Here is a 247176-nt window from a genome sequence, read left to right on the forward strand (position 1 = left end):
GACTAGAGGGGGCCTTTGCTAAGTATGAAGTTTTACTGGCTCAAGGGGCCATAGTGATATGAGCGAGGAGGCAAGAGAAGACTTCTTTCGGAAAGACGAACTTAGGCGTCCTCAACTTTTCTGGTAGGAAAAGTTAAGAAAGCATTTGTAATCGCGAAAATTCGACCGAGGGCTACAGGTTCTGCGCCTCGTGGTCCCTGTGGGGCCCCTCGGACCTTGTACCCTTGGCGATCGTCAAGTAGCCAACGTGACCAGTCCGGCACTATATATAACCCAGGGTAAGTTTGGGTGAATTCGGACAGTTTTGATGTTTCTTTCTTTTACTACTATCCCGCTAAACGAAAAAATTCAATACTTCGTTATATTGTTTAATGATATGTTGGTATGCATGTATAACTGAAATAGTTTTCCTAGAATGCCATGTTAAAAAATAATTTTCTGAAAGTTGACAAAATCTTTGATTTGCAAATTTGGAAGGGTGAATCCGGACAGTAGGTTGGCGATTCCGTACACTAAACTTTGAAGGAAGATATATATGTAAGAGGTATATTTTAGCTTACTATCTTGCTACACTAACATTCTAACATGATAAATACAGAATATAAATACAAATACATGATAAATATAAACAAATTACTAACATAGCAATTTCTATACTAATTACTGTTGAAAGTGTAAGCTAAATGCACAGTAGTGTAACTACCACTATAGTGTTTAATCATTAAACATAGTAATCACATTTGTTCCCATTAGAACTACATTGTACTACTATTATTTGCTAGTCACAACTAGATTATTAGCAAAATGTATAATATGTGTGCACTGAGACTAGCATTTATTATTATTATTATTATTATTATTATTATTATTATTATTATTATTATTATTATTATTATTATTATTATTATTATTATTATTATTATTATTATTTTGCGTTAATGACGTCTGCCAGTTTCGTGAAGCACTATTCATAATTCAGACTCATCGTCCAGAGATAAAATACAGTTCCTTATCACCTGCCACTCATCTTTCACGAAACCAGGTCTTACAGTATAGGATACTCAGGAACCGTATTTGCTTGATGATGGTGCATAATAATTCTTCCCACAAAATCTACAGTTGTTTTCATCCATACCTTCGATTGTGTTTGAGAAGACAGTTTGAAACTAACTGCAATTCGTAACACTTAATCTTTTAGCAACACCTGGCATTTGGGATGTGGGTTTGGAAGAAGCAACAGCAGGAAAAGATATGAACTGTTTAACTGAGGACTCTGAAGGCGATTGAGACGCGTTTGGGGATGAGTCTGATGACACAAAAGAGAAATTGTTTCCAGCCACTGGCGAATCACGTTTATTCGACAAAAGAAATTCATGTTCCCGAACTTGTTGCAGATCAAATGAGAATATAGCCAGATGATGTAGTCATTCAGTAGTGTAGAATTTCTGAACATCTTATGATTAGTATTTTGTAATTTAGTTGTGTTGGTAGATCCTAAGATAATTTTATAACTTTTTCTGGTAATTCCTCGGAGTCCATTTATGGCAAAAATGAATAGACGCTAGATATAAGCAATAGGCCTCAAGTAGGGCCCAGAGTTGGCGTGGGTCAATGAAAACTTGACCCATGACCCACTGACCCACCACCCACCGTGACCCACTCCGACCCACAAATTTTATGCCTATTTCTCTCACAACATTATGGGTTGATTGCCCTATGCTGTAAGCGCTTCATATAATAAACATAAGCTTTAGCAATTATTATAGTAGAAAACAATGAATATATGAAGCCAAGCACTGTATTTTTTGTTTCTGATTTTTTTTTTCTTAAATGACATCGATCGTTTTCGATCACTTTTACAAACCAACTCACTACCAATTTTCCATATATAGAAAGTGCCCCCTTCCCATAAAGGATAATTTTAAAAAATGCTAGGACACATTCTGTTTATTTTCAATAGAGTTAATACACTGAATTTCAGCTCCGTAAGTTTAACGGCTTGCGAGATACTCATTTTTTTTCGCAAAAATTCGGATCCTCATTACCTCCTTAGGATATTATGCATTATAATGAAAGCAATATAACATCCCAGTTTGGATTAAGGCCTAACTATATACCAAAAGTCATTTCATTTGATTTTGCAATTTGACCGTGATGATCAGGCACACATAGTACATTCAATTTTTTATATAATAATTCATATATTGCAGTGATTCAAAAATGTATTTTTCCAGTAGTTAGCTCCTCTAAAAACTCACAGGTCTCAAAAGCCAAGTAGTAGTATAAGCCCTATTGCTATTATTACAATTACAAATATCAATATCCAAAAGTGTCTGAAGTTCTTTTTTCAGTTGGTTAGATATACTCACCTCAGGTAAGTATACAGAAACAAATGGAAAAGGAAGGGAAATAAGGGTCTTGAAAGTAAAACGGAGACAAATTTACCAGTCTTCAGAAGATACTGTCTACAATGCAGTGAGCAGAGTGGGTCGGTAAATCATACTGAGTCGGTGGGTCGCAGTGGTTCATGGTGGGTGGTAGATCGCAGTGGTCATGGTGGGTGGTGGGTCGCAGTGGGTCACGGTGGGTGTGGGTCACAAAGGGTCATATGCTGTTGACCCACGACCCACTGACCCACTCAGAAAACTTGACCCACTGACCCACTTCATCTCTGGTAGGGCCTCAGTAGACCTCTATTTCACACTCATAAATGTGAAAAGCAAGAGAGGGAAGAGTGTTCTGAATCCTCTTAGTTCATTAATCACATTGTCCGAATTCAGCTTAACGTAATAAACGTGTCCGAATTCACCCTTCCCTAAACGTCCGGATTCGCCCGTTTTGAGCACTGTAAACTTGTGCACGCGTTAAGTATGCACTCGCAAAATAATAGAATTATTCCAATATGCAACGAGGAAAATAGTGTCTTCGCTTTGATATACTGTATGTCTTACAGTATTATCGTAAGCTTAGGATGTCAGAATTCAACGACTGTCCGGAATCACCCAAACTTACTATATATATATATATATATATATATATATATATATATATATATATATATATATATATATATCAGAGTGTTTTAAGCAGTATCGCATCGCAGTTTGCAATGCAAAAACATGGAAATGCGATACAAATTGAAAAATATATCGCAAGTTGTGATAGATCATTTCGTCTTTCATTATACAACGGAAACTAAAATAAGGAGCAAGCTGGAAAAAAATATTACTCTTATTTCAAGAAAGTTTTCTTTGAAGGGTCTGTTCAGGTCCGTAGCTAGGGAGGGGCTAGAGGGGACACTGCTCCCCTAAACTTTTTTTGCGCCTTCTAAAAAGTTACGCTGAAGAGAATTTTCAATCTGAGTCAACACCAGTGAAATTCTTGCAATTATATTTACCAAATTAAATTCAGCTTTGCGAAGTCTACTCATTTCTGTGTAAAATTATTTCTTGCTAGACGCATCAAACATCTTCCATTGATTTTATTCATTTCAAGAATATCAAACCGTATCCTATTATTGCAACCATAACAAGCATCCAAGGATATCAGGTGCACTTCCAAACAACAGTATCATAGTCCACAACGTTAGTTGTGAATATAATTAAACTACAGTGTCTCGCTTATTTTGGAAGTAAGAAAATTGAGTGCAAACGTTGAATAATACATATACTTCTATTTTGTATTGATATAATCTAAAGTTGCAGTATTATGATTTTGTTCCAATGTTTAAAAACTAAATATTTCAATTTTAATTAATACGAAACAAAGTACCTCGCAAAGAGCTTGTATTAAGCACACAAGAAAGAAAAAAATTACGTTCGATTATACATATATAATAATATTCTCTTTTAAGATTTTTCTATTAGTAAATGCAAGTGTTTTGCATTTAGTATCTTTAACGCTGGTCTAGTGAACAGAGCGCGTGTGTTGGAACGTGATCTCGGGTTTGATACCAGTGGAATTGTTGAATTTCGAGAGCAATGTGGTGCTTCGTATACCATTTTAAACTGTAAGCTTCGCGTTTTTATAGCCTCGGTGTTGAAAAAAAAAATATGTTAAATTTTAACAAACAAAGAAACAAGTTGCCCTACTACAAAATGAAAATATGAAACAAAATAGTGTTTTCTTATATGGATAGAAACATAATAATCAGTTTTAATAAACATATAATTATGTCATTATACAACAAAAGTTAATTGAAGTGTTTCGTTGTAACAAAAAAAACTGTCAAAATATTTTGTTTTCTGGAAGAAAGCAAACGTAATTAATGGGACGTGTTCCAACTCTAACGTTCAGTTAATCAGTTTTTGTTTAGTGTAAATGCGACATACAATGACGTTGCTCACCTACATTTGCCATGGCACTATATCGTCCCAGGCACCTCAATTGTGCTTTTTAAACTTTTTGTATGTTAATGATCAATGTTCTTAATCTTGAATTTGTGTACTGTAATATTGTTAATATAGGAAATTGCGTATAAAAGAAGGTATAGCTGTTACAGATTTTGTAAATAATAAATAAATATTCAGTTTTATGATGTTTTTTGTCATTGCCCCGTCAATATTCATTTCTGCCTCCCCTATCCTTGTAATCCTATCCTTGTTTCTGAGTGTGCAATAAATATAAAAGTCCCTTGAAGAAAAGGCGCATTGACAGCAAAGAAAACAAGTGCAAACTATATTGGGCCTAGTCAATATTTGCTGTAACATGAATGGGTTGCATGTGGTTAGTAAAACGCAGAAGTGCGTTTTACTTTCTAGGTTTATTAGGCCTGTAATAAACTGACCAACTGCTTGGGATTTACGAAAATTCATTATTTTTATTGCTGCGTAACTATAGTTCATAATAATAATAATAATAATAATAATAATAATAATAATAATAATAATAATAATAATAATAATAATAATAAGGCCCGGATGTTGTTGACCTAAAATTTTCTAAAAAGTGACCTATAAAATGACACTAAAATTCCTGTAAAATGACCCTAAAATTCACAAAAGTTGACCTTAAAACTTGCAGTTTTTTTTAAACGTTTATTTCGTTAAAACATTGACATTTTTTTGAATATCTATCTAATTTTAATTAACATTTCTCACTCATTTTCAAAAGTTTTGTTTCAGTTAGTTGCAGTCAATTGATCATTTGCGTCTTTGGTTTAAAAAAAAGCAATAATATTAAAACTAAACTTTGACCAATTTAGTAAATAGCTAAGCATTTCATATTTGAGTTACAGATATATAGGCCTATATCTAGTTAGGCAACATATAAACATTTTATAAGGTGTGATACAACAAATTAACTCAGGAACTTTGTAATCGTCACAAAATTTAGCTCATGCCTTATTCAGCATTGCAGTAGATAACTGTAAACATTTTTACGATTTAATTGAATTAGCAGCCTTAATTATATACGGAGCAGCATCTGTTACAAAAAGAACATGGTCATGTTGGACACCTTCAGGCCAAAGTAGGGATATCGATTTATCGAAAAGTTTACATATTGTAAAATGGTTGACAGATTCCAACACATCACCAGTTAGCAAAATTATTTTGCTAGGTTCGTCGGCTTTCATTGCCCCAATAATAATATTGACTATATAGTGTTCCTCCACATCACTAGTCTGTCTATAGAAACAATTTTCTGAGTCCAGTTCCTCTCTTATTTTTCTTATTGTGTCCTCGTTACACTTTGGTATGCATTTTTTCCCTAAGATTCGTTTCGTCTGCAATGGAACGACCTGTATGACGTTCCAGGAAATTCCGCAATTTCACATTGTTGAGTTTCCAAAGAGGAATATTTGAAGACACAAAAACTTCACACAACTCTTTTGAAAACTGAGAATTTGCCTTTACTATTCGAAGCACTCTCCACAAGTAACAACTGCGAACACTTGGTTTTATGTTTGTTTTCAACTGCACGTAAATGTTTTTCGCTTCTGATATGCTTTAGTACAGTGTATCTTTTCTCTGCTCCCACTTTTCTTCACATACCTTGCAAAACAATATTGCACCGTCAGTACTAAAGGAATCCTCATCAAATTCAGAAGCTGTAGATGGTTTAGGCCTCGGCATTCTACATACTCAAAGCATCAATTAACTCTCGAGTTGAAACTAGGAAGCACACTTAAAGAATAAAAGTTCGCAAGTGTAAATTATATACACCAAAATAATGTATATAAACCTTGTTTAAAATCTTTGTCTTCTAATCTATTTTTAGTTATTCACGTAGTCATATCCTTTGTGGTAAACAACCTACAACCATCTGCTTTGGCCACTTACGAACCCCCAGCCCTCGTCAACCAGCTACAGCTTAGTGTTCATTAACTTGTTAGGAATGCAGTTTTTCCACTCCAACAATCAGAAAGCAGGAAAAAAGATCATTTAACATCGTGTTTTTAAATCCGTAAACAGTTTTCATTTTAAGATTTCCTTATGTAGAAGAAAAAGAATAAAAAGACCATAAGTGATCTAACAGTTCCCTTAAAATATTTAAAATTGACCTGAAATTTCAAAACGGCAAAAAGTGACCAAAAGTTGACCCTTAAAAAAATATATTTTTAGAACCAAGAGTTGATGGATAACGTTTTTATTTGAACTTGCCTTGTCCTATCCATAACAGAAAAAAGTTGACTTGTCAACAAGATCCGGCCCTGATAATAATAATAATAATAATAATAATAATAATAATAATAATAATAATAATAATAATAATAATAATAATAATAATAATAATAATAATAATAATAGATTTATAAAATAAATCCAATAAATACGTAAGTAATTCCATTTATAATGAATGGTATTATGAAATAATTTCGTGTTTATTTGATTTCTTCTATGAATCTATAATTACTCAGTAACGTACATAAAATACGTTACGAAATTCACAAATTGCGATATAAATTGAAATTTGAATGACGACTTTGCTACACGAAATGTAAATTGTAAAAAGTGCTTTTATATGTATAACTACATTGTTTATAAATTGATGATATTTTGGTCTACAATAACTAAGAAATGTAATAATGAGTAATAATGAGTAACGCAAGATTTTATTCAAACTATTAATGACTCTCTAATTGTAGATGTTAACCTTGTCTACACGACCAGAAGAGCAATGGTATTCACAGAGAAGGCATATATACTAATCTCATCTACAAACTTATCTGCACAACTCATGAACAGGATTCTCCAATTGATGCTTATCTTAACAACTTATGAACAATATTTTCCAATTGATCCTAATTTTTTCTATACAATTTATGAAGAAAATTATCCAATTGATCCTAATTTTTTCTAATTTTATCTATGCAACTTATGACGAAAAGTATCCAATTGATGCTAATTTTATCTACGCAACTTATGACGAAAAGTATCCAATTGATGCTAATTTTATCAACGCAACTTATGAGGAAGAGTACCCTATGCAATTGATGCTAATTTTATCTACGCAACTTATGAGGAGGAAGAGTACCCTATGCAATTGATGCTAACTTTATCTACGCAACTTATGAGGAGGAAGAGTACCCTATGCATGCAATTGATGCTAACTTTATCTACGCAACTTATGAGGAGGAAGAGTACCCTATGCATGCAATTGATGCTAACTTTATCTACGCAACTTATGAGGAGGAAGAGTACCCTATGCATGCAATTGATGCTAACTTTATCTACGCAACTTATGAGGAGGAAGAGTACCCTATGCATGCAATTGATGCTAACTTTATCTACGCAACTTATGAGGAGGAAGAGTACCCTATGCATGCAATTGATGCTAACTTTATCTACGCAACTTATGAGGAGGAAGAGTACCCTATGCATGCAATTGATGCTAACTTTATCTACGCAACTTATGAGGAGGAAGAGTACCCTATGCATGCAATTGATGCTAACTTTATCTACGTAACTTATGAGGAGGAAGAGTACCCTATGCATGCAATTGATGCTAACTTTATCTACGCAACTTATGAGGAGGAAGAGTACCCTATGCATGCAATTGATGCTAACTTTATCTACGCAACTTATGAGGAGGAAGAGTACCCTATGCATGCAATTGATGCTAACTTTATCTACGCAACTTATGAGGAGGAAGAGTACCCTATGCATGCAATTGATGCTAACTTTATCTACGCAACTTATGAGGAGGAAGAGTACCCTATGCAATTGATGCTAACTTTATCTACGCAACTTATGAGGAGGAAGAGTACCCTATGCAATTGATGCTAACTTTATCTACTCAACTTATGAGGAGGAAGAGTACCCTATGCAATTGATGCTAACTTTATCTACGCAACATATGAGGAGGAAGAGTACCCTATGCAATTGATGCTAACTTTATCTACGCAACATATGAGGAGGAAGAGCACCGTATGCAATTGATGCTAACTTTATCTACGCAACATATGAGGAGGAAGAGTACCGTATGCAATTGATGCTAACTTTATGTACGCAACATATGAGGAGGAAGAGTACCGTATGCAATTGATGCTAACTTTATGTACGCAACATATGACGAGGAAGAGTACCGTATGCAATTGATGCTAACTTTATCTACGCAACATATGAGGAGAAAGAGTACCGTGTGCAATTGATGCTAACTTTATCTACGCAAGAAATGAGTAAACTTTGTAACAACGGAAAATTTGCAAGAAATAATTAAAGTAGTATTCCTCTGTGCCATCTGTTATGCATTTCTTTGCTTGAGGTTTTGTGTTTTGTATTTACTTACTATGTTACGAGAGCAAATGTGAGTAAATCTGTTTTATTTGAATTCAATCAAAGCGTAATGACATACAGCTTGTAATGGTAAATCTGGCAAACAATATGATCATGAAATTGAATATTAAGAACGTAGGAATTACATCAAACTAATGTAAAACCTAAGGACTTTTATACATGGACTGAACTGAATCTAATTTATTGAATTTTTGCTGATTTAGATCTCCTTCGGAGTTGGTAAAATGAGGAAAGATCTTGAATGGATGAGGAAGGATTTCTTAAAATAGACAAACTTCAGAAGCTGAATGTACAGTATGTAATGGAATGTTGCTGAAATATGGATGAATTATTCTTTTCTTACAATTTTATGTTTTTTTTTTTTTTTTTTTTTTTGGTCAAGAAAATAATAATACTATTTTTTAAAATAAAAATTGTATGTTTTATAATGCTTGCTTTGATCTTTCTACTCTCTCTGTTTCTTTAGTTTATACGAGGTACAGTATTATAATTCAAAATAAGTTTTGTAGATGCCAAATTATTTTGATAGATGCCATATTTATTACAGAATTTCTACAGCATAGCTACATGGCCATTCGCTCTAAACTCCTCTACATACTTCCAGTTTGAAACAGGCGCCAAAGTCCTATTAATTTCCATCACAAAGAGTGCAGATCAAAAATACGTCAATTCATCAGTTACATGAGGATCTAGATATGCTATTTCTTTTTACTTTAGGTAATGCTGAAATAATCCATGACCGTCTGGAGACGATTTCAATAAACACCTTATCACATCCTAAATGACATTGGTAGCTAAGAGCCACTACGAAACAACCTACTGTATCCCAACTGCACATTAAAATAAAGCAAATTAAAATATAATCAAATACAACAGAACATTGAGAGTTTCGTCCTAAACAGAGCAATTTCTCAAAATTCAATATCGTCATTACACCTCAAATAACAGGGCAACTCTGGTCGCTGCCGGTTCACTAGTTCCTGGTACGACGTTATTTAATATATTTTAAAAGTAAGGTACATTTAGTTTCTATTTCTTAATGTTATAGTTTAATGTGATCTGTGTTTTTGGGAAATTCCATCGTTTAGAGATATTAAAAACGATTTAAATGGCACTCTTCATTTGCGACAGGCCATATTGAGGCCCAAGGGTAAAGCATAGGGATGCGCACGAGTCGAGTCGAGTCGAGATTTAAGCCTGTCTCGACTCGTCACGAGAAAATGTTGTCTCGACTCGAAAATATGTTTCTGTCTCGACTCGACATGTTCTGTCTCGACTCGACTCGAATTCGAGTCGAGACGTCTCGAAATTCGAGTCGATACAAAATATACGAGTTAAAATATACGCACACATCAGCCAGAACATTATGACTATCTACCTAATTGTCAGTATGTCCACCTTTGGCACGGATAACAAAGGCGACTCGTCTTGGCATGCACGCAATGATCCTTGGTAGGTCGCTGGAGAAAGTTGGACCAGATGTGCACACACAGGTCACCTAATTACCGTAAATTCCGGGGAGGGGATGAGGCGCTCTAACGTCACGTTCAATCACATCCCAGATGTGTTCGATTTGGTTCAGATCCGGCGAGTTGGAGGGCCAGCACATCACTTGGAACTCGCCCCTATGTTCCTCGAATCACTCCATTACTCCTGGCCTTGTGACATAGTGCATTATCTTGTCAAAAAATTCCACTACCGTTGGGAAACATGGTCGTCATGAAGGGCTGTACGTAGTCTGCAAGCAGTGTGCGATACACCTTGGCGTCATGGTGTCTTGCTCAAGCTCCACTAGACATACGGATGCTCACGTGAATGTTCCCCAGAACTTAATTAAGCTGCCGCCAGCTTGTCTCCGTCCCGCAGTACAGGTGTCAAGGAGTTATTCCCTTGCAACACGACGGATTCGTACCCTCCCATCGTCATGATGAAGAAGGTATCGGGTTTCATTAGACAATGCAGCGCTCTGCCACTGCGCCAAGGTCCAGTGGCGATGGTCACATGTTCATTTCAGTCGTAGTTGCCGATGTCGTTCTGTGAACATTCGCACATGGATGGGTCGTCGGTTGCGGAGGCCCATCGTTGGGAGTGTTCGGTGCACTGTGTGTTCAGACATTTTTGTACTTTGCCCAGCATCAAAGTCTGATATTTGTTCCGCCACAGTTCGCTGCCTGTCCTCTTTTACCAGTCTGCCCAGCCTACGACGTCCGACATCAGTAAGAAGGTGGGAGGCGCCCAATGATATTTGATAGTATTTCTTTACCTGTAAAAATTTGAACGGCCCGGTAAGTTTGTGTTGGGTAATTAACAAGCACAGAGCAGTACACACCACACGTTTAGGGAAACTGATAAATAAAGCATTTCTACATTTCATACAAGATATTTTGGTGCTTAAGAATGGTACTCTGATTTGAAAAGAGTTTCTTTAAGTTAACTGTCATGAAATAACAGACCAACTTTTCAGTCCAGAGTGAAGTCGCCTACTTAAGCCTTCATAAAACCATAACTTCAAACCTATTTTCTCTAACGCAGCTAAGTTGTGCTTTAATCATGAGAGAGCAGGACATGTGTTTTCTTACACCATACTCCCTCAACATCTTAAAGACAATTTCATTAATCAGAAAGCTGTCTGGCCTAAAGTCCTAAACATGGAATGGTCTATAAACAGACTCTCCATCAAAAAGGCTAATTCTGTTACTTATAGGATTGAGTCGGTTCAATATAAGAAAATTCCTCTCACCAGAGAAGTGAAGCGCCTTCAGCAGAATCTTCGTTTGAGATTAAGTTTCCACAAAAACAGTCGTCAAGTTCTCGCACCGAAAACTGAGTCCAGTATTCTTTAAGTTCGCACTCAGTTGAATGCAGTCAGACTGCGGTTAAAAAAAAACTATTTGAACCTCGTAAACAAGGACCCTCCTTGCTCAAGTTTCAAATAAGACTCTCACTCTAAAATCCCTACGACTATGGAAACCAGGTATTGCTAGCAATCTTAAATAAACGTGGAAATGTCAATATCCATAAACAGACACTGTCTCCCGTGAAAATGTTAGATGTTCCTGCTAAGAAACAGGGTGAATTGATTTAAATCAAGATTTAAATCATTTGATTTTTTAAAAATCGTTGATTTAAATCGAATTACGAAATAAATTAATTTAAAGTGAAAATAAGTAAAATCCCGTTTCTGTTCTGTTATTTCGATTATGAAAGTTAATAAGCATAATACAATGAGACTCAAATGTACAGTATAGTATGAAAACAAGTGTCATGCAGAGGATGATTAGGGAAAATCCCGTTTTGAACAGGTAACGGAGCAATCCTGCTTTATTCTTTTCGTAACATTGGGTTTGGGTTTTAAAATCGTTAAGTATTCCAACGGGGAAATCACCATTGACATTTAAGACGAAAAATCTTTTTCTTCTTTTGTGCGTATCTGTTTGTTTGTTCCTAGATAATAGGACGTATTTAGAGGGGTTCTATCCCTTCTCCAATTTTTATTTATTTTTGTTAATTTTATAACTTTAGGCGAAATTTATTTATTTCATGCCGCAAGCTAGTTCTCAGATTTTAAAAATAGGCTCCTGCCAAATATCAGTAGCTATTGAGAAAGAAAGTGTCATTTTGATAAACGTTGCGGTACTTTTTCCTTAATGCTTAACCTTTTAAATTATATCACCTAGTTTTAGGTGATAGGGTAGAATCTTAATTATTCGATTAAAAAAGTTCGTTTTCCTGGGATTTTTACTTCGTTTTCTTTAAGACTGGAGGCATTTTAGAATAGGTTACATATGTTTTCACGCCTTTCTGCGTTGAGGCGTAGTGTGTGATATCATAAATTTAAAAAGATTTTTTTGTTATGCATATTATTATTATTTGGCGGGTTATATTTTGCATTCAGAAGACTGAAATTTTGAACACTCCACAGATCTCTGCGTGGAAACAGCGAGGTCCAGAGGGCAAAAATGTTTAAGAAAGAGGGATATTTTTTAACAAAAATAGCTTTTTTCGTGATTTTTCCCGCCTCAGATGGAGACATATGAATGGTACCGTTTGAAAGGCTGTTCCATTCTGAAGAAAATGATGTACATACTATGCTTCTAGGATAAATAGGAATGTCTCAGAAAACTGTTACCTGAGATCTTGTTTTATACGGAAATCTGGGGTATTTGGGGAATATTGTTTTTCGCGGGCTTACTTTTGCACCTACAAGATTGAAATTTTGCACATTTATTCAGTGCACACCTCAGTATTTTTCATATTTGTTTCAGATCTCTGCCTTAAAACAGGGGGAGGGGTCCACAGAGGTAAATTTAAATAAAAAAAGTACATTTCTAACAGAAAATTCCTTTTTTCGTGATTTACCCGCCCCAGATACATCATGGAGACATATGAAGGGTACCGTTTGAAAATTTGTTTTATTCTGAAGAGAATAATGCACAAATCATGATCCTAGGAATGATAAATAGGGATGTCTGAGGAAATTTTTATATTACATCTGGGTCATCTGGGGCATTGTGGGAATGTTCTTAGCGCATTGTTAAATAGTTTCCTCACCCTTACTACTCAAGATAGAAGCTTGAACTTTTGTACACACATTTAGTACACCCCTTAGTATTTCCCAGTTGATTTTGAGATCTGTGCATTACCACAGGAAAGTCCAGAGGGGATCAAATTTTTTAAAAAATAAAAAATTCCGATTACTCTCAAAATGTCCCACTTCAGGGACATGATAGGGAAATATGAATGTTACCGTTTCAAAAGCTGTTCTATTCTAAAGAGAGTTATGTATGTACCATGATCCTAGGATAAATAGGGATGATGCTGTAGCTGCTTGACTGAAAGTCTATAATTTACCTTTAAAAAGAGCCATAATTTAAAAGGATTAAAAAACATTGTTTGGGATTGAATAGATTAACGATTGGGGATAATTCAAAATTCAATCCCAATACTTTCACTTAAATGGCGTAATTATCATTTAATACTAATTCCTAATGCTTTTTCTTCAGTTCGCGACTTGTATTATACGAGGAGAAAGATTTGATTTAAATAAAAAAAATCGAGATAAATAAAAAAAATCAACAAAAATGATTTTTTAAAAAAAGATCATGATTTTTCCCACCCTGCTAAGAAATAATATAAGAGTAATCTATTTCTCTATCTGGGGATTGATTTACCTAGCCTTAACTAGAAACAAGTCGAACTGACTCAAAATAGTTCTTAATTCCAGTCATACACTCAGAAATAACTTATTTCAACAGATATACTGCCTGCTTCAAAGCTTGTCATAGAGAATACTGCTCCAACTTGAGACTATATATCTGATATATAACAGAGAATCCATCTTTCTCGAAGCAAAACCTTTAAGTCAGGGTTGCTACACTTGAGACAATCAATTATGCCAAACACGCCCCTGAATTACGATAGATTTTTCTAAATCATACCAGATTTTTTACTTATCTTTCCACACTAATTTTAAAGACCAGCCACCACTTACTTTTATTAAGAGGAGCTAACTGTATTCATGTACTTGTATTAAAGAATTAACATGACTCTTACACAAACGATAAAAATGAATTAGTAAATGGCACATCATATGCATACATTCAATTTTAGTTTAAAGATATTTGAATGTGACTTAAATTTATATTTGTAAGTTTTTAGTTTATATCCGTATCAAACATCCAGTTTATGATGGATCTACTGCATAAAGTAAGATCCCAAAAAAGGTCATAGGAATTTGTACTATCCTTCAGTCGAACCAGGAACTGAAACATAAAGAGTGACATTTTCTTTTTAACGATACTTTATTAAGCTGAGTATTGTGAAAATTTATGTTAGTACCTTGGTAGAACTACTAACATTATACAAGCGCAATTCCACAACTTTATGTACACATTACAAAATATTGAACCCCCTTGTGTCCATATGGTTAGCGTACGCGTCTTTGTTGCGGGAGATCCAGGTTTGATTTCCGGTGGGAACTCCTGTGGTTCTGATCCTACGTTAATTTGTAAGTTCACGTCTCATATAGCCTCGATGCTAAAATGTAAACTAAACTCTAATCGAATACTAAATACAAGTATTTAAAGAAAAATGATGACGCACCAACATGACGTAAATTTGGCTATCAAATCCATCTTGTGTTTTCAGTTATTTTCCAGTAGTATTTTTTTCTAGACATCCTTTCAGAAGACAGTGATGCAAATTTCGTAACTGCGAATTCCTGTCCGAAGCCATGAAATTTTCCGATTAGACGCAAAACTTCCCACCCAATAAGATAGATACCGTAAATTTACAATATCTAGCAATAAATAAATTTGAAAAATATCGCTTTAGAGGTGCTATGACGTGCAGTTGAATTCTTTCTCGGTGTATGAAAGGCATTATATATAATTATGCATGATAAGATCACAAACAAAATTTTAAAATATTAGGTGCCCTTTCTTTTAAGAAACATTATATTTTATTTTATGGTGTGGAAGGGGATATTAAGTTCAGCAAGGATTTAAAAAATATTGGCCTTAACACGATTCTTGTGTTGCTGTGCACCGCATGTTTCTTGCCACAGAAAAAATGCAATACATCTTGCAATTCCTTTACATTAGCTTGATGTTTCAAGTCTTTTGTGTGTTTCTGAAGTTCACTTTTACCACAAAAGAGCTCAATGTTAACAGGTCTTACATAGATTTGGTTCGATTCTCAACACGGATTGCAACTACACGTTAAATTGTAGATCCGAAAGCTACTCTTTGTATAACCTCGCTTATTACCGCTCATCTTAATAATATATATAAGTTCACCGCAGGGGCGGATCCAGGACCAAATTCGGGGGGGGCGGTGGGTTGTCATAATGCTACTTTTAAGGGCTCCAAACTCTGGGATGGATATTATTTATATATAAAAAACAATAAAGTTTCCTCTTTTGGGGGAGCGATCGGGGCAATCGCCCCCCCCCCCTGGATCCGCGCCTGGTTCACCGAGAAGCAAATGTTGCATTTCTCCCTTTCATCCTAGCACGAAACAAAACTAAACACAGCTGTGACACTTAGGAGCTACTTCGAAAAGAAGTAAGCTATAATTATGTGGAAAACAACTTCATAGAGATGTGCTCCAAATGATAGAAGTATGAAGTATTGTTACCACGCGGTACCACGCGGAAAACTTAGTCTATTATAATATTTGCCTTCCTCTGTTCGCTCTTTCGTATCATGTGTATCGGATGGTTTTGATATTTCTTCTGATCATTAAAAGATAGCAATAATGCCTATGTGCGGGGAAAATACCCAAAAGCACCAGATAACTGTCTTTCCATTTGTTTTGGAAACAACAAATCCATTTCACGTGCGCGAGAGAAAATGAGCAGAGCGAGATCAGATGTTTAGTCACGGTCAGTTCGCTGCAGGAGTCCATGGTTAAACATTTGGCTCGCTATCTTTTAATATTGATGTGAAAACATACTCGCAAAACTTTACAAAGACTGCACTTGAAAGAAAATTTTAAGACACAGATAGTTCAATTTTCTCTTAACATTTTTCTTCAGCAAAAGAGTCGGTTCACTGTATTCGAATAAGGGAAGGGGAGAAAGGGCGAATTTATATTTTATAGAGAAGTAACATTGTAAGTAACATAAACAATACATACCGCTTCCGACACTGTACTGAAGCATTTCTTTCAGCGGTATATCACTAGATCTATCCTGACCCTCATCCCACTTCAAGTTGTAAAGTAAAAAGGGACAGAAATATCCAAGATAACTGCGTACTTGACTTTCAGTTCACAATAATAAACAACAAGTAAACAGTCAGTCTTTTGTAAGCTAAAGAAATCGGTGATGTTGAGAATGAATGAAATGGTGGAATGAAGTAAGTGGAAGGGAACTAAAGAACCACAAGAAAGTCCACACACACGGTGTTTCTATGCCACAAAGCGCACTTGGTACTAGCTGAGATCGAATTAGAGTCTTCACACAACAAGGGTGAAAGCTGTGCCACTGAGTCACAGCGGCCCCGGGGCTAGGTCGAGTCACCTTTACCTTTATAGTTTCTTAGTATTTAAAGTAATGAATGTTACGATTATGAAATAGATTTTCCTTAATGAGCTGCATAAAAACAAAAGCATACGAAAAGCTTTGAGTTTTACGTCCCACGGTTATGCCGGTTAGGCTAAAGGAGACGTTGATGATGAGTAATAAATGAAATGGTGGAATGAAGAAAGTGGGAGGAAACGGGAGATCCCCGAGAAAACCCACGCACACGATGTTTGTCCACCACAAAGTTCACTTGGCGGGGGCTGGGATCGAACCCGAGACCCCAAGCACCAGAGGTGAACGCTCTACCACTGAGCCACCGCGGCCCCAAAAGCATACGAAATGCATTAAACAATTAGTTTGATTTGATTGTGAACTTAATAGTTTCTGTAAATTTAAAACTGATTACAAAATGAACCCGTAATTTTATTAGGTGAATATAAAATATACTCCCAGCACCAAACAAAACTATTTGGAATTGTCATGAAAAGAAAGAAAGAAAAAGCAAATAGCCTTGCAAAAAGATTAGTAAGTAAGTGAAATACATTTCGGACGTTCCCGGATTCGATTACCGGTGGGAGCTCATGTTGTTCGGATTCCACGTTAATCAGTAGGTCCATGTCTTATATAGCCTCGCTGCTGAACGGGACGTTAAACTCAAAATCAACTCAATCAACTCAACATTTCAGACGTGAATTTCGGAAAATAAAAATTACTAAACCCATTTCTCCTTCAGCAGTGCGCAGAATCAATGTCTAGCGAATGAAGACCTCCATGATAACAGAGAGAAGTCGGTGTTAAGTCAATAACAAAAGAAAGCTAAATAAAAAAATGAAATGAAATCTTTAAGTTTTACGTCCCACGGTTATGCCGGTTAGGCTAAAGGAGACGGTGAAGATGAGAAATGAATGAAATGGTGGAATGAAGAAAGTGGGAGGAAACGGGAGAACCCCAAGAAAACCCACGAGCACGATGTTTGTCAACCACAAAGTCCACACGGCACGAGCTGAGATCGAACCAGGGACCCCAAGCACCGGAGGTGAACGCTCTACCACTGAGCCACCGTGCCCCCCCGAAAGCTAAATAAATTCATATTAAAAGTTATATCAGTGTATAAATACAGAAACGCACCAAAGCTCGAAAACTTAATACACTATTACTCCTATGTATCAAGCAATCGTTCAGCTGTCATTTGAGAAGATGGAAATCCCAGGTTCCTGAACAACTATGTTACTAGAGTAAAGTAAGGAGTGTATTTATCTTACAGTGAACTGCTTTGATGCCAAGTGGCCTAACTCCAAAATTGAAATTTTCCAGGAGTGAAAGTTGAAGTTCAATATCTCATGGACAATCCAAGTTTCTTTTATGTTGGGAACCAAAACCGTAACTACTGTATGTAGTTTATTGTTTTATGATTTAGTGTTTACAAAAATTATTTTAAAAATACCTATCTATAGAAGTGAAAGGTACCTATCTCTACTAGTTCTTGGCATCCAAGCAGTCCATTTATTGTAATATACCATGTAAAATAGTCTCGTATCATAATATGTGATATACAATAAATGTTACATTATATATTATGAATATTACGGAAGTTAGAGAAGAAATATTTGGAGAGCTTCGAAATGTGGTGTTGGAGGAAGATGGAGAAGATAAAATGGAGAGAGAGAGCAACAAACGGGGATGTTTTAAAACGGATAGGAGAGAAGAGGACACTTCTAGCCACCATTCTTCGTAGAAAGGCCAATTGGATTGGACACATCTTGCGAAGAAATTGTCTTCTTAACACCGCCATTGAAGGAAAGATGAAAAGGAAGCGAGGAATAGGAAGAAGAAGAACAGAGCTGATCCAAGATTTGAAAGATAGGAGAAAATATTGGGAATTAAAAGAGGAAACTGAAGATCGAGAAAAGTGGAAGAAACATTTCCAGGCCAAAATCTAAAATTGAGTAAAAAAAATCCTCATTAGTCCCAGGATCTGCCGAAAGGCAGAATAAATAATAATAATAATAATAATAATAATAATAATAATAATAATAATAATAATAATAATAATAATAATAATAATAATAATAATAATAATAATAAATTATTTTATTATTATTATTATTATTATTATTATTATTATTATTATTATTATTATTATTATTATTATTATTATATTTGAAGTACAATCAATATCACGACATTAGTTTTAATTAACTGAATTAAGCTGAAAATTAAATCTTGATCTCGAAAGATTAACTATTAAGCTTATGCCTTCTATAATTTTCTAGAGTAATAAATGCTGCAATTGGTTTCAAGGCTGTTTCTGAGTGAATACTTTCTTCAAAAAAATATTAAAAATTATAGAAAGATTTTCGAGACATTCGAGTCGAGTCCAGATTTTCACGAGCAGTCTCGACTCGACTCGTGTCTCGACTCGAAAAATCGAGTCGAGAAATAGGTTTGTCTCGACTCGTCTCGAATTTTACAACGTGTGTCTCGACTCGATTCTCGACTCGAATTCGAGTCGAGTCGAGTCGAGATTCGAGACATGTCTCGACTCGAGCGCATCCCTAGTAAAGCACTACCGGTATCTAGACCTGCTACAATTCAGCAGATACACAAGGTAATGTAGTCAGTTCAACACTCCAGTCATCTTTAGCTCCAGGTTTTCTTAAATACCTAGTTTACACAGTGAGGATGAATCTCTCTGCATTGAAACGAAAATAAAAATAACAAAATATTTCCTGCCCTTATCGGGGAACCGAACCCAGCCAGTAGGTAAATGTGTTATTTACCACGCCACTACGCCTCTTATTGTTTAAATGTAGCTGTAAAGCTCTGATATCATACTGAGCTATGGTGAACACAACATCTGTGATGTGTACGTTTTCTCAATAACAGGCTGTATATTCTTATTCAATGAATCCCTTATTTTATCCCAAAAGAAGGTATAATGATGCGCATATTAGTATTTGGTGTTATTTACCAAACTTTTTATAACCACCTATGGTCACATTAAATTTGCAGATTACGCAGGTATATCATCTTACTTCGTCAGATTGTATTATTAACTCTTGAAAAGAATGCATTATTACGAGTACGTATTTGAAATCGAACTTTTCTTTGGAAATAGTTGATTTTCTTCTTACTAGTATTTTAATTTGATATCCTGAGATGTTCAATTATGAGCCTTTGGCAGGGATTACTTGTACGATATTCTTCGTTCTGATGCTTGTAAACTGATCTTTAGATAGTTTGAGATAGATGTAAGAATTGTCAGAACTTCATTCTAAGCAAATTCTACTGAAAAAAAGAGAGAAAAGAAATATTATTTGTATAGGAGTAGCCAGAACTTTTCATACGGGTGTAAGCAAAGGTAATAATTAAAGCAAAACTTTTCATATGGGTGTGTACAAAAGTGATTAAAGCCAACACACTCGATCACTATAAAAGTCACACGTGTGCATTTTATTGAGTTTTATGCGTATTAAAAACCAGATAAAATATTATTTCAGTTGAAGCATTCCATTGTAACAAAATTTAAGAATAGATGATATAAAGGGGAAAAAATAACCAAACAATTTTATTAGGCCGTGCATAGGTACACCTGGAACTTCTTGTAGTGACAAATATGATTTTTTCGGGAAAGGAGAACGTGTCACAACTGTTATACAAGTTTTGTTTAATTGTGTGTCTTTTTATTTGATGAAATTACACTAGATTCTTCAGAATAGCAGATCTTGTAATATTCCCAAAATTTCTAATACAGAGTCTATCCTAAAGTGCAGGAGTATATTCACGAAAATAATTTAGATATGTATTTTAAAATTCTTCAAAATAAGATTCTTTTGCGTCAATACACCAATGTCAGCAACACTTCTCACTTCTCTTAGACCGGAATCTCTTTCAGCCACTGTATTGAAGCTGCTTACATTCTTTCCATCGTTCTATATGGTGTCTTTTCAGGCTCCTTTTCATCCGAAAAAAGAGAAAGAAGTCGGGCGAGGCAAGGTCTGGGATGTAGGGAGACTGAGGCAGCGTTGATATGTTGTGCTTCTCCAGAAACTATCGTAGTAACATGCGACTCAACGCACTTTCGTGGTGGAGAATCCTGGTATCAGTGGTCTGCCATCGGACGCCATGGACCGTTAGCTTTTCAGTTTCATACCAAACTTGATTACATACTTCTGTTAAATCGGCGATGCGTCTTAATTCCTGACGACACCAGAAAACAACTGCTCACTCCGGTCGCGACAGATGTTTTCAAAGACAACTGAGCCGGGTCACGTCGTACACTTGATATTCCCATCCTATGTCTCTACCAATGGAGACCACACTCCAGTGCTTCCCTTTCGACTAGAAATAATCAGTCCCGATATTCTTTGAACAGACCTTGGCATTGAATGAAACTATATGACGTTAATAAATATTGATTTTCAAATAATTTATTGTAAGTAGTACGTGTGTCACTGTTTGGATCATTTTGTCACTATAAGGATTATGTGTGTCTAGGAATACATCTGTAATTGACAGGAGTATGGTGTGTGAACGTTAGATGATGACTTAATTACAATAGATACAATCTTCTACTTAAAGGTGTGTCTTTTAACATTTACAGTACATAAATGAACAAACAAATCTGTTCCAACAGAACAAAAGTTACCAATTATTATTAATAACAAATTTTAATATTAAAAATACAGCATATATTTTAACGCTATAAAGGTTCATTTGTCTCGATTTTCTCGGAAAGACTGCGCATTTCCAAGTAAGTTGGTTAACCTCAATATCAAGGATCTTATAAAATAGAGGATCTGCCCTTACAACAAGATCTTGAAGCCATACGTCACAGTTTCGCCACCCCTACTCTGCCCACTCCGCCCAATAGGATCGCAATGTTTTGAGTCAAGAATCATGGCGGAAACGAAAGTAGCCAATCAGACGATGGCAGAAACGAGAGTAGCCAATCAGACATGCCGATGCTTGGTTGTTTTTGGGCTTCATCGATTTAATAGGATGAAGATACATATGGGCAGATCCTCTATTTACAACATCCTTGCTCAATATAGTCTATTGAGATGATCTCATACTTTTTCCATTTTATTAGTTAAACAAATTTTAAATTTAAGTATCAAAACTAGTTATGGCCCATATCTCATTAATTATATTAGGCAATGTCATTTCGCTAATGTCATAGTGGGATCATGGTGACTCAGTGGTAGAATGCTTACCTCTGGAGCAGGGGTACAACCCTTGACCGTACAAACAGGGGTACAAATCTCTGGTCAAGTTTGTGGTGGACAACATCGTGTCCGTGGGTTTTCTCGCAGCTTCCTCCCACATGCTCATTTCACCAAATATTCCATCATCATCATCATCCACTTGACTTAATCATCCATCTCCCTTAGCCTCACAGGCAAAACTGTGGAACGTTAAACTGAAAGATTTCATTTCATTTTTCTACTACAGTTAAAATCTTTATGAGCCTGAAGTTAAAGTACAATTTCATCTTAGGAAGTGGAGGCGTTATTGTATATTCATTTTTAACTTTACCACAGAAAATAGTTTTTTTTTTTTTTTTTTTTACGGTTTGCTTCGAAACTACGCATGAAAATTAACTTTATGCATATCATATTGTTGTTCTTTTCAAAAAGAAACCGAACTTTTAAAATAGCGTACCAACCGACAGACGGAGGGAATGCGCTGCGCCTACTGAGAGCATATATAGTGGAAGGTTTAGACAGCAAACTCCCATTTGCCTCGTTTCGCTATGACAGTTAGTTGCCGAGCTACAGCGGCTGAAGTGAGCACATGCACAAGCTGTTCGTCGGATTAATGATATAGTGACAATGAAAAAGCTTGGAAAAACAACGTGTGTGCGTGAGATTTTCCTCCAAACTTGATAAAACATTCCCAGAGACATTTCAATTGCGTTTCAGGATCTCCTCGTAAAAAAAATGAAATGAAATGAAATTTAAGTTTTACGTCCCACGGTTATGCCGGTTAGTCTAAAGGAGACGGTGATGATGAGAGATGGATGAAATGGTGGAATGAAGAAAGTGGGAGGAAACGAGAGAACCCTGAGAAAACCCACGAGCAAGGTGTTTGTCCACCACAAAGTCCACACGGCGCGAGCTGGAATCGAACCAAGGACCCCAAGCACCAGGGGTGAACGCTCTATCACTGAGCTACCGAGCCCCCCCCAAAAAAAAAACTCGGTCAAATATTTAGTTGATTTTGTTTTTTGATTGAAATACATTGTTCATAATGAATTTATATCACGTAGTCAGAAGGTAAACAAACAACTGTACCAGAATTTTTTTAGCGTATTGAAGGATGTTGTGAGCATGAAGAGGCCTGAATTGTGGGAAAACCAGACCTAGATGGCACATCTTGCTAATGCGCTTACTCAAGTTTCTTTCTTCACCCGCAGTTATCTGGCAAAACACCAGACTCCCGTTGTTACCCATCCACTCTGTTCTCCGAATCTAGCCATAGTAGACTTTTCCTGTTTTCCAAACTTAAATCGTTTTGGAAGGACATCGTTTCCGAACCATCGAGAAGATTCAGGACAATGCGATAAGAGAATTGCGCACGATCTTAGAAAGTGCGTTCTCGAAGTTCGAAAAATGGAAGAAGTGTTAGGAAGGACGTGTTGCAAGTAGAGAGATCCACTATGAGAGAGACCGTGCTTTAAATATTATACAATGTGCAATAAAAGTGCTATAACAAAAATTCGGTTTCTTTTTCAACACACTTCTAACTAATACTGTGAAATCTCTCTATAAGAGACGCAGATGAGACGTGGTAATTTCTCCGCAAATGAGAGATGTCAGTTAAAGAGAGGTTATACAAAGTTCGTTATTCATAGGTCATGAGGTAATTTTAATGTAGTATGCAACAAATATATTAGTTATAAATGGAAGTATAGATACACTCGAATTATTGTACTCAGTGTTTTAAATTACTGGGGGCAGAGTGATGGGAAATTCTCTTCTGTAAAGAAACAAAACTTTTGCTGGAGGATATGAAAATGAAATGAAATCCTTAAGTTTTACGTTCCACGGTTATAACGGTTAGGCTAAAGGAGACGGTGATTATGAGAAATGAATGAAATGGTGGGATGAAGAAAGTGGGAGGAAACAGTAGAACACCGAGAAAATCCACGAGCACGGTGTTTGTCCACCACAAAGTCCACACGGCGCGAGTTGAAATCGAACCAGGGACCCCAAGCACCATAGGTGAACGCTCTACCCTTTAGCCACCGCGCCCTTTTTGCTGGAGGATGTGTTTATATGTGCGTGCACTCCAGTAGAAAGTATAAACCCTCTGTGAATTTTCCTCTCTTCTTCAAATCATATTCCTTTAAAAAAAAAAAAAAAAAAAAAAAGTCCTTTAATTCGCTTAATGCTGTATTGAACGTGAAAGTAACACAATAGGAATATGCAAAATTATTATCATTATTATTAAATACTGAAGATATAAACAGAGTTAATCAGGCATTACAGTTTATGAATTTCTTGAGGAAAGCTTGCAATATTTGTATGCATTATAAGTCTGCAAACACTAGGAGTTAGGAGGTACATTTCTAAGTGTCCTCTCCGGGAATCAAACCCAGAACCGCTTTAACGGACACTAGCTTCTGATCTAAACTTGCTTCTGCCGCCTGGATTAGTTGGAGTTAATTAAAAGTATATATAATGTAATTGTGGTGAGTATTTTCTGTGCTAAATACATATGAGCCAAAAACAATTCCTGTCTGCTATGAACAGGTTACAAAAACGCCGGGATTAAAACAACACAGTCTGTATCCGTATCTGAATGTGTCCGTAGAAAGGATGGTCCTGTCCCATAATAATATGGACAGTTTTTACGGAACAAAAAAATCTGTCATTATTACGAAGGTGCCCGCCATTGAGAGTTTTCATTAAGGGAGGTTTTCTTGTAATTTCGGTATAGAAGAAAACGAAATCTATTTATAAAGCAGAACTCGTCTCAGTACGTGCGTAACAATTCTTAATAATATAGACAAGCAAAAAGGTATTGGTATCCAAGTTACAAAGCTAACAGATGCATCCAGCGTGCAGCGACTGTTTAGTAGCAACTTTAGTTCTTTCCATTTTATTGTTTCGAAATAAAATAAGTGAGTTTCGTGTCACAGTGTGAAACTACGGAAGACTACCAAACTATCCGAATTCAATACTAAAATTTCAAGTAGTAGGCAGGCCCGTATCCAGGGGGGTCTAGGGGAGCTGGCCCCCTAAATTTTCGCTGGCCCCTAAAATTTTCACGTTAGGCTTGCAAATGAACTATAATATGGTGATGAACTATAATATAGCTAGAGCGCCCCCCTAACTTCTGCCGCGCCCCCTATATTTTTGAGCTGGCTACCGGCCTGGTAGTAGGTACACTCATGTCCAAAATGATTGTTGCATATCTATAACTGTCTTCTTGTAAGAATATAATTTGATAATGATTTTGCAGAGTACTTTTAATGCTGATACTATGTGTATAATCGGGGAATGTATATCTATGGTAAATTTCATAGGAAAAGAATTATAAATATGAAAATTAGAATGAGTAAAACAAAATGTTGCTAAATGGAGAATAAAGTTTTATTTTCGTTTTATTGTTCTTATTTACTGCTTTTTTGACATGAAATTTGCCACATACATGTCTTTGCCGATTATACACATACTAACATTCTAAGAAATACCGGGTGAATTCGTTATCAAAATATATTCCTGCAACAAATATTTATACACATGCGACAATAAGTTTGGACATGAGTGTACATCTGTAACTACTGATTGCAATAGAGTAATAACATCAAATATACACACTGTGCTTTCGGACGTTGGATACATATCCAGAGATGGAGTGGATCAGTGGGTCAAATGGGTCAAGTTTTCTGAGTGGGTCAATGGGTCGTGGGTCAACAGCATGTGACCCACTCTGACCCACCACCCACCATGACCCACTGTGGCCCACCACCCACCATGACCCACTGCGACCCACCACCCACCATGACCCACTGCGACCCACCACCCACCATGACCCACTGTGACCCACCACCCACCGTGACCCACTGCGACCCACTACCCACCGTGACCCACTGCGACCCACCGACTCAGTATGATCTACCGACCCTCTCTGCTCACTGCATTGTAGACAGTATCTTCTGAAGACTGGTAAATTTGTCTCCGTTTTACTTTCAAGACCTTCATTTCCTTTCCTTTTCCACTTGTTTCTGTCTACTTACCTGAGGTGAATATATCTAACCAAGTGAAAAAAGAACTTCGGGCACTTTTGGATATTGATATTTTTAATAGTAATAATAGCAATAGGACTTACACTACTACTTGGCTTTCGAGACCTGTGGGCTTTTAGAGCTAACTACTAGAAAAAATACACTGTAATATATAAATTATTTATAAAAAAGTGAATGTAACTATGTGTGCCTGATCATCACGGTCAAATTGCGAAGTCAAATGAAATTACTTTTGGTATATAGTTAGGCCTTAATCCAAATTGGGATGTTATATTGCTTTTATTATAATGCATAATATCCTAAGGACTGTAAGGAGGTAGTGAGGATCCGAATTTTTGCGGGGAAAAAAATGAGTATCTCGCAAGCCGTTAAACTTACGAAGCTGAAATTCAGTGTATTAACTCTTTATTGAAAATAAACAGAATGTGTCCTAGCATTTTTTAAAATTCTCCTTTATGTGTGGGAGGGCACTTTCTATATATGGAAAATTGGTAGTGAGTTGGTTTGTAAAAATGATCGAAAACGATCGATGTTATTTCAGAAAAAAGAAAATCAGAAACAAAAAATACAGTGCTAGGCTTCATATATCCATTGCTTTCTGCTATAATAATTGCTGAAGCTTATGTTTATTATATGGAGCGCTCACAGCACAGGGCAATCAACCCATTTGTGAGAAAAATAGGCATAAAATTTGTACTGTAATCTTAATTACACGGAAATTTTAAGTTTGGATTGTACGCATAATTGTATGGAAAATTTTACACTTTTTTTCCCTTTACGTTGGTCTACATACTTTGATTTGGAACTTTGAAATTTCATCCTTTTTTCCACTGAAAAGTATTGATAATTCAACAAGGAAATAATTATACTATGATAATTTAATTGAAATTCATCGTAATTTGGCACATGGCAAACAGCAGTGTGGTAATTGAAGTTGAAGAAGGAGGGAAATTCCCATTCATCTCTGAATACTTTCCAGAAACCTCGTTCCCTTTCGCTTTCTAGATGGGGGAGGGAACTTGGTAATGGTATCAAACCTTCATGTGTAACTACAAAAATTAAATTTATAAACAAATAAGAAATCATTAGTTTATCAGGCTTTAATTGATAATTTATTCACAAGATTCCCTATCAAAGGCGTGGTAGATGAAGTTTCTGTTCGACATGGGTCGACATTGCCAACTGACATGGTCGATATGTAAAAGATGTTGTATGGTGATCAGTGGCGTATTTAGGGGGGTGGCTTCCGGGCTTAAGCCCCCCCCGAAATCTTTCTTAGTATAGTAAAGTAAATGAAATATATTGCAGAATTTTCACATTTCCAGGCAAAGCCCCCCCCCCAAAAGTTAGCAAAGCCCCTCCCGAAACAAAATCGTAAATACGCCACTGATGGTGATAGATGATACTTCTTGATGATACTTCAGTATTTCAAAACTGACCGAGAAAAATCGTTATCAGACTTAAGTCTAACAAGTAAATTGTCGATGAGAAGTTACAGAAATCGGGTAGAAGTATTATCAATTTCCACGACAGAGTGCGAACGGGGATTTCCCCTTATGAATTTACAGATGACTGATATTAGAAATAGACTAAGTGCTCAAACTAGGGATGGTACCGAGACCGAGACGGGCTTTTATATACCGAGACGAGACCGAGACCAAGACGGATTTTATATAACCGAGACGAGACCGAGACCGAGACAGGCCTCTATAAATCGAGACGAGACCGAGACGAGACTCAGGTCAGTCTCGAAAGTCTCGGTCTCGTCTCGAATATTGATAAAAATTAAAATTGTCTTCACTCAAAATTTCTTTCGTCGCAGTGTTAGGTAATATGGGAACAGTTGACTGATGTACAGTCCTGTATTTAGGGGGTGCCTATCAGGCTCAGGCCTCTCCCGAAATAAATTTGTGACTATATTTTCGCACTGCACGTACAGCACAAATGTTTCTTACCCGTTTCTCAAACCTCTCCCGAAACAAAATCCACTGCTGATGTAGCCTTCTCTGTCCGTCTGTCTGTCTGTCTGTCTCTCTCTCTCTCTCTCTCTCTCTCTCTATATATATATATATATATATATATATATATATATATATATATATATCAACAACGTTTGGGAGGTGATTCCTGACACCAAGATAAGACAAAAAGTATAGACCAACCTGGGTACACAAATGCTTACTTTTGGAATTATAGGCTGCCGGAAACATGAAAAAATGAACTTCAATGGTCCCTAGCTCCAATACTATAGGATCTACGGTAGTCGGATAAAGACTTTACTTAGGAACTATTATGTGACCTATCCAAAAATACATGTTTCAGAATCCTGCGGTACTCACGCAACAATTTTCATAGCTGGAGTTTGGCTAAGGGCATATAATTTTAAGTACTCGCCAACTACCTCTGTAAAAGCTGTTGCAGAAGTACCGCAAGATACTGATATATGGATATTTGGTTAGGGCACATACTAATTCTTAGTTGAAGTCTTGACCCGACTACGGTAGATCCCATAGTATTGGAGCTATGCAGTAGCATATCTAGAATGTTTTTCAAGGGGGCTAAAGAAGGGACCACGAAAATTTTGAGGGGGGCATCTTCAATGAATGGAAAAACTTGATTCATATACTCACAAAACTTGTAAGGTTCAATCACAAGCTAAAATGTACTGTATAATTTAAAAATCATTGAATATGCATATCTTATTCTATCCATTAGGCCTATCCTATCCAAAAGCACTATTAAAAAAAAAAAGCAGAAATACGATAACTACTTATTTTTTAGTAGTCGTTAAGAAAATCAAAGCGAACTAGGAAACAAGTATGTTTATCATATTTATACAGTAGAACATTACTTCTGAAAGTTGAATGGAAACTGTAAACAACAAGCTGTTTGCAGAACATGCCGCGACATCCTTTATGAGTAAACCTAGTGCTCGTGATTGCTGATGAACATGAGCAAGGGTTAGGTGACTACTCCACTTAGACGTGACGGCGGAGGTTGACTGCTATAATAGAATTGGACATAAGGCGAAGCTCAAGGTTATAGGCAGTAGTCATCTCAAATTTTACCAGCTCGAAAACATTCCTTCTTGCACACATCAGACCAGTTTGCCTGATGGAATGATGGAAGTGAATAAATATCACAAGTTCCAGATTTGTTTTAATACCGCATAATAATATAAATAGTTATTTATATTATTATGTAGATAAACTGTAATAATAATAATAATAATAATAATAATAATAATAATAATAATAATAATAATAATAATAATAATAATAATAATAATTAGTAGTAGTAGTAGTAGTAGTAGTAGTAGTAGTAGTAGTAGTAGTAGTAGTAGTAGTAGTAGTAGTAGTACCAAATTATTTAATGATTACTATGCATTTGTTCTATGTCACCATAGTCAATGAGAATTAACTACTTACTGTACGAATTGTAATAGTAATGTACGAACACTTCTTTCGTCCAACGCAAGTGTAATGGTTTACTAAAGTGTATGCTATTTGTAAGTAAGTGTCTCATATTTTAGTATAAATTTCAGCATTGAAGCGAATGAGAATGCCGACTGATTTTGCTTTTCTTTCTGGCTTTTTGTCGAAAACAAAAGAGATAACTACGTCAATCAGATACAGGGGTTAAAAGGTAGTTCAGGTGGTGAGATCAATGCATGCATCCCACAGATTTCGGTGAATTAGATCTTGCTGTACTATGAACATAAACTAGTAGAGCTATTTTACTCGAAACGCAGAGCAGTGGTTCAGTGGTAGAGCGTCCACCTTTAATCCGATCACAGCTCGCGTCAAGTGAACTTTGTGGTGGACAAACACCGCGTGCGTGAGTTTACTTTGGGTTCTCCCGTTTCCTCTCACTTTCTTCATTCCACCATTTCAATTATCTCTCGTCGTCACCGTCACCATTAGCCTAGTTGGCATATCCGTGGGACGTAAATCTTGATTTCATTTCATTTCGGAACGCAGACTATCGCAACATACGGTATTCTGCAGTTGGTAACTCTGTTGTGGAGAGATGTTTTGGTAGTAGTTTCACTTGTGGCTACGACTCACTTAGCGTTTGTAAACCTATAGCTATATCACTGTGTGGGGGGCACTAGGGGGCCAAGATTTTGAGCAAGGGGGCCTGGCCTCCCTGACCTTCCCTTGGCTCCGCCACTGGAGCTATGGAACATTAAAATTCATTTTTTTTTCATGTTTTTGGCAGCGTGTAACTCCGAAAGGAAGCATTTTGTCTTATCTTGGTGTCAGGATTCACCTCCCAATCGTCGGTGTTGTTTTATATATATATACAGGCGTCAATTGTAATACTGGGTGCAACACCCTTATTTCATGTGGCTACGTACTTCAGTAAGTGAGAGTATCAGTTACTCCTGTGAGAACAGTAAGCATCGCTCTCACTTACTGACTATGTCGCCATAGAAATGAGGGTGTTTCACCCAGTATTAAGACTGACACCACTGTCTTATAGTGTTCCCAACAAAAGGCATATTATCCTCGTTTTAGTTTAACGTCCCACGGTTATGCTAGGGCGGCTAAAGGAGACGTGGAGCTACTGATTATAGTGGAACCACTTTGGTCGTTCAACTGTACCCACACCGGGAATCGAACTTGGGACCACGCGAATTGTAGTTAAGCGTGCTGCTTATGGCTCTGCTGTAGTCAAGCGTGCTGTAGTCTGCTTACGTCTCTGCGTGACATAATTGAAATTCAATGGTTAATGAGAGTAAAACATAAATTAAATTAAATAAAAATAAATAAATATACTTCACATAAACTACTGCGAAGAGTAGTACGAAGAGTAAAACAAGATATTTGAAAAAGGAAACAAATTATTGCTTTGTCCTACTTAGATGAGTAACAATAACTCTATGGACCCCGAAAGCTGATTTCGTCGCCACCGAGGGTCGACATTTTCTCTAGCATACAAAGAGATAAATCTGCAGTATTCATGACAATTTATTTAAATTATAGCACTAAATTCTTCAATTTCTTACGTATTATCCTTTCCACATTTCTCAGAGTAAAAATTTTGTAAGCCTGACTGGGTTTTTCGACGCTCTTATGGGTGAGGACCCCGGGACACTGTCCCAGTTGCTCCTGCCTAGTTACGGCTATGCATAGTAATGCATTACGATCTTACGATCTCGTATAAGAAACAGAATGTACTTAAATTGAGACGCGAACTATGCGAAATATCGGACTTTGAATCTAACTTGTTTGTTGATTTCAACCCAAGACCACACATAACAAAGGTAGGTGTCTTAGCTCCCACCACAAGGTTCAGGAAGTCCGTGTTATAAAGTGTAAATTAAATACGTATATATGAAACGCTAATAAAGCATTTGATCAATTAGAAACAAAATATATTGTAGTAATAATTTGCCCTATTTGTTAAGATCATGAATGTTATATTCTGTTTTTAAAATGACAGTCAAAGCAGAATGTATTGGACAATAAATGAGGTATTGTAAAATTTCAATTTCGGTCCGATTTAATACTTTCGAGCTGCTATGTGTTGTGTTATCCGTTAGGAGGTATTGATCAATTCTGATTCAAAGGAAGGAAATAAACTACTGTATAGTTCTGGAGTTAATTTAATAGAGTTTAATTGTATAGGCAGTAGTGAGGCTATTTGAGACAAAGTCTATTGCTAGAAAGTGAAATATGGGTTACTATTAGGGTTTTATCCCAGATATGATATACCAACAGACATGGGAGGCGATTAGGGGGGCAAAGGGGGGCAGCTGCCCCCCACTTTTTTGAAATTACCCATTAATGTATATAGTTTCATTTGGAAATATAAAGTTTTGTATGTATTATTGGTTCATAGAATAAAAATGGTGGCATAAAATATTTGTCGTTCCATGAGTACGTATTGGTTGTCTTCCCGTGGAATTACGAAAGCTACAGGAATTGCGTTTGAACTGCTACTAAAAATGGACCAAAAATTAACCTATTGGAGCGCCACAATTCTTTAATTTCTTCTTGCAAGGGCTCGATATGTTAGTCAGCTGCTCTGGGACTAATTGAGATAACATTTCGCAAGAAAAGAAGTCCTTCACAAGTTATTCTTTAATTGCACAAAAATCGACAGTTCCTAAAATGTATTTTGTTCTTTCTAATAGTAATAAGGAATATTTTGATTTGATTTTTTTAGTTAAACATCCTGTTCGGCAGCGAAGTTATGTGAGACGTGGACTTAATTATCAACGTGGAGTCCGAACCACGTGAGCTCCCCCGGGGAATCGAGCCCGGGTCTCCCACGTCAAAGGCGTGTACGCTAACCGCTTAGCCACGAAGGAGCTCAGTAAGGAATATTAATTTTGCAGTATAATATAGGAGTTTAGGGGTGTACATATACAGTTTTATTTATACAATTCAATTTATTAAATTTAGCATAATTCTAGATTTTAGGATTATTTTGTATAACTGAAATGTGGAGTCACTAAGTATTGCTGAGTTTTGATATATTCCAAGAAAGTGAAAACTGTACTTAATGGCAGCGAACATATTTCGGGAAGGTGCAAAAGTATTTTTTTAAATGTTGTAGCATATGCTTGTAGTATTCACTGTCATTCTAAGAGTAATAAAATATATAATAGCATGTGTGGAATTAAAAATAAGTTGTTCATTAATTTCCAGTTTCAATATAACTTTTGCAAAACAAGCCCCATTATTCATTACTATGATTATTTGATTAATATTATCCTTTCTGTTTGTTTATTTTGCAAATTTATTAAATATGCCTCTAATCTGATCACACAATTTTCCACACAGATATTCATGAGCAAGGAATCAAATCTCTTCTTACACCTTCGTTGTTTAAGAGTACAAAGGGCTAGTGTCTACTTGCGTTTCTCTTTTCAATTTACTTAATAAAATATGAAATACGATATACGGTATTTTAACTGAAAAAGATAGTATCCTATTAGTTATATAACCTTTCGTCAAACAAAGTGTTACAAGTAACCAGGAAAACTAACATTGATATCAAATATTCAGATCAATTCTTGCCCCTCCCCCACACACACACACACTTTTAACGTCCAACCGCCACCACTGCCCACAGATGATTGAACCTGGAACACACGCATGGAAAGCATTAGCGCTAGCAAATTAGCTATGAAGAGGTACAGCATACCATAATAGTCAAGAATGAAAGCAAAAAATAAGAAGCGGAAACGACAGACTGTACGATAATAATACTTTCACAATTTTAATTTCACATTATTTATTTCGAGACTTTCGAGACTTTCGAGACGAGACCGAGATTTGGTCCTCGAGACCGAGACCGAGATCGAGACAAGCATCTATTGACCGAGACGAGACCGAGACCGAGACGGCGATTTTTGACTCGAGACGAGACCGAGACCGAGACCGCTATTTATCAACCGAGACGAGACCGAGACTGTACAAAGTCTCGTCTCGTCTCGTCTCGATACCATCCCTAGCTCAAACATTGTTTAACTTGTTGCACATCAATGTTAATGGCCCACCGCTAGACAAGCTCAAAGTAGACGAGCTATTTATTTCTTGGCTGAAGGATGGACATCATTCCACTTCGGATGATTTACCGCCAAAAAGTTACCAACAGGTAATAAATCTGATTTCAGATTTGTTTTAAGGTGGAAAATTACGAGTTATGGAAAATGTATACTTGTATTACTAATGGCTTATTTGTGTTATTCAACTTTGTACCTACTTTTTAGTAACTCTCTTCTTTGCTTTAGGTAAACTACTTTTGAATAAATATTCATAATAATTGCAATTATGCATATTTGTAACTTAAATTTAACGTGGTGTTTTAGTGATTACACAAATTACAATTATGAGCATACTTTATGGAGATGCTCTCACATAGGGCACCCGAGCACCTTTATACCCAATGAACAACTGATTTTTCAAGTCTTTTGTGAGAAAAATACTGTGAACTGAGAAACCATAACCTTTTCCATATTGCACAGGGGTATTTTCCTGCGAATAGAAGTTTCTTGTGGAATGCGTTCAGAGATTAACACTTGCAAGAATACTCTCTTAGTACAAGTATATTTTAGGCACACACTAATTTCCTCCCACCTTGAACTGTTTCAATTTCCTCACTGACAAACACTTTACCATATTATATCGTAAAGGTCAGATCCACCGTTATTGTAACAGAGTGGTGCTTGAGCGATTGACTAGAAATTCAAACTCCGATTAGTGACAATTTCACAGTCTTGTTTTATTACAAGTGTAAATTCTTTAGTCAGTTCAGAAGAGGCCGTGGATCGTGTTCAGAGTTGATGACGATGGATTTTGGTGAGTCAGAGTAGGTCAAAGTGGATGAGAGTGGGTCACGGTGAGTGGTGGGCCATGGTGGGTCACCGTGGGTGGTGGGTCATGGTGGGTCACAGTGGGTGGTGGGTCAGTTGGTCGTGGGTCATGGTGGGTGGTGGGTCAGTGGGTCGTGGGTCACGGTGGGTGGTGGGTCAGTGGGTCGTGGGTCAAGTTTTCATTGACCCATGCCAACTCTCTACATATCAAAAAGACATTACTCACTATCTAGTGTTGTAAAAGCCTGGAAAAAACCGGAAATTAAAAGAAAAACAGTTTTTTACCGTTTTTTCCGAGCTTGAAAAAAAACGGAAAATTTCAGAAAAATTGAAATTTTCTAACATTTTACTACATTATGTTTTTAAAATGAAAACTATTATATATTTGTTCGATTCCCGGCGGAAGCTCATGTGATTCGGATTCCACGTTAATCAGTAGGTCCACGTCTCATTTAGACTCGCTGCTGAACGGGACCTTAAACTCAAAACCAACTCAACTATTTTATATTTACTAGTTTACAATTAAGATCGTTAAGTACTTATGTTTCTTGTATTAGAATAGGGAAAATTTGTGGCAACAAATATATTGGCACCACTTATTTGAAGTTAGCACCGTGATAGAATGGAGCTATGGCTATAAAAATACTAAAATATATTTCTAGTTAAATTAATTAGGGTATGTTAAAATCAAATATATATTTTATGGAGATACATATCTTCTTTGTGTTACGTAAAATTTCCGGAAAATCTGAACCTATTAGAAAAAAATGTTTTGTTCGGAAATTTTGCCAAAACCCGGAAAATATAATAGAAAAACTATTTCTTCGCCTGATGCTAATCTTGTTTGCAGTAACGTGTCTGAAGCATGTATTTCGTTATCAGGAAAAATACTTAAAGCAACAGGTTTTAATTTTATATTGTAGTTTTCTGATTTCTGGTAAGAAAAAAATCCCTCTTTATTATTATTTGTATTCGAACAACTCAGAAAGACAGATGATCTTATTTTCATATACACTTATACACCACACAAGTTCGTAAATTTGAGCAGCTAGAAATTAAAGAATTTAACATGTATAATTTCCGTACGTTATTATTAAAGGCTAGCAGAATACCCGTTCTTCCCACGAAAAAAAATGCGTTTTATTTTGGACATAAAGGGCCCCAAGACTGTCACCGATGAACTTAGGGACCCCCAAAACTATGAATTTGACACTAGTATCAGTCATTTTCGATTACATTTACATGTCACTCTCTCCCTTTAGGAGTATTAATGAGGGCTGCATTTGGATTTAAACGGCATCGGAAGTGTTACTGTTCATTTCAGCGACCTCAAAAGCCATAGATTCGACACTAATATCGGTCATTTTCGATCATATTTATATATCTCCCCTCTCCATCGCCCACAAGTTACGGGGATGAATTCACCCACTTCCCCCTCCCTAAAGTTATTGCTTTGAATTTGGATTTAAATTGCATCGGAAATGTCACTGTTCATCTCAGCGTCACCGAAAACTATAGATTTGACACTATGTCGGTAATTTTCGATCATATATCTCCTCTCCCCCTTTCCCAAGTTGCCGAGCTGAATTTTAATTTAAGTGCTATGGGAAATCTCACTTTTCATCTCAGGAACCCCGAAAACTATGAGTTCGACACTACCCTCGGTAACTTTTAATATATATCCGCACTTCCTTTCTCCAAGTTGCACCTTCAAAATGAAATGGTAAAAACCATTCCAGGTCCGAACCTCATCTATGTTGAAAATGTTTATAGAGATCAATCTGATGGTTCAAGAGTTGTTAAGTTACAAATATAGTCATTTTCATTTATATATATATATATATATATATATATATATATATAGAGAGAGAGAGAGAGAGAGAGAGAGAGAGAGATTGATAGATAGATAGTATCAAAGGAAAACTGATGAATTTCATCAAAATTTACATTCAACATTCGGTATAACGTCTAAATATTTGAATATTAACCAAACATACTGCTTTTACTCCACGGTGTTTTAAAGAAAAACAAAATAAGGTAATAATAAAATAAAAATAACTCAAGATTTTTTTTTTTTTTTTTTTGTTTTGTTTTGTTTTGTTTTGTTTAAGTCGGATTAGTCCTCAACACGCAGGACTTGCAACATTGTTTTATATATTTCACGTTTGCTTATTACAAAGGCCACAAGTGGTTCGTATGTTTGCTCCTAGATGGCAGAAGCATACTGAAAATGATTACAGCATCGAGTTTGAGAACAAAACAGATGTCGCATTCCGTACTGGAAAAGAAGAAAGAGTAGTGAGTACTCATATCCAGAGCATTCTTTCCACCATGATCCAGAGTAAGAAGCATTGACGGGCACCACAATATAACAGGTGGAAATGATTACTTGTTTAATTTTTAATAGTCCAATGAATTATGCTTTACTATGTATTTTCTAGATTTTGCTTTCATTGCAAGTTGTCTCATATCAACATTGTAACTACAATCACAGAGAAAATAACTGTTATTTTCTCTGTGCAAAAAGATTACAAAGGACTAATATGACAAACATCCAATTGCCTTTTATTCACGGATCTATAGCTAACCTGGTTGCTATTAATAATGTTGCATTATTTGTGCATCTCAACGGAAGCTCTCCTAACTAAAGGACATGAAAGTTGAAATTATTTTCCCTTAGAAAAGAATACATGATTATGGAAGGTGTACGCGGTGCTCTCAAATTTAGTATTGCTTGCACTGATTAAAACAAACAAAATGAACAAAATAAACATGAAAACTGCTTTGAACTAACAATGCATGAATACATGGGCGTCTCTGGCGGGGGGGACGCGTCCCCCCCCCCCAATATTTTGAAGTGACACAATCTAAAATTCCACTGAGATACTAGCAGTTAGATCATTTCCTTTGATGTCCCCCCCAAATTTTACATGGCAGAGACGCCAATGCATGAATACAGTGGACAGATTGTTCGCAGCAAAAAGTCGCTATTATGCTGCCAATATGTCTTGAGCCGTGGCAAAAATGCGAACTAAAGCTCACACCCCGACACACCCACTCGTTGAGCCAATAAGGGTTCAGCAGCTGCTAAGCGAGAGAGCCTTAGCGAAAGAGAGTGGAATTCTTCAGCCGATTGCAGCGCCGGAAAAGGAAGACTAGGTGTCAAGTCAATGTGGTATATTTATAGTTTCGTCACTATTCTTCATTCAAAAATCATCAAAAAAGTCACCAGTCGAAAAAATAATAGATTATCTGTATCTTGTACGTTGTCTACCCCCGAGTTAATTTCTTTTTTTTTTTTTTTTCAGATTAATCGATTATCCCCTATCTTTCAAATAAAACGACAAATATTTAAAGTATGGGTATAATTCACCCATTTGTACTTTTACAAAAACTCTGAGAACAACGGTTTATGTCACATATAGGCTATACATGCCCGCTTATTTCTATATTAATTTATAATATTAATTATTGGGAAAGTGCAAAATTATCTTGATAGTACTACAACAGTTTTAACTTTCTTCATATACATAAATAATTTATATTTTCTCAAATTAAATGCTAAACTAAGTTAGTTTCAATTCTAGTGAATTCTTAAATTCACATAACGATCTCTTCGAAACATTTTCTGAACAAATGCTCTGCCATCTGCTGATAATATTTTTAAGTCACGAATCTCGTTTCATTAAACTCAATTTTTTCTTACCTTGAACAACTGTGGCAATTTAGATAGGATTTTTTTTTTCAGCAGAGGTCACTAACATTTCCAGAGGGATGTCAATGCTTGACACCCTTGGAGATACAGAGGGGGGGAAAAACTTGACACTTATATACACACACCATAACCTATTCAATACCACATCGAACAGCTGATTTATTTGGTACTTCGTTGTTTCAGGATTGTGGAAGACCTGAAGTCGAAACTTGGACCTAATTCTGAGTCAGATCTTCCCAGGATCTTCAAAATAGATACTGGTCGACTCCTTTTTTTTTTTTTTTTTTTTCCCACATTATTAACCGAGGGTTGGCGCACTCTAGCGGCTTAGATTATGCTTCCATAATCGCCCTTCTGCTCCTTTCCCCCGGAAAAGTAAAAGAAAACTAGTCTACAGTTTTTGTGTTGTAAGTTATAATGAGCAAAGTGTCGACAATAATAGATCCAGCTTTCAGTCGCAACTAGGTCTACACAAAATCTTAGTGTTAAATATACGTGTATCCGGCAGAATCACTCAAAAAGGTAAAAGCGTTATTATAATCTGTATGCACAAACGCCCACATGTGAAACTTCTATAGTTAATTTCTTCTGTATCTAGGCCTATATAAGGCAGGGATGAGGGAAACCAAATATGCCGTCATATGCTCAAGTCTACTCATTTTCGGCAATAACCCTACCCTCCACACTAACGATTGTAAACAATTGTTGAAAAAAAATGTAACTTGGGAATTTAAGAAAGGTTGGTGAAAGGACGTAAAGTAGTGATTCCGAACCTGAAGGCAGGGACGTACTGACCAGGCAGGTAACCGGAAAATTTCCCGGTGGGCCCTGGACAGTGATTTTTTTTTTTTTTTTTTTTTTTTTTAGTAAGGCCTCCACCCCGTATCGTAAGTAGCGGTACATGTACAAAAAGGCACACGTCACGTACTCCTCGCATATGGCAGTAACGGAACGGAGGACGATAACACGTCGAGTATCGGTTATATATATAGTAAGCTATCCCAGACCGATGTTACCATCCCATGATGTTGCGAAAACTACTTTTCACTTATTCGTAATTCAATCTTGAAATGTTCCCGGTGATGATTTTCCACTCTGCTTTATAATTTTGCTAATATTGAAGTATTCAGCTAAGTTGAAATCTCAAATACTGCCATAACTTGGAAGTAAATAATAAGTCCTTCCATGTTGGCTCTGGAATTATTACTTAAATGATTAATATTTTTTCTGACCAGAGTATGTGCTTCTTTATTAAAATTAAAATAATTCGTAACAGTTTCCAAAACGTAATGTAATCTTTCTCAGACGTTAGTATTGTATTGCAGATATGTGGATGACTGTTTAGGAAGATGTAAGGGCACAAGAAGACAACTAGAAAAGTTTGTAAAAAGCATTGAAAATGAAGAGAAAGGGATAAGCCTAGAAACAGAAGTAGAAAAAACATTAGAATAAATTACTTGGACATAAGAATAGAAAGAAAAGAAGGAAAATTGAATACAATATGATATAACAAAATATGTGCGACAGGGATTTACTGTCATAAAAGAAGTGACGTTGATAATAACACGAAAAAGAACTTCAGAAAAAATATGGAAAAGAGAATAGAAGAAATAGATAGTGAAGAACAGAAAAATGAAAACCTAGAAGTTTCACAATCTTCTAGAGAAAAATGGTTAAAACAAAAAGAATATAAAGAAAAGTAGATTCAAAGAGGACAGAAAAGAGACAAAGGAAGAGAAGAGAAAATGGAACGAGATAGATAGCATTGGAGAAAAGACAGATACTAAAAAACTTAGTTTAAAAAAGGAGGTGTGAACACATACAGAAAAGGAGGAAGTAAAATCCTAGAAGCGATTAAGAAAATGAGGAATGAGAAGAAGGACATAAAAGAAGAAAAAATGAAATGAAATGAAATCTTTAAGTTTTACGTCCCACGGGACATAAAAGAAGAAGATGAAGGAGTAGTGTATGAAGTGAAATGTATCATATATATTAGAGAAACAAAAAAATAGCTTAAGGAAAGAGTAAAACAACATAAGGATGACGTGGGACTTAAAAGAGAGAATAACGCGACACATAAACGTGTAAAAGAAACAGGACATGATATAGATTGGGAAGGAGTACAATCAGTGGCGTATTTACGATTTTGTTTCGGCGGGGCTTTGCTAACTTTAGTCCTGGAAATGTAAAAATTCTGCAAGATATTTCATTTACTTTAATATAGTGAATAAGCTCTCAGGGGGGGCTTAAGTCCGGAAGCACCCCTTAAATACTCCACTGGGTACAAAAGCTTAAAAAAAGAGAACAGAATATTAATAAGAAAATGGAAATAAGCGAGAAGGATTGAGTTCAAAAAGAGAAAGACTAATGAATTGGACAAATGAACTTCAAATTCATGAATTATGGGATAGGTTGTTAAAAAGAATTGAAGATTAAAAATTCACGGATAAGAAAAAAATACATTATGGAAAATAGAATGGAGAGGAAACGTCAAATTTAAGTGATATTTGGAAATAAGAAGGAAAGAAAGAGAAAAATGACAATAATAATAATTATATAACCATTTATAAATTATAAACATTTTAAAATGAAACGATAAATTATAACAATGTCTTGTTGTTACAGTACATACTACAAATTTAAAATTATAAAAAAGCAACACTTGAATATTATGATGTAACCCTTGCCAATTAACGTCTGAGGAAGATAGCGTTAAGTTATGGAAACTGCTGCGAATTATTAATTTTAATAAAGTACATATTCTGGTAAGAAAATATTAATTATTTAAATAATATGATTTTACAGCGCCGTTGTTTTCCGTATAGAAAATATACAGGGCCACATTAAGAATATTGGAGACCCTGGAGCGGGAAAATACAAGGGGCCGATGAAAGACTTTCATGACATGTTCAAAAGCGTCCATGTATTATATAGAAGTGACTCATGTCATGTTTTGTAAACTATTCTGGTGAAAATGTTTTCAGTAATTTTAGTTTTTGGGGCCTCTTGGTCACGGAGTCCTGGAGTAAAAAAAATGAAAAAACTCAACAGGAAAATATTTATATCTTCAGAGAAAAATCACAGTAGCAATCGCTATGTTGCAGGTAGTTTTTTTTAAAAAACGATATATTTTAAAACGCGTGTTAAGGGCATCAAAAGGGCACTTGTACAGATGCAAATTTAAGTGAGCTTTCTTTCCGTTCAGCCAAAAATACTTAAACGAATTAAATAAAATTCATTCATTTATACCTTACTTTAAAATGACCTATCTACATATGGATTTTCCTAAGGACTGTGTGCTTTAGTGTGAAATAAGTCCTTTGTGGATCCATAGTCTTAGTTTGTGCGAAATAAGTACAAAATAATCTACATTTGCTTTGAGTTGTGCGAACTTACAGAATTAGAATTTTGTGGGTCCTTTAGAATAATAAGAAGACAGATTGTTGATGAGCTTGGCAAGCAGAAATTTTCTGTGCAAATGGATAGCACACAAGATATCAGCACTTATGAACAAGTTAGTGTTGTTTTACGGTATGTCAAAGATGAAACAATGAGAGAGATTGCTGGTACTGGTACCACCGTCCGACTGCACTGGTGAAGGATTGGAAAAAACTGCTGCTAAGTGTTTTTAAAACTATGATGTTAACTTCAACAACATCATCGGACAATCCTTTGATGATGCAGCAAATATGAATGAAGAATACAGAATACTTCAGGAGCACAACGATAATTTTGTGTATGCCTGGTGTTATGCCCATGTTCTAAACCTTTGTGTGACTGATACTTCCATGAAAATACTGCAGGTAAAGAAGTTGTTTGAATCACTACACACTACGGCTGTATTCCTCTCGGATTCGTATAAAAGGATACATGTGTGAAAAGGAGCCTTGAAAGTGGATAGCAAATGTTCAGCAAAGTTACGACACCTGCAGAAAATTGGAGACACATGATGGTAGTCAGCAGAGGTTGCAATGAAGTGAGTATTTGGCAGCTATGATGACCCATCATCTGGATGCTTCCTTGTTCTTCACAGGGTGATTTGGACTCTACAAAATTCATCAAAGTTAGATTCCACAACCACATCGTCAGCAAATTCTCTCTTAAAAGCATGGTCCTAGTTTGACTCAGTCTTGTGTAAAGCATCTCGTTATCTGCAGACCCGTGACCTGGATTACGTAACAGCATGGCACATGGTTAAAAATGCTAGTAAAGAATTGCAGAATTTATCTTTCCAAAACATTCTACATGAAACATCTGTGTTCATTGAAGAGATAAATGCTTGTATTGATAATATCGGGGAAGAAAGTGAGACACTGAGTGATGTGAGGGTTGCATGCAAGTTCCAAGAGAAGAGGGTAAGACAAGAAGCGTTTGCCTGGAGTAAAGCAACAAGATGGAGGTCCAGAAAATCTAGAAGTTGAATATCGTGTAGACATATTTCGAGGTGTTATCGACCAGATCACCCAAAGCATAATCAATATATTCAGGGAAAATGAAGCTCTAATTCGTGATACCAATTGCCTAGATCCTACAAGGTTTCATGAAATTGTGCGTGATAGAATACCAGATGGAGCACTTCATAATGTGGCAATGTTAGCAGGAGTTGAGGAAGGAGATTAGAGAAAGGAATTGAAGTCATTTGCTGCCAACTTCAATGACTTAGAAAAATGTCTCAGCGAAGAATTTACAAATGAATTGGTTAGGTAGTCGGCTGATTATGAAGTCCATCTTATGTATACCTCAGAAGACATGGAATTAACTGAAGATAAATAAATCTGCATCTCGGAAAGTGATGCCAATTCTTCTGACCAATGTCCCAGTTCTATGAATTATTTCAGTGACCTTCCATTTTAGAAGTGCTCCGTAAGTAATATTTACAAAAAGTGCTTGATGTGGTGTTATCATATTTTGTTTAATTACAATCTTCACTGCTCTGCTTAAACAAATCTATTTTTGTTTGTGAATACCTGTTAACATTGTCATGAACACAAGCACCTTGTGAATTCTTTTTCAGTAAGCTTAAGTTCATTAAAACAAGAGTCAGCTCTTCAATATGACAAGAGTGGTAAGAGGCCATGGCACTTATGTTTATTGAAACTGACCTCCTTTACCGTGTTAATTCCGATGATGTAGTTTCTTATCTTGCAAGAAAGAAGAATAGTGGATACAGAAGACTGTTTTGTTTCTGATAAAGATGATCTGGGAACATTGCAACATTCCGGCGAACATTAAACATCAAATTTTAAAATGCGATTACTATGATGTCATAAATTAACAGAGTGTAAAAGAATCATACAATTATACAAAACCAACCACGAGTGAATTTTATGCACTACTATTTGGTCTAGGAATTAATTCGTGCGGTTGGTACGCACACATTGAAGCTGTAGTACAAACACAAAATACATAAATACCTTAAGAAAAATATTGTCCATCGCTAGCCACCACTTTCGCCCATCTGTCAGGCAATGTACGGATTCCGTGGCGAAAGAAGTCCTCATCCTTGGAAGCGATCCAGTCAGAGACCCATGTTTCGATATCTTCTGAAGAAGTAAACCGCTGTCCAATCAAATCGTTGTTCATGCAATCGAACAAGTAGTAGTCCGAAGGAGCAACGTCTGGTGAATACGGCGGGTGGGGTAAAACTTCCCATCCGACATTTTCTAAATAGGTTTTGACCGGTTTTGCGACATGTGGGCAAGCGTTATCATGTTGAACAATAAGTTTATCATGTCTGTTCTCCCATTCTGGTCGTGTTCTGGCCAGAGCTTGCTTCAAACGCATTAATTGTCGTCGATAACGTTCTCCATTCATAGTTTCACCCGGTTGCAGCAGCTCATAGTACACCACACCTTTCATATCCCACCATATGTACAGCATAACCTTTGCACAGTGAATATCTCGTTTTGGTTGTGATGGACCTGGTTCACCTGGTTTCACCCAGGCCTTTTTTCGTTTAGGGTTCTCGTAATGGATCCACTTCTCATCACCCGTAATAATTCGATGCAGAAACCCCTTTCTGCTCTGTCGTTGAAGCAGCAATTCGCAAATGGATTTTCGTCTTTGCCTCTGTCTCGTCTCTGTCTTTCAATTCATGTGGAACCCAATGTGACATCTTTTGAATCATTCCCATGGCTTTCAAGCGTTTGGAGACTGTTGTTTGATCAACGCCTAATGCTGCTGCAAGTTGTTCCTGCGTTTGACACGAATCCTGCTCGAGCAATGCTGTCAATTCTTCGTCTTGAAATTTTTTTGGCTGTCCAGCTCGCTCTTGGTCTGCCAAGCCGAAATCACCACTTCTAAACCGTGCAAACCACTTCTGACACGTTCGCTCAGCTAGAGCATGGTCACCATACACTTCCACCAATATACGATGACTTTCAGTCGCACTTTTCTGCATGTTAAAGTAATGCAGCAGGACACCCCGCAAAAACACTTTATCAGACACAAATGGCGCCATGTTCACTTAACTACAAACTGGTGTTGTTGACGCTTTAATCCACTGTCCTATACTACGAACGATACGCGATGACAGGGGTTTGCAACACATGTGTGGATACACGGAACTGTGGGACGCTCCGTTCGTTGCGCCATCTCTTGTCCACCCGCACGAATTAATTCCTAGACCAAATATTTGTTCCTCACATGTGATTCTATCCCCCAGCCGAAAGAAGATTTATATTGTGGATTTATAGCCACACAGCTCACATGTTATCAGGAAAACATGTAAACACAAGAGAACTATATATTAATATATTATTAATGAGACTAGATAGGCATTCGATGTATATTGCACAGAGATTTGCACAATTTAACATGCTTTGATATGGTAACATTAAGATTATGACAGTGATAAAAATGATTAAAAAAGTAATGTTTAATGTATTTCATCAACGTTATTATGTGAATGTATTATGTAAGTCAATTATTACTATAGTAAATAGATCTTTAAAAAGTGGATTAGATCATAGATGTGTACAAACAGCTGCTGTAAAGTAAATTATATAGAAATAAACATATTTAAAAAATAACTGAAAAAACATACATTTTAATGTCACTGATATAAAATTTTGTTTTAGGGTAATTAGTTATTTTAACATTTTGATACTCTGTAGACAGCAGTTTAATGGAGGTATCTTTTGTAAGGTTTGTGTGCAATTTCACCTCGCTTATGTGAAAGTTGTGTGAAAGTAGGAGGAGAGACATATCCTCTGCAAGGGTTCATACTAGGTGCATACTTTTAGGCTGTGTTGCTTTTGGGGATGACAGAATATCATTCGGTCTATCATCTTTACAAACCCAGAAATCTATTCTTGATACAGGACAATGGAGAAGTGTTGCATTTGTATAAATTGTTAATTACTTCTGATGCTTCATATATATGTTTGGATATGCACCAGTGGCGCCTATAAGAGGTTCATGACACAGATGCACCATTGTTATTTTACGGGGAGGTGTGAGGTAATGGAGCTTGGGTAGATGATTGTACAGTTAGAGGACAAGAATGGGGATTGGGCATTACGCGAGATCAGTCAGTATCAGAGGAGAAATTATTGCCTTAAAAGGTTTTAAATCTGCATTTTAAGACTTTTCAGCATACTTGATTCAAGTAACACTCACGGACTCTCTTTTATTGTCGGGGGAGAGGAGCAGTACGGCCCTGCGTGAAGGTGCCCCCTCCCCTCCCTGGGAGAGTGTAAAGATCGAGCAAGAGAGGCACAAGCTATGACAGAAATAACTTGTGAAATTATGAATAAAACAACTTGTAATAAGCATTTAAGTTACACTTTAGCTTTACCAAACTTCAAACTGCTACATGTTTCACATTTGGCTTTCCTATTCCTATTTAGAATTTCTTTTTTATTAGAAACTAAATAATTATGCATATTATTATTATTATTATTATTATTATTATTATTATTATTATTATTATTATTATTATTATTATTATTATTACTTTCAAATTTATCAGAAATGAGTACAAAATATTATTTCAGTGTATAAGACGGAATTCAAAAACTTATCAAGTAAAGGAAAAGAAGAAAAAGATTAGTGTGATGGTTGGTATTGCTTTTCCTTCACAAGTTTCTTGATCTTCGGTGATAAATTCGACAAAACACACCTTGAGATCAATTTTCAGTTTCAAATGGTTGCAATACTTTGATTTGATTGTGGTTAACGACAGAAATTCTGATTAACAGATGTGAGTTGGCGAGAACTAAGCAAGAACTTTTAAGGCTTCTTTTACTACTCTTGCATAACCAGACAGAAGACAAACCCAAAATTCTTTCAAAGATGTTAACTGAAACACTTCTCTAGCACCTGAATTGCACTTTAGTTCAATTGTTTCCTCCTGAATTTCATGTGTAAGTAAATCCACATCAATGGTGAAAGATTTTCTTGTTAGTATGAACTGCCAGTGTTCGTCACATAAATCAGGGAAAATATCGCTTGAATTCATCATAGACTCAGTCTAGGTGTGAGTTGATATTGTCTCTCCACACAGTTAAATCACTCTTTATGGTTAATAAGTTCATTTAATGGAGGGAAAGATGAGAAGTTGGGCGTAGAAGCATTCAGATGGCGCTTCCATTGTAGGATCTTTTCCATGAAAGCTTTTATTGCATCATAACAAGTTAGTATACTCATGCTTCTAACTTGGAGTTTGAGATTGAGATTATTTAATATTTAAAAACATCGGCACGATATAAAAGAGAAAGGATCAGTAAAAGAAGTATGAAGTTCATCTTTTCCTACACTTCGGAGAAATATGTTCACATCTGACTTAAATTTATACAGCCTGCTTAACATATTACTTTTCAAACAACGAACTTCGGTATGGAAAATGTTCAGCACTCAGGTTGCCACACAAAGCCTCAAAGAGACGAGTATTTAGGGCACTTGGCTTTTCAAACTTAACAACTTTAAGGCGGTTGGTACCTCTTCGCTGAGTCGAGTTTTCCCCTATCTAATAACATTGGAACTTTTTTCGTGTTTTTCTCAGCAAGTAATGAACAAATCCTTACAAAAAATTGCATGCAGTCAGGTCGATAATAAAGAATTCATTGTATGAGCTTATAACTTTACTAAAAGACACCGATTAAGTTATTCCTTGCCACCCTTTTCTCATGTTAAAATTTGCAACAGTGCGATCTATGTTTCTCCCTGTTTGTGTTAAGGCCAATCTACACCATAAAAGATCTTGTACAAGATCTTGTAGCTGTCATAAAAAAATCTTGAAACCCAATCTTTCTATTTACTGTCTACACATATCAACTTCTTGAAAGCAAGAAAGACATTTCCACCCATGCAGCACTGCGCTCTAGTGGACAAATAGTGAACCTTCTCATTACAGGGTTCTGCCTGGATGACAAATGGGTTTACCTGAATCACCTGAATGAAGTCTATCTATATATTGTATTTTTCTTCACATTTATGTGGCTTTCAGATATTCACTATTTTTAATTAAGAGTTCAAATACAGAATTACACACCTCCAATTTAAAAAAAAAATCCTTACATTTGACCTTTTTCTAAACAAAGAATCGCAAAATTTGAAATATTAAAGAAATTGGCCTTCATTCCCTCTTCAACATCGAAATTTTTGACAACGCTGCAGCATGTGTTCAGTTATTTATAACAAGGAGTTGATATGCCGAATTTCACGTCCCTTACTTAAGGGATTTCTAAAATACTCTCGGTAAAACATTTGAACACTTATTACCGCTTCCCCATTTGAGTTCGTATTTTAATTTAAAATCCTTTCTGATTCCTTGCTATCATATTAAAATGATTTTTCTTCCAAATATCACATTTTTTAGTATATTAGTATGACCTGGGCCAGTGGTGTAACTACAATGGAGCGAGTGGAACAGTTGCTCCAGGGCGCACAGTAAAAGGGTGCATGTGCGAACGGACTTTATGCAAAGAACGTTTGAAATCATTTCAAAAGGTACGCTATGACTATTAGCAATTGATTGGCAACAGCCGATACGGGAGGCGGATCCAGGAATTTTTGAGAGGGCGGGCAGGTTTGAAAAATAAACTTGAAACATTTTTCGATATTTGGTTCGCTAACTAAAAGTGTGGACTGCAGTGCTTCATAATTCGTATTTATCTCCACCCTTCTAGAGGCGGCACTGAGGAGTGGCGAACGCACCCAGAATCTTCCTTTTGAAAGAAGTTTTATATATATTTTTTTCCTAAAGCCTTTAAACAAGCGCTCCGTTAGGGACTAATTTATATATTTTACTCCTCATGGAATATGGATTTCTCTCAGGATTAGAAACCTGCTTGTGTTTGATTATTTTTGAACGTATATTTTAACATCAAAAGATGATATTATATTACGAACGTTTCTATTCTATCCATTAATTAAATCATATCTAAAAGTGAGACAAGTGTAATATCAGAGAAGGGGGATGGGATAACGAGTCAGTTGTTACGCCATGCCAGCTCTGTTGGCCCGTGTTTCACGATGCGAGCAGATGTTTTCACGATTCATCTTACAAATATCTCCCAAACCGTTACTCCCTGTTAAAAATCTTAGTGAACCTTCTTTGTAGAAGTAGTCTTAGAAATAAAATGAAAAACGAACAAACAAGCCAGACTGTACGATAACGAAGATATGAGTGATACCGTAAACGCTTCCAGAGGGAGAGGGTCTCGATTTTTACAAATATCCCCTAACCAGTTACTTCCAGCTATAAATTGTACTGAATCGTATTTGTACTACGTAATCTTAGGGGAAAAAAAAGAGTGAACGCGCTAGGGTATATAGTAACGAAGATATGAGTGATGCCATAAACGCTTCACAGGGGAGTTTAGGGGAATAGCGGGATAAGCATCGGGGAGAATTTAGGAGAATTTTGAGAAATTATACCTTTACATGTGTGCTAACGATTGGTAGATAATTCATCTTGCTACAAATTTGTTGACATTTTCCCTTCATTGACCGGGGCAATATATATATATATATATATATATATATATATATATATATATATATATATATATATATATATATATATATATATAACCGGGTCACGGATAATTCGCAACAGAAAATGAAAAGGGGTCAATTCCCACCAGGAAAGCAAAAGGAGATAGGTTATTCGTTAGCTTTCAATTCGGTTCCAATTAGCTTTTACTGTTTGCACTTGAAAGTAAAATACAAACCCATTAGAGGGGAATTTTAACTTGCTTTGAATATATAATGAAACTGCCAATAGTATCTTTACCGGTGTCTGTACTGTCAGAATGGACGGACAGATTTGAGTTCAATATTCAGCAACTTAAAGCAGATATAGTTTTCGGCAAATTTCAGAAAACTACTCAAATCAATCCATCAATTCCAAAGTTACAAGCAAAATAAATTTTACAGAAGAGAAAGAAATTTTGTCGCTGATTGTACATTCGTCATTGGTTTGATTCGTCGTGTTGGAACAATTCTAGTTCATAACATGCAAATTTAAATATCTATTACATTCAGAGTATTTTCCCACATTTTCTGTACTTCAATTATAAATGGTGCCAAAATTTCCGTTTGCTTCGTTTCTTGGTGCCAAAATTACCGGTGCCAAAACTACCGTGTCAAAACTACTGGTGCCAAAATTTCCGCCTTTCGTTAATCAGTAGGTCCCGTCTCATATAGCCTCGCTGCTGAAAGGTACATTAAACTCAAAATCAACTCAACTCAATAATAATAATAATAACATAATCCAGAAATGCTTTAGGGGTGGCTGCAAATCGGATGATTAATATATATCCTTCATATACATAAAACAAAACCTAATAGACGACTAATTAGCTTCCATGGGCACGTTTTACGTTACAGAAAGATCAGTATTATAAACGTAATTTGGAAGATTGTATAAATATAAAGAAGCAGGCAACAATGTAATCCTGATATCTTATGCGTTCATCACAGGGATGATACCGTATTGTAGTAATATACATAGAATATAGAAATAGTCTATAGTTGTTTTAAGACATTGGATAACTCCAGTATGTGACGTAAAATAAAGTGCGTTTTCAGCGAAAAACAATTCCGCATTTTTCGCCTGTGATCAGTACACCAAGATTAAAAAAAAAAAAAAAAAAAAAACTTGGACGAATATTATTTATTTTTTTCCCCCTCTGTGAATTTACAAACCCGAAATTCGGAAACAGTGTGTCCCAAATCCTCCCGATACGTTTCAAAAGTGCAACTATTTAATTTCACCAGTGCAGTGATTAAATCTCCATGGATTGGAAATTAAGATGTGTTTTGTGCTCCTGAAATTGACCTAAATTGCGTAATATTTCTCAATTAGTATAGGGGACCAAGGAGTGGTCCAAGGACCTATTATATCAGAATAACTTATAATGAAAGATATTTCTCCCTATGGTTGGGGATGAGAAGTCGAACCTAGAAATTTAAATGGAATTAATGTTTATGTAATTGAAATAAAAATATGGACTGAAAGTTTATTTGATGTGCATCGAGTGATGTACCCTAGAACGAATATGACATGTCTTCGACGTGAATATATATATATATGTTTAGGTAGAGACCACGGAAAATAAAAAAAAAATATATGGACACTTTGACTAGTGCAAGTGAGTCTCGCTAAATAAATTGATGTTAGTAATATGAGACAGGACTCAAAAGTTGAATAATTTGGCTTAAAAAGAACCAAAACTCATCGAAGATTTTCTCTAAAACATTTTTTTTAAATTACACGTTGTAGAATGGTCAACGAAAGATTTTTTTTATTTTTTCATTTATTTCACGAAAATTTAAGTATGTTGACATCCTATTGTCAATACTTGAAGTATCATTATGTTTTTTTTTATTCATTCTTCTTTTACTCTCAATGTATTTAAATTCGTTAATATCTATACATATAATGTAGTAATTCCATACTGTCGTATCTATGTGACTATTGATGACAAACATTTTTTTTTAACTTATGCAATTGTAACTTATCTGTATTCTGCTAAACTAATATTTTTTTAAATAGATGTAATAAACTGTTTTGTAAATTGTAGTTAGGTTAGTTTAATTTAAATATACAAATCCTATACGCTGTCCTGTATGAGTGTGTGTGTGGCTGGACATTAGATTTAGTTTGAATTGAAATATTTGTGTTTACCTATATGTAGACTTGCTCATTAATGGTAATCAGTGGCTGCAGTTTACTACTAATAAATACTAATGAAAACCGCTGATTCTATCTGAAATGGCTCTATGAGAGGAGCGAAGAGAACAAAAGAAGCCGGAACTAACCATTGTTTATTAATATTTTGGAATATCGAATCTCCAGAGACCAATTAAATATTTTTTTTTTCCTGCGACCAGTTTAACAGTACAATCGATCTCAGAATTTAAACCTCAAGTGTTGAATTAACATCGAACAGTTTTGAAATGATAATATAAACTTTCTCATTTATTTTCGGCGCTAGCCTGGGGTGATCCCCGAAAATGTGGTCATCCTGGTGCTAGGTCCGGTGTGTGTGAGTCGACATGTGGCTATCTCGACCATCGAACACCAAATCATTACCGAATAATCATTGAAATCAATTTCAATTCGACAACTTTTCAACTCCTTTTACCATATCCCCTAAATTAACCAATAACATATTTTCTCTTTCCTCCATCTTCTTACTCTCCCTCTTTTACCTTCTTCCATTTTCCTTTTCTTCTTCTTCTTCTTTTCCTTTCTCTCCTTCTTTCTCCTTTTAAAAATAAAAACTGAAAAAGGGGGTCGTGACTGGGAACTCAAGTTGAAATAAACACGGTCATACATTTATTACATTTTTATTTTCTCTTCGGAAGTCCGATAATAAGAATTCTTTTATTTTGATGAAATCTAGAATACTCTAAGTTAATAAGATAATGATATATCATCCCCACGAAGGATGAAAGGTTCCCACTCAAGACTTGACTTGACTTGGGTTTACACTCTATTTCCAAATACACTATGCAGTATCAGTACCATAGAAAGTTTTTTTTCTTTTTCAACCAAACTATAAAAAATCTCACTTTTATTCTGTGGGTTCGAGGAGCCTCCCTTGTTGGACCTACTTGAGACCAAAAAAAAAAAAAAAGCTTGGACTTCCAGGGTTAATCAAACTTGGAAAACAATTCAGTTGGTATTCGACTCTGGAAAATCGAAGTCCCGGATACTCGACGCAAGAACAAACAGCAATGAAAACCATAATGTCAGGTTCAGCAAATGTTAAAAGCACAGGAAAAATGGGCCGCTAATAGATTTACATATCACTATTTACAAATAGTAGGTTTTGCCAATATCAAAAGTTCAGAACAGAAAATAGCAAACAAAATATAACTATTTATAATGCAATAAGTGTTTTACATGTCCACTTTCTATTATTCATATCATTATAAGAAACAACAAGCAAAAATTTTTCAAACATTTAGTTCCAGTGTTATACGTTATGCACAAAGAATGGAGTCGTTTCTGCAAAATCTGAAACACTCTTCCAATTTTCTCTTATGGTGGTTGACCCACAGCATCTTGATGAAGCGCAGTTGAAACCGTTTCTTCAACTTGTTGAATTCCATGAATAAACTTCCAAATAGTTGGGTGGGACATTCCTACCAAATGATGAAACTTCTAGTTCCACGATTCACAAATATTATTTGTCCTAGTTGCTGTTCAGGGTGGCTTGGTGAACATTCCAAGTGTCTGGGGAATATAGAAGTGGCACATTACGTAAGCGAATATTCCCAGACCAAGCTTTAACACGGCAATACGCGCCGGACACGTAGTACTATCAAAATAGTCCAGAAGTTCCAGCTCTTCCTCTGAATTCTCTTGTATTAATTGATGCACATCTGCTATGAGAAGAAATGCCAATCCATTCGTTTTCTCGCAAAATAGACGAATATTTTCATTGCTCTTGTACCGTTCTGTGAGTCCAAGCTCTTGGACCTTCCTTCATGTTGACTGAGTCAGATGAAAAACCCAACGGTGTATACGACTTGAATTTCCAAAAGTTGCTTTTACAGCCGCATTTCCTCTATCTTGAAATCCATAACCACAGTTTCAGGGTCTGGATATTCACTAAATTCATTGCACTGATGCACCACCACACGAAACAGTTCTTCATATGAATTTTGTGTGTTGCAGTGCATTAAGGCGTAGGCCTACACCTAGTAAAGGAAGTCTTACCAAAAATAACATATACGTGATTTTTTTTAAGGAACCATTGAAAAAATGCCGTCCACCATCCATGTTTCACTTCTCAATAGCTCCATAAGGCTATATTTAAAGACGCTTATGCTTTGCCTCTATTTAGTTCAACAAAGGTGAAAAATAACCGTGACAAAATTTCCTATATGATAATATTTCTGTGAAAAAATTACTGGAAATTTAATCTCTTGTCTCAAATACGATATCTAAAATAGGGCTATGTAACTCATTATTTAATAATAGAGGAAGCAACTACAGTTTTAGAGGAAGCAACTACAGTTGCCCTGTACAAAAGCTCCAATTTAAGCAATACTTTACATGCAGTAACATAACTAGGTGGTTGCGTGTTAAAAGGACATTAGAAGAACTTAAAACACCAAAACGGCGTAATCGAATTTTCCGAAGAAATAAAATTAATTTCGATGATTTTTTCCAAACCAAACTTCGACTTTCCGCTGAATAAAGTCGAAGTCACTACTCCAAAAATGAAATGAAATGAAATCTCTAAGTTTTACGTCCCACGGTTATGCTGGCTAGGCTAAAAGAGGCAGTGATGAAGAGAAATGAATGAAATGGTGAAATGAAGAAAGTGTGAGGAAACGAGAGAATCCCGAGAAAAAACATGCACACGATATTTGTCCTCCAGAAAGCTCACGTGGCGCGAGTTGGGATCGAACCAAGAACACCATGCACCAGAGGTAAATGTTCTACCACTGAGCCATCGCTGCCTCTATTAATAAAATTGCAAACCTTTATTCATGTTATAAGTCTACAGCATACAGTATATATATACATTGTATTATTTATACCTTTTATAAAATATGAGATGTAAATAATGCCACGGACCTTCTAACGTCGTAAATATATTTCACGTGAATTACTTTTCTATATTGAAAGTATTTATGGCCAAAACCTATCAACACGATATTTTCAGATTTCGAACATCCAAAACTGGAACGTTACGCGCTTAAAAGTAGGTCAGATAAGCTAGTGAATCTGCATGCATAGTAAAATTAAGTGAAGTTGACTGATAGTAACTCCCCCTCCATCACATTTGGTGCCTCAACTCTCTGTGCTATTCGCCTATCTTCACAAAATTGATTCCCTCCCTTCACAGTGTTTCACGAAAAGCACTTGGACCGAATAGAGCGCTCAACTCTTATGCGTTTGGTCCATAGGTCAATTTCAGCCACTGTCAAGTGAGCTTTTGGTGGACAAACACTGTGTGCTTGGGATTCTCCTGTTGCATCCAACTTTATTCAACCATTATCACCTATCTCATCATCAACCATAAGTCACGTTAACATGTTACTAATATATTAAACTTAAAGCGAGTTATACTAAAGTAATCGGTAATTAAAGGAATATTTAATTGATGTTATAATAACTGTTGTACTTACTCAGGCTTTTGTTTCCTTCCTTTGTTCTTTTTAGTTGTAAACAAACCTCGTTCAGTAAATGACTCATCATCATCATCTTATTATTATTATTATTATTATTATTATTATTATTATTATTATTATTATTATTATTATTATTATTCACCAATTTAATGCCCGAGGCTACAAATATCGTTCGGTAGTTAGTAAATATATGAAGCTTATAATAAACTAATAAGAGCGTGTTGCGTAGTAAAGTATTAACAGCACGAAGTAGAAGATATAGAATGAGGGGTGTTACGACCTCCCATGCCATGATACGATATGCATAAACCGACTCGCAAGAAAACGACAGTTGTTCTTTGTTCAATGACGTCACTCATGATGAAAGAAACAACTGTCCATAGGCGGTCAGAATCTCACATACAGATGGATGTATGAAATATATAGCTGACGTATATAATATACGTATACATGTGTAATATACGGAAGTTTGTTAGATATCAGACACCCTGCAGCGACATGATATAATGTCTAAATGAGAAAAAGGCAGTAACTATGTAGTATATGGATAACGTATGCTCCGTACAGATTTCCGTACTAATCGTAAGGATTCCATATATTTGTACAACATACCGCTGTCCGAATAACGGATTTTTCTCAGTGTACACATAATTCTATACTATATGCAATAGTATCATATATACTTTGATTTTCATATTTATATTGTCAATGTAAATAGCAGCAATACAAAATATCAATATCAATATCAAAATACTTGTATGTTTTTTTGTAGTTTCAATCAAATCATAGGGTCAGATAATGGGGGATCAGGGCCGTCTTACGCATCCTTTTGCATTGTTTGCTTAATATATGGCCAAACATGTCTTGAGGCTGTGAACTGTGGAACCTTTTACGTACTGCGAGCAGTGGCGGTTTTAGCGGGTAGACACGGAGCTACCCAAAAATATATAAAACTGAAAATATATAAACACTAAAAGATAATAAAAAGTAAATATATTTTCACTTTTTCTATTAATGGTAAATAATTATTTAATAAACAGCATCAACAACTACTGTACAGGTAATTTCCTATTGTCATTAATCAATCGAATGTGCATATGTATCCATACGCGAGGAGCGGACCTACCCAAAATTAAAATCCTAAAGCCGCCCCTGACTGCGAGCTTTAGCATGTTGGAGGTGAACTTCTGGAAAACAATACAATTGAAATGACTTGATACTAGACCGAAGTAAGTTTGTTTTATCTTTGTTTCAGCTATAATGTCAAACGGTTTACTTGCAACTGAGTCAGTCAATTTTCAATTTCTATGCAGTTAGCTTTCTTTCTTTTTTTTTCTTTTTCTTTAATCACATTCATTTTTACTGATATAGATGTGAATAACGCTGCTAATAAGAGAATAGTATCTAGGTATTTTTCCAAGAAGAACAAGTAGAATAACATCTAAAATTTATGATAAAACTAAAAGAAAGAGTTATTCTTCTTACAGAATTATTGCGAAAAAATGAAATGAAATCTTTAAGTTTTACGTCCCACAATTATGCCGGTTAGGCTAAAGGAGACGGTGATGAGATATGAATGAAATGGTGGAATGAAAAAGTGGGAGGAAACGGGAGAACCCCGAGAAAACCCAGGAGCATGGTGTTTGTCCACCACAAAGTCCACACGGCGCGAGCTGGGATCGAACCAGATACCCCAAGCAACGGAGGTGAACGCTCTACCACTGAGCCACCGCAGCTTCTATCTACAATCAAAATATAGGCATAATTAGAATAATTGCAAAACCTAAAGATTTCTGCTCAAGTACAACCCTGAAAACTATGTACATCGGTTCAAATTTCCATTTAATCCATCATATATATATATATATATATATATATATATATATATATAATATTATTTGGTGACAATCAGTTTATCGGAAAAAACATTATTATTATTATTATGAAAAATAGTAATTGTGAAAGATAATAACTTCGATTAAAGCTGCTATGATTACCGAATTTAGCTTGCAGTACCATCCTGAATTCAGTATGCTATTTTCATATCTGTGAGGAAGCTAAATTATTTCGATGCCTACATTCATGGAACCGAGCTGTTAGCAAAAGAAGAGACACTTGTTTTCCCTGGCAGTCGTAAAAATGTGTATTTTGGCTCTTCCCCCTCCAGCCCAAAAGAAACCGTTGTTTCGGAAGCGGCGCAACTGGATTTTCTTTTATGTCAGCGGGAGGGCGATAGCAGGTAGCAAGCAAGACGGCCCAAAAAGTTGGACACTGTTGAACTTCTTGCAAGATGGAAAAAATGTTTTATGACCCTATCAAGACTATGTGTACACGGGGAAATATGGTAGGGTTTCAAGATTTTTTTTATGACAGCTACAAGATCTTGTACAAGATCTTTTATGGTGTAGATTGGCCTTTAGCAGCGTGCGGGAAATTTGGACTAGCCATTTAAAACAGGTTTTTAAACTCTGTCCATAGCACATCTGTAGAATGAAATTTTCCAGCCCTCTCGTCTTTTTCGAGGACAGATTTATGGCACTGAGAAGGAGTGGGCGCTCTTTATCTTCTTCGTTGAACCTATTTCTTTTAGTATATTCGTCCAGTTTCATTCAGAGTTTTTGTGGTTACTTTCAAACCTAGCAAGGTGCCCCGCATCTTACGTATTTCAGTCTTATACCTGATGATTGGTCATACAAATATAAATTAGCAGACGATTGTGGTACTGGATAAGTTTCCTGCATGGGTGCCGCGGTGGGTCAGTAGTACAGCGTTCACTTCTGGTACATGGCTCGCGCAGAGTGAACTTTGTGGTGGACAAACACCGTCTGCGTGAGTTTCCTCGAAGTTCTCCCGTTTCCCCCACTTTCTTCATTCCACCATTTCATTGATTACTTATCATCATCGTCTCCTTTAGCCTACCAGGCATAACTGTGGGACGTAAAACTTACAGATTTCATTTTATTTTCAAATTTCCTGTGTGAAATACAATAATAATAATAATAATAATAATAATAATAATAATAATAATAATAATAATAATAAATCCGTGGCAAAAAAGATTGTAATGAGCAGGGAATATCACTGCAGCTTTGACAGTAATAACTTAATTAAAATGTGTAGTCACCTCATCTGTTCCTCCTTGCCGATTTGTTTCCCTGACCGGAGACAGGCCGCGCTGTCGACATCAGTGGGATTTTCACATTCAAAACACAGCGCTCTTTGACTTTTGTAATCTCACGGAAACAGGTAAACCAGCAGAGATAGAATTTTGGAATAATTATATATGTATGTATGCAGTGGCGAATCCAGGATATGATCAAGGAAGGGGCTAAACCATAGTTTGCCGCTTCATCCAGTGTAAAGCAGGAATGAAGCCCATTTTATCCAGTGTATACCTGACCGTCAAGGGGGGCTATAGCCCTGTAACCCCCCTTGGATCCGCCATTGTATGTATGTATTTATTTTATTTGTATGTATTTGAAACTGTGAATAGTAGTATAGAATGTTTATGCTAAATAATAATCATTTTACTTTTACCACATACGAAGGAAATTTAGAAATAAACTATTTTGTTACACAAATATGTTCTTAGCGTGAATGCTGTCGAATTCTATTACTAGTGATGATAGTTTTCGGTATTAATTCAGTATCGTGAGCCAATTGGAAAACTGAAGAACTGACCACACATTACCCTTCTAACAGAGCACATTTGTAGGAGAAAGTAAAGTGTAGTATCAGGGATTCTTTTACTACACAAGAAAACATCTATACATTATGAAATATGTACTGTTAATGTAGATAAAAACGTCATTTTCTTATTATTACTTTTCGAAATATGAATAGGGACTTATTACGTGACAGGGAATAGGGACTTATTAGTGTTACCTGCTAACAATAACCATGTAACTTACGCACTCTAAATATGAAATATTTATTTTCCAGATGGTGAACGCGAAATTTCATCTATAGGTACAACACATATTATTAACAGAATAATTTTAATTTTATGCATTATTTTTTCATGCTTCGTTTTAAAATATAGGGCTTTATTTTGTTGAAGTACACCAATTTGTCAACGTCATACATATTAAACTAAAACATTACCATATAAATATAAAAATATGTGACGGAATACTTTTACATCAAGCTACAACATTATGTAAATGGGGTTATTAGAAAACTAAATAAACAAGAAGTATAATCAAAGTGCTAAATATCAGCGAAGCACTCTTCACAATTTAAATATCTAAGAGCATACTCCAAAATCCCTAGGCAAGCTTCTACGTTGAAAAATAAAAAAAGGTAAACAAAATTCACAAGGCCACCCTAAATATAAATACAGGAAAAGTTAAATAAAAAAAATGTTATTAATAAAATTTCTTCCCCTCCCCTCCAAAATTGTCTCAAATCAAATTCACATCTGGGATGGCTTTTATCATTTCATTTTGACGATGCAACTTAGTGGAGGGGAAGATATATAGATAGATATGTATATATAAAATAGATATACATAAGGGCGGATCCAAGGGGGGCTAAGGGGCTATAGCCCCCCCTTGACGCTCAGGTTTACACTGGATAAAATGGGTTTCAATTCTGCTTACACTGGATAAAACAGCAAATTATGGTTTAGCCCCTCTCTTGATCATATATCCTGGATCCGCCCACTGTATATATATATATATACAAATGATCAAAAATGACCGATATTAGTGCCGAATCCATAGTTTTTGATGTCACTGAGGTAAACAATGACACTTCCGATGGCGGTTAAATCCAAATTCAGCCCTTTATGTCCGAAATGACATGTATTCTCCCCGTGCGAAGAACGGGTATTCTGCAAATAATAATAATAATAATAATAATAATAATAATAATAATAATAATAATAATAATAATAATAATAATAATAATAATAATAATAATAATAATATTATGCGTAATTTTCAACGTATTTTATTTTTAGCAAAGAAATCCATAGCTGAAATGTAAAAGCTCGCAAAGAAGTGAAAAGAATGCACAATGTTTTTTCGCTTGCGTATGTAGAGTAGGCTTACGCTGCCAAACTGCTCCTGTTTATTTGCTTGGAATAAATATAACAAATAACGACACTGAAACTAAACAACAAGGACCACTGAAAAGAATTTCTTTTTTTAAAAAAAAAAAAAAAAAAAAAGTAAGAAGAAACAAAGGAAAACGGTTGAAACAGTTTGAGTGGGAAGAGTTTGTTCTGTTGAATAGATGCTGTTTTGTTATTTTATAGGACTGTATAAACGGTGGTAGTTGTATTGCCCGCTAGCGAGGTGAAAGTTCAGTAGCCGTGTTAAAGTGTCGAAGCTGCGAGTGATCAAAAATTACGGAAGTTAATAGCAAACTCGTGTACCGTGATGGAAGTATTGAAGGTATCATACATTTTAATATTGATTTGTTTATTTGTAATTAATATTTGCTATATATGTATAAAACATATATAAGATAGACCTAGTTGTGGTGTAAATAAGACGAAAATCAACACAGTTATCTCTGACAGTACAATTGGGGTGGTGTACATTTAGCTACGCTCAGAGGTGACTTTATTTAAATAGTTGTTATCAATACGGGTGGTGCACAACTTTTATTTGGTTTGGCCATGTAATATCCAATAGAGGTTCTTCAGAACAATATACGATACTCTTATTGCACGCAGGGGGGTTCGCGGGGGATGAATCCTAGGGTCAGACTCCCCAGAAATCCCGACTATTCTGATAAATTTAGTCTTATTGTAGGAGTAATTTTACAAATTTTGCACAATTTATTCTTATATTGAATTTCCCCACAAATATATTTCTTTGTCCGTCCCTGATGCATGGTATATGGTATCGTGAGAAGAATTAATTTAACTTCTGCAAACCCAATATAAAACTATAAATGGAAAATTATGAAAATCAGCTTTAAAGTTCATTTCAGAGTTTAGCGGTAAATTATATTGTAAAAATTTGGCTGATATTTAGTATCTCCCCCAATCTTGCACATAGAAGATTTACAGTTTGTTACTTACTTTACAAAATATAGCTGAGCTAGGGACAGCTAACGAAGGGAGTTAGAAGCCCCCAGGGCTCTTCTACTTCTACCTTGATTACAATTTAGACAAAAACAAGGTACTCGGTTTTGGAACCATGAAACGAGTTGGGGGAGATACTAAATGCCATCTGTAATTTTTTACGAGAATACGAACGGTAAATTTTACTTTCCGGGGAGAGTGTAGTGACAGTTAACAGTTTGTGGAGTTCTTTGTAGTGATTTGTTTCGATTTTCCTGTACATACAAGTCTCTCTTTCAGATTCCATTTGCTAGCCCAATTCAAATGCACTATATGTTCATAACATGTAATTCAGAACCAATGAGTCTACAAATAATTCAGGATGTAGATTTATGTATTTGCCTAATTTTAGTCATGCAATTTGCTTGTTATCACTGCAGCCCCGGGCCTCAAACGTCTCATATCATATAGGCTACATAGGATAGATTAAATATAAAGAAATGATTGTGAGGAATAAATAATAATAATGGCGTAAAAGTGGGAGTCCGGATTTAAACCTTCCTTTGAGCAAGATATTATGGAAAAATAAGGGGTGTACGGAGGTTGAGTGGTAAAGTGCGTGAGGTCCCTGGTTCGATCCAAGGCAAGATAAGTTTATGATGGACAACATCATGTACGTGGGTTTTCTCGGGGTGCTCCTGTTTCCTCCTACAATCTTGTTGCCCCGATTCTTCCATTATCTTTCACTTGCCTTAATTACCTACATCTCTTAGAGTAAAGGGCATAATCGTGGGACGCTAACCTGAAAGATTTCATTTTACTTTTATGGAAAAATAAATATTCTGTATATTAATATAAACAAAAATCACATCTATCGTGATTCTAAATGAAAACAAGTGTTTGAACTCCATTGACGAAATTCTGCATACGCCACTAGAGGGTAAGACTAGTGGGTTCTAATCTACCCCAATTTCGAAACGTACTAACTAAAATTCACATGAATTGAGTCAATATAATTTGATTTTTTAAAACACCTTACGTTTATGCACCGAGGCTAAGGGAGGCTATGATCAAGATAATTACCGATATTTAAGATTAATTCTTTCTATCATTATCACCTCTATACGTGAAGGATCAAATTAAGGGAGGTAAGTTTATACATCGTATACATAAAACAAATGTTCGTTTGGTTCATTGACTGGTGTTTAATATCGCTTTCAGCACTGACATAATGTTAGCATGGATCAAAACTTATTGATTAAAGTAGCAGTTGGTCCGCTATTCGGCATTGTATGCAAGACATGAATCCACCACTTGGAACTGAACCGATACCACGCTCACAGACAGCATAGTAGCTATATTCCTTTTTAGCTACTTACCCATAAAGAAATATTCACCCTCTGTTGCGAAATAAACATTTTACCATTCTTTCATACGTAGTCACCGAGTGACGTCACTGAGTTGCGTCACTGCTTGTGAAGTATTGTTTTAAATTGGCGTTTCCATACGAGGACACGGGAGTTGCCGTCACTGACCGCTGTATCCGGAGCAACTCTGTATCCGTCACTCGAGGAAGAGTATTGCTTTAAGAGTCTGTATCACTGCGAAATTAAAATACCGCTAATTTTGCAATAATTATGTGATAACTTCAAATAGATAAAAGATAATCGGAAAGTGGATCAAGATCTCCCTAGACGATGTTATTTTGCATGAGGTAACGTTATCACGAGTCACCTAATAGCTTTTTGTTTGATGTTATTTAGAAACGCGAAAATAAACGCCGATTTTCAAAATGGCGGGAAATCGAAAGCAGATAATTGAGTCGTGATAACAGTATCTCACGCAAAATAATACTGTCTAGGGAGATCTTGTTCCACTTTTCGATTCTATTTTATCTATTTGAAGATATCACATAATTACTGTAAAATTAGCAGTATTTTAATTTCGCAGTGATGAGGACTCTTAAGTTGCGGTTTTCGAACGGGGATATTGCAGTGACCGTCACCCCACAAGGTTGCTAGTGTATCTTGAAGTCAATGCATAACTTTATTTCGTTCTTGTATAAATTTTAATGAATTTTCATTTTTCACATGCTGTGAAGGAGGACTAGAATTTCTGCAAATTCACGATCTTATTTTTGTTTTAAATAAATAAAGTTACAGAGTATGATAAGTTTGATTTTTACAATACGCATTTGTGCAATAATGAAAGAAATTAGTTTTGAATTTTAGTGCGTAATATTTTGAATATTCAAAAACTAATTGTTGAAATTTATCTAGATTGATATTTCGACAATGTGTAGAGGAGCATATGCGCAGAAAGGATGCGGGGGAAGTGCAGTAACCATACTCACCCGCCTCTTTGCTACTGTCTACTACAAGCAGTGTTGCCGGACACGGTATGCGAAATTACACACACCTTCCATCCAAATTGCACAATTTTACACACAAACTGGAAAAAGCTGCACACAAAATTGCACAATACATAATTACGTATGTATATGTATGTCTGATGATCTTTACCTATACGTACATCGACCAGCTATTGTTCAAAGATTCAGAGTTTGATTTACTATTATACAGGGTGGTCCAAAATTAGGTATACAGTCCCGTACTGATCAACTCATTGCTTTTTATATAATTTCTTATTGTTATCCATCAGGTAGACTTAGTTTCTTTATTACTTGTTCTTACTGTACCCTAATTACTTTTGGGCCAACCTGTATTATTATTATTATTATTATTATTATTATTATTATTATTATTATTATTATTATTATTATTATTATAGCAAAACCGTCACATTCTTAACGCCCATTGTCACAGAAAGAGTGTTGAATCTTTGATTTAACTTCTCTTTTTTTTTTTTCAATTTTTGTTCTTCGTTCAATAAAAGATTTCCCATCACTCTCATTCACTCTGTTGTTCATCTGTTTGTAAAATGGCATTTTCCTGATTAGTGGTGAGAAGACAAAAAAAGACTTCTTACCCCCCTGCACTTCATGTTTTGGTCAACATCGAGGGTCAACATTCATCCACATTGCTTGGCTTGAACAAAGCGGCTTTGCTTGGGGATGCGGGCTAACGATCGTGACACCGGCTTCTGAAAAACGAGAAGTAAGGTACCAAAGAAACAAGATAGGTTTTATTGCTCCGCCCTGGAATCAGGCGTTGATACTCGTAGTTTCTGAAAAACAATTTTCAGAAAAAAACTGGAAATAATGAATATTTGAATGAAAGGAACTTCGCAAAAGTCATCAATGATAAAAATTTTGAATTGACCAAAGTGCACACAAAATGCACACAGATTGACATTACACACAAAATGCACACACAGGGCAAAATTGCACACATTTTGTGTAATTACACACACATTGGCAACGCTGACTACAAGTACAATTTTAATTCCATTTAGCTTCGACGACCAATGATTGAAGCCAAATGACTTGTTAAATCAATCAATTATAAGACTATTTAGCAAGTCTATTGGCTTTGAGGACTGTTTAACTTCTATTATTATTATTATTATTATTATTATTATTATTATTATTATTATTATTATTATTATTATTATTATTATTTATTATTATTATTATTACGTAGCGGGACTTATAATATTGTACTGTTGGTACGTCCGTCCGTTACTCCCACGATAACTCTTGGACAAATGCAAAATATTTATATTTTGTTTTTGCAATAGACATGTGGAGCGATTATGGTATCTCGTCCAAGTTCGTTAGTGGAGGCAATTGATCAACCGGACGTGCTAAAAATCAACCATTTCCGGTTTTAACGTTGCTATTATAGAGCGGAAGCCGTAATATATAGCGATAAAGAGTTTTCTCAAATCGATTAAGCGTTCCAAGAATAACTGAAATGTCCATCCTTAATACTGTATTAAAACCGGAAGTGGTAGAAATCCAGTACGACTTCCGGTTTTAATATTAATCTATATAGGGAAAAATCGATAAGAGAGCAAGTTAGATTTCCTTGGAATCGACTTAGCCTTCTAAGAATAGTTCGTATCTTCTATCTTAATAATTTATTCAAATCGTCAGTGGCAGAAATCAACCATTTCTGGTTTCAGTGTTGATCGCCATAGAGTAAAAACGGTAATAAATAGCGAGAAGCGTTTTGTAATCAATTTAGCATTCCAAGAATGTGTACTATCTATCCCCTCTTAACGCTTTATTCAAACCGAAAGTGTCCTAAATCTACTTCTGGTTTAAACGTTAATCTCTATAATGTAGAAACTGTAATAGGTAGGGAGAAGCGTTTTTCTGTAATCAATTATGACCCAAGTATAATATTTCATCTCGACTCTAATCTCTCTACTAAAACCATACGTGGTATAAATCTACTACCATTTTTTTGTTTCTATATTAATTTGAAAAGATATTGCGTGTCCTCTGTATTGCCTTTACAGAATTATTATTATTATTATTATTATTATTATTATTATTATTATTATTATTATTATTATTATTATTATTATTATTTGTTTCTGCGTGTTCGATGTATTTCTGTGTCCTGCCAACACCATTCATAATTTGGGTAATAAAACAGAAAACAAGAAACCTCGGTGTCTGCTGTCGCTTGCCTGGTTCATATTTCTTTTCACAAGCGGTGCCATTAAATAGCCCTACACATATCTCCTTCTGGAAACTTACTGCGCTTTCCGACAAAGGGTGATCACATCCATTGGTACTCTGAAAATGCATACGAAAATTGTTCGTCTCGAAAAGAGACCAAAATGTTTCTCTCTTCATCTCGAAAAAGAGACAAAAAATTGTAATGTGTCTCATCTCTTTAATTAAAAAATGTATTTCTCGCATTTTCGAGACGAGACAAGGCAACACAAATTGCTTATAAATTTTCCATTTCTTCTACGAAAAAGCAAATATACTCAAGAAAAGAGAGAAACCTCCGATCCACTGCATAGTGATTTTTTTTTTAATCTGGCATAATACACGCATTTGTACTTCTACAAACATGATAATTATTGAATCCTAGTGAAGCCATATTTATAAAATTATCGTTTTTAAAGAGGTATGGCATTGCACTTCGTTACAGAAAATCACATTGAACTGCAATACATCTATAACCGTAATTTCTTTCCGAAATGATTAGGGTCCTGGTTTCGATCTCAGTCCCCGCCAAGTGAACTTTGTGGTGGACAAATACCGTGTGCGTGGGCTTCCTCGGGGTTCTCCCGTTTCCTTCCACTTTCTTCATTCCACCATTTCATTCATTACTCATCATCACCGTCTCCTTTAGCCTAACCGTGGGACGTAAAACACAAAGATTTCATTTCATTTTTCTTTCCAAAATGATTAATTTTTACAAGAAAACAGCGTAATTGCTACAGATTTTTCTTTATGATGGAAAGGTTCTCTTTTGTTTTCATATAATTGTGATCAGTGGTGTCATTCAAATTATTTAACAAACAGCTCTGTGATTCTGTAAAATAATAATAATAATAATAATAATAATAATAATAATAATAATAAGTTAATCATATAGTCAAAATATCAATATTAAGTCAACATACTATAGTACTGATCACATGATAGGAATGGTTGTTAAATACTAATCTTAGAATCGGTTGTTGTAGAGGGTGGACCATTTATCTTGATACGCCCTTTTAAGTCCTGAGTTGTCCGTAAGTTTAGAACTTAAAAGGGCGTATCAAGATAAATGGTCCACCCTGTTTAACAACCGGTTCTATGGTTAGTATTAATAACCTTCCTTCATATGATCAGTATAGTAAGTTGACTAAGAATAGTAATAAAGTTACGCCCTGCCCCTTTCGTCCAGAATATTTAGATGCTTGACCAGTGGCGGATCTAGAAGAGAAAAACTGGGAGGGGGAGCGGCAGCCAGAACCAAGACTATGATAGATACATCATGAGTTTACTATAAACTTTTAAAGATATATAAATAAGACCTTTAATTTTTTTTTTCGTCATCCAAAGGACTGGAGGCCTAGGCCCCCTCCGGCCCCAGCTAGTTATATATCATTCTCAAGATGTTCCCTCTTCTCTAAGTAGGTTCTGTGTGAGTATGAAGTATACATTTTAATATCTGAAGTTGTATTTTTATATAATAGATTGAATTTGACCTTATCGTAATATTAATCATATCAAACATGTCACCTTGCTTGTAGCGTAAATTTTTAATCTCGACTTTTATATTGTTTTAAAAAGGAAGTTCAACTTATTAACAACAGGCTCTCACTCTCATAGGAGAGAGAACCCCTGTGAAAATTTAAAGTCTGTCTGGCAATCCTGATGCAACGCGTGACAAGTCACATCTTACTTTAGGAGCGGTCTGTTGAAATTCGATATTTTGCAACCGACAGTTATTTGGTATGGGTGCAGGCAGAGCAACTAAGTCCTGCACTTTTTTTTTTTCTAAGCCTTACCTCTCCCCATACCTTCTACTTTTCAGCGACGATAGAAAGTTCGTCATCGAGGGAAAATAAATAAATAAATAAATAAATTCGAGATTTCAATGAATTTACACGTTTCATATCAAAATTATTTTTCGATGCCTGTGCATCTTTTGACGGTCAAGTTCGCCCGTTCGTCTAGAAGTAATTATCTTCACTCGCTTAGAGCCTGCATCGTACAACGTATTCACAAATTTTAAAATTAAGGTCTTTATAATTTTCTCTAGGGACGTTTTTCGAATTTTCTTCCTGTCCCCAAAATTAAGGATAGTTTATTGAAAGGCAAAAATAGAAGATTACAACTCTCTCCAAAATAGCTCTAATGATTTTGTTTAAATCTTGTATATCAATATTTTATTAACAAACCAATACTGTGCTATGTCATTTTTTTCGGAAAAAATCCAGAAGGTATGGTTTTCTTTTAGAGATGAGATCTTGACGACTTTCTCAAAGCTGACTCAAGCAATTTTGTTCATATTTCATAAATAAATATTTCGTTAGTAATTTGACAATATGACATAACTCATTGTCGCCAAAAAAAAATATTCACAAGGGATAGTTTATCCTTAAAGATGATTTTTTCGAGTCATTTCTTTTTATGAAACGACTTACGATGAGTTTTTTTTTTTCTTTTGTATTTCATAAATATTGCTAGTAACCTAACAATATGGCATGAAACATTTATATTTAAAAAATACACAAGGGTTACTTTATTGTTAGGGGCGAGTTTTTTGATAGGACGATTTTTAAAAAGCGACTCACGTTCTTTTGTTCATATTTTATAAATAATATTCCATTAATAACCTCACACTGTGGCATAACTCAGTTCTGAATTAAAAAAAATAATCCACAATGAATAGTTCAGTTATGGGAGTGTTTTTTTTTTATGCAATTTTCTCAAATTCGTTCGTATTTTTAAAATTTCCCAAGGGGTAGTTTACTCTTACGGTGAGCTTTTATGGGTGATTTTTTTTTTTCAAAAACGCATCCAGCCATTTTGTTCATACCTCGTAAATAATTGTTCAATTAATAACACAACAACATGCCATAATTCATTATTGTCATGAAGTAGTTTACTCTTGGAGTTTTTTATTTTTTCGGGTGATTTTTTTTAAAGAAACTGCTCATTCAATTTTGTTCACATTTCTTCAGTACTTGTTCTATTAATAACCACTAAATACGATAAGTCATTTCTCATGATACAATCAACAAGCATTAGTTAATTCTTGGGGGCAAGTTCTTTTTCGGACATTTTCTCAAAACTGACTGAGAATTTTCTTCGTGTTTCATAAGTACATGAATTATTTCTTATGAAAATATCCACAATGGGTATTTATTTTGGAGGGTGAGTTTTCTCTGGGCTAAGTTCACGAAAAATGCTTTACTACTTTCATGATGTTTCACTAATAAATATTTCAGTTATAACTGCAACATAATGGGATTTACTTTAAGAAATTGAAGCTAGAAAGTATACGAGCGCTGTGGCGCCGTACCTTTATTTCTTTGGAAGTTGAGTATTCGTATTCCGTTGCTTCAAAATAGCTGTACGATGTAACACATATAAACAACTACAATGTTAGCCATTAATTAATGGCAATCACTTGCAATAATCAATCAATTAAAAGTAATTGCTGTTGAAATTAATAAAATTGAATTAATTGCAAACGATATTCAATTCAAATTGAATGGCTTGATTTAATTGCAATTAATTAATTTTCACAGCTTGCTTTCAATTCATTCATTTATTGTAATTTTTCTCATTGATTAATGGCTAGCTGCAGTTAGTAGTTGACAATTATTCACTTCAATTGTTAATTTCAACTACCAATTAAACTTAGATTAATTGTGAATTCGACTGAAATTTTTCCAGGAAGATCTAGGCCCAGGTGGGAGGACAATATTCATATGGATCTCGCAGAAATAGGAATACAAAGTAGAAACTGGATCCAGTTGGATAAGGATAGAAGGATATATATATATATTGGATAAGGATATATGGATAAGGATATATATATATTGTCTATTTGTATATAGATAGATAAAAACTAGATACGTATGCACAGAAAAATATATCTCAGTGATACAAGTAGTTGATGGAGAAAAGATCCCAATAAATTCCTTCAAATTTTAAGCATTTGATATGGAATAAAGAAATATCACTCGTAGTGATCAGTCTTGGGAAAAGACGAAATTCATTGGGTTAAGTTCTGATCCCTTAATCCCTTATTCTAGAAGTACGGAAAATAATGTTACTACCTTTCTTTATGTTCATTTTTAATATTCCCGCGCAAACAGCAGCTTGCGTGTGCCTCCTCTCCTCTCATTTTCGTACCTTCATTCTCACCATCGTGATTAATCAGATTGGGTAGAAAAGCGTGATTAACTAAGCAAACTCATCACTATCACAACATCGAACACGTATTTCAGACTTTGATCGTTTCCGATTTTGAAACCGCTCCTGCGTCGGGCATCTTGTATATCACATTGTGTTAAACAAATCAATGTAATACGTAAAAACTTGTGATTCTTGTTGAAACGTGTGAATTGAGAGCGGAACGAGCAAGAAAATTTTTGAGAATTTCTTCGCAAACTAACAACATGGCGCCAATACTTATAAGGGGCGCCGCGACGTTTGCTCTTCACTTTTCTTTCTTCTTGCTCGTTCGGCGCCCCCTTGCTATCAGCGCCCGCCCCGCTCGCCCCTCCTAGCTACGTCTCTGTGCATGGAAGAAGTAAAGAAATAGAAGGAACACATGTTCATGTTTGGAGATGTAAGTACTAAGCTCTATTATACATAAAATAAGGAAGTACATATTGTTTGGTCTTTAGCTTCTTCTATTAGACAATTAAAACTGGTTGCTTTGAGGGCACGCTGAAACTGTAAAGAGATAGTTTTTTTTTTTTTTTTTTAACTTGACTGAAATATACGTATATAAAGTGAAGGCCAAAACAAATAGCTTTTCTGTCATTATCATTCTTAAAATTTATTTAAATACAAATTCTAATAACTATAAAGGAAGTCTCGTGGATCCTGATACCATCTGATATTCGTGCACCCCTACAATGTCTTACAGGCATAGATTTAGATCCTCAGACTTGCATTACGCACAAATATTGTTGCTTCTTTGAGAACCATTCTTGATTGCTATATAATCTCCCTATTGTCAATATAACCCCGACGTAAGATTTTCAAAAGGTGTTTGGATTTTTACGTACAGTGATAGGCAAATTCTAAGACATTCCTCATTTTGAGGTTTAAAAATAATAATATAGAAGTACACAGTTAACGGATCAACTCTAAGTTTCTAGAACAATATAGCAGAGTGAAAACATTTTTAAATAGAACTAACAGCACGTTTGTAGGTAACGCGGACGAATTTAGAAAAGTGAAAACAAAAACAATTCCAGTTCCGTGAAATGAAAGTATTATAAAAACCGTAGACAATTCAGTCTAGGTGTGCAGAAGAATCTATCAACCTCCTAGTTACCACTCTTGCTTCGTAGAAAAGTGACATTGGGAAGGAGTAGTTCTGTTATGGACGTAAAGACACTGTAAGTACGCTCGCAAAGAGCTCTGTTAGTGACTCTAGTGAAAAATACACATAGACAGTCCTGACATGTAAGACGAGAATGTGAACCCTTCAATTATCTTGTAAATATCATTCATTTAATAAGCTCTTTTGGTAATGGTTTATCTTATATGCACTTTGTTATATATTGTTGTAATAAATTAGTTTTCTTCATGTAATGCCTATAAAAGTGAATTTCTAACTCTATACTACCTGCCCTATGGCATTCAATCAATCATATTATTTTTTTTAAGATTTGTTATAGCTCCCCAACGAACCTCTCTCTCATTATGTCTTTTCCAAAAAGCATTTAGCAGACCAAGCATATACCCAGCTAGACTTTCAGGAATTTTTGTTAGAATGTGTTTCTAATATGTTACCTGAATATATTCGTTGGTTTGGAACGCGCACAATTTTAGATTATCCCACCCTCTTAGATGAAGTAACCTTGCTGGAACGGACCAACCACCTTGTTCACAAACGTGAAACCGAAACAAAGGCACATTCCACAACCGCGACCGATACTACAGCGCAGACTATTTCCGAACTAACAGATCAAATATCTCAACTCCGTCTCCATGTTAATACTCTTTCAAATTCCCAATCCGCTTCTGTCCATTTTGCTCCCTCCCGTTCCCGTTCTCCAAGTCCTCATAACCGCTTCTACTCCTCCAAACCATCCCGACCTTCTTCGCCGAACCCAACTCTCTCACCTTCCTCTTCCTTCCTCCCACATTCCCATTCCACCAATTCTCTCACAACCTATCAACACCATTCTTCGCCGACTCCACCTTTTCATTCCGCTGCTTCCACCTCTACCTCATGTGCACCTTGCACTCCCCTCCCACATTCCCATCCCACCAATTCTCTCACAACCTCCTATCAACACTGCTCTTCACCGACTCCTCCACATTTTCATTCCACTGCTTCCACCTCTACCTCATGTGCAGCTTGCGCTATGCACTCCATTTCCCTCCCACATTCCCATACCACCAATCCTAGTACACCCTCCTGCACTAACTGTATCACACAGCAACATCAATGTTGCCAACACGTTTCTTCAACCCCTTCCCATCCTTCTCATAACTCCACAAACGAACCTTCATCTACAAACAATACCAAACGAAAGAACTCCAAGAAACAGTGGCGTTCCAGTCAGAACAAACAACCTCCATCCCAGAATGTTTTTTCCACACAATCTACCCAAATACCTATTCCTCCCTACCCGTTTTATCATCCTTTTTTCCAGTATCCCCCACCTCCGTTCCCTCCTTCTGCCCCTGGGACCACACTAAACACACCTAAGAATTCAAAAAACGGCCAAAATTAGCGCGGGAGTCACCTCACCGCGCATTAACCACCCAATCTTCGCTCCCCCCTTCCTCTTCATCTCCCACAGCGACTAGCCAGGACTACCATACCCTTCCCTTGCAATTTAAAGGAAATTCTCCGTATATACAGGGCACGTACGCAAACAAAGAATTACTTTTCTGCCTCGATAGTGGTGCAGACGTAGGATTATTTCCAATTGAATCATTGGAACCGAATGCTCATACTTTCCATCTCCCGTCCCTTCTTCACGGTTTGTCAGACAAACCCGTCCAATTAAATCGCGCTACTATTCTCAAAATTAACTTTAATGGTCGTAATTACTCCATTCTTTTTCGGTTAGTTCCCTTCAAAAATTTCCCACCCCTTCTTTCATCACGTTTTTTGCAAGATCACCAATCAATTTTGGATTACTCACAAGGCACTTTGTCCTTGAAACATTTTGGAAAAATGCCACATACTGTAAAGGATAAAAACCCAGTTAGTATTAACATCTCGCATTTCTTTCAAAAACACTCCAAACCTCAGGTTGTATTTTTTGCGCGGCGCACTACCGTTATTCCCCCTCATTCTGTTAGATTCATACCACTGGCTACTAATGGGTATTTCCCTGATGCACAGTTTCGCCTACATACACCGATTTCTCGGAATTTAAGTAAATGTTATATGGCACATACTGTAGTCTCCACACAAAACCTTGTTCTCCCGTTAGCTAATCTCACAAACAAAAAGCAAACGATTCAGGCTCATAATCCGGTAGTTATAGGTTCTCTCTTTTCCCAACAAGACAATAACCACAATATCCTGACTGTTAGGCAAATATATTTTCCTACAGACGAAGATGCGGCACGCAACAAAGAAAAGCGTCTTAAAGAAATTGGTCATCTCATAGATATTAGTAAATTTAAGCTGTCTCCAGACATGAATGAGGAACAACAAGCTCAAATGCGGGAATTACTCTCCGAATATGCCTTTTTATTTCAATGGGCAAGTGACCATTTTACCAAGATAGATTCTTTTGTGGCAACATTAGATTTAGAAGACAAAACTCCATTTCAGTGTAACTCTTTTGTCATTCCGCACAAATTACGTCCCAAAGCGAGAGAGTTAGTTATACAACTTTTGAACCAAGGGATTTTTGAAAAGTCGGATTCCCCCTATAAAAACAACATCCTATTTGTTTTAAAACCGAATTCTGAATCTCTTCGAGCCGTATTTGATTTGAGGGTTTTGAATGGGAAATGCCGGACTTTAGCTTCTCCATTAGAGGACATACAGGACGTTATAGATTCGCTTAGTGATTCCACCTTTTTTTCGAGTTTCGATCTCCATTCCTCTTTTCATCAGTTATCCCTTCATCCTGATGATCGCCCTGCAACAGCCTTTAGTTTAAAGGGCCTCTCTTTGCCCTTCAATCATATGCAACTCACTTCAATTCCACAGGGTTTCAAAAATTCATCTATTTTATTACAACAGGTACTGCAAACTATCTTTCGGGATTTATATACCAATAACATCACTTCGTTCGTAGATGACATGTATATTCATGCTGATTCTTTTGATCACATGATGACAGTTTTACGCGCATTTTTTCATACAGCTGCAAAACATTCTTTGCTGTTCAATATCAACAAATCAGTATTTGGCGCTAGACGGATTAAATGCTTAGGTCATATTGTGGAAAATCATACAGTCAAACCTGATCCCGAGAAAACCGCTGCCCTCGCCAATGCACCCAAACCAACCACCATCAAAGGGTTAAAAAGTTGGTTGGCTTCGGCTAATTACTTTAGGAAATTTTTCCATCACATTTCTCTCATATTAGCCCCACTTTATGAAGCTATTTCGAATGGAAATCGCAAATTGATATGGACACCTGAAAGAGACCGTGCCTTCGACCAGATGAAGCACCTCCTCACTTCCCCACCAGTGCTTGCTTTGTACTCAACAAAGAACACAGAACATATTTTAATGTGCGATTCCTCAGCCCTAGGCGTTGGCGCCGTATTGTTACAAAAAGACCTTAGCTCTAATGTCATTCAGCCCGTCTGTTATGTTTCTTCCAGGCATCCAAAAACTGTCAACCCACTCCCGATTTTTCATCAGGAATTATATGCAATTTTCTTTTCGCTTAAGAAATTAGAAAAATACCTTCTGGGAAAACATTTTACTTTGATCACTGATAACATTTCCCTTCTCGCTATTAGGAAAACTGTTATCCCAAACGCAAAAATTCTCCGGTGGATCACTTATATCAACACTTTCACTTTTACAATCAAACACGTAAAAAGTCAGTCAAACGCAGTTGCCGACCTACTTAGCCGTTTTCCTCTGGACGTCTCACCAGACGCCATTGCCTTAGAACAGGATGACACTCCCGATGCCGTCCTCTTTTCCAACACGACTGATACTGACCAGACCCACCCATCCTTGGAGGACACTCCTCCTACTGTTCTAACTACAATAGGTGACAACACTGACCTACCAAATCTCCAGCTTCAGGACCGTTTTTTTGGCAAAATTATTACGACTCTAAATACCAAAAATGAATCAGACCCGGCCTTTCAACGTCTCACGAAACAGTACGTTCTTAAGAACAACATCTTGTACAGAAAAATGTATCGTGCCTCGCAAACCCGTTTGCTTGTCTGTATTCCGGACGCGCTAAAACCTGCTTTATTTCAGGAATACCACGGTGAACTTACTCATGTAGGCTTTAACAAACTTTACTGGATGATACGTTATAAATATTACGTACCACGCTTGAAATCTTGGTTAGCGAGTAAACTCAAATCTTGCAAACAGTGTGCAATTTTCAAACGCAATTATTTGCCCAACAACCCCAACATACAACGTTTTCCCCAAGCTCCCCTATTTTCGGTTTATAGCTTGGACTTAGCAGGGAAATTCATAGCCAGTGACCCAGAGAAATACCAATATTTCTATGCCGCAACCGAACATTGCACAGGCATTACCATTACACAACCCATCACTACCCCAAATACTGACAATTTCATTTCCTTCATTACTAATCAAATAATCATTCCCTTTGGTGTTCCTTCCTGTATTTATACTGACCGTCAGTCAAGCCACACTTCCACTTTATCCCTGAGCTTTCTCAAATCACTCAACATTACAGTTAAGTATGGATTACCATATCAGCATTTCACACTAGGAAAAGTTGAACAACGTTTGGGCACATTGCAAACTAGTCTTAAATTTCTGTGTCAATCTAACCAAAAACTCTGGCCAAAATATTTGCCTCACGCCACTTCCGCACTTAACAAGACTCCATTAACATCTTTAGGTGTCTCATCTCATGAATTGTTATATGGAGTACCTCCTCGCCTACCCATAGATAACTTGCTACATGTTGAGAAAGAACATCTAGATTTACAGGACCGCCTTTTGGCACTAAAAGACATGAGGGATTTAGTTGAGTATAGGAAGCATCAAGCATTTCTTGACTTCAAGAAAAAAGTCGAATCAAGCAAACCGCCCACAGAGTTCCTACCGGACTCTCAAGTTATGATTTTGGACACATCTTCTCAGCCTGGTACTTGTAAACCACTGTCCAGAATTTATAAAGGACCTTATAGGCTCATATCAACTGTTTCTCCAAACGAAGTCCTCGTTGACATAGAGGGTAAACCCACCCTTATAGGAAAGACTCGTTTGAAACATTACGTACCACCAACAACACCTAATTCAGAGTTCGAAATGAAATATAAGCGTTTTTTGAAATCACCTAATTAAAGTTTAAGCTGGCAAAACTTCCGACTTTGTCTCTCGTTCTGCCATGGACTCATATTTCAAAAGGAACTTTATTTTCAAATTCCCTGTTAGGTAGGCAACACACTTCACACAAATCTTTCTCCCGTGCAATCATTTTCGGCCATACAATGCATTCATATCTCACCTCCCAAATCCTGGTTTCATATTGAGGCATTGGTTCACTGCCCGACATACCACCTTAACCTCTTATCCCTTTTCCCCTTCCTTCCCTTCACGTACGTAACACGCCACTAAAAAATAGCGACACTGAATGTTCTCAACACACCTTTTCCTAAGCATGCAAGGAAAAGTACTTGTTTATATTCACGTATTTCCTTCCTGTATCTTAATCTTGAACAGCTGGTTCTGTTCAAAAACTTGAGCGCTCTAAGGATACATGAACGAAATCTGTTGAATACTTCATACAACTCACGCTCAATAGACATTGTTTATATAAGAAAAGACACACCCACCCTTTACCATTTTCATAGCATCTTAATACAAAGCGACTAAATTCCGTTTCTTTCGATTCAAATATACGGTTACGTCGTGACCCTCCCCAAAGAAATACTACTCCGCCACTATGTCCTTTCCTTTCCTACGACCCCTTTGCCTTCGGTACATCATAATCACTCACTAATTCAGCGTAACATACTGTTTATCTTTAAATTTAGGTGTTTACTTTATTTTCTTCACATCAAAAAAAAAAAAAAAAAAAAGATTTCTAGGTAATACGTACCAAATTTCTTCTTCCGGACACTCACAACATCCTGTTCCAATATCACTTACACAAACACTACACTTTCACCCTTGAACCTTCCTTCTACTCGCACACAATTACGGTACAAATCTCCAAGAATACACTTTCGCACAGGTCATTTCCCTTGAATTCTCTATGATGCAGTATGACCTACTTATACTAGTGGACATAATCGCCTCTCCATACCGTTACTCTTCTACCAAAATATTTTGTTTCTGTTGAGGACCACAACAAAAGAACTACACCAGATTATAGGGACTACAATAATAATAATAATAATAATAATAATAATAATAATAATTCACTCCTACTTCTATCCCTTTTCCTCCTTACAGTTTATTGTGTTGTCCCTCGTTCCACAAATTCCTGCCTTCGACTCCCGATTAGCTCCAATACTTGCAATAATTATTGCCTCCTACAAACATCTTGCACTATTTTCTGTCTGTCGCCGATTACATTTTTTTTCACCCGTGACCTTTGTCAACAGTAATTTTGTGGTGCATACATGGTATCAGACATGTCTTCTCATTATTTTTCTTTTCACCTTTCTTTCCATTTTTTTCTTCTTTTCATATACTGAAATTTGATTATAAACAGCCTTGCCTACAAACCTAACAGAAAAACTCGTACACAGGCGTACTTTCATTTTTTGATCCACGTCCTTTTTTGAGTTCCTTTCATTTACGTCCTACTTCCTGGACCCGTGCTCCACCCGCCCTGGGACAGCCATTTCCAGAACCCAGAGGGATGCAGCCAGCAATGTCTCCAGAGATTTCCTGTTCCTGAGAGATGCAAACAGCCTTGTTCCTGAGAAATGCAGCCAGCAATGTCTCCAGAGATTTCTTGTTCTTGAGAGATGCAAACAGCCCTGTTCTTGAGAAATGCAGCCAGCATGCCTCCAGAGAATTCCTGTTCCTGAGAGATCCAAACAGCCCTGTCTCCAGAGACTTCTAGCTTCAGAGCGACGCAGCCAGCCCTGCTCCTAGTGCTCCGGTACGATATGCAACCAGCACTTCTCCACGGCATTCCAGTTTGCAGCCTTCTGCATTTTCACATGGACCTTCTTCGCATGTCAGTGTTTTTTTTTCATCCCATGTGTTCACACCCTTTAGTGTTTTATTTTGAGGTTTAAAAGTCACTAGTTCATAAGAACAGATGACAGACATTTTTTGAGCCGAGGATTAAGACATTCCTCATTTTGAGGTTTAAAAATAATAATATAGAAGTACACAGTTAACGGATCAACTCTAAGTTTCTAGAACAATATAGCAGAGTGAAAACATTTTTAAATAGAACTAACAGTACGTTTGTAGGTAACGCGGACGAATTTAGAAAAGTGAAAACAAAAACAATTCCAGTTCCGTGAAATGAAAGTATTATAAAAACCGTAGACAATTCAGTCTAGGTGTGCAGAAGAATCTATCAACCTCCTAGTTACCACTCTTGCTTCGTAGAAAAGTGACATTGGGAAGGAGTAGTTCTGTTACTGATGGCAATGGACGTAAAGACACTGTAAGTACGCTCGCAAAGAGCTCTGTTAGTGACTCTAGTGAAAAATACACATAGACAGTCCTGACATGTAAGACGAGAATGTGAACCCTTCAATTATCTTGTAAATATCATTCATTTAATAAGCTCTTTTGGTAATGGTTTATCTTATATGCAATTTGTTATATATTGTTGTAATAAATTAGTTTTCTTCATGTAATGCCTATAAAAGTGAATTTCTAACTCTATACTACCTGCCCTATGGCATTCAATCAATCATATTATTTTTTTTAAGATTTGTTAATTCCTTAAAGATCTAATTTTGAAGATAGTATCATGAGGGATGTTCAAGTATTAGATACATAATAACACATTCCTTTAAATCTATGATTTATCTTGTAATAGCATTTTCAAATTCGTATTTTGACATTTGAAGAGGCTGGTATCCACGGTGTCCGAAGATTGGATGGCGCCCGGACCGGCTGGACCCCCCATGTGTGCAACACTCGTGCAAAGTAGAAAACACAGAACTATATTATTTAAAGAGATTTACGAAATTTGGGTTGGTTCAGACCCGTTGATCTTCCCCTCGTGGGTGTGCCGCTGATTCTGAACAATCTCAACAGACTAAGTAACGATTATCATGAATCAAGCGTTCCACTTGGTAATATCACCACACAAAACCTTTGGAATAATGTTAGAAACAAAAATGACGGTGTTCGTAAACCAGTATTTCCTTCAGTGGGGTATCTAGAAGATAAAAACTTGGGGTTGGCAGCCAGAGCAGGACTGTATGCAAGAAGGGCTTTGCTGTGTGTGCCATTGAAACTGGAGCACAAACGTTCGCGTTACACATGGTGCCAGGAACATGTAGCATGGGGGAACACTAGTGGGTGCGTGTCATGTTCTCTGATGAGTCAGATTCAGCCTGTCGTCTGATTCTGGTCGGACAATAGTGCGGAGAGAGCCAGGAACACGGTATCATCCAAAATTCATTGCTGAACGGCCGTCCTATGGCGGTGGTTCCATTATGGTGTGAGGTGGAACAATGCTGGATGGGAAAACGGAACCATATTGTGCAACATGGCACTCTGACAGCACAACGGTACCGGGATGAAATTCTCAATACACATGTGCGCAATTTCCGCGGAGCATTTGGTCCAGACTTCCTGTTCATGGATGACAATGCCCGCCCACACCGTGCATATCTTGTGTCCGAGTATCTGGAGAGCGAAGACATTACGCGTATTGCAAGGCGTGCATATTCACCGGACTTGAATCCCATAGAGCATGTGTGGGATGCTCTTGGGCGGCGAATAGCGCAGCGCAGTCCACCAGCGCGCACTCTCCCTCACCTACAAACAGCTCTCCTCGAGGAGTGGTGCCATCTGCCGCAAAACTTGATCAACACTCTGATTTGCAGCATGGAGGCCAGATGTCGTGCCTGTATAGCTATTCGTGGTGGTCACACGTCATATTGACTGCCTATGCCCTCGCACAATCCAGCTTCATCTGTTGAGGTATCGTTGTGCTGAACTTTTTGGTCACTCTGTACATCCTAACTGTATTGTTCGTCTTCACTTGTGTTGCATTGTGCATCTGGACCGTCTGTTTGTTCATTATACTTGGTGCAGTGATCGTGTCGTTTTATTTTCTGACACTTTCTTCGAGTTGCTTAAGTTTTGTGGAGCAGTGTATTTTTGTTACTCAGAAAACTGGGACCTAGGGCTAAATAAGACACTGATTTCCTTTTGCCTAATATCGTTTCGTGTATAATAAACCTTTCTTATTCAAGCACAGCGGTTGCGCATGTATTTTTCCAGTCAGCTAGCACTGGACAGACACCAAAAGACTATTGTCAAATTTCAACTGTTACTCTTTTCCAATCAGAAGTTCAATGAGGAAAAGGGGTGAAAATTGATATGTAGTGCGACTGTGAAAAAGAAGAGGGGGTAGCAGGAACGATGAAGAATGAGAGGGAGAGAGAGATGTGATAGGAATAACAGGTAAATAAAATAATCCATAATCATTAAAATTTTATCCTAAAATCCTGTGAATGCAGTTGATTCAAACATTATCGTGGAAATTTCGTTAATTAACAGCTCAGAAATTACTAGATTGATTCTTCAATAGTATTTCTACTAATTTTTAAAACATCTACTGAAATTTAGACCCTTGGGTTGGCAACGTTGGTTGCAGTATAATGGAGAGTCCATTTCGTTTGAAAACATTTCTCAACAGTAAATCAAGAATCAAACTTGAAGTGTGGGTATAATACACCCAACTACACTTCACCTAAAAATATGAAGCAATGAAATGCAAATGCTTACGACTCAAACTTTTTTTTTTTAAGTTAGCTAGCTATGGTGTAGCTAGCACCCATTGCGAGGGCTACACCCTCTATTAGGGAAAGAGATTTAACATATTTGTGTCGGAAAAAGAAATATTTTCTGTTGGGCAAAGAGACATTTATGAACTGTATTAAACCGCCATAAGTTTTATTTAATTATTTATTTATTTTATTATACGTGAGGAGGTCCTGTTAGTGACAAGCGGGTTTACTGTGCATGATATGAAGGTGAGATATGGGCCGGTACGTGTGATGTGCTGAGGATACTGATGATGTTATAGTCCGGATGATTTGGAGGTACGGTATATTTATATAATGCGAAAAGCAGTGAGAGAGGTGTAGACGTGTGGTGATGGCTGTGAGTGTAGGGAGCGTCGCTGTAAACGGTTTCAAAAAATAAAGCGTGTTCGTTGTCATACCGTTGAGTTATATATTTAATACGAAGAGCTTCAATATGACAAAGTAGGTGAGGAAATGTGATGCGGTCGTACAATTCACGGGTTGGACTTGGTAATTTAATGCGGTAGGCTAGGCGGAGAGCATGTCGTTCCATTATTAACAGCTTTTCGTAATGTTTTGCGCTTGCTGATATCCAGGAGGTAAAACCATATGTAAGTACGGGACGGAGGAAGACCTTGTAGGTGTTGATAAGCGTAGAAGAATGGAGACCCCACGTTGTACCTATGAGACATTTAAGTAAATTTAATCTATTTTTGGCTTTGCTTACAACGGTAGCGAGGTGTGGACGCCATGTAAGATGATGATCAAATGTTATACCCCAGTTGCTCACTGTCTTTGAGTGCTGTATGGCAGCATCATTGACGGTAAGGGCAAGACGAGCTGGGTTTCGATGAACTCGTGATCGACGTTTTGGTATAATAAAGACTATGGCCTGAGTTTTGGTAGCGTTTATTGTTAAGCGCCACGTCCGACACCAATCGCTAAAGCGACGGATAGCTTCATTCATCGCAGTGTTTATTTGAGAGATAGTCTTTGTTAACGCCAGGAAAGCCGTGTCATCGGCGTACTGAAATGTATGAATATTTTGCGGTAAGAACGGCATGTCAGCGACATAAAGCAGATACAGCAGTGGGGACAAGGCAGAGCCTTGCGGAACGTCGCTATGAAGAAAAACAGGATAAGAACGACTCAAACCTAAAACTCGTCACTTTTGAAGATTGTAGTAAGAAAAATATCCTGGGAGTGTCGAAAGTTATAACAAAAGTAGCTTATAGTTGTGCATTTTCTTATCAACTATAATTATAAGTATTGCTTCGAAATAAAATGTTGGTCTATTTTACTTCAATTGTAATATATTTGGTTGCTTTTCTGCACATTCTTTGCAATATTGTATACCACTAATGTGCTACCATCTGTTGACAAGATTTTAGAAAGTAAATTTACTTCAATATGGCAATGTAGGGATTGGTAAACGGGCTAGAAGCAGTGGTCGAAGTGAGGCGGTATGTGGTGGTATGCCATACCGCCTCTGGTTTATCTGTTATGAAGGCATACCACCTCTGGATTCTCAGTGATCAGGACATACCATCACTGGAGAGTGAATACTAAATTATCCATTTTTATACACAGTAATTGACGAATGGCTTTGCACGTAAGAAGATTTTATTTCTTATGTAGAAATAATTTCTAAGCAAGGTGACCAGACGTCCCGTTTTAGCCGGGACAGTCCCTTTTTTCCAACCATTGTCCCATTTTTTTCTGACTCTCGAACGGGACGCCTAAATGTCCCGTTTTTAAGTAAAAATGACCTAGGTGTCCCGTAATTATTATTCAAAATATAAATCGTCAATGCAAATTCTACTCTTCCGTACCAACACTCGTTGCCAAGGTTCAACCGTGTCTAGAACTTCTGAATTTCCAAATGGGAATTGAGTGTTCGTGGTTCAAGTGGGAATTGAGTGGGAATTCTGAGTGTTCAACTAGTTAAAAGAATTGTTCGGTAGAACTTGCAATCGGGAACCATTATTTGCTGTGTGGTACACGTAAAGTTAGAAACGGTGTGTAGTCACTCTTACTTGCGTATTTTGTAAATTGAGAACACTGCTGAGTCCCAAAATGCAATCTGGAAGTCGGATATCCCCCCTCCTCCGTAGCCGATTCGTATGCGTCCCGTTTTCGCAAGTGAAAATTCTGATCACCTTGTTTCTAAGTTGAAAACACGACATTTTTGCTATATATTTTCCTACCTTTTGTTTTTAACATGATATGTCTTCAAAGAAGTTCATCTAGTTTATATTTTGATGTATCATATTAAATTTTCTTTATTAATGGATATAAATGTCGTGTTTTAGCATGGACGGATTTAGGGGTTGTCGGAGCTGATCGTTCAAGGGTTTGGAATATTCCTCCCCGGAGTTTCCCGTTAATATAAAAAATCGGTTTTTGAGTATTTTCGTGTATAATTCTCTATAATACAACAAAAGGGGATATTTTAATTTTTTTTACAGAAAGTAGTTGGCAGGGGATCAAAGTCTCTCCATGTCCCCCCCAGTAGCGTAGCGTTTACTTTCGCAACAGGTAGACAGCACAGGCACACCCACGGGGGGGGGGGGAGTCAACCGGGTTCCGACATCCCCAAAACTTCTTAAATTAATACACTTTTATTCCCTTTCTTAATAAAACTATAATTAAGTATCTACTGAAGCTTTCCTGGCGATGTGAACAGGTCTTCTCGGGCTAGCAGCTAGGTAAATAGCATTATATTGTGCGACGTTTCGAGGGCTGACATCGTTTTCATCTTCAGGCGAATATGATGATGCACTAGAGTGTATAGAATATATATATATATATACTAATGTATGTATGATTGGACTTTCCTGATTGGTGGTTGAAATGGCGGCTTCTGATTGGTGCTTGAAATGGCGGGATATGATTGGTATCCATGCTTTACTGAGTTGGAATCCTGTCTCTCTGTTAAGGTTAGTTTTTTTTTTTCTTGTGTGATTGCAACAGCTTCTTTTATCCTCCTGTCCTAAAGTCTTGAGCATTTTGCTATTATTTCGGTATCTGTGAACAGAATCTTATGTTGCTGTTTGATGCTATATTCAGCTAATCCGGAATTTTCTGGTTGGTTTAGTCTGATGTAACTGTTGTGTTCTTTGCATCTGGCTTCAATGGTTCGTCCTAAAATTAAATACCGTCAAATGGGGTGAATAGAAACACATTTTTGGCTATATGAGAATATAAGTCTGGTAATGTTAAAGATTTCGCGTATCAGATTATTCCAAAAGAAAGGTCTTAATATGCTAATGAATTTCAGTAAACGTCATATTAATTTATCAACTTTACTTTTCTTCACCTTGATTTTTCTTAATGTTTCTATTCACCCCTACCCATGGGGTGAATAGAAACAATTACTTTATTTTCATTGTTGTTTCTTTTATACTATTGGAAAGGTAAAAAAGAAGCTGCGTATTTGTTGAAACGAACTATTTATTTGATACCTGCAAGATATGAGTTCAATAAAACCAGTATTACATAAGTTACAAACTTATAAAACAATACAATGCACAATATAGGTATAAACGACCATATAGTTTTGATGATATTTGAATAAGATTTAAACCACTGAAATCATCAGAGAAATTTATCATGAGTTGAGTTGATTTTGAGGTTTACGTCCCGTTCAGCAGCGAGGCTATATGAGACGTGGACCTACTGTTTAACGTAGAATCAGAACTACATGAGCTCCCGCCGGGAATCGAACCTGGGTCTCCCACGCCAAAGGCGCGTACGCTAACCGCTTAGCCACGAAGGGGCCCGAAAGTTATCATATACTTAAAGCGTGCTGACGAACTCCTAATAAAACCCACCAGTTTCGTTCGGAAAATTTCATTGTTTATGTGCTCTCTTATAAAACACTCCCATATATGCATCATGTTCCCATTTTCGCACTTGGGTGCTGAATAGTCTCATCGAGTTTTAGCTTCTCATTTTACCACAGCAAAATCACCAGCTTTAGAAAACCATCATCTAGTTCGTGATCGTCTGGAATGTTGTCTTCTGGAGTGTTGTCTTTCTCCTCTTCCGACAATACAAAGGTAGGTTGAGTTTCGTTGTGATTTGATGAAAATGTATCATTTTCAGAAAACAAACCAAAACTCTTACCAGAAATATATTCGTACTCTCTTCTTCACTTATTTAATTTTTTCATCTCTCATGCTCCTGAGAAGATCCATAAGGGAACGGTTTACAGTCTGAGATGACTTTTGCTGTTCTGTTTCTTCTCGTTCATTGTCTTTTCTTGGCAACATCCTCAGTATTTGGTCTCGACAAAGGGGAAAAATTCCACACTTTTCAAATCCAGCCCTGATATTTTCCTCCTTCAGTTTCACACTTTTTTTTTCAGAAGACTTGGAAATTTGTTCTTAGAGATGGTTGATACATTCCTATCAGGTCCTTTTTTCTGCTCCTCAAGAATTTTCCACTCCTTGAGGAATTTCAAGAATTTCCCAAGAAGTGTTTCTATTCACCCCACTAATTAAAAATCATAACAATAACCCAGTAAAGTTAAATTTTGATTAAAAATAATTTACAAAAGGAAAACTTTTACTATGAACGTCAGTAAATGAAACAACAAACTACAAAATAGGCATATGTTCAAATGCAACAAATATGAAAATGTCATGTTTACCAAGAAAGTTTAAGGAGCGCTAAAATACCGTGTAAGATTTCAGTAACACATTAATGCTACTGCCGTCTACCTCAGTGTTCCCAACTCAGTAAAACATTTTGTCTCTGCCCTGGACACTTTAGCCGTATAAGACTATGTTAAGAAATTTCAGTTTTCTTGATTCATTTATCGTCCAGATAAATCCAAAACTAATCTGGGAGTTTTGTTTCTATTCACCCCCATGTTTCTATTCACCCCATTTGACGGTAAAATAAAATAAAATAAAATAAAAAACTTAATACGACCAACCAAAGACGACCTGGGCCTCCGAACTCTGGAGTTTACCGCATTCCATGTGAATGTGGTAAGTCATATTGGACAAACAGGACGAACCATTTACCTGGCTGCTAGCCCGAGAAGACCTGTTCACAAAACTATACTCGTTTAGTAGAGAAATGATTGATGTAGCATGAAAATTTGATCTTGCATATCATCTGTACTATTTCTCTTATAAAAATAATGTAGTTTCATATTTTTTTTCTGAAAATATAGATTAAAGTACTTTACAATTACTTGTCTTGTCGAGTGCAGAATAATATCCGTTAAATACTACATAGACGTAGTGGCTTGGATCCCATCAAAGCCTGGACCCCTCCAGTTAGGAATTATCTGCTGGGGCAGACATTTTGGTCAGTCTCGGACCTGTGGAACACTTTCTAGACAAATGTGGAGTTAGGCTATAGGTGGCATTTTATTTTTTTGTAAAAAAAAAAAAAAAAAAAAAGTTGGGAGATGGCCCCCATGCTCCCATAGCTCCGCCTTCCCAACAAAATAATTGGGTGCGTGCCTGGTAGATATTATTATTTCTTCTGCAGTTCGGAACCAACATTAAGTTGTAGGGCCATGTCTCATACAGCCTCGGTGTTGAAAAGGAATATGAAACTCCTGACCAAATTTCGCTACAAACTGATTTTTGCGAGGTTGCACTACTGTATATAACATATGGAGACTTAATTTTCATCAACAAAATCCTTTACGATTAAATCGAACAAGCATACCGATATTAATTCATTCTGAAGAATCTCAGTATATACATTGGATACGTTAAATTGAATTAATAATTTTTTCCTATGTATAATCTTACTTGCTTAGCCTTTGTAAAGTGTGATCTCTGATTCAAAAAGCAAGTTCAGAAATTGGCTATTTTTTAAACTTGATACTAATTTTCATACGACAGCTTAGCATGCCATTTAACAACAACTGGTGCAATAAATCTATATCTAATCATTTAGTTTGTACATAATACACAATTAACACACACATCCAAATTCACATAAAGTTAATAACGATTTAAAAGCAACAACAGAACAGTAGACTATAAAACATCTTGCGCCCGCTTTTGCCTTTTGCGGTGTTGACACAAACTGATATTGCGATTAAACAGAAGCCGAAGCTAGATCATGGAAGATTTATATGAATTACTGGTATGGTATTCATAGAACTTTCAGTAATTGTTCCGGTAGTTATTTAGTTTTTTTTCTTCTATTTCTTGAAATTTTCTCTGTAATATGATTGAATATCCAAAACACCGCCTCCTCGATTCACTTACCTGCCTGTTCATTCTTTTCAAAAACCATTGTCTCCCGCGTGAACGCTTGTTTTCTAATTTCGACGCTAGAGTGCAGCACGTACTGCCCATTTTTTGTGAGTAAATCTATGGTTTGCATAGGAATGACCACACTTTTCCAATAGTTTAGAAAAGAAAATGGTCTTATATTGTTGGGTATCATTCTGCAAAGCAAGAAAAGGCAAGTTGGAATACAATGGAGTGTTATTTCATGAAATACCGACCGATAATGAACTATGTAAGAAAATTAATAGGGGTATACATGAAGGATACTAGATTTTCCGTTTTTTCCTCAATCCTTTGGCAGTTGCATATACGAAACTCTCTAAGTCAATAAACTAACTGTATACTCCACATTTGATGAGTTCAAAAATGGGGTATATTGACGAGGAGTTATAAAATGAAAACGATCTCCAGTGTTAGACTTCCAAACTATACTATGTATAAGTGTTGTCAGTCTTCTAGAACGGCTATGTCCTAGACAGGTATCAGAGCAAAAACGGCAAGAGCTATCGACATGCAGTTTTCGGGGATCGATTCACTGTCCCAGGAATATCTTCCATCTCCTTGGACTACCTTCTACTTAGGCCGGAAGTGGTTGAAATCGACCACTTCCGGTCTCAACAGTAAAGCTTATAACTCAAAACGGTGATAGATAGCCACAAACTGTTTTCGGAAATTGATTCATGGTCTCAGGGAAATAACCCATCTTAACCCTTATATCTTAGTAAAACTGGAAGCAGGGGCGGATCCAGGACCGACTTCTGGGGGGGCAGTGGGTTGTCATACTGCTACTTTTAAGGGCTCCAAACTTTGAAATGGGTTTTATATATATATATATATATATATATATATATATATATAAAATAAGAAAGATTGCTCTTCTGGGGAGGCGATCGCCCCGATCGCCCCCCTGGAATCGCCCCTGACTGGAAGTTGAAGAAATTCAGTACTACGTCCAGTTTCAATGTTGATTTTCATATAGCAAAACCGGTAAGAGATTTTGGGAAAGGTTTCTCAGTAATCGATTCAGTCCCAAGAATGTACTCCATGTCTTCAATATAGTATTCAATTTGCATAGCTTGGAAGTCTACTGTAGTTTTACTGTCTGAAACGATACTCACTTGTATATTTTGGATATTGTTGCTCTCGAGACAAGATTTAAGCTACTTCATCTCAAGAAGCTATTGCTATATTGTGAGACAGCTTTTCATCTCGTTTCTCATAGACAGTTGCTGTTTCGTATCGTGGGCAACACTAAATTTAATACTAAAACAATGTACAATTTAGCTTAGAGTAAAAACAATCTATATAACATGTTGTGGTGTGCTTTGCGATAGCCCAAAGTCTGGAAAGTGTATTAGAAAAGGTACAATTCTTTGTGTTTCACATTTGTATTAGTAATGACTAGTGTTGGGTTTTAAACTTCCTTATTATATATAGGGTGGCCCAAAAGTAGGTATACAGTAACTTACTGATCAACCCATTGCTTTTTATATCATTTCTTATTGCTATCCATAAGGTAGACTTAGTTTCTTTATTATTTATTCTTAATGTCTTTGTACTTATATCTTAAGCTCGGAACAGCAGAAACAAGTGAACCTATAAGCTAGAATGATATACCTGATCGATGCAGGGGTGTGGCGTATACCTACTTTTGAGCCACCCTGTATAATTACAATTATAGTTAATGGCGCCGATTTCTCAGTAAATTTGGGAGGGGGGCATTCAGATGCAGAAGACATATATGAGGATTTTAAGACAAATTGCATTCAAATTATACCAAATATCGCATATTCATAAGTACAATGCGGGGGGCCCTTGCTTATAGCATCAGAGTTCCTTCACACGAGAGCATAAAATTATATATATTCTATTTAGGCCAATATATGATTATGCGTATTCTTTCATTTTTGTGCCTCAGCCGTAACATCAACAAATGTTTTTTTTTTAGTTCTTCAATGACTACCGCATATTATATCCTTTACGCAAACCATTTAGATTTCTTTACATTCTTTCTATTAACATGTATTGTATAAGTACAAATGTCAAACTGCAACGCTACAAGATTGACTGTCAAACGGTAAGATGCCATGGTAGGACCTGCCATCTAGTGGCGAATTCGTGATGAAAGGTACACGCATTTTTTGGCTGATTGAGCAGGCAGGTAGAGGGAGCGAACGGATGTAGAAGGCAGTGATCCAAAAAGAAGAGGAAAAAGTGTGTTGAATTTACAATAGTACAATTGCGCTGAGTGTGGTATCACTGCAGCTGAAACATGTCTCATTGCCAAGTTCTTTCAGCGAGCGAGAACACCACACAGCCACTTGTTCGCGTCACTTTCAAGTAGGAGCTCCACTGACTTGTTCAGCCGTGTTGAGACAGATTTCTTGATGTCTCTCTGTGGCCTGTTTGATGGAGACAGAACTTGAATTCCCCAGTTTTGAAAAATAAAATTATTAACAAATTAGATTCTACCACTATTGCTATTAACCAAGCTATCACGGATCATATTATTTCTATATTTTTCTACAGCATGAAATGTATATTGATTCTTACTAATTAAGAAATTCTAAAACTATGTTCTTTTAATTTGAAAGGGTAGACAGTGTCTCATAGCACTCTACGCTACTGGTCCCCCCTTCAACTACAAAGAAGCTCTCCATGGTTTTCAGTAATTATTTAAATAGAAATGCAATATTTTAGGCAACATACCTTCAATTCTTAATTTCAACTACCAATTAAACTTATATTAATTGTGAACTCGATTGAAATTTTTCCAACTGCTGTTATCATATAGGTCTATACTTTAATACCGTCTTGTTTAATACCACGGCACTAATGACATATTTCCTTCACAGAAGGAAAGTTTCATGAGAATTACTACATTATATATATATATATATATATATATATATATATATATATATATATATATATATCGTAATAATACTGCTAAACAACAAATATAGGATTGAAGTATTTCTTCTATTTCTTTTATGAGTAGCGCTACTTTTAGTCTTCATCTATTTCCTTTTCTACGCAAAGATTTTTGGGGACTCTTTCCCCTGTCCTTCCCGCCAGAGGCACTGTGGTGATTCCCACGTATTTTAAACATCTCTGGCTACCACAGTTTGTCAGTGATTTCTTTTGCATGCTTAAGCTTAATCTGCATCTAAAGCAATGGTCGTTATTGTTATTGTTGCAGTGTTGTGCTCTCTCTCTCTCTCTCTCTCTCTCTCTCTCTCTCTCTCTCTCTCTCTATCTATCTATCTATCCATATATATATATATATATATATATATATATATATGAGCAAGAATTTTGGATAATTTTAGTAGTTTTTGGTAGAGACAACTGTGTGTTCGTAAAACTTAGTAGTAAAGAACAGGAAAAAAATACCTGCTATTACTACCATATACTTTAAATAACATGTATTTTTTTTAACTTTTATAACAGTAAAATCCATTAATCCGTTCTAATAAGCGAAAAACAATCCGTCACGGAGTCTCTAATTAATATTGCGTTGCAGCGAGCATACAACGACCAGATTTCTACAGCTCGGAAATTGCAGCGAATGTTGTCTCCTTTCCCCTATCTCAGAAATTAAAGGCTCTGATCGTTGAAGTGCTTCTGCAACAACGCGGCTCGGTTTCCAGTGGACGACAAGATATTTCGTGCTAAATAAGATTTCTGAATTTTATTTCACTAGCAATTACAAATTGAATTTCTTTTTATGCATCCATATTTTTGAATTACGAGACTATACTGAAGCAAACCAATGTAATGACATTTAAAAAAATAAGTGTTCGGAGAATTACAAAATAAAAAGAAAATATGTAGTAGAGGAGAATATAAATGAAAGTGGTCACCAGGGGCGTAAATAAGGTTCCCGCAGACCCCGCATTATGGGCCGGCAAACCATCAGGGGCCCCGAACTCGTGAAGTGGGACGTAGAGAAGGGGCCCCACTCCACGCTGCCTGCGGGTGGATCCCAAACTTTTAGTTACGCCACTGGTAAACAAACGTTTACAAGTTAATTCTTAGCTTATATAGATAACGAAGGCTTCTTGCACAGCAATTTGTGAGCCAAATATTAGAAAGTCAATATATAGAATCCTCCCCTCTGTGGACAGTGCTTTAGTATATACATATTTATTTTATAAAATAAATGTATTTTATACTCTTGATAACTTTCCACATAAAAATGTATGATGGGAAATGCCACATTGAATTTGGGACTAAAGCCTGTGACAAACACCTTGGCATTTCAGCTAAGCGAATAAAACGCAATCTCTGACGCGAAGTTGCCGAATACTAAGGAATGTGGCTATGACTAAGCAGACAAACTACAGCGCGATCAGGTGGCAGAGGATAGACGTGGATGTGTACAAAATAAAAGTGGCAATACCGCTGGCCTCTCATTTGCTAGCAGCATTTAAAGGGAACTTCGAGCGCCGCCTTCAAATGCCAAGATGTTTGTCACGCCGTTAAGTTAGCATTGCTCAGGGGCGCAGTCACAAGTGGGGGGGTTCACCGGGTCCAGATCTCTCCAAAATTTCGAAACTCGTCTAACATTTGTATACTTTATTAACGAACTATACAGGTTTAACAGAGAAATTATTGATGTAGGCTAAATATTTTATTTTATGCCTAATCATGTATGTACTCTTTTCTTATAAAAATAATCGTTCTATCTTTTTTCTAAACATATAGGTGACAGTAATTAATTATCTTTTTCGGGTGCAGAATATGACAGGTTAGATATTACATAGACGTATTGAACCCCCTCGAATACTTTGGACCCTCCCAGCAAATATTTCTGGGTGTAGAACTTGCAATGCTGTTTGTTTTGACGTTCTTTGACTTTTGACTTCTGTTACATGCTGATCCTACATCTGGCATGTTTCAGTTTGCTTTGCAGAACGTATCACATTGGTAAGCATTGTTTCGCCTCGTGTGGGAGTATATTGCAGTCATTGTGAATTGCTTAGGCTACAACCAAGACGGATGATTTGGAATACAGTTCTTCTTTTACGCACGTGTGTGGGTTGGTGTATGTGTGACATTTGCAATTCATTTACATCTTTTGTATCAGCTGTTTTTTTCTGAATCAGATGTTTTGGTTTTTAGTTATTAGACTTACTTGAATTGTGTGTGCTCTAATTCTGGAAATAACCTTCAAATTCTGAATGAATTCTATACCATAACTTCTGTAAATAACTTTTATTATTTTTTTTAAAAAAAAAGCAATTTGTCCATCTCTCCACTGAGAAAAAAAAATTGCAATTAAGGCTTAGACAAAACAAGCAAAGAACAATTCAAAACTGGTTTGAAAAATATCTGGTTTAAATTCACAGGACATCTTATGGCAGCAATATTGTTTGCCTTAGATATATTTCCACAGTTTGTTTTAAATTTTCCTAGATAAACTGTGAATACAGTGTTCAATTTACATTTTTTTATATAACACTAATCTCTGTCACGAACTGTCTTCAGTCTACACTGCAGAGGAATTCGGATCACTGTCAGGGACTGGATTTGCTAGAATGAATTGTTCGCAATAATATAGAAAAATTATTTAGTGAATCTACAGATTCCGTGCATTTTCTCATGGTGCAATTTCACGCGGTGCCACAGTGGGACGAGATGTCGAAAACGTGGACAAAAGTCTAATTATTGTGTAATTTGGACGAAACTTGTTTTTTTTTTTATAGTAATTGACCGTGCTGATTACGAATATGATGTCAAAATTGGAAAATTCAAAATTGCGGGACCAATATGGCGGACATCATTTTTGAAAAATCGTGTAAATAAGTCTAATATGTGTAAGTATATGTTTTCGAGCATGCTGATTTCGAATTTGGTTCTAATTTCAAAATTCAAGATGGCGGATTTAATGTGGCGAGAAACATTCAAAAAAAAGTCGAATAAATAAGTCCAAAATTTGTATTTACATGCTTTTGAGCATGCAGATTATGAATTTTATTTTACAATTGGGGAATTCTAAACGGTGGATGCAATATGGTGGTCAAAATTTTGAAAAAGAATTAATCAAGTCCGAAACTTATGTTTATATGTTGATAAGTGAGGTGATGACGAACCGTACAGAGAATGTTCAAAATTCAAAAGGGTAAATAGTTGATACAATACGGCAAAAATGACAAAATAAGTCATATATGTTATTTTAATTTCGTTTTATCTTGTTTTTATAATTAATGAAAGGCACATTGACAAATCACAAACAATACAAAATTTGCTTCTTTATAATAAAAAAATCACATTTAAATGTAACATGCTGAGTTTTCTTTGAATCACTGTATTCAGCTGGTTGTTATTGGGAGTATTCATCAGTTTCAATTCCAAAATCGTTTATGTCCCCACTTGAACCTTCATTTTCGTCGGAATCGCTTCCCTCGTCGCCTGAATCTCCTTCGCGGTCTTCCGTAATTGGACTTGAGACTAGAAGAGCTTTGCTTCTGGCAGTAAGCTTTTTGAGTTTTTCGGACGTTCTTGACGCAGAGATGCAATAACAGGATCGGTAGTTGCTAGCAATCTTCGGAAAACATCCTCCATATTTTTCACTCGAGAACACTTCTGAGCGTGATATTCTCTATTTCTCTTTATCAATTTGTTTGTCGCTTCCTGCGCTTCTTCTGAAAGTTTACCTATGGATAACAATGCTGCTGCTACTATATCTGGCCCATGGATCAGTAATCGATGGACTCCAGTTGGCATCTTGTACCAGGGATATTTTTTAACGAAGTACTTGGCTGTTTCTATAGTATATAAACGAAATTTCTCAATGTCGATTGATTCTCCAGATGAAATGATTTGTAAGATGATATGAAAACGTTTAATTAGTCCTTCGTCGACTCCAGTTATGCGAGCAGATGTAGTCGCGTTTTCGAAGAAACGTCGCGCGGTATTACCGTCGTTTGTGCTACCAAAACCAGGTTTTGGCATTTCAATAAAAAGTCCTAATTCTTTTCTGAAGCCGTCTTGAATCGCAAGTTTTCTTTTGTCCACAACCTCTTTTTCTTCAGTCTTGCGAGCTTGCCACTTTTGTATCCTATATGAATGCAGCATTCAAAACACCGAATCCACGCGTGAAGAGTTGACAAACCTAATTTGTAATGTTCAATTTTCACTGGCTTCTTCAACATATCATCAATGTCGTTGAACATTGTCGATGTTGCATCACAAGGGATGGTATCGAGACGATACGAGACTTTATAAGTCTCGGTCTCGTCTCGGTTGATAAATAGCAGTCTCGGTCTCGTCTCGAGTCAAAAATCGTCGTCTCGGTCTCGTCTCGGTCAACAGATGCCTGTCTCGATCTCGGTCTCGAAGGCCAAGTCTCGGTGTCGTCTCAAGTCTCGTCTCGAAATATATATTGTGAAATTAAAATTGCAAAAGTATTATTATCGTACAGTCTGCGTTTCCGCTTTTTTTTTTTTTTTTTTTTTTTTTTTTTGCCTTCATTCTTGAGTTAGAATTATCGTATGATGTACCACTTCGTAGCTAATTTGCTAGCGCTAATGCTTTCCATGCGTGTGTTCCTGGTTCAATCATCAGTGGGTATAACATACCCGGGATAGAACCCTAATAGTAACTCATATTTCACTTTCAGCAATAGACTTTGTCTCAAATAGCTTCAGTGCTGCCTATAGAATTAAACTTTATTAAATTAACCCCAGTACTATACAGTAGTTTATTTTCTTCCTTTGAATCAGAATTGTTCAATACCTCCTAACTGATAACGCAACACATAGCAGCACGAATGTATTTAATCGTACAAAATTGAAATTTTACAATTTCTCAGTTATTATCCAATACATTCTGCTTTGACTGTCATTTTACAAACAGAATATAACATTCATTATCTTAACAAATAGAGTAAATTATTACTACAATATATTTTGTTTCAAATTGATCAAATGTTTTATTACCGTTTCACATCTCAGTGTTTAATTGACACTTTAAAACAGGAACTTCCTTAACCTTGTGGTGGGAGCTATGGCACTCATCTTTGCTATCTGTGGTCTCAGATTGGGTTACCAAACAAGTTAGATTCAAAGTCCGCTGTTTCGTATAGTTCGCGTCTCACTTTAAGTACATTCTGTTTCTTATTCAAGTTCATAAGGTCGTAATGTATTACATAAGCATATATCCAGTGCCGTAACATAGATTAAGCTTATTCCTGAGCTCTCAGCGGTGCATGTGATCTTTATTCGAGAAAACTAATCGTGCGTTCATTATGTTGAAATTTTATATTGATTGAAAATTACTTGTGAAACATAGACATACATATTATATCATATAAGTATATAGGTAATTCGAGCTATATGTATATATTTTCTCTGTCCCGGCAATACGAGTGATTTTTAATTTTCTAGTTTTCTTTTCTATTAATTTTCGTAGTTTTTGCTGCAATATGAAGAGTCGAATATATACATATATTTGCTGTACGAATTTCGTTAAATTTTGGATCCGTTTTTACCCTACCTTGCCCAGTAAAAGTTATATAATATATGAAAACTTTAGAGGTAGACTATGCTAAATCACTTTTTGGTCGAAATTGATTTAACAAGACTTTTTTAAAATAAACTATGTTCTTTCTAGTGGTGTAATATTATAAGTCTGAAAGCATCCTATTACTTTGTACTACTTAGTATAGTTCGGAAAACAGTACTATAGGTCTTGCTTAAAGAAACGGTTTTTCGCTTCTCCTGTAAAATTACGAAATTATAACTTGGTTATAATGATAATCAACCATTATCAATATACTTCTGGATGAAGGTCTTTCCAAGTCTTCTCTACAAATATTTATCTTGAGCAATTCTTTCTCAAGTTACTCCCCAGTTGTTCTTGATTTCGTCAAACCTTCTTGTACAAGAACGTTTTCTAGGCTGTCTTTTTTTTTATCTCGTGGTATCCTGTCTAGAATTGTTTCTGTTGATCGATCATCATTTCTTGCAATATGTCCAGCACATTTTCCAGTCCATATCAAGAATCATTTCATTAGTACCAGTCATTAGTTGCCAAATAATTCATTTCTACTGTATATATTTGTCCTACAAATATTTCAAATCCGACACGCTAGTTATTGATCTTCGAATCTGACAACACTGACTTAATGATTTAAATCAACACAATGTGAGGACACCATTTGGTCTAGTGGCTAGCACGCTTTACTTCGGTTCGCGTGGTCCCGAATTCGATTTCCGGTGGGAGTACAGTTGAACGACCGAAGTGATTCGGACTCCATTATAATCATTAGCTCCACGTCTTCTTTAGACGCCCTAGCATAATCGTGGGACATTAAACTAAAACAAACCAAACCAAAAATCAACACAATGTGTATTACTAACTGTAAGTCCTTGAATAACTGCATACAGGTATGGTATGGATCGAGTTTGAAGTGGTCGGTGGTCAAACTAAAACAAGTGAAATGTAACTAGGGTGTAATTAGAACTTTTAATTAACCATGGTTTTGTGTACATCACGATTAAGGCTTAGGGGAACAACTAGGATTACTGAAAAGTTATCAGTTACATTTAATTTCAGTTACAATTTGCATTTACATGTATTGCTGAAACCAAAACTTTGACATTAACATTATAAAGACTACGAAAAACATCGTCTTTTGAAAACATTCTTTCACCATAAAACAAATTACGAGTAATTTTAAAATATTTTGCAGTTTAGCTACGTTATTTGCACTATATTTAGAATAATATTTAGCAATTTATTTAAGCTGGCAACACTACTTAGAATAATGGAACTGCGACTTGTAATTAAAACCACTAAAAACTATTTGTTGTAATGTTATAGAAGCAAACTAAAGCAATAATCATTATAAAAATTGAACATAAATACGTTATTTTAAGCAGTACAACAATCACTATTCATGTGTTTGGTATCTCTGAAACGGTTTGAAATAACAATTGTAGTAAATGACATTATGATCACTTAAGTCTTTTGGAAACATCCATATGATGAGACGTGATATGTCAGCAAGTTTTCGAAGGGAAGTCTTTAGAAAAAGTTAAAAAAAATTCATTTCTTGTAACTTTGATCCTTCATTCATTCGAAATACATTATACCATGATCATAGTATTTGACGCTAAGATACAAATGATGCTCATTGCACCGTCTATGCCATTGAGTTGTTAAAGATCTCCAAAATGTTGATGTTGGTGATACTGTCCCTTGTTAGACTGAATAATGTATGTGGTATTGTGGTTTTATTTAATATCTAAATTAGAAATAGGTAACACCTTACATAGTGCAATTTGAGAAAATACAACTTTATTTTGCGTTGGCAACACTGATTGTTTATCTAGTGGTATTGCAGAGTATCTAGAAGAATTTTCCCTTCAATATTTCACACAACATGGTACACATTTTCAGAATTTTGAATATATATATATATATATATATATATATATATATATATATATATATATATATTAGAGAGAGAGAGAGAAAAGATTATATACAACAGCAGTGGATTTTGTTTCGGGAGAGGCTTGAAGAACGGGTAAGAAACATTTGTGTTGTACGTGCAATGCAAAAAAATGATCAGAAATTTATTTCGGGAGGGGCTTCAGCCCGACACCTACCCCCTAAATACGCCACTGTACATCAATCAACCGTTCCCATATTATCTCGCACAGTAGCGAAACAAATTTTGAGTAAAGGCAAAATAGCTGTCAATATTCGAGACGAGATCGAGACTTTCGAGACTGACCAAGGTCTCGTCTCGGTCTCGTCTCGATTTATAGAGGTCTGTCTCGGTCTCGTCTCGGTATGTAAAAGTCCGTCTCGGTCTCGTCTCGGTACATAAAAGTCCGTCTCGGTCTCGGTACCATCCCTACATCACAAAGGTAACACCGTAGAGCATATTTAGTCCCAGTAATGTGCACACTTTTCCATCCACCATCGTCATAGCTAATTCGTATTCCACTGAAAGTTTTCTTGCGTCGATAACTCGTTCCAAATGTGTTAATTGTTGAATCTGAGTTTCAAAATAAGATTTTTCATTTAAAGACCTTTCATTGCTTTCTTTCACGAATTTTAGTTTTAACGGCCTGTAGAACTGAGTTGATGAAGGCTTCGAATTAGACGACAGTATACATTCTGCATTATTTTCTGTATTGACAGCTTTCAGTTGTAGTAGAACATGGGACGTGAATAACAAACTTGAATTAGAAATGTTAGGATCATTGAATTTCATTTTATAAATACTTTGACCTGAAGTTCCATCGAAACCCCACTTGCAGATAAATTTCATGTGCTCCAATTCTGAGTCACTCATTTCTGCGATTTGATTTCGTTTGAGTGATAAAATGCGATCAATAGTGTGATTCAATAAGCCTTGCAATCGAACTTCAGCTTTCGATTCTGAGAAACTGAGAAAATCGTCATGAGGGTAACACGCTTTTTTTTTTTTTTTTTTTTTTTTTTTTAAAGCACGCACAGTCGCGTATGATGGTACAATATCCATTCCTTTTTCATTTCGCATTAGTTGATACCCTCCTTTCGACATACCGGTGTCAAAGATAAGATCAAGAGCTTCATTACCGTCTAATTTTTCCGACAATGATGAACGTGCCCTTTTTGTAAACTCGGCTACTTTGGATGGACTGGCTGATAAAACTTCTTTTACTATTTTTAAAGCATCCACGTTCCCAGAAGCTCGAAAACTCATTTGCACAGCGTATGCTAATTCTTTATCGGAATAATTTGCACGAATATCTTCCGTCCTTCTGCGTTTAGATTTATCTGAAATCTTATCAAATTCTGCTGGTGGTCGTCCAGTTGCTTTACGTTTTTCAGTCGTCTTGGTCACAGAGAAGTCTAGCTTAGCATCCAACCATGATTCGTTTTTCGTTAAATAATAATAATAATAATAATAATAATAATAATAATAATAATAATAATAATAATAATAATAACAATAATCTTCCCGTCCCTTCGCCTCACGAAATTTAGTCTTTAGTTTGGTACATAACACTTTAATAGTTGACTTCATGGTTTCCGGTAGTATTTTAACAGGATGCCCGCTCTTTTCACTTAAGAGACTTTCCCAGATTCTCAAGTATTACATTGATGTCGCACTTTAAATGTTGCTTTATTTCCAAAAAGATTTCTTTTCTGGAATACTGCATGATATTAGTGTCACTAGCAGAACCTGAAAAGAAAATAAAGCTTTTAACATAATATCATAACATACAATCAACAGCATTAGAAAACGGAATAAAATATCGCGTAATTATTCACCAAAAATTTCTACTTCTGTATATCAATTGTGCAATTTACTTCATATTGGGTTCAACACTTAGAATTTTCAAATTTTGACATACTCGTAATCAGCAAGGTCAATTACTATACAAAACCAAGTTTCGTCCAAATTGAACACTATTAAGAATTTTCCTGCACTTTTAAATATAGATATGAAAAATTGAAATATTGCAGCCGTGGCTCCATCTGTTGTTCATTGACGGAATAGAAGCTAGTAGAAGGAGTTCGTCGTTTTATCTTGAAGTTAATATAGCCTAGCTTAGAAAAAAAGGGTAACTGAGTGGAACTCCGTGGAACTTTTAAGTTATCTCTTGCTTTCAACTAAATTATACGATTTTTTCTTTATTTTTCAATATAATTGTTAATTCAAATAACAATGGTTTATACATCATATAACAAGTGACTATGCATTTATAATTCAGTACATACCTTGCTGAACACCCTCCATTTTCAATATTTGGAATTAGTGTTGACTGCAAACTTGTATCCACGTTTGAACATGCACTTTATTGTTCGTGGATATATCCTAACGCGACACTAATAAACGAACTCCACATTTGACCTGCTGCGTCCCTTCAACAAACAACAGCTGGCCGATCCCATTGCCGGATTTTAGTAGTGCCAACATTACTGTAGCCAACCCAAAAGAGAAAAATCACTAAATCGAACTTCTGCTTGGGCTCAAAAACTCGACCACGCAGGTCTCAGCTTTGATGGTAAGAACTACAGTATGTACTTATGTTGGTACTCATGACATTTGAGGCAGGCCCGTATCCAGGGGGTCTAGGGGGCTGCTTCCCGGTGATAAAATATCATATGGTTGGATCGGGCCCCCCTACAATTTTGGGCTGGCTACGGACCTGATTTGAGGCTGTCTCGTTATAAAAATCTATTGTCATCTCGTTATCGAGACGAGACGAGATGCAAGCAGTGTCCCGACTCGTGAGCAACATTAAAGCATTCGACATTACTGCCTACAAATCTCATGGCTTGCGATTTCCAGTCTAATCAGGCCATGATTTCAAAACTAGTTTAAGCGAGCTGAACGAGCGAGATATTTATCAAACTGGACTCGACTAGAAACTCGACTTGAATTTGAATCGAAATTTAGCTCGACTCATGTGCATTCCTAAGCTCAAGCTTCTCAAGCATTTTTTAAAGTTCACGCCATTTCCTAGCTTCTTTAGGACTAATTGCAATCTGGGGTCAAGATGGGTGTAAGTTGGTTTTCTACGCTTCTCCGGATTGCAATTTAAGCCGTTTCGCCAAAGCATGAAACCTAGACGTCAGACCAAAGTAGACACACGTATTTTAGCGTTTGGGCCCATACGCAGAAATTTACAAAATACGGGGCCCCAAAGTGGCCCTACATGCTATAACTAGGAAGCGAATGACGTTACTTGTACACAACCGATTTGGCTGGGGTCCGGATATATGTTGCAGGAGGCCAAAGTAGGAGACACGTAATTTGGCGTTTGGGCCCATACGCAGAAATTTCCGAAATACGGGGCTCCAAAGTGTCTCTACATACCATAATAGGAACCGAATGACGTTACTGGTACAGAATGTTGGCTTGGTTTGGAATATGTTATAATATATCCAAAAGTATAAGACGTGTTTGTTGTTAGGTCCCACGAAAAGGAATGTCGAATGTACAGGGTCCGATATTGCTAGATTTTCAATAAGGCCATGAAGTTGGCGTATGTGGTACTCATGCAATTCTGAACAGATGTTCAGCTGGAACGAGCCGTCGAGGGTGATCTGCTGACCACGAGGGTGTCAACGGAGCGAAAGAATGTTTGCGTTTTTCGCTTATATTTCTATGGCTAGGATGTGTGGAAACCGGGCAAATACACTTTTGTGGAAGAGAGCAAACATTAATATTAAATCGATACAGCGTGTGTTGTCAGAAAACCGGGCACAGTGACAGGAGTAAAGTTTCCCGCCCTGTCAGGTTTGGTCAGAAGAAAAACTACAGGTCTTCCACTTGGGCTTATAATAGCCATATCCGGACCCCAGCCAAATCGGTTGTGTATAAGTAACGTCATTCGATTCCTAGTTATGGCATGTAGGGCCACTTTGGAGCCCCGTATTTCGGAAATTTCTGCGTATTGGCCCAAACGCCAAAATACGTCTCTCCTACTTTGGTCTCCCGTAACATATATCCGGACCCCAGCCAAATCGGTTGTTTACACTTAAGACAGTTTCCTCGTAAGCTAGGCTATATTAACTTCAAGATAAAACGACGAACGCCTTCTACTAGCTTCTATTCCGTCAATGAACAACAGATGGAGCCACGGCTGTAATATTTCAATTTTTCATATCTATATTTAAAAGTGCAGGAAAATTCTTAATAGTGTTCAATTTGGACGAAACTTGGTTTTGTATAGTAATTAACCATGCTGATTACGAATATGTCAAAATTGGAAAATTCTGTGTTGAACCCAATATGAAGTAAATTACACAATTGATATACAGAAGTAGAAATTTTTGGTGAATAATTACGCGATATTTTATTCCGTTTTCTAATGCTGTTGATTGTATGTTATGATATTATGTTAAAAGCTTTATTTTCTTTTCAGGTTCTGCTAGTGACACTAATATCATGCAGTATTCCAGAAAAGAAATCTTTTTGGAAATAAAGCAACATTTAAAGTGCGACATCAATGTAATACTTGAGAATCTGGGAAAGTCTCTTAAGTGAAAAGAGTGGGCATCCTGTTAAAATACCGGAAACCATGAAGTCAACTATTAAAGTGTTATGTACCAAACTAAAGACTAAATTTCGTGAGGCGAAGGGACGGGAAGATTATTATTATTATTATTATTATTATTATTATTATTATTATTATTATTATTATTATTATTATTATTATTTAACGAAAAACAAATCATGGTTGGATGCTAAGCTAGACTTCTCTGTGACCAAGACGACTGAAAAGCGTAAAGCAACTGGACGACCACCAGCAGAATTTGATAAGATTTCAGATAAATCTAAACGCAGAAGGACGGAAGATATTCGTGCAAATTATTCCGATAAAGAATTAGCATACGCTGTGCAAATGAGTTTTCGAGCTTCTGGGAACGTGGATGCTTTAAAGATAGTAAAAGAAGTTTTGTCAGCCAGTCCATCCAAAGTAGCCGAGTTTAGAAAAAGGGCACGTTCATCATTGTCGGAAAAATTATACGGTAATGAAGCTCTTGATCTTATCTTTGACACCGGTATGTCGAAAGGAGGATATCAACTGATGCGAAACCGTTTTAAGGCAAAAGGAATGGATATTGTACCACCATACACGACTGTGCGTGCTTAAAAAAAAAAAAAAAAAAAAAAAAAAAAAAGCGTGTTACCCTCATGACGATTTTCTCAGTTTCTCAGAATCGAAAGCTGAAGTTCGATTGCAAGGCTTATTGGATCACACTATTGATCGCATTTTATCACTCAAACGAAATCAAATCGCAGAAATGAGTGACTCAGAATTGGAGCACATGAAATTTATCTGCAAGTGGGGTTTCGATGGAACTTCAGGTCAAAGTATTTATAAAATGAAATTCAATGATCCTAACATTTCTAATTCAAGTTTTTTATTCACGTCCCATGTTCTACTACAACTGAAAGCTGTCAATACAGAAAATAATGCAGAATGTATACTGTCGTCTAATTCGAAGCCTTCATCAACTCAGTTCTACAGGCCGTTGAAACTAAAATTCGTGAAAGAAAGCAATGAAAGGTCTTTAAATGAAAAATCTTATTTTGAAACTCAGATTCAACAATTAACACATTTGGAACGAGTTATCGACGCAAGAAAACTTTCAGTGGAATACGAATTAGCTATGACGATGGTGGCTGGAAAAGTGTGCAACGCCATTACTGAGATTAAATCTGCTCTACGGTGTTACCTGTGTGATGCAACATCGACAATGTTCAACGACATTGATGAAATGTTGAAGAAGACAGTGAACATTGAACATTACAAATTAGGTTTGTCAACTCTTCGCGCATGGATTCGGTGTTTTGAATGCTGCATTCATATAGGATACAAAAGTGGCAAGCTCGCAAGACTGAAGAAAAAGAGGTTGTGGACAAAAGAAAACTTGCGATTCAAGACGGCTTCAGAAAAGAATTAGGACTTTTTATTGAAATGCCAAAACCTGGTTTTGGTAGCACAAACGACGGTAATACCGCGCGACGTTTCTTCGAAAACGCGACTACATCTGCTCGCATAACTGGAGTCGACGAAGGACTAATTAAACGTTTTCATATCATCTTACAAATCATTTCATCTGGAGAATCAATCGACATTGAGAAATTTCGTTTATATACTATAGAAACAGCCAAGTACTTCGTTAAAAAATATCCCTGGTACAAGATGCCAACTGGAGTCCATCGATTACTGATCCATGGGCCAGATATAGTAGCACCAGCATTGTTATCCATAGGTAAACTTTCAGAAGAAGCGCAGGAAGCGACAAACAAATTGATAAAGAGAAATAGAGAATATCACGCTCAGAAGTGTTCTCGAGTGAAAAATATGGAGGATGTTTTCCGAAGATTGCTAGCAACTACCGATCCTGTTATTGCATCTCTGCGTCAAGAACGTCCGAAAAACTCAAAAAGCTTACTGCCAGAAGCAAAGCTCTTCTAGTCTCAAGTCCAATTACGGAAGACCGCGAAGGAGATTCAGACGACGAGAGAAGCGATTCCGACGAAAATGAAGGTTCAAGTGGGGACATAAACGATTTTGGAATTGAAACTGATGAATACTCCCAATAACAACCAGCTGAATACAGTGATTCAAAGAAAACTCAGCATGTTACATTTAAATGTGATTTTTTTTATTATAAAGAAGCAAATTTTGTATTGTTTGTGATTTGTCAATGTGCCTTTCATTAATTATAAAAACAAGATAAAACGAAATTAAAATAACATATATGACTTATTTTGTCATTTTTGCCGTATTGTATCAACTATTTACCCTTTTGAATTTTGAACATTCTCTGTACGGTTCGTCATCACCTCACTTATCAACATATAAACACAAGTTTCGGACTTGATTAATTCTTTTTCAAAATTTTGACCACCATATTGCATCCACCGTTTAGAATTCCCCAATTGTAAAATAAAATTCATAATCTGCATGCTCAAAAGCATGTAAATACAAATTTTGGACTTATTTATTCGACTTTTTTTTGAATGTTTCCCGCCACATTAAATCCGCCATCTTGAATTTTGAAATTAGAACCAAATTCGAAATCAGCATGCTCGAAAACATATACTTACACGTATTAGACTTATTTACACGATTTTTCAAAAATGATGTCCGCCATATTGGTCCCGCAATTTTGAATTTTCCAATTTTGACATCATATTCGTAATCAGCACGGTCAATTACTATAAAAAAACAAGTTTCGTCCAAATTACACAATAATTAGACTTTTGTCCACGTTTTCGACATCTCGTCCCACTGTGGCACCGTGTGAAATTGCACCATGAGAAAATGCACGGAATCTGTAGATTCACTAAATAATTTTTCTATATTATTGCGAACAATTCATTCTAGCAAATCCAGTCCCTGACAGTGATCCGAATTCCTCTGCAGTGAAGACTGAAGACAGTTCGTGACAGAGATTAGTGTTATATAAAAAAATGTAAATTGAACACTGTATTCACAGTTTATCTAGGAAAATTTAAAACAAACTGTGGAAATATATCTAAGGCAAACAATATTGCTGCCATAAGATGTCCTGTAAATTTAAACCAGATATTTTTCAAACCAGTTTTGAATTGTTCTTTGCTTGTTTTGTCTAAGCCTTAATTGCAAGTTTTTTTTTCTCAGTGGAGAGATGGACAAATTGCTTTTTTTTAAAAAAAATAATAAAAGTTATTTACAGAAGTCATGGTATAGAATTCATTCAGAATTTGAAGGTTATTTCCAGAATTAGAGCACACACAATTCAAGTAAGTCTAATAACTAAAAACCAAAACATCTGATTCAGAAAAAAACAGCTGATACAAAAGATGTAAATGAATTGCAAATGTCACACATACACCAACCCACACACGTGCGTAAAAGAAGAACTGTATTCCAAATCATCCTTCTTGGTTATAGCCTAAACAATTCACAATGACTGCAATATACTCCCGCATGAGGCGAAACAATGCTTACCAATGTGATACGTTCCGCAAAGCAAACTGAAACATGCCAGATGTAGGATCAGCATGTAACAGAAGTCGAAAGTCAAAGAACGTCAAAACAAACAGCATTGCAAGTTCTACACCCAGAAATATTTGCTGGGAGGGTCCAAAGTATTCGAGGGGGGTCAATACCTCTATGCAATATCGAACCTGTCATATTCTGCACCCGAAAAAGATAATTACTGTCATCTATATGTTTAGAAAAAAGATAGAACGATTATTTTTATAAGAAAAGAAGAATACATACATAATTATGTATAGTTCGTTAATAAAGTATACAAATGTTAGACGAGTTTCGAAATTTTGGAGAGATCTGGACCCGGTGAACCCCCCACTCGTGACTGCGCTCCTGAGCATTGCTAACTTAACGGCGTGACAAACATCTTGGCATTTGAAGACTGCGCTCGAAGTTCCCTTTAAATGCTGCTAGCAAATGAGAGGCCAGCGGTATTGCCACGTTTATTTTGTACACATCCACGTATATCCTCTGCCACCTGATCGCGCTGCAGTTTGTCTGCTTAGTCATAGCCACACCCCTTAGTATTCGGCAACGTCGCGTCAGAGCTTGCGTTTTATTCGCTTAGCTGAAATGCCAAGGTGTTTGTCACAGGCTTTAGTCCCAAATTCAATGTGGCATTTCCCATCATACATTTTTATGTGGAAAGTTATCAAGAGTATAAAATACATTTATTTTATAAAATAAATATGTATATACTAAAGCACTGTCCACAGAGGGGAGGATTCTATATAATGACTTTCTAATATTTGGCTTACAAATTGCTGTACAAGAAGCTTTCGTTATCTATATAAGCTAAGAATTAACTTGTAAACGTTTTTTTTTACCAGTGGCGTAACTAAAAGTTTGGGATCCACCCGCAGGCAGCGTGGAGTGGGGCCCCTTCTCTACGTCCCACTTCACGAGTTCGGGGCCCCTGATGGTTTGCCGGCCCATAATGCGGGGTCTGCGGGAACCTTATTTACGCCCCTGGTGTCCACTTTCATTTATTTTCTCCTCTACTACATATTTTCTTTTTATTTTGTAATTCTGCGAACACTTATTTTTTTTAAATGTCATTACATTGGTTTGCTTCAGTATAGTCTCGTAATTCAAAAATATGAATGCATAAAAAGAAATTCAGTTTGTAATTGCTAGTGAAAGAAAATTCAGAAATCTTATTTAGCACGAAATATCTTGTCGTCCACTGGAAATCGAGCCGCGTTGTTGCAGAAGCACTTCAACGATCAGAGCCTTTAATTTCTGAGATAGGGGAAAGGAGACAACATTCGCTGCAATTTCCGAGCTGTAGAAATCTGGTCGTTGTATGCTCGCTGCAACGCAATATTAATTACAGACTCCGTGACGGATTGTTTTTTGCTTTTTAAAACGGATTAATGGATTTTACTGTTATAAAAGTTTAAAAAAAATACATGTTATTTAAAGTATATGGTAGTAATAGCAGGTATTTTTTCCTGTTCTTTACTACTACCACTAATATACATATATTAGTAAGTTTTACGAACACACATTAGTCTCTACCAAAAACTACTAAAATTATCCAAAATTCTTGCTCATATATATATATATACATATATATATATAATATATATATATATATATATATATATATATATATATATATATATATATATATATATATATATATATATATATATATATATATATATATATATATATATATATATATATATATATATATATATATATATATATATATATATATATATATATATATATATATATATAGTATGTCGTAATCCTCATAAAACTTTCCTTCTGTGAAGGAAATATGTCATTAGTGCCGTGGTATTAAACAAGACGGTATTAAAGCATAGACCTATATGATAACAGCAGTTGGAAAAATTTCAATCGAATTCACAATTAATCTAAGTTTAATTGGTAGTTGAAATTAAGAATTGAAGGTATGTTGCCTAAAATATTGCATTTCTATTTAAATAATTACTGAAAACCATGGAGAGCTTCTTTGTAGGGGGGACCAGTAGCGTAGAGTGCTTTGAGACACTGTCTACCCTTTCAAATTAAAAGAACATAGTTTTAGAATTTCTTAATTAATAAGAATCAATATACATTTCATGCTGTAGAAAAATATAGAAATAATATGATCCGTGATAGCTTGGTTAATAGCAATGGTGGTAAAATATAATTTGTAATTAATAATTTTATTTTTCAAAACTGGGGAATTAAAGTTCTGGCTCCACATACGTATATTTCAGTCAAGTAAAAAAAAATCTCTCTACAGTTTCAGCGTGCCCTCAAAGCAACCAGTTTTAATTATGTCTAATAGAAAAAGCTAAAGAACAAACAATATGTACTTTCTTATTTTATATATAATAGAGCTTAGTACTTACATCTCCAAACATGAACATGTGTTCCTTCTATTCCTTTACTTCTTCCATACACAGAGACGTAGCTAGGAGGGGCGAGCGGGGCGGGCACTGATAGCAAGGGGGCTCCGAACGAGCAAGAAGAAAGAAAAGTGAAGAGCAAACGTCGCGGCGCCCCTTATAAGTATTGGCGCCATATTGTTGTTAGTTTGCGAAGATTTTCTCAAAAATTTTCTTGCTCGTTCCGCTCTCAATTCACACGTTTCAACAAGAATCACAATTTTTTACGTATTACATTGGTTTGTTTAACACAATGTGATATACAAGATGCCCGACGCAGGAGCGGTTTCAAAATGGGAAAAGATCAAAGTCTGAAATACGTATTCGATGTTGTGATAGTGATGAGTTTGCTTAGTTAATCACGCTTTTCTACCCAATCTGATTAATCACGATGGTGAGAATGAAGGTACGAAAATGAGAGGAGAGGAGGCACACGCAAGCTGCTGTTTGCGCGGGAATATTAAAAATAAACATAAAGAAAGGTAGTAACATTATTTTCCGAACTTCTAGAATAAGGGATTAAGGGATCAGAACTTAACCCAATGAATTTCGTCTTTTCCCACGACTGATCACTACGAGTGATTTTTGTTTATTCCATATCAAATGCTTAAAATTTGAAGGAATTTATTGAGATCTTTTCTCCATCAACTACTTGTATCACCGGGATATATTTTTCTGTGCATACGTATCTAGTTTTTATCTATCTATATACAAATAGACAATATATATATATATAATGTTTCTTTTACCATAAAAAAACTAACTGTAGCTTATGGAACCGGAGGTTGAATGCCGCGTTCATAAAACCTCTCCAATATCTTCTATCCTTATTCAACTGGATCCAGTTTCTACTTTGTATTCCTATTTCTGCGAGATCCATCTGAACATTGTCCTCCCACCTGGGCCTAGATCTTCGTAATGAACGTTTTCCGATTGGATTTCCAGTAAAAATTTTGAAAGCGTTCCTACTTTCTTCCATTCTTGCTACATGATCTGCTCCGTGAGCCCAATAAATTTAGTGATTCTAACAATGTTTGGTGAATTGTATAAATTATGCAGTTCCTCGTTATGAAGTTTCCGCCATTGCCCATTCTCGTTCCTTTTGGGTCCAAATATTCGTATCAGGATTTTATTCTCAAACACTGTGTCTGCATTCTTCCTTTAAGAGGGAGAAGGAGTGCACCACAGCGGCCGGAAGATTGGTGTTCAATTTAACATGGGATCTCAACCATTTTTTAGGCAAATCATGGTTTCATTTCGTTCTTTCGCAAAAATGTCTCAATAGCTCACTCAATATGATGCATCTCATTTTAAAGGTGCAATTTGAACGCTGTGCGTGATATTTTCTTCTTATAAATACAGATAATTATAATCCAAATTCCCATAAGAAAATGATCAAAATTAGAGGGAAAAGTCTTCTGTTTTTTTACAGTAAGGAAAAGAGCTAAAAACTTCGGACTTTTTTGAGAATGGAGTACTACCTTTGTATTTGTGCGCTACTGTACTATTTTTTCGCTGTTTCCAATGACATTCATTACACAATCGATGAGAAATTATATCCTTCATTATTGAATCTACAGAAATCAGAAATCAGATTTTTTCGTGTTCACGTACTTGGCCGTCTAACTGCTAGATGGCACTATAGTCATTCCTCATCCCACTTTCCTTCTCAGCGGGAGCCAGTCCGTTTGAAAACCTACTTTGAACTTCTTAACAGGGGCGGGAGAAAGGAAGTCGTTGTGAAGAACGGGAACTTCAAACACGAGGAATAGCAAAATTTATGACCTCTTTAGTCGATGGTTTCTGTTTCAGCAGTACAGTGTATTTGTAGATGGGTTCTATGAGAAGAAGTAATTTGTGTTGGTAGCGATAAAGTCAACCTTTCGACAGAGATTTGTGAAGGAGAAGCCGAACCAAAGTCTTCGTTTATCTATTCCAAGAAAGAAATGAAAACTTCCTGCAGGACTGAGAATATACATACAAGAGAAAAAATAAAATACATTATTATAATCTTATTATTAAGGCCCGGATTTTTATGTAGTACAAAGTACCGAAATATGTACATAAATATGTAACAAAAATCAATGAAATATGTAAGAAATATGTTAAAAATATGAAAATATGTAAAAATATTTTTTTCATGTTTATTTTGTGTCTGTGCTATTTTCTTAGCTAATAAATATACTGTAACATATTTATGTAATAAAAGCTTAACAAGTGTAGATAACTTCCTACAGATACGTACAAATTTTCAAGAGAAACAAATGAAAATATGTATCAAGAAAGTAAAAAATCACATTATTGAACATAAAAAAATATTGAATTTTTTTCTAGCTTCTCGCTAACGTTTGCAATCCACCCGAAATTACTTGCAATGTACGCTAGTGAACATTGAACAAGAGGATTTTTGAACGCACTTTGAGAATCACGCACTGCTGCACTGGATTCTGCAGGAAATGTGGTAACAACTGACTACAGCATCAAAATTTTCATTGTAGAAGTTAACAGCCTGTATCCAGATGCCCCACCGTGTCAGTACAGGCTGCGGTAGTAGCGACATATTTGGTAGCATATTGTTGTAGCACTGCACACGACCAGGGGCTTTCACAAAAACTTTCTTAGTAGAAGACACAAGCTCATTGACTTCAGAGAAGTTGATCCGCACTTCCTCTGCTACACGATGTATTCCATGGACCAAACAGCACATATGAATGAGGTTTGGGTAGAACACTTTAAGCGCATCCGCAGCTCTTAACATGTACGCCGCAGCATCAGAACACATCAGAAGCACTTTTTCTGCAGGAACACTTTCTGGCCACACCACTCTCAGTCCATAATTTACGAAGCGTGCAACTGTGGAATGGTTTGTTTTGTCCAAAACTTTTGAACAGATCAGAAATGGTCGTGATGGAGAATCAGGGTCAAGCTTTCCTACCACCAGATTGGCAACTAAACATCCTAATACGTCTGTAGTTTCATCCACATAATCATATATGCGAATCACCAATTTCAGCTCGAATGTGTTTGATAGTATCTTCATAGCACACATCCAAATAATTCTTGCGGATAGTAGATTCGTCAGGAATGTCTCTCTTGCAATATTTTTTCAAAAAAGACGCGAACTGTGGGACTTGCAATTTGTACCACGGTATGTCTGCTGCTATGAACGCATTGGCAAGGTCTTTGTAAAATTCACTGCTGTTTTAGGTGCTGGTTTTGTTTGGGTTAAAAAGCTTTTGCTTTGTGGCACGCTGTAACACCTTGTTTTTCATGTGAATAGCTGTTTTCATGTTCTGATCCAATTGCGACTTCATTGAACAGCCCACTTTCTTATCGAAAATGAAATGAAATGAAATGAAATCTTTGTTTTACGTCCCACGGTTATGCCGGTTAGGCTAAAGGAGACGGTGATGATGAGTAATGAATGAAATGGTGGAATGAAGAAAGTGGGAGGAAACGGGAGAACCCCAAGAAAACCCACGCACACGGTGTTTGTCCACCACAAAGTTCACTTGGCGGGGGCTGGGATCGAACCCAGGGCCTCAAGCACCAGAGGTGAACGCTCTACCACTGAGCCACCGCGGCCCCAACTTTCTTATCGAATACTTGACAAAATACAATTTTACCATTTGTGGTATAAGCATCATCCATAGCTATCCACGATTTTAATTTTGACGCTAAAGAGGAAGCCATCATTGAAAACAAGAAACTGACTCGGTCACAAGCTGCACACTAACAAACCGGTCGCGAAACTGAATCCTTTTTCCTTTTGTTTGAAGGAAGAAGTAGCGGAGTAGCCATCGAGTCATACAAAAGCGATTTTTTAATCGATTTAAGAAACAAGTGATAAAGCCTAGCCGCTCCAATCACCTCCCTCTCACCGCCACCCTACCCTCATCCGTAGAGGTTGCACATACAAAAAAAAAAAAAAGTGAGAAAGCCAGCCAACTATGTGCGTTTTAGTTTGTTTTGTCGGCACACATCCGAGTGGCGTCTGCTTGCATTGTTTTGGGTTTTCTTTCTATATACTGTATATAAAAAACATTTTTTTTTCAGGATTGGAAGCGATAACTGACGACGTTTCTTTGCATATTGTAGGGTGTACGATTTCTTTTTAACTCAGCTTTCCCGCAATGCAAATCGGTTGAAAAAAGTGAGAGAAAAAAATACAAATAATTAAATAAAGTACTTTTTGAGTTGTTATTCCATATATAGGCCTATTTTTATTTGCGTATTATTTAAAGAAAATTAGCGAAAAGAAGCAAGGAAACTGAATTTATGTAAAAATATGTACAGTATACGGAAAATATGTAACAGACTTCAAAATATGTAAAAATATGTAACGTGATTTTGGTTTATATTGCTCTTTACTTCGTAATTTGCGAACATTTCATATTTTCACCAGCGTACATACAAAGGAAAAAATATGTAAAAACATAAAAATCCGGGCCTTACTTATTATAATAATCGAGTAGATTAATCACCGAAATATTCTTTGTTTACCTGTTAAAAAATCAAGAATAATATAAAGCTCTTTCATCAGCTTCCATCGTACAACATACTAAATACAAACATTATATATATATATATAGTGGCGGATCCAGGATATGATCAAGGGAGGAGCTAAACCATAGTTTGTCTCTTTATCCAGAGTAAACAGGATTGAACCCCATTTTATCCCGTGTATACCTGAACGTCAAGGGGGGGGGGGGGGCTATAGCCTCTATAGCCACCTTTGGATCCGCGCCTGTATGTGTATACTGTTTACAGTGCCGGATTTACGTATAAGCTAAACAAGCTATAGCTTAGGGCCCTGCTCTCTTGGGGCCGAAAAATCTAAAGAAAAACTGGATATACATTTCTAAAATATAAGAAAATTAAAAAATAAAATAAAATGTATATATACGTAGCAACAATGCTTCCTGCTGTGTAGCCTACGTTCATGTAATTAATGGGGCTCCTTCTGCTAGTCTGCTTCCTAAATTATCTCTAGTTTGTTCATTTCTGTATGTAGGGTGCCTATGTTCATCTGGACACATAAAGGACCCCATTACCTTAAACAGATTGGGGCCCCACGAAACCTAAATCCGACACTGACTATCTATTTATGCATGTTTGCTCCCTCTCTTTTCGAAGCAGTGTTTCTTTGATATTGCTTCAGATTCCGGCAGGTTTTACCAAGGAGGGAAGAGTCCTTATTCATTCCAGGCATTCAAACTAGGGACTGGACTACTTGCTTCCAACATTCTGTCCCCCATGTATCCCGGTCTGAATCAATTGCCTAAAGCCCATAAAACATTCAAATTCAAATGTAAATGTTGTTCATCAGTGTCGACACCGAAATATTTCTCAATCAATGGTAGGGGTGTTTGATATCCTCAATCTGTCTCCCTCTTATTAGCGGGGAAATACTCTATATTCGGTAGTAATTTTTATTTTTTTTAAAAAAAAGTGCTGTTTAATGTATCGCATAGGAAATTAAATTTTTATATACCCTAGTAGTATAGAAACGCACCATACGGTACCTTAAAAAATAAACATCCTATGCCAAGGATGCAAACATTAACAATAATAATAGAAAAACATACTAATAAACATTTTAAAGACATTCTTTCATTAATCAAGTCGCACTTAAAAGTAGAAAACAATTTTGGTTATACATGACTTAAAAAAAAAAAATGGGATGCGCTCTAATATAGGCTTACATACAGTTACTTTATAAATTCTTAAAATGACGCGCCCCATTCTTTTTATTTAGGCTTGCATAAATAAGATTATTTTTAACTTTTTAGTGCGAATTGATTAACAAAAGAATGTCTTTAAAAGGTGTTTTATCATTTTTTTTATTCGTTGGACACATTTTCCAAATCTTAAAGTGATATGCAACCAGGGAAATAAGGGCTGGTTAAAGGCTAGTATTTATTTTAGGATAAAATAGTTGAAAATAAAAACATATTAAAATTTGCTTCTAAATTAAATAGATATATTGCAAAGTATGAAAGTAAAAATGAAATATTGTATTGTCGCCGGACTTACGTCGCTCTGTGACAGTTCTTAGTTTTATGACGTCAGGAAATAAGTTCAATGTATACGAACCCTTATTCAATGTTTGAAACAAACACCTGTTACGTCCTTGTACACTCATCTCCAAAATGATTGTCGCATATCTATAACTGTCTTCATGTAAGAATATAATGTAATACTGAATTTGTTGGGTACTTTTAATACTGATACTATGTGTATAATCGGGAAATGTATATATGGTAAATTTCATAGGAAAATATTTATAAATACGAAAATTAGAATGAGTAAATCATAATGTTGCTAAATGGACACGAAAGTTTTATTTTCGTTTTATTGTTCTTATTTACTCCTCTTTTGACATGAAACTTGCATACATGTCTCTGCCGATTGTACACATACTAACATTATAAGAAATACCGGGTGAATTCGTTATCAAATTATATTCCTACAACAACATATTTATAGACATGCGACAATAATTTTGGACATGAGTGTACCTTCCTGAAGAAGGTGACACATCTTTTAATTCTATTGTTAATGAAGTGGTCTATTTCCCCAAATAAAAACCAATACCAAGCAGAGCATATGCTCCATCCTGTCCTTCTAAGCCGGTACCCAAGGCTAAATGTAACATTGCGTCCCTTTCCTGTTGTAATAGGAAAAATTCAGGATGGTCAGCTACTGGTATCGATCCCAGGACCATTCAAATGTGAAGGCGAGACAGAGGGTAAATCTGGTGATCATATTTTGAAAAGAAAATAAAGAAATGGATTCCACTAAAAAAGAGTCACATTGCCAGTACATTTCAGATCTTTGTCTGGGTTTTCTGCCTTTCAATTCCAAGTTTTTTTTTTTTTTTTTTAACCACGAAGGCCCAAAATAAATTAGAATATCGACTCTCCCGTTTTTTGTTTTTTTTTAATATTTGCATGGTTCTTCATTTTATATCAGACTCTTCCTGCACTATTCCCGCGTTATTTACCATAGGTAGAATCCTTTGGAAAGAGACAGGCGACAAGTGCTTTAGTTCTCTATGGTATGTTTGTGACCGTTGTAGATATTTGAGTGGCTGACGGCTGATATCATGTTGGTCCCTCTTACAATATCTCTGTATTTATTTTTTCTTCAGTTCTGTTTCTCTTTTAGCCAAAAGAAAGGAATTTCACTCCTCTGTTCCATTTACATCCATAACCATCCCCCTCCTGCGCTGTCCAACTTTGACCACATGCAGGGGAAAACGAAGGAAAAGGAGGGGTGCCATTTGCTTTGACGGCATTTCAGCAACAACCCCATCTGTTGCCAAAATAAGGAAACACTTTGCACTGCGATATCTTCGATTTGTCAAGGTCACTTGACTCCTTCCGACTCTTAAAGTAAGTGACCACGTTCCGCATCCATACAGAACAACAGGCATGATTATCGCTTTATATATATTTTAAGGTTCCTGTGAACTCCCCCTTGTCCGAGCACTTCGCCTTTTCGCCACCAGATGCTCACTTTTTCATTTAGCAATCACTGCTGGCACCTCTATTGGGAAGAACTGAAAGATCGTACCGCTCAGTATGAATGTGTCCAGGATATCCATACTTGAAGTGGGCGGGGAGAGGAATCCAACAGTTTTTTTTTTTCGTGCACCTGCAGTCAGTCAGAGTCTATTTATACAAGCCCTGTTGTTCAGCCGCAGGGCAAAACCTCAACCATTGATGAGTAACAAAAATCTTTTCTTTTTGCAGGTAGGAATAGAGTTTTTGTACGAAAAACGGGAATTAGGTTGCAGAGAACGTCTCGCATCGCGTTGACAAATTATCTTTCGTCCGTTTATCACATGAAACTCTTTCCTTTTCTTTTTTTTTATTATTACCAGAATATGAGATTAAAAAAACCTAAATGGTTCTTTGTATACAGAAAACAAACAAACAATACTAATATTTTCTTACATATCAGTATTATATGATTTTTTTTTTCTGAAGTGTATGATGCATGAAAAATGGACAAAATGAATTTTGACTTTTCTATTTGTCCCTATCCTTCTGAGTAGAGAGAATGATGTGGCGCAACTAAAGGGCCTGCAGGGCCCGCAACATTGAGAGGCCCAGAACAGAAAGAGACCCATTTCAGTTTCGAAGTTAAACTTTATAATGTTAAGATGTTAAAAATTATGTGATGTTCCAACTATATCTCATTTTTACCTATGAAGACGGTAACATCTAAGCGATTATTTAGTAAATTAAATGCCAACAAAACTTTTACTGACCAGTGAAAACATTATGACCACTCGCTACTTTTTGAACGAAATCATCGGGCTGAGATAAGAGCTACAAGGCATAACACAACCGCGCGCCAAACACGACAAGAATCTCACTCGATTAGTCAGTGTGATGCTTGTGCCTTGAATGGGGAAGGACGACGATATATCAGGGTGACTAAATGGCTGGGAGCTTCATTTCGGAAACAACGCGACTTGTCGAGTTTTCGCGATCTGCCGTGCTTATGTATTTCAAAGATGGGAAAAGAACAGTGAAACCAGCATCGAACGAAACAACAAAAAGTGGGCAACCACAACTCATTAAAAATGTCGGATGTTGTAGACTCTCGAATTTGGTATAGCAGAATAGACGAAAACTATAGCACAATATAATAATAATAATAATAATAATAATAATAATAATAATAATAATAATAATAATAATAATAATAATAATAATAATAATGTGCATTTTTTTGCATATGAGCAAGTTGTGACTCACTAGATAGAACATAATAAGTCAAAACTGTTCTCTGTAAATTTTACGTGACTCATGCATGTGGAAAGAGAGGGTTCGTTTAACATTTTTGCGGGGAGGCCCATTCGTCTACTGAGAGAATGTAAGGTAAAATAATAACACCAATATATATATATATATATATATATATATATATATATATATATATATATATAATCCTGGCGCAACAGTCCCTTGTGATTTGAGCCTGCAGCGGGCTTATGTTAGTAGTAAGCACAACCACACCCAACGTCGCCGGCTGTCTAGATTGAAGTCCGCTATCTTTTAGTTTCCCAACTTTTCTCTCGATATTTGGTCAACACAGAAATGTTTGCGTGCCACACCGGGAATTAATCCCTGGACGATGCACACCCTATCACTTTCGCTAATCATTTGGTAAAATTCAGGTTAGGGTGGTACTGAATTAATTTTGGAATATGCCATTTCTCATAAGGTAAAGTTCAAAAGTATTGTGACATAATTAAAAAGCTCATTATCAACCACGTATTCTTGCCTCTAATATCTCTAAAAGTTTTCGAGTTATGTGTCAAAAATGGTTGAAACACTTGAAGTTAGTTTAGTAACTTGAAGAAGATAATGGACTTATACATAAATGATTAGAATTGCTCTAATTTTTATTTTTATTCTTCTTTCTCGTAAAGAAATACAAAATCATAATTTCAACCATTTTGGTACATTTTTCATAATTTGAAGCGCGAACAGCCGGTTTCTTTCCTTACGTTTTGAACTTGGGATTTATATTCTCCTTGTCACTTATCGTGAAAGTCATATAATAACATGGGTCCCAAAGCTAGAATATCTTATGCGACAGAGGTAATGACAATTTTTGTCATTTCATCTCTCAAGATCTGTTAAATTTGACATTTATTGAATGATATCGGTTTTATAATACGAATAAATTTTTCGCAATAAGGTGCGTATAGTGGTCGTAAGAAATGACAAAAGCTACCACTGACCTTTATAGTTTGACTCATGCTTTTTCGATCATGGTCTTCCCCTTAAATTTTGTAAAGGACAGTATCATTTTACTTATCTTAACCTAATTTCCTAAAGCATTTCATTCGTACGCTAAAAGAAAGATTTCTATTTTTTATGTATAAGAACTCAGGGGATGCAAATTTATTCAAAATTCCTTTACAATTAAAGCCGCCTAAACATATATTCCTTCGAGATTTCTGTATTTTGAAAACAATTCACGATTTCAGTTCTTTGTATTTACTTGTTTCCATGTTTTTTATATCAATGCTGTATGATCAGTTCCCAGAATTATTTTAGTTCCCCGGTAAATCCATTTATAACAAGCTCCAAATACTGCTATAATTTTAATGTGTTTTCAGGAGAATCTGCATATCTCATCCTTTTGTTACTCTCTATATATTCATATACTACGTAAACAAACATCAGTGAAATAAAGAGGCTGAGAGCTAACATGTGCTCCGTGAGGAACGTTGTCATACCTTGCACTGATATATCTAGAGAGTCTAGTGTTGCCACGAGACAAGACGAGACTTCTGGCCGTGTCGTCTCGTCTAGAAAAGATGTACCCGTCTCGTCTCGTATCGAATGGTTCTGTCTCGTCTCGTGGCAACACCAGAAAGGCTGAGGCCCACAAAAAAGCTGTTAAACCAAGTGGTTAAAATTATAACTTTTAACCAAGTTTGGTTAACTGAGCACAACACACAACACGACTGCAATCTTCCAGCAACGACTGCTTAGTTTCGACTGAACCCGTAATTACTTCGATAGGAACATTTGTCAATACCGTCAGTACAGACGAAAGGCAAGATTTCCCCATTTATTCTGCTATCCTTTTTTCAGAACCCCTGGCGCCACTTCAACAAATAAGGAGGCCTATGTAACTTTCCCATTTAAAAAATGGTTTATCTTCGAATAACATCATAAAAGGATAAAAAAGATAAATTTTATTGTCAAATCAGTATCTTTTCAAAACTCAGTATCGAGAAAGGCTGACACGTTTCTGTCTTGGTTCGGAACGAGAAAGACCATGAAACAATAGTTAGTTACTGATAAAATTGCCACTTCTACGCGTACTTGTACTTCTATTAAAGGATTTTTATACGTAGATATCTTCACCAACCCCCGGAATAAAATCTGAAACACTGATCTCAATGAACGCTTTACATTGTATTTGAATCTGGAGCACTATCATAAAATAATTAAACTTGAATCGATTGAAAAATGGAAGTGAAAGCTGTTTGTAAGAATCGTTTTTAAAAAGTGCTTTAGGTATTCCCTGTTCTTTGTAGGATTTGAAACATTGAATCATTTGGATCATTTGAAATAATGAAAGATGGTATACATTTCGAAGGCAAATAATTTATTCCGAGTTAATAAATTTTTAAGCAAATTCAGAAACTGTGTTTGTATTTTTCGAGACACGAGACGAGACGTTTCACGAAATGTTTCGCATTGTATCGTGTCTTGCTTCAGAGCCCTGTCTCGTCTCGTTGCAACACTAGAGTCTTACGCATTCTCTTTCCAAGAAAATGAGCTAGAAACTTGAAAAGCACATTCAGTCAATTGTTATCATAGTATATACTATGGGCATAGCCACTGATGTGTAGAAGGTGACACAGGCGGAATTTGTTTTTGGTGAGTTGGAGCCGTGGGGCTCTATTATTTGGATTGGAAACATTGGTTCAAAAATATTTTACATTTAGCATACATACATATACACATATCATACGTACACACACACACACACACACACACACGTACATGTGTGCTACATATACTTTAGTTAATGTGTGGACCTAAGGACAAGGTCCGGTTCGCCCACCCAAAAAGCCCCCTCTGGGAGGTGGATTGGAAGCGCATCCCTGAAACATAGAATTATGCTAATCGTAATCTTCTGAGATAGACTACCCCCCGAGGAATAAGTAAATAAATAAATAAATAAAAATAGTTTCTTAATGTTTATCTTCCGTATACGAGTAATTGAAAAATTTTAGTGTCTCAACAATGAGAGCCGTATACAGGTGTTCTGCGTTCCTGGCGGAACTTCCCTAGTTGCGGACAAAATTTCACACTATAAACTCTTTCGGCTCTCTCCCCCACGGTAGTTTTTTTTAATCTATTATCTACTCCCTTGGAGTAACTGTTGCTCTGTATTTTCACGGGCTTGCAACCGTCAGAACGAATATCTTGGCTGCCTTCCCAGCTACCCATTCAGCATGCAATAGATACATGCAATAACAATCAAATCCCACACAAACTACTCTACCCATCAAATATTTTAACATGGAAAGTTCTTTTACGCAACGTATTTCGTTTGTTTAAAATGGAATAGACCTTAATACAATTTTTTTTTAAATGTTCTTTTGGAGATATGAGAGAATTAGTGCTCTGACAATCTGGTAGAAATACAACATGCCATATGTACATTACTGTGATTACATTGTTATTTATTCAATGATTATTTTGCTTAGAGTTTTCTTACTCCCCAGGGTACTCTTCAAGGGTATACAATTACTCTTCACTTATGTCGCGAAAAAATATTCAGCTTGCAAATTTATTTCGAGAACTTCTCATTCCCTAATACATGTTTATTCTCTCAATTTGTACGTACAACCGACAAACTTACACAGAATCTCAACAGAGTTCAAATGTGAGGTGTCTGCTGTGAAACACAGGTCAGTTATATGGGAGGGGATTTTAGAGTGCAGCTCTAGGAACACTGTGGGCTTTTAGAGTGTAATTCTAGGAAAGCTGTAGGGGGCCATCCCGCTCCACCTGAGACAAAAAAAAAGAAAAGAAAAAGAAAAGAAAGAAAGAATGAAAAGAAATCTGGCGGCACACAGCTAATTCACACTGGTTACAAAGCAGGCACAACAAAGTTGTGAATGAAATATGTTTATTTTTTTTTTGCACTATTCCATTTTCCGAACAATAACATTTACCGATGACTTGTTAGCCCCTCCAACCACAGCCACCATGAAAACAAATTCAATCGGAATTTGGCCAGCTCGTTTGATCACGAATAATTATCGTTTGATCCCAACACATAATGACGTATTTGGCTAGGGCTTGTTAGCCCTTGATAATCGACATGTACCATTCCATAGACATTTCAATCGTAAATAGGTAAGCAAAGTTTCGTTAGTTTCTGGTAGAAAGTATGACAGATAAAGTTGATTGTTTATTTAACAATGCTGGCCTCTAACAATGAAACTAACAACAACTGAAATCGACAAGTACCATTTCATAGATATCTCAGTGGTAATCCGATGGGTGTACCAAGTTTGGTCAGTTTCTGGTACAAAATATAGCAAAGTTGATTCTTTGTTTAACGATGGTGGCCTTCAACAATGAAACTAACAACAATATGTGGAATCAACACGTACTATTTCCTAGAAATTTCAATCTTAAATGGGTGTGCAAAGTTTGGTTAGTTTGTGGTAGAAAGTATGTAAGATAAAGTTGATTGTTTATTTAACAAAGAAGAAATCCAATGATTGTTTATTTAACAATGGTGATCTTCAACAATGAAACAAAAGCAATATGTGAAATCGACACATACCATTCCATAGATATTTCAATCTTAAATGGGTATGCAAAGTTTGGCCAGTTTCTGGTAAAAAGTATGGCTGATAAAGATGATTGTTTATTTAATAATGGTTTCCTCTAACAAGAAAACTAACAACAATATGTAAAATCGACACGTACCATTCCATAGACATCTTAATCGTAAATGAGTGTGCCAAGTTTGGTTAGTTTGTGGTAGAAAGTATGACAGGTAAAGTTGTTTGTTTATTTAACAATTTAGAAATCCATCGATTGTGTATTTAACAATGGTGGTCTTCAGCAACGAAACTAACAACAATATATGAAATCGACACATATCATTCCCTAGATATTTAAAACTTAAATTTGTGTGCAAAATTTGGTCAGTTTCTGGTAGAACGTATGGCAGACAAAGTTGATTGTTTATTTAACAATGGTAGCCTATAGCAATGAAACTAACAACAATATGTAAAATCGGCAGGTACCATTCCCTAGATATCTCAGTTGTAATCCGATGGGTGTGCCAAGTTTGGTCAGTTGGTGGTAGAAAGTGTGGCAGATAAAGTTGATTGTATATTTAACGATGGTGGCCTTCAACAATGAAACTAACAACAATATGTGCAATCCACACGTACCAAACCCTAGGTATCTCAATCTTAAATGGGTGTGCAAAGTTTCTTCACTTTCTGGTAGAAAGTACGGCAGATAAAGTTGATTATTTACTTAACAACGGTGGTCTCTAACAATGAAACTAACAACAATATGTGAAATCGGCACGAACCATTCCATTGATATCTCAATCGTAAATGAGTGTGCCAAGTTTTGTTAGTTTGTGGCAGAAAATATGACAGATAAAGTTGACTGTAAGTTTAATAATGGAGAAATCCAACGATTGTGTATATAACAATGGTGGTCTTCAACAATGAAACTAACAACAATATGTGGAATCCACACGTACCATTCCTAGATATTTCAATCTTAAATGGGTGTGCCAAGTTTGGCCAGTTTTGGTAGAAAGTATGGCAGATAAAGTTGATTGCTCATTTAACAATGGTGGTCTCTAACAATGAAAGTAACAACAATAAGTGAAATCAACACGTACCATTCCGTAGATATCTCAATCGTAAATGAGTGTGCCAAATTTGGTTAGTTTGTGCTGGACAATATGGCAGATAAAGTTGACTGTATATTTAATAATGGAGAAATCCAACCATTGTTTATTTAACAATGGTGGCCTTCAATAATGAAACTATCAACAATATATGAAACCGACACATAGCATTCCCTAGATATTTCAACTTTAAATGGGTGTGCAAAGTTTGGTCAGTTTGTGGTAGAAAGTGTGGCAGATAAAGTTGATTGTTTATTTAACAATGGTGGCCTCTAACAATGAAACTATCAACAATATGTGAAATCGACCCATATCGTTGCATAGATATCTTAATCTTAAATGAGTCTGCAAATTTTGGTTAGGTTGTTGTAGAAAGTGTGACTGAAAAACTTTATTGTTTCTTTAACAATGGTGGCCTTCAACAATGAAACTAACAACAATATGTGAAATCGACACATACCATTCCCTAGATATTTCAATCTTAAATGTGTGTGCAAAATTTGGTCAGTTTATGTTAGAAAGTGTGGCACATAAAGTTGATTTTTTATTTAACAATGGTGGCCTCTAACAATGAAACTAACAAAAATAAGTGAAATCGACACGTACCGTTCCATAGATATCTCAATCGTTCATGAGTGTGCAAAGTTTGCTTAGTTTCTGGTAGAAAGTATAGCAGATAAAGTTAATCGTTTATTTAACAATGGAGAAATTCAACGAATGTTTATTTAACAATGGTGATCTTCAACAATGAAAGAACAGCAATATGTGAAATCGACACATACCATTCCATAGATATCTCAATCGTTCATGAGTGTGCAAAGTTTGCTTAGTTTGTGGTAGAAAATATGCCAGATAAAGTTAATCATTTATTTAACAATGGAGAAATCCAGCGAATGTTTATTTAACAATGGTGATCTTCAACAATGAAACTAACAACAATATGTGAAAACGACACATATCTTTCCCTAGATATTTTAATCTTAAATGTGTGTGCAAGGTTTGGCCAGTTTCTGGTAGGAAGTATGGCAGATAAAGTTGATTGTTCATTTAACAATGGCGGCCTCTAACAATGAAAGTAACAACAATAGGTGAAATCGACACGTACCATTCCATTGATATCTCAATCGTAAATGAGTGTGCCAAGCTTGGTTACTTTGTGATAGAAAGTATGGCAGATAAAGTTGATTGTTTATTTAACAATGGAGAAATCCAACGATTGTTTATTTAACAATGGTGGCCTCGAACAATGAAACTAACAACAATATGTGAAATCGACTGGTACCATTCAGTAGATATCTCTGTGCTAATCCGATGGGTGTGCCAAGTTCGGTCAGTTTGTGGTAGAAAGTGTGGCAGATAAAGTTGATTGTTTATTTAACAATGGAGGCCTCTAACAATGAAAGTAACAGCAATAGGTGAAATCGACACGTACCATTCCATTGATATCTCAATCGTAAATGAGTTTGCCAAGCTTGGTTACTTTGTGATAGAAAGTATGGCAGATAAAGTTGATTGTTTATTTAACAATGGAGAAATCCAACGTTTGTTTATTTAACAATGGTGGCCTCGAACAATGAAAGTAACAACAATATGTGAAATCGACTGGTACCATTCAGTAGATATCTCTGTGCTAATCCGATGGGTGTGCCAAGTTTGGTCAGTTTGTGATAGAAAGTGTGGCAGATAAAGTTGATTGTTTATTTAACAATAGTGGCCTCTAACAATGAAACTAACAACAATATGTGGAATCCACACGTACCATTCCCTAGATATTTCAATCTTAAATGGGTGTGCAAAGTTTGGTCAGTTTCTGGTAGAAAGTGCGGCAGATAAAGTTGATTGTTTACTTAACAATGGTGGCCTCTAACAATGAAACTAATAACAATATGTGAAATCGACACGTACCATTCCCTAGATTTTGTTACGTCCATTAACCAGATTATATCCGTTTTTGCTTAATTTTTGAATTGTTTATTTTATTTTTGATTGTTTTAATTTTATTAGTTGTATATGTTAACATTGGTGACGGTGGCGCCATCTATCGTTTTAGACACAAACTGTTTGGACGTTATGAATAACCTTAAGCTTCAAATTCCTCGACAGAATTCGCGACGACAAAAAGATTCTAAACTGAATAATAACAAGAATTCCCTGCTTTCAGTTGACATTTAATTTCTTTGTGAATGAAATTTTGGTCTGTTAACATTGATCTTAGATATTTGAAAGTATCTACTTTATCAAAAGTATTATTTGATACTTTGATGCATCCAATTTGCAGTATTACGATGCCAGCGAACTTTCATGTATTTAGTTCTTTTTTCTGCATTTACTTCTAAATCTGCAAGCGTGTAAACCTCTCTGTTGTTCTTCTATCATCACCATACACCATAACCTGGTGAATACAATTTAGCTCTAGGCCCTGGTTGCTATCTTTGATTTTCTTTATAGCATACTCCAGAATAAAGTTGAATAATAATGTCGACAACGCATCTCCTTGTTTCAGTCCATTCTCAACGTGAAAGCTCGTGGACAAGAATTTTCCTACTCGGACTTTACTTTGGGATTTATTTAAACAAATCTTAATTACTCTAACTATCTCTTTCGATACAACAAATTCTGCAAGAATGTTGTACAATGTTAATCTCTTATGTAAATCGTAAATCTTTCTGAAATCAATAAACAATTGATGTACCGGGGTATCGTATTCCCATTTCTTTTCGAGTATTTATCAAACGGTAGATATCTGGTCGATAGTTGATTGATTTCAACTAATTCGGACTAATAATTTACAATGATTTCATCAGCGTATGGGGATCAACCTTGTTAACAGAGTGTTTGAGTGCATTTTATATGATATTGACGGAAGAGAAATACCTCGATAATTATTACAGTCTCTTTTGTCGCCTTCCTTGTGAGTTATGATGATTAATTCTTTCCACTCTTGTGGTAAGTCCTCCTTGTTCCAGAGAAGGAGAATGAGTTTGTGTATCTTGTTCAAAACTTTTCCCTACAGCTAAAATTAACTCAGCCGGAATTTCGTCTATACAGGAAGATTTGTGTTTCTTTAATGTCTTAATGGCAATTTCTACTTCTGTTCGACTGAGATATGGAATATATGGTTGTGCTGTGTGTATTTCCCTTTCCCCACGAACATTAGTTTTTGGCTGCGTGTTAAGCAAATCATCAAAGAAATCTTTCCATCTAGTCAAGATGCCATTTGTATCAGTGAGAATTGTTCCGTCATCTCTCTTTAAATTATGCGCGCGAGGTTGATACACTTTCTGAAATTCTGAAAAATTTTATTTACTATTTCGGGAGGAGCTTAAGCCCAGAAGCCCCTTTAAATACGCCACTGCTGATTACTATCTGGTACCAGGGATAAGAAGAGAAAGATTATCGTTAAATAAAGGGAATATTCAACATCTAAAAACTAACAGGTTTAGTTTAAAGAAATTACAGGAGAACCAGGCTAGAGGGGAATACCGGATTGAACTGTCGAATAGATTCTAGGTTTTAGAAAGTTTTGAGACCACCAGCGCTGAGGATACTTGGGTTCAAATTACGGATAGCATTAAAATGGGGCATGCTGAAGTACGCAGAAACAAATTACGGTTCGACCAGGAATGCACCAAACTAGCGGGAAAGGAAAAACAGTCCAAACTGCGTTGGCTACAAAGTCCCAACGATATAACTACACAAAATTTCGTTGACATGAGTTGGGAAACTTACAAAATGTGTAGAACAAAGAAAAGTGATTTTTTGAAAGCTAAAATTAATGAATTTAGAGATAATAGTAAAAAAAAATCGAGACATGTATAAGAGAATCAACGAATTTAAGAAAGCGTATCAACCTCGCGCGTATAATTTAAAGAGAGATGACGGAACAATTCTCACTCATACAAATGGCATCCTGAATAGATGGAAAGATTTCTTTGATGATTTGCTTAACACGCAGCCAAAAACTAATGTTCGTGGGGAAAGGGAAATACACACAGCAGAACCATATATTCCATATCCCAGTCGAACAGAAGTAGAAATTGCTATTAAGACATTAAAGAAACACAATTTTTCCTGTATAGACGAAATTCCGGCTGAGTTAATTTTAGCTGGAGGGAAAAGTTTTGAACAAGATACACAAACTCATTCTCCTTATCTGGAACAAGGAGGACTTACCACAAGAGTGGAAAGAATTAATCATCATAATTCACAAGGAAGGCGACAAAGGAGACTGTAATAATTATCGAGGTATTTCTCTTCTGTCAACATCATATAAAATCCACTCAAACACTCTGTTAGCAAGGTTGATCCCCATACGCTGATGAAATCATTGTAAATTATTAGTGTGGATTTAGTTGAAATCAATCAACTATCTACCATATATCTACCGCTTGACAAATGTTCGAAAAGAAATGGGAATACGATACATCGGTACATCAATTATTTATTGATTTCAGAAAGATTTACGATTTACTTAGGAGATTAGCATTGTATATTCTTGCAGACTTTGTTGTATCGAAAAAGATAGAGTAATTAAGATTTGTTTAAATAAATCCCAAAGTAAAGTCCGAGTAGGAAAATTCTTGTCCACGAGCTTTCACGTCGAGAATGGCCTAAAACAAGCAGATGCGGTGTCGACATTATTATTCAACTTTATTCTGGAGTATGCTATAAGGAAAATCAAAGATAGCAACCAGGGCTTAGAGGTAAATTGTACTCACCAGGTTATGATGTGTGGTGATGGTGTACATCTGGTAGGAGATGATAGGAGAACAATTGAGAGAGTTTATACGCTTGCAGGTTTAGAAGTAAATGCAGAAAAAAAAAACTAAATACATGAAAGTTCGATGTCATCGTAATACTGCAAATTGGATGCATCAAAGTATCAAATAATACTTTTGATAAAGTAGATACTTTGAAGTATCTAAGATCAATGTTAACAGACCAAATTTCATTCACAAAGAAATTAAATGTCAACTGAAAGCAGGGAATTCTAGTTATTATTCAGTTTAGAATCTTTTTGTCGTCGCGAATTCTGTCGAGGAATTTGAAGCTTAAAATATATATAAAGCGATAATCATGCCTGTTGTTCTGTATGGATGCGGAACGTGGTCACTTACTTTAAGGGAAGAATGCAGACACAGTGTTTGAGAATAAAATCCTGAGACGAATGTTCGGACCCAAAAGGAACGGGAGTGGGGAATGGCGGAAACTTCATAACGAGGAACTGCATAATTTATACAATTCACCAAACATTGTTAGAATCACTAAATTTATTGGGCTCACGGAGCAGATCATGTAGCAAGAATGGAAAAAAGTAGGAACGCTTTCAAAGCTTTGACTGGAAATCCAATCGGAAACCGTTCATTAGGAAGATCTAGGCCCAGGTGGGAGGAGAAACTGGATCCAGTTGAATAAGGATAGAAGATATTGGAGAGGTTTTATGAACGCGGCATTGAACCTCCGGTTCCATAGGCTGTACAGTTAGTTCTTTTATGGTAAAAGAAACATATTATATATATTGCCTATTTGTATATAGATATAAATAGATAAAACAACTAAATACGTATGCAGAGAAAAATATATCCCAGCGATACAAGTAGTTCGAGAAAAGATCCCAATAAATCCCTTCAAATTTTAAGCATTTGATGTCAATGGAATAAACAAAAAATCACTCGTAGTGATCAGTCTTGGGGAAAAAACTAAATTCATTAGGTTAAGTTCTGATCCCTTAAACCCCTATTCTAGAAGTTCGGAAAATAATCTTATTAGCTTTCTTTATGTTCATTTTTAATATTCCCGCGCAAACAGCAGCTTGCGTGTGCCTCCTCTCCTCTCATTTTCGTACCTTCATTCTCACCTTCGTGATTAATCAGATTGGGTAGAAAAGCGTGATTAACTAAGCAAACTCATCACTATCACACGTATCGGACACGTATTTCAGACTTTGATCGTTTCCGATTTTGAAACCGCTCCTGCGTTGGGCATCTTGTATATCACATTGTGTTAAACAAATCAATGTAATACTTAAAAATCTTGTGATTCTTGTTGAAACGTGTGAATTGAGAGCGGAACGAGCAAGAAAATTTTTGACAATTTCTTTGCAAACCAACAACAATAGGGCGCCAATACTTATAAGGGGCGCCGCGACGTTTGCTCTTCACTTTTCTTTCTTCTTGCTCGTTCGGCGCCCCCTTGCTATCAGCGCCCGCCCCGCTCGCCCCTCCTTGCTACGTCTCTGTGCATGGAGGAAGTAAAGAAATAAAAGAAACACATGTTCATGTTTGGAGATGTAAGTACTAAGCTCTATTATACATAAAATAAGAAAGTACATATTGCTTGTTCTTTAGCTTCTTCTATTAGACATAATTAAAACTGGATGCTTTGAGGGCACGCTGAAACTGTAAAAAGAGAGTTTTTTTTTTAACTTGACTGAAATATACGTATATAAAGTGAAGACCAAAACAAATAGCTTTTTTGCCATTATCATTCTTAAAATTTATTTAAATACAAATACTAGTAACTATAAAGGAAGTCTCGTGGATCCTGATACCATCTGATATTCGTGCACCCCTAGAATGTCTTACAGGCATAGATTTAGATCCTCAGACTTGCATTACGCACAAATATTGTTGCTTCTTTGAGAACCATTCTTGATTGCTACATAATCTCCCTATTGTCAATATACCCCCGACGTAAGATTTTCAAAAGGTGTTTGGGTTTTTACGTACAGTGATAAGCAAATTCCTTAAAGATCTAATTTTGAAGATAGTATCATGAGGGATTCTCAAATATTAGATACACAATAACACATTCCTTTAAATCTATGATTTCCCTTTTAATAGCATTTTCAAATTCGTATTTTGACATTTGAAGAGGCTGGTATCCACGGTGTCCGAAGATTAGATGGCGCCCGGACCGGCTGGACCCCCCGTGTGTACAACACTAGTGCAAACTAGAAAACACAGAACTATATTATTTAAAAAGATTTACGAAATTCGGGTTGGTTCAGACCCGTTGATCTTCCCCTCGTGAGTGTGCCGCTGATTCTGAACAATCTCAACAGACTAAGTAACGATTATCAATTATCAAGCGTTCCACTTGGTAATATCACCACACAAAACCTTTGGAATAATGTTAGAAACAAAAATGACTGTGTTTGTAAACCAATATTTCCTTTAGTGGTGGATCTAGAAGATAAAAACTGAAGGTTGGCAGCCAGAACCCAGGTTACCATTGAGTTTATAGTAAGCTTTCAACAATATATAATTAATAGCTGAAAATATTTTTGTTACTCAGAAAACTGGGACCTAGGCCTAAATCAGACACTGATTTCCTTTTGCCTAAAATCGTTTCGTGTATATTAAACCTTTCTTATTCAAACACAGCGGTTGAGCATGTATTTTTCCAGTCAGCTAGCTGAAAACAAACATACAGATAAAAGTAAATATTACACACCAAAAGACTATTGTCAAATTTCAACTGTTACTCTTTTCCAATTAGAAGTTCAATAAGGAAAAGGGGTGAAAATTGATATGTAGTGCGACTGTGAAAAAGAAGAGGTGGTAGCAGGAACGATGAAGAATGAGAGGGAGAGAGAGAGAGATGTGATAGGAATAACAGGTAAATAAAATAATCCATAATCATTAAAATTTTATCTTAAAATCGTGTGAATGCAGTTGATTCAAACATTATCGTGGAAATTTCGTCAATTAACAGCTCAGAAATTACTAGATTGATTCTTCAATAGTATTTCTACTAATTTTTAAAACATCTACTGAAATTTAGACCCTTGGGTTGGCAACGTTGGTTAGAGTTCATTTCGTTTGAAAACATTTCTCATCAGTAAATTAAAAATCGAACTTGAAGTGTGGGTATAACACACCCAACTACACTTCACCTAAAAATATGAAGCAATGAAGTGCAAATGTTTACAGCCCAAGCCAAAACTCGTCACTTTTAGAGATTGTAGTAACAAAAATGTCCTGGGAGTGTCGAAAGTTATAACAAAAGTAGCTTAAAGTTGTGCATTTTATTATCAACTATAATTATAAGTATTGCTCCGAAATAAAATGTTGGTCTATTTTACTTCAATTGTAATATATTTGGTTACTTTTCTGTACATTCTTTGCAATATTGTATACCACAAATGTGCTACCATCTGTTGACAAGATTTTCGAAAGTAAATTTACTTCAATATGGCAATGTAGGGATTGGTAAACGGACTAGCAGCAGTGGTTGAAGTGACGCGGTATGCGGTGGTATGCCATACTGCCTCTGGTTTATCAGTTATGAAGGCATACTGCCTCTGGATTCTCAGTGATCAGGACATACCATCAGTGGAGAGTGAAATTATCCATTACTAAATTATCCATTTTTATATACAGTAATTGACGAATGGCTTTGCACGTAAGATGATTTTATTTCTTATGTAGAAATAATTTCTAAGCAAGGTGACCAGACGTCCCGTTTTAGCCGGGACAGTCCCTTTTTTCCAACCATTGTCCCGTTTTTTCTGACTCGAACGGGACGCCTAAATATCCCGTTTTTAAGTAAAAATGACCTAGGTGTCCCGTAATTATTATTCAAAATATAAATCGTCAATGCAAATTCTACTCTCTTCCGTACCAACATTCGTTGCCAAGGTTCAGCCGTGTCTAGAACTTCTGAATTTCCAAATGGGAATTGAGTGTTCGTGGTTCAAGTGGGAATTGAGTGGGAATTCTGAGTATTCAACTAGTTAAAAGAATTGTTGGGTAGAGCTTGCAATCGGGAACCATTATTTGCTGTGTGGTACACGTAAAGTTAGAAACGGTGTGTTGTCACTCTTACTTGCGTATTTTGTAAATTGAGAACACTGCTGAGTCCCAAAATGCAATCTGGAAGTCAGATATCCCCCCTCCTCCGTAGCCGATTCGTATGCGTCCCGTTTTCGCAAGTGAAAATTCTGGTCACCTTGTTTCTAAGTTGACAACACGATATTTTTGTTATATATTTTCCTACCTTTTGTTTTTAACATGAGATGTCTTCAAAGAAGTTCATCTAGTTTATATTTTGATGTATCATATTAAATTTTCTTTATTAATGGATATAAATGTCGTGTTTTAGCATGGGGGGATTTAGGGGTTGTCGGAGCTGATCGTCCAAGGGTTTGGAGTATTCCTCCCCGGAGTTTTCCGTTAATATAAAAAATCGGTTTTGGAGTATTTTCGTGTATAATTCTCTATAATACAACAAAAGGGGATATATATATATATATATATATATATATATATATATATATATATATATATATATATATTTTTACAGAAAGTAGTTTTCAGGGGATCAAAGTCTCTCCATGTCCCCCCCAGTAGCGTAGCGTTTACTTTCGCAACAGGTAGACAGCACAGGCCAGGGGCGTCGCTAAGGGGGGGTAAAGGGGGGAGCCTCCCCCCCCAAGTTACCAATCACTTACAAGTTGTCAAATTAAAATACAAAGTTGGCAATTTGAAGAATGCCGTTTTGTTCAATTGACTTATTCGGTTTAACATTTTCTTACGTACCCAGTTGCTGCAAATTATTATCAGTTCTATAGACTTGAAATAAGTTTTGTGTAGTTTCCAATCTTGAAATAAATTTATATATTCGTTTAAAGTTTCTTTACTTGTTGCAAGTGATTACACTTCAGTTTTGTTCATTTGATATTCGTAAACATTTTAAAGAATCTTTAATGAAAATCGGGAATTGTACCACTGACAAAAGCAGAATAGAGTTGGCATGCAAAGACAGACAGAAGAGGTTTCGGTGGTAAGTAGAGAATTGACGCAAAAGCATTTGATACAAGAGCGTATACAAGGCAACAGGTAGTGACTGGAAGAATTGATATTAATAAAACAAGAACAAGGCAGTGGCTGGTTAGTATTAAGCCTACCATACGTCCCGTAAAAAACGGGACAGTCCCGATTTTGGGCCCGAGAATCCCGCGTCCCAACAAATTTAGTCGGGACAGGCAAATATCCCATATTTTAATTCCATCCCATTTCTGCTATCAATATAAGCTTATTCGAAAAGTAATGAAGTGGCTGGGATAATGTGAATGAACAACAAAGTGTAGCATGTAACAGTTTTGATCAAGTTATCTCAATACCCTGTCCGACTTGATAGCGAGCAAAATTTGCAACACTGCTTTTACATTGTACCTGGTGGAAACTCGGACACTCTCCAACATAAAAAAAAAAAAGGTAAGATGGCTTTGTGTGTATCTACATGTACAAGCACAGGAAAGATGAGTGACTTTTTCTTCAGAGGGACATTAATTAAAGTAACAAGAATTATAATATTTTTGAGAGATTATGGGCACAGAATTGTGCTTGATCGAGGGCTTAGAAATATGTAAATCTGGTCCTGACAATTATACACGACACAAGGAGAAAAATCAACTTTTCATCAGATTAAACTGACAAACGTAATTTTGGCAAATACTACCATGTAAATAAATATTGCTAAACGCGCGAAGAATATTGAATGTGGATTGTATCACTGATTTGAACCGTTTGCATATTGTTTTTCTGTAAAGCATTTTTATAAGACATTAAGTTTTTAAGGCATTTTTTTTGTAGTTGGATTGTAAACATCTTCAGTCCGTAAAGTTAATTGCAGGGAACGACGAGAGAAAAGTAGCTGCAGCTTAGGGAACTTCCGCCTATTATATTGTTGAAAAAATAAATGTCGGCTAGGCTAAAGGAGATGGTGATGATGAGAAATGAATGAAATGGTGAAATGAAGAAAGTGGGAGGAAACGGGAGAACCCTGAGAAACCCACGTACACAGTGTTTTTCCACTACAAAGCTCACTGGAAGTGAGCTGGGATCGAACCAAGGACCCCATGCACCAGAAGTGAACGCTATATCACTGAGCCACTGCGGCCTAATATACTGTTATTCATAACCAGAGGTACAGTTTATTGGATTTTGTTGGAAAGTTTGGGGGGAGGGGATCTAAGATGTCCTGTATTCCCATGAAGAAAACATGGCAGGTTTATTAGTATAAACTTTTTAATATGTATAGTATGTACATTTTTTTTCTAATAGTAAAATGTCAAAGGGAAGTAGATTTTGATACCAGAGTGAATATACTTTGTAATGTGTAACCGTGTATGCTTTGTGTGTGAATAAATCTTTCGCTTTAAAACAAAAGGTGATCATATTAATACAGAGGACAAGAATAGCTTATTTCAGTTCTGTTTTGCAGTAAGACTTTCTATTTACAGGGCTTTTCGAGTAGGGAGAACTGAACAAAAGTGTGTTTTGGGAATGATATCATCAGTGCTTTGCATAACGGGGGTGCAGAAGAAAGGGGGCGCAAAATTGGGGAGAAAATGAAAAAAGAGAATGAAAGAAAAAGAAAGGAAAAAATACTTGGAATATTACTAGTATGAACTTAAATCCTCTTTCTGCTTTAGGAAGTGGTCCTATAATATTACTCATGTTAGGAAAATATATGTACACATATATAAAATGGAAGGAAAAAAGTAATAAAAGGTGATCAAAATCAAGGAAAAGCAGGGTTTATTTTTGAAAATTTTCTTACGCTTCGCGCCAACCATGGTGGCGCTTCGCGGATGATCTGTCGCCCTAACTCATATGTAAGAGAACGCCGTCGTATACTCTCGCCCCGAGTGCTGATTTTCCATGGCACGGCACAGGGGGGCACAGTAGGTTTCTGGAAATGTTGTTCGATGGACGAAAGCTACAATGGGTGAGTCAAGTCGTTCTGTCGCTTCCGCTGTGAACCTAAGTGCATGATTCCAAAAGTCACATTTTGGGGGGCCAAACAATACGTCTGCTGGCTGAAAGCATAGACCGGTGTGTGTTTCACTTCATTTACATCCAAATGTGTTGCCTTTCCTACTTTATTTTTAATCACGTAGTTGGTTCTTTCGGAAAGTAAAACAAAAATTGTAATTCTTCCTTTCTTTGTAGTATTTATAAGTCAAAGCATTGTATGTTACTTATGTAGCTCATGGGGAGCAAGCACTGGCGCAAATCCCGGGGGGACGAGGGGGACATGTCCCCCTCAATCTTGGACCTGGGGGGACTGTCCCCCCCAATAATCTGACTTAAAAAGTGCTTTTTGGGATAAGTGTGATGATTTGTGTCCGACTGCCACAAAGGAATGTGAAATGAAATTGATTTCTCTTGGCTTTTCCATTTCTTTTAAAAAGAATCGTATTCTGTAGTATTTCAAACTGAATTTCGTGCTGTAGTGCGTTTAGTAGTCTCATCAATATGTATTAATTCCACTTCCGCTACTTGGGCACAAATTGCAATAAATGCCAGAGGAGGATATACACCTCTCCTCATGCTGGAAAGTCGTCTCAGCCGTAGGTACGGGCACAAATTCCGGGGAAATGGGGAGACATGTCCCCCCCAACATTGGAACTGGAGGCTCTCCCAATAATCCGATTTGAAAAGTGCTTTTTGCAGATAAGTGTGATGATTTGTGTCCGACTGCCACAAAGGAAAGTGAGATGAAATTGATTTCTCTTGGTTTTTCCATTTTTAATGAAAATGAAGGTGTGCGACTGTGTGTAACGTAACCTGATGTGAAATCTTATCTCCTCCTTTCCCCTAGGCTCTAGAACACGAAGAGTATATAGACTACCCAATGTCAGTAGAACCAATCTTTTCAGTAGGTACGGGCAAGGCATCTACTCATGCTTCGTAAGCCAACTCTAGGGCCTATGAAACCCGGAGGTTCAATGCCGCGTTCACAAAAGCTCCTCCATTGACTTCTATTCTCAGCCAACTGGATTCAGTTTCTACTTTGCATTCCTATTTTTGCGAGATCCATCTTAATATTGTCTTCCCATCTGCGTTTACGTCTTCCTAATGGTCGTTTTTCGATTGGTCTTACCGCTAACACTTTGAAAGTGTTCATACTTTCTTCCATCCTGGGTATATGTCCTGCCCACCTAAGCCTTATAGACTTGATGACCCTAACAATCTTTGGTAAGCCGTATAATTTATATAGTTCCTCGTTATGAAGTTTTCGCCATTCCCCATTCCCGTTCCTCTTGGATCCGATTATTCGTCTGAGGATTTTGTTCTCAAATACTTTCAGTCTATGTTCTTCCCTCAGAGTAAGCTACCATGTTTCGAAACCATACAGAACAACAGGCATGATTATCGTTTTATATATTTTAAGCTTCAAATTACTCGACAAAAAAAAAAAAAAAAAAAAAAAAATCGCGACAACAAGAGATTTTGGACTGAATAATAACACGAATTCCCTGTTTTTAGTCGATATTTAATTTTCTTCATGAATATGATTTTCGTCTGTTAATATTGATCCTAGATTTTTGAAAGTATCCACTTTATCAAAAGTATTATTTAATATTTTAACACATTCATAATTTGCCGCGTTACGGTCCCGACGCACTTCCATGTATTTAATTTTCTCTGCATTTCTTTCTGTTGTTCTAATATCATCCCCTATTAAATTTACATCATCAGCGTACGCATAACCTAGTGAACACCGTTCAACTCTAGGCCCTGCTTGCTATCTTTGATTTTTCTTCCAGGGCAAAGTTGAATAATAATGGCGACAACGCATCTTCTTGTTTCAGACCATTCTCGACGTGAAAGCTCATGGCCAAAATTTTTCCTACCCAGACTTTACTTTGGGATTCGTTTAAACATGCCTTAATTAATCAAATTAGCTTTTTCGATATTCCAAATTCTGTTAGAACGTTGTACAATATTTCTCTTCTAACCGAGTCGTAAGCCTTTCTAAAATCAATAAATAGTTGATGTACCGGGCTACTGTATTCCCACTTCTTTCCGAATATTTGGCGAATGGTAAATATTTGGTCGATAGTTGATCGATTTCGTCTAAATCCGCACTGATAATCTCCAATTATTTCATCTGCGTATGGGGCCAATCTTGCTAATAGAATGTTTGAAAGGATTTTATAGGATGTTGACAGAAGAGAAATGCCTCGATAATTATTACAGTCAGTTTTGTCGCCTTTCTTGTGGATTGGAACAATGATTGATTCTTTCCACTCTTGTGGCAACTCTTCCTTGTTGTAGATAAGGAGGATGAGTTTGTGTATCTTGTTCCGCAATTTTTCGCCTCCAGTTAAAATTAACTCAGCCGGAATTTTGTTTACACCCGGAGATTTGTGTTTCTTTAATTTCTTTATAGCGATTTCTACTTCTATTCGGTTGGGTTCTGGAATATACGGTTCTGCGGTGTGTATAACCCTTTCTCCTCGCACATTACGTTTTGGCTGCGTGTTAAGCAAATCGTCAAAGAAATTTTTCCATCTATTTAAAATGCTATCTGTATCAGTGAGAACTGTTCCATCAGCTTTCTTTAATATAAGCACGAGATCGATAGCCTTTCTTAAATTTGTTGATCCCTTTATACATGTCCTGAATGTTTTTATTTTTACCATTATCTTCAAGTTCCTTAATTTTAGCTTTCGAAAAATCGCGTTTCTTTGTTCTAAAAGTTTTGAAAGTTTCCCGCCTGATGTCTACGAAATTTTGTGTAGTTAATTTCATTCGGATTTTGTAGGAAACGTAATTTTGCCTGTTTTCTCTTCTCTGCTACATGGTTTGTTCCAACGTATTTCCCAGTGTCCCAATTTTTCTTTTGAGAGAGGATGCTTCGTAAGCAAATAAAAGAATTCAATTGCTGGAATATTTTTCTCCATAATCTTAAGGTTACATGTGTTAACTAAAGAGTATATGACATGTATCAGTTTTCTGTAACGATTCCTGTAATGTTATTGAAATTATTATAATTTTGCTCAAATATGAGTGTTGTTGCGTCATACATAATTGATATTCTTTCTTCATAGTTTTGGGGCAAGTCATTATTTATATTATTATAAAACAATTTTAACTTTGATCTTTGTGGATGCCTAATTAGAAACACCAATTATAAATATGCATGTATTCAAATTTCAGAATGTGTTCACAGCAGTGATTTGTAATATTGATATGTACTACTACTTCATCTACATCGCCTAATATATAATATACTCTACAACAAGTTTACCTCAAAAATCAGATTCATCTACCGTAATATGAGTTTCATCTCCCTTTTCTAGAATAAGCCTCAAATCTGCCCACCAACCAATGTTGAAGACAACGAATGGCGTATTTAGAATTTTGTTTCGAGGGGCTATGTCGAACACAAGGAAGGAAGTGGGCAATTGCTCACCTGAGTTTGAGAATTAAATATATTTTAATTTATGCATAAATTGAAGTTATAATGACAAGAATTGCAGACCGATAAATCCTATATGATATGGTACAAAAATTTAGGAGTGAATCTAACCCTTTATTCTATTCATACAAGAAAAAGGAAGGATCCTCTTGGCCTTCCTAATTTCCCGGGCTAATTATTCCCCCATTTTGATTTTCTTTAATTCAAACATTTCCATCTTTTAAAAATAACTAACCAATACAATTTTTCCTTTGTTATAATAACCAAAGTTCTGTCATGTTAATATCCGCGCAAGTTGGTGTGTTTCGCTTATCAACTCCTCTTAGTTTTGGTGTTACTGATGACGGCCGACTTGAATCACAACTGACAACGGTCGATAAAGTATGATAAGCGAAATGAAAGAAAGTAGCTTCAAGAAAAAGAAACAGAAAAGTAGAAAGGACGAAAAAAAGAACAAAAGGCCGCAGTTCTTACATGAATGAAATTTGACAAATACAGTACTATTTCTGAACAAAGAGCATAAGAAAATGCAAAGTCAGTGACATTCTTAGAAATTGTAAGAAGGATTATTGTGCGTGGAATGCTAAAAACTAACGAATTTATTTCGGGGGGAGCTTGAGCCCAGTCCGATAGCCCCCTAAATACGCCACTGAAGACAATTCTGCTCCCCTGATCCTTTACAGCATTGTTTTTCAACTTCATAAATATTTTGAACGTCTCATATATATATATATATATATATATATATATAGGAATGGCCTTACCCGTCCCCCCCAATGTTGAAGACAGATTTGCGCCGATGGGAGCAAGCGAGGCACGTACCCCGGGCTTGTGGTTGGAGGGGCACCTAAAAGGGAGGTTGTATATTAGTATTTTTCTTGCCGGTATTTAATAATTTTCATCAGAGTGCGAAATTATGAAATCGAAGTGGGAGGAGCCTGCAGGACAGAAGAGAAAAATCTGCGCATTTCTGGTGAGGATTGACTGGCGCAGATTACCTAAACTAGCCATAAGTTGTCAAATTAACAGTTGTGCATTGTGGGAGATGATAATGATTCTGAGTTGAGGTGTGAAATTTTACTCAAAACCGGGGGCTGTTCGTATTCGTATCTCAGATGGGGCACAGAATGGGACGAATATGAAAATAAGGTTGCTGTAAAGTTTTCCGCAGGGTTGGTAAAAGTGAGACTAAGATTTTCGAAACACTTGTCTTTTTTTTTTAACAAGACTTGGCATTTTGAAAATCAAGACTTGGCAATTTCAAGCTTCATCCCCCCCCCCCCTTCCAATCTTGTAATGCTCGCTACGCCGCTGGTGAACAGAATCTTATGTTGCTGTTTGATGCTATATTCAGCCAATCCGGAATTTTCTGGTTGGTTTAGTCTGATGTAACTGTTGTGTTCTTTGCATCTGGCTTCAATGGTTCGTCCTAAAATTAAATAAAATAAAATAAAAAACTTAATACGACCAACCAAAGACGACCTGGGCCTCCGAACTCTGAAGTTTACCGCATTCCATGTGAATGTGCTAAGTCATATTGGACAAACAGGACAAACCATTTACCTGGCTGCTAGCCCGAGAAGACCTGTTCACAAAACTATACTCGTTTAGTAGAGAAATGATTAATGTAGCATGAAAATTTGATCTTGCATATCATCTGTACTATTTCTCTTATAAAAATAATGTAGTTTCATATTTTTTTTCTGAAAATATAGATTAAAGTACTTTACAATTACTTGTCTTGTCGAGTGCAGAATAATATCCGTTCAATACTACATAGACGTAGTGGCTTGGATCCCATCAAACCCTGGACCCCTCCAGTTAGGAATTATCTGCTGGGGCAGACATTTTGGTCAATCTCGAACCTGTGGAACACTTTCTAGACAAATGTGGAGTTAGGCTATAGGTGGCATTTTATTTTTTTGCATAAAAAAAAGTTGGGAGCAATGGCCCCCATGCTCCCATAGCTCCGCCTTCCCAACAAAAAAAAAAAAAATGGGTGCGTGCCTGGTAGATATTATTATTTCTTCTGCAGTTCGGAACCAACATTAAGTTGTAGGGCCATGTCTCATACAGCCTCGGTGTTGAAAAGGAATATGAAACTCCTGACCAAATTTCGCTACAAACTAATTTTTGCGAGGTTGCACTACTGTATATAACATATGGAGACTTAATTTTCATCAACAAAACCCTTTACGATTAAATCGAACAAGCATACCGATATTAATTCATTCTGAAGAATCTCAGTATATACATTGGATACGTTAAATTGAATTAATAATTTTTTCCTATGTATAATCTTACTTGCTTAGCCTTTCTAAAGTGTGATCTCGGATTCAAAAAGCAAGTTCAGAAATTGGCTATTTTTTAAACTTGATACTAATATTCATACGACAGCTTAGCATGCCATTTAACAACTGGTGCAATAAATCTATATCTAATCATTTAGTTTGTACATAATACACAATTAACACAAATATCCAAATTCACATAAAGTTAATAACGATTTAAAAGCAACAACAGAACAGCAGACTATAAAACATCTTGCGCTCGCTTTTGCCTTTCGCAGTGTTGACACACACTGATATTGCGATTAAACAGAAGCCGAAGCTATATCATGGAAGATTTATATGAATTACTGGTATGGTATTCATAGATCTTTCAGTAATTGTTCCGGTAGTTATTAATTTAGTTTTTTTTTCTTCTATTTCTTGAAATTTTCTGTGAAATATGATTGAATATCTAAAAAGAAGAGGAAAAAGTGTGTTGGATTTACAATAGTACAATTGCGCTGAGTGTGGTATCACTGCAGCTGAAACATGTCTCATTGCCAAGTTTTTTCAGCGAGCGAGAACCCCACACAGCCACTTGCGCGCGCCACTTTCAAGTAGAAGCTCCACTGATTTGTTCAGCCGCGTTGAGACCGATTTCTTGACGTCTCTCTGTGGCCTGATTGATAGAGACAGAACTTGAATTCCCCAGTTTTGAAAAATAAAATTATTACAGATTATACCACTATTGCTATTAACCAAGCTATCACGGATCATATTATTTCTATATTTTTGTACAGCATGAAATGTATATTTATTCTTATTAAGAAATTCTAAAACTATGTTCTTTTAATTTGAAAGGGTTGACAGTGTCTCAGTGTCTCATAGCACTCTACGCTACTGGTCCCCCCTGTAACTACAAAGAAGCTCTCCATGGTTTTCAGTAATTATTTAAATAGAAATGCAATCTTTTAGGCAACATACCTTCAATTCTTAATTTCAACTACCAATTAAACTTAGATTAATTGTGAATTCGATTGAAATATTTCCAACTGCTGTTATCATATAGGTCTATGCTTTAATACCGTCTTGTTTAATACCATGGCACTAATGAGATATTTCCTTCACAGAAGGAAAGTTTCATGAGAATTACGACATTATATATATATATATATATATATATATATATATATATATATATATATATATATAGATAGATAGATAGATAGATAGATAGATAGATATATAGATATATAGATAGATAGATAGATAGATAGATAGATAGATAGATCGTAATAATACTGCTTAATAACAAATATAGGATTGAAATATTTCTTCTATTTCTTTTATGAGTAGCGCTACTTTTAGCCTTCATCTATTTCCTTTTCTACACAAAGATTTTTGGGGACTCTTTCCCCTGTCCTTCCCCCCAGAGGCACTGTGGTGATTCCCACGTATTTTAAACATCTCTGGCTACCACAGTTTGTCAGTGATTTCTTTTGCATGCTTAAGCTTAATCTAAATCTAAAGCAATGGTCGTTATTGTTATTATTGTTGCAGTGTTGTGCTCTCTCTCTCTCTCTATCTATCTATCCACACACACATACAGTATATATATATATATATATATATATATATATATATATATATATATATATATATATATATATATATATATATATATATGAGCAAGAATTTTGGATAATTTTAGTAGTTTTTGGTAGAGACAAATGTGTGTTCGTAAAACTTACTAATATATGTATATTAGTGGTAGTAGTAAAGAACAGGAAAAAAATACCTGCTATTACTACCATATACTTTAAATAACATGTATTTTTTTTTAAACTTTTATAACAGTAAAATCCATTAATCCGTTCTAATAAGCGAAAAACAATCCGTCACGGAGTCTCTAATTAATATTGCGTTGCAGCGAGCATACAACGACCAGATTTCTACAGGTCAGAAATTGCAGCGAATGTTGTCTCCTTTCCCCTATCTCAGAAATTAAAGGCTCTGATCGTTGAAGTGCTTCTGCAACAACGCGGCTCGGTTTCCAGTGGACGACAAGATATTTCGTGCTAAATAAGATTTCTGAATTTTATTTCACTAGCAATTACAAATTGAATTTCTTTTTATGCATTCATATTTTTGAATTACGAGACTATACTGAAGCAAACCAATGCAATGACATTAAAAAAAATAAGTGTTCGCAGAATTACAAAATAAAAAGAAAATATGTAGTAGAGGAGAAAATAAATGAAAGTGGACACCAGGGGCGTAAATAAGGTTCCCGCAGACCCCGCATTACGGGGGGCAAACCATCAGGGGCCCCGAAATCGTGAAGTGGGACATAGAGAAGGGGCCCCACTCCACGCTGCCTGCGAGTGGGCCCCAAACTTTTAGTTACGCCACTGGTAAACAAACGTTTACAAGTTAATTCTTAGCTTATATAGATAACGAAGGCTTCTTGCACAGCAATTTGTGAGCCAAATATTAAAAAGTCAATATATAGAATCCTCCCCTCTGTGGACAGTGCTTTAGTATAAACATATTTCTTTTATAAAATAAATGTATTTTATACTCTTGATAACTTTCCACATAAAAAAGTATGATGGAAAATGCCACATTGAATTTGGGACTAAAGCCTGTGACAAACATCTTGGCATTTCAGCTAAGCGAATAAAACGCAAGCTCTGACGCGAAGTTGCCGAATACTAAGGGGTGTGGCTATGACTAAGCAGACAAACTACAGCGCGATCAGGTGGCAGAGGATAGACGTGGATGTGTACAAAATAAACGTGGCAATACCGCTGGCCCCTCATTTGCTAGCAGCATTTAAAGGGAACTTCGAGCGCCGCCTTCAAATGCCAAGATGTTTGTCACGCCGTTAAGTTAGCAATGCTCAGGGGCGCAATCACGAGTGGGGGGTTCACCGGGTCCAGATCTCTCCAAAATTTCGAAACTCGTCTAACATTTCTATACTTTATTAACGAACTATACATAATCATGTATGTACTCTTCTTTTCTTATAAAAATAATCGTTCTCTTTTTTTCTAAACATATAGATGACAGTAATTATCTTTATCGGGTGCAGAATATGACAGGTTCGACATTGCATAGACGTATTGACCCCCCTCGAATACTTTGGACCCTCCCAGCAAATATTTCTGGGTGTACAACTTGCATTGCTGTTTGTTTTGACGTTCTTTGACTTTTGACTTCTGTTACATGCTGATCCTACACCTGCCATGTTTCAGTTTGCTTTGCAGAACGTATCACATTGGTAAGCATTGTTTCGCCTCGTGTGGGAGTATATTGCAGTCATTGTGAATTGCTTAGGCTACAACCAAGACGGATGATTTGGAATACAGTTCTTCTTTTACGCACGTGTGTGGGTTGGTGTATGTGTGACATTTGCAATTCATTTACATCTTTTGTATCAGCTGTTTTTTTCTGAATCAGATGTTTTGGTTTTTAGTTATTAGACTTACTTGAATTGTGTGTGCTCTAATTCTGGAAATAACCTTCAAATTCTGAATGAATTCTATACCATGACTTCTATAAATATGTCTTTTTTTTAAAAAAAAAAAAAAAAAAAAAGCAATTTGTCCATCTCTCCACAGAAAAAAAAAACTTGCAATTAAGGCTTAGACAAAACAAGCAAAAAACAATTCAAAAGTGTGTGTGAAAAAAATCTGGTTTAAATTCACAGGACATCTTATGGCAGCAATATTGTTTGCCTTAGATATATTTCCACAGTTTGTTTTAAATTTTCCTAGATAAACTGTGAATACAGCGTTCAATTTACATTTTTTTATATAACACTAATCTCTGTCACGAACTGTCTTCAGTCTACACTGCAGAGGAATTCGGATCACTGTCAGGGACTGGGTTTGCTAGAATGAATTGTTCGCAATAATATAGAAAAATTATTTAGTGAATCTACAGATTCCGTCCATTTTCTCATGGTGCAATTTCACACGGTGCCACAGTGGGACGAGATGTCGAAAACGTGGACAAAAGTCTAATTATTGTGTAATTTTGACGAAACTTGTTTTTTTATAGTAATTGACCGTGCTGATTACGAATATGATGTCAAAATTGGAAAATTCAAAATTGCGGAACCAATATGGCGGACATCATTTTTGAAAAATCGTGTAAATAAGTCTAATACGTGTAAGTATATGTTTTCGAGCATGCTGATTTCGAATTTGGTTCAAATTTCAAAATTCAAGATGGCGGATTTAATGTGGCGGGAAACATTAAAAAAAAGTCGAATAAATAAGTCCAAAATTTGTATATACAGGCTTTTGAGCATGCAGATTGTGAATTTTATTTTACAATTGGGGAATTCGAAACGGTGGATGCAATATGGCGGTCAAAATTTTGAAAAAGAATCAAGTCCGAAACTTGTGTTTATATGTTGATAAGCGAGGTGATGATGAACCGTACAGAGAATGTTCAAAATTCAAAAGGGTAAATAGTTGATACAATACGACAAAAATGACAAAATAAGTCATATATGTTATTTTAATTTCGTTTTATCTTGTTTTTATAATTAATGAAAGGCACATTGATAAATCACAAACAATACAAAATTTGTTTCTTTATAATCTCTTTTAAATTCACCTCACCTTACATCCATAGTTCTCAGCTCTACCGAAAAGCTCAAGTCTCTCAAACTTAAGTACTCTTCTTTCCTGTGCAGTCAAATGTATGAATAACAATACTCAATTAGATGTTATCTACTTTGATCTCTCGAAGGCCTTTGATTCTGTCAGTCACATTCATCTTCTTCATAAACTCTCCAATAGATTTAATGTACATGGCAAATTTCTCTCTCTAATCACAAGCTACTTGAAGGACCGTAAACAGAGAGTTGTTCTTTCAGGGGCGACTTCTAACCCCCAACCCGTGATCTCAGGGGTGCCTCAGGGGAGTGTACTTGGGCCTCTACTGTTTGTCCTGTATATGGATGATCTCTACACGCACTTATCAGCTCAACCTAGTGGTCTCCTGCTTTTTGCTGACGATTGTAAGTTATACAGAGAAATATCGTGTCTCCATGACACAATTGCTCTACAGGAAGACATAAATTACCTTACAGGCTGGTGTGAAATGTGGCACTTGAAACTCAACAGTAAGAAATGTAACAGTATTACTATTACTTTGAAAAAGTCTCCTATTCCCTCCACATACCATATCAACGATTCCCCTATCACACATTCTGCTAGTCATAACGATCTTGGTGTCATCTTTGATTCAAAACTCACCTTCTCTGACCACATCTCCTCAATACTAAAGAATTCAATGCGCATGTTGGGACTTCTTTATCGATTCACCGAACTACGCACTGTTTCTTCATTAGCAACTTTTTATAAGACTTTAATAGCGCCCAAGATCGAATACTGCTCTCCCATATGGGCCATGGCAGCACCTACACATCTCTCCAGACTTGATTCTGTTCTCAATTTCTTCATTGCTATAGTCCGATTTCGTGTTCCTGCACTTCGAATATTATCTAAGAAGGAGCTCTTGCGACATCTTAATATTCAGACTCCTGAAGTACGCAGAATTATCTCTGACCTGAAATATCTACATAAAATAGTTAATGGAACCTTAAGATCGGAAATATTACTTCAGGAACTATCCTTACGTGTCCCTTCCCGCATCACTCGGAATACCCACCTATTCCATCTTGCCCGTCCTAGGTTGGCTGTTACACAGAGGTCTCTTTTTTATAGAATACCAAACAGTTATAATCAAGTAACAACTGATGTGGACATTTTTTCGAGCTACCCAGTGTTTGAAAGAGCAATTAAACGAGCTTTGACGGAATAGTTTTACTTTTACACTCTTTTTTTTTTCTATGTTGTTGTTATTGTTGTCTTGTTTTTTTTTTCTTTCTTTTGTTAGCATGTCCCTGTGTAAAATGGCAAAGTTATGCTGTATCTGGGAAATTGTTCAATAAATAAATAAATAAATAAAAAAATCACATTTAAATGTAACATGCTGAGTTTTCTTTGAATCACTGTATTCAGCTGGTTGTTATTGGGAGTATTCATCAGTTTCAATTCCAAAATCGTTGATGTCCCCACTTGAACCTTCATTTTCGTCGGAATCGATTTCCTCGTCGCCTGAATCTTCTTCGCGGTCTTCCGTAATTGGACTTGAGACTAGAAGAGCTTTGGCTTCTGGCAGTAAGCTTTTTGAGTTTTTCGGACGTTCTTGACGCAGAGATGCAATAACAGGATCGGTAGTTGCTAGCAATCTTCGGAAAACATCCTCCATATTTTTCACTCGAGAACATTTCTGAGCGTGATATTCTCTATTTCTCTTTATCAATTTGTTTGTCGCTTCCTGCGCTTGTTCTGAAAGTTTACCTATGGATAACAATGCTGCTGCTACTATATCTGGCCCATGGATCAGTAATCGATGGACTCCAGTTGGCATCTTGTACCAGGGATATTTTTTAACGAAGTACTTGGCTGTTTCTATAGTATATAAACGAAATTTCTCCATGTCGATTGATTCTCCAGATGAAATTGTTTGTAAGATGATATGAAAACGTTTAATTAGTCCTTCGTCGACTCCAGTTATGCGAGCAGATGTAGTCGCGTTTTCGAAGAAACGTCGCGCGGTATTGATGTCGTTTGTGCTACCAAAACCAGGTTTTGGCATGTCAATAAAAAGTCCTAATTCTTTTCTGACCCATCTTGAATCGCAAGTTTTCTTTTGTCCACAATCTCTTTTTCTTCTGTCTTGCGAGCTTGCCACTTTTGTATCCTATATGAATGCAGCATTCAAAACACCGAATCCATGCGTGAAGAGTTGACAAACCTAATTTGTAATGTTCAATTTTCACTGGCTTCTTCAACATATCATCAATGTCGTTGAACATTGTCGATGCTGCATCACAAGGAAAGGTATCGAGACGAGACGAGACTTTATACAGTTTCGGTCTCGTCTCGGTTGATAAATAGCGGTCTCGGTCTCGGTCTCGTCTCGAGTCAAAAATCGCCGTCTCGGTCTCGGTCTCGTCTCGGTCAACAGATGCCTGTCTCGATCTCAGTCTCGAAGGCCAAGTCTCGGTCTCGTCTCAAGTCTCGTCTCGAAAGTCTCGAAATATATAGTGTGAAATTAAAATTGCAAAAGTATTATTATCGTGCAGTCTGTCGTTTCCGCTTCTTATTTATTTATTTATTTTTGGCCTTCATTCTTAGAATTATGGTATGATGTACCCCTTCGTAGCTAATTTGCTAGCGCTAATGCTTTCCATGCGTGTGTTCCAGGTTCAATCATCAGTGGGTATAACATACCCGGGATAGAACCCTAATAGTAACTCATATTTCACTTTCAGCAATAGACTTTGTCTCAAATAGCTTCAGTGCTGCCTATAATTAAACTCGATTAAATTAACCCCAGTACTATACAGTAGTTTATTTCCTTCCTTTGAATCAGAATTGTTCAATACCTCCTAACGGATAACGCAACACATAGCAGCACGAATGTATTTAATCGAACCGAAATTGAAATTTTACAATTTCTCAGTTATTATCCAATACATTCTGCTTTGACTGTCATTTTACAAACAGAATATAACATTCATCATGTTAACAAATAGAGTAAATTATTACTACAATATATTTTGTTTCTAATTGATCAAATGCTTTATTACCGTTTCACATCTCAGTCTTTTAATTGACACTTTAAAACAGGAACTTCCTTAACCTTGTGGTGGGAGCTATGGCACTCATCTTTGCTATCTGTGGTCTCAGATTGGGTTACCAAACAAGTTAGATTCAAAGTCCGCTGTTTCGTATAGTTCGCGTCTCACACAAGTTCATAAGGTCGTAATGTATTACATAAGCATATATCCAGTGCCGTAACATAGATTAAGCTTATTCCTGAGCTCTCAGCGGTGCATGTGATCTTTATTCGAGAAAACTAATCGTGCGTTCATTATGTTGAAATTTTATGTTGATTGAAAATTACTTGTGAAACATGGACATAAATATTATATCATATAAGTATATAGGTTATTCGAGCTATATGTATATATTTTCTCTGTCCCGGCAATACGAGTGATTTTTAATTTTCTAGTTTTCTTTTCTATTAATTTTCGTAGTTTTGCTGCAATATGAAGTCATATATATATATATATATATATATATATATATATATATATATATATATATATATATATATATATATATATATATATATATATGAAAACTTTAGCGGTAGACTATGCTAAATCACTTTTTGGTCGAAATTGATTTAACAATACTTTTTTAAAATAAACTATGTTCTTTCTAGTGGTGTAATATTATAAGTCTGAAAGCATCCTATTACTTTGTAACTACTTAGTATAGTTCGGAAAACAGTACTATAGGTCTTACTTAAGGAACCGGTTTTTCGCTTCTTCTGTAAAATTACGAAATTATAACTTGGTTATAATGATAATCAACCATTATCAACCTACTGCTGGATGAAGGTCTTTCCAAGTCTTCTCTACAACTATTTATCTTGAGCAATTCTTTCTCAAGTTACTCCCCAGTTGTTCTTGATTTCGTCAAACCTTGTACAAGAACGTTTTCTAGGCTGTCTTTTTTTTATCTCCTGGTATCCTGTCTAGAATTGTTTCTGTTGATCGATCATCATTTCCTGCAATATGCCCAGCACATTTTCCAGTCCATATCAAGAATAATTTCATTAGTACCAGTCATTAGTTGCCAAATAATTCATTTCTACTGTATATATTTGTCCTACAAATAGTTCAAATCCGACACGCTAGTTATTGATCTTCGAATCTGACAACACTGACTCAATGATTTAAATCAACACAATGTGAGGACACCATTTGGTCTAGTGGCTAGCACGCTTAACTTCGGTTCGCGTGGTCCCGAATTCGATTTCCGGTGGGAGTACAGTTGAACGACCGAAGTGATTCGGACTCCATTATAATCATTAGCTCCACGTATTCTTTAGACGCCCTAGCATAATCGTGGGACATTAAACTAAAACAAACCAAACCAAAAATCAACACAATGTGTATTGCTAACTGTAAGTCCTTGAATAACTGCATACAGGTATGGTATGGATCGAGTTTGAAGTGGTCGGTGGTCAAACTAAAACAAGTGAAATGTAAGTAGGGTGTAATTAGAACTTTTAATTAACCATGGTTTTGTGTACATCACGATTAAGGCTTAGGGGAACAACTAGGATTACTGAAAAGTTATCAGTTACATTTAATTTCAGTTACAATTTGCATTTACATGTATTGCTGGAACCAAAACTTTGACATTAACATTATAAAAACTACGAAAAACATCGTCTTTTGAAAACATTCTTTCACCATAAAACAAATTACGAGTAATTTTAAAATATTTTGCAGTTTAGCTACGTTATTTGCACTATATTTAGAATAATATTTAGCAATTTATTTAAGTTGGCAACACTACTTAGAATAATGGAACTGTGACTTGTAATTAAAACCACTAAAACTATTGTTGTAATGTTATAGAAGCAAACTAAAGCAATAATCATTATAAAAATTGAACATAAATACGTTATTTTAAGCAGTACAACAATCATTATTCATGTGTTTGGTATCTCTGAAACGGTTTGAAATAACAATTGTAGTAAATGACATGATCACTTAAGTCTTTTGGAAACATCTATATGATGAGACGTGATATGTCAGCAAGTTTTCGAAGTGAAGTCTTTAGAAAAAGTTAAAAAATTTCATTTCTTGTAACTTTGATCCTTCATTCATTCGAAATACCTTATACCATGATCATAGTATTTGACGCTAAGATACAAATGATGCTCATTGCACCGTCTATGCCATTTGAGTTATTAAAGATCTCCAAAATGTTGATGTTGGTGATACTGTATTGTCCCTTGTTAGACTGAATAATGTATGTGGTATTGTGGTTTTATTTAATATCTAAATTAGAAATAGGTAATACCTTACATAGTGCAATTTGAGAAAATATAACTTTAGTTTGCGTTGGCAACACTGATTGTTTATCTAGTGGTATTGCAGAGTATCTAGAAGAATTTTCCCTTCAATATTTCACACAACATGGTACAAATTTTCAGAATTTTGAATATATATATATATATATATATATATATATATATATATATATATATATTAGAGAGAGAAAGAGAGAGAGAGAAGATTATATACAACAGTACAACAGCAGTGGATTTTGTTTCGGGAGAGGCTTGAGGAACGGGTAAGAAACATTTGTGTTGTACGTGCAATGCAAAAAAATGATCAGAAATGTATTTCGGGAGGGGCTTCAGCCCGACACCTACCCCCTAAATACGCCACTGTACATCAATCAACCGTTCCCATATTATCTCACACAGTAGCGAAACAAATTTTGAGTAAAGGCAAAATAGCTGTCAATATTCGAGACGAGACCGAGACTTTCGAGACTGACCAAGGTCTCGTCTCGTCTCGTCTCGATTTATAGAGGTCTGTCTCGGTCTCGGTCTCGTCTCGGTATGTAAAAGTCCGTCTCGGTCTCGTCTCGATATATAAAAGTCCGTCTCGGTCTCGGTACCATCCCTACATCACACAGGTAACACCGTAGAGCAGATTTAGTCCCAGTAATGGCGTTGCACACTTTTCCATCCACCATCATCATAGCTAATTCGTATTCCACTGAAAGTTTTCTTGCGTCGATAACTCATTCCAAATGTGTTAATTGTTGATTCTGAGTTTCAAAATAAGATTTTTCATTTAAAGACCTTTCATTGCTTTCTTTCACGAATTCTAGTTTTAATGGCCTGCAGAACTGAGTTGATGAAGGCTTCGAGTTAGACGACAGTATACATTCTGCATTATTTTCTGTATTGACAGCTTTCAGTTATAGTAGAACAAGGGACGTGAATAACAAACTTGAATTAGAAATGTTAGGATCATTGAATTTCATTTTATAAATACTTTTGACCTGAAGTTCCATCGAAACCCCACTTGCAGATAAATTTCATGTGCTCCAATTCTGAGTGCTCCATTTCTGCGATTTGATTTCGTTTGAGTGATAAAATGCGATCAATAGTGTGATTCAATAAGCCTTGCAATCGAACTTCAGCTTTCGATTCTGAGAAACTGAGAAAATCGTCATGAGGGTAACACGCTTTTTTTTAAGCACGCACAGTCGCGTATGATGGTACAATATCCATTCCTTTTGCCTTAAAACGATTTCGTATCAGTTGATATCCTCCTTTCGACATACCGGTGTCAAAGATAAGAGCAAGAGCTTCATTACCGTCTAATTTTTGCGACAATGATGAAGTGCCCTTTTTCTAAACTCGTATACTTTGGATGGACTGGCTGATAAAACTTCTTTTACTATTTTTAAAGCATCCACGTTCCCAGAAGCTCGAAAACTCATTTGCACAGCGTATGCTAATTCTTTATCGGAATAATTTGCACGAATATCTTCCGTCCTTCTGCGTTTAGATTTATCTGAAATCTTATCAAATTCTGCTGGTGGTCGTCCAGTTGCTTTACGCTTTTCAGTCGTCTTGGTCACAGAGAAGTCTAACTTAGCATCCAACCATGATTCGTTTTTCGTTAAAAGTAATAATAATAATAATAATCTTCCCGGCCCTTCGCCTCGCGAAATTTTGTCTTTAGTTTGGTACATAACACTTTAATAGTTGACTTCATGGTTTCCGGTAGTATTTTAACAGAATGCCCGCTCTTTTCACTTAAAAGACTTTCCCAGATTCTCAAGTATTACATTGATGTCGCACTTTAAATGTTGCTTTATTTCCAAAAAGATTTTCTGGAATACTGCATGATATTAGTGTCACTATAGTGCATGGAGTTAGTGTCAGAAATCACCAAAATAATTCACTTCCGGCTACCAGTCTGCAATTTTACACAGTTCTTTTATGTACACCAAAGGAAAAGAATCCGCCGGGAGACACTTTATCTGACATCCGGAACTCATGTGATGACGTCATCAAAATGGCGGACAGCTCGATTTAAAAAATATGTCATATCTCCGTTATTTATGGACCGATTTTCTTCAAACTTGGCTCATTGTAAAGGAAATTAAATTTGCAATAAAACATGTCACCAAAATATTTCTTCTAAAATTAACCGTTTCGGAGTTATTTAAAAATTAATAAATTAATGAGTATTTATTGAAGAAAAATACATAATAACTCCGAAACCCTTAGTTTTAGACGAAACACTTAGGTAACGTGTTATATTGTTAATTTCATTACCTTTAAAATGAGCTATTAATGAAGAAAATCGATCCATAAATAACTGAGATATCACATATAACGTGTTAATTACATTATTAAAATGGCGGTCACGACTTCTTACAGATAGCGACAAATTCAGCCAAAGTAATTCATTTCCATATACCAGTCCCAAATTTTACACAGTATTTATATACATAATAAATAATTTTAAAATACCTGGGAGACACTTGATTTAACACGCTGAACTCCTATGTTGACGTCATCAAAATGGCCGCCGGGATTAAAAACACAGGTTTGCTTAAATACAACTATCTCCGTTACCGATCATTTTTTTTTTTTGAGTCTTCCAATTGTTAAATTTGAAATAGCATGAAATAAGCTACAAAAATGTTATTCGATTTAGTTTATAGGTAAATGTTTTATGAATTACCGTATACACTATATGGCGATGACAACTTGGAAGTGGATGAAAAGAACATTCGCACATTTTCTTCTAGTAGATGGCAGAAGTTAACGCAAAAACATTTCTTTCGTTTTTGTTAGTGGTGATTTCTGATACTTACCGAGTTTTTAGAAAAGAAACAAATATTCTATCACACAATGTACTGGAAGACCACCATGGTGCTAGAATGTTTCCTTTTAGATTAGGTCCGCAGCATTCGACAGGGCAGTTTAATATACTTAATTTCTACTCTGGAAAAAATTTGTCCATGGATGTTTGCCCTCGATCATACTATGCGCGATGGCTGCCAGTATTTTTGTACAACTTAAAGCAACTGCCAGAGATGCATCCAACAATGTTCCGTGAGTTCCAAAACTGGAATATTTCTGGCTGCAAAACTAAAAGAAAATTTTCGAGGATGGCACATGACCAGTTACATGAGCAGAACAACAAACATTAAAAATTCTTCAATTAACCTATCCCGTCTAAGTCAAGGGGAGGGGCTATTGCAATGGATGGTTGCAGGACCCTAAGTTGTCCGCATGATTGGTGAGTTCGAAAAGGATCGGAACCTGAAATCGTAACATCACTTCCGAGGAGCATCATGAAAATACTCCAAATTTTCATAAGAAATTCGAAAACCATGTTTCTGCCCTTGTTGAAGTGTTTGAATCACACGGCAACCCATTCGAAGATGATGAGTTAACTACAGTCAACAGGAGTAGAACCATTCTCCGAGAAGAAAATGCGATGAGCGTCATGTCGGCAAATGCTACAGGGAAAAGCCAATTTGATACGTTTGTCGAAGATCGGTTGATCCTTAGAAAAGTTTCCATCCATGAAGTCATCAAAAGAAATAACCTTCTCTTGATGAGTACTAAGAAAGTTACAGTTAAGTCCAAAGACAAGCAGAAAATAGACTGAGACCTGAGACCTGAGACCGTCATGAGACCTGAGAAAAGACAGTACTCTTTTTGCCAAGTTATACGTTACTAGTCAATCAAAGGGAATTGACGTCAAAAAGTTCTTTACCCATGAAAATAGCTCATTTCCACCTTCCATATCCAACCGCGGTAAGCTCGGAAAACCAATAAAAAATCCGACGTGGTGTCCTGTATTGTCGAGTCAAGTGGAGTTCGGGTGACCACTGCTCATGAGCCCGAAGTTTCTTCGCTCATAATGGATGCAGCAACCTTGATCCATATTCTTGTCCCTAAATCTAGCCGGACATTTCAAGAGTACTGCAACCAGATTGTTAAACCATACATTCTAATGAGATTAAGATCTGTGGAAAGAGTTGATTGACCTAGTTTTTGACCGCTACCTAGAAGGAAGCCTAGAAAGTGACGTAAGACAGTCGAGAGGGTTTGGGCTCAGAATAAATGTAAAATCTAATGTTGTCATCCCCAAATCTTTCAGTAAGTTCCTTGATCACAGTAAAAACAAAGAAGTAGTCTGAATTTTTAGCTGAAAACCTGGTCAAAATGGATCTCCCCGCCGGGAAAAATGTCATTTGCACCTACAGACACATGGTAGTTGGATCTCAAATGGAGGCGACATTTGAAGTTATATCTTCCGAATTCCATAAAGAAGCCGATGCCAGTCTCCTACTTCATGTATGGCATACCATGGAATAGTCGGGTTGTTCTTAGGTCATAGTGAAAACTGTTGATAGTGTCGTGGTAGTAATTGCTATATATGCCTTTTCTAGACTCAATACACTGAAAGAATTTTGGATTGAATACGGCAGTGGAAAGCACCTCCAATACCTTCCGATCCACGAGTTGCACAACAAAGTTCCACGAGGAGTTCCAGATCTTTTGCCTTTCTTCCGTGCATTTACGGGGGCTGACACTGTGTCAAGTTTTGTAAGTATTGGTAAAACTACTGCATGGAAAACGTGGATGATTTTCCGAGATGTAGACAAAGCTTTTTCGGCATATTCTCAAGTTCTGGACAACATCTCTGAAGATGACGACGCGTTTTTACTCATTCAACGCTTTGTAGTTCTTATGTACCATTGATCAAGTTCCGCAGAGACGGTCAATGAGGCCAGGCAAATTCTATTTACCCAGCAAAACAGACCCATTAAAAATATTCCACTAACCAGCAACGCTCTGTTGCAACACTTGAAGAGGGCCATCCTACAATGTTCTTTGTGGACAAACTGTCTTCAACGGAACAGTCAACGCTTGGATCCTTGTGAGTGGGAATGGAAGAAGACCGCAGATGACTACGAGCCCCTCTGGCCGACAAGCCCAAACTTCACCATGGAAAAGCTAAAAAAGTTGATAGCATGCAAGTGCAAACAGATTTGCACGCGCTCTCGATGTGTAAAAATACACGAACTTTGCACTTTACTTTGTAGTTGTGAGCAGGGCCGCCCACAGGGGGGATGTATGGCGCAAGCTGCGCCATTGAGAAAAATTTTGGGGGGGATTTTACTCTACTTTCGAACTAGCAATTTTACTGTCGGAATAGCATTAAAACACGATTTTGAGAAGCTAATTTTCAAAAATTTTTCGGGGTGAACCCCCGTACCACCTGCTTCGATACTCGATGAATGAAGTACCGCGCAAGTAGCCGTATGAAAGGAAAGGTTGGTTCTTTTTAAGAGAGAAGGGCCTCCCACAGGAAGGATGAATGGCGCAAGTTGTGCCATCGAGAAAAAAATTGGGGGGAATAAAAATATTGGGGAAGAATTTTACTCTAATGTCGAATAAGTAATTTTGCTGTCGTCAGAATAACATTGGAACACGATGCGATTTTTTTTAAATCTCGAGAATGAATCCCCGTACCCCCTGCTTAGAAAGTTGCTATATGAAAGGATGGCGCCAAGTTCTGGTGAACAACAGTTACAAAAACTCAAGGAAACACTTCCAAATTTAGATTTGAAACTTGCTTATGTTGTCTGTTGAAAATTATAAGTAGTTTGACATAATTGTGAGCTAGTGGTAACCATACAGACAACAGCCAAGTTTCAAATCTAAATTTGAAGTGAGCCAGTGAGTGTTTGTAACTGTTGTCCACCAGAACTTGGCGCCTATTTTTGTGATTTCAATTCTTTTTAAGGCCACTCGTACTTGGCTCTTTTACAGGAATGTTTTTTGTTGGATATCACTTCTTTTTGTAGGCTAATTTAGATAACATTTTCTTTTGGTATCAAACTCAATAACTCGTAACTTGCGTCTTACTTTTCATGTACAAGGGAATTATATCAATATTTTGTAAAGAAAAAATAATACTACTAATTGTAAAAAAAAGAATACCTGTGCCATACACAGTGTGTAGAAGTTTTTATACCCTTCAATATCCTTATAGAACATATTTAGTATTGTACACTACCAAGACTACTAATAAAAGTAATGCCATTTTTATAATTACTACTGCCCATACTAGTACTACAAGCATTCTATAATACTACTACAGGAAATAAAAACAACAACAAAAATAACAATTACTAGTACTATAAAAACTACTGCTACACTGCTAAGCGGTTAGCGTACGCGCCTTTGGCGTGGGAGACCCGGGTTCGATTCCCGGCAGGAGCTCATGTGGTTCGGATTCCACGTTAATCAGTAGGTCCACGTCTCATATAGCCTCGCTGCTGAACGGGACGCTAAACTAAAATCAACTCAACTACTGCTACACTGGGCAATTGTTTTTAGAGGACTTGAGTTTTGAGGAGGGAAGAGATTAGTTTTTGGGGGGGAGTGCGCCATCAGCTTTGGGGGGGATGGGCACCCCTGGTTGTGAGGGTCAATGCAGAAATTAAGTTTAATCTTACAAACTTGTCACTTTGTTTAAAGTTTACATTGTTTTCAATAGTTGTGGTTTCCGCGTTAATAGTCCATATGGACTGTACATGTTTTCATTGTGAGAAACTGTTGTAAATATATGTTACAGTTCCTAAAAAAGATTTTTTTTTTTTCATTTTTGCAAATCAGTAAAAAGAGGGCATTGGATCCACTAAAAGATGTAAATAACTATTTTTATTTTCATGCTCACTCTTTTGTGGTATAATTTATAAAGATGAATCACTCTTAAAAAAAATTATACAAGCATGCAACATTGCAATGGATGTAATGTGTTTACTTGAGTTAACGCCTCTTATAATAACAGAAATGTAATTGCAAAATATATTAAGCCAACAGCAACCATTTTAAAACATTGTTTTTTTACCCCCTTCCACGTTGTCATCGTCATAAATCATTTAAAATCTAATAAAATTTTTGTACCTTATTTCATGCTCTTTCAAATCGAACAATTGGAAGACTCAATAAAATGATTGGTAACGGACTTAAGTGTATTTAAGCAAACCTGTGTTTTAAATCCCGGCGGCCATTTTGATGACGTCAACATAGGAGTTCAGCGTGTTAAACCAAGTGTCTCTCAGGTATTTTTAAAATTATTTATTATGTATATAAACACTGTGCAAAATTTGGAACTGGTATATGGAAGTGAAGTATTTTGGCTGAATTTGTCTGTTAGAAGTTGTGACCGCCATTTAATAATGTAATTAACACGTTATATGTGATATTTCAGTTATTTACGGATCAATTTTCTTCATTAATAGCTCATTTTAAAGGTAATGAAATTAACAATATAACACGTTACCTAAGTGTTTCGTCTAAAACTAAGGGTTTCGGAGTTATGTATTTTTCTTCAATAAATACTCATTAATTTATTAAATTCTTAAATAACTCCGAAACTGTTTATTTTAGAGGAAATATTTTGGTGACATGTTTTATTGCAAATTTAATTTCCTTTAAAATGAGGCAAGCTTGAAGAAAATCGGTCCATAAATAACGGAGATACGACTTATTTTTTTGAATCGAGCTGTCCGCCATTTTGATGACGTCATCACATGAGTTCCGGATGTCAGATCAAGTATCTCCTGGCGGTTTTCTGTTCTTTGGTATACATATAAGAACTGTGTAAAATTGCAGACTGGTAGCCGGAAGTGAAATATTTTTACGCTAACTCCACGCACTACTAGCAGAACCTGAAAAGAAAATGAAGCTTTTAACATATCATAACATACAATCAACAGCATTAGAAAACTGAATAAAATATCGCGTAATTATTCACCAAAAATTTCTACTTCTGTATATCAATTGTGCAATTTACTTCATATTGGGTTCAACACTTAGAATTTTCAAGTTTTGACATACTCGTAATCAGCAAGGTCAATTACTATACAAAACCAAGTTTCGTCCAAATTGAACACTATTAAGAATTTTCCTGCACTTTTAAATATAGATATGAAAAATTGAGATATTGCAGCCGTGGCTCCATCTGTTGTTCATTGACGGAATAGAAGCTAGTAGAAGGAGTTCGTCGTTTTATCTTGAAGTTAATATAGCCTAGCTTAGAAAAAAAGGGTAACTGACTGGAACTCCGTGGAACTTTTAACTTCTCTCTTGCTTTCAACTAAATTATGCGATTTTTTCTTTATTTTTCAATATAATTGTTAATTCAAATAACAATGATTTATACATCATATAACAAGTGACTATGCATTTATAATTCAGTACATACCTTGCTGAACACCCTCCATTTTCAATATTTGGAATCAGTGTTGACTGCAAACTTGTATCCACGTTTGAACATGCACTTTATTGTTCGTGGATATATCCTAACGCGACACTAATAAACGAACTCCACATTTGACCTGCTGCGTCCCTTCAACAAACAACAGCTGACCGATCCCATTGCCGGATTTTAGTGGGAGATCTTAAGTTGACAAAACCAGAGCACCACACAATATGACGTCACTAAATGTGATAGTAAGTCGAGCAGTGTTTGCAACTGATTTGGTGTCAACTTATTAATTTTATACTAGAGTAACAGACTGGTAAAGAAAATATGTTTAAAAATGATTATCTGTTAATGAAGTAATATACTTAAAGAGATATTTGTATATTTGTATGAAAATTTAGCATTTCCACACGCGATATTTGATAATGTTCTCCGCGAAAGATTTGTTGCCACAAAAAATTTGGAGATAATTTGGATAATTGACATAAAAAGTAATGATAGGTCTACATCATATTAATATGTGTCAGACCCTTATCCATGGAGTCTAGGGGGCGGGCCCCTCTAAATTTTTACGGTACTGGTCCCCTTAAATTTTCACAGTACGGTTGCTAATGAACTATAACAGGGTGCAAAATTTCAAAGTCAGACGCACTCGCAAATCCAAAAATAATGGTCGCTAGTATCTCTCACGTACAAATTGAGATGCCTCCCCCCCAAACGGCCTTTGGTTTGACAAAGAAAGACTTCACATTCCGTGTTTTCTCTCACTCAGTGACAATTATTTTCTTACGAAACAGAAAATGCATTACCCTGTGAGTTCAGGCAGAAACCATTAACACTGAACACTGGTCGCCAGCTCTAAATATCTAGTCGCCAATTTCTAGTCGAAAATTTGTACGCTGAGCTATAATAAGATGATTAACTATAATACGTTTGGATCGGGACTCCCTCCCAAACTTCTACCGGCCTTCCCCTAGATTTTTGGGCTGGCTACCAGCCTAGTATGTGATAAGTGACAGGGCCGTAACTTGAGGAGGGAGAGGGCAAATGCTTCCCCAAGGAAGCTCCCCGCCTTCGAGGGAACCCATTTTAAGGCATTTTCTTACTCCGTATACGATACGAACATGAAATTATAAATGAAGCATCGAATATGTCCACTATATTACATAAACAAAACAACACATAAAAGGTAAATAAAACATAAATGAGTCATGGGCCCATTTCAATAAAAAATTTTCTATTAGGGGCCCTAGAAGTAATGTTTATTCGTATAACTTTGATATTTGTCAATATTGCCCCCTTAATTCATTTGTCATGTATGGAACGGGATCAAAGGTGTGACTAACAACCCGGGCTCATAAAGAGTAAGAGAAAGATGGAAAGAAGGAGCCCAAGATTAGAGAAACAACTTTTTTCTAGGAGCACCAAATACGCGTATTAATGCTTACTCCCCTCCCAAGAAAACAATCTAAGTTACGGCGCTGGATAAATGGATGCAGATGTAGAATACATAAAAAGAGTAATTTATGATTAAAATGAATGACTGCGTGTGAAAGAGGACTGTACTACTAATTTTTAAAAATTATATAACGTTTACTGTATGTAGAAAACGATGGTGCTGTCCTATTTTATGAGTTTGAATTTGCAAAATTTACGAATGAAGTAACATATTCCTCGGGTTCTGTAGGATTACGGGGGACCAAAACTACGTAAAAACACAATGTTTATAGGTAGAATGAGTTCATGTTGCGGAAAGATAATTGATATTGATATGTTGAGTAATTTGTGAACTGAGTACACTGGAAATGCCGTGTGCTGAATGGAAAATTTTGCAATTACTATTTGCTATTAATTAGAATGGACAAATATAACGTGCATTGCGGAGTTCTAACCCGACTTTGCTTGCTAGCGCTCGCTCGTCAATATTTATTTATTTATTGATACAAGTCATGGCCATTATCAGCATCTATGGCCTTAAGCACGTCAGGTTGGAGGGATGACATCTTCGGCGAGCACACAATCACGGTACGGGGGAGGGATATAAGGAACGGATAAGGAAAGAAGTGGCCTGAAGCCTGTAAATTAGATACCATCCCGGCATTTACCTGGTGTGAATGAGGAAATCCCAGGAAAAAACTCATATAGGATAGCTAGCTTGAAAAAGCTGTTACACCTTTTCGACCGACTGACTCTGCCGGAAATCGAGTCCAGGACCAAAGGCGAGAGTATTAGCGACTACTCTTGCTCAGCAATACTGTCTGAAACTCTTTAGTTAGTGGTATGTTTGGCTTTAGGTAGATTAATCTCAAAATCATTTAAGAAAACAGCAATGATTTTCAACAAAAAATGCTTTCTCCCAGTAATCCGACATATGGCTAGTGTTCAAAGGACATACTGAGAAAAAAATTGTAGGTAGCGTACTCAAAACGGTAGGTTCCATGCGTAATTCCTGTAGTTTTTGGACTTAACGTACAGCAAACGTATAACTAAAAACGCATCTTTTGTAATACTTACTTTCCGTATAAGTGTTCCATCTATACGTACTTTCCGTATGAAACAATATAGGCGGTCAGGATCTCACATACATATCGATGCAGAATGTCCATAGTAGAATAGAATATAGCTGCAGAATGTAACATAGGTGATATACGGAAAACTGTTAGATGTCAGACATCCTGCAATGGCATGATGTAACATCTAAGGACAGTGCGTATGTAGCATATGCTCCATACTGATTTCTGTAGTAAGCAAGAGGATTTTGTATATTTGTACAATATACCGCTGTCCGGAGAACTGATTTTTCTTAGTGTATGGTTCATAAGCAAGGGCGCGCATATTGTGGTTTCCAAGGGGGGCAAGTATAAGCGACGTTTCAAATATAGTTTCAAATTTTGTTGTAAGTAATGTAAAAATTATATTGGATTTTCAGTATTCCCAAGTAGAATACAATTACCTCTTAGGGGGCGAGCGCCCCACCTTGCCTTCCTTGATGGGCGCCCTTGTTCATACAAAATGCAGTTATGTGGGTGTTGAACCTGTGGGTTCAGTATTTCTTGATAAATCCATTAAATGTTGTGGGTGTAATTCACAACGTACACAGATATAGGCGGGAATTCATGTCACTTAAGGACCTCCCCATTTTAAGGCAGTAATAAATGCGAAAATTGTCGATAAGTGATTTGCCTACTTTGATTTTGCGAATAGTTCGTACTATGTGCGACTTTGTCCATGCAGCGTCTAGGATATGGTCGACGTCGATAAGCTAATAAAACGAAATACTTCAAAAGTTGAAACGGTGGGTGCGTAGACGTAAACCTCGTGTAGCTTAAGTATAGGCTGCATAATTACTTTATTACATCAGTGTTAATGTGCATCCTTAAATTGGGATAGAGCAGTTTCCGCAGTTCAGATCAATAATACGTGGACTAATTCATATTAGTTTGAAACCCACATTTCTCGATGAAAATAGTGTCATCACGCCTTCTAGACTGTATATGTGTTGGCACATGCCAGTGATCCACCAGGAACAGGTAAAATTCAGGGGCGCTACAAAAGAGAATTGTTCAAAAATTACATTTAAAAAAATATGGGTGCACACTTAGTAGTAGTAATAGTAGTAATGATAGTATAGTAGTAGCCAGGACCGCAACCAGAGGGGGGGCAGACCCCTCTAAACTTTTTGTGGCCCCTCCAGACTTCAATTCAAAATTTTATTATTAATACAAAAAACAATTTAGATATTTATATTTAGATAATTTTAAGGACTTGGCCCCCCGTAACATATTCACGGACCTTCCAAACCTTTGTAGCTGGTTTCGGCCCTGTTAGTAGCAATGATAGTATAATAATAGGCTAGTGGCAGTAGTAGTAGTAGTAGGCCTATAGTAAGGCAGTAATGGTAGTAGTTGAGTAGTAGTAGTAATAATAGTATACTAGTAGTAGTAGAGTAACAGTAGTTCGGGTTAGGTTAGGGTAGGTTCAGGCAGCGCAATAGACATATTTTAAGTCCCTTGTACATTAGTTTGCAGCCCTGGAATAACGCCCTTATGGAGAGTTTCATAGAATTAAGGCAACATCTTATTTCTGTATCTGTTCACAGATGACTTACATATTCTGCGCCTTCATAAATAAATTCCCTAAACATTTGTATTTTGTTCTGAATTAACACCTTTTACCTGTAAATTGTAATTTTAAAAATGTCCACGTATTCTTAATCCCGTTTCTGCCACTCCAAAACACTTACTAAACCTACAAGAGTTCATTTGGTGCTAAAATAAATTGATATATCATGAATGTCAGTACACTTATAAAATAGAACATAACTGAGAAAACCTGAAATTTCAATCTTGATACACGTTTCAGTGCGCAGCACGAAATGAGATTTTAAAAAGAAATCCCGGCGTTCTTCTCGCCTTTGATTGGACAAGCCGCGATTATTTACGCATTATTCAGCGCATTGTTTGTGTATAATCTTGTTCGTTTGTTGAATGTAAAACGCAACTCACACAACCGCTGTAACGACATAATGTGTTTTTATTGTCCACCAGTACACGAACAAATTTCAGGTATGTCTTAAATTATAATCCACCTTGGCATATTATCTCAGCAATAATACTGTCAACAGAGCTGCCTTGCTTATGGATACACTGCGCATTAAGTGCTCCAAGGTAGTGACGACATTAAGTGACGTCATGTCCTGTTGCTGTGGTTATGTCAACTTAAGAACTCCCGATTTTAGTAGTGCCAACATTACTGTAGCCAACCCAAAAGAGAAAAATCACTAAATCGAACTTCTGCTTGGGCTCAAAAACTCGATCACGCAGGTCTCAGCTTTGATGGTAAGAACTACAGTATATACTTATGTTGGTACTCATGACATTTGAGACAGGCCCGTATCCAGGGGGTCTAGGGGGCTGCCCCCCGGTGATAAACTATCATATGGTTGGATCGGGCCCCCCTACAATTTTGGGCTGGCTACGGACCTGATTTGAGGCTGTCTCGTTATAAAAATCTATTGTTATCGAGACGAGACGAGATGCAAGCAGAGTCCCGACTCGTGAGCAACATTAAAGTATTCGACAATACTGCTTACAAATCTCATGGCTTGCGCTTTCCAGTCTAATCAGGCCCATGATTTCAAAACGAGTTTAAGCGAGCTGAACGAGCGAGATATTTATCAAACTCGACTCTACTAGAGATGTGAGTCGGGTGAATACCCAGTGGGTAGGTAAATAAAAAATGGGTATTTACCCGGGTATTTACCCCTTTTGTATTTACCTACCCAAAAAATGGGTATTTTACGAAAGTTCAATTACTATGAAGTTTTAAGAGTTGTTAACGATACCAGTGACGTTTTTCCGTATTTTGTGGTCTTTCGAACGTGATTTGTTATTCATTCACTATAAATATGCAAAATAATAACCAATTGACTCCGTTCAGATGCGGTGCGGATTTGCAGGCAATTTTGACCATGGTGGACCCGATATTATATCATTTTAGATATTATATGTTATTCTACGTTAAAGCGACAACTAAAACCAACCAATTGTCTTCATAATGTTTCTCGAAAAACTTCATAGGTAAAGAGATCAATATATTGAATCAAATTTTTTGAAAGGAGGAAATAGTGGGGGTGTGCTGTTACACTTTTCAAACGAAGCCCTCGTGTACATTCTATGTTTGAACAACATCTATCGAGCCAATCTTGAGAAATAATTCACACCACTTTTCCGATTTTACGTCCTGCTTACGTACAAATCAGAGTTGAGAATGAGAGACAGAGTTGAAACTGAAGGATTAATGTCTCCTCGGGGTATATTATCACCCACTTGCCGTCTCAAGATTGATCTGGGGCCATTTTACTATACTTACCTACCTATGCCCTTTCTTCACCAAGGTGTGAACGGCTTTTAAACTTGGATTAATTTCACCAAGACTTAAAAAAAAAATAAGAAATCGTAGTATGATTTCAAGCCTTAGGTTGTCCAAGCATAGAAATCGTATATAAATCCTCTTTGTTGAATCTTTGAGAGACAGTCCCAGTTTTAAATGTAGAGTCTGCGATACGCCACCGATTTTCAAGAACCCTAACAAGTTATTGTGTATTTTCATTTGAGAACAGATGTTTTGAGACTCCTTCAATCCAACATTTTTTCCCGAAATGTGGAATTTTTAAATTTTTAAATTCTCTGAAATGTTGCACAGACAACAACTTAGACATCCTACACACAAATAAAAAATAAACGAAAGCTGGGTCATATATTTAAAGCATTACATATCAGAGGCTACAACTAGTTGAATAAAGACGATCAAAAGTATCAAAATCTTTCAGAGTCGAGCATTATAGAATTCAAGTTTATCATTTGAAAAGATTGTGCCTTATGTCTACAAGTTTCGAACTTAAAAGGACATTTTCGAGTAGCTTTATTATGACAGGAGAAATTGAGTTTGACATATTTGGTGTAGTCTCATTTATTATATGAAAACAATGCTGAAGAAAAAACATCAATTTCCATCAAATCTACCGGTTTTTCTTTACATTTTATGGCTTCTTAGGTTCAACGTTACTATTTAGGATTTTTGATATAATCTTAATGTTGATGTTTCTCAAATACCGACGTATGGAACGTTAACGAAGTCTTACTTTCGTACATTACAGGAAGTGTTGAACGAAAGCCTTGCCAAAGCGATCTTCGTTAGTGGGTGTCCCCTTTCACTTATTGATCACTCTTGTGGATTGAATTTTTAAAGAAAATTCGTCCTTCGTATGCTTTCCTATCAATGTATCGCCTGGCTACGAGTTATTTGGATGCTTAATGCAGTGAAATGCAAGGTGGAGTTAAAATGAAGTTAGAGGAATCAAGAAACCTACATTTACAGGTTGGAGTATCTTGAGTAATGAATCTGTCATTAATTCCTCATTTCAAAGCCTGAACCTTTTTATTATTATTATTATTATTATTTCACGTTGTCGAAAGAAAATAGACACAATGCACATTACTTGTGTGAAGGGATTATAAATGTTCTGTGAAAATATAACCTGAAAAAAGTTTAGTAATCATAAGAGACAACGCGTCCAACATGAGAAGCACTTTTTTAAATTAGTAAAACAGAAGTATCCTAGTATGGTCCATCGGTAAAGACATTACTGGGCAGTGTAATTGATGTTGTTAAAACAATCAAACATAGCCATCACTTGCAAGCACTATTTACAAAAATCTCAAGGAAGAAAAGGGTTACAATTTCGTTAAAGTTGCCTGGAAAAACAAGATGGGAAAGCCATTTGCAGTGCCTGCAAAGTTTGCTTGTCAATAAAACTGTGGTTCAGACGTTCGCTGTAGTGAGGAATCTTCATCACCTTCGGAAATCAAGAAAATACTTCTTGATTTTGTCTGGGTTTGTATTAAAAAACTTGTAGCCATTTTGAAACCTGTAGTGGATTTTATTAATTGCTTCAAGTCAAATTAGCCTCAGATAGGCACTGTACACTCAAAATTGCAGAGCCCTTATCTAACTCTGACAGAACAGTTACCATCGTCAATTCTTTCGGAAACAAAAAAGCAATCAATCATGAAAAAATTTAAAGAAGTGAATTTCGCTTGGGTCCAATTCATCTGCCTGCAGATCTTCTCAATCCAACTTTTCAGGGCTGAAAATTGACCGAAGAAGAATTGGTTGATGAAGTAAATTTCGTTTGTAAAGTTGGAAAACAAATGGAATTGAATTCTGTTTTACTGAGAGCACATTTGACTGACTATAGGGACAAGGAAGTAATGTGGGCAAGGAAGTTTTTGTGGGACGGAGTGGAACAAATGAGCTCACTACTTTGGTGAAAAGGGTTTCGAGGCATCTCTGAATTAGCTGATGTCGCCATTCGAATCCTTAGTGCTCCAGTTACATCTGCTACCACAGAAAGAACTTTCTCTACTTTTAGTTTGACTATAGTAAAACAAGAAATCGTTTATCATCGGAGAGAATAGGCAAACTAACATATCTTTCATATAACTGGAAGCTTTTAAATAAGAAATTGCCTGAAGTTTCAGAGATGTAACACACAGGACCAGGGTCATCAAGGAACAAGCCACCAGTTGTTGACATGGAACAGAACTAAACATCAGAGACATTAAAAGAGGATGCGGAAGTATTGAGTGACATAAAAGAAACTGAAGATAGTGATGTTAATAGTGAAGAATTGTGTGATGATTTCGACTCTGATCTTACGGTTGATTTTGAGTAGGACGGTAAAATTTGTGGTACTTTTATAGTGCTACAAATATGGTAGAGGTTAATTGCTATTGTATACAGAATAATTTAAAGTATAAATATTACATTCACTGAGTTACTATAGAGTTTAACGTTGTTTATCATATTAATATTTTAAATATGCTATTCCAAATAATACTTTCACAAAGCATTATTGTTAGTGTTAAACTTTATTTCGTGAACACTTCTAAAAATCAGGAATTAGTTACTTCAGTGCTTTACAAAGTGTTATTCCTTATCTCATGGATAATTTTCTTTCAACGGCACATTTAGTAAATAATTTGATCGACCAATTTATTAAATGTAGTTACTTTTGATTATTTCTGCAACTTTCGTAATCATACAATTACTTCTACAGAATGGCAAATTAGGTAAATGTATAATTTGTTTAGTTGCTAAGTATTTTCTAGGTTATTACTTACTAAAGTCAAGTTTCTTTACTTTGATACAACTATATCAACAATTTAGTTGTTACAGCGTGGTTTCTTAAACAGATTTAATTTATTAGTTCAGTTAACCAGGAATAAAACGTAAGAAATATATTGGCCTGATTTTTTTTAAATACATAATTGACAGTTCAATACATCTTATTGCCTATAGATAAAATACCAAAAATAGCATTATTTTGCATGAAGAAGGTAACTAGCTGTATCTGGAATATCAGTTCAATTTTATTTAATTATTGAAAAGTTGTTTTTCATCAGTATTCATATGCGAGCGATGAAATTGTTGTAAACTTTAGATCCTTAAAATAGGAGAAAAATTATTAATAATTCATTTTCTGCCATTAATAAATTTGGTAAACCAAAAGGAAACGTGGTTGTTCATTTTAGTAATAGAGATCCTGCTGTTACTTTAATAGTTTAGTTAGTGTGTTCATCGGTGATTTGAAAAACTGGAGAAGGTATTGGAACATTAAAGAAGATGCGTCAGATCGAGAAAAATGGAGAAAGCAGTTTCATCAGACGCGATCCTAAGCAAGAACTTAAATTCCGTGTCATTTATACCAGGAGCTGCTGGCAGGCAGAATACTTAATAATACTGTATGATTTGTTTAGTCATCGTTATTTCACTTTCCTTAGTCATCGTTATGTTCTGTCATAAATTTTATATTTTCGTGTTGGATTGGTCCACTATCGAATTCTACCACGTAGATGATTGGACACCTCAGGGGCACATGGAGTAGAATGATTTTCTACCAAGGGTGATAGAAGGAAATTTAGTGTAAGTAGAAAGAAAATATAAATGGTTAGTAGCTAGGAAATCCGTACTATGTTACTTAATAAATATAAAATTCATTCTTTAATTACTAGAAAAAATAATTAATTAGGTGGTTATTTAGTGCTCCTGTTGCAGGTAATACAAATTATCATTACATTTTTCATTGACAACGATAAAATGCATTTATTGGTAATTAAAACACAAAATACCCACTAAAATACCTATTTTGGGTAAATACCCAGGTATTTACCCGGGGTATTTACCCGCTGAAATAAATACCCAGATATTTTACATCACTAGACTCGACTAGAAACTCGACTTGAATTTGAATCGAAATTTAGCTCGACTCATGTACACCTTGTCTCAAAAAGGTTGAGCGCATTCTTTACTGGTGTTTTGAGGCAATAATTTTCTAAGTCCAGCTTCGGGTATCTTCGGGAAAAAGTAAGCCAGGTTCGAACCTCCAAGCCAGCCTTTGCAATCGGGAAAAAGTTTGCAGATGTGTTTTTCTTCTTTTAAATATAATAAGACTTGTTACCAAGTGTTTAAAAAAGCAACATTGATTGAAATACTTAATGATACAATATTTCGAAACCTTTTTTATTTTAATGTCAGCACATGCTTGTTTGTCATTTAGCTCTCCATACGTAATGGAACATTTAAATACGTTAAAGAATCTTTCCATATGTAAAAGAATGCTCAAAGTTAAGAAATAGAACATAATTATCGCCTGAGTACTAAAATAGAAGTCAAAGTAGAACAGAAACAGCGTTTGTAATGGATATGAATGTCATAATTATCTTGAGATCCGTTATACATCGCTAGAAGCATAATTCTAGAAGTCCTTGTGCTAGCTCATTGGTAAGCTGTCGGATTTCAAACCATGAGGTTTTGAGTTCGAATCCCGTTTAGGTTAATCCTTTTTTTTAAATTATATTTTCCGCAATGCATGAAAAATTATATAAAATAATTACATTAAAATACATAAGTTGTGTATATATAACATAATCATTGCAGAACATAGTAATTATTATGTTTAAAATATAACATCTGAGATAATTTTCACAGTAGGTCGGTATTATATATGAGGATGTAAATACAACTTAAGAAACTCGTTCAATAGCAATAAATAAATCATGTAGTGTATTTATTTGCAGCTATTTGTCATATAGAGGATAATTCTCAACATTCATAATACAGAATGTCATTTATGTTCTTGAAAAGTTATTCGATGCATAAACAGAAGATATAAACAGAGAATCCAAAGTCGGAACGCTCACAAAAAAATTCATGAACCCCAAAGGTCACGTGAGCAGACTGGAATTGTCCTTATGAAACATGCCACAGCAGAAAGTCTTTACATAGATTTTCAATTCAATTCCTGATATATGCTTTTGCAATGTGGAAGTGGTGATGCCTTCAGTCGCCCTCTCTCGCTCGCTCGCTCGCTCACTCTCTATATATACAGAATATGAAAGTGGATTTATGTGTGTATTTCAACATAATTCTGATATATCTAGAGCAATTTTAACTATATTTCTTACAGTCTGGAAAAAGAGTACTGTCGGGATACATATCAAAAATGCTAGAAACGGGTCGATATTAGTATCGAATCCATAGTTTCGTGGTCGCTTAGGTGAATGGTTCTACTTTCAATTCAAGTCCAACTAAGCTCCCATTAGCACCCAGGGTGGTTACGTAGCGACATAAAGTTATCGAAATCATTCGATATTAGAATCGAATCGTAAGTTTTCAGCGCCGCTAACAGTGCAGCATTTCCCATTAGTCCACAATAGTCCACATTTCACATTAGTCCCATTGCCTAGAGGGCAACATATTTGCAGAGTGCAAAGTTTAAAACTTGAATAATATTTTATTTTTTTCCGTATGAAAAAGTTATAAATCAAGAGCAAATATACTATTTCACGAACAATCCTCTTTTACTATTCTAATATGTTTAATAATAGCGTAAGAAATCTAATAGTAATTCAGAACATGTTTCACAGTTGTTATTTTTTGTTACATAGTTGTAGCTGTAGCATGTAGTGAGTGGAATTTAACTGTAATAAATTCACTAATTAACCATATTCGAATTAAGTTTTATTTTTAATTTCGGGATGAAGGGGCGGAGAAATATGTAGTTATTGGGGGCACCGAGCTTTTCTACATTTTACTTTCAAGATCTCCATTTTTCTTTTGTCATTTGTTCCTAATAAAAACAGTTCAGTCACTTTGGGATTGTCATAGGATAGTAGGAGTTGGATTTTGGGATGCAGCCTGTGAGATTCTAGAGGAGCTAACTGCTTGAAAAAGTATTTTTGAATCACCTGTAACATATGAAATAAGGATATGTATTATAAAAAATTGAAAGTAAGTATGTCTGCGTAATCATCACGGTCAAATTGCAAAGTCAAATAAATTGACGTTTGGTATATAATCAGGCTCCAATCCCAACTGGGAAGTTATCATACGCGTGTCACTTTCATTATAATACATATCCTTAGGGGGAGTAGAAGTCCGAATTTTTGCGAAAAATTGAGTTGAGTTGAGTTTAGTTTAGCGTCCCTTTCAGCAGCGAGGCTATATGAGACGTCGACCTACTGATTAACGTGGAATCCGAACCACATGAGCGAAAAATTGAGTATCTCACAAGCCGTTCAACTGAGAGCTGAAATTCAGCATATAACTCTTTATTAAAAATAAAGAGAACATGTCCTGGCATTTTTTAAAATTATCTTTTATGAGCGGGGGGACGGGGGTGCATTTTCTATATATTGGAAATTGGTAGTGGGTTGATTTGTAAAAATAATCGAAAACGATTGATATTAGTTGAGAAACAAATTGAGTAATGCAAATTAAAGTTCTTTTTGAATTTTATACCCACTGCTTTCTATTTATAATTGCTGAAGCTGGTGTTTAATATATGGAGCGTTCCGAGCATAAGGCAATCAAGCCATAAAGTTAGAGAAAAATGGCCATAAAATTTGTATTCTAAACTTAATTACATGGGCATTTTCAATTAGTACGGCATGCTTAATTATATAGAAAATTAGTTTCTCTCTCTCTCTGTTTTTTTTTTACGTTGGTCTACTTTTCCTTGATTTGAAACTTTCAAATTTCACCCTATTTTCTACTGAAATGTGTCTGTAAGGCAACAAAGAAATAATTATATATGATAAATTTAAATTCATTTTAATTTGGAAGATGAGAAACACTTTGCCATTATATATCGTAAAGGTCAGACCCACCAGTATTGTAACAGAGAGGTGCTTGAGCCATTAACGGTAGAAATTCAAACTCCGATAAGTGATAATTTCACAGTCTTGTTTTATTACAAGTGTAACCTCTTTAGCCAATGGAGAGGAGGACGTGGGCCATCGGTCAGAGTTGATGTCGATGGGTTTTGGTGGGTCGGAGTTGGTCACAATGGTTCAGAGTGGTTCATAGTTGGTGGTGGGTCAGAGTGGATCACGATGGTTGATGGATCAGAGTAGGCCAATGGGGCATTTGAGTGGTGGGTGATAGTGGGTCATGGTGGGTCGTGGATCAAATTTTCATTGACCCACACCATCTCTGGTTAAAATTGTACTAAAGATAAGAGGCACCGAAGATGCATGTCGGCTATTATGCTCAAATTTTGCTCATGGATAGTACTCCACCAGGAAGCAATAAATCTGAAACGGTTCACGGTATCACCTTCTAGAACTCGAGATGTAGGGGTTTGTCTGATTGGCTAAATTAAGACGTCAATGATTTATCCTTCAACAACCAAGCTTTTTATGATCGTTTCCGTGGGGAAGTCAGAAGAACACGTGCCTAGTAATCGTAATATTGATAGTTTGCGTCCACCCCGGGTATTTGTTTTGTTTTTTGATTCACCTAAATATAAACAAATCACACATATAGGCATTTTGACATATTTTGGGAGAGTAATTTTGTGGTTCGTTGGCGTTTCATCGCGTCTCTGCTGCTGGTAGTAAAGTTTTCAAAATGGAACTTGGGCCACCACGGATCGTCGCTGCGGGGCCACCAATTTCTGGCGAGAGGTCAATAGTTGACCATCTGTAGTCCACCGACGCTTACAGCTTAGAGTAATGAACGATGTCTTTGCCTTGTAGAGTTCATGACTACCGACGTCGGCAGTCAACTAGCTTTTAGTATTCCTTTACTAACCATCTATTGTTCATGTTTGTACACGGTGTTGTCATAATAATAATAATAATAATAATAATAATAATAATAATAATAATTATTATTATTATTATTATTATTATTATTATTATTATTATTATTATTATTATTATTATTATTATTATTATTTGTAGTAATAGTAGTATAATTGATGATAGAATAATTATTGTCTATGTATTGTCCAGGTAGGACTACACACAGGATTTTGCCCGTTTTGGTTCGACTTGACTCTAATCCGAGTCGAGTTGGAAGATATTTTTCGCGCCGAGTCCAAGAGTAGACCTCAAAGATGTCTGTTTCGAGTCGAGTCGAGTTTCAAAGAAAAGTCGTTCGTGCCCATCCCTACTAATGAGAGCTTAATCGGAGTTAAGCGAAATTGAAAGTCTCACTATTTATCTAAGCGACCCCGAAAACTATGAATCTAATATCGATCATTTTCTACCAGTCTTTTATATGTATCCCCCTCCCATTCACCATAGGTAACCCGACAGCACTCTTTTCGAAACTATAAGAAATGTGGTTAAAATTACTCTAGGCCAGTGGTTCTCAATCTAATTCCTATCACGATCCCCTTTTATCACGCTCTTGCCAGCGACCCTTTTATAATTTGTTTTATAATAAGCTTGTGTGGGATTTTTAACATACCTATTTCTATAATAGTAGAATCCATTTTTTTGTTTATAGTGAACAGTGCCATGGAAAATCAGCGCCCGGGGCGAGAGTATAGTACGATGTCACCGTATATATGAGTGACGTCGACAGACTAGCTACGAAGCGCCACCATGGTTGGCACGAAGCTCAATAACATTTTCAAAATAAACCCTACCTTTCCTTAATTTTGAGCACATTTTATTACGTTTTTCCTTCTATTTTACACATGTGCACATGCACTTTCCTAACATGAGTAACACACTTCCTCCGAAATGTGTGGCCCCTTTTTTCGGCGCCCGGCACTGACAGTGGATACAGTAACTGTAATATCTATATTCCCAACGACGAAGGTGCTGGTTCAAGATGGATGTTAAACTCCTTCATTGAAGAGGCCATTAACGTATCCGATCTAAGCCCACAACTTCTTGACCAAATAATAGAATGATCATGCGACAAGTCTTTGCAACTGGTTTTTTGTAACGAAGACTTGGACAAGTTCTGCCTGATGAGGAGAGAAGAATATCCTGGTCTGGGGATTGCTGCTTTAAAAGTAATAATTCCATTTGCTATATCGTACTTGTGCGAAAGTGTGTTTTTTATGGTAAACATTAAAACAAAGATAAGAAATCGCTTATCAGTTGAAAATGGCTTGATAATGTTCGTCATGAAGATTGAACCGGACATTGCTGAACTAGTGAAATTACACCATGCTTAGGTGTCTCATTAGGTTTTAATTTTAATTGTATTTCAATGTGCAGGTTTTGTTGCATGTGTATTTTTCTAGTATTTCTATATACAGTTCTCATTAGTTTTATATCATACCTCTTTGATTTAAATTCATTTTTAAACAACTCTACTAACTAACTAACTCTATGGCCTATGGAACCCGGAGGTTCAATGCCGCGTTCACAAAAGCTCTACACTGACTTCTATCCTTAGCCAATTGGATCCAGTTTCTACTTTGTATTTTAATCTCTGCGAGATCCATCTTAATATTGTCCTCCCATCTGCGCCTAGGTCTTCCTAATGGTCGTTTTCCGATTGGTCTTCCAGTCAAGATTTTGAAAGCGTTTCTACTTTCTTCCATTCTAGCTACATGACCTGCCCACCTAAGCCTTCTAGACTTGACGACCCTAACAATGTTGGGTAAACCGTATAAATTATGTAGTTCCTCGTTATGAAGTTTCCGCCATTCCCCATTCCCATTCCTCTTGGGTCCGAATATTCGTCTAAGGATCTTGTTCTCAAATACTTTCAGTCTATGTTCTTCCCTCAAAGTAAGCGACCATGTGTCGCAACCATACAGAACAACAGGCATGATTATCGTTTTGTATATTTTAAGCTTCAAATTTCTCGACAGAATTCGCGACGACAAGACTTTGAACCGAATAGTAACACGAATTCTACACCCTTTGAAAATGTTCAGTAGACTTATTTTTTATTGTTCTTTACAGTGTGTATAAAAAACAAAAGTATGCCTATCAGAACAAAATTAAAAATAATATTTAAAAATAATTTCTGGTATTAGATTCTAACTATATTTATCTCTTCCGCCTATCTTCGCGATCCCCTAGGGGCCGCGACTCCCAGGTTGAGAAACCCTGCCCTAGGCATACATGAGTTATGTTGGAACATACATACATACACTTTTATGTGTATAAATGCAGATAAGAGAGAGTTGAGAGAGAGCGATTAAGGAATTACCGCTCTCAATCTCTTCACTTTACTTTTGCGATTCGCGAATTTCTTACGTGACAGTTTGGGGCTAGCTAGTTTTTTGTCTTGGACCACGGTCCGATTTTCGATATGCTCTACCTAAATGCTGTAATGCGAATATTGAGAAGTTATCTGCGATGAAAGTAGCTGCAAATAAATACATTACATAACTTATTTATTGCTATTACACGATTTTTTAAATTTGTATTCAATATTCACACATAACACACCGACGTTCTGTCAATACCTCAGATGTTATATTTTAAAGATAAGAATTACTTATGTCGTGAAATGATATGAATATATATATTCAACTGATATATACAACTGATGATATGAATATATATATTCAACTGATATATACAACTGATGAATTGTAATGTAACTATTTTACATAATTTTCATGCATTGAGGAAAGTAGAATATCATAAAAGAATTTCACCTGAACGGGTATCGAACTCACGATTTAAACGCTCGGTGGTGTACCACTGAGCTAACATGACCGCTTTTCGGAAGCTGCTTCTGAAATATAACTGAGCTCATACGTAAATGCTCTTTTCCGTATGGAAATCACAATGACGAAACGAGAGTGTGAATACATAGTCTCGAAATATTGTATCATTAAGTATTTCAATGTTACTTTTTTCTACACTTAATACCATTTCAGCATGTCTTATTATATTTAACAGAAGGAAAAACATATCTGTACATCGTTTCCCGATTACTAAGGTTGGCTTTGGAGGTTCGAACCAGCAGCTTTAGTTTACTGTTTTCCGAAGATACCCGAAGTTGGACTTCGAAAGAGTTTGTCTCAAAACAGCTATCATCATATCGCTCAATCTGTTTGGTATATGGTATATGTTTTTATACGTGTAAAGTCAGTATAACAATTCATTCTTTAAACAGCTTTTCGTATGTATTTATATTCCTTTATAAAAACTGTTTTTGATATTATTATTACGGCACACCATTTTCAGATTTCTTTCGCGAGTCGTTGACCAAGTCGTTCCCCACCAGCGTTGCCAGACTCACAGCTCGGAATTATTCCAAAACCTGATCGAACTTATGCTAGATTCGGTCAAATTATGCTAGATCCTCATAATTACTAATTCAGGAGTTTAAAAAAACGAAGTTGAGATACGATAACGTAACTTAAAATACACAGAGAGCAAGAATGCAATACTTCACGCACCAAAATTTTAACTCAGCTAAATTAATGCAGTCGTTGCCAGACTCAATGGCGTATATATCGTATAAATGAATGCAAAGTTTTTGTTTACATATTTTGAAAGAAAATTACTTCGCAGCATAAGGGGAGTTGGGAATCGTCGGGGGGGGGCGGCAGATTTTTGGTCGGTCTCGGAGCTGTCATTTCAAGAATAAATATGATCATGAAGTCAGAAATAAAGATGGTGAAGTTGTCAAAAAGTTGGGGGGGAGAATGGCCCCCATAGCTCCGCCCATGCCTCGGAGTTAAAGGATTAGGAAACCTTGGGTGGAGCCACAAAAAATCCCAAAGACGTTTCGAACTAACTTCGGAAAATAAGACTGCCTGTATGGTTTACCGACTGTATGAATCAATGGAAGAGGATACATTTCTGCCGTTCTTTTTCTTCCCACGACCAACTTCTTTCTCATCTCCAGGTTTTACGGCTTTCTGATAAACTTGCTGAAATTGTGCTAGATTTGGGCAGGATGCTAAAAGCAAGATGCTAGATGCTAGAGACATGCAAATTATGCTAGATCTAGCATCATTATGCTAGATCTGGCAACACTGTTCCCCACAATAGGCGTGTCGTGCAAGTAACCAATCACACGTCAGGTACTATCTTTTACCTATTGCTTCCTTCTCACAGCTCAGAACATTGGTAACTATGGATAGACGTACAGCAGTAATTACTTTATGGGAGTTGGAAGGTTATTCTGCAACTGCAGCTAGCAGGCGAGTAGGTTTCCCGGCCTCTATAGGAAGGCGATGGATTCGGAAATATGGTGCTACAGGTCAGACTGATAATTTACGATCTCCTGGTCGTCCGCATGTGTCAACCGAAGCCCAAGATGCGAGATTAGTAAACGAAGCCCGGTTAGACCCACTAAGGACGTCTAGACAGCTAAGGGAAGTTTCTCTCTTTCCTGGTAAAAAGCATACAGCTCTGCGAAGGCTTCGTCATGCTGGGTTACGTGGCCGTGTTGCTGCCGTGAAGGAAAAACTCTCAGACGACCACAAAATTTACCGTCTCGCGTTTGCACAGGCGAATGTGGGTCTCAATTGGGAAAACGTAGTTTTCTCAGATGAATCCATATTCACAACATCAAAGGAGGGACGCCGTTTTGTGTATCGTCCGAGAGGCACCCGGTATGACCATGGATATGTGGCTGCTTGCAATCGCAGTGGCCATGCATCTATTTTATGTTGGGGTTGGATTTCCAGTCGCGGAGCAGGACAGCTTCATAGAATTGAAGGACATCTGGACAATGCTCAGTACTTAGACATTATCAGTAATATCATGGTGCTATCTGTACGAGTATTTCAGCCTGATGGTATAATTCAGTTCCAGCAACACCAGTCGCCAATACATACTTCCTGTGTGATTCAGGAATGGTTCGCAGGGCATCCTGAGATTGATTTAATCGACTGGCCGCTCGTGGAGCAGACCTCAATCTCATGGAAAATATGTGGGCAGAAGTGAAGCGTACTCTAAGGGAAAGTTGGCCTGAGGCAGATCCACCAAGAACTCAGGATGACCTGTGGCATCTTGTTTCCGAAGCATGGCTGGAGGTAGGGGAAGGAGATAGATTTGTCACCCATGTAATAGATTCCATGCCCAGAAGAATGGAGCGTGTAATAAATTCAGAAGGGTCTTGGACACAATATTAATGTCCCCACCTTAACTCCCGAAAACAGCCCTTTTCAGGGCTACCTAAAAGCTTCTGAAAATATTTCTAGAAGTAAACCACTCCTTGTATCCGATTTCTGTGCAATCCTACTAACAAAAGAATGATTATTAGCTGTAGGCTTTGAACTCAAGACCTCTTTATTGGCAAGTCCGTACTCTACCAGTGAGCTAACATGAACACGCAAACCCAACCTGAAGAAACACGACTTTCAATTTTTGGTATTCGATGACAATGATGCTCATATACTTGGCAAATGTTGTATTCAACTTAGGATATTCCGCAACACACACACACACACACATAAACAAAGCGAAAGAGAGAGAGAGAGAGAGAGATGAATATACAAAAGCATATTCAACGTATTCGAATGAGACTCTAAGTAACGACATTCCGTTCTAAAGAGAGTTTGTGTTTCTTCCCGTGACGTTAAGGGGATCGGGAAAAGTTATGTGTCTTGAAGCAGGATACGACTTTGGATACTCTGTTTATACACTTTCTATATCCGTAGGAATATATTGTATTTCACGAATGTAAATGACATGCTGTAATGAGAATATCGAGAAGTTACATCTGTATGACAAATAGATGCAAATAAATACACTACATAACTTATTTATTGCTATTGAACGAGTTTCTTAAGTTGTATTTACATCCTCATATATAATACCGACCTACTGTGAAAATTATCTCAGATGTTATATTTTAAACATAATAATTACTATGTTCTGCAATGATTATGTTATATATACACAACTTATGTATTCTAATGTAATTATTTTATATAATTTTCATGCATTGCGGAAAATATAATTTAAAAAAAAGGACTAATCTAGACGGGATTCGAACTCTCAACCTTAAGATTTGAAATCCGACAGCTTACCAATGAGCTAACGCAAGGACTCTAGCGATGTATAACGGATCTCAAGATAATTATGACATTCATATCCATTACAAACGCTGTTTCTGTTCTACTTTGACTTTTATTTTAGTACTCAGGCGATAATTATGTTCTATTTCTTAACTTTGAGCATTCTTTTACATATGGAAAGATTCTTTAACGTATTTAAATGTTCCATTACGTATGGAGAGCTAAATGACAAACAAGCATGTGCTGACATTAAAAAAAAAAAAAGGTTTCGAAATATTGTATCATTAAGTATTTCAATCAATGTTGCTTTTTTAAACACTTGGTAACAAGTCTTATTATATTTAAAAGAAGAAAAACAAATCTGCAAACTTTTTCCCGATTGCAAAGGCTGGCTTGGAGGTTCGAACCTGGCTTACTTTTTCCCGAAGATACCCGAAGCTGGACTTAGAAAATTTTTGCCTCAAAACACCAATAAAGAATGCGCTCAACCTTTTTGAGACAAGGTGTACATTCCTAAGCTGAAGCTTCTCAAGCATTTTTTAAAGTTCACGCCATTTCCTAGCTTCTTCAGGACTAATTGCAATCTGGAGTCAAGATGGGTGTAAGTTGATTTTCTACGCTTCTCCGGATTGCAATTTAAGCCGTTTCGCCAAATCATGAAACCTAGACTCGTAATCTTAAGATACGTGGTGTATTCTTAGAAATGCTGCGGTTTAACTTATTGCGCCAACCCTCCACTGGATTGTTTGTTCTGTCTCTTTGACCTTTGCAGTTCGGTATTTCTCTGAATGTTTGGAATGTCCATTCATTGTTTAATGAAATAATCATTTAACTCTTCGATTTTCTGGCCAGATGGACAGTCCTCCATGACGATGAGCATGGAGGACTGCACATACGAACATGATTATGTATATCTTCATTGTCGAGGGATTCTTCGACGAGACCTAAACTCTAAACCTTCCACCAGATTCTCTGGTTAAAATGTAATGGTAGGCGGAAACCTGTGAATTAGGAAACACTGCACGCAATGCATTGATTGCATCAAGCTCGAAATTCACTTTTAGCAGTTGAGATTCGTTCTGGCCAGAACACATTTTAAGACATTTAAACAGTTGTTTGTATGTTTGCTCTGTTTTATCTGGCATCAATGGATACGAGACTGGTATAGCCAACGTCTTAACTCGTGGGGTTCCTATATCTGCATGTATGGTGTACAATTGGGAAAAATACTTGAAACTAGTATTAATTCAATTGTTCGTATTAACTTGTGTTTGTTCTTTTTCTGTTCCTACTTAGTTGACATTTGTTCTGTGATCCCTCTCCCTATACTGAAAGTGGTTTCAGAGTGAATAACGTGATTGACAGGTGAACCGTCTGAAAATGCACACCTGCAGAATGATTAATCCGATAAGGAAGACTACGCGAAATTGCTCGATAATGAGCACCCACGAAATGTCGAAAACGTGGACAAAAGTCCAAAAATTAAAGGTTCAATTTAGTGATTTTTCTCTTTTGGGTTGGCTACCTACAGTAATGTTGGCACTACTAAAATCCGGCAATGGGATCGGTCAGCTGTTGTTTGTTGAAGGGACGCAGCAGGTCAAATATGGAGTTCGTTTATTAGTGTCGCGTTAGGATATATCCACGAACAATAAAGTGCATGTTCAAACGTGGATACAAGTTTGCAGTAAACACTGATTCCAAATATTGAAAATGGAGGGTGTTCAGCAAGGTATGTACTGAATTATAAATACATACTCACTTGTTATATGATGTATAAACCATTGTTATTTAAATTAACAATTATATTGAAAAATAAAGGAAAAAATCGTATAATTTAGTTGAAAGCAAGAGAGAAGTTAAAAGTTCCACGGAGTTCCACTCAGTTATCCTTTTTTTCTAAGCTAGGCTATATTAACTTCAAGATAAAACGACGAACTCCTTTTACTAGCTTCTATTCCGTCAATGAGCAACAGATGGAGCCACGGCTGCAATATTTCAATTTTTCATATCTATATTTAAAAGTGCAGGAAAATTCTTAATAGTGTTCAATTTGGACGAAACTTGGTTTTGTATAGTATTTGACCTTGCTGATTACGAATATGTCAAAATTTGAAAATTCTAAGTGTTAAACCCAATATGAAGTAAATTGCACGATTGATATACAGAAGTAGAAATTTTTGGTGAATATTTACGCGATATTTTATTCAGTTTTCTAATGCTGTTGATTTTATGTTATTATGTTAAAAGCTTCATTTTCTTTTCAGGTTCTACTAGTGACACTAATATCATGCAGTATTCCAGAAAAGAAATCTCTTTTGGAAATAAAGCAACATTTAAAGTGCGACATCAATGTAATACTTGAAAATCTGGGAAAGTCTCTTAAGTGAAAAGAGCGGGCATCCTGTTAAAATACTACCGGAAACCATGAAGTCAACTATTAAAGTGTTATGTGCCAAACTAAAGACTAAATTTCGTGAGGCGAAGGGCCGGGAAGATTTTATTATTATTATTATTATTATTTTTATTTTTATTTTTAACGAAAAACGAATCATGGTTGGATGCTAAGTTAGACTTCTCTGTGACCAAGACGACTGAAAAGCGTAAAGCAACTGGACGACCACGAGCAGAATTTGATAAGATTTCAGATAAATCTAAACGCAGAAGGACGGAAGATATTCGTGCAAATTATTCCGATAAAGAATTAGCATACGCTGTGCAAATGAGTTTTCGAGCTTCTGGGAACGTGGATACTTTAAAAATAGTAAAAGAAGTTTTATCAGCCAGTCCATCCAAAGTAGCCGAGTTTAGAAGGGCACGTTCATCATTGTCGGAAAAATTAGACGGTAATGAAGCTCTTGCTCTTATCTTTGACACCGGTATGTCGAAAGGAGGATATCAACTGATGCGAAACCGTTTTAAGGCAAAAGGAATGGATATTGTACCATCATACGCGACTGTGCGTGCTTTAAAAAAAAAAAAAAAAAAGCGTGTTACCCTCATGACGATTTTCTCAGAATCGAAAGCTGAAGTTCAATTGCAAGGCTTATTGAATCACACTATTGATCGCATTTTATCACTCAAACGAAATCAAATCGCAGAAATGAGTGACTCAGAATTGGAGCACATGAAATTTATCTGCAAGTGGGGTTTCGATGGAACTTCAGGTCAAAGTATTTATAAAATGAAATTCAATGATCCTAACATTTCTAATTCAAGTTTGTTATTCACGTCCCTTGTTCTACTACAACTGAAAGCTGTCAATACAGAAAATAATGTAAAATGTATACTGTCGTCTAATTCGAAGCCTTCATCAACTAAGTTCTACAGGCCGTTAAAACTAGAATTCGTGAAAGAAAGCAATGAAAGGTCTTTAAATGAAAAATCTTATTTTGAAACTCAGATTCAACAATTAACACATTTGGAACGAGTTATCGACGCAAGAAAACTTTCAGTGGAATACGAATTAGCTATGACGATGGTGGGTGGAAAAGTGTACAACGCCATTACTGGGACTAAATGTGCTCTACGGTGTTACCTGTGTGATGCAACATCGACAATGTTCAACGATATTGATGATATGTTGAAGAAGCCAGTGAAAATTGAACATTACAAATTAGGTTTGTCAACTCTTCACGCGTGGATTCGGTGTTTTGAATGCTGCATTCATATAGGATACAAAAGTGGCAAGCTCGCAAGACAGAAGAAAAAGAGATTGTGGACAAAAGAAAAGTTGCGATTCAAGATGGCTTCAGAAAAGAATTAGGACTTTTTATTGACATGCCAAAACCTGGTTTTGGTAGCACAAATGACGGTAATACCCCGCGACGTTTCTTCGAAAACGCGACTACATCTGCTCGCATAACTGGAGTCGACGAAGGACGAATTAAACGTTTTCATATCATCTTACAAACAATTTCATCTGGGGAATCAATCGACATTGAGAAATTTCGTTTATATACTATAGAAACAGCCAAGTACTTCGTTAAAAGATATCCCTGGTACAAGATGCCAACTGGAGTCCATCGATTACTGATCCATGGGCCAGATATAGTAGCAGCAGCATTGTTATCCATAGGTAAACTTTCAGAAGAAGCGCAGGAAGCGACAAACAAATTGATAAAGAGAAATAGAGAATATCACGCTCAGAAATGTTCTCGAGTGAAAAATATGGAGGATGTTTTCCGAAGATTGCTAGCAACTACCGATCCTGTTATTGCATCTCTGCGTCAAGAACGTCCGAAAAACTCAAAAAGCTTACTGCCAGAAGCCAAAGCTCTTCTAGTCTCAAGTCCAATTACGAAAGACCGCGAAGAAGATTCAGGCGACGAGGAAATCGATTCCGACGAAAATGAAGGTTCAAGTGGGGACATCAACGATTTTGGAATTGAAACTGATGAATACTCCCAACAACAACCAGCTGAATACAGTGATTCAAAGAAAACTCAGCATGTTACATTTAAATGTGATTTTTTTTATTATAAAGAAACAAATTTTGTATTGTTTGTGATTTATCAATGTGCCTTTCATTAATTATAAAAACAAGATAAAACGAAATTAAAATAACATATATGACTTATTTTGTCATTTTTGTCGTATTGTATCAACTATTTACCCTTTTGAATTTTGAACATTCTCTGTACGGTTCATCATCACCTCGCTTATCAACATATAAACACAAGTTTCGGACTTGATTCTTTTTCAAAATTTTGACCGCCATATTGCATCCACCGTTTCGAATTCCCCAATTGTAAAATAAAATTCATAATCTGCATGCTGAAAAGCATGTAAATACAAATTTTGGACTTATTTATTCGACTTTTTTAAATGTTTCCCGCCATATTAAATCCGCCATCTTGAATTTAGAAATTTGAACTAAATTCGAAATCAGCATGCTCGAAAACATATACTTAAACGTATTAGACTTATTTACACGATTTTTCAAAAATGATGTCCGCCATATTGGTCCCGCAATTTTGAATTTTCCAATTTTGACATCATATTCGTAATCAGCACGGTCAATTACTATAAAAAAACAAGTTTCGTCCAAATTGCACAATAATTAGACTTTTGTCCACGTTTTCGACATCTCGTACCACTGTGGCACCGTGTGAAATTGCACCATGAGAAAATGCACGGAATCTGTAGATTCACTATATATTTTTTTCTATATTATTGCGAATAATTCATTCTAACAAACCCAGTCCCTGACAGTGATCCGAATTCCTCTGCATTGTAGACTGAAGACAGTTCGTGACAGAGATTAGTGATATATAAAAAAATGTAAATTGAACACTGTATTCACAGTTTATCTAGGAAAATTTAAAACAAACTGTGGAAGTATATCTAAGGCAAACAATATTGCTGCTATAAGATGTCCTGTGAATTTAAACCAGACATTTTTCAAACACACTTTTGAATTGTTCTTTGCTTGTTTTGTCTAAGCCTTAATTACAAGTTTTTTTCTCAGTGGAGAGATGGACAAATTGCTTTTTCATTTTTTTTGAAAAAAAGTTATTTACAGAAATCATGGTATAGAATTCATTCAGAATTTGAAGGTTATTTCCAGAATTAGAGCACACACAATTCAAGTAAGTCTAATAACTAAAAACCAAAACATCTGATTCAGAAAAAAAACAGCTGATAAAAAAGAGGTAAATGAATTGCGAATGTCACACATACACCAACCCACACACGTGCGTAAAAGAACTGTATTCCAAATCATCCGTCTTGGTTGTAGCCTAAGGAATTCACAATGACTGCAATATACTCCCACACGAGGCGAAACAATGCTTACCAATGTGATACGTTCTCCAAAGCAAACTGAAACATGCTAGATGTAGGATCAGCATGTAACAGAAGTCAAAAGTCAAAGAACGTCAAAACAAACAACATTGCCAGTTCTACATCCAGAAATATTTGCTGGGAGGGTCCAAAGTATTCGAGGGGTTTAATACGTCTATGTAATATCGAACCTGTCATATTCTGCACCCGAAAAAGATAATTAATTACTGTCACCTATATGTTTAGAAAAAAGATAGAACGATTATTTTTATAAGAAAAGAAAAGAGTATATACATGATTAGGCATAAAATAAAATATTTAGCCTACATCAATAATTCTCTGTTTAACGTGAATAGTTCGTTAATAAAGTATACAAATGTTAGACGAGTTTCGAAATTTTGGAGAGATCTGGACCCGGTGAACCCCCCACTCGTGACTGCGCCCCTGAGCATTGCTAACTTAACGGCGTGACAAACATCTTGGCATTTGAAGGCGACGCTCGAAGTTCCCTTTAAATGCTGCTAGCAATTGAGAGGTCAGCGGTATTGCCACGTTTATTTTGTACACATCCACGTCTATCCTCTGCCACCTGATCGCGTTGTAGTTTGTCTGCTTCGTCATAGCCACACCTCTTAGTATTAGGCAACGTCGCGTCAGAGCTTGCGTTTTATTCGCTTAGCTGAAATGCCAAGATGTTTGTCACAGGCTTGAGTCCCAAATTCAATGTGGCATTTCCCATCATACATTTTTATGTGGAAAGTTATCAAGAGTATAAAATACATTTATTTTATAAAAGAAATATGTATATACTAAAGCACTGTCCACAGAGGGGAGGATTCTATATATTGACTTACTAATATTTGGCTCACAAATTGCTGTGAAAGAAGCCTTCGTTATCTATATAAGCTAAGAATTAACTTGTAAACGTTTGTTTACCAGTGGAGTAACTAAAAGCTTGGGGTCCACCCGCAGGCAGTGTGGAGTGGGGCCCCTTCTCTAGGTCCCACTTCACGAGTTCGGGGCCCCTGATAGTTTGCCTCCCCGCAATGCGGGGTCTGCGGGAACCTTATTTACGCCCCTGGTGTCCACTTTCATTTATTTTCTCCTCTACTACATATTTTCTTTTTATTTTGTAATTCTGCGAACACTTATTTTTATAAATGTCATTAAATTGGTTTGCTTCAGTATAGTCTCGTAATTCAAAAATATGAATGCATAAAAAGAAATTCAATTTGTAATTGCTAGTGAAATAATATTCAGAAATTTTATTTAGCACGAAATATCTTGTCGTCCACTGGAAACCGAGCCGCGTTGTTGCAGAAGCACTGCAACGATCAGAGCCTTTAATTTCTGAGATAGGGGAAAGGAGACAACATTCGCTCCAATTTCCGAGCTGTAGAAATCTGGTCGTTGTATGCTCGCTGCAACGTAATATTAATTAGAGACTCCGTGATGGATTGTTTTTCGCTTTTTAAAACGGATTAATGGATTTTACTGTTATAAAAGTAAAAAAGAAATATGTTATTTAATGTATATGGTAGTAATAGCAGGTATTTTTTTCCTGTTCTTTACTACTACCACTAATATACACAGTGGCGTATTTAGGGGGGGGGCTTCCGGGCTTAAGCCCCCCCCGAAATCTTACTTACTATAGTAAAGTATATGAAATTTTTGCAGAATTTTCATATTTTCAGGCAAAGCCCCCCCCCGAAAGTTAGCAAAGCCCCTCCCGAAACAAAATCGTAAATACGCCACTGAATATACATATATTAGTAAGTTTTACGAACACACATTTGTCTCTACCAAAAACTACTAAAATTATCCAAAATTCTTGCTCATATATATATATATATATATATATATATATATATACTGTATGTGTGTGTGGATAGATAGATAGAGAGAGAGAGAGAGAGAGAGAGAGAGCACAACACTGCAACAATAACAATAACGGCCATTGCTTTAGATGCAGATTAAGCTTAAGCATGCAAAAGAAATCACTGACAAACTGTGGTAGCCAGAGATGTTTAAAATACGTGGGAATCACCACAGTGCCTCTGGCGGGAAGGACAGGGGAAAGAGTCCCCAAAAATCTTTGTGTAGAAAAGGAAATAGATGAAGACTAAAAGTAGCGCTACTCATAAAAGAAATAGAAGAAATACTTCAATCCTATATTTGTTGTTAAGCAGTATTATTACGATATATATAATGTCGTAATCCTCATGAAACTTTTCTTCTGTGAAGGAAATATCTCATTAGTGCCGTGGTATTAAACAAGACGGTATTAAAGCATAGACCTATATGATAACAGCAGTTGGAAAAATTTCAATCGAATTCACAATTAATCTAAGTTTAATTGGTAGTTGAAATTAAGAATTGAAGGTATGTTGCCTAAAAGATTGCATTTCTATTTAAATAATTACTGAAAACCATGGAGAGCTTCTTTGTAGTTACAGGGGGGACCAGTAGCGTAGAGTGCTATGAGACATTGAGACACTGTCTACCCTTTCAAATTAAAAGAACATAGTTTTAGAATTTCTTAATTAATAAGAATCAATATACTTTTCATGCTGTAGAAAAATATAGAAATAATATGATCCGTGATAGCTTGGTTAATAGCAATAGTGGTAGAATCTAATTTGTTAATAATTTTATTTCTCAAAACTGGGGAATTCAAGTTCTGTCTCCATATACGTATATTTCAGTCAAGTAAAAAAAATCTCTCTCTACAGTTTCAGCGTGCCCTCAAAGCAACCAGTTTTAATTATGTCTAATAGAAAAAGCTAAAGAACAAACAGTATGTACTTTCTTATTTCATATATAATAGAGCTTAGTACTTACATCTCCAAACATGAACATGTGTTCCTTCTATTTCTTTACTTCTTCCATGCACAGAGAAGTAGCTAGGAGGGGCGAGCGGGGCAGGCACTGATAGCAAGGGGGCGCCAAACGAGCAAGAAGAAAGAAAAGTGAAGAGCAAACGTCGCGGCGCCTCTTATAAGTATTGGCGCCCTATTGTTGGTTTGCAAAGAAATTGTCAAAAATTTTCTTGCTCGTTCCGCTCTCAATTCACACGTTTCAACAAGAATCACAAGTTTTTACGTATTACATTGATTTGTTTAACACAATGTGATATACAAGATGCCCGACGCAGAAGCGGTTTCAAAATCGGAAACGATCAAATTCTGAAATACGTGTTCGATGTTGTGATAGTGATGAGTTTGCTTAGTTAATCACGCTTTTCTACCCAATCTGATTAATCACGATGGTGAGAATGAAGGTACGAAAATGAGAGGAGAGGAGGCACACGCAAGCTGCTGTTTGCGCGGGAATATTAAAAATGAACATAAAGAAAGGTAGTAACATTATTTTCCGATCTTCTAGAATAGGGGATTAAGGGATCAGAACTTAACTCAATGAATTTCGTCTTTTCCCAAGACTGATCACTAGGAGTGATTTTTCTTTATTCCATATCAAATGCTTAAAATTTGAAGGAATTTATTGGGATCTTTTCTCCATCAACTACTTGTATCGCTGGGATATATTTTTCTGTGCATACGTATCTAGTTTTTATCTATCTATATACAAATAGACTATATATATATATATATATATATATATATATATATATATATATATATTATGTGTGTGTGTGTGTGTGTGTGTGTGTGTTTCTTTTGCCATAAAAGAACTAACTGTAGCCTATGGAACCGGAGGTTCAATGCCGCGTTCATAAAACCTCTTCAATATCTTCTATCCTTATTAGGGATGGTATCGAGACGAGACGAGACTTTATACAGTCTCGGTCTCGTCTCGGTTGATAAGTAGCGGTCTCGATCTCGTCTCGAGTCAAAAATCGCCGTCTCGGTCAACAGATGCCTGTCTCGATCTCGGTCTCGGTCTCGTCTTGGGTCTCGTCTCGAAAGTCTCGAAATATATAGTGTGAAATTAAAATTGTGAAAGTATTCTTATCGTACAGTCTATCGTTTCCGCTTCTTATTTTTTGCCTTCATACTTGACTTACGTTAGAATTATGGTATGATGTACACTCATGTACAAAATGATTGTCGCATATCTATAACTGTCTTCTTGTAAGAATATAATTTGATAATGATTTTGCAGGGTACTTTTAATACTGATACTGTGTGTATACTCGGGAAATGTATAATTGTGGTAAATTTCATAGGGAAAAAAATATAAATACGAAAATTAGAACTAATAAAACAAAATGTTGCTAAATGAATGATAAAGTTTTATTTTTGTTTTATTGTTCTTATTTATTGCTCTTTTGACATAAAATTTGCCACATACATGTCTTTGTCGATTATTCACATACTAACATTATAAGAAATACCAGGCGAATTCGTTATCAAATTATATTCCTAGGACAACATATTTATAGACATGCGACAATAATTTTGGATATGAGTGTACCTCTTCGTAGCTAATTCGCTAGCGCTAATGCTTTCCATGTGTGAGTTCCAGGTTCAATCATCAGCGAGTATAACATACCCGGGATAAAACCTTAATAGTAACTCATATTTCACTTTCAGCAATAGACTTTGTCTCGAAATAGCTTCAGTACTGCCTATACAATTAAACTCTATTAAATTAACCTCAGTAGTATACAGTAGTTTATTACCGTTTCATATCTCAGTGTTTAATTGACGCTTTAAAACAGGAACTTCCTTAACCTTGTGGTGGGAGCTACGGCACTCAACTTTGCTATCTGTGGTCTCGGGTTGGATCACCAAACAAGTTAGATTCAAAGTCCGATGTTTCGTATAGTTCGCGTCTCACTTTGAGTAGGGTGGTAATGTATTACATAAGCATATATCCAGTGCCGTAACATAGATTAAGCTTATTCCTGAGCTCTCAGCGGTGCATGTGATCTTTATTCGAGAAAACTAATCGTGCGTTCATTATGTTGAAGTTTTATATTGATTGAAAATTACTTGCGAAACATGAACATACATACATATATAAGTATATAGGTAATTCGAGCTATATGTATCTATTTTCTCTGTCCCGGCAATTCGAGTGATTCTTAACTTTCTAGTTTTCTTTTCTATTAATTTTCGTAGTTTTGCTGCAATATGGAGAGTCAATTTCTTTTTTTTTTTCGCTGTACGAATTTCGTTAAATTTTGAATCCGTTTTTACCTTACATTACTCAGTAAAATTTATATATATATATATATATATATATATATATATATATATATATATATATATATATATATACTTTAGAGGTAGACTATGCTAATTCACTTTTTGGTTGAAATTGATTTAACAATACTTTTTAAATATACTATGTTCTTTCTAGTGGTGTAATAATATGTCTAAAATCATCCTATTACTTTGTAACTACTTAGTATAGTTTGAAAAACAGTACTATAGGTCTTACTCAAGGAACCGATTTTTCGCTTCTCCTGTAAAATTACGAAATTATAACTTGGTTTAGTTTATCTCTGAGATCCAGATATAATAAAATCATAACCATAATCATAATCAACCATTATCAACCCACTGCTGGATGAAGGTCTTCTCTACAACTATTTATCTTGAGCAATTCTTTCTCAGGTCACTCTCCAGTTGTTCTTGATTTAGTCAAACCTTCTTGTATAAGGACGTTTCCTAGGCTGTTTTTGTTTCGTGGTATCCTGTCTAGAATTTTTTTTGTTCATCGATCATAATTTCTTGCAATATGTCCAGCACATTTTCCAGTCCATATTAAAAATCTTTTCATTAGTGCCAGTCATTAGTTACCAAATAATTCATTTCTACTGTATATATTTGTCCTACAAATAGTTCAAATCCGCTACTTTTGGAGCACAGACACGCTAGTTTTTGATCTTCGAATTTGACAACACTGACTCAATGATTTAAATCAACACAATGTGAGGACTCCATTTGGTCTAGTGGCTAGCACGCTTGACTTCGGTTCGCGTCGTCCCAAATTCGATTTCCGGTGGGAGTACAGTTGAACGACCGAAGTGGTTCGGATTCCATTATAATCATTAGCTCCACGTCTCCTTTACACGCCCTAGCATATTTGTGTGACGTTAAACTAAAACAAACCAAACCAAAAATCAACACAATGTGTATTACTAACTGTAAGTCCTTGAATGACTGCATTCAGCTATGATATGGATTGAGTTTGAGGTGGTCGGTGGTCAAACTAAAACAAGTGAAATGTAACTAGGGTGTAATTAGAACTTTTAATTAACCATGGTTTTGTGTACATCACGATTAAGGCTTAGGGGAACAACTAGGGCTACTGAAAAGTTATCAGTTACATTTAATTTCAGTTACAATTTGCCTTTATATGTATTGCTGGAACTAAAACTTTGACATTAACATTATAAAGACTAGGAAAAACATCCTCTTTTGAAAACATTCTTGCACCATAAAACAAATTACGAGTAATTTTAAAATATTTTGGAGTTTAGCTACGTTATTTGCCCTATATTTAGAATAATATTTAGCAATTTATTTAAGTTGGCAACACTACTTAAAATAATGGAACTGCGATTTGTAATTAAAACCACTAAAAACTATTGTTGTTATGTTATAGAAGCAAACTAAAGCAACAATCATTATAAAAATTTAACACCAATATGTTATTTTAAGCAGTACAACAATCACTATCCATGTATTTGGTATCTCTGAAACGGTTTGAAATAACAATTGTTGTAAATGACATTATGATCACTTAAGAGAGAGAGAGAGAGAGAGAGAGAGAGAGAGAGAGAGAGGGAAAGAGAGATTATATACAACAGCAGTGGATTTTGTTTCGGGAGAAGCTTGAGGAACGGGTAAGAAACATTTGTGTTGTACGTGCAATGCGAAAAAATTATCACAAATTTATTTCGGGAAGGGCTTGAGCCCGACACCTACCCCCTAAATACGCCACTGTACAACCGTTCCCATATTATCTCACACAGCAGCGAAACAAATTTTGAGTAAAAGCAAAATAGGTGTCAATATTCGAGACGAGACCGAGACTTTCGAGACTGACCAAGGTCTCGTCTCGATTTATAGAAGTCTGTCTCGGTCTCGGTCTAGTCTCGGTATGTAAAAGTCCGTCTCGGTCTCGGTCTCGTCTTGGTATATAAAAGTCCGTCTCGGTCTCGGTACCATCCCTAATCCTTATCCAACTGGATCCAGTTTCTACTTTGTATTCCTATTTCTGTGAGATCCATCTGAATATTGTCCTCCCACCTGGGCCTAGATCTTCCTAATGAACTTTTTCCGATTGGATTTCCAGTCAAAGCTTTGAAAGCGTTCCTACTTTCTTCCATTCTTGCTACATGATCTGCTCCGTGAGCCCAATAAATTTAGTGATTCTAACAATGTTTGGTGAATTGTATAAATTATGCAGTTCCTCGTTATGAAGTTTTCGCCATTCCCCACTCCCGTTCCTTTTGGTCCGAACATTCGTCTCAGGATTTTATTCTCAAACACTGTGTCTGCATTCTTCCCTTAAAGTAAGTGACCACGTTCCGCATCCATACAGAACAACAGGCATGATTATCGCTTTATATATATTTTAAGCTTCAAATTCCTCGACAGAATTCGCGACGACAAAAAGATTCTAAACTGAATAACAACAAGAATTCCCTGCTTTCAGTTGACATTTAATTTCTTTGTAAATGAAATTTTGGTCTGTTAACATTAATCTTAAATACTTGAAAGTATTTACTTCATCAAAAGTATTATTTGATACTTTGATGCATCCAATTTGCAGTATTACGATGCCAGCGAACTTTCATGTATTTAGTTCCTTTTTCTGCATTTACTTCTAAACCTGCAAGCGTGTAAACCTCTCTCAGTTGTTCTTCTATCATATACCAGATTTACATCATCACCATACACCATAACCTGGTGAATACAGTTTAGCTCTAGGCCCTGGTTGCTATCTTTGATTTTCCTTAGAGCATACTCCAGAATAAAGTTGAATAATAATGTCGACAACGCATCTCCTTGTTTCAGGCCATTCTCAACGTGAAAGCTCGTGGACAATAATTTTCCTACTCGGACTTTACTTTGGGATTTATTTAAACAAATCTTAATTACTCTAACTATCTTTTTCGATACAACAAATTCTGCAAGAATGTTGTACAATGTTAATCTTCTAAGTAAATCGTAAATCTTTCTGAAATCAATAAACAATTGATGTACCGGGTTATCGTATTCCCATTTCTTTTAGAGTATTTGTCAAACGGTAGATATCTGGTCGATAGTTGATTGATTTCAACTAAATCCGCTCTAATAATTTACAATGATTTCATCAGCGTATGGGGATCAATCTTGCTAACAAAATGTTTGAGTGGATTTTATATTATGTTGACAGAAGAGAAATTCCTCGATAATTATTACAATCTCCTTTGTCGCCTTTCTTGTGAGTTGTAATAATGATTCATTCTTTCCACTCTTGTGGTAAGTCCTCCTTGTTCCAAATAAGGAGAATGAGTTTGTGTATCTTGTTCCAAACTTTTACCTCCAGCTAAAATTAACTCAGCCGGAATTTCGTCTATACAGGAAGATTTGTTTTTCTTTCATTTCTTAATAGCAATTTCTACTTCTGTTCGACTGGGACCTGGAATATGTGGTTCTGCTGTGTGTATTTCCCTTTCCCCACGAACATTAGTTTTTGGCTGCGTGTTAAGCAAATCATCAAAGAAATCTTTCCATCTATTCAAGATGCCATTAGTATCAGTGAGAATTGTTCCGTTATCTCTCTTTAAATTATACGCGCGAGGTTGATACGCTTTCTTAAATTCGTTGATTCTCTTATACGTCTAGATTTTTTTTTACTGTTATCTCCAAGTTCATTAATTTTAGCTTTCAAAAAATTACTTTTCTTTGTTCTATACATTTTGTAAGTTTCCCATCTGATGTCAACGAAATTTTGTGTAGTTATATCGTTCGGAATTTGTAGCCTACGCAGTTTTGCCCGTTTTTCCTTTTCCGCTAGTTTGGTGCATTCCTGGTCGAACCGTGGTTTGTTTCTGCGTACTTTAGCGTGCCCCATTTTAATGCTATCCGTAATTTGAACCCAAGTATCCTCAGCACTGGTGCTCTCAAAACTTTCTAAAACCTAGAATCTGTTCGACAGTTCAATCTGGTATTCCCCTCTAGCCTGGTTCTCCTGTAATTTCTTTAAACTAAACCTCTTAGTTTTTAGATGTTGAATATTCGCTTTATTTAACGATAATCTTTCTCTTCTTATCGCTGGTACCAGATAGTAATCAGCAGTGGTATATTTAAAGGGGCTTCTGGGCTTAAGCCCCTCCCGAAATTTTATTTACTATTTTAAAGTAAATGAAATATCTTGCAGAATTTTCATATTTGCAGAAATAAAGTTAGTAAAGTCACCCCTGAAACAAAATCGTAAATACGCCACTTTTGATCAGTGCCACAGTCAGGTCCTCTGAACGACTGAACATCAATTATGCTAGACTGTGTTTTTCTGTCTACTAAAACGTGATCAATGTGGTTGTGTATTCTCCCATCTGGCGAGGTCCATCTGTATTTATGAACATCACGATGTGGAAATTTGTATCCTTCACAATAAGGTTATTGGATGTTGCAAAGTTCAGAGTCTAACGCCGTTGTCATTAATTTCGTTATGCAGACTTTCGTGTCCCATAATCTGTTTGAAAATATCCTCTCGTTCTACCTTCGCATTGAAATCCCCTAATAGAATTTTCATATGGTATCGCGGGAGTTGGTCAAATATCCGTTCTACTACTACTTCGTAAAAACTGTCTTTTATATCGTCATCCTCGTTTTCTGTTGAGGCATGCATATTTAAAACAATATCACACCACTTATCCTTTTAGGAGTAATAAAAGAAAGTCTATCATTAACAAATTCAACCCGTTTAATTGATGGTATTAATTGAATCGAAATTAAAATGCTATTTGTGGTCTTATGCAGGATATACTTACAAAAGCTTACAATTATTGTTAGAAATGAATGATGTCACCTATTTCGAACATTTTAAAAAAACACAGATTCTAATGTACTGAAATATCATTTCTTATCGATACTATGAAACGTAAATAGCTGTAAATTTTCATAACTGTTCTCCAAGTGGATTTGTATACAACCAAAGGTAGTTTTGTGAGGTTTAACAAAGAGAGTTAAAAGGTCTCTTGAAAGCAGCTCTTATTTGTAAAAGAATACATAATGATCGTTCTCCCGTTTCCTCCCACTTTCTTCATTCCACCATTTCATACATTACTCATCATCACCGTCTCCTTTAGCCTAACCGGAATAACCGTGGGACGTAAAACTCAAAGATTTCATTTCATTTTTCAAAGAAAACAGTATAGGCCCTATTTTGTTACGCAACTATTGCAATACTACCACTACTACCACTACTACTACTACTACTAATAATAATAATAATAATAATAATAATAACAATAATAATAATAATAATAATAATAATAATAATAATAATAATAATAATAATAATAATAATAATATCAGCTCTTAGCAGTAGTAGGTTCAATAAAGGAAGTTCACACATTTGAACATTTATTATTAAACTAAGTAATACAGTGAAAACTCTCAAAACGGACATCGGTGGAACACGATTATTTGTCCGTAAATGAGTGTCCCTAAAAGAAAGGGTTCTCTCTCATAACACCACACCACACATACTTATGGCATGCAAGAATAAGAAAGTATGTCCTCTTATGAAGGTGTCCACTATTGAGAGATGCTCGTTAAGAGAGGTTTTATTGTATTAGGAATTAACCACCAGTATTTTACCCAGTAATTACATATGAATTGATTACATACTAATTATTGTAATCATTTTGCAAAATTCTGCCATTATTTCATTTATTCACTCCCAGTAAGTTTTAGTGGGTGATTTTTTAAATAATAGGCGCATCCAGAAAGTAAGTTTCCCACGCGTCCCATAGCTAAGAAACCGTATGTTCCGCAAAGTGACTGCGTGTACGTGAGAGAGTAAGGTCCTAACATGAAGCATGTGCCAGCAGAACTTCTCTAATTCTCTCAATAGCGTCGTGGCAGTGATTGAAGATTGGCGTTCCTATTCCAGCTCCCGCCGCGTATGAAGTGCGAGCAGTGATAGAGTTTTTGAATGCACAGGACATAGCACCGATTGAAATCCATCATCAGCTGTATTGTTGCAAAAATGTCAATGCTGACCCTATGCGCCTTGTTTTGTGCTCTAGGGTCAGTTGCTTCAACACAAAACTTTTTGATCAACAGGCACTCCGTGACAGTGGTGTGCAATAAGGAGAGGAAAATTGCAGGAACTGCTTGCTCATGCCGTTAGGCCCATAGACCTGGCACAGCTAACGATGGATTTCGATTGGTGCTACGCCCTGTGCATTCAAAAACTTTATCACTGCTCGTACTTCACATGCGGCGGGAACTGGAATAAGAACGTCGATCTTCAACCACTGCCACGACCAGTGTTGCCACACTTTGTACAATTGTACCAAATTCAGCCCTTTCTGTCATTCATCGGTCCGTTGGTACCGCGCTGTCATTTTCAGCCTCTTTTGTGAAAAAGTTGGTACAATTTTACCCAATTCCGCACCATTTAACTAATACTAGTCACATTTTCAAAAGTATCAGTAAGACTTTTCCTATATCTCACGTTACTCATGCTGTGTGTTGGACTCTTGAAAAAATTTCATTACCCTACATCAGTCGTGAAATAAGCGAAAACAAGGTGCAATAATTTATATTTTAATATTTTATTATAACATACTGTTTACACACGAATTTGGAGATGATTCATTTGTTCCTCATTTTATATATCTTTTCATAGAGGTATGGCATAATATCGTTTTGGTTTATTGGTCACTTTCAAATAAAGGAACGTTTGGTTTCCTTACAATACCTATCGAAGATTATAATTGCTTTCCCTTTTAATTTGCGGTCTCGGGTATACTTCCCACGTGCGAGAAAAGTTTCACCTACTTCCACGGTTGTTCGGAGTCCTCCTATTTGGATGTTTTTAAAAAGAGCACTTTCTTGATTTGGGCTTTTGGAAGAGGGGAGGGGTGTTCTAGAACTTTACCTCTTTTAGTTTCGTGTTATAGAACCATGTAATACACTGGTATAAAATAATGAATTCAGCCCTTTTTGTTTCAATTTGGTACTATTTTTCAGCCCACTCGAGAGCTAGGAATGTGGCAACATTGGCCACGACGCTACTGAGAGCACTAGGGAAGTTCCGCTAGTGCATGTACCGTGCTAGGATCTTACTCTCTCACGTACACGTAGTCGCTTCGCGCAACATACCGTTTCCTAGCTATGGGACACGTGGAAAACTTACTTTCTGGATGCGCCTCGTATTAATTGGGAAAAAATTCCCTCGTCCCATGCTGAAATCACATTCGTTTAGTAATTAATACTGTACATAGTTCCTAACCCTGTTGTTAACGTTAATTGTTGTTATACTATTTGATCTCTTAATCTTCGCTCCTGCCCCTTCCTGACTACGTTATTGGCTCTGAGTATCTTTCATAAGAAAATGATTCGTTGATTTGTTTTCCAGGAATCCAGTTTTTCAATTTACAAATATTTTGAATCTTTCTGTTTTGTCTTTTTTTAATGCAGCATAATCTTAATAATCCGCTCAATGAATTTACGTGAATAAAAATGTACTTTACAAAAAAATTAAGCTAGCGACAAATGCGTTCCTGCATAACACTAGACTCAGTCTAAAATCTATATAATTCTTACTTCGATCGATCTCTTCATTTCAAGAAACGTTTTAACTACACCCTTCTAACTTCCGTCCGTTGATACACCACTTCCAGAGTAGCACTTACCAAACCGAACCTGGTATAGGCTTATTGTTACTGTATATTGTCACATTTTTCCTTATTGAGGAGGAGGTAAGTGAATGACCGCTCAAGACGTTGCCAACTTCAGTCATCTGTCCATCAATCTCTCTTCTCGGAAACGACCGCGGAACCCAGGAGGGTAGGTATGAGCGGGTCTGTTTTGTCAATTGTTTTGATCGAAACACCGCTCGAAACCATGACGTCACGTGCTTCTCGAAGCCGTGTATGAGAACGAGGTCTCTTCGTATTTTGAAGTGAAATAAATAAGAATATTTCCTTCTTTCCTAAACGTTAAACGTTTCTTATCTTGATGTAATAAATAACCTATGATACCGATTGATACAATTGGATTTGGGGGAATATTCCTTTTCCATCCAGGGGTGTGTGTAGAGAAATTTGGGGGTATTAGGAGGAAATTTGGGGAGTGTAGATTACTCCCTGTTTGGAAACGCTTCCTTTTGTCCCTTCCTCCAGAGACGCCTATGGTGACTTCCCCTGTATATTAGAACTGTTGAGCTTCACAGTTTCTCAGTGACTTCTTTTTCTTGCTTAAGCTTAATCTGAATTTAGAATAAGCATAGCATTCATATTTGCGGACTCGAGAAACGATATGTAATCCATTGCTCAATCATAAACTGAAGATTCTAGGCTAACTACATGGAAATCCCTATCTTCGCTTCTATTTGTTCCAATCCCCTTAACGATGAAAAAAACTGCAATAACTTCTCAGCTGATAATGATTGTTTGACTACTTTGGATGAAAACACAAATCACATTGGAGAACCTTACGAGAACTTGGAATTATTCAACTTATCCGAACCAAAGGATTTGATCAAAAGAAGAATGAATCCTTGCTTAGAGGAATCAAATTGGAAAACCAAGGAACGTGGAATTACTTAATAAAGAACTTGATCCCAAGGAATGAATCCTTTTGTTTGGAATGGGCCAAAAAAAAAGATATTCTGCGAAAAGAAATAAACTACCCATTAGTACTCAACTATCCAGTTAATGTGCTTATTTATTGGAAATATATAAAACGGGGTTACCACCACAACTCCGTAAAGTGGTTCCATTTGCCCAGCATTAAAATCTTATGTTAGTTCCGCAACAGCTCGCTGCCTGTCCTGTTTAACCAGTCTGCCCAGCCTACGACGTCCGATATCTGTAATGACGTATGGACGTCGTTTCTCCTTGGTTTCGTCACAGCACTCTTCGAACATCCGACAAGTCCTGCAGTTTCGGAAATTCTCGCGCCGAATCTTCGGGTCATTACAGCCTGCCCTCGGTCAAACCCAGATAGATCGCACGCCTCCCCCATGCTACACACAAGCAGCACTTTCACTAATACTACGCACCGTACGGTGTCTGACTATTCCTCAGGAGGTGACGCTGCTATCTCCTGGACGGGTTTATATTGATGGTAGGTAGGTCTGGAAGCGAATAATCCAGAAGTTATGTAATCCTATTGCATTCATGGGAACGAGCCAATTACTCATTCAGAGAATTTATGAAGTTCACTTTATCGCAATAGTTTTATACAAACTAGATATTATTATTATTATTATTATTATTATTATTATTATTATTATTATTATTATTATTATTTGGAGCACAAACAAATATCACGACATTAATTTTATTTTTAATTAACTGAATTGAGCTGAAAATTAAATCTTGATCTCGAAAGATTAAGTAGGCTATTAAGTTTATGCGTTCTGTACCTTTCTAAAGTAACAAATGCTGAAATTGGTTTCAAGTCTGTTTCTGAGTGAACACTTTCTTCAAAATAATATTAAAACTTATAGAAAGATTTTCGAGACATTCGAGTCGAGTAGAGACTGCTCGTAAAAATCTCGACTCGACTCGAAAATTCGAGTTGAGAAATAAGTTTGTTTCGACTCGTCTCGAATTTTACAGTGTGTCGAATTCGAGTCGAGTCGAGATTCGAGATGTGTCTCGACTCGTGCGCATTGCTATTTAATTCCTTCAAGAAAATGTTAAAAATGTATTTACTCAGCCAACAAAATTTAAGTTCAGGTACCCATGATTTGTATTCTATCACTTCAACTATGTAAATAAAATCAGACTTGACATGCTACACTTTTTTTAAATTAAATAATCATGCATTGTAGAAATATTTTGTATGCTCTTCTTCTTTCTTCACTTTTAGTATGTGTGTGTGTGTGTGTGTGTGTGTGTATCTGTGTGTATGTGTGTGTGTTTTGTTAAAAGCGCCACTTTTTTATCATCTTTATACCTGTATTTTTTGTTGTATATCATCGTATTTTTTGTCCTCAAGTGACTTTTTTTTCAACTGAATTATTTCCTTGAAATAGGTTAAGTGGTAGAGCAACAATATGCTGAACCTCGCCCGCTTAATTAAAGCTTTTATCATTTTTTTTTTTTTTTTTAATGTAAGAATATAGTCTTTTAAAGTAAGGTTTGTGACCAAGATTTTTTGAACAAGGCTGTACAGTACATGTTCAAAAGGTAAGGGTGCGTTTAACATAATTTTAACAACATAGAATGTTATGGTTCTTTTGGAAATTTATTAGAAATAGTGTATATTTATTATTAAAAAAATCTTTATTTTATCAAATATCATAATTTTCTTTATGATATTCCTATTTAGTTATTAAGGAACTGGAAAATTTTAAATTCTTGTTTGTTTAAATTCTAAAATTATTTATATCATAAAAATAACCAAGAAAGTTCTATCCCTTTGTGTGAAGGTCTGTGTTCAATAGGACCTGTGTTCAATGCGAGTGGAGATAAAGCGAAGGCCAGTTGTTGGTGTGGGTATATCCAACATACTATCTGGTTGTGGCCTGAACTTGCGTAAGGGCAGAGTGAACATGGGACCTCCATAGAGCGTCATAAGGGTGTGTATGCTGTATAAGTTCAAACTGGAGTCAAACGCTGCTGCAGCGGAGCGACAGATATGCCTGGCCTTTGGTGAGGGTATCGTGACTACGCGGACAGTACAACGGTGGTTTAACAAGTTTAAGAACGCTATCGAAACATCGAAGACGCATCACGTGCCGGAAGATCAACACATGCACAAAATGAAGATCTTCGCAGCAATTGAGGAGAAACACTGGCCAGATATGTCAGGAACTACAATGGCCAGACATGTCAGGAATATGGAACTACAATTCAGTGTGAATGGAGAAAACATTCGGTAGCACCTCTATCAAATTGGGAAACACTACAAGTTGAGTCGATGGGTCCCAATGGTTGGACTCCGAGCCATAAGACAACGTGAGAAGACACCTCTGTTTCTTTGCTGTTTCGTCTGAGGAAGGAACCATTTCTTGACAGGCTGTTGAGATGTGATGAGAAGTGCGTCCTGTACGAAGCTCCACGGCGCCGTCATCATTGGTTAGCATCCCATATAAACTGGTTCCAAAACAGCCGAAACTAGCACTGCACCAGAAGAAAGTCCTCATGTATGTTTGGTGGATTGCTCGCGGGATTGTGCATCGGGAACTACTACCAGCTGGTCAGAGAATCATTTCAACTGTGTACTGTCAACAGTTGAACCGTGTTCAAGAAAGCTCAAAACTCTGGAGCAGCACTTCTGAATCGCAAAGAGGTCCTCCTGTGATAGGACAACGCTAAACCCCATGTGGCTAGGATGACCCTATACACCATTTACGCCTTGGATGGGAAACACTATTGAATCCACCATACTCCCAGGACATTGCACCGTCCGATTATGACCTGTTCCATTCCTTTGACAGTCACCTTACAAGACGCCAGTTCAAGTCCCTAGTAAAGGGGCAAAATGCACTTGATACCTTCTTCACTTCACGGCCCATCAAGTTCTACCGCGATGGAATTCATAGCCTTCCAGAACGTTGGCAGAATATCGTCGATGCTGATGGGGACTATTTTTGATCTTCCAGGTACGTCTTAGGTGACCTATCGATGTTCGAAAGTGGTGGATGAAAAAGTGACTAAACTTTCTTGGTTATCTTATAGTTATGATCTATTTATATAATTTAATGTGTTTCATTGCTAAATTGTACAAACAAGAATAATCGCTTTTGATCTTTAGTGCATACGAGCGCAGATGTAGTTGCTTTTAACTTTGTATGCAATAATATATCATTGTATGTTTTCCTCCTTGTAAAACACAGACAAAACTAATTAACGTGGGAATTTTTATTGTAAAATATGTACTGGAGGCAGCACTATAAATATGTACATTTTACAAATAATAAACATACTTATTTAGAACTAGCATCGATTACCCACTTCGCTGGGTTGAAATAAAAATTTCAAATACACAACTCCTATCTCATGTATTTGGTATCCGTGAAATATGCTATTTTCGTCGGAAGTGTCACTTTCATCTCAGCGACCCCAAAACTATGGATTCGACACTGTCATTTTCGATTATAACCTCGTTAACACGAACTCGCTTAAGCCGAACACTCGGTTAGGACGAACAAAATTTCGGTCCCGGCATCTCTGTACGTTATCCTATAGGAAGTTTTATCGCTTAACACAAATTTCGGTTAGCACGAATTACGAACTAATTTTTAGTCCCTTGAGTCAGTAAAGGTTTTGATTTAACACGAACTTTCAATCCTTTGTTTTTATTTTTTTCAGATCATTTTTCTTATTTTAGATTTTGCACTTATTTTAGATCAAGATCAGTTTTTGTCATACAGTATTTATACAAACGAAAATTGCCTTGTAAATAAGAGAAAAACCAGAAACAGGTATCTTTCCTCCGTCCTCCGGTTGATTTTGTCCTCCGTCAAGCGCTGAACATACAGATGCTTGTCAGACGAGCTAGCGACAGCTCAAGACAAAACATCTTCTCCCCTCTGTAACTCCAAACTGGTGACAGCAATCATAAATACCTTTCCGTTACTAGCGGTACTCACCCTGCTAGCGGAGTTATCAATTTTATAACTTGACCTGGATTTTCTGCGTGGAAACTTTTTTTAATCTTCGAAGATAGGATAATAAACTTACTGTAGTGTTTTCACTTTTCGCAGGATGGTACCGAGACCGAAACTAGTCTCGATCTCGATCTTAACTCGCATTTGAGACCGAGGAGTGCTTTTCGAAATCGAGACGAGACCGAAACTCTCCGTCTCGTCTCGATACAATTCTGTGGATGGTATCAAGACAGAGAATAGTCTTGGTCTCGTCTCGAATTTGGAACCGAGACGAGACCGAGACTACTCAGTCTCGTCTAGATACCATCTCTAGTGTTTTCTATGACATACATAATATACTGTAGTGGTATGTATAGTCTGTATACTGTAGTGCGTATGTATGGAGAAAATGTATTCGAATAATAAAATTTGGGTTCCCGGTTAACACGAATTCTTTTAACACGAACTCCTGATTTTTCAGTCCCTTGGAATTCGTGTTAACGAGGGTTTACTAACGAGGTGGCAATATACGGCAATTTTTGAAACTGATTACATAATTTTATTGAGTATTGTTACTGTTTTAAATACATATATTTGCCTCATAATTCCACTCCTTCAGTTCAGCTTTACGAGCCAACAACAAAATGGTATGTCGGTTTTGGTGCTTCCCCCCCCCCTCTCTCTCTCTCTCTCTATATATATATATATATATAGAGAGAGAGAGAGAGGGGGGGGGAAGCACCAAAACCGACATACCATTTTGTTGTTGGCTCGTAAAGCTGAACTGAAGGAGTGGAATTATGAGGCAAATATATGTATTTAAAACAGTAACAATACTCAATAAAATTATGTAATCAGTTTCAAAAATTGCCGTATATTGCCACGATTATGACGATTTGTTCAATTGTCTTCGAAATCATGTGTTTAGAAGCCAGACCCCAAAACCGACATACCTACAGAAAATTATTATGTTGCAAAATGAAAAGAAGGTATCTTTTTAAATTTTTATATTGATATCCTTGTATAAGTTCTGTTACGCACAATAGTAGGTTTACTTGTAAGATACTATTAGATCTGTACCATACTTTGCTTATTAAAAGTAGAAATAAGTGCTGATAGAAATAGTCTTATCGTGGTAAAGGGCACAATTCACAGTTCTAAATAGTCTACACATTTATGGGTATTTTGTAAGTTAAGTAAAAATCGAGAGGGAATATCGCTACGGAATTACACATTCAGTCTAAATCAATGACAGATGTAAAGGGCCTCTTCCACACGACACATTCTGTGTGTGCCCAGACCTCACAGGATACACACTAAACCCATTTTTCTGAGCTAGTGTCTTCCAAAAAAGTCTTTGAAAAAAAAAAAAAAAAAGATAATTACTTTCTGGTACGCTGGACACTATATCTTAACCTGATAATGAGTCATTTTCTACTTGCTCATACCTTAGCGTTCTCCTTGACCTAGACTTAGAGTGGGACTTAACCCTACTTGCATTTCCTTTCAAGTCGTCTTGTCTACCTGCGTTCCGTCTAGTTTCTATCTGCCCCTTCTATTCCATCGTAGGCAATAGTTATTTTTTATACGGTGACGAGGTTATTACTGCCACTAGGGTAGCTTTACGACCTCTGACAGGTTTGCAGATTTGTAAATGAGAGGGTATGTCGGTTTACAGAGCACCTTACTCCTACATGTTTGTACATGTTTCACTATCAAAGAGTATCAGCACAATAACCACGGTGATTTGCAAACTCAATAACTTAAAGAATACAAGTATGTAATGAGTAAATCATCTACCTCTAAATAATTTTCGATTTCTGATGATTATGAATTATCAACAGAAATTTTAGCACAACGAAAAACATAACAATGCTCCTCACACACTAATCCACCATCACCCAATGGTGAGAGTAGAAACTACTGATAATGTTTCCGCCCAAAAAAGCGTGTTCCAACCCAAAAAAGGGCGGTATGTCGGTTTACGGACCTATGTCGCTTTTGGTGCTTTTCCTCTATATATATATAGATAGATATAGATAGATAGATATCCTCCCCATGTTGTGGATCACAGCATCGGAAGTGTTACTGTTCATCTCAACGACCCGGAAAATTATGAATTCGGCACTGATATTGGTAATATTCGATCATTTTTTAAAGCTCTCCCCCTCTCCAAGTTACGAGACTGAATTTGGATTTATACGGGATCGGGAGTCAGTGTTCATCTCACAGACCCCGAAAACTATTAATTTGACACTAATAGTGATCATCTTCCATCATTTTTTAATATATCTCCTCTCCCCCAAGTCGCAAGGATGAATTTGGATTTAAACAGCATTTGAAGTGTCTCTGTTCATCTCAGCACCCCCCTCTTCCCAAAAAACTATAGATTCGATACTAATGTCGGTTATTTTCGAACATTTTTAAATCTCTCTCCCCACTCCCCCTCTGCAACGTTGTACCATCAAAGTAAAATGATAAAATCCATTCCAGGCTTGAACCTCGTCTATGTTGAAAATTTTATTGAGATCGATCGGGTGGTTCGAGAGTTAAGTCACAAAGATATCACTTTCATTTTTATAATATAGGTTTCAACCATCGGGTATTTCAAATTTCAAATATCAGGTATTTCCTCATCATTTCATGATCTGTTCTGAGGATGAAGAGACTGACTGACTGAAAATCTACGTGTCTATACAAAGTAGAACTGTAGATTTGTTTATATCTCAAGATCAAGTCATATTTATGTTGCAATTCAATGAATACATTCATTATTCAGATTCTTGGTATCTTCTTCCAAATATTTATAATAGTGTTTCTTCTTAAATTTGCTCCACCTTATACACATATTAATATTGTCTCTTCGCTCTTCGATTATAACCACCAATTGGAAGAAAAAAACAAGAATTTTAGAAATTATCAAAAAATATGGATCAAAAGATTGCGATATTGGCCAATAATCAGTTTTTGGATCAGGGGGTCACAAAATTTTTGAACGGCCCCTAAATCGAGTTCTTGTATTTTCTACGGAATAAGCTCATCATTATCTATAGTTTGAGTTTGGTTACACTATATATATAGTTCTCCAGATATAAGGCCTACAAGAAATTTTTTGATTGAAACATATTGGATCTTTTGATCATATATATATTAAACAGATCAAATATTACTTACCTATCTATAACTACAAAAAGTCAAGCAAGATTGAAAGTCTATAACAGAGTATAAAATGACTTATGAAATTAACGTACTAAATAACACTATCTTCTTTCGTAAAGATAATATGTCCTTGATTTGTTTCTAATTTCAGGCAAATTTCTTGAACTTGATCCCTATGGTTGACGGTGAAGCTATCCCTCTTACCAGAGAGATGCTGGAAGGAATATGGAAATCCATTAGATGCCCAGTATGTGACAAGATAGGTAGTCTCCCTATTTATGAATGTATCCAAGGACATCACCTTTGTAATTATTGCAGAAAATTACATAAGAATTGCCCATATTGTTTTGGTTCATTTGATGGGATGAGAAATTTTGCTGCTGAAGACATTACAAGATCCGTGCCTCTACCATGCCCCATTCCTTCTCACGGACAAGACTGTGTTTTTCGATTGCAAAACTTAGAGTTAAAAACTGAGTCTATTGAGCCAAAGTATTTTCTTTGTCCAATGAAATCTTGTTCCAAAACAATATGGCAGCATGGAATAGACTCCCACTTTTTGAATTCTCATTCCTCTGTTGACCGAATTTATGCTGTGAAATGTGGTGTACTCTTAACTCCGAAAAAGCTCTTTAAAACTGACAGTTTCTTCACCATGATAGTTCTCCCTCCGTGGGGTATGTTTTTCTTCGGAAAACTTTCTTCATATGTTTGGGTCCAACTCTTCGGATCGGAGAAGGAAGCTTGTATGTATACATTCGAATTAGAAATAAACAATATATTTCTTGATTATAGAAAGGTACTTAATGGACCAGTGATGAGTGTAGAAACTCCTTTGACTACGGTGTTCAGCGAAGGACATCACGCCACTTTGCCATTTAAATCCGGCTCAGAAATCCGTGGTGCTTCGATTGACCAATATTCTTTTTATTTGAGGTTTCGTAACAAAGTTATTGAAGAAGCAACTCATTTTGTATTTCGTTGATTTAGCTCAATCTTTTCTCCATTTAAGCAACCATATTTTAGAATTTGTACGTGTAATATAGATATTGTTCACCTGTTCGTCTGTAACTGTATTAAAGTAACAATTTAACCATTTAATACATTGGTATAACAATTTAACCATTTAATACATTGGTATAATAATCTTTTCTTTTATAATTTTACTTAACAAATTTTGCAACCAGTGATGTGAACTTGCTTCCAAGTACGAAAACGATTGCATCAGTAGCTAGTAAATATCTAATTGATTTGGTGAACTGTGATCTTATTTGCATTAGAACTATTTTATTTTCAGACTGAATTGTGAATTCATGAGGGCAACCTACAAAAGTTTAGTTTGTGTAACTTTGTAATATCATTATACGACATTGTTTAAAGGATACTTCTGTTTAATGGTATGACTACACTGAAAGAGCACTTAGGAGAAAGTCCGTCTCTCAAGTATGAAAGTTGTATGGATGAAAACTAAAAGGCAGGGTAGGAATAAGAAAAAGAACGAACAGTCAACTACGAAGTAGTAGGGGTTGTATAACTGTAATAATACTGTATTGTGTGTGTAAAGTAAATTTGTATTCGTTCAGGAAAGTGGTAGGAAAAGCAAGAAGTGTAGTGTGCTTAATAGAAGTCAAAACACATTTCTTTCCTCTATAGAGAAATTAGAAATTTGTTGAATATAAGGAAGCGTATTAAAGTAAAGATAATTAAGATGTATAATCTGTCAACAATATTCATGGTCGGCAAAGAAGTCCGAAGTAGCAAATAATAATAATGATTGAATACTAGGAGTTACACATCTGTTAATATTTATACGATGATCAATTAAGTACTCATCAAAATTTATCATTTATCATGGGACAAGTAATACTTTGAAAGTGAAATGTACCTAGGTAATTAAATGCGATTTTGAGACAAGTACGGATTCTTGTAATTCGTTGTGTAGTGAACAATATTTTAACAATTATAGACTACAACCTGATGTTGTAGCCGTAACTCATTACATTAAAAAAAATAATAATAAATCCCACTCGTCTATGTATAAATCTAACTTGCATATTGAAAAGTAGGACTAAAACCTTTAACTGGTAGAATTTTGTTGGAGGCTTTTGGATTTCAATAGTCTGAGGATTAGATAGTCCGTATCAATAAATTTCAACTAGTTTCAAAAAATGAAAAAAAAAAGAATGCAATCAGAAAGATTATGTAAAGAGTTCATTGAAGCTTTCACAAACAACCTTCCTTTTTATAATGATGAGTTAATTAGGTTGAAAGTAAAGTAAAATATTGTTCTAAGTACCAATAACCAACACTTGTGGTGTTCTCCTAGAAACAGTGTTGATAAAGGATGAGATTGGTGGAAGAGAGAAACCTGTAACTACAGTGATTTATAATAGGGAATTTCTATGTTATTGGTATTAAAATCAAATTGTCAAATTATACTATGTTCTGCTTTTGAAGTTTGAAAGTTGAATGGACAACTAATTGTTGATATACACCCTTTATCAACAAGAGAATATATATTTGAAAGTTCAGTAAACGGTAAAAAGTTTACTAAATTTCTTATACCGGTAATCCATATATACTAAAATTTATTGTGAAATGAGAAATATATAAACAATCTATCACCAGTATTACTAAAGGATTGTTTCGGTACATCAGGATGCTTCATAATGTCAGATAGGTGCATTTTTTTATTTAGTTATTTATTTAAGATTCATCATATGAAGATTATAAGGTTTTATAACGAATTGTAATGATCTAACGTATAAAGTAAAAATGACGCAGAATACATTCACAGATCAATAGAAGAATTGAAGAAAAATTACAAGAAAATGTTGTTAAAGTTAATATAAATGCCAACCAACGCAAGAAATCTTAGAGCATATATACGTGATAAAAGCAGTCTCCATACTTCAGAGCAGTGGCGTATTTAGGGGGGGGCTTCCGGGCTTAAGCCCCCCCCCCGAAATCTTACTTACTATAGTAAAGTATATGAAATATCTTGCAGAATTTTCACATTTTCAGGCAAAGCCCTCCCCGAAAGTTAGCAAAGCCCCCCCCCCGAAAGAAAATCGTAAATACGCCACTGCTTCAGAGGATAAAACCAATAATAAATGCTTCTGTAGCTAAAAACTACCTGAACTTGAAATACATTTGGGTTCAATCTAGTAAATTAGTATGCTACATTCCTCCCAAACTTATCTTAGTTAAGTCCATTGTATAACTTCTAATGTATGGTGTCACTTTTAATTTTAATAATGTATTTAGTGTATTTGTGTATTTAATATATTCAGTTTTGTACCTTTGAAAATATACTTTTATAATACTTTAATAATGTACTTTTAATGTATTTAATAGAAATTTCTCGACATCTCATCTTAGCTAATTTTTCACACAGAATCATCTAAAGCTTTAGGAAAAATGAAAGAGAGAAGTTTCTGCTTTGTCATTACGTACCTCAACGGAAGTGGAAGGTTATTTTCAGACATGTAAGAAAGTATCACTATTAGTAATGACTGGTGTAAGAAAGTTTAATATTTGCCTGGAAAGATATTATTTGGGAACTTGTTTATTGGATCAAGAATACATATTTGCCTTGTAGATTGTAAAGGTAGACTGTATTATTCTTGCTAGGATATGAGTTTTACGTACAATATGAAAATCGTATAAACTTGATGTTATACGTTGGAAAACTTTATTCTAATATATTAATAGGGATTTCACGAACATATAATCGTTCTTTTAAACTTGGCCTATCAAGGAGTACAGAACAAAATATGTTGAGAAAACTATTATGAATTACATATGAGTCTAATAATCAAATCGTCTACAGGTGAATGTAAGGTGTTTATTCAACCGAATAACATACGTTAAGGTCTCACCTAATGATACTTTCCGATAAATTTATTTTCCATTCTCTTCATTCCTCTCTATAAAAGGATAAAATATGTCGTGGGTATAAATCAAATTACCTGTCCATGTTGATCTTCCATTAATCTGAAAAAGGGCTTCAAAACACTTCTAAACCGGCATTTTTATTTATTTATTATTTTTTTTTTTTTTTTTTTTCGAAGTGGATTTTATACCGGGTTCATTTGGAAGAGAGATTGCTTACAAAAGGATAAATATAGTTTCATTCCAAGTTGGTTAACTTTTTAACTATACTCCATTTAAGAAACGTTAAAAAATTGTACAAATTATCAGATTAGCTTGTTGCTTTTCCAGTGGATATTCGTTAGGAGGAGAGCTTGTTTTCTTGATTTATTTTATGATCTTATAGACTTCTACGTTATGACTGGCCAGAACAAATTGGTGTTAAAACGACCATACAAAAAGATTAAGTATAGTAATTTTAGCATTCTTTTTCTATATTTAATATATAACATGTACCAAAAAATATGGTTTAGTGAACCTTCTTGCATTTGACAACAATAAATTGGAGAATTCAAGTTTTTGAATAGATCTTTTCTGGAGTTAAAGCTGTACTCAATTTTAGAGGAATAACTTGTTCTGTTTCATTTCTACTCCATCTAGAAAAGAAATTTGTTTGATCAGTGATGCCTCCAAGGACTTTGACGATTTTAAATTTTATGTGAAAAGTCTATAAAAGTTAAAAGTTGAGAAAAATTAAAATAAGGTACCCTAATACCTGCTCTATGACAGTCTAGGTGAGTCTCCATATATATAATAATGTATCTGTAAAATTATATAATGATATGCCACAATGACTTATAGTCCAGATAAATTGTATTTTTAGTTTCAGTTGATTTAATCTCTTTAGCAATGATTTTATGCTAAGAATGATCAACGTAGTTTGATTCTCTTCTTTTCATAATTTCTAATGTTTTGAGAACACTTAACAGATCAGAGCAGACACAAGATAATTTATGCTTATTTCTAATAATTAAGAGTAAGGCTTGTGTTATGGCAAAAGCTTCTTCTTCGAAAGTTGAAGGATGTGAGACCAATTTATATTTTTCAATAACTTTACGTTGGTTTAGGAAAACAGCAGCTCCAATTGATTGGTTTTTCGAAAAAAAATTACATGTTTCAGTTTAATGTCCCACAATTATGGCCTTTTGATAAAGGGAAACGGATAATTATGACAAGTGAATGATTATAGAAGAATTGGTGGTATAAGAATATGGGAGGGAACGGGAGTGTCCCGAGAAAACTCATGGACACGAACTTGTCCACCACAAACTTAATTGGCCAGGAATCGAAACCGGAATCTCACCCACCAGAGGTAGATGCTCTACCACTGATCCACCATGTCCGTTCAGTTTTTCGATTTTGATCCATCTGTAAATAGAAACGTAGTATTTTTGGATGCCACATGGCATAAAAAGCTGAAACGATGGAGATTTTGAATATGAAGGCACAGTAATTAGGAATAAGAATGGAAGTGGTCTGTAGGTTGGTACTTTAGTCTGCTGAAAGACAAGGAAGAACTGGAAATTCTGTAATGGAGGTGGTTTTTTGTAAGCATGATATGACCAATGAAGTTTCTGAAGAAGTTGGTGCTACAAATATTGTATAAGCAGTGTAACTGTGTTTACAAGCTTTCGTGTGTTTCCGTTGAGTTTCGGGTGTCTTAGGTTCCGACACGACCCAAACTCGTTCGTGTTATTTCGTAAAGTTGAACAAAAGGTGCATTTACATCTATAAAATTCAGAAGTATTTTAATGTGGTTGTGTTCAAGAGAACGTGGACTTAAGCTAGAAGAGAATGCATTGGGTAGAAGAAATGCATGTGAAAATACAAATCAAGCTTGTGCACAGGACTGCAACTGTTTAAAATGAGTCACGTGTAAGTGAATTTCTCAAGAAGATAGAAGATCGCTAGAGGTATTTATGCAGATAAAATTCACAATTCCAGTACTTGCAGTATGAGCAATGTAAGAAACTTTTTTTCCTAATCATTACTAGAACATTATGTTGGTACCGGTAGACGTGTTCTATAACACCGCGGATACTCTGCTAAGACAAGATGGGAAGTCGTGAATGAACATGTGCCTTAAGTCTTACGTAGTTAAAGTTGACAGGTTAACTCGGAACTACAGTGACGTATTAAGTTCCTGTTATTAAGCTTTCTTTTCTTTTTTTCTTTTTTTTTTCTTTTTTACTTTTCTTTCGTTACGATTTTCAATACATTCCAGTTTGTTCAATTTTTAAGTAATAATGGCTAATATAACTACATATCACGATAAATAGAATTTTCCGGTTGACTTCTGAGCTATTAGATCAAAAGTAGAGTATGGGTTTCTTCCAAAAGTGCATTACAAGGAGCATGAAGCAATAGGAAGAAAATTACAGTACTTTCAGATTCTCATACTGATTTTTAACAAAGCTTATATGTCTTTTAGAGACAGGTGATATGAAGATATATCCATATGTGATCCTTGCTCAATACATTATTTACTTGAAATGAAAAGTTCGGATTGGTATCCCAGGTTTTGTGACAGGCTTTTTATAATATTTGTAGCCTGAGTTAATCTAGTGTGAAGATTTTTTACATACGTTGACCAATTAAAACTAGATTATAGAGTGCCAACCTAAATATTCAATAGTAGTAACTTGTTTTATTATTTTATCATTAATTTTTTTTTTGTGCTGAAGAAATTTCTCTCTTCCTAGTTATGTTTTATCCCAATCTATAGACAGGCCATTATGGTTACACCATTAATTAAAGTCTGATATGATTTCTGAGGATTGTCTACTATTTTCAGGGTTCCCATATTCTGGAAAATCAGGGAATGTCAGGGAAATGAAAACATGTTAGGGAAAGTTATGGAAATCATGTATTTTGCGTAAAATGTTATGAAAAGTCAGGGAACGTAAATGTACAAGTCTAGCATTCTTGTTTTTTCAACCTGACATTGTTTTCTTTCTATCAGTTGTGCAGATTGACATGTGAAGAGGATCACAACAATACAGAATTCCTATGATGACAGTGATTCAGTGTTGCTATTTCGCGCTGAGGAAGTCAGATATTGTGTGTGAGAGAGAGACAGAGACAGATAGGGATAATTGATCATGTAAAAGCAGAAATCAAAGTATGACTTTTCATCTTCGTGAACATCGGTTTTAAGACAGAAAAACTACTGAAAGAACTGAAAGCAACAGATAAACTAGCTTTCAGGCTTGACTATCGAAACTTTTTACAGGACATAATCAAGAAGATTGTGGAAAGGAGCCCTCTGAAGCACAAACGGGTACGTACTCTGTCCGCTTTGAACCCCAGGCTACAAAAGAGCAATCTAAAACCTGTTCAGACTAGAATGAAACGCATCCTACAAACTCTACATGAGCATAACAGAATATCTGATTCTGTTGCTGAGAAAGCAAAGTGTCAATTTCTCTTGATGTAATGAAATTCAGGGGTCTCATGACTTCAATGAATAGGAAGAGAAGATGGGCAGCATTAAGTTAGATGACTTCTTTGCATAGGTAATGTCCAAGGAACAAGAAAATTCTGATCTGTGGAATGTTGTGAAAATGTTTAATTTCATCCCACGACAATGTCTCAGTGGACGGCGGGTTCTTAGTCAATAAGATTCTTTTTGTAGAAAACCAAATTGAAGATTCTCTGGTAGCACAAAGGCGGGAGCATGATGCAATTATGTAGTATGAAGGTGCAGAATCTGTTCCTGTTGATTGAAGAATGCTTCTCTCAGTTCCTTCGGCTAGCAGACGCTATGTGATGAATACCTTAAACAGAAACTAATCAAAAGTGCAGAAGAAAGTACAGCAAAATCAAAGATGAAAAAAGAAAACTAAATGCTGAAGTTAAGAAATTGAATGCAAAGAATAAACAAATAGAATTATATTATAAACAAGAACAAGACGCTCTCGTAGAATAAATTCAAGAACTGAAAGCAAAACAAAATTATGTTTAAAAAACGTACATGTAGGATTAGTATGTCTCAGAGTTGACAATATTAAAACTGATAGTGGACGATGGAGGCTCATGGGGTCCTTGGTTCGATCCCAGTTCGCACCAGGTTAACTTTGTGGTGTACAATCACCGTGTGCGTGGGTTTTCTCGGGGTTCTCCAGTTTCCATCCACCTTCATTTCATTCATTTATTGTCTCCTTTAAAAAAAATTCATTCATTGTCTCCGCACAAACTTTAAAAAAAAATCATTTTAGGACTGATAATAATAGGTCTCAAGGAGAGTTGGCAATATATTCTTGATTGCATGTTATATTGCTTTTTTATTTTTTCGAGCAAGAAAAAAAAGTTTAATTTGCAATGTCAAGGTATGTGGTACTGTATTATTCATATATTTTTATGTACTTACATGATAAATTTTGTGTAAATAACAATTACTTCTATTGAACATAAGAAATATGTAGATGGTAATTAAAGGAATGTGTTGGACGGGTATGGGATGGAGTGTATGGTAGAACTTAGCCTATATCTTCTATTTATATTCAAGAATTTATGTCAGGGAGAACAAGAATTTGTGTCAGGGAAAGTCAGAGAAATCGATCTTCACTTTTTTGTGGGAACTCTGATTTTTAATGTTGGATTACTTAAAAATATAAGTATGTCATAGGCGTAGCTAAAAATGTTTACTACATTTCTAAACTTATTTATTATCCCTAAAACGTATATATCAAAGACTAGCGGATGTAATTTACTGCCTTGACTGACAACTGGTCTCAGTATGATATTTTCTAAACTTAAAATAAATTTCTATATATTTTTTTTAATATCTTGTGTATGATACGGATAAACTTTGAAAGGATTTTGAGGTTAGCCATAAATTGCGTTAAATTGTTGAATATAATTCTGCTTACAGGTTTATGAAATTCCTGAATGCCACTTCCGAGCTTTCGACTCTTCCTAGTCTTCGTCATGGAGAACGAAAACAGTATAAAGAAAAGTAAGAACACCGGGAAGATAAAAGGAAACGGCCTTACCAAGTTACAACAGTGCTGTAGCACTTTGTCCAAGCAAAGATCACATATCAAATGATGAATCAAGTTAATCTATGTTTGGATAAAGGACTTTTCATCATCATCTAATCTACTCTGCCTCCAAGTCCGTTCCTGGTTTTTATTGACGTTCTTATTTTTCTTTCTCCTGTTTTCATCCTCGTGACCAAGGCTTCAGGCGAGAGTCGAAAACTTGGAAGAGCAGTTTTTATTCAGGCATTCCATAGGTGGATTAAAAATTCCTGGGCGTGTCATGAGAATGTTTGATTTCTAATATAACATTGTCGTAACCTGCCTTTATATCTAAACGTAGCTATTACAGATTGATAACATGAGAGAGTTGTTCAGGTCTCTAAAATTAAGAACCCTATTCAATCCATAGTGGAGAAATATTTCCTAAATTCAATTATATTAGAAAGAAACAAGTTATTACATTCTATATGCCATAGTAGTCCATTATGTAAGAGTTATTCAAAAACTTTTAAGTGGACCCATGGGTGGATTAACCATAAGCAAACTAAGCACGTGCTTAAGGCATGAAGAAAAGGGGGCACCACAGAAATTTTCTATCGCTGAATTTCTATTGGGCATATGTGCAATACTGCAAATTGCGCAGCTGAACTTGGATTCTCAAAATGGGTCCTCACATTAAATGAAAAACAATAATAATAAGAGCATTCAGTGTGTGCAGACTTCCTCCAAAGGTCATAAAATCGAAGAGGAAAAAGTTTTCCTACATAGCCTAAATAAAAGCAAGAAACTTTGTATGCGGTTTGTGAAATTTGTATATTCTTTATACGTCAGTGGAAAATATACACACACAGTTCGTCAAATACATAACCTACTTTGTGGAAGTAATGATAATAGAGATGGAATGACGTGGGGGCAATTATGGCAAATAAATGTAAACTTTAACATATGCCCCAAAATATATTTTGTTTTAATTTTGACAAATAATATAATTACTCTATGGTACATTTGCATGAATTAGAAGAAAAATCTTAAAGCCCTGTAAAAGAAATTAAAGATTTGTTTTCTTAACTTCAAATTGCCAGAATTGCCATACCCTGTGACACTTACGGCAGTCTCCTAACTTCTATGGTAATTACATTGCACTTACTTTTGGACAATCATATCATAGGCCTATTTCAGTCCTTTGAAGTTTTGTTTCTAAATATTTCTATCTCTGTTCATAAAAAAAGTTTTAAATAAAAATACTAGACAGTGAAAACGACAGCTTATTCTCTCTTTTTTTTTTTCAGAAACAAAACAATTATAAAACAATTTAACTATGGAAACTCACGAATAGGCTTTAAAACTCTTGTGCCTTAAAAAACATTTATAATCCCTGTATATTTTGCAAACTGTAAATAGCCTATATTGTCAGTTAAGAAACTTGCTGAAGGCACAACATAACTAGAAACTTAATCTGTTCCTGAGTAGACATGATGTTAGGCTATCGGCCTATAGCTACTAGCCTGGCCAACAGGTTTGTTAGGTTTTTTTTTACTGGGAATATCAAAGTTTTCTTCCAAATTCTAGGTGTATATGTTGTTTAATATCTGTTAGTATACAATTTACTTGAGACATTAAAATCTTGATCTTAAATTGCTTATATGAGCATAGCGAACACCGTCAAAACTTAAGGAAGTATCCTTTTCATAATGTCTGATTACTTGCCTAATTTCGATTTTTGTTAAAGTAGTTTCTAAATTTGTGGGTTCTGATAAATTTCCACAGCATGCAGGAGTTCGAATTCGGAAATAGTCTAAGTACTTACAGAATTTTTCGCATTAAGACCTGATATGTAATATAGTTCTTCTCATTTGAGCTTTCGTATTTTGACAGTTAAAAAAAAAAAAAAAAAAAAAATCCTTGAGACCTGACTTTAAGGAAATTTCAAACGTTAGGATGACATAAATTTATCCATTTCTGTCTCACTGTCCATTTTCTATATTAAATTGACTAAATTGAGTTTCTAAATGATCGGAGAAGGATTATCAATTAATTGAACTAAGGAAAACAGTTTTGGACAGAAAAATATCTCCATTGTTAACTAAACTTATGTCCCTGTTTATCTTAAGAGTTACTGTTTCTGTGATTTTGAGGAAGTGATCACTATCAACTGGATTGTAAAAGAAACTTTCCAAAAACAGGCAATTTTCTAGGTTGATGACAGTTACATCCGGAGCACTATTAAGGTTTATAGAAAGTCTAGTTAATGTGCCGTCGTTAAGAAAATAGCCATTTTTCTGTTTTTGCAGTTGAAAGATTAAAATCTGCTTTATTGTTATGAGAACTTCCCCATAATTTAGAGTACATACTTCCATCAGCAGCTATAGTATATGGTTTGTTAATTGGACTTCTAATTTGACTTTGACTTCCTAATTTAACTTAATTTGACTTAAGGTCTGACCAAAAATTAGAAGATAATATTGGGAGAATAATAATCGTTAATATATGAGTGATTACTAATTTTGATTCCAAAGATATAGCTATTCTGGTGCTTAGAAATATATTTCACTGTTTAACATTTTTTCACATTTTATTTTTTACAGAAACGAAAGTAGCCGTTCTTTTTTGTTTTTTGGTCACAAAACGCGAAAAATCGCACTCAAAATCCTCTCCTGGCTCAGGTTTCTGAGTAATTTACCGTTTTATGTTTTGCATATAATGCTATGGAACATTACAAGTACATGATTTAAAATTATTGTCTTACACGATACAAAGTATTCTTGACAAGTATTTGCTGCATATTCGACTTGGCAACGTTGTACGTTATCAACAGTTGGTGCGAGCGTCTCATGAGTCACGTGAGGCAATAATTGCAAGTTGCAACTAGCTCCAGTTAACGCCTCTAATCGTATTCGTGACATGCTTCAGGCAGTAGTTTGGCAGACTGTTTGTGTTACTGGTAAACCAGCAGTTTGAAAGTAGTGAGTGAGGACATTATCGCTGTTGTACATATTGTTTTCATTGCGAAGTGTCAGTGATTCAAGGAAAGTGCAACAATGACCCGCATATGTAAAAATTCGGTGGACAATGTGTGCTACATATGCGCGGACGTGATTTCTGGTTCCAGGAAGCGGCCATTGACTGCTGCCGTGCGAAGAGCATATTTACTATACTTTGGGTGTCGTGTTGGAGACCAGGATAAATCATGGGCTCCCCACGTTTGTAGTACGAATTGTTCATCTACTCTCAATGCCTGGATACGTTTCCATGCGCTTTGCTGTGCCCACCATTTGGCGTGAACCAACAAACCATAGTACAGACTGCTACTTTTGCATGCTACCCTGCTTGAAGGAAGGTATAAATACGAAGAAGAGGAGGAAGATCAAATACCCAGTGATACCATCTGTCATTCGTTCAGTGTCCCATGGAGAAGGATTGCCTGTTCCCGATCCTCCGGCTACCATTCCGACGGGAAGTGATACAGAGAATGAAAGTGAAGGTGAACCTGCTCCACATACCAGTGACACTGATCCTTCATTTGAGCCGAAAACCAACTATCCTGAACCTCACCGACTCACACAAGCCGAGCTTCTTGACCTGATTAGAGATTTGGAAATGCCAAAGAATAAAGCTGCGCTCTTAGCATCTAGGTTACAGCAATGGAACCTTCTGGAGGATACAGTTAGGGTATCAACTATACGCGATCGTCAAAAAGATCTTGCAAAATATTTCTGCTGCACCGATGGGTTAGTATTTTGCAATGATGTTCCAGGTTTGATGCAGAAACTGATGATTCCGACAAAGTAGAAGATTGGAGACTGTTTATAGACGCCTCCAAAACATTCCTTAAGGCTGTGCTCCTGTACAACAGTAAGGAGATATCAGCATCAATCCCTGTTGCTTATGCACCCCTAGGTAAAGAAAGTTTTCCAATGTTGGAACGCTTTCTGGATATTATAAAATATCGTGAACACAAGTGGTTAGTTTGTGGTGATTTTAAGGTGATCGCAATTTTGCTTCGTCTACAGGGTGGCTATACAAAGTACAGTTGTTGCATATGTGAGTGGGATAGTTGTGCAAAGAATGTCCATTACACTCAAAAGGAATGGCCGCGACGAACAGCTTTGTTGCCAGGCGGGAAAAAAAATTCAAATGTACCTCTCTTGAACCCACAAAGCCTTGTGCTACCACCATTTCACTTCAAACTTGGACTAATGAAGGCATTTGTAAGGCCATGAACAGGAATGAACGTGCATTGGCATACTAGTACCAAAAGTTTCCACATCTAAGTACAGAAAATATTAAGCAGGGGGTCTTTATTGGTCCGCAAATAACCAAGCTATTGCAAGACGAGGTGTTTGAATCTATTCTCAGTGCTGATAAGCTTCATGCGTGGCATTGTTTCCGTAATGATTGTATTAGTCTTGGGCAACTACCGAGCCGAAAATTACAAAGAATTAGTAGAAAAATTGCTATGTGTCTACGAGAAACTTGTGTGCAATATGTCACTCAAAATGCACTTCCTCCATTCCCACCTTGATGTGTTTCCAGTGAATTGTGGATTTTTCATTGACGAGCAAGGAGAGCTATTTCACCAGGACATTTCTGCGATGGAACAACATTACAAAAAAAATTGTCAGTTTCAATGTTAGCGGATTTCTGCTGGATGATTTCAAGAAATGCTCCAGATGTTCCTTACAAGAAACAAGCAAAGAGGCGGCGTGTTTAAAACAGATACTTTAGGTAGCTTTTACCGATACAGTTCTTGTCCTGTAGCACTATATGCAAAATGTTAAGAGTGATATGACACCGATAGTGTGCCAGGACGCTATATTTTTTTATATTCATACTCAGTGTTCAAACATTTATAAGAGACAGCTCTTTTTATTTCCGTAATTATGTTAATGTTTGTTACTTTTACAGTTTCAACATCATAGTGTTATATGCAAAATGTAAATTGTGTAATTAGTACTAAATCTGAATTCAGAATACGTATTTATCGTGTTTTTCGTGTTTAGCGCCCAAAAAATTATAAAGGATGGATATTTCTATTTACGTAATAATTTCAAAGTTTGGTGACTTTTACCTTTACAATTTCATTATAATAGCGTTATATACAAAAGGTAAATTATGCAATTACTACTAAATCTGAGCTAGGAGCTTATCATTGTCATTTTATTGTCCAGCGTCCAAGAAATTATAAATAGCTATTTTTATTTCCGTAATCATTTCAATATTTTGTGACTTCTCCTTTACAATTTCATTATTATAGTGTTATATGTAACATGTAAATTGTGTAATTACAAGTAAATCTTAGCTAGGAGCACATTTTTATTGTCAGTTTCATGTTCAGCGCCCAAAAATCAATGAAGGATGACCATTTACATTTCTATAAAAAATTCACTGCTGCACATTAAGTACGAATGAAGGATGCTAATTGCTATACCTATTGCAATCCTTTCATAATCATCATATCATATTTTCATTTGAAAAAAATCAAACCAGGCAATTTAAAGGATAAATACCTTTTAACCTGTTTCCTGCAAATCAGTGGAGGTCTGCGTAAGTTAATAAGATATTACCAAAAAACAAAAAACAAAAAAAAATCACTCCCGATATTTTGAACATTGATCCCGAATTTTTCTTTTTTAATTGTACAGCAATTAATTTATCAGTAACATAGTATATTTGTTCTCTTATAGATTGAATTACTTCAGGAGCAAAGTAGATTTTTTGTGGGAATGATGTGTTAAAAATATTTATCAAACTCTTGTTTGACTTTATTAGTACGATCAATAACAATTATGCTTTGAGACAGAGAGAGAGACTCTTGTGAAGTAGGAAACTCGTTGATATTTAAGTTCAGTAGTGAATATCTGCTTTCGTGATTGAAATTTAGCACCTTTGGGTAATTTAGATTGACTTAAATGTCTTATACCTTTCCAATCCAACTAACTTTTAAAACTAAAAGTTTGAGACCAGGATGGTTTCTCTTTTGAAGGATCTAAATAGGTAGAGTGGGTTGTAGGAAGATTAGTATTAGAAAATATTGAAAGAGCGTCACTTTTAAATATTTCATCCTCATCCAATTCTTTGTGCTTTTTATATTGAGCAAGTTGTTACTTTTCAACAGCATTATGTACAGAAGTCAAAGATTTATCCCCTGATAAAAAGGCAGTGCCTGAATTGGGTTTTATTCTATGACTAACATATATTACCCGCTTCGCTGGGTTGAAATAAATAATTTAAATGCACACTGATATTGCTCATTTTCGATCATTTTAATGTATGTCACCCCCTCCTCATGCCGCAAGTGTCGGAGCTGAAAATGGATTTAAAAAGCATCAGAAGTGTTACTGTTCATCTTGTCGACCGCAAGAACTATAGATTCAATAGTAATGTCGGTCATTTTTGACCATTCATATATATATTACCTCCTCCCGCATGTTGCGGGACATGGCATCGGAAGTGTCACCGTTCATCTCAGCGATCCCCAAATCTGTGGATTCAGCACTAATATCGGTCATTTTCGATTATCTTTAAATATCTCTTCCTCCCCCTCCCCAAGTTGCGGGTTTGAATTTGGATTTAATCGGGATCGAAAGTATCACTGTTCATCTAAGGAACCCAGAAAACTTTAAATTCGAACTAATAGTGGCCATTTTCGATCATTTTTATATATTTATTTTTTCCCCCTCTCCCAAGTGCCGGGGCTGATTTTGGATTAAACCGGATCGAAAAAGTCACTGTTCATCTGAATGATCCCGTAAACTATGGATTAACACTAATATTGGTAATTTTAGATCATTATTATATATAGCTCCCCCCTCCCTCTCCTCCGTGCTGAGGCACACGGTATCAGAATTGTCAGTGTTAATCTCAGCTACCCCTAAAACTATGGATTCGACACTAATATTAGTCATTTTCGATCATTTTTAAATGTTTATCCCCCCTCTCCTACGTTGTGCCCTCCCGGTTCCCAACGATCAGGGCTGAACTTGGATTGAAACAACATCAGAAGTGTCACTGTTTCTCTCATCGACCCCGAAAACTATGGATTCAACACTAATATCGGTCATTTTTGATCATATTTAAGTCCCCCCCCCCCACTCCTCAACGTTGCATCGTCAAAGTGAATAGCCTAAATCCCTGCTCCTAAACTCATGTATGTTGAAAATTTGATTGAGATCAGTCGGATGGTTCAAGAGTGATGAAGTCACAAAAGCAGTCGTTTTTATTTTAATTATTTTTACATATATCTCTCCCCTCCCCCTACCCTACGTTGACTCTTCAAAGTGAAAGATAAAAAACACCCAAGGTCCAACCCTCATATATGTTAAAAATTTGATCGAGATTAGTTGGGTGTTTCAAAAGTTACTAGGTTTTATTTGTTTTTATTTATACGTCCCCTCCCCTCCCCTCTTCTAGAATCTACCGTTAAAGTGAAATTACAAAAATGTTTCCAGATTCGAACCTCATGCATCTTGAAAATTTTATTGAGATCGGTCTGATAGTTCAAGAGTTATTAAGTTACAAAAATAGTCACTTTCAGTCTTATATAAATTGATTTCTATATATCTCCCCCTCCTTCTCCTACCCTACGTTGCTACGTCAAATTTAAAACATAAAAACGATCCCAGACCTGAACCTCATCCATGCTGAAAATTTGATCAAGATCGGTCAAGTGGTTCAGGAGTTTTTATTTATATTTTTATACCCCCCTCCCCCTCCTCCAATCTCTCAGTTCCAAAATCAAAGTGAATAGCCTAAAACCAGCCCAGCCTCGAATCTCATCCATGTTTCAAATTTGATCGAGATCGGTTGGGCCTTTCAGGAGATTTAGTGTCACAAACATAGTGATTTTCAATTATATATATATATATATATATATATATTATACGCTAGTGTTTTATCATGTGTGGGGCCACTAAAAGAGGAATTAGGCAAACTATTGCTAGTAGTCATGGAGATTGTTAACCTATGATAGGAATTTGATGATATCACTTTATTTGCTCATTGAAAAAAACATGACTAATAACCATTAAATGTACTATTCAAGTTGTCTTTTATTTTCTGGACTCTATTTGAATTTGGCTTCATGTACACTCATGTCCAAAATGATTGTCGCATATCTATAACTGTCTTCTTGTAAGAATATAATTTGATAATGATTTTGCAGATTACTTTTAATACCGATACTATGTATATAGTCGGAAAATGTATGTTTGTGGTAAATTTCATAGGAAAAGAATTATAAATACGAAAATTAAAATGAGTAAAACAAAATGTTGGTAAATGGACAAGAAAGTTTTATTTTCGTTTCATTGTTCTTATTTGCTGCTTTTTTGACATGAAATATCCACATACATGTCTTTGCCGATTATACACATACTGACATTATAAGAAATACCTGGCGAATTCGTTATCATATTATATTCCTACAGTAACATATTTATAGACATATGACAATAATTTTGGACATGAGTGTACATCTCCACAGAAAAAAAAAAAAAACTTGATGGGATTTCGATATTATGCCATGTCATGGTTATCCCCGCAATTGTTATATCTATTTTTATTTATTTACAATTATTTATTAAATGACTATATGTTAAACAATCCCAACGGACTGTACGGGTCAATGTTCATTTTGTAATCATACAATTTACAGTCTAGAGGTGTATATATTACGAATTGAAGGTTAATGTGACTGTTCTAGTGGGAACTTTTTACCATTCTTTCTTCGTACTGTAAATTTTGTGTGCTAGAGTACTCTTCTTTACAATCAATGGCATATAGCAAATTATAAATGCTAATATCAAAATACACTACGAATGACTTCTATAAAAGATGTGACATGACAAAGAATATATGTGGTCCAGTTGTTATTTTTAAGAATTTCATGTTGAAGAAATGCGTTGGCATTAGTTTCAGAATTAAATGAGATTTCTACCTATGGTTTCAAAATTTGTTACACCCGGTATTTCTGCCGAGTACAGCTTATAGCCAATGCCCATAGAGTGTTATTTACCTATTTCCTTACCATTATTCTTAGAAAAAAAAAGAAGGGAGCCATGATATTTCTCGTAACGATTTAACCAATGAGAATTATCGTATTTTTCAGTGTTATCACTAGCACTATCGCTATTATTAGCATTAACTATATCATTCATTTTATTTGTAGCGGCCCCGCATAGCACAGTCGCTAACGCTCTCGTCTTTGGTGCTAGGCGATACCAGGTTCGATTCCCGGAGGAAACACTCGGTCGATAAAGTATAAAAGATTTTTCATGCCTGCCATCCTAAATGAGGTTTGCCTGCCCAAGGCTGCTTCTTTCCTTCCTTCCTTCCTTTCTTTCTTCCCAATTCCATGGGCAGTGTGATCTCTGAGGGACGTTATCCTTCATACGTGACGGGCTAACGTGGCCATAGATGCCGAAACCTCAGAAATCTAATTCCCAATCTTAATGCCATCTTATTGGTAGAATCACCTCATTCCCTATAACAATTTTGCTACTAACGTTCTCTATATTAATATTTGAGTTTAACATGCCTGAAGATTAAGGAAGAGGGACTTAGGAGATTTCTGTGTATTTATTGTGACCTTCAAATAGTGCAAAAAAAAACCTTACAAACTAAAATTTACTTACCGCTAAAACTATACACTAACTGTATACACTATGTACAAAAAAAAAAAAAAAAAAAAAAAAAAATCTTCACCACGCAATCTCTCTGTATGTAAAGGAAATAAACCCTGAAGATTGCTCTATTTGAAGAAGCATCTCACAAGCTTTATAAGCACATACAGTGGCTTAGCACAATCAATTGTCATTTCAATTTTACCCCACTTCATAACTTTTGTTCGTTCTTCTTCACAATTAGCAGTATTAGTTAATAAATAATTGCTCCTGACGAATCATCTCTAAGAGCTAAAAATGTGTTAAAAAAAAAAGAAAGAAAGAAAGAGAGAGAGAGAGAGAAAGAAAGAGAAAGAAAAAGAAAGAAAGAAAGAAAGAAAGAAAGAAAGAGAAATTATTACTACAAGTTTAATCATCTTTATTTCGAAGCTGCTACTGATCTTCAGTTGGACTTACTATACTTAGACAATGATTCATTTTTTTATCAGAATGTTTCCTGTCAAAATTTATGTTGAATAATTTGCACTTTTTCCGTTAATCAATTTTAATATTGTCTCCTTGAATATAATACTATTAATTTGAGTTTTTTTTTTCAATGCAATGTGAAATAATATAAACTGATTATAATATAAATCCAAATGATGATTAAAAAAAAATAGCATAAGCCCAGAGCTGGGTTTAGGTTTGGTGGGGTCCTAAGCTACTGAAGATAATGGGTCCCTTTTGTGTGTCCAGATGAACGTAGGACCCTATATACAGAAATGAAGAAACCAGTTATATTTTAGGAAGCAGACTAGCAGAAGGGGCCTACACAAACGAAGCACTTTTGCTATATGTAGATGTTACTTCATTGTTTTTCCTATATTTTGGAAATGTACATTCAATTTTTTTCCTTGAATATTTAGGGCCCCCCAAGAGTATGGGGCCCTAAGCTATAGCTTGTTTAGCTTATACTTAAATCCGGCACTGCACAAGCCTTATAATTTTCCAGTTGTACTCTGCTACTATTTGTTTGTATGAAAACTGTCCTCTTCCAAATAATTGAAGATGTAAAACAAATTTAGTACGATTATTCTGAAGATGATCACAATCAAATAATATGTGATTTAAAGTTCCTATACCTTTATCTACCAACACTGATACGTATCCTTCTTTTTAACTTTATATAACTTAGTGGGTGCGAGTGCAATTCCTAAGAGAATTGTAATATAAAATGACTTCCATGTTAGTCCAGCCATTTATGTAATTATAGTACAAGGTTTAAATCTTTTATTTTTAATGATAGACCAATATAATTTTCCTGAATATTTTTTGATTTTATACTGCCAAACCTCAAATTCATTTCTGCATTCTTCCTCTATAATGTAATTGAAATTACGAGGTGATATTTTGATTTGGGATTTAATACCTTCTTTTACACGTACTGTTAGCAGCTTAATCAACACTCTTACTATGTTCAACATGAGCCTTCATGAAGATAAAATTTATTTTTTAGTTTTATCTACCATAGTTTTATATAAGTATGTAATATTTAAAATGCTCCAAGGCTATTTATAATTGCAGTGTATGGAATTTAATGGTTGTAACACACTTAATCAGTACAAATTGTGGCTTTTGTGATATTTTTGTCTCTTGATGAAGGTTAAAGTTTCTCGAATTTCGAAAGCATCTTCTTTATAAAATTAAATATATTTTGGTAATTGATATTTGATTGTAAGTGACCTTTCTGAAATGTGAATAGCCGCTCCTACATTAGTCTTTTGAAATTTTGGTGCATCAGTGTAAATTAGTAAAGCGCTTTTTAACAAAAAATTTAGCTATTTACCAGTGAATCCTCCCGTGGAAAGCCTTAACACTTTTTAGACGTTTCGGAACTCACAGTTGGTTCCTTCCTCAGTGGCAAGGTGAAAGGGATTAAAACGGATAGGAGATAAAAGGTGTAAAACAAGAAATGCATACCACTAAATAAATAACTGTAACGTAAAGAGTAAATCCTGGGATGAACAAGCAAAGCGAAGTGCAAAAGGAGTGGCCTGAATTAAAGAAAGCGAGGTGTCTAAGTTACGTCACTATTGCCAGATTCAAAGTATAACTTATCCAGACTTGAAGAGTGAACTGTTGGTCTTATGGGAACAGCGATGCCAAGTTGAGCATTAGAAACAAATGCAGAACAGATGGCACTTCCGTTATACTGCCGACTGATGTTGCCAAGTCACATAGTAAAAAAAAAAAATCCATCACCACGACGATTAGTAAATAATAATAATAATAATAATAATAATAATAATAATAATAATAATCAACTTACCACTTTGAATCAATCGCACTCCAAAGGATCAATCCCTTCACTGTCATCATCATCATCTTCTTCTTCTTTTTCAAAGATTTCAGACGATTCTTCTTCAGAGGAATCTCCACCACAACGGCTCAACATCATCTTGCAGCTAATCTGCTTTCCACCTGTCATTTTCGATGTTTATCACCTGCCTCACGTAGTTCTGCCAATTTTCTGCTGTTATACGCTTAAACACTTCATAAATTAATTTTTCAACGTCTTTCACTTTGAATGTTGTATTATTTGTCCCAACATAGCGCTTTACTTGAGGCCACACGAGTTCAATAGGGTTGAGCTCACAGTGATAAGGAAGTAATCGAACAGTGTGTCCTAGTTCTTTAGCCCATTCGTCAATCTTATATTTTTCATATTTAGGACGATGAATACTTACTAGTTCCATCAAGTCTTTCTTTAACATATCCTCATCATACTAAATATTGTGTAAGGTTAACCACTGGGGCATGTCGTCTTTCTTCCAAGCTGTTTCACTCGTGACCCAACTTATACTTTTACCCGGGTTTTTCTGCTTTAAATAGTTAAACACGCTCATGACAATAGCCCTTTCTTTCCTCTTCAATATTTGACTACTCTTACGCTTAAAAGAGGTGCTGGCTATAATTTCTTCCATTTTGATATATTAACACACACGCGCGCGCACCTATACACACACAGACAGACGCGATTTTGTCCCCAGAACAACATAGTACGTAAATAAATACAATCAACAAAATGCCGTGTGCTCAGAGACCACACTCTGCACAATAGCAAGGACACAACAGAGAAGAACTTTGTCTGGAGTCTGACATGAGTCATCTAGTGCAGTACAGACGATACAGTAGGTAAGCAATTGGTCTCACCCACCGCACCAAACTCTCTCTCCCTATTTCCTGATGTAGTTTCTGAAACCAATGCTGTTATAAAACCTAACAGAAATCACAGTCAATTATGAACTCCCAAAGAAATTTCAATTCATGAAAGATAAAAGAAGAAATATGAAATGTGTCCTACAGCAATTTTCGCTGAAATTTCCTTCCCGACGAGGAATATATCTAATTAAGAATCAAACTGAGATGTACCGACAAAAATTTCATGAATTAGTGTTTTACACTAAGAAGTTTTACACTTGATTTGTATTAAAAATAAAAGCTAAGTTAATACTTTTGCAAAGATATGGATTATGCCTGTAGCTTGGTTAAATAATAATAATAATAATAATAATAATAATAATAATAATAGACCTAATAAAACTGAATTACCTCAGATGGTAATTTCGTACTTGAAAAGTCACCCCGCAGACCATCCCCTGAAATTATTACTGCCTTTTTATTCAGTGCCCCCCCCCCCTTTGGATGAGTGGTTACGCTCGTCGCAGTGTAATCAAAAGGTCCCGGGGTCCATTCCCCGGTGGGGACACAGGTGGTTCGGATCTCACATTAAGCTGTAATCATATTCTGCTCTCTTTTCGTTTTTTTATTAAAATATTTTTCTTTTGTTGAGATAGAGAAAAAAGAGAAAAAGGAGATGAAAAGAAGTTTTACTTTTTCTAAAAATCAGAAAGCTTTATTTAAATTCTTTCTGTCAGTAATTTTATTTACTTTTCTGTCCGTACTTTTTTCGTACTTGAAATCAGTGGAAGTAACAACACTAATGAGCTTACGAATGTAGGCTGACACTACGATGAAATTTCTCGGCAGTTGGCAACGCTATCTTTGAGCAGACAGTTCTATGTCACGTGCAAATGCAGCGGCAACGTTCTAGCAGCCGTTACGCTTATCATGTCTTCCCCCTTCGAGTTTCAAAAACAAAAACTAGCCTGTAAAAACTAATTAAATGCTTTATAAGGTAAAGAGAAATTATGAAAATTATTTTTGTATCGTCGGTAAATATTTAACATTTTTTAAGATAAACTACAGTAGTGAAATCTGTTCTGTTTAAAGGGGTAAATGCGCAGAAGTAAAAGTCTATGCAGCCACAATACAGACCAAACTCTGGATAGCCTATAGGCATCAAAGATAGGTACCCAAGTTCTATCAATCTTGCCAGTGTCAAGGTTCAATTCAAGTTTGTATTTATGAATAAAGAATGACATTATGCGCATTATCCGCAATATTGTTTTAAATCAGATTGAAACTTCTATTTTACAGAATATATTTAAAAATATTAGATATTACCGTTATGCTGATGACATTTTACTACTTGTACAATCCGCGGCAAAAAACCTGCAACATGAGGATGTAAGTTTATTGTGAAACTACGCCTAACAACACAGGGAATGAACATAACGTCTAAGTGTAACGAATCACGCCAGGATAAACCTCGGCCTCCTCCCGTGCACACTTATTTTGGAGCAAAAGACTTTATCATTTCACAATAAACTTATATGTTCATGTTGCAGGTTTTTTGCCGCGGATTGTACAATCCGCAGCAAAAAACCTGCAACATTAGTATATAAGTTTATTCTGAAACTACGCCTAACAGCGCAGGGAATCAACATAACGTCTAAGTGGCACGCATCACGCCAGGAGAAACCTCGCCGTCCTCTCCTGCACATTTATTTTCTAGCAAAAGACCTCGTCGTTTTACAATAAACTTAAATGCTCATGTTGCAGCTTTTTGCTGCGGACTGTATGTGACGAAAATACACTTGTACAAATATTTGAACAATTCAATAATCAGCATCCTAGGTGAAGTTCACCCTTGAACGTGAATCTGATATCTGTCTTCCATTTTTAGACTTACTCATTACCCGATCACATAACAAATTTATAACAAAAGTATTTCGAAAACCTAGAGCAGGCACTACTTACATACATCAACAGTCAGCTCATCCGCCATTGTACAAAGCCGATATTTGGAAGAATTTCTTTTCGCAGAGCATTTTTGATTTGTGATCGTCAGAAAGATCTTAATTACGAAATACAGTTTTTATTTAAATAGGACCAAGAAAATTATTATAAGTTGTGTATTTTACAGAAGTGATTTAATCAAACATGTAGATGGTTGGAAGCCCCCAAAATAGTCACTTCCAAAGAAGCTAAAACTTGGATAGGAATACCTTATTTTCTGCAATTAGTTGACAAAAATTCAACGTATTCTTGCAAAGCATAATATATCTGCCTCAATCATTCCCCCAAAAAGTCTACAAAAACATCTCACCGGATTTAAAAGTTTTTTTGCTGATCCACTAAATAAGTCAGGCATTTACTGCGTTCAGTGCGAATGTGACTCATATATAAGCCAAACGAAACGCAATATTAACACTCGAATTAAGAATCATATTAGACAATGAAAAAGGTCACAGGAAGAGAGCATGTCGGGTTTGGCACTTCATTTAAAACAATATACACATAATATAAAACAGGTTCAGAAAAAAAAATTAAAGAATCATTCTTCATTCATAAATACAAACCTGCATTAAACCTTGATAGTGGTAACATTGATAGAACTTGGGTACGTACCATTGATGTCTACTTTGAATCTGGCAATACTGACATAAACACCGCGCGTCCTTTAATTCATTCCACTCCTTTTGCACTTCGCTCTGCTGGTTCATCCCAGGATTTACTCTTTACGTTACAGTTATTTATTTAGTGGTATGAATTCCTTGTTTTACACCTTTTTATCTCTTACTCGTTTTAATACCTTTCACCTTGCCACTGAAGAAGGAACCTGATGAGAGTTTCGAAAGGTCTAAAAAGTCTTACGGCTTTCCAAGGGAGGATTCATTGGTAAGTAGCCAATTTTTGGTAATTTGAATCATCCTCTCATGTGCCCATATAATTATAGTTGAGTTCTTGTCTATTCTTTTGTGAATGATCTCTCCAAATGTTCTGAAATTTTGTTTTGAAGATCATTATTTTCTATATGAATGTAATTTGGTATGATTGCTTTAATGCAAACTAGATTAATATAATTCCAAGAAAAGCAAGGCAATAGGGGATCTTTATGAATATCAAATATAAATATTTTAATTCTAAATATGCCTGAATAATCAAAAGATAATTATTACTATACGGTATTTTCTTTTAGTGTATGAGAGATTCCAGATTCTATAGTTTCAGAATATGTGGTAACTTATACTTGCCAAATCGAGTTAACATAACTGTGTGAGCTAATTTGAGTAATATTATTTTCAAAGTAATGCAACCTGATTCTTCCAATAATGCTAGCTTAGGACAGAAACTTGGTTGAGAGAATATAATTTTTGCTTAGTATATATTATTTGTTCCGTTTTATTCAAATGTTTACAGATATTATAAAAATCTACCATACGTTATTTTGCCATCAAGCACTGTTTTAATATAACTAGTAGATGAATTAATCCCCCATTTCCTAGATGTAAGGCTTCTGAACAGTCTACGGTACTTATCAGTTTCTCTATTCAAATAATTCATGTGAATATTCCAGTTAAGCTTACGATCTAGATATAATCCTAGATACTTGAGTTTTCTGCAGTTAGTTTGATATTATTATATTGTAACTAATAATCTTTCTGTTTTTCTTCCTTGAAAAAATTATGAATTGAGTCTTATTCCAGTTGAGTTTAAATCCATCATTCACCATCCAGTAGATTATTTTATGAAGATTTGTCTCTATTTTACTAATAGCTGTTTTAATTTTGTCGGTGTTACCGCGGTGGTTCATTGGTAGAGCGTTCAACTCTGGTTCATGGGGTCAGGGCCGGCGAGAGCGGTCGCGGGCCCCGGGGCTGAGCAATCCCGGGCCCCTTATATGTTTCCTTTTCGGCTTTTGCATGGAGCCTTGCTCACAGAGAGTATAAGTGGGAATAACAAATTAAAACATTAAAAAATATAAAGGAATGAACTCCTCTCACGGCAGAAGAACAGTAAAGATGTTACTTCTCCATTGTTGCCGATCACCTGTCAAGTAGTGGTGTGACACACTTCGAAATAACGTATTGAAATAAAGAAAAACAATGGATTTTTTTATTTAGAAGAAAATGTCCTAAATTAAATTTGGACAAGATTTTAAACACACTTATAGATATGTATGGAAAATCCAGTGGATGTACTAAAATCCCAAATATGGCAAATCGAAAACTATGAATTTTAAAAACAGTGCATAGGTGTACAGAGGATATAGCGTAGATTCAGAATGTGCTTTACGTGTAGAAGATTCTTTTTTAGTAAGATAAATATCCTATATGTTTCTACCAATATGTTAAATTACACTTTAAAAGGTTCTGAGATGTCGTAAAGTAAAATTTATATAACTAAACTTCGAGATTGGTTTAGTATTCTTTAGTTTGATACCGAACACGTAGAATATTTATCACTACAATGTTCATAACATCCCACAAATCTGTTCATAACATCCAACAAAATTCCCACATCGCGACGTTCATAAATACACTTGGACATCACCAGACGGAAAAACACATAATCAGATTGATCACGTTTTAGTAGATAGAAGAAGACAGTCTAGCATAATTGACGTCCGGTCGTTTCGAGGGGCTGATTGTGACACTGATCACTACCTGGTAGCAGCGATAATACGGGAGAGATTATCGTTGAATAAAGGTAATACTCAATGTCCGAAAACGGAGAGATTTAATTTAAAGAAATTAGAAGAGAGGAATACCAGATTGAAGTTTCGAATAGATTCTCGGTCTTAGAAGACTCGCAGTGCACTAGTGTTGAGGATACTTGGATTGAAATTAGAGATAGCATTAAAAGTTCAGCAATAGAAAAATTGGGACACGCAGAAATACGTAGGAACAAACCATGGTTCGACCAAGAATGCATTAAACTAGCAGAGAAGAGAAAACAGGCAAAATTACGGTGGCTACAAAATCCGAATGAAATAACTACACAAAATTTCGCAGATATCAGGCGGGAAACTTCCAAAACCTTTAGAACAAAGAAACGGGATTTTTTGAAAGCTAAAATTAAGAAACTTGAAGATAATAGTAAAAATAAAAATATTCGGGACATGTATAAGGGGATCAGCGAATTTAAGAAAGGCTATCAACCTCGTGCTTATATTTTAAAGAAATCTGACGGAACAGTTCTCACTGATACGGATAGCCTCTTAAATAGATGGAAAGATTTCTTTGACGATTTGCTGAACACGCAGCCAAAAACTAATGTGCGTGGAGAAAAGGAGATACACACCGCAGAACCGTATATTCCAGAACCCAATCGAATAGAAGTGGAAGCCGCTATAAAGAAATTAAAGAAACACAAATCTCCGGGTGTAGATGAAATTCCGGCTGAGTTAATTTTAGCTGGTGGTGAAAAATTGTGGAACAAGATACACAAGCTCATTCTCCTTATCTGGAACAAGGAAGAATTGCCACAAGAGTGGAAAGAATCAATCATTGTTCCAATTCATAAGAAAGGCGACAAATCTGACTGTAATAATTATCGAGGCATTTCTCTTCTGTCAACATCCTATAAAATCCTTTCAAATATTCTGTTAGCAAGATTGACCCCATACGCAGATGAAATTATTGGAGATTATCAGTGCGGATTTAGACGAAATCGATCAACTATCGACCAAATATTTACCATTCGCCAAATACTCGAAAAGAAGTGGGAATACAATACCCCGGTACATCAACTATTTATTGATTTTAGAAAGGCTTACGACTCGGTTAGGAGAGAAACATTATACAACGTTCTTACAGAACTTGGAATACCGAGAGAGCTAATTAGATTAATTAAGATATGTTTAAGTGAATCCCAAAGTAAAGTCCGGGTAGGAAAATTTTTGTCCATGAGCTTCCACGTCGAAAATGGCCTGAAACAAGGAGATGCGTTGTCGCCATTATTATTTAACTTTGTGCTGGAATACGCCATAAGGAAAATCAAAGATAGCAACCAGGGCCTAGAGTTGAATGGTATTCACCAGGTTATGGCATATGCTGATGATGTAAATTTAATAGGGGATGATAGGAGAACAGTAGAAATAAATGCAGAGATCTTATTAAACGCTTGCAGGGACATGGGTTTAGAAGTAAATGCAGAGAAAACTAAATACATGGAAGTGCGTCGGGACCGTAATACTGCAAATTGTGGAGGCGTTAAAATATTAAATAATACTTTTGATAAAGTGGATACTTTCAAATATTTAGGATCGATATTAACAGACAAGAATCATATTCACGAAAAAATTAAATGTCGACTAAAAGCAGGGAATTCTTGTTACTATTCGGTTCAAAATCTCTTGTCGTCGCGAATTCTGTCGAGGAATTTGAAGCTTAAAATATATAAAACGATAATCATGCCTGTTGTTTTGTATGGTTGCGAAACATGGTCGCTTACTCTGAGGGAAGAACATAGACTGAAAGTATTTGAGAACAGGATTCTGAGAAGAATATTCGGACCCAAGAGGAACGAGAATGGGGAATGGCGGAAGCTTCATAACGAGGAACTACATAGTTTATACGGTGTTAGGGTCGTCAAGTCCACGAGGATTAGGTGGGCAGGTCATGTAGCTAGAATGGAAGAAAGTAGAAACGCTTTCAAAGTCTTGACTGGTAGACCCATAGGAAAACGACCATTAGGAAGACCTAGGCGCAGATGTGAGGATAATATTAAGATGGATCTCGCAGAGATAGGAATACAAAGTAGAAACTGGATGCAATTAGCTAAGGATAGAAGTCAGTGGAGAGCTTTTGTGAACGCGGTACTGAACCTCCGGGTTCCATAGGCCATAGAGTTAGTTAGTTAGTTATGTTCATAACATCAATGCATGAGAATACTAAACACTATTCAGATTTTAGGGAGTTATTCGCTATGATTTGAGACATCTGCGTTCTACCGTTCTTATTTGGGCTGGAATCACTTTATTGCAACTAATTTATTTCTATTCGTATATTATCTATGGTTAAATGTGTGGCACCTTCTACTCTTTCCAAAAATTGCAATTAATTTCCACTGAATTTTTCAAATATAAGAGATGTCTTTATTCTTACTAAAAGAAGGATGGAGGGAGCTCCTTGGTGGCTAAGCAGTTAGCATACGCTCCTTTGGTGTGGGAGACCCGAGTTCGATTCCCGACAGGAGCTCATGTGGTTCGGATTCCACGTTAGTCAGTAAGTGCCGTCTTATGTAGCCTCGCTGCTGAAAGAGACGTTAACTCAAAATCAATTCAACTGAAAAGAAAGATGGAGGGATTTTAGTGGAATTTCTTGTCAGATGAGAGTTTCAAAGTAGAATAGCTACTGCATATTCATCATCATTTATTTTCTATAGAAGATAATTCATAATGTTAAGGAAAAGCAAGGTAGATGTACAAATGTAAGCTTTCAGAAATTCTTTCTAAAATACTTTTATTTAAAATATTATGTATAGTTGTTGCTGCATTGTGTCTTGTCAAAATATAAGAAGGATATTACATTTATCAACCAAACAAATAAACAAAAATTATATTCTTTTTGTTAAAATAGCTTTATTTTTCTTTCCAAGTTACATAAACTCTTGTGGAAAATTTAAATCACATTTGAAATACATAAAACTAATACACGTACTCTTTGTATGTGTGACATTAATAAAATAATAATGTACATTTACATGCAGTTTCTGATAATGACATAATCAATTACTTTTAAACTTAAGTTTTTCATTGCACACCAGTCCTTTGTGTTTAAATGTTATATGTATCCGTTTAAACACTTACAATATCTTCAGAGGACTTGCAGAATACAAGTCGAGAAATAACCTAAATTTTCTGGAAACTTTCTGCACTTTCTACTTAAAGCAGATATATCATTAGTTATGAAATCTAAACTTGAGTTGCGGCTAGACCAAATACAGCTTTACGGTACTTAGGAGTTAATATGTATATGTATATACCTTTACGTACATACATTAGAAGCATGACACTTATTTATATTCATATTTGCATTGTACTAACAGTTTCTACTTACATGATTGCACCACGAATCGTAAATGACTATTAATCTTCATAACTACATGTGAACTCGTAAAATAAAATGCTTATTTACAGTGTCTTTTCTTACATTATTTTTATTAATATTGTATCATTTTCTCAATTCAAAATACAATTACACACAAAAGAGTATGAATAGTTAAGCGCACATTCATATATCTACTGAGAGGAAATACACTAATAATTTGGTTAACTTTTACAATTGGACCCGGAACCAGAGTTCATACTCTTCTTCAAATTGTAAAACAAACAATATTACTGATTTTATTTATAAATCGCAAGAATGTTGTAAATTTCAGCAGCAACTTTCATTAGTCTTTTGTTTATATAAATATTATATATTTTTTCTATTTTTCAATGAATTTTAGGTTTTTTTCCGAGTATTATAATCGATAATACATAAGTTCATTATAATAAAAGTTCTCATTAAAACATTATCTATAAAAACAAGAAAGAACAATTGGAAGGTTATATTCGCAGAAACACACAGGGAATATTTTAAGATTCATTCACCATTCATATAGACGTTTTGATTCCTTGTTTAAGGAAAATCGTTGTCCGCCATTTATCTCTAACCTTTCAGAAGAGAATTTACAGGGTACAACTTACAAAGAAAAGTTGCTCTACAAAAGAAGGGCTACTATGTTTTTGAAATACAAAATATTTAGTGTAAAATATGACCACCATTCAAAATTCCTGCTTTCAAAATAATATTTCTTATTATAAAGTAATTTTATATCATATCATTATGTTAATTTGAAAATACATTATATTTGTATCAAAAATTAGACCTTCGTGATAGTAATCCACATTTATATGTAAGTCTCAAATTCTTGGTAACGTATGATATATGCTTCATTCTTACATGAATAATATTTTGCACAACTTGAGATGACTATTTCCAAAAATCAAATTACTCACCTCTACCCTGTGAAGAAAAGAACTTTTATACTAAAATTAATATTTCCACACACATTTCACATTTTCTCTCTTACTGATTTTCTGTCACGTGGGTGTTGAAACAAGAAATCTCACAGACTTATTATTTTTGTTCCTGTAACTTCCCACAGGGGCCTCGCGTAGCACAATTGCTAACTCTCTCGCCTTTGATGCGAGAGGTTCCGGGCTCGGTTCTCGGTTGGGACACTCAGTTCAAAAAGTGTAAAAACGTTTTTCAGATCAACCATCCTGAGTGAGGTTTTCCTGGGTTTTTCTCATTCAAACCAGATAAATGCCAGAATGGTACTTAACATAATGATTGCAGGCCGTTTTCTTCCTTCCTCGTTCCTTTCTTCCTCCCAAATCTCCGAATGTGTTCTCCTAGGGACGCTATCACTCATACTCGAATGGCTAACACAGTCATTGCTGCCGACAGCCCAGAAATCTAATTCCTAATCCTAATCCTAGCTTCCCATAGTTTCTCGCATATCTCCGTAGTGTCTAGAATTTCTCATTTAGTGCCCATATTTCCCGTTTTATGTTACACGTGAATTTTATATTATTGTTGCAAATATCAATAAGTTAGATAGGTTAAGACATAAATAGGAGAGACAGAGAGAGAGAGAGAGAGAGAGAGAGAGAGCTAAAAATTAAATATAAATCTTTACATTTAATAGCGTTAATTTATATTTAGTTTAGTAATAATTAATTTTGATTACATTTTCAAAAAAAAAAAAAAAAAAAAAAAACTATGGAGAGGCAAGGAATCATATCCTCTTCGTACGTAAAATCTATCCCGAGATTCAGAGAAAAATATTATGACCTTGCATGGAATAAACAGTAGAAATGCTTATTTATAAAATACTAGACCCATAAAATATAACAATGTTGTATCGTTTACGACATTTCCATGATGCAAACATTTGAATTTGTTTTATAGTTTTTTATCAATGTTTATTTGATTTTACACTCATTTCACTGAAGCTTTTAAAACAATTTAGTTTTTCTAGATTTTAAATTTACAAGATTGCTAATTAAATTAAATTAAATTATATCTCAAGAGGAAGACTTCTCAGGTAATACGAGACTTCTCAGATAATACGAAACTTCTCATTACGAATCAATATATATTCATCATAATTCAAACCTCTGTCCGCTTAAGAATTAATAATAATCTTTCTTCTCTTTGCTTACTTCTCAAAGAAATTTAAAAGCACATGAAAATAAGTACAGTACTTTCCGTTTCGATGTTTTTAATTTGGCAACCTTTTTTTAAAAGTTCTTTTTCTTCTTAAATTTATTTAATTTTTTGCATATATCATTTTATTAATAATTTTCAAATACTTCAGGTTAATTTTCATCTTAATGAATCATGCATGATTTTCGAAGCTTATTTTACATTAAGACTCAAAACGAGTGAATTCCTAAATAGAACTTACGGTGATAACTTTAGTACGATGAATCTACTTATCTATAATTTTAAATTTCCGAATTAATGTGTAATTTAATTTGTTTGTGAAAAGATTTTCCAAATGCTGTATTGTTATCTTTTTCCTGCACTTCTTGACAAGTATGAATTTATTGCACACGTACACGATCAATTTATTAGCCTAGCTTTGCCTTTAAACCAAGAAACTATGTTTGAACCGTGAATCTTGGTTCAAAGAAATCTAAAATTGCCTACTTTTAATCAGTAGCGAAGCAAATGATCAAATGAAGATATCTGTCTTTGTACTATTTCACCAACTACAGAACAAATTCGATGTAAAAGAGCAAGGGAGATGGAAGGAGGTCAGTGGTTCAGCATCAAAGCAGCTCGGGCTTTCAATAGGTCCCAGGAAGGAAGACCTTGACACAATTTTTTAATGATATTTCTTTGATATATATTTCCTAGATTTCTTGTTCAAGCTCACCGTTATCACTTTCAATAATATACTGTTGAATATGGCAGGAAGTTTGTTATCGCTGACCAAAGTACTGCACTTATAGTAATGGTGACTTACTGACAGAACGGTTCCTTCTGTGCTTGCGTGCATAGTTTCTCAATGAATTAACATTGTATGCGTAGCTTTTCTCGCACTCATGTTTTCTTTAACTCTACAAACTCTACGTCGTTTATCATAACTTCAGTATTCGCCTTCATGAGAGTAAGGCAAGTTATTGTGAGACGTAATATTTAAGATTCATTTGACATATTCTGTAGAGACATTGCATGCTCTCTGCTTCTTCCTTTTTAATATTTCTTCTTTCTTTTCCCATTCTTCCCTGTCTGGTAACGATATTTTGATGATCGGAAAACCCAAAATACTGTGTTAATATTTTAGTATGGAAGGTTCAAAGTAGTGTTAAATATGTGTACGTTCAAATATACAAATATACAGGTAAAATATTAAAAATCTCACTGTTATGCATGTGTATCTTTTGAATTCCAGTCATGTATAGTTTTTTTTTTTTTTTTTTTTTTTTTTTTTTTTTGATGAAACAGTTTTCAGCGTGGTTCTTTCCACTTGGCAATCGTTTGACCAGTAAATCTCACTTTTAGCAGTAGAAATACTTTCAAAATTTTGGAATTTTATCCTATTGAGGCGCAAATAAATCCTAAGTTGAATATTCGAGCACAAAAGGGATGGAAATAGGGAATAACGGAAACTTCATAACGATGAACTGCGTAATTTATACAATTTGCCTAACATTATTAGAATCATAAAATCAAGGATGGTCAGGTGAGCAAGTCGTGTAGCCAGAATGGAAAAACATAGGAGTGGTTTGAAAATTGTAAGTGGAAACCCAATTGGAAAAATACCATTATATAGACCTAGGCGCAGATGGGAGGACAATCTTAAGATGTATTTCGCAGAAATAGAAATAAGAAGTAGAAACTGGATCCAGTTGGCTATGGACTGAAGTCAATGAAGAGCTTTTGTGAATGCGACGTGGGACCTCCACGTTTCATGTGCCATAGAGTTAATTAGTTAGTTTAAATACTACCTTTGTAATGACTCTGAACAATACATTGGCACATCTTTCTTTAGGTAATTCTAGATAAAATATCTTTCTTTTTACGTAAATGATTGAAGAATTTTCTGAGTATGGAGTGGATTAATTATATTATTGTTTGAAAAAAAATACTTGTCAGGAAGATACGGAAGCAATGAAACAATCCATTTCAAATAAACGTAACTTAAAATATATTTACAATATATGTTTTTAAAACTTAAAGTAGTATGATTATAGAAAATGTTGATATTATTCTAATTATGGTATGTTGTTTAATTTAAACGAGGTTTTAAACTCGTTAGCCGCTCAGTTACACAAATCAATATATTCAAATGGAAATTTCTGTTGGTCCATGGTTGCGTCTTGTAAGCTGAAATTTACAAAATACAATAGATATAAGTAAATGAGAAAATATTAATGGACTGACAAAGTGGAAGAAACTCAAGAAAATCAAGGGACACGATGATATGAAAGACCTAAGAGGTGACCTTTACACCAGAGTTGAATTTTCTATCTAGTCGTTGTGCTTCTTTATCTCCAACCTTCTTCTGGGTATGCATATTATTAATATAAGTGCTCGGTTATGACGACTTGTTTATTTTACTGAGAAAAACACAAACAAAGGATAGTTACATTTTTAGGCAAAAGGAACTTAAATCTAAAAATTAAGGAAAACTTAAAGTCGTTTCCTGTAAGTGTTAATGATGCTACTGACATTCTTTATTCACTTTTTCTTAAATGTTTTCTTGTAATATGCTAATTTGAAAAGGCAATTATTCCAAGATTTACATGCCCCATGACTTCAGTTGCATCCTGATCTATAAAAAAAAAATGAGACACATTTTGTTGAGAATTTATAGTAATACCAGTATCTGTACGTTTCTATATAATAAAGCATGTTTTAAAGGGTTATTAGGAAAAGATAATACCTTTGCCAATAATTCTAATTTTTAAAAAAATAGCATATGAAAAAAATACAATGGTTACCGCAAAAGTCATGCCAACTTTATTTTTTAAAATATTTTTACGAAAATGGGAACGAAGTAGAAAATTCTGAAATATGCAAGTGAAAGGTAAATATATATGTAAAGGGAATTGGATGAACGTACATATTCTTATCAGGATGTATCACATAAAAACTGAGTCAACGAATCGTTCGTTTCATACCTCGAAAATCACTTCAAAAAATTAGAAGTGCAATTACAATTATGCGTAAAGTCCAGAAACACATACTAGTGTTCCACGCAATGACTGTTCAGTTTTGCTGTAAGATTGAAATTGCAAGCTGATAAGTTTGGCGAATATGGGGATGACTGAGTACCTCCCATCCTCATCGCACACATACTGTGGTGTGATGATCCAGCCATCTAGTGGATCCTTTGGGAAACTATTTTGAGAACTCTAGGTGTCATCTGGGTGTTATGCATAATTGTAATTGCATTTGTAGTGGTTTGTAGTGCATTTCTAGGTAAAACACGTATGAAACAAATGATTCATTATACTTTTCTTTCTCGTGCCATATATTGGGGGTATATGTGCTTATTCAACTCCTACATATTTACGCGTGTACTAAATTTCTATTTGCCTATTTCAGAACTTCTTTCTCAATTTCATAAAAATAAATAGTTACCGTGGGTTGTGCGTAACGATCGTAATTTGATAGCAATAGCATGAATATGTTAAGAATTTCAGTGTAATCACTTCTTAATTACATTTATAATTTTCTGGTTGCACAGCTTATTTGAAATTAAGTCATTTAAGAGAAACTAATAATAGTCACATCTTAATATCACTTGTTAAGGAACTATTAATAATGTTTTAACAACCAATAAATAATTTAATGTCTTCAATTTGTCCGTAAAGATATTAGAGATAGTAACTCTGCCATAAATTACCACATTTTTCTTAAAAAATATATTATCAATCTTTATAATTTGTTTAGTTTCAATGATCATCTAGATAAAATAAGTAACGACTTTATTTGTTCACTTAATAAATTAATTTTTGTAGCTGAAAACATTCAATTATATCATTCCCTTTGAAAGAAAATACGCTATTTTCAACACTTTCTTCATTTCAATAACATTCTGCACTACATTACATAAGTCTCTCTAAATATTACAAAACATGTTTTAAAATTTGATCCTTACAGTTTACAGATTTCCTTAGAAAAGAAAAGAAAAATATAATATTTTCAATTGAGACCCGTTTTCGAACCTTTCAGTTATACGAAAGAAAGAAACACTGCTACATATTACATTAGATTATTTCCAAAATAAATATTGTATATTTTACATTAATCACAACACTGTACAGAAGAACATGTAAAAGTTACATAACAACAAACATTTAAATTTGAACGTTTTAAAGTAATATTATACCTGTACATTATGTTACTCACTAACTACATTTACACTCATAACCAAGACTCGAAATATATAGTTGAGTAAGAAATAATTAGTAAAACTGTGTCTTGTAATGTACTTTATTTGTTTACTGAATAAATTAATTTTCGTAGCTGAGAACATTAAAAACTAATCACTCTTGTTTTAAAGTTTGTCACTGGAGTAAATTACATAAGGTTGTATAGTTGTGTTATGTATATGTATATGACCTGTACTGAAAACCTTCCAGAAAGTTCTAGTGGATAAGTCGAAAAATGTTTTCATAAGGGTGTAAGTCACCGAAGCTGATTGAATATCTTCTTAAACAATGTAACTCGAAATCCATAGAATGCAACAAAAACAATTTTTCGGATTTCACAAGTAAATATTTGGGTGTTTTAAAACAACACCGATAACGTTTGGGAGGTGATTCCTTACACCAAGATAAAACAAAGTATAGACAAACCTGGGTGCACAAATGCGAAAACATGAAAAAAAAAATGACCTTTAAAGGTTCATAGTCCAATACTATGGGACTTACTGTAGTCGGGTCAAGACTTCACTTAGAAAATAATATGTATGCTATCTACAAATACATGTTTCAGAATCCTACAGTACTCAGGCAATAATTTTTATAGAATGTCTGATTATGAGCATATAATTTGAAGTACTCACCAACTACCTATATAAAAATTGTTGCGGAAGTACCGCAGGATTCTGAAACATGGAAATTGCGGATTTCTGCGCCCAGTTGGTCTATACTTGTCTTTCATATCTTGGTGTCAGGAATCACCTACCAAATGTTATCGGTGTTGTTTTGGAACACTCTGTATATATTATGTAAATAATTACGTTTGAGAATCCTGCTGCATCCCTTAGATTAATTTTGCAATGTAATTTTGAGTGTAGGAAGGGGCTTTGAATTTCGAAGGTATTCAAATGTTAAAATGTTAGAATTCAAATGTTAGAAAATGTTTTCAAATATTAATCTTACATGATAATAGTTTTATTCGTTTTTATTGTATTCTAAGTATTCTTTATTAGATATTATAAACCAAAAAACCAATGTCTTCAACTGCACAGTTCTCTTGTAAAATTCACTACATAGATACGGTATGATTCTCAAACACGTTCACTTCTATACAACCTACCTTGAATTGTATATTTCTGAAGCGTCCTTGCTAGGGCCAACAAATTTTTGAGCAATAATTTTAAAAAAGATTATCCTTGTATTTATCGCTACGTAAAGAGGATTTTCCGTTCCATGTTTGCTACTGTTCGTAGTTTTAGATGGCATACCGATTCTGAAGGTTTGCACTGTAATTCACATACACTTTGTTAGTTTCTATTCATGTAGCTTTGTTTCTTTAATTCACTCAATTCATGAAAATATACGTATGGAACTAACATAGCATAAATCTTCAGCATATTAACAAAGGAAGAATCTATTAGTTGGATAATAAGAAACGCGTCTTTTGAGAGTATTCTTACTTTCTATTGTGTAAAATATTAACAAGGAAGCATTTAGTGAAAAGGCCTTCAGATAGGCCTAAAAGGAGAAGAAAGATGAGAGAAGTTATGAGGAAATTGGATAATGATAACGTCTATTATTTTCGATTAGAGCCTTACTATTTTAAGTATGCTCCACCCCCGCCGGAGGAAATCTTCCCTTTGCTTTGGAGAAAAAGAAGTGAATGGGTTCGGCTGTGTTGCCTATTAGTCATTCAGTCGTGTGGTTTTGGCGAGTGAAGATCGAAGACTACTTAAAATAGCTAACAAGACAGTGCCCAGCGGAGCCCGTGAAATAATTCGGAATGTTTCAATATGGCAACCATTTCCTACTGTTGAAGGATCTCGGTCCATCCCCTTTCAGGGAGGTACAGGGAAAACATACATCTGCAGCAGCTCCAGCAGGGACACACTTGAAGTAAAAAGTCTTTAGTACATGACATAATCAACTAACAGGGTTTTGTTTTGTCGCTGTTGAGCCTGCAGGTTAAAGAAGATCCATCAAGTGAGTGAATTAACAATATGATTGCAAGGACATAATGCAATGATTACATATCATATATATGTCCTTTAGTTTTGTTGAAAACTGTATAATAATGAACGTGTAATAATCACACATTTCGCTTTTGAGAGAAATGCGAACTATTCATATTATCTAGTTACATGTAATAGATACCAATTTAAAATCTTCTTACAAAGGTTGTATTACGTATATTTTTTTTTTCCTGTATATGGATTAAATTGACTGTTTTCAATAAAATGCAACACGTTTAATGAGTCTTGATTATGGCAATAATTTCTCTACAACATGTAAATATATGTTTGTATATACGCATTAGGCCTATAATCACACATAGTCTCTTATATACATAATAGTGATTACATATATAGCCAAAATATTCAAGACTACAAATCACATCAGTAGTAATTGACTTTTAGTATAGAAATATATGTATGCATCTATTCACCTACAATTAGAGACGAGATTGTTAGATATGTACAATCATCGACAAAAGTTAAATACTATATTTTGTATAAAGATTAAATATATATATATATATATATATGATCTTTACTTTTGTTGAAAACTGTACAAAGAGAACGTATAATATTAACACTTCGCTGTGAGAAAAATACACAAACCATTCATGTTATGCATTTACATGTAATAGATGATTGGAAATAAATTTATTTTCAGTACTGATATTAATTTTAAGAAATTTATATTCCACTTGTAGTAAATATTTCATATATCATGACACTTCTGTAGTATACGTTACAAGATAAAAATGTCTCTCTTCTTTGTGTAACTATAATAATAGAGAGGAAATACGTGCATGCAAATGTGCTTTTATAATTTCATAATGTGTGCATTATAAAAAAATATTTAATTTCACATGTAGTATTTTATAAATATTTCGTTCAAGAAAGAAAAATGTTTTATTTTATAGTCTTTTGTTTTCACTCTGTAATTAACTTTAATGTTCTAAATGTGTGTGTCTCTTACACGAAAATATTACAAATAAAGTGAATATCAATTTATCTATACAAATCTCAAATGGTTTATTATCATTATTATTTTATGCGTGAGTCAAATAGGTATTGTACAGACTTAGGATGCAGTACTAATGTTTACTCTTTGCGGGAAAAAAAAATTGAAATTTTTATATTAATAACTTCTTTTGTGACTTTATGAGCCGCTATAAATTGCAAGAAGACAAAGTGTGTTCTGATTTTTATTAAGGGTTATTGTATTTGTAACTTGTAAGATGTGAGTATAATTCATGCATTGAAAGCTAGAATCTTTTAGTATTTCTATTCCATATCTAATATTATAAGTGATGATAGTAGTAATATTCTCGTTTTTACAATATTAACAGAACTGGAAAGTAATTAGACGAAAACGATCCAGCTCTCTTTTTCAGTGAAGAAAAAAAGAAAAAAAATCAGTGCCAATTTTCAGGTAGGCTAATCATCATAAACAATCTTCCATGTTCAATTTATTAAAGTTCTTTTTACTTGTTGAAGTTATAGTTTCTTTCTTTAGTAAATATAACCCTATATTATACGTTCTTTATCTTCTCTTTGCATGTATGATGTGTATGTGTATATGCCATTAAATACAATATGAAATAGGATTAAAAAAAAAAACGGGTATAAATTGCGCACCTTACAAAAATAGTTTGATCAAACACGCAGATCGGTGCAAGTCCCTAAAACAGTTATTCCCAAAGAAGCAAAAACGTGGATAGGAATTCCTTACGTTCCACAATTATCGACAAAAATTCAACATATTCTTGCAAAGTATAACATATCTGCTTTCAATATCTCCCCCCTCCCCCCCACGAAAAAATGTTTAGAAAAACATTTTACCGGATTTAAAATTTACTTTATTGACCCACTATATAAATCAGGTATTTTTCGTGCTCAATGCGAATGTGACTTCTCATATATAGGTCAAACGAAACGAAATATTACCACCCGAATTAAAGAACATTTTAGACAATCAAAAGAATCACAAGAAGAGGGCATGTCTCGATTGGCGCTTCACTTCACTTAAAACTACATGCACATAATATAAAAGCAGGTTAATGTGATAGGTTCAGCAAAACCAAAGAAATAACGGGGGATTAAAGAATTATTCTTTATTAAAAATATAAACTGGATTTCAATCTGGATTTTGGCAATATTGATAGAATCTGGTTACCTACTTTTGGTATATAGTTTGGATGTGGCAATAGTGACGTAACAGACATTGCGCTTCCTTCAACTCAGCTCATTCTTTAGAAATGTGCTCTGCTCGTGGTATTTTAGCATCCTTCACGGTATATTCTGTAGTGTATATTCCTTTTTCCTACCTTTTTTCTCTCATCTTTTTTTATCCTTGTTACCTTACTATTGAAAACGGAACTAGCTTGTTGTTCCGATATGAGTAAAGAGTGTTTAGTTTTCCCCGCGGGAGGACTTATTGGTAAGTAACCAATTTTTTGTTAATTTGAATCATCCTCTCATGAACCTACATGATAATTTTAGTGTGTGTGTCATATTTGCGATATTTTACAAACGTCCATTTGGCGATGTTAGTAGTTCTGTTGTTTTGCTATCTTTTTTGATATTAGTCAACCCGTATTCCGATAAGGTAGAAATCTTTCCGTGATTCTGATAATTTGGTACTTAACAGTGAGAAGTAAATAGTTCACAATTTATTGAGGAGATGAATTTTTCAATTATATTCATTCATACTTAGGTTAGATATATAACTGAGGGACACTTTAAATTTCCTAAAATATGAATTCCATTAAAACTTGTTTTAGTATGAAATCAGCATTCGAACTTAAAATGAAAAGCAATAAATTTTATTTTACTCTATTATATAAATGATATTACTACCACAAATCATGTTCAATAAATACCTGAACAAAGTTTCGAAAATTCCCTTCATCATTGGTATTTAAAATCAAAATATCTTTCCCGAAACGATTAGTATAATTATTAATAAGTTTAAGGGAACGAACTATTTTTTTTCGACAGAAATATACCTTTTCATTATATCAATTATAACTTCCTCATATCTTATCATAGTATTATGAGAACTATATTTTATATTTAGACATTAAGAAAATATATGCCGTTTATTTTTAAGGTGTGTTATTGATTTTATGTATGTAATTTATTCCTTTTATTTTCATTGCACGAATTAATCTCAACTTCTTCGTCTTAAGTCAGAATTATTCACATTTTCATTAAATGATTACTAGACATCGGATCCTTAAGTAAAAACCTTTTTTTTTCCTTAGATCAGAATGGAAAATGAAGTCGTATATGAAGGTTTCATGACAAATTAAAGTACTACCACCAAGTTTTATTTTGCCTAAAAATGCCTAATTGAACGTTAGATCCTATTTTTGCCTATTTTGCGTAAACATGTAAAAATTTCCGAAAGGTTAAACACGAGAAAACCACGAAAAAATTAGCGTTAGTGCTGTCAAAGAGTTGATGAATGATTCTTCTGTTCCTACTGATTTGACATATATCTGCTTGCACTACACTTTTCTTGTTCGGGTTATTGCAGAATTAGAGGCCTCGGGAATACCATTTTCTAAGAATATTGATCTTATTCAAGAAGTGAAACAAACAATCGTGGAAGTGCCCGGTGAAGTTGCAGAGAAAGTTAAGGTAAAACTTGAAAGTGTATTGAGAAAGAACCTGGGACTCAAGAGTTTGCGTGTGGCTCCACGTAGCGTAGTCACTAACGCTACCCAAGTTGAAGTTTGGCCCGTCACGTCAATTGTTGTGGAATGTTCATTCTCTGTGTACAAGCTCATCCTCACCAAGAAGAACAAACGCCACCATTTCACTTTAGAAAAACTGGAAAAAGTACTTGTTATTTACTGTGAGGTTAATTACGGCTTATGTGGTTCAGACATGTGAAGGTGTGTTTTGTACTGAAGATTTATCCACAAACATATAGTTTTATTAAAAATTCTTACTTTCAGCAATATTTCAATATTGAGCAGGTTAAAATCTAAGGTAACATAACGTGTGTGTGCATTTCTCTATCTTGTAGTCAGATCGTAATGCATCATTCCATTCAAAAATGAGTATATTTTATAAGAATCTATTTTTTTAATTTTTAATGCCTAATCTAGATTTTCTGGCACCTAAAAATCCGATGTCTAACTATTACTAAACAACGTCTAACAATCTCTCTTCTTCAATCAACACTTTTAGAAACTAGTTGCTTAACTTCGAACAGTTTTGGGTTCTGGTCCCTCCATATATTGTACCTATCTGTAATTGCATATCAAGCAGAACAGCCAATCACAATATACAGGGTATCCACATGAAACCTCCCTGATTACGAATATTAATTGCAAGGAAACTATTAGTGACAGAGAATAACGGTTTGCGGCATCTTGGAGAGCAACTCAAACAGTTCTTTGTTGTTGATTGTTAATTGTTATTTGTTGCAGGTATTCAGTGACAAAGTTTATATGAATTTTTATTATTTGCTGCAGGTTTTCATGAACAAAGATGACAACAGCACAGGAGAGAGCGCAGTGTGTGGTGTGGTTGGCTAGACTAAATCACCAATTAACGTGCAAAGAAACTTCAGACGAAAGTACCAACGGGACCTACCAGACGTCAAGACCATGGTTTGAGAATTTTTAGCCATGGGAAGTGTCAACCGACAGCATGGCTTGGGCAAAACAAGAAAGTCCGAGGAAACTGAATGAGATCAGGGAGGCCTTCACTAGAAACCCAACAAAGTCAGTTCGCAGAGCGTCTCGCGAACTGAGCATCCCACGTTCAACGGTCCATAA

The 247176-nt window shown here is 35.7% G+C and overlaps 1 long non-coding RNA gene across 1 annotated transcript; it reads left to right on the forward strand.

Moving 5' to 3' along the window:
• The first annotated feature begins 59675 nt into the window (after positions 1–59675).
• Positions 59676–208506, forward strand: LOC145680995 (uncharacterized). Its single transcript, XR_014130706.1, has 2 exons — positions 59676–60065; positions 204389–208506. It is a non-coding gene; the product is annotated as an uncharacterized LOC145680995 (long non-coding RNA).
• Positions 208507–247176: the final 38670 nt, after the last annotated feature.

The sequence above is a fragment of the Thermobia domestica genome, chromosome 3, assembly GCF_964235325.1.
Source record: "Thermobia domestica chromosome 3, izTheDome1.hap1.1, whole genome shotgun sequence".
In the NCBI taxonomy this organism is placed as follows: domain Eukaryota; kingdom Metazoa; phylum Arthropoda; class Insecta; order Zygentoma; family Lepismatidae; genus Thermobia; species Thermobia domestica.